General features: G+C 48.9%; 4 protein-coding genes and 1 non-coding gene across 6 annotated transcripts in view; 2 read left to right on the top strand and 3 right to left on the bottom strand.

Annotated features, from left to right (window-relative positions):
- Positions 1-5,375: 5,375 nt before the first annotated feature.
- Positions 5,376-76,995, bottom strand: GTF2I (general transcription factor IIi). The gene is made up of 41 exons (XM_054166987.1): positions 76,736-76,995; positions 69,136-69,241; positions 67,609-67,747; positions 65,267-65,398; positions 64,624-64,807; positions 64,406-64,434; positions 63,002-63,079; positions 61,738-61,794; positions 57,411-57,542; positions 56,829-57,012; positions 56,611-56,639; positions 54,901-54,943; positions 54,138-54,190; positions 52,784-52,861; positions 48,884-48,943; positions 47,292-47,351; positions 47,105-47,164; positions 45,586-45,648; positions 43,898-44,002; positions 42,242-42,454; positions 37,164-37,229; positions 35,323-35,506; positions 33,217-33,323; positions 29,367-29,438; positions 28,467-28,650; positions 28,067-28,143; positions 25,877-25,939; positions 24,145-24,328; positions 23,421-23,479; positions 22,270-22,437; positions 21,665-21,760; positions 20,103-20,168; positions 18,516-18,699; positions 17,879-17,931; positions 16,293-16,403; positions 15,008-15,091; positions 13,221-13,401; positions 11,958-11,986; positions 10,047-10,157; positions 8,179-8,217; positions 5,376-5,642 (listed from the first exon to the last, which is right to left on the bottom strand). Exons 2-41 carry the CDS (start codon positions 69,232-69,234, stop codon positions 5,584-5,586), a joined length of 3,975 nt encoding a protein of 1,324 aa, XP_054022962.1. The 5' UTR covers positions 69,235-69,241; positions 76,736-76,995; the 3' UTR covers positions 5,376-5,583.
- Positions 76,996-92,122: 15,127 nt separating this feature from the next.
- On the bottom strand, positions 92,123-164,066 carry GTF2IRD1 (GTF2I repeat domain containing 1). The gene is made up of 28 exons (XM_054166371.1): positions 163,991-164,066; positions 140,106-140,234; positions 136,576-136,717; positions 133,005-133,151; positions 128,697-128,880; positions 127,344-127,636; positions 126,791-126,880; positions 125,831-125,914; positions 124,585-124,768; positions 123,366-123,391; positions 120,372-120,492; positions 117,090-117,127; positions 116,478-116,558; positions 114,462-114,551; positions 113,865-113,927; positions 113,399-113,464; positions 111,709-111,892; positions 110,732-110,790; positions 110,490-110,555; positions 109,128-109,211; positions 107,992-108,175; positions 106,823-106,851; positions 100,420-100,467; positions 96,840-96,917; positions 95,147-95,339; positions 94,099-94,136; positions 93,069-93,205; positions 92,123-92,331 (listed from the first exon to the last, which is right to left on the bottom strand). Exons 2-28 carry the CDS (start codon positions 140,226-140,228, stop codon positions 92,257-92,259), a joined length of 2,907 nt encoding a protein of 968 aa, XP_054022346.1. The 5' UTR covers positions 140,229-140,234; positions 163,991-164,066; the 3' UTR covers positions 92,123-92,256.
- Positions 164,067-174,591: 10,525 nt separating this feature from the next.
- CLIP2 (CAP-Gly domain containing linker protein 2) lies at positions 174,592-238,533 on the bottom strand. Of its 2 annotated transcripts, XM_054166309.1 has the most exons (16): positions 238,337-238,533; positions 213,630-214,168; positions 205,743-205,867; positions 202,389-202,602; positions 201,242-201,439; positions 200,050-200,153; positions 197,569-197,629; positions 192,733-192,837; positions 190,254-191,198; positions 188,371-188,428; positions 186,644-186,727; positions 186,043-186,199; positions 185,142-185,301; positions 183,839-184,024; positions 179,447-179,509; positions 174,592-178,580 (listed from the first exon to the last, which is right to left on the bottom strand). In XM_054166309.1, exons 1-16 carry the CDS (start codon positions 238,446-238,448, stop codon positions 178,569-178,571), a joined length of 3,123 nt encoding a protein of 1,040 aa, XP_054022284.1. In that variant the 5' UTR covers positions 238,449-238,533; the 3' UTR covers positions 174,592-178,568. The 2 variants fall into 2 exon arrangements, with proteins under 2 accessions (XP_054022284.1, XP_054022285.1); XM_054166310.1 differs by lacking the exon at positions 192,733-192,837.
- On the top strand, positions 182,835-182,916 carry TRNAS-AGA (transfer RNA serine (anticodon AGA)). Its single transcript has one exon. It is a non-coding gene; the product is annotated as a tRNA-Ser (tRNA).
- A 44,835-nt stretch (positions 238,534-283,368) lies between the features above and the next one.
- The window catches only part of RFC2 (replication factor C subunit 2), a 9,484-nt gene continuing 6,764 nt past the window's right edge, over positions 283,369-286,088 (top strand). The window contains exons 1-4 of the mRNA XM_054166579.1: positions 283,369-283,531; positions 284,256-284,325; positions 284,917-284,958; positions 285,874-285,980. Coding sequence (XP_054022554.1) covers positions 283,410-283,531; positions 284,256-284,325; positions 284,917-284,958; positions 285,874-285,980 — 341 coding nt within the window. The 5' untranslated portion in view covers positions 283,369-283,409. The remainder of the gene's footprint in view (positions 283,532-284,255; positions 284,326-284,916; positions 284,959-285,873; positions 285,981-286,088) is intronic.

A 286,088-nucleotide genomic window follows, 5' to 3' on the forward strand; every position in this document is an offset into this window, starting at 1 on the left:
ACAGCCTGGAGCTCAGTGTCATCCACTGCTTAGTGTTTCCACCAGCTGTCTGCTCACAGACAGTTACTACATGTCACCTACCATCACTTCAGAAGGAAACTGTGGGAGGAGTACTGACCCAGCTGAAACACGAGAGGGGTTTACAGAGTTCCTCGTTGGAGTCATGTTTTGAGACATGAAGCTGGCATCTGAACGCAGGACCTCATCTTTGAGAGATGGAGAACTTCTGCTGGCCTCCAGATGGGCAGTTTGGTAGCTGTATTGTGCAGCAATGCTCCCCTGCTTTGGCGTGAGAAGCAGCAGATACAGGACTTCAGGTGTCAGATTTCCATCAAGATGAAGTGCTGGAGGTTCAGAGTTTCTTAGGTGAATGGAACATCCTCTCTAGTGCTGCACTCAAAAGCTGCACCAGAACCTCCTGGAAATTAACAGCTGAAGAAAGGAATGCCAACTTCATTTTGCTCCAGAATGTCTCTTTTTGATGTTTTGGTAGTTTAAATTGAACCTTAATTCAAGCCAGAGCCGAGGGAGGCCTTGCCTGCGTGGCTGTGTGTGAACAGAACTACGTGCTCCGCGAGCTGCTGCAAAACGACCGGGAAGAGTCCGTCCTCTTCCTTAGCACTGTCACTGACAGGGCAGGTATGGAAAGACACAAAAGGGTTCAAGTTTGGTATGTGGACAACTTCAAATCCCAAGGGAAAAATACTGGCCAGCTGCCACACAACAGAGGTGCTGGACCACATCTGATGGTTACCACTGCAAGACATGCTGTGGTGCTGAACCCCAGGCTCCACCATGGGCACCCTGGATCCCACACTACGTGGGTCCAAATTTCCTCTTTAAGGAGCCAGCCCAAGGCACAGGATGGGCCTTTGAAGTTCAACCAAGCCTGGGGAATAAAGACTTGACTGCTGCTTCGCCAACACGAAGCCTCTCTGCTGGAACAACACAAAAAGAGATTCAGAGCTCTGGTAAGTGGTTGCAATTTTATTTATTTCCTTGTTCATTAGTATAGCCAAGGTGTTGTTAGGGCACTGTCAGTCAATACCCAAAGAGTGACACACCTCCTGTAGGGCTTGTTTGGAAATGAGTCAGATTTTCATACAGGGTCAACATCTAAACCTCTGATAGCTGTTAGGACTCTCTCTTTCTCTCTCTATGGATATATATTTTTTAATTTATTTTCTTTTTAATATAAAATGGATGTTTGGAAGTTGCAACAAATATTGGTGCAATTATGATGTCAGTTTAATTTCTCTACTGGACAGCCTTGAGACCAAAGAGAGCCTTCAGTGTTGAACACCGAGACATCCGTCAGCATTAGTGCAAGCCCCGCAGCAGGGCAGACACAACACAAACCATCCCTGTGACTCCCAGCATTACATAAGGACTCCAAGTCCTTCCAGTAAAACCACTGCAGTGCTTTTCACTTCTTCTTTTTTCCCTTTCTCAGCCCCTGCACACGTAGCAGCAGGATGTCCCCACTCTGCTGTCACATGCATGACAAGGCAGCAGCCTGCAGTTACTCATCCCCACAGTTCAGTTGCTACACTGCCTCGCCCTCATCGGCACGGAGCCCTAAGAACTCCCTCAGTGGTATGTACACAGCCTTGCTGGGCAGAAAGTGCTTCCTAAAGATAGCTGCCAGTGAAGAAGTATCAGACCATCCTTCCACTTTTCAAAAGGGGAAGCTGAGAGCCAGCAGAAAACCCCAGGGAAAGCTGCATGAGCTCGCTTCCCCATTCTAAACATTTCTAGCATGGCCATTGCCCTGACAGCAACCTCTTCATGGAGGTGCACTAACTGAGCCTGTCTCTCAGTCAGCAGGGAAATACCTCAGTGGTTAGAATGTGGGACAGCACCATATTGCTGAGCAGCGACACGCTGGCCACCAGGCTGCTCCCCGTGGGACTGAGACGGGGGCTGCCTGCTGAGGGATGGCAGCGCTGCAGCAGCCACCTCGGAGAGCTGGAAGGTGCAACTGGGATGAGCATTTCCAAAATGACTCAGGATGGAGCCAGCCCAGCTTCTACTGACATCAGCAGCACAAGGTCCCAGTATTTAAGTGGGAACACCTAGGTCTGCAAGGAACAACTGTGAAAACACAAGCCCGTGTGCTACAGCTCTCCCTTGCCTCCAGATGATGGGGCATGTGCTGCTCTGAACTCATCTGCTGAACTTCAGGTTGCTCCCAGGGAACAGACACTGTAGCTACTTGAATTTAAGGCTTCACATTTTTCCTTGAATTACAACACCCTCACCCACCTAGAGCTGGATCTCTGTCTGAAAGCCATGACTGGAATTTACTTCCTTCACTGGCTTCCTCTACCTGCCAACAGAATACCTGCTAGGGCTTGGTTTGCCGTAAGGTATGCGAGTGTATCTTGCATGGACAGTCATGAGCACCATCTGAAAGGCCTTTGTTTCTTAACAGGGAATAAGGGTTAGCATTTGTGCACAATGGAGCCATGCCAATAAAAGAGAAACCTCTCCTATCAACTGCATCTCTTCTGTAGACATTATCATACCCAGACCTTTGCATCGCCTATGGTTTGTGAAACTGAAATGTGTACACCAGACTCTTAAATGATGCGGGGCACAACCAGGATGATGGGAGACTTCACTCTTGACCTGGTAGGACCTACTAGCAATATGCTTCCATAACTAGTTCTGGGTGAACAGCAGGGAATCCCCCCCACGGCCTTCAGGACAAAAGCTCTCGCTCAGGTCCATGCCAATTTTGCCTACGTTAGGACTGCAAGACCAGACCCATCCTCTACAAAGCATGTGATAGTCTGACAAAACACTGCTTGGACTTGATGGAACAAGCTGTGTAACAGGGCTTAATTCAAAGTGCTCCCTAATCCACACCCCTGCAACCACTCACAGTCCATCTCACCAACGCGCACTAAGGGTGGAGTGAAGCAGTTTGTCTTTTATTTATGGCAAAAATATGGAAGTGTGATAGGTATCACAGGGGGAAAAAAAAAAATCAGCTCAAATATACAGACAGAACTGTCCAACCAATCATTAATACCAGTAAATCCACAGAATTAACAATTTCTTCCCCACCACCCCCCAAGTAAAACTAAAACTGAACTGCTGGCAGGAATTTGTCCTCACTACAGAAGCTGAGGTGCATCCAGGTGTGGTGAATTCCAGGCTCTGTTAAGTCCATGTTGATCTTAAGCTCTGTCATCTCCCCAGCACTGCTGCGTCACATTTCATGTCTCTAATACATACTCCAAGGTACAACCAGCCATTTAAAATCCACAGCCAGTCTTTGCTTTAAGTCAATTCACAGAACTGCTGAAAAAGTAGATATTTCTATCTAAAAGTACAAAAACGATTTGTATAGAAGGTATTTCTCTTATACAGTTATATTACACAGCTCAGGTGAGTCCTGGCAGGCTCTTCTCAGAACTGGAAGCTTCTGACTAGATAAGAAGAATGATAAAAGGCAGTTAGTTTGACTGCAGCTCTGGATCTGATTATACATACAAGCAGTTTGTGTTGCCTGTTCGAGTTCGTCAGGCCCAGATTCACACAGCATGCAGAAGCTGAAGAACTCTCAAGAACTAGGAGATTAAATGTGTGCTTCAGTGGTCTCTGTAAGAATGTAATCAGGGAATGGAATGGAATGGAATGCCATGCCATGCCATGCAATGGAATGGAATGCAATGCAATGCAATGGAATGCAATGCACTGCACTGCTATGCAATGCTATGCAATGCTATGCTATGCAATGCAATGAACCAGGTTGGAAAAGACCTTTGAGATCAAGTCCAACCTCTCACCCAACACCATCTAATCAACTAAACCATGGCACCAAGCACCCCATCCAGTGTCTTCCTAAACACCTCCAGTGATGGTGACTCCACCACCTCCCTGGGCAGCACATTCCAATGGCCAATCTCTCTTTCTATGAAGAACTTCTTCCTAACATCCAGCCTAAACCTCCCCTGGTGCAGCTTGAGACTGTGTCCTTGTGCATGGCTTATGTTGGAAGGGACCTCAAAGATCATCTTCTCCACCGTCCCTGCCATGGGCAGGGCTGCCTGTCAACTAGGCTTGGCTGCTCAAGGCCTCATCAACCTGGCCATGAACCAGGGAGGAGGCAGCCACAACCAGTTCCAGAGTCTCACCACCCTCATACTGAAGAACTTCTTCCTGAGATCCAGTCTCACCCTACTCTCCCCACAGCTTCAAGCCATTCCCCCTTATCCCACTGCTAGACACCCTTATGGAAAGTCCCCCCCAGCCTTCCTGTAGGATCTCTTCAGGTACTGGAAGGCATCTAGATCAAACACTTGCTTTAGCAAAAATTTGGTGGATGGCCTAAAGCATCCAAGAAGCTGAAGCACTGCAGCAGCACATTGTGCAGCCATAGCTCAGACAAAACTTCTATGACCTTTAATGGACAAGTGGGATGGATTTTTATACCTCCACTGGGTGAAGTGCTTCCCATGACAAATTAAAAGTTTTTTTCCCAGCATATTTTCTCCTGCCACATTCAGTGTAATGACAACTATTTCCATAGCTAACTTCACCAGTTTGTTAGGAAGACTACTGCTGTACTCTCAGGGCACAGACAGCTGTGCTGGGTTTGTCCCTTCAGTCCCTCATCCTGATGCCAACAGCAGCCCCCTGTGTACAAGGCTGTGTGTCTCCAAACAGCTGGATGGGGCTAGGAGTGAAAGCCACATGCTCCAGGCTCCTCCAGCCACCATTTCATGTGAAGGGCAAACCACAGGATCTCTCTCAGCTGCTCTGGCCAGCAGAAATGAAGAACCAGAGCTGGCTTTTGCTGCCTGCTGTCCATGCCCTCAGAACTGGAACAGTACATAGATGTGTTGTTCTCTGAGGTGAATATCATGTCTATTTCAAGAGGACACAGTCACAAACTGCGCCAGGGGAAGTTTAGAGTCAAGGTGAGGAGAAAGTTCTTGGGCCCCTCAGTTTAAGAAGGACATTGAGGCTCTTGAATGTGTCCAGAGAAGGGCAACAAGACTGGGGAGGGGTCTGGAGCACAGCCCTATGAGGAGAGGCTGAGGGAGCTGGGGTTGCTTAGCCTGGAGAAGAGGAGGCTCAGGGGAGACCTTCTTGCTCTCTACAACTACCTGAAGGGTGGCTGTAGCCAGGAGGGGGTTGGTCTCTTTTCCCAGGCAACCAGCACCAGAACGAGAGGACACAGTCTCAAGCTGTGCCAGGGGAAGTTTAGGCTGGAGGTGAGGCGAAAGTTCTTCCCAGAGAGAGTTGTTAGCCTTTGGAATGTGCTGCCCAGGGAGGCGGTGGAGTCACCATCCCTGGAGGTGCTCAAAAAGGGATTGGATGTGGCACTTGGAGCCATGGTTTAGTAGTGATGAGGTGTTGGGTGACAGGTTGGACTTGATGATCTTTGAGGTCTTTTCCAACCTTAATGATTCTATGATTCTAAAGCTAAACAGGCTACAGCTCAAGTACACCAAACAATTGCATCCAGCTTGGTATCAATCAAGTCTTCTCCCCACCCAAAAATGTTATTCCTCCACAGGTGCTGACTCCAAGAAACAATAAATTGTTTTACCCAGCAGCGATGAGGTCCTACCACGTTGGGTCTGGATCCTTCTTTGCTTGAAAACTTTCTTTTGTTTCTGTAACCTCTGTTGAAAAAGCAATCATGAATGAAAAAAAAAAAGAGAAAAAGGGGAACTTCCCAACCAATTTTGTCAATTCTGACAATATGCAAAGCATTAACTTATCCTTTGAAGCTATCAATGAGAAATGAAAATGCATTCCCAACAGTCTCATTCTGTGGAAGCTGCCAGGTTCACTTCAACTTAAAGCAGCCTGGGGTCTTAGAGAACTCTGGGTTTTAAAGAGAAGAAACAAATGTTGGTATTAGATGTGTATGAAAGTTCAAAATGCTTCTTATGTAGCTGAAATACTCAACTGGGCTGGACAGGTACTTAACCCCAAAGGGAAACAGCACATAATCAGTGCAAACACATCAGGTCAATCACTGTTTTAGTCTGTGTCCTGCTCTTCAGCCCTTTTCCCTCCTGTCTGTTAACCCCCAGCACTATTCCCTCCTCCAACACCTCATCAGATATGTGATGCTGGCTGAAGCTTTTCCAGCACTCACAGGTAAGCTCATGACTTCAGACATCCCAGGCACAAATGCCGCTTCACCTTTAAGATGCTGCCTTCCAAAGCCAGCTAACAACAGGGGAACCTACTTGTGCTTGAGTTGTGCCTTCTGGGTTAGGGACTGAATTAACATTCCCTGCACAAACTCTTCACTGCACTATTGCTCACATTTTTTTGCCCATCTCTTCTCAACACAGACTTCTGCATTATTGCATTTCAGTCAGCCCAAACCAAATTTTGACCCTAGCTAATTTTTCTTCTTCAATGCACAATATCACATAGGCAGGCATCATAGGATCATAAAGGGAAAAAAGAGAGAGAGAGAAATGTTATCTTGCTGGCTGAAGCATTCATCATCTTTTGATAGAATTCTTTTCATTTCCAGGAGATTTCATTACAAAAATCTTTGCTTTTTCTTTTTTTTTTTTCCACAGGGGCACTCAGAGGTAAATCAAAGAAGTCTCCTGCCTGTGTAGCACAGCCTGGATGACCTGGAGCCTGATTTTGTTCCTTTTATTAATAGACAAGCTGATGTTGGAAAGAAATTGGGTTTTCCACTGAAGTTGTTTGGGACTGGGGTAATACATCACTACATCATTTTATACCTTCCAGCTTAGCACTGAAGTGATTTTGAGGTCTTCAGCAATTGCATGCCTTTTCTCAAGATCACTTCTCTGGTTACAGGGTCTGAATCCAGGTTTGGATAACAAATTCAACCCCATGCTTGTCTGCTTCTTCAAAACCATCACTCTTGAAGGCCCCTAGCTAGATTTCCTCCACATCATGGTGTTCAGGAATGGTCTCTCTCCACCATCTAACAATGTCTGTGATCCCACTTATTTTTAGCATTATAAAGGCATCTGATGCTCCAGCTTTGGATAACTGTGAACCTGAAATCTGCAGCTCAGCTCTTTAGTGATTCTAAGGCTTGCCTTCTTTTTGTCTTGATTGCTGCAACCAGACTGATCCATACTTGGAGTAAGACCTACTCGTAACTCTTGGACTGAATCTGTCACTGAGCTTCTAACAGTTGTTCTGGTTGAGCATCTTGGCTTATCTCAAGAGTTCAGTCCCATGGCAGGGCAACTGGGGAGGGCAATTCCATGGAAGAGGGTACAGGAGAATGGGAGTGCTGAGACTTGCTGCTTTCTCTTTGGGGGAACCTGAGCAGGATTAGAGAACGAACTCAAGCCGCGAGTGCCAAGATGGCAAATGCTGATGCACAGCAGCCTCCATCCCAGGGCTGTTGGCTACACTGCTGTCAGGCTGCTACTGACACATCAGAGAGCCCCTCTCAAAGTACCTGACACAAAGGCAGCACCACATCAAACTGCCACAGCACCTCAGGTCCCCTATGTCAGCCACTGTCACCCACAGCCATGGTGACAAGCTGGGAGTTCAGCAGAGGCAGCATTTACAAGCCCAGAGCACCCAGCAGACACCAGCATGCCAGTTCTCACATCAAGTCCGTGTTTCTGAGCCTCAAAGACCATACGCCGAAGCACAGGGAGGGTAGAAGACCTACAGTCTCCTTGGTCTCACATGTATCACCACCTGAAAAAGCTGCAACTCAGGGACAAGAGGAGAGCTGGATCTTTTTCAGAGCTCAGGCTCTGGAAGAACAAGAGTACTCTCCCTCCTCAACACAGCATATCCAGGCCAACGTGGCATGCACATTTCCTGATGAAGGCAATCATTCACTTGCACAAATTGTGGAAACTACTGAGCTGAATAACTAGCTGCATGGCTCAGGATGTGAGCAATCACTCAAAGCCTATATATAGTGATGACTCACCAGCCAACAACAACGATTCATAAAACTCCTTTGTAAAATTACTTGGATAATAACTTCTGCTGCAGGGGATTTTTCACTGGATGCTGCATGATATTAATACAGATGAAAAGAAAACTATCCTGGGAATCAATAAAAGCCCTTTTTGTTTTGACTGACTGTCTCCTTTATAAACCAAGCCAAACCAAAACAGATGTAACTTTGTTCAAAGTTACTTACAAATCTTTGTTGACAGTAACTGGAGACAAAACACTTACCTTCTACAGAGACTTCTGATTTGATTGGTTCAGCTGGCTCTTAAATGAAGAAGAAAACAGAAGTTAATTGAATAGAAATAAAGGGAGAGCTTACAGCAGCCTTCCAGTACCTGAAGGGGGTCTACAAGAAAGCTGGGAAGGGACTTTTTATAAGGGCTTGTAGTGATAGGGTGGGAGGGAATGGATTGAAGCTTGATGAGGGCAGATTTAGGCTGGAGATTAGGAAGAAATTCTTCAGTGAGGCTGGTGAGACACTGGAACAGGTAGATGTCCCCACCCTGGAGGTGTTCAAGGCCAGGCTGGATGAGGCCTTGAGCAACCTGGGCTGGTGGAAAGTGTCCCTGTCTATGGCAGGGGAGTTGGAACTGGATGACCTTTAAGGTCCCTTTCAGCCTAAACTCTTTTATGAATCTATGAATCAGAAAAGCAGCTTAGAAAAATGAAGGAAATTAAGGTTTCTCTGAGAAAGTGTCTCCTTTATTCTATTAAGGCACAAATAGCTTTGCCTGAGATAAATGTGTGCAACTTTCTAGAGAGTCTGCAGCAAAACCATAAAAAATACCCAAACACTTATTACATTGCACTGCCTAAACTCTTCCAAGTATGGTTCACTGCAGCACACATATCACTGAGACCCAGCAGAACACAATGTGCACTTGCACAGGATACACCAAGTGTGAAACAGCTTTACTCAAGCTGCTCACATATAAAACTGTAGGTTTTGAAGAGAGAGAACACTCCTAACACTTCTGGTTGCTATTGTCTTCAATGGTGGGTATGTGTATCTTGGGGGTGAGTGTAGAGTAGAGTAGAGTAGAGTAGAGTAGAGTAGAGTAGAATTAACCAGGTAGGAAGAGTCCTTTGAGATCATCAAGTCCAACCCAACACTACCTAATCAACTAAACCATGGCACCAAGCACCCCATCCAGTCTCTTCCTAAACACTCCAGTGATGGTGACTCCACCACCTTTCCATTACCCATGTTGATGGATTGTGGAAGGCAGGTGCTGGGAAAGCCATTTAATTTCTGGCACTGCAGGTGAGGTAAGGACAGATGGGCTACAGCAACTCCCTGAGCATCAGCAGCTGTTTTCCCCACCTCCCCCCATCTCCAAATGTAAACAGAGAAGCCAGTAGTTTCCTTTGTCATGATTTCTATCATAAGGTGTCCCTTACTCTTAAAATGCTTCCTGAGTGCTCTCCCTTAGTTTCCCAGCTTCTCTGACTAACAGTTTGTTCAGACAATTGCAGAAGTCTTTCCCCACATTGCACCAACTTGGGACAGACATTTCAAGAGGTCTGTGAACATTCAGAAACTATATTGAGTCCAAAGGAAGTTGCTCAACTCCATTTACTTGGGCTATCCATAGCACAAAGCTAAGTTCTCCAGTCAGACTATGGTGGGTGTGTGCAGTCTAGACAGTCTAGCAGGGGCTGTGCAGAGGGCAGGGATTCCATTAAGGTCCCATTCTAAGTTCTTAACTGTTACACAGGCAAGCTGCAGTGGGCTGAACATCTATCTGGTGCAGACACACACGTCCTTTTGAGTAGGGATCATTAATAACTGGATTCTGAATTGCCTTTATATATTGCCCCCTTCTAATTCTTCTTCTCAGCTCACTCATCATCTGCAAAAATCAAATCATGGAATATGCCAATGACACAGCTTGAAGGAAGCAATGGCTCTTTCTATTAATCTATTAATATTTAATAGCTATAAAAGTCACTGTCACACACCATCTCTCAAACTAAAATGGCTCATCAGGAGCACTACAGACCCAGGACATGACTACTAATATCATCTGCCAGTAAGACCCAGAACTCCACACCCTAACCCTCCTGCAAGGACATGCACCACACTGTCTCACCTGCTGGTACTGGTGCTGGTACTGCTTCTGGTATTGGTACTGGTACTGGTGCTGCTGCTGGCACTGGTATTGCTGGTGCTTCTGCTGCTTCTTCAGCTTTTTCCATCAGCTCTAAAATTAGACATGATGATCACTGCTTAACTTCACAATGAAAATGGTCCACATGTAACACAAGGGCAACTTTTACTTATTGAATCTGCAAGTCCTGAAACTTGTTGCATGAACAGGCTACCAACATTCATGTGTGAGCTGCTCTTCAGTATTTTTGATGACAGAAAAGAAACCATTCCCTATCACACCTGCAAGCACCAAACATTTCCTTTTAAGTTCCCTCCTGTTCTTCCTCAGGAGAAAGTATCATTACCTATGAAGAGCAGGCTCAGAGAGCAGTAAGCTCAGAGCCTTTCAATCCTTCATCTTGGTATCTATCAGTATCAGATCATTTTGATCATAATTAATACATGGATAATGAATTATCTTCAGTGGCCAGTCTGCTCCTCCAGTGATGGAAGAAGGTCAGGTCTCTGGGCTGCTCTTATTAGCTACACCAACCCGCCATGGCCAGGGATGCCTCTCAACTAGAGTTGGCTTCTCAAGACCTCATCCAGCTTGGCCTTGAACACCCCCAGAGAGAAGGCAGCCACAACTTCCCTAGGCAGCCTATGCCAGAGTCTCACCACCCTCATCCTGAGAAAACTTCTTCCTAAGATCCAGTCTAAACCTACTCTCCCTCAGTTTAAAACCATTCCCCCTTCAGGTCGTTGTACTCTGCCTGTCTAAACTCTCCAGAAAACAGAATTTTTCATTGGAATACAGCTGTGCAGCAAACAGAACGTTCTTAGTAAGTAACCTCTGCTGTGATGCACCTGAACCTAAAATGTAGCACTGCCATGTAAGTCTGTCACTCACTCAGGGTACTAAATAACCCCATGCAGCACTACAGGCTGGGGTCGGAGTGGCTGGAGAGCAGCCAGACAGAAAGGGACCTGGGGAGGCTGGTTGATAGTAGGCTGAATATGAGCCAGCAGTGTGCCCAGGTGGCCAAGAAGGCAAATGGCATCCTGGCCTGTATCAGAAATAGTGTGGCCAGCAGGAGCAGGGAAGTCATTCTGCCCCTGTACTCAGCACTGGTTAGGCCACACCTTGAGTACTGTGTCCAGTTCTGAGCCCCTCAGTTTAAGAAGGACATCGAGACTCTGGAACGTGTCCAGAGAAGGGCAACAAGGCTGGGGAGAGGCCTTGAGAACAGCCCTCTGAGGAGAGGCTGAGGGAACTGGGGCTGTTTGGCCTGGAGAAGAGGAGGCTCAGGGGAGATCTTATTGCTCTCTACAGCTACCTGAAGGGAGGTTGTAGACAGGTGGGGGTTGGTCTCTTCTCCCAGGCAATCAGCACCAGAAGAAGAGGACACAGTCTCAAGCTGCACCAGGGAAAGTTTAGGTTCGAGGTGAGGAGAAAGTTCTTCCCAGAGAGAGTTGTTAGCCATTGGGATGTGCTGCCCAGGGAGGTGGTGGAGTCACTGTCCCTGGAGGTGTTCAAGAGGGGACTGGATGTGGCACTTGAAGCCATGGTTTAGTAGTCATGAGGTGTTGGGTGACAGGTTGGACTTCATGATCTTTAAGATCTTTTCCAACCTATGACCTCTTTGGGACTCTGCAGCTGAAAAAAATCTACAATCAGTATCTTGTATTTTCATGTCAAAGTTAATGCTAATCTGATGCCATTCTGTATGTTTATCTCAGTGCTCAAGTTAATTGCAGCTGCAGATTTAGAAGTCTTACTGAGAGCGACAGACAGGAGCTAGACAAAGAACTTAACCACTGTGCAGCCTCTGCCACTGAGCCACAAATGTAGAAAATGAATCTTGGTAGGTCACAAAAATGGATTTGCCATCAGTGTCTCCCAAATACTTACGATTGTTTATCACAAGTCCTGGAATTGGCCTGCAGAAAAAAGGAATATATTTAATAAAGGAAGATTTCACTGATTCAAAAGTGCACTGCATGAGATGTCCCTCCCAAGGCAACCTCACCTAACCTTTGGTAACAAGTCATGCAGAAGAATAAACAGGAAATTGAAGTAAACAGAAGGAGCTGCCATAGCAACTCCTGGGCACCATGGTTTGCTTGCTAGCCTTTAGAAAAGCAATATACACAGAAAGATCTAAATCCTTCCCTTGGTCACCACTGACAAGGGAGTCACCTCTTCTTCAGACCTCAGTTAAATACATCAAGCAAGAGTCCTTTCAGCTGGAACAACACAACATGAGTCAGGGTTGACAATTCAGACCCTCCAGTAAAATACATTCAAGAAATTTCTGTCCCTCTGAAGATAACCTGCAGCTTCCACACTCTGAAGCCAGCTATGATTTGAGAAGTTGGATAAACTGCTAACATCTTACTATCAGTTCCTGATCTTCTACTTGCTGTGATTCCACTTTCAACTACTCTGCTTCAGGCATGCAAACAGATTTTGTACATAGCTGTGTGTATGGAAATACACACAAACAAATAAACTTCTCTCATGTTGTAAGTGGACAATGTTGTGGTTTTAAATACTGTAAACAAAAAAAAAGGCATTTTGAAGGGAAAAAAAACCATTTATCAAGGAGCTTAGAAAGTTCTTCCCAGAGAGAGTTGTCAGCCATTGGAATGGGCTGCCCAGGGAGGTGGTGGAGTCACCATCCCTGGAGGTGTTCAAAAAGGAATTGGATATGGCACTTGGTCCCATGGTTTGGTAGTCATGAGGTCTTAGGTGACAGATTGGACTTGATGATCTTTGAGGTCTTTTCCAACCTTATTGATTCTATGATTCTAATTATTTAACCAATATTAACGCTAATATTACTACAAAAGTCACAAAGAGTCAACAAGCTCTGACCTTGTCTTAATATTTGATCTTAGAAATGAGTGAGCAAGGCCCACAACCCTTCAGGACTCTGGTATATAATATGAATAGATTTCAACTTAAAAGACAGCTTGCTGTAACATGCCCTTGGTCACACTAAGTGGGGCATGTCTTCCAAAGAGTTGCCCTTTTCATTCATGCCATGAACCTCTGGGCTTCATTTGACCTGGTACATTGGTTTTGCACTATTTAAAGGTGCCCTGCAAACTTCTGTTCTTTCAAACCTCACTGTACAGCACCTGTACAACCTCACCGACGGCAGCTACGTACCGAACGATAGTGAACTTGATCGATTCTGGTGATTCCAAAATCTTCCTCATTGAGCTCATTTCCAGGTAACTGGGAGCTTTAAATTCCACACCAGGAGGCAACCCTTCCACCACCACACAGCCAGGGTAGTTAGTGATTTTCCTGTAGGGGACTTTCATAGAATCCACACCGATGGCTTCAGCTAAGGGAGAGAGAGGGCAAGTTAATGTTGAAGTCTACAGAGAATCACAGAATGTTAGGAGTTGGAAGGGACCTCCAGAGATCGAGTCTAACCCCCCTGCAAAGCAGGACCACTTAGGGCAGGTCACACAGGAATGCATCCAGGCAGGTTTTGAAGATCTCTAGAGGAGACTCCGCAACCTCTCTGTTGCAATTCCCCTGTCACCTTCATGCTAAAAGTGTTTTTCTCATGTTGAGATGGAATTTCCTGTGATTAAGACCATAGCCCCTCATCCTACCACTGGTTATCACAGAATAGAATAGAAATAGAATAGAACAAGAATAAGAATAGAACAAGAATAAGAATAGAATTAGAATAGAATTAACCAGGTTGTAAAAGACCTTTGAGGTCATTGAGTCCAACCTATCATCCAACACCATCTAATGAACTAAACCATGGCACCAAGTGCCTCATCCAGTCTCTTCTTAAACACTTCCAGTGATGGTGACTCCACCACCTCCCTGGGCAGCCCATCCCAATGGCCAATCTCTCTTCCTGTGAAGAACTTCTTCCTAACATCCTGTCAAACCTCCCCTGGCACAGCTTGAAACTGTGACCTGGTGATTCTGGTGCTGGTTGCCTGGGAGAAGAGACCAACCCCCATCACCCTGACAGCCACCCTTCAGCTATTTGGGTACATATTGAGGATTATATTGAAAATCCTCAGATGGTTAAGAAACTAAAGGCAAACCCAAGCTTTCTACTAGATCTGAACCCACAGAAATTCACTGGGCAATGAAACCATTGCAGGGCAAATGTTTTGGATTACACTCACGAACACTGCTACATGACTGGTAGTTAAAACTCCAGCTCTGACAGCTCAACACAAAGAACCCAAGTTCTGGTTTTACTTAAAAAGATACAGGACAGGATATCTAAGGAAATGGCTACTTTGAGTAAAACAAAGAGTTTCCTGCAATGCCACAAACAGCAATTCAACACAGCACTAGTGAAGGAGTTTCAGATAAACTCAGGCTGCTGTTGCTGTACAGTGCAAATACAAAACCAAACCAGAGAACTGTATACAGCAAGAGGTGAAGCTTCATTTGTTTAGATTACTCTAGTCCCAGGTGAGGATTATGTAAGCCTAAGAAGAATCATGGATTGCCAGAAATAAATACTTCACCCATGTTTACAGAGAGGAAAAAGGGAAGTGGAGAGGGAGCACAAAGCAATGCATTTGGATAGAAGGAGGAAGTTCTTTACAGTGAGAGTGGTGAAATAGTGGAACAGGTTGCCCAGGGATGTGGTTGAAGACATTCAAGATCAAACTGGACATGGCCCTGGGCAGCCTGATCTGGTTGGAGGTGTCCCTGCTCACTGCAGATGACCTTTGAGGGTCCCTTCCAAGTCAATGCAAGCTGTGCATCTGGATTCTCTGAGGACTGTTTGTTTCCAACACCAAGCCTCTCGCACCACTTCCGCGAAGCCAAAGCTCACCATTCATGCACCACTCTCACAGGTGTTATTTTGACAGCTGCACAGATCATTCACAGTAATTTTGCTATATGAACACCATTAACTGCATTCACACCTAGGGGAAAAATGGGGAGCAAGAAGCAATTACCAAATTTCCGGCTGAAAAGGTCGTTGACTTCCTCTCGCAAGTGTCTGGCTCGTTCTGCCTTCCGCAGCCGCTCGCTTTCATCATCTGCCAGAAATGATGGCAATAGCATCAGGATCACACAAGTTTGGCTTCCCTCCCCTCCCCTTTAAACCTTTAAGAGGGACAGGGATCTGCTGGAGAGGTGGCCAAGAAGGCCACCGGCATCCTGGCCTGTATCAGGAACAGTGTGGCCAGCAGGACCAGGGAGGTCATTCTGCCCTGTACTCAGCACTGGTTAGGCCACACCTTGAGTCCTGTGTCCAGTTCTGGGCCCTTCAGTTTAGGAAAGATGTTGAGTTGCTGAAATGTGTCCAGAGGAGGGCAACAAAGCTGGGGAGGGGTTTGGAGCACAGCCCTGTGAGGAGAGGCTGAGGGAGCTGGGGTTGCGTAGCCTTGAGATTCTTGAACCTGACCAGAAAAGGGCAACGAGGCTGGGGAGAGGCCTTGAGCACAAGTCCTATGAGGAGAGGCTGAGGGAGCTGGGGTTGCTTAGCCTGGAGAAGAGGAGGCTCAGGGGAGACCTTATTGCTCTCTACAACTACCTGAAGGGAGGCTGTAGCCAGGAGGGGGTTGGTCTCTTCTCACAGGCAACCAGTACCAGAACAAGAGGACACAGTCTCAAGCTGCGCCAGGGGAAGTTTAGGCTGGAGGTGAGGAGAAAGTTCCTCCCAGAGAGAGTTGTTAGCCATTGGAATGTGCTGGTCAGGGAGGTGGTGGAGTCCCCATCCCTGGAGGTGTTCAAGAGGGGATTGGATGTGGCACTTGAAGCCATGGTTTAGTAGTGATGAGGTGTTGGGTGACAGGTTGGACTTGATGATCTTTGAGGTCTTTTCCAACCTTATTGATCCTATGACTCTGTAACACATGCCTGAGAAAACGGTCATCAGTGTCAAGACAAGGCAGGTGGAGCTGCATGGTTATTTAGTTCAGTCCAAGTACTTATCTCTTGAAATTGTCAAGAAAACTTCAAACCAGTATTCAATTTATTGCATGAGAATACAGGGAAAAACGTGGATGCCTCTTAACTAGGGCCTGGACCAAGAATATTCTAGAGGTGGCGCTGAATTCACAAGCCTTACAAAACAGTTAATATCTTCATCAAAACCAGAATGCCAAGTTGCGCTCTTTGTTGACTGTGCTTGTAATGCACAGTGAAGCAGCAGGAGGAAAAAGCTTCATTGGACTAAACACATCACATGAAGAATATAAAGCACAAGTAAGATGTGAAAGCAAGCAGTATACACACCTGACAGAGTTACTTGGATGATGTTCAAATCTTCGGAAGGATCGGTTTTGCTCACCACTCTGTTTGTGGTGGTGCTTGCTGTGTTTGCCGCACCAGATGAAGTTCTTTTGTCTGTAATTACAAAAATTTCTGCAAAAAAACATTTGTAGAGAGCCCAGAATCTTGACTGTTTTATAGATAACACTAGCACAGTAATATAGGTAAAGAAAATAATAGCAGACCCAGTTCCATTTTCACAAGCAGCTTCCTGTAAGAGCTATTTAAAACGCTCTGTCCTTGCATTTCAAGAGGAGAAAGAGGTAGAGAATGTTAATCTTTACTTAGCTGCTTTTCTACAAAGAATATTAAGAGTAGAAGAAAAACAAACCAACCAAACCAACATCAAAACCCCACCCAAAGTGTATGTGGAACATGTATTTTAGTACTTTTATTAACACAGGAATCCTAGCCCTTGCAGTTAATTTATTAATGCCTGCTGAGCCATTCACCAAAGAAATCCCTCACTTACAGATGGGAGCCTCAGTGCCCAGGGGCACAAACTAGCGTGGTGCAAGTATGGCCTGCATCAGAAACAGTGTGGCCAGCAGGAGCAGGGAGGTCATTCTGCCCCTGTACTCAGCACTGGTTAGGCCACACCTTGAGTCCTGTGTCCAGTTCTGGGCTCCTCAATTTAAGAAGGACATTGAGACTCTTGAACGTGTCCAGAGAAAGGCAACGAGGCTGGGGAGAGGCCTTGAGTGCAACCCCTACGAAGAGAGGCTGAGGGAGCTGGGATTGTTTAGCCTGCAGAAGAGGAGGCTCAGGGGAACCTTATTGCTCTCTGCAACTACCTGAAGGGTGGTTGTAGCCAGGAGGGGGTTGGTCTCTTTTCCCAGGCAACCAGCACCAGAACGAGAGGACACAGTCTCAAGCTGTGCCAGGGGAAGTTTAGGCTGGAGGTGAGGAGAAAGTTCTTTCCAGAGAGAGTTGTTAGCCATTGGAATGTGCTGCCCAGGGAGGTGGTGGAGTCCCCATCCCTGGAGGTGTTCAAGAGGGGATTGGATGTGGCACTTGAAGCCATGGGTTAGTAGTCATGCGGTGTTAGGTGACAAGTTGGACACTTGATGATCTCTGAAGTCTTTTCCAACCTCATTGATTCTACAGTAACTCAGAGTTTTGCCAGCCCATAATAACAGACATTTATATGAACCAAAACACATAATCCAAGACCTGCCTGGGACAATTTTCTGCTGGTTATCTGCATTCCTATTTGTGGAGCACTTGTCATTTAGACGACCTAGGGATTAAGTGCAAATAATTTATCTCTAGACCCGGACTGTGGATCAGGCATTACTTACAACATTTGATAAAAGATAGTAAAGAGTATATTAGAGGCATGAATATTGTAAATGACTTTAAAACTAGTAATAGTCCTTTGCTAAAGATAAACTGTAACTGGTAGGTGCTTTTCCCATTTTATCAACAAAAGCAAACACAACGTGGAAAGAATCTATCAGGAATTGGTTAACACCACACAGCTCTCCCAATTTGCATTCAATCCTTACAGGAGATTGTTACCCAGAACATCAAGCAGTTACAAAACTCACTTTGGGGGCCTCTAGCAGTGTGCTCCTTAATAGCTGCCTTAAACTTCTCAGGCCTGCAAACAGATTGAAGATTTCATGTAAAAGAATAACATCCCCTTCAATGCCACTGAAGAAAAGTCAATCAATGAAAGGAATTGAATTTATTAAAGACAGGAAGTAAGTGATAGCCTCTCAGCTAAATAGACAGCCAGGAATGAAGTGGCTGAAAGATTCCATAACTCCTCTTTGCCACTGTTTCTGCAATTGGCAAGTGGGTATCTAAACCTATTCCAGAACAGACAAATTCTTGCAACCCCCAATATATCAGTCTCCACTTTTCATCTGCCAACAAGATTTATGAGTAACCCAAAAGGAGTCTGTGCAGCAGAGACTAAACCAATGCTGAGATAACTGAAAAGGGCTAAGAAACAAGGCTTGCTCTTTCTCCCAAACAGGTTGTGATTGTCAGTTCAGAACAAAGAGATTGCTGTACCTTGCTCCACTTCTTCAAGAGCTTTCTGAGCATCTCCTCATTTACTAATGCTATCCCAGCATGTATTTTATAGAGGACTTCAGCAATCTGGCAACACTGTCTCATTTTGGGGTCTGTATTTAAACTCTCATAGAACAGACTGCCAAGAACACACGAGAGCCTTACTTTTTAATAATGAATTTGATCTTGGATTTGCTCCTCAGGATCTTCTCTAGTCTTGGGATTCCAAAGGTAGAAGGCCGTCGGAATGGCACGCCGTCGGGGAGTCCTTCCACAGAGAAGACGTCTGGGTGGGATTCAAACAGCCCATAGGGCACCTTCACTGGCCCAGGCACCCCCAGGGCTTCAGCTGAAATGCAAAGGAGCACATGAGCTGCCAGACTGCCACGGTTTGGCCCACCAGCATCAACAAAACCTCGGCTCACTTGGTCAGGAAAAAGCAACTGGAAGCTATATTTACAAGCAAAACCACACTCCACAACGAAGTGCAATGAATGTGTACAAATATACAGCATTTACAATATCATACAGGCATTTGCAGGGAGAAAACAGCATGGAAACCCCCCTGAATGGGGGAAAACTGCCCCACTTCCCTCCTAACCTCCCCTCCTTGGAAGATTCCAGGGGAACCTTATAGCTGCCTTCCAATACCTGAAGGCATCCTACAGGAAAGCTGGAGAGAGACTTTTCATAAGGGTGTCTAGCAACAGGACAAGGGGGAATGGATTGAAGCTGAGGGAGGTTTATATTGATCTTAGGAACAAGTTCTTCAGTATGAGGGTGGTGAGACTCTGGAATAGGTTGCCCAGGGAGGCTGTGGATACCTCCTCCCTGGTGGTGTTTAAGGCCAGGCTGGATGAGGCTTTGAGCAACAAGATTAGTTGAGAGGTGTCCCTGCCCATGACAGGCAGGCTGAAGGAGATGTTCTCTGAGGTCTCTTTAAGCTACTCTATGATTCTATTGAATAAAAGAAAAACCTCAGGTATAAATAGTATATAAGAGCTGGCACATACATACTAGATTAGGTGGAACCAGCAGGCTTTGCCTTTTTTGGTGACAGTTATGAGTAGGCAGAAGAAAATTAACAGATGGTCTCAAACAACTCATTCTGTTGCAGTTAAATCTGATCCCAACTGGCAGCTGAAAATCAGTAATTTTCAGCCAGCTCACTCATGCTACTGGCTTGTTCTGCACAAAGGAGTATCCTATTTGTAGTCCACTTTGTTATAGGCAATGCATTCTGTCTCTGCTAGAGAACAGCAGCAAGGGCAGGTGAGATTAGTGCTCTTGTTCCAAACACTGCACTCATACAAGTAGCTAGTCGTCATTACTTTCAAAAGTCATTAGCTTCCAAAGACCCTGATCTGGAAGAAGGATGGACCATGCCTCTCCAGATACCACCCATAGCATACCAAGCCATGCAGAAGCAGAAGTCATACAAAGTCCCATTCGTAAGGAGAGTAAATAAAGCTAAAACAAATGTGCCAGGATGTGGAATCACTATGTCTCTGGGTCACAAAACAAGTAGTAACCCGACCACAACTTCTTCATTTCCAAACCCAAACTAAATAACTTGTGGAAATGTGTCACAGAATTGAAAGCAGCCTACATGAGAATGAGCTCTGAAGAGAAATTGCCTCGAGGACCCAAGGACTGCAGGGCCTTTGGAATGAAGTTTTGACCTTATCTCTCACAGGTCTAACTGCATGTTCCTAAGAAGACATCTCAGGAAAAAAGAAACAATCAACTTACCACACTTCTCACTGAAAACTTGGTCAACTTTCTGCTTTAAGTCATTAATTCTGGAATTCCAAGAGTCTGCCAGGAGGAAATGAGAATAATTAAAGTAACACCCACACAGTGAATCTGGCCTGGAAGACTATCTTAATAAACGATTAGCAATTAATTATGCTTGATAACCAATTTACTCTGACAGAAAAATCTGCAAAATGGCTTGCTTTCTGCAAACTGCACCAAAACATTCTGCTGCCATCTAAACCATCCATAGCCATATGAATTCTTATCTTCCTAAAGCTCTAAAGGCACTGCTACTTGATAAAGCAAAGGAGAATAAAATTGGAATTAACCCAGGAGTGATCCAAATTTACTGTATCAGACAACATGAACTTTACTCATCTGAACCAGCACCCAGAAAGAGTGGCAGGAATTTCTTCCTATGTTCAGTGACACAGCCCTGAAACATAAAACCTCCCTCTTGAGAGCACCAAACTCTATCACAGCTTCAACTTCAGTGGGTGAGATTAAAAGTCCTTCCAGCTAGACACCTAGTTTCTGACAGCAATCAGCAGCAATTCCTAAACCAGTTTACCTGTGGCTGCAGCCACTGGTCCACAGCTGGTCTATAAAACTAACAACTCACTCAAAAGTTTAAAGAAGTTGCAGACTTCTTCTAAAACAAAGCTGAGGTCTAACAAAAACAAACAAGTCCAAGAAAACCATAGACAACTCTGAATACAAGTAGTGCCCAAGCCAAAAAAGAGCTGTCATACAAAATTAGTATCTTACATTGATGCTAAAGTGGCCCAGCAGGAGGAAAGCACTCCTGTGTTTCACAGTTTATGACCATATGGCCAGAATGAAAGCATGGGGGACAGATACAATAAAGCAAATAATAACAGATTCCTATATAAACAAATTCAGAATGTAAGAATGCTGAACAAAAAGGTTTCCTGAGGAGCTGCTCAGTTACTCTGAATACAGTCATTCATCTCACTTGACTATCAGCAATCTACCTGGGTTGCAAATTGATCCATTATCCTGTTTTCCATGCAAAGATTTCTGTGCTCAAGCTCTGCACATACAGGCTTGGTCCTCTTTGGCTACAGAGCTCTGGCCCAATGCTCATCAATGTCACTACATGGCCTCCAGTCCTGTCTGGCTTTTCTTTCATTGATTTTCCAGAACTGGAGATGTCTGTAACAGCTTGGATCTTGCCTTAGTAAAGCGATCTCAAATCCTTCCTGCTTCCTGTACACCACTGGGGTATCTCTGCACAGTGATGCTCAGTCCTGCACCTCTGTGGAGTGCTTGTTAAGCTCAAGCACAATACCAGATCTCAGCTGGGTTTGTGCACTCTGCTGGTACTGTGCACCAGGCAAGCCTTCAGGGCTCTTCAGCACGGTCAAGCAACAGACAGCAAAGGTCTAAAGTCACTGATTTTGAACACAAATTCATCAGAGCTAATGGACCTGTGCTCCATTTTTACAGCATTCTCCATACATCCAAAATATCCCTGATAGGCAATCACCACAATTTTCAGTATGGGCATGTGTGTTAATTCCCACAACACTTACCAAAAGAAAAATCTTTCCCTTGTGGATTTAAACCTGGGTGGGACCCATTGGTTGAAGAGTTGTTTTGAACATCTGCCTTTTCTGGTGTATTAGAGCCTGTAAAAAGACATCACATACACAAATGCAGAGAGCAGAAGCAAGCCACTGTATGAAAACAACAATGCATCAGCCTTGATTGCTGAGGAAAACTTCTCAATCAAGAACAGAATAAAAACCACCATACAAGAAGCCCTGAAGAAGTTCTTCTGGGGCCGTATTTAAGCATTTGATAAAAGTGAACGTGTCTGCCGTTTCTCTGCTCAGGCCTACGTCAGTTTCCACATCTCTTCTTGGCATCGGCCCAAGCGAGCAAAATAAAAGGCCCAAGCAAGCTGTCAAACTCCAACACTTCACATAACCATCATCTGCAGAGAAGCCAGTATTACTCAGAAATGAAAAAGTAAAACTGTTCCTAAATTAAACTGTATCTGGAGCTCTGAAATTGAACTGACTTTGCTACATGAGATGCATCTGTTAATTACAGGCCATGAAAACTGAGAACAACTGAAAACATTAGAAGAATAGAACAGAACTGGAAGGGATATTTAATGATATTTATTCCATACCATCTTCAACAGTGACTTCAATCTCTGCAACCTTTGAATTGCTGGCAGGACTTTGTGAGCTTTCTGAATTCCTTGGGCTCATTTCTGAACTCTTTGGACTTGCTTCCGAGCTCTTTGGACTTGCTTGTGACCCCTTCAGACTCGCTTCTGAATTCTTCAGATGTACTGCTGGAAGTCAAGATACCACAAGGTGTGATGAACAAACCCTGTACAGTGTATATCCTGCACAGCTATATCCCAACAGACTGAAGAATCACTTCTGCCTGTACTAAGCAAAATCTGAACAATAAGGCCACACTCACAGCCTCAACAAGTAGCTTTAGCACTCCAGAAAAAGACAGGAATCACACTTCATTTTTCACTTCACCAATTCAGAACAGAAGACCTCATTGTTTCAAAGTGTGAAGGGCAGTTTGGGTATTTTTTTCATCATCTAAATCACAAAATCATTAACTTCTGATTTTTTTAGCAGACAAAAGCTTTCCTTCTTACAAACCATCATTGTTATTCACCTCGGCTCACAGGTGTGAGTTAAATATGGCTGAACCCATTGAGAGCAAAATAGAAGTTGTTCGATTTGGGTAAATTCTGATTTCTGGATTGGAATAGTCTTAAACAACAAAAAAAAGAAGTAATTGGATAAATGCATATTTTGAGTAGCATTTGCAAACAGCAGATTCAGAGGCTACTCATGCAGGAACATCTTAAGCAATGCCTTTTGCAAACCTTGTATTTTTTTCAGCCACAAGGGTCTCTCAATCTGCTAAGGAAGCTGGGGGGACCTCAGAGCTGCCTTCCAGTATCTGAAGGGAAGGCTGGAGAGGGACTTTTCATAAGGGTGTCTGGCAATAGGACAAGGGGGAATGGCTTGAAGCTGAGGGAGAGTAGGGTTAGATTTGATCTCAGGAAGAGGTTCATTAGGATGAGGGTGGTGAGACTCTGGAATATGCTGCCCAGGGAAGTTGTGGCTGCCTCCTCCCTGGGGGTGTTCAAGGCCAGGATGGATGTGGCCTTAAGAAGCCAACTCTAGCTGAGAGGTGTCCCTACCCATGGCAGGGAGGGTGGAGTAGATGAACTCTGAGATCCCTTCCAACCTGAGCCATTACACGATTCTATGAATTGATGGCAGCAAATAATACTGAACTATTTACCTTCAATGTTTATTTTACTAGCTAGTCCTGGAGGCAAACAGGAAGTGACAAGCTCAGGCCTAAAAAAGTCAAATAGAAGACAAATCAGTCAATCACAGGAAAACAATACAGCAAAACTGGTACAGATTCCTTGGAATTGAGGATCAGATTTGCATAACATCAGCTCTATAAAAGAACTCTGCTTGAAAAATGGGTGACTCTCCATCTACCATAGACACCAAAAGTTAGGAAAGAAAAAGCTACATTTTCTACTCATTTTTTTTTTTTTTGCTGGGTTTATTTTGGGCAAAATTAGAAAGAAGGGGGGAAAATGAGAAGAAAAAAGGCAGGAAAAGCTTTCCCAGGTACAAAGTAATTTTTTTCCCCCATGATCCTTACTGCTTGAAACACACAAGTTATATATCTATAAGAATTCACTAAGGGAGGTTTATAAGGGAGGTGGAGTTACCATCCCTGGAAGTGTTCCAGAAACCTGTGGCCATGGCACTTTGGGACATGGTTTAATGGCCACGGTGGTGTTGGGTTGAAGGTTGGACTGGATGATCTTAGAGGTCTCTTCCAACCCAAACAATTCTATGATTCTTTCATGAGGTAAAACATATATGCAAAATGCTCTTTTTTTTTTGTTGTTTTCAGGAAACAGGATTTAGTCAGCATTTGAAGCCTAAAGTGAAGAAAAGGAAGGGAGTGAAGAAAATCTTGGATAAGTGAGTTACAAACATACTTCTTTACAACAAATTTGATTTTGCACTTCCCACGGATAATTTTCTCCAGGCGTGGAATTCCAAACCACGTGGGACTCCGGAAGGGGATTCCTTCTGGCAAGCCTTCAACGTACAAGTGTTCAGAATTTGCTTCAAATACAGGATAGGGAACCTTCACTGCCTCTGAAAGCCCCAGAGCTTGACCTGAAAATAAAGATTCAATGACAGTTTACACACTCAAATGCAGGAGGTTCTATCTCAAGTGAGTTTAAGAAACGTGGCTTACAGAAGTTCTGTTACTCAAAGATCAGCAAAGGACAACTACCTGAAGGGAGGTTGTAGACAGGAGGGGGTTGGTCTCTTCTCCCAGGCAACCAGCACCAGAACAAGAGGAGACAGTCTTAAGCTGTGCCAGGGGAAGTTTAGGCTTGAAGTGAGGAGAATGTTCTTCATAGAGAGAGTTGTTAGCCGTTGGAATGTGCTGCCCAGGGAGGTGGTGGAGTCACCATCCCTGGAGGTGTTCAAGAGGGGATTGGATGTGGCACTTGGAGCCATGGTTTAGTTAGTCATGAAGTGTTGGGTGATAGGTTGGACTTGATGATCTCTGAGGTCTTTTTCAACCTTATTGATTCTGTGATTCTATGAACCCAAGAGAAATATTTAAACAGATTGTCCATTATGTTCTGTGGAGTAAGTGCAAATGAGGAATTGGTCAGTCTTGTTAGAGATAACAAAATACAAAGCCAGGCTGGGTGAGGAGTGGCTCGAGAGCAGTCTTGAGGAGAAGGACTTGGGGGTGTCAGCTGATGAAAAATTCCATGTGAGCCAGCAATGGTCACTGGCAGCCCAGAAGGGAACAGTATGCTCAGCTGCATCAAAAGCAGTGAGAGCAGCAGAACAGGGAGGGGATTCCACCCCTCTGCTCTGCTCTGGTGAGACCCCACCTGGAGTACTGTGTCCAGTTCTGGTGCCTCCAGAGTAAGAGGGACATGGAGCAAGTCCAGAAGAGGCCATGAGGATCATCAGAGGGCTGAAGCATCTCCCCTGTGCAGACAAGCTGAGGGAGCTGGGGTTGTTCAGCTTAGAGAAAAGAAGGCTCTGGGGAGACATTAGAGCAGCCTTCCAGCATGTGAAGGAGGTATAAAACAAATCTGGGACGGGACATCTTACAAGGGCTTGTAGTGATAAGACAAAAGGGAATGGATTGAAGCTTGAGGAGGGCAGACTTAGACTGAAGATTAGGAAGAAATTCTTTCCAGTGAGGGTGGTAAGACACTGGAACAGGTTGCCCAGGGAGGTTGTGGATGCCCCCTCCATGGAGGTTCAAGGCTAGGTTGGACCTTGAACAACCTTGTCTAGTGGAAGGTGTCCCTGCCCATGGCAGAGGCATGATGTTTAAGGTCCCTTCCAACCCAAACCATTCTACAAATCTATGAACCATCTAAACCTGCACTGTGTAATATTTCCTTCTAGGCACCTTTTTCACCAAAAAATGATGCACATCTTTTTGTGCACATACCATCATCTCTTGTCATAAAACTGGAAAAAACATGACCTAGGGTGTTTATATAAAGTAATTTATGTCAGTTATGTGGAAGAGTCAGTAAAAGTTAGGTGAGAGGAGTCAAGATTTCCATAACTGTCCCAGTAGGCTTCCAATGTTTAAGGAGAGTAAAATGTAAACCTGTTTTTGACAGGTGAGTTTTAAAATGCAGCAGCATTACAAAACAGTTCATTGCACATTTAACTTACCAAACTTTGTATTGTATATCTCTTCTACTTCCTTTCTTAGCCTTGTGATCTTGATATTCCAATCTTCTTTCCCTGAAAACCAGAAATGGATATGTGTCAGAATATCACCCAGCTCTAGACAGATAAAGAGACACACCTGAACAAGTTTCTTTCACCACAGAACTATCAGCACAATCACATCTGATTAGATAAGGGGACACAGTGAGCAATGATTATTAATGGAAGCTTAAATGATAGATGTAATTCCCTCTAGAGGCCAGAAAATCTGTTTAAGTGTAGTTATATATTTCAAACCTTGGGCCAAGTGGGAGACCTTTTTCCTCAGAACCTTTAGGTGCAGGAAGGAATTATTCTTGTGGCCCTTATAAAGTTGGAATTAACGAATCATGGTGCATAACACTCTCTAGAAGGGAAGATGAGGATTTAAAGACTGCTTTGCTAACCATTTTGATTAGCATAAAAACCAATCTCCAGTCCTGTCCTCCACTGTAAATAAAAGTGAATTACAGGAGTGCTAGCCTGAGCAGACAGTTTGTAGCTTAGCTGGAGAAGAAAGCAAAAGACACTAACAGCAATAAAAATCACTGCCTCCCTGACAAACGCCATCATAATTCATTGCTTTCCATCATAACTCACTCAATTAACTGCAACTGAGCTAAAAGCATCCAGAGTCATGGGAAACACACACTAAGGAAGCCATACAGGAATTCTTTGTTTCTGAATCATACTCTTGGCTAACAAATTACCTAGCCTTGCTCATTTCTAGCTTTTATATTTTCAAGGCAAGATGCATTAATAATCCTTACAATCTGGCCTACCTGTGTGATAGATTTCAAGGTATTTAACACTTGCACATGTCTTTATATGTATTCACATGTTGCTGTCTCACTGGCAAAGAAATTAGACTAATTTACTACAAAAAAAATTAAAATGCTGCTCACAGACTATCTGTGGAGGGCACAGTTTGCATCTGCAGTAAGAAGATCCTCAGCCTTTGCCTGGGAAAATGATTTGCACCGGGCTCTAAGCCCGAGAGAGCATTTGCTGGGTTCGCCAGTCTGACATCAAACCCTGGATCCTGCTAAGCTCTGTGGGCACTGGTAATACAAGACTTGCCTGTAAGTTAGTGAAAAATTACAGTGAAATAACTAGCACAAAAAGAAATGTGACTCTGGCCAGTCAAACAGTCTGAGTTTTAAGAATGAGGAGCAGTGCATGTCAGTTCTTTCAGCAAGAGGATTTTATTACCTGCTTTTTTACTGCTATCATTGGCACCTGCTGTTACTACTGAATTGTCAAACTGTCACTTATGTTGCCATATTTGGTGACAATCAGGGCTTTGGCAACAAAACAAAGAAAAAAAACAACTTGATGCTGCCTTTTCCTTCTGCTCCACATTAAGCACAGCTTTTTCCAGTGAGCTAAATATGAGCCTTGCCCTACAATCCAAACAAACCCCACAACCCATTGTGGCAATGTAGGATGACTGCTGAATACATGCTTATTAAATCATATTCTTTCCTCTTTATTCCTCCCCCCCCCGCTAAAGTGAGCCCTACACAATAATTTCCTAAAGCTGTGGTTTGTTTATCCAGTGAAATGGGTGTGGGGAAGAACCTAGGAATTCCTGGGTCTCTGTTTTGTTATTAATACAAGCAGATTCGTACTCTAAAACAACCTAACAAGGTCTGGACTCTACACTTCTGGAGCAAGAAAGTGCCAACACACTCCAATTCAGAGCAGTCAGGAATAAAACCCAAACTGATTCTTCTCCTGTGTTAAGGCATTTCATGCTTGCATGAAGTCATTACAATTCCTTACCCACAGAGGCCTGGGAAAAGCCCTGAGTCAGCTGTGAAATACTCAAGGGCTCCAACACCATTTAATCAACTAAACCCAAGTGCCCCATCCAGTCTCTTCCTAAACACCTCCAGTGATGGTGACTCCACTACCTCCCTGGGCAGCACATCCCAATGGCCAATCTCTCTTTCTATGAAGAACTTCTTCCTAACATCCAGCCCAAACCTCCCCTGGTGCAGCTTGAGACTGTCCCCTCCAACAATCCACTTATTCTTTCCAAATCTCATGAAGAGGTATGTCAGCATACTCATCACAGATGGGTTGTTTGTTGAAAAATGTTGCATTGATTAGGTGTTCCCCCACCTAACCCTTCCATTTTCACTTGCAGACCGCACTTGTCTGTCTTACCTGAGGTGTCGGCCGTGCGCTGAGTACCTGCAGGTGCACTGGGAGCTAGCAGCTCTGGCCTGCAATCAGAAAACACAACATCTGCCCACTCTGGATGCAAATTAAATACCACTGCTTTGTAAGACATGAACTGAGAGGGTTGGGGGTTCCTAGTATGTACTTCACACCTACATTCCACAAAGTTAGTTTGGAAGACTTGTCTGGATTGCAAATACCTGCTTCATTATGTGGAATATTTAATCTGCCTATCTGGTAACTAGAGACTGAGTGCTTCATTATTTAATGGAACCAAGTGCTTCCTTCCATAAAGGCTACTGGTTTGCCCTTTTTCTTAGGAAAACCCAAAGTCAAACCTCTTTAGGCATTAAATCAAAGCACTTACCTTTTGATGACAAATTTTATCCTCTGGCTCGCTTGAATTATTTTCTCAAGGCGAGGGATTCCATACCAGGAGGGACTCCTAAAGGGGATATTCTCTGGCAGCCCTTCGACACAGAGGTCAGTAGAATGGGTCTCAAATTTCTGGTATGGTACAGGTTTAGGCTCGCTGCTCCCCAGGGCCTCAGCTGTGGGAATGAAACACACCCAAATAACCCAGTAGTTTGGCCATCAACCTTTACTCCAAGTGAGCTAAGATAGCAATTCTTCAGGCTGAGCAATCATGACCTTAGAACCTGGGACAGTGTAGGTCACCTAAACCCAAGAGAGTCTAAGTATCAGCATATCAAAACCATAAAAACTGACCATGTTGTACCCTGCTGCTCTTGGGCAGTCCCAATGCTAGACTGAGGATTACTGGGTTTCTCAGTTCCTTCCTGGGGCACACCACAGTGATTTTATCCAAAGTGTTTCATCTGCTATAGAGCATCATGCAACATTCTAGTCTAGCTCTTAAGAAGCTGACTTTTAATTTCACTTTGCCTTTATACTGGAGAGAACATCAAAATGCACCCAGGAATGTTCTAACACTCATTTTAATTATGGATATAAACACATAAATGTTTAATTTATTCACCATCAAAGGGGGGGAAAGAGATCTTAAAAGGAAGGAATTGAGAGCAATGAGAAGAGTTGTAAGTATAAGTCATCATTTTTTAACTCTGAATTTCCTTTGTTGTATAAACAGTAGAGTAATACAATTCTTTTTCACTCCATTGCCATCATTCTAAACACTTGAAAAAACTGATCAAAGGTCTCCTTCATGGAGACATTCAAAGCAAATAATGAAAGCAACCTTCAAGAAACACAAAGGCAGAAAAGAAAAGAATTATTCTGTACTCACCAAGCTTTTTAGAGAAGAGTTCATCTACTGCCTTCCTCAGTTTGGTGAGTTTGGCATGCCACTCCTCTTTCGCTGTATTGCAGAGGGACACAGAACAAAACCAACATTCCCTAAGTATTTTGGTTCCATTTTCAGTTGTTCATTATTTAAGGATGCATAACTACCCTGCATTTTCAGGTAACCCAGAAAATACTGTGTGGAAGAAGCTGGAACTAAGAAAAATTGATTATAAAAAAAAAATAAATAAATAAGTGACAGAACATTGAAACAGTACCAAAACCATAAAAAATTAATCCATTGAACCATGATGAGTTAGGAACTGGCTGGAGGGCTGAGCTCAGAAAGTGGTGGTGAATGGTGCCACATCCAGCTGGAGGCTAGTCTCTAGTGGTGTCCCCCAGGGATCAGTGCTGGGCCTCATCCTGTTCAATATCATTACTGATGATCTGGATGAGGGGATTGAGTCAGTCATCAGTAAATTTGCTGATGACACTAAGCAGGGAGCAGGTGTTGATCTCTTTGAGGGTAGAAGGGTCTCCAAAGGGACCTTGACTGGCTGGACAGATGGGCAGAGTCCAACATGATGGCATTCAACATGTCCAAAGTGCAGGGTGCCACAACAACCCCATGCAGTGCTACAGGCTGGGCTTGGAGTGGCTGGAGAGCTGCTGGGACAGAAAGGAACCTGGGGGTACTGGTTGACAGCTGGCTGAACACAAGCCAGCAGTGTGCCCAGGTAGCCAAGAAGGCCAATGGCATCCTGGCCTGCATCAGGAACAGTGTGGCCAGCAGGAACAGGGAGGTCATTCTGCCCCTGTACTCAGCACTGGTTAGGCCACACCTTGAGTACTGTGGCCAGTTCTGGGCCCCTCAATTTTAGAAGGACATTGAGACTCTTGAATGTGTCCAGAGAAGGGCAATGAGGCTGGGGAGAGGCCTCGAGCACAGCCCTGTGAGAAGAGGCTGAGGAAGCTGGGGTTGTTCAGCCTGGAGAAGAGAAGGCTCAGGGGAGACCTTCTTGCTCTCTATGACTCCCTGAAGGGAGGTTGTAGCCAGGAGGGGGTTGGTCTCTTCTCCCAGGCAACCAGCACCAGAACAAGAGGACACAGTCTCAAGCTGTGCCAGAGGAGGTTTAGGCTGGATGTTAGGAAGAAGTTCTTCCCAGAGAGAGCTGTTGGCCATTGGAATGTGCTGCCCAGAGAGGTGGTGGAGTCCCCATCCCTGAAGGTGTTCAAAACAGGATTGGACATGGCACTTGAAGCCATGGTCTAGTAGTCATGAGGTGTTGGGTGACAGGTTGGACTTGATGATCTTTGAGGTCTTTTCCAACCTTCTTGATTCTATGAGACTCTTGGTACCAAACCCACAGTGCAGTGCCATGAAGAACTCAATGTGCTCATCCTCCTCCTCCTCCAGTCTGCAGCTCCCATTTGGAGATGGGATTCATTTATTTATTGCCAGTTCTGTTTTGTAAAAAGATTATCTTGATATTCAGTGCAGAATGTGGTTATGCACATGGGATGAAAACTTGCTTTCAAGGAATTTTCACTGCACACTGACAAGCCCAAAGCAAGTTTTAGAGTAGGTGCATGTAACAGTTTGCTCCTTGCTGTCTTTTCAAGTTCCAGCACCCATCTCTCCCACTGCTTGTGGGCAATACTTTATAAATAGTGATTTAATAACTACATCAAATGACTCTAGGAATTCAGTCATTCTTCTTGGTAAAGCAGCTTAGTTCCAATGCTCCAAAGTGCTTACTTGACACTACCTTAGACATGAATTAAGGGGACACAAGAAGCTGAAAGCAGGGGTTGGTGCAACACAGTTCTCTCTGCTGAGATGGCAGCAGATGCGGAGCAGCAGAGGAGACGACGAGCTACTGCGAAAGCAAACTGAGACAACAGAGGCTCAGACAGCTGCTGTCTTCTGAGCTGTGTTCCCTGAGATGTTATCAGCAGCTTTCACAGATGTTCTCTTCTCAGAGAAAGAATACAGAGGTCTACATGGCTGTATCATCATTACAAGTTAGTCAAGACAAGCAACATAAAGCGACTGTACCTAACCCTGGGCCATTAAAATGGGTTGCCACTTGTTTTTTTTAGCTACAGGGGCTTTTCAAGACATAGAATGTGCCTGCTTTGTCTTCATAATTAGTATAACCATATTAAATACTACTACAACAACAGATAAAAGGGCTGATTTTCAAACCCATGTAAGTGAACAGTTAAGCTTAAGACTCAGTCATTAGCCTACCTACTATTTTTGTAGTCAAATGTGGTGCTCAAAGGAGCAGCAGGCTGTTAAGACTCAAGACAGTTGGTTGATTTCTGCTGCAGGGAAAGTTTCATTCCTACACATGTAAACTTGACATCCTTATGACAAAACTTTTTTTCTTAATTTAGATCCTTAATGTTCACTTTAAGCACAGTCTTTGATATACCTTCTACAACAGAGCACCATGAGTACTGAGACTTTTGAACGTGTCCAGAGAAGAGCAACGAGGCTGGGGAGAGGCCTCGAGCATAAGCCCTGTGAGGAGAGGCTGAGGGAGCTGAGGTTGTTTAGCCTGGAGAAGAGGAGGCTCAGGGGAGACCTCATTGCTGTCCACAACTACCTGAAGGGAGGTTGTAGCCAGGAGGGGGTTGCTCTCAAGAGGACACAGTCTCAAACAGCACCAGGGGAGGTTTAGGCTGGCGGTGAGGAGAAAGTTCTTCCCAGAGAGAGTTGCTAGCCACTGGAATGTGCTGCCCAGGGAGCTGGTGGAGTCACCATCCCTGGAGGTGTTCAAGAGGGGATTGGACGTGGCACTTGGTGCCATGGTTTAGTAGTGATGAGGTGTTGGGTGACAGGTTGGACTTGATGATCTTTGAGGTCTTTTCCAACCTTACTGAGTCTATGATTCTATGACATAGCACAACACACTGGTGCTGCAGTTATATGCTCACATTCCTGTCTGAACTAAGAATCTCTCTGGTATTCCTAAAAATCCAGTTTAACCAGGCTAAGATTGCCAGTTAGCATTTTGGGGTTGGGAGCAATTTGTTCATGCACACAAGCTTTCAACAGCTGGCTTAACTGGACAATTGAAAAACCACTCTGAAGCCCAGGAGACAGTAGAATACAACTGAAGAGAAAAAAACAGTCCAGAAAAGTAATTTCTCACCAAGTGCCCAGGCAAAGGCACAATTCATTCAAACTTGGGTTTGTTCTTTTCCCACACTAAACTTTTTTCTCTTAACCTCAGTGGAAAAGAACTCAATGGGTGCCATTGTAATAGAAGCCTGTTCTTGTAGTTTTGTTTTCCCGGGGTCATTTTTGTTACCTTTGGATAGGGATGCCATGAAGACCAATCATGTGAGAGCAGGAAGCTGTGGAGAAGGATTCCTGAGGGCAAAAGTGGTTAGAATGCAAAGTCCTTGCACTGCTATGTAAAAATGGAGTGCCAGCATCTGAGCATGTCAGGTTCTACAGTAATAAATGTTGCCCTAGCCAGTATGCTCATTACCACATTTCAGTTCATCCAATTTTGGCACATACCATATATTAGCAATTATTCCATGATACAGACACTTCCTTACCCAGTAAACTCTACCAGCTATGCAAACTGCTGCCTTTGCTCTGTTTCTCAGCAGACCAACACTTGGCTCACTGTTCTGCCTTCTGGTCAGCTGAATCCGAGCAGCTGATCAGAGTGTTAGCAACACTGGCTTGGATAACCAGTAGAAAATTGCTGTCATTTTGTAGCTGAAGGAAATTCAAACCAACTTGCAAAACAAATGGGTGTCACCTCCCAGGCTGACAAACAGGAAATCACTCTGTATTTGCACAACTCACACATCTGAAGACCTACCTCCTGGAATTGTTTTATCCTGTGATGCATCTTGTCGTGGTGCATCTTGTGGTGGGGAATCCTGCTGTAGTGCATCTTGCTGTGATGCCAAAGCCAAAAGCTCGTGACTAAAAGATTGAAGACACATACTTCAGCAGTGCCACACACTTTTGACAAACCAGAAGTTACAGCCTGCAGCTACAGCCTCAAGTTACCACCAGAAGGATCAGAAAAAGACTAACAGGGGACGTCACAACTCAACATTAAATTCCAGTTAAGTATTTTAAGAGCTGGTTGGAACTACACTGACCAAAGTATTTTTCATGCCTGATACCCCTACCCACTTGAGCCATAACATGGCATGGTGACATCCAGACTACAAGAAAATGATCTCTGAGGCCTAAGATCAGGAACAAATGATCCAAAGCAAGAGTTTAACCTTTAGAAATTAACATTTCAAAGCAGCCATTTCTCTTTCCCAAATTTTACCCATATTGGAACACCACCAAACTGAACTGGGGTTTTGTTACCACACATAACAAAACTGATTAGCAGCATAAACTAATTACTGTCAGCAACTAAGAGAAATTTGAGGAAAGCAGGTGCCAGAATTGTGTAAAGCCTTGAAATCTATGCAGTGTATGGTTTGAAATGAGATTTTTAAAGGACATCTATACTTCTTCCTCTTTTCTGGTTATCTGCAAGCATTAGGATGACAGAAACTGAATTTGTACCTTTCATATTTGAGAAACTGGCACCTATGCTGAAGGTAGCATGCTGCATGCACAGAGGCATGGGCTGTCAATACCACCAGGACTGCAATCAGCAGACTCTTACCCACTTTGAAAACTCCTGGGTTAGCCCCTATACTACTGAACAACAGTAGAGCATCAGCTGTTACTCACAGAAGCCTCATTTTAAACTGTAGATGCCCATCTGTACTGTGAAACATCACATCTGTCTGAAGTGAAGCACCAAGCTCTAAAAGGTACATATCCACCTACTATCAAAGCTGCCTCTCAGTCTGCCACAGCTGTAGCTGCAGTGATGGATCTCAGAGGGCTCTACACCTCTGAGATCCAGCACTTGGCACACACAGATGCCAACATCTCTCCCTGCATATCCTGAATTCAGGGTTGGTCCAGGCTCTCTCCCAGTCCCATCTGCCTTTACAGAAAAGAACAGCAAGGTTCTTCCAGGAAAAGACACAAAGGCAAGAAAGAGGAAGGAGAAAGAAAGGAGTCCAGAACATCTCCTGTCATGACCTCACTTTAAAGGCAGATGACACCCTGCTAGCTACAACAGGCACCCGAACTCCCAAGAAGTTTCTGGGTACATCTACAATCTCTCCTCATTGAACACTAACAGATCCACCTCCAGACACACCAAGGACAGGCACCCAACTGAATCACAGGAACCAGTAGCTAGTTAGGTCTCCAGCAGCCTATAATATCCCTGTGTCAATGGCTTTCAACGTTTATTACAGCTGCAGAGATGAAAATAGTGCAGAGAGATCTGCCCAAAACAAGAAGCCCATAATACTGGAAAGATCTGCCCAGATCTCAGCCACCACTGTGGTGCTTGGGTTATCTCAGAAGCTGAACTTAGCAGAGCAGACATCAGCTCAAAAGCAATCATCAGTACTGCAAAAGCAGTACTGAATACAGCAGTAGAAATCAGTTTGGAAGATCTTGGAGAAGAAGAGGCTCAGGGGAGACCTTATTGCTGTCTACAACTAACTGAAGGGAGGCTGTAGCCAGGTGGGGGTTGGTCTCTTCTCCTGGGTGGCCAGCACCAGAACAAGAGGACACAGTCTCAAGCTGCACCAGGGGAGGTTTAGGCTGGATGTTAGGAAGAAGTTTTTGATAGAAAGAGTTATTGGCCATTGGAATGTGCTGCCCAGGGAGGTGGTGGAGTCACCATCACTGGAGGTGTTTAGGAAGAGATGGGCTGCTTGGTGCCATAGTTTAGTTGATGAGATGGTGTTGGATGATAGGTTGGACTCGATGACCTCAAAGGTCTTTTCCAACCTGGTCTATTCTATTCTATTCTTGGAGATAAAATGAAGCAGAGTGCAGCAGCAGAAAACAATGAGTAACATAGGGATGAAAATGCAAGATTCCTTACTTTTTAATGACAAACCGGATCTGCTCCTTCACTAGAAGGATCCTCTCGAGGCGGGGGATGCCGTAGGTGGATGGTCGCCTGAAGGGAACGCCTTCTGGCAGCCCTTCCACAATCAGCTCATCTTCATGTGACTGGAAGGTTGTGTATGGGATAATTACTGGACCTTTTGCTTTTACAGCTTCAGCTTTAAGAGAAGAGGAGAATAAAAACATGAGCCTGGCTTGTGGCTCCACTCAAACGACTTCTTGGCTATCACTCTGCAGAGCATCAGACTAGCAGGCAGGCAGTGCCTCCTCAGCACACTAAAACAAGCAAGCACTCGTGCTTTTGTTTCACAGCAAAATCACAGCAAGCAAGCTGCAGACCTGCATACATATGCAGATTCTCCCCTTGTCCCTTTACCCTGTGAACATGCAATGACATTGCCTGCACCTGTTACAGTGAAGCTTTGTGTTTAGGTTTTGTTTCATAGCACATTTTGAAAGATGAAATGATCTAGACTTAATTATAAACATTTCAGTTCATTAACTCTGACTATCATTATTTATTGCTACTATCTAGGTTACAAGAGTCATTAATGCCTTAGAGGAGGGCCACACATCCCTTCTTCTGAGTGAATTCTTAAAGCTTTGGTGTATTTTAGCAATCCAAGGAAGCCCTAATGAAGTAAAAAAAGATACTCCTGACACCACCAAAAAACCCCAAGGTAATCCCATTTCCCTTACATCTAAACACAAAAATCAATCTGTTTTCAGCCATGTCAGCTGTAATGGATGACAGGGACTGACACTGATAAAAGATTCTGGAGCTCCAGAAGCCACCAGATCTGAGGAGCATTCTGGGAATTCTGGACATCCATAACTCATTTCAGTTAAATGGTAAATTGCATGCCCATACAGATAGAAAGAATTGAAATCTGATATGGAAATAGTTTGTGAATCAATGAAGTGTTGTCATCAACAGGGGGGGAAAACAGGATCATTTAATACCATCTGGCCTGCCATGGAAAGTCAGGAATAGCAGCTCAGTATTCAACAGACTTCACAGGCGATTTTTAAGCTGGCTCCATGCAAGCACCAACCCCCAAATTAAAGCAATTCACCAAGAATGGTGTTCTTTCATGCAGCAATTAAAATCCTGTGAATCAGATTCTGAACTGTTTTGACTTGGTGTGAGTGCTCTCAATGGGCTGTTTAAGTGTCAGATGATAGTCACATCCAAAACATGTAATAACTCCAAATCACAAGGTCCATCCTGAAAGCACTTCCACTTTTTCACAGCAAAAGAGCACTGCCATTTACTTAGAAATTCCTGCTGATGTTTTTAGTCTGCGGTATGTGGGCACAAAATATGTCAAGGAGACAAAAGTCTCATATATGTGTGCTGCTTTTTCTCTCCCAGAGGGTATATAACATACAGTAACATATAACAGTTACTCCACTGCAGATCAATCACAATCAAAAAGGAACAATCCATGAGTGGCAACCTCTCCCCAGAGCCATGTTAGAAGACTGAATGACCCAAAATGACCCCAGAGAAAAGGGCCAACTCCCTCAAATGTGAGTATCCAAGAAAGGAGCATGCTGAAGGTGCAGGAAATTGACAACAACTGAAAACAAAATCAAGTTTCACATTTGGGTGCTAAACACAGGCACCCAATTTTGGAATTACTCAGCAATGAAGCAACTGTCCCAAATTTTAACTCTTCTGTTAATACTTAACCCTTTCATGCTGTCAGCAGTGTTGTGTCCCTGAGCCAACAAGAAGATGCAAGGCAAAAAGCTGTGATTTATTACATTTCTGACTAGAAGCAGTTGTTTGGAAAGCAGTGTCACACATACCATATTTTCTTTCAAACACCTCTTGAACTTGTTTTCTCAAGTTTGTAATTCTTGTATTCCATTTATCTGCAAAGAAAAGAGGAGGACATGTCAAGAGTAGAAATGAAACTAAGAATCTCTTGTAAAAGTCTCTGTTACCTCCAACTGAAATATGCTGCTCTGCTTCTACTGCACAGAGGAGCATGGTATAAGCTGTACCTTAAAAGACATGGTTATATTTGGAAAGAAAAAGGATAGAATAAAATTACCTCCAGGACTTGTGCAGATATTAAAGCAAGCTTAAAAACAAACATAAAGCAGGCTAAAGGTTACTTCTGAAATGGTTTAAAATGGTTTCTCTGATAGCTCAGTCAGCAGCTCTTGCTACCAGCAGATGACATCAAGTTAGGGCCAGGTGTTGATCTGTTAGAGGGTAGGAGAGCTCTGCAGAAGGACCTTGCCAGGCTGGACAGATGAGCAGAGTCCAAGGGCATGAGATTTAACACATCTAAGTGCCAGGTTTTACACATCGGCCACCACAACCCCATGCATTGCTACAGGCTGGGGTCAGAGTGGCTGGAGAGCAGCCAGGCAGAAAGGGACCTGGGGGTACTGGTTGATAGTAGGCTGAACATGAGCCAGCAGTGTGCCCAGCACTGGTTAGCCCACACCTTGAGTCCTGTGTCCAGTTCTGGGCCTCTCAGTTTAGCAAAGATGTTGACTTACTGGAACATGTCCAGAGAAGGGCAACAAAGCTGGGGAGGGATTTGAAGCACAAGCCCTATGAGGAGAGGCTGAGGGAGCTGGGGTTGCTTAGCCTGGAGTCTTCCCTGGAGGCTCAGGGGAGTCCATATTGCTGTCTGCAACTACCTGAAGGGAGGTTGTAGCCAGGAGAGGGTTGGTCTCTTCTCCCAGGCAACCAGCACCAGAACAAGAGGACACAGTCTCAAACTGCACCACGGAAAGTTTAGACGGGATATTAGGAAGAAGTCCTTCATAGAATGAGAGATTGGCCATTGGAATGTGCTGCCCAGGGAGGTGGTGGAGTCACCATCACTGGAGGTGTTTAAGAAGAGATTAGATGGGGTGCTTGGTGCCATGGTTTAGTTGATTAGATAGTGTTGGATGATAGATTGGACTTGATGATCTCAAAGGTCTTTTCCAACATGGTTAATTCTATTCTGTTCTGTTCTATGCTGTTCTGTTCTACGCTGTTCTGTTCTATTCTCAATGGTCTCTTCCAGCCTGGTCTATGCTATTCCATCAAGGGTAAAGTTAGTTTGTAGCTGCTGTTGATAGTTATCTAAATCTGGACACTGTGAAGCTTAATTAAGCTTATAGCAAGTACATGAAGCTGTTTTGGTGCAAATTTGTGTAAGTATCTGGGGGTCAGGAGGAGCCATGCCAACCTCTAGTTTAATCCAGTATTTCTCCAAGTCCTGATGGTGCAAAACACCCCCATAAAGCCTATGTCTGAAAGAAGATGCAAGCTGCAAGAGAGAAGTTACCCAAATCCAATCGTGTGTTCCACGGAGAGCTGGATAAAAAGGCAGGATTTTAGCATCTAATCTCCTGCCTGTGTCAGAGAGCACACATTTGCACAGCTTTCTGTTCCCACCTCAGTGCTTCTAGGAAAATGTCACAACTCTTTTGTAGATGGTACCAGATGCTGGCTGGCTTTTAAAGGATGGTTTAATAAGCAAATGTACTTACAGCTTATTTCTTACACCAAAGACTTGAATCTAGTAGCTTACAGAGGTCAAAGAACCAAGGCCATTCAAGCTGCTACACTTCCAGTTGTCAAAGAAATTCTTGCACCAGATAAAACAGATTGAATTTTGGTTGCCATGTTTAAGCTCCCATCTTTTTAAATGCAATTTCATGGGTATCAATAGGACAGTGTGCTTCAGATGTGGGCAAGAAGAAGATCTTTTTTAGAGGGGTAAGGATGTTTTGGCTTGCTGCCTTGTGTCCACAGATAAACTCATCATTCCAGGTACCTGGCATATCACCTGCATCAATTAACCTCTTTGTATATGTGGAAATAAAATCAGAGATCTTTATTCCTGGGCTTCCTAAATTGTATGGAGATTATTGCCCTTTCCATTCACAGCTGATGCTGACCTGCAGAAAGTGAGATTTCTCTACAGCATTGCAGGGTCTGGTTAAAACAGCAAGTGAATGTGAGAAACTTTAGAGAGATAAACTTCATTTGCTGTAATGGGACAAAGAGCAGCTGTTGGTAGTTGCAGTGCTACTACCTGAATGCTTCAGAAGATCTTGCACCTTTGTCTAGTGAAGTTCAATCTTAGGTAACTGGACAGCAGAAATTAGTGGTTTAATTCTATCATTCACAGCTGCAGAATGACAAAGGCTCATGCACTCAGAGGACTGCAAAGGAGGTATAGATGCTTAAGAGAGAAATCTCCTCTGATAAGGAGTTTGAGTTTTTTACATGAGAGTGATGAAATCCAGATGTTTGATAGCTGTGAGTTGGAGAGACTTCCTGTATGTCTTGATGGAGTCTGAGATCAGGCACCCCAAGTGGCCTGAGAAACTGGGGGAATCATGATCCGTGCCCTTAGCTTTTGTGGAAACAGGAAAACAAAGTGGAAAACAAAATAATTGTAACCAGGGGAAGGAATGAAAAGTGTCTGCTAAAATGCTTGCTAGAAATTGATAGTCTTTGGGAAAGAAGGTTGGATTTCCACAATATTTCTGAACCAACTGTTTAAGGTTAAAAATACCTTTGCTGGCAGGATCTGACACTGTCAGGAAAAACATTTTACCACAGCATTTTAGTTTTTTTGCTTTCTTAGATATTTTATCAAAAGCTCAGGAGATTCAAGTTGCATCTTGCAGCTGGGGCATGTCATTTTAGTGGGGAGGGGGAAAAAAAGTCCCTTTAGCTGTAGTCTCACTATGACAGTGATGGAGGGTGTGTATAGGGGTTTTTTCCCCCCTGTTTTGACAGCCTGCAGCATGCTTGGAGTTGCTGTGTTTTCCATTTTATTTCCCCATGGAGTGCTGTGTGGTGTGTTGATAGGAATGGGATCGTGCTAGGTACCTGAGCATCATTTTCTGTGCACTGTTGGTTGCCCTACTGTAGTGGATGTTATATGGAGCATGTCCCTGGGAGAAGAGAATGGATAAATTGAAGGGACTGGATGGAATTGGGGAAGTTGTCAGCATTGCTGTTTAACTGGGATGATGTTTCTCATGTATCAAAAGGAAACCACCACTTACCTTGGTGCTCAGTCAGGAAAACTAAAATGCTTGTCAGAGAACAGAATGGATTAGAATGGAATCGAATTAACCAGGTTGGAAAAGACTTTTGAGAGAGTGATTGCCAGAACAGAATCAGCTTAGCCTAGTGGTAGGTCATCAACTTCACAACATAAGCACAAAGTGTGTGACAAAAGAGTGTCTTTTACAGTGATTGGTCTGAATAATAACTTGGACAAGAAAGGAGGGAAAGAGAGGGTTTTTTTGGGGGGAACCTGAGGCAGGGATGCTCCTCAGGAGGGTTTTACTGTGTTACATTCTTGCCTGTGTATTTTTGTATATACTGTAAACTACTGTATGTTTTGTATATACTCATTGCATTTCATTCTGCTTGTAAAATACAGCTGTTCATTCACTTCTCTGACTGAGTTAGCTGTGCTTTCTGTGGTGGGAGGATTAAACCTTCACACCACCGCAGTTTAGCTGCAGAGTTGGAGCAGAAGAGTGGAGAAGTATAAACAATTCACAGTTGGGTGCAAAAAGGAAAACCAAAAAGATTATTCTAAACAAATTTCATTGGCCAGATGTGTGAAGGGGACCCTTAGCAGTCTCTTTTCCCACATCCATTCATTTCTTTCTTTCTTCCCTCTCTGGCAGCTGCTTTCTGCTCTGCTCAGCTGGAAGAATCTTATCGCCACTGACCTTGAGATAAGAACACTAATGATGCTTTGAGCTAAAGGCATTCCTAACTTCTTTCTCTTTCCTTCTAATTAAACACAGACAGGGTGGGGGGGAGAGGTTAGGGGAGAGATGGAGCAGTTACCCCCACTCCTTTGGGGATCCCATTAGTGGTTCAGGGGGGGTTTCCTGCTGTTTTCTGATTGTAAGTCCCTGTATAATATTGTAAATGTGGTATATTGGTACATATTCATTGCATTCCACTGCAGAGTGTAGTTATGGCTTGTAAATATAGCTTCCATTTGCTTACCCAACTGAGTGAGCTGAGTTTTTGTTAATGTGGTGGTAAAATTCTAAACCATTACAGCATCACAAAAGAACACTACCATAAAGAGCCCAAGTGCCCAAGAAGGCCAATGACATCCTGGCCTGCATCAGAAATAAAGTGTGGCCAGCAGGAGCAGGGAAGTCATTCTGCCCCTGTACTCAACACTGGTTAGGCCACACCATGAGTACTGTGGCCAGTTCTGGGCCCTCAATTTAAGAAGGACATTGAGACTCTTGAACTTGTCCAGAGAAGAGCAACAAGGCTGGGGAGAGGCTTCAAGCACAAACCCTACAAGGAGAGGCTGAGGGAGCTGGGGTTGTTTAGCCCGGAGAAGAGGAGGTTCAGGGAAGACCTTATTTCCTTTTACAACCACCTGTAGCCAGTTGGGGGTTGGTCTCTCCTTGCAGGCAACCAGCACCAGAACAAGAAGACACAGTCTCAAGCTGTGCCAGGGGAGGTTTAGGCTGGAGGTGAGGAGAAAGTTCTTCCTAGAGAGAGTTGTTAGCCATTGGAATGTGCTGCCCAGGGAGGTGGTGGAGTCACCGTCCCTGGAGGTGTTCAAGAGGGGATTGGAGGTGGCACTTGGTGCCATGGTTGAGTAGTCATGAGAGTTGGGTGAGAGGTTGGACTTGATGATCTTTGAGGTCTTTTCCTACCTTACTGATTCTGTGATGTGTTCAGATGGTCACTTGGAATAATGAGGAACAACTGAGGTAGGCCTATGATGATGATTATACTTCTGCTGTAGCATCTACAAAGAGCCCTGGGCTCTTCACTGCATCCTTGCACTGCTGTGTCTCACTGCAGCAGTGGGAAACTGTCTAATACTTTTTGATAAAACAGAAAAGGAAAATAATCTTTATCTCACCAAAGTTGAAGTTTCTTCTTCTTCTCCCAGGCATAACAGCTCCATTAATTCCCTCAGTGTTCTTTGCTTTCTTGCTAGGAGGCACATATTCTTCATCTTCTTCACCATCATCATTGCCATCATCACCATCACCATCGTCATCATCCCCACCATCATCATCATCCCCACCATCGTCATCATAGTTACCGCTGCCACCATCTTCATCATCATCACCTGAAAGAAACAAAACTATCACAGTTTGGAAGTCCAGAGAACTCATGTGCAACGTTGGAACTGCTTTGGATTTCGAACCTCAAACATGAATATGGAACTGTGCTTTTTTAAGCATAACATTTTACAATTAATTGCTTTTCTGACTAACTTCAGAAAGCCACTGGGCTGTGAAGGAACAATTTGTTTAAGAGAGTCAGCACAAGGTACTTCTGCACTTCCTAAGGAAAACTACGTTGTGTTCTGAAATATAGCTGGACATCTCAATCATCATAAAATGACCTCTGGTTTGCCAGCACTCAGGAAATGCAATCTTCTTGTCCAAGAAGTCAAGGGACAAAAATCCAGATTTCTTTTGATTTCATTCAACTACTTGATGGTCACTGGAATTAATGAAGAACAACTGAGGTACCCTATGATGATGCAATACATCTGCAAAGAGCCCTGAGCTCTTCACTGCTTACTTGCACTGCTGTGTCTCACTCCTGCAGTGTGAAACTAAGACATTTTTATAAACAGAAAGGGAAAATAATTTTTCATCTTCTCTTACCAGAATTCAATGTTCTTGTTGCTCTTCTCCCAGTACTGGCAGCTCCATTAGCTGACCTGGTGTTTCTTCGTTTCTTGCTAGGAGGCAAGTATTCTTCATCATCATCATCACCACCATCATCATCATCCTCCTCCTCCTCCTCTTCCTCCTCCTCCTCCTCATCATCATCTTCAGGAAACAAAAATATTGTACATGAGTTCTCTGGAGTTTAAAACTGCTATGTTGGAACGGCTTTGAATGTCAAAGCTCTAACGTGAGCATTGAACTGTACTTCACTGATCAACACATTTTGCAATTAATTATTTTTCTGAGTAACTTCACATAGCCACTGGGCTGTGCAGGAACAATTTCTGTAAGAGAGCCAGCACATGGTATTTCCATAATTCCTAAGGAAAATCATATTATAGAATCATAGAATGGTCCAGGCTGGGAAGGACCTCCAAAGGTCATCTAGTCTGACCTCCCCACAGTCAGCAGGAACATCCCCAATTAGATCAGGCTGCCCAGGGCCTCGTCGAGCCTCACCTTGGATATCTCCAGGGAAGGGGCCTCAACCACCTCCCTGGGCAACCTGTTCCAGTATTCCACCACCTTCACAATAAAGATATCCAATCTGTTCTGAAACACAGCTGGACATCTCATGATCATCAGATGACCGCTGGTCCAAGAACTCAAGGAACAAAAATCTTGCAGCGTATGTTCAGATGGTCACTTGGAATAACAAGGAACAACTGAGGTAGACTATGAGGGTGATTATACTTCTGCAATACATCTACAAGGAGCCCTGGGCTCCTCGCTGCATAATTGCACTGCTGTGTCTCATTCCTGCAGCGTGAAACTGTCTGAGACCTTTGTATAAAACAGAAAGGCAAAATAATCCTTAATTTTTCTCTTACCAGAATTCACTGCTCTTGCTGCTGTTCTCCTAGTACTGGCAGCTCCATTAGCTGAAGTGATGTTCTTTGTTCTCTTGCTAGGAGCCAAGTATTCTTCATCATCATCTTAAAGAAACACAAAAATATCACAATTTTAATGTCCAGGGAACTCATCTGCAACGTTGGAACTGCTTTGGATTTCAAAGCTGTAGTGCAGGTATTGAACAGTGCTTTCTTATGCATCAAATTGTACAATTAATTACTTTTCTGAGTAACTTTAGAAAGCTTTTGGCCTGTGCATAAAAAATATTGTGTAAGGCAGCCAGCACAAGGTACTAGGGAAAACTATACTGTGTTCTGAAACACAGCTGGACACTCATGATCCTAAAATGACCATGCAAAAGAAACCAGGAAATACATTGTGCAGACAGCGATTACATCCTTTATCTACTTGGAAGTACCCTTCCACTAAGAGGTCTTCAAACACTACCTATGTTTTATCTTGAAGTGATTGAAGGTGCTAGACCTTGTGTCAAACCCAGGTAAAGCTGATGGATGTAACTGAAATTCATTTAACACAAAGAAACAGAGGGGAAAAAAACTGCTGCCTGCTTGGGTAGAGAAAACCCTTTCAAAGCATTTTCACTTTTGTGGTAAAGGCCTTTACATACACACAGAACCTAATCACCCTTCTCTTATCACCTCTTCCCTTGAGATAATGCAAGAATTATTTTACTGCTGGATTATAAAAAGGTGAAAGCAACACCACAAGTGTCAACTTGGGCTTCAAATGCATTGCCTAATTTCTCAAGTGCTAAGTTGGTGACCTTAATCTTAGCCATTCCAGAAGGAGGCTTTGCAAAAACCAATCTCAGAAGTGTTTTAAAGCAGTTACAGGACATGAAAGGCAAGAAATACAGCTGACTTCTAACCACCATCCCTGCATGAAAACACCATGGACACTGGCTTTGCTGCCATTTAGATGAGACAGAGAGATGGTGTATATAAAGGTTTTTATCTCATCTCCATTGATACTCAATAAATAAATTGAAGCTTCCCTTACACAACCTGTAACATGCAGTTTCTGTCATAGTATAATTCTTCCCAGAAGCAAGCATTAAGCTGAAATTCTGTCTAACTACAGTGTGCTTCCAAACCATTCATGTTCTTCATGTTTACTGTTGTAAAATTCCTTTCAAAACCTAAAGTAATGACTTGTTATTAAATATTGAGTATCCCTCATTACCAATGCTTGAAAAATAAGTGAAAGATGTGAATCTGTTGTGCACAGTTTCAAAAGCAGCCCAGTATTTCCAAAATGCTTCAGTAGATTTTGGGTTTATAAAAATTCTGGACCAGGTATGTTCACCAACCAGAGAAGGATCCCAACTGCAGTCAACACGAGCACATCCTCCTGCTTTTTTTTCAGTACCATGTATGGATTGTAAAAACAAAAGCATTTTTGGACATAAAAACACCCAATGGACCAAAATCACTCAACTGGAGAACTAACCCTCAATGGTAACCTCGACCTCAGGATCCATACTTGTACCTGAAGAGGTTTTCAGAGGGGAATCTGGAGGGAGAAAATCCACACTAGCACACCATCCTGTTTTTTCAGTAACATGGAATGTAGGCATTGTTAAAACAGCACTATTTGGACATGAAAACACCCAATGGACCAAAAATCACTCAACTGGAGAACTAACCCTCAATGGTGACCTCGACCTCAGGACCTCGACTTATTTCTGGAGGGGTGTTCTGGGGGGGACCTGAAGGGGGAGGAAAAAAAAACAGAACTGATGAATGATGGACACAGAAAAGATTTTACCAAACACTCCATGGTTTTATATTGAAATTAGCACTTGTCAAAGAAACTCCCTAGCTCACTGAAATGTTCTGCACAGCATGCAGCAAAACCAGAAGCAAAGATCTTTTAGCATAAGCTTTTAAGCATTTCTAGACAAGGGTGAGGAGGTGGGGATTATACTTGTTAAGTTGCATGTGCAGCAGTGCAGAGTTGCTGTTAAAGACAGGAGGAAACTCCTTATTCTTGGCTTAATAGGATTAATACAACCAAAAAAACACATTTTTCCCTTTGTTATCAAGGATTACTGAAAACATAGACAAAGGCTGTGTGCCCCCACACATGATGTATTGCTTTACACAGACTCAAGAGCTGCTGCACTATAACCAATTCCACAACAGGCTGCAAGGCCAGCAGTGAAAGATGAGAAGGAAACCCACACTGCTTTCATTGGGGACGTCTGCACCAACATCATAAATAGGATTAGGCTTATCAATCCTGGGGGGGTGGGGAAAGAGCAATTTGCACTTAATTGGACTAAAGTGTAAAAAACTGAAATCCATTACAGTGGAAACTGTTTAAAACCCAAGAAGCAGTTGATGGAGGAACATATTTTAATTATTCTGACAGAGCAATGCTCTGCTTGTGCATTTTGAAGAGTATCTTCTCTCAGATCTCTGTAAGCTGCAAGAGATCACTTTAGCAGCCAGTCTGAAGGATCTGTGTTTCAAAGGCTCTTCACATGATGTCCTGGATAGCTGAGATTCAGCAGTATCTGCCGAGTCACCTCAGCTGCAATGCATTTGAACTATGTCAAATTTATCACCCAGTTCATGGAAAACATGATGGGAGCAAATGGGAAGGGAACTTATTCAGGCCTATAAATATGAGGGGTGGGTGTCAAGATGAAGGTGCCAGTGTCTTGTCTGTCATGCCCAGTAATAAGACAAGGAGCAATGGGTATAATCTGGAGCACAGGAAGTGCCACTTCAACATGAGGAGAAACAAGAGCACTGGAGCAGGCTGCCCATAGACGTTGTGGAGTCTCCTCCTTTAGGGACTTTCAAATCTTGCCTGTATGCGTTCCTGTGCCACACATCCCTCTGATGCTTATTAAACTTTATAACCAGTAACAAAACAAATTGAACTGCATGGAAAACATCTCAACCTGCACCAATTACTAGTGATCAATCTGATGTTCCTTTTTGAATCTAGAAAAGAAAGAAATGAGATTCTCTCCTAGATGCCTCTCTACTTGGACACCGGAAAATTAAGGCAATTGAAATTCTCATTTCTGTTGAAGTTGAAGATCCAATACCCTAAACTTTCACTTCAAATCATGGAAGCAAAGCTTTGAAAAGCAAACCTCATACATTCAATTTCCAAAACATATGGGAGAAAAACACAACTAAAAGCTTTACCTGTGTAAATTTTTACAAGAGCAATTCTTTGAGCTGGCTGTGATGATCCTAACGTGGCTGCTAAAAAACAAAGAGAATGGCTTTTAGATTGTGTCTCAACACAAACACATTTTCGCAGCCTAAAAAGCAAGCCTCTTACATTCCATTTCCAAGACAGGTGGGAGAGAAACACAACTAAAAGATCTACCTGCGTAATTTGTTACAAAAGCAGCTTTTTTATCCGGCTCTGGTGCTTTTGAAGGGGCTGCTAGGAAAGAAAGAGAATGGCTGTTAAATTGTGTCTCACCACAAACACATTTTCCCAGTCTGAAAAGCAAACCTCATACATTCCACTTCCAAAACTGATGTGAGCAAAACACAACTTGTTGTAGGTTAAGGATTAACTGTCCTACCAGAGAGGTAAATTCCTCCAGAGGCCTAGACAGTCCAAAGTGGGAGGACACAGGATATTGTAATTTGTTATTCCCCTCCATATCCTCTATCTTTCTACGTAAGGAGCAGACCTGGTCACATCTCTCTCTCTCTTGCCTCCCTGCTCTGGCTGTGGAGCTGCTGCTTCCTCTTTTTGGCTGTGTGGGAACAAGGCCTTGCTGGCAAGAGATTCTCTTGCGGCATAGCTGAGGCCTACTCGAGGCTTAGCGTTGGGGGGCAGTGAGACCTAATCCAGGGCCTACTGGGGTCTAGCGTTAGCAGAGGCTTGGCTCATTGAAGCCTGTTTTGGGGCCCAGCCAGAGAGCTGGGCCAAGGCTGATTCTGAGTATCTGTATATATCCTTTGTGCCTTGATCCCTTTTGTACTTTTGTTTGTTTCTGTAAACGTCTATTTAATCACCACTAAGTAGGGAGCAGGTGTTGATCTGTTAGAGGGTAGAAGGGCTCTCCAGAGGGACCTTGACAGGCTGGATAGATGGGCAGAGTCCAACAGGATGGCATTCAACAAGTCCAAGTGTTGGGTGCTGCACTTTGGTCACAACCACCCCATGCAGTGCTACAGGCTGGGGTCAGAGTGGCTGGAGAGCTGCCAGACAGAAAGGGACCTAGGGGTACTGGTTGACAGCCGGCTGAACACGAGCCAGCAGTGTGCCCAGGTGGCCAAGAAGGCCAATGACATCCTGGCTTGCATCAGAAATAGTGTGGCCAGCAGGAGCAGGGAAGTCATTCTGCCCCTCTACTCACCACTGGTTAGGCCCCACCATGAGTCCTGTGTCCAGTTCTGGGCCCCTCAATTTAAGAAGGACATTGAGATTCTTGAATGTGTCCAGAGAAGGGCAACAAGGCTGGGGAGAGGCCTCAAGCACAGCCCTGTGAGGAGAGGCTGAGGGAGCTGGGGTTGTTTAGCCTGGAGAAGAGGAGGCTCAGGGGAGACCTTATTGCTGTCTACAACTACCTGAAGGGAGGTTGTAGCCAGGTGGGGGTTGATCTCTCCTCGCAGGCACACAGCACCAGAACAAGAGGACACAGTCTCAAGCTGTGCCAGGGGAGGTTTAGGCTAGAGGTGAGGAGAAAGTTCTTCCCAGAGAGTTGTTGGCCATTGGAATGTGCTGCCCAGGGAGGCGGTGGAGTCCCCATCCCTGGAGGTGTTCAAGAGGGGAATGGATGTGGCACTTGGTGCCATTGTTCAGTAGTCAGGAGGTCTCAGGTGACAGGTGAGACTTAATGATCCTTGAGGTCTTTTCCAACCTTATTGATTCTATGATTCTGTGTGAGTGTTTTTATTTACTCCTTTAGGGTAAAATATTTTCTGTCCCAGTTCAAATCAGGACACAACTAAAAGCTTTACCTGGTTCATTTTTTACAAGAGCAGTTGTTTTATAAGGCTCTGATGCTGGCGAAGGGGCTGCTAGGAAACAAAAAGAATGGCTGTTAAAGTGTCTCTCACCATAAACACATTTTCCCAGCCCATAATGGAATTTGTCAAAGAAGCAGATGGGAACCAGAATCAGGAGTTGGATTCTGAATCTGGATCCAGGAACACATGGATTGGGATCAAAGGCAGAATGGAGAGTCCTCCTCAAACACCGACCACTGAGGAAGAGAACTTGACCCTGGTGACCCCTCAGCTTTATACCAGATATGATGTAGATGGAATGGAATCTCTCCTTGGTCAGATCAGGGTCATCTCTCCTGTCTGCTCCTCCCTCCAGGTGCAGCCTTTTACTCTGCACTTCTCATGCAGTACATAAGATTTAGCAGTGACCTTGGTCTGCACTCCCAATCCTTGATGCTAATGCTAAATATCAGCATTACCATGGCTAGCAGCAGCCACTGTCTGCACAAGCATGCTGGTAACTGCAGAATGTGAAGTTGCTTAGAAGAGACTGAGCTGAAAAGTAAAATCATTGAACAGAACTACTTCTGTTCTTACTCAACCCAGGACAGACTCAGCACAACTGCACGTTTTCTTTTTGTTTCCCTTGTGTTAATAAATTTTAAAACATGAAATGTTTTGGGGTTTGCCTTTCTTATTTTTATTTTTTCCCCCAATGAATTTTTAATCAGCAAAATCTTTCTTCCTGTTGAAATCTGTATTCCTAGGCAGCCCTTTTAGACTTTAAAATTTCTACTTGCATTAAAGTGACAAATTCAGAGAGATTAAATCATTTACGACACTTCAAGGTTGTTTGCCTTTCATCACAACAGCTCTTTTGATGGCTATATGGGGACTGCTTTAAAAAGGCTGTGGCAGAAAGCAGCACACAAGTGACACTTGAAAGATTAAATTAACACCCCTAAATTTCTACTGCTTAATGCTTTGGCACTCCTGCAGTTACATGGAAAAAGAGTGAACTGCTTACAGTACAAATGGCCTCACACTGAGCTGATCACTCTATAACACAGACAGCACAGGCATATACAGCTAGCCATACAGGAGTGTTATACTAACTGGAACTGAAGGATTTGGATCACTTACTCTGTGTCAATCAAATGATTTCAGTGTTCATTTGCAAAAGCAGACTGCAGAAGATCATACAGCTCTCCACAATTTGTGGCTGTTTAGAGGCAGGTTTGTAAGTCTACCAGCAATGAAAAACAACAGCTTCTCTTTTTCAAGGGGCAATGGGTTCAAGCTGGAGCACAGAAGGTTCCATGTAAAAAGAAGGAAAAACTTCTTCACTGAGAGTGCTACAAAACACTGGCATGGGCTGCCCAGAGAGGTTGTGGAGTCTCCTTTTCTGGAGACATTCAAAACCCACCTGGATGTATTCCTATGAGACCTGATCTAGGTGATCCTACCCTGGCGGGGGCTTGGACGCCACGACCTTTTGAGTTCACTTCCAACCTGTAATGTTGTGTCATTCTGATTCTCTGATTCAGTCCTTTTACTGTGTCAAAACCCGGACCTTTCTTCCAGAATAGCTAGTCTTTGGTGCCACCCAAAACACTTAACACTGCAGTGACCTTCACATTTGACTAGGATACAGGGGAAAAAAAAACACACCCACTGCCATATTGCTAGGGCCCAGTGACGGAAAGCTGCCCCTAATACTCTGTCAAACACCCACGGGAAGTTTTTGATGGCTAAAGTCCCCATTTCTCAGTCTTCTCACTGAGTACTGCTAAACCACTGCTAAATTTAGTAATTCAGTATTAACTCATGGCAACATCCAAACACTGCAGCCTACCACAAGGTAAGAAGAAATGAAAAGAGCATCCACCTACAGGTATAATTCTTCCCTCCGTGTGATTAATGGGAGAATTTCACACGCAGCGCTGTGGTCAGCATTACAGATTGGTGAGAGGAAGCAAACACTCCAGCCAGGAACAATAACCATGAAATTCCACCAGTAAATCATTTTCTGCAGGAAGCCCCAGGCAGATTGCTGGTCTCTTACAGTTAAGTTGTTTCTTTTCAGAAATCGATAAGCCTGGCTTTTGCTGTCAGGCTTTTGCAGCAAGAACTGTGACCCCAGCCCTCTTCTTTGTTTTGTAGCACACCTCTACAAGGGCAATGCTTGGGCTCCCTTGGGTTAGTCCTCATTAACACACCTCAGGATAACTGTACTCTTCAAAGGTTCACTTCTCTGCACAGCACCATCACACCCACACAAACCCCTGCATGCCTCCTGAATTTATAGCTCTCTGCACTCTGTTCAACCTTTTAGCTTGAGCAGTAGCAACGTGAAGAAACAAAGGAGAAGCTCTAGGGAAGGCACCATGACTTGATGTTGTAACACCACTTCTCATCACTACTACCAACAGGACTCTGGTTTGTGTTGTTTTCAGTGGAAGTTTGCATGACTGCACTGAAAGGGGAAAAAGGACACACTGCTGGCTCATGGTGAACTTGTCCACCAGCACTCCCAGGTCCTTCTCCACAGAGCTGCTTTCCCCCGCCCCCAGTCCACACTGCCTCAACTTTACTATGGAAGCTTATTGTATGCATGGGATTTTTTAGCTCAGGCAGGTTGCAGTATGTATGTCACAATGTTGTAAGGCAATCATTTCAGCACAGACTCTACAAACAGTGTTGGATTACACTTTGGGCTATTGGCCAAATTCTGACATTGTTTTTATGCATGAAATGGAAAGCCACAAGGAGCTGAAAAGCAAAAGGGTGACAGGACTTGGCTTTGGAAAGAAAAACAATGACATTGTCTCCAAGAAAGTATCTATTTTTACTGCCTTCTCTTGTGCCTGTAAACCTCCTGTCCTCTCAGGCTAGGCAGTGTACAAATAGGAAGGAAAAAATAATCCTGACAGCAGAGAATTCACCTTTCCAATTCTGAGCTTGAGTGGTGACATTTGGCTCTGCTGTAGGGTTAAGATCTCCAGACAGTGTTCATGCACCACTTGAGACATGCCAGTATGAAAATAGTGATTCTACAATCCTGCAGCTGGTTACTAAAGCACATCAGAAAATCAGCTCAGGAATCTGTGTGCCTGACCATGCACAGAAATGTGATCTCAGTAACATAATATTACAAAATGAAAGGATGTGCAGTTCTGCTCCTCATTGTTGAACGTGGAGCTATCCTTCAGAGGTATGTGACAGCTTGCCTGTGTTCCTCTATATTGCTCAATTAACCTAACAACAAATGCAAACAGGCTGAAATAATACATTTAGGGTTCTAGTTGTTTTATATTGCCCTTTATAACAACAACTTCATTTCTGTTCACTGCAACCAAAGGAAATAACTCGCTCCTAGCTGAGCTTAACTTGCAGCATTAACTGGATACAGGGACGAGGCAGAGCAACTCAGAGATACTTCAAACATAGAGCTTGAGTAGTGGACCTCACAAATGTTGTTCTGCTTGGAGTATATATAAATATTAAAATCATATAAGAATGATTCATACACTACAAGAGCTTCTGAAACTTCAAATTAAAGATTCATCAGTGCAGAGTTATTACAGTTTATTTCCCATTTAAAGAGGTTACTGAAATTAGAGGCTGCATACTGGACCCTCAGAAAAAAAAACCCAAGCAGTTCAAAAGACAGGCAGGAAATTGTCTTTGAGCCCACACACACACATATGGCCATGATGAAATTGTACTTCAGCTCTTTTGGTATTCTCCAGAATAACTTAAATGACAGTCAGCAAGGAAATGTTGTATCCTAACAGAGCTCTGTAATTTCACCCCTAATGACCAAGAATAAGTAATCAGGCACCGAGAGTAACATTCAAGCAATCAACCCTTTCAATGAGATAAACACACATGAAACGTTAGCACCATTACCTGGAATAGTATATTGATAGTATGCAGGATCATGTGGCTCCTCTTTCACTGCTACTGGGGCTGTTCTCAAAGCAGCTGCTGTAGAAGTGACAAAGGGGTCGAATATCAAAAGTAATACTAACCAGATTCTAAAAACCAACCAAGCAGAACACCCACCAAGATCCTAGCTGGTCTCCATTCAAAAAAGAAAAGTAAGAAAAAAGAACCAAACAAACAAAGAAGCAGGAAGAAGTATTTTTCAGGTGCTGAGACACTAAACAATTGTTGAGCTAAACCACCAATGACAAAGTGACCTGCTGGCTTCTTACATTTCAGTTTGGCCACTGTCAGAAGGGATTCAGGATTAAATCTTCCCTCCAAAACTGACATCCTTGCAGATGGTATTGTGGATGTGAAGAATTAAAATAATTAATGGTCTCCCTCTTTGCCCACTAGCATAGCAAAACCCCTATTTTATCACCCATTGTGCTGAATGTTCTCCTATACCTACTGCTGCTCACTGCTCAGTGCAGCCAAGTTAGATACAGCCTGCATCAAACCGTGCTGCTGATAGAACACCACCAAAGGTCCTTAACTGCTTGTGGCTTCCTTGAAGACAAACATCCCCTCCATAAACCTTCCAGCACTGCCCAAAATGTTTTCAGACCATTCTGACAAAATGAGAACTAGAGCAAAGCACTGAGCTGAATAGGAAAACTCTGAATTCTTGTACAAAATGCTGAGCACTGTGGCCCAACCCAACAAAAGGGAAAGCCACCAGCTTATCTCTAAGCACACCTGTCATCCCACTGCCTTTAATGGGATTATTCATGCCTTTACCCCCCAGCACACACTTACTGCTCTGCTGCAGATCACACAGCCTTGCAGGATCACCTCCCACTTGAAGGGTAACGTAGGATTGCTTGGGCATTATTTAGTGATAAATAACATGGTTTGGTATTATTGATTTCTTTCCATTTTAGCTAGAAGATGGACATTCTCTCACTTCCAGCATTTTATTAACAAATAAACACAGTGTTTTTTCTCTCTGGAATAGGGACAAAATGAGTCTGAAGTAAAACAAAATGAAAAAGAGGTGGTTTTTCCCTCTCCACTTAAAACTATTGACAAATTATTTCCGCCTACAAATTTTACAACTCTCCTACTCCCAGAAACACAGACCTTTGCCTAAGGGTCAATGTTTGATAAAATCTCCAGCTGAAGGTAATTTCAAGGAGGGAAAAGTTTTTCCTTCTCACAAAGGATGGCTTTTTGCTGCTTTTGTCCTTTGAGCTTCCTCTCTTTGCTTGAGTTCAGCCCTCTGAACACAAACTGCTCATTTCATTTGCAAACAAGAGCAAAACGTGGAACATACCAGGATCCTCTTTTGATTCTGTTTTCACTTCAGTAGGAGGAACAGGAGGACAACTACAAAAACAAACAAGCACACTGGTGTTACAAAAACACAAATATCACAGTGCTGGATAGTTTCTCAAGCCTTACAGGTTGTCAATTAAATAGCTCACAGAAACTTCTTTTTTTCCAGACAGGAACACAAAAAATAAAGCCCCCTGCAGCTTGGCTTATCTGACTTATCTCAAGGGAATTGCCAGGAATCTCTTATCCCTACATTTTCAGGGCATACCTAATATTCAAACCATGCTTATTATTTCATGAAAGGCAAACTCATAAGCACAAAAACCCGACCCCTGCTTTCACATTAAGCAATTTTTGAGTTCTTCCAGTCATAATCTCTTAATTTACTAACAACCACACAAAAATTAATTGCAGTTTTAATTGAGGAGGGGGAAGGAAGCAACATTACATCTGTTGCCCATTGCTGCCCTACCATAAACCATGACAAACTTATCCCTGACTGACAGACTGTGAATTAAGAACACTCCCTGGGCTAACTAAACCAAGGGGAAACTTTGCCATCTGCTTCATTCTAACAGTTTCCCCACAAATAATGGCCAAGAGAAAATTCAACTTCATGCTTTTTATAATCCCAGCCAAGCAAAAGGTATCCATAGGTTAGCTAAACAGAACAAGCACATGAGGGAGAAGATAACCTCTATGAAAATACATAGCTGATACCCACCCCCCCCCCAAAAAAAATTGCATTGTTTTAACTTCACCTTGAAGCTAGAGGTATTTTTGAATGATCTGGCAGAGGAACTCCTGAAAGATAAAAGACAATCTTTGAGTTTCCTATACTCCATTTACCTTCAACACAAATTGAAAAGCTAACACTGACATCACGAAGCAAAGCCCTGAGCACCTTTTACAAGCACATCTGCATATTTTCTGTGTTCACAGACACAAGGGACAGATCTCATGGAACTGCTTTATTAACCCTGTAAAGCAACACCAAGATAAAATCCCTTCCAGTGTACATTTCACCCTGTGTTTCTCTCCTTGCTCTCCTGGTGTGGCCAGCAGGTCAAGAGAGCTCATTCTGCCCCTTTACTCTGCTCTTCTGAGACCCTGCCTCCAATACTGTGTCCAGTTCTGGTGTCCCCAGCACAAGGAGGCCACAGTTGGATTGAGTCCACAGGAGGGCCACAAAGGGCTGTAGCACCTCTGCTACAATGACAGGCTGAGGGAGCTGGGCTTGTTCAGCCTAGAAAAGGCTCTGGGGGGGTCTTTGGAGCTGCATTCTAATACCTGAAGAGACCCCACAGGAAGGCTGAAGGCAAACTTTTCATAAGGGTGTCTAGCTGAGGGAGAATATATTAGACTGGATCTTAGGATGAAGTTCTTCAGTACAAGGGTGAGGAGACTCTGGAATAGGTTGCTCAGAAAGGTTGTGGATGCCTGCTCCCTGGGCATGTTCAAGGCCAGGTTGGATGTGGCCTTGAGCAGGTGTTCTGGTTGAGAGGCATCCCTGCCTATCATGGGGAGGTTTGAGTAGGTGATCTCTGAAGTTCCTAACAACCTAAGCCATTCTATGACTCTATCATGCTAAGTGAAAAGCTTGGGAAATAAGCAAATCCTTCACCTAAAAGAAAAAGGATATTTTCACAAAGGCCCATCTCAGTCCTAAATTACAGCTAGACACAAATAGATTATCCTTTTAGAATGGCCATTTACCACAGTGAAAACCTGCCTTGCATTTTCATTAGCAATATTCCTACCAGAATCTCTGCAATTTCCTGCTGTCCAGTCACAGGCAACACATTTTTAATTTCACTAATCCAGCATTAACTCCTGCCTGTTTCACCTGCTAAAGTGCAACCTTTTTGGAATACAAACCCTACAGAGTTTGCTTCATGCTCTTCGTAAAACAAAACCTCACACACACAAATCTTGCAAGTAAAGCACTATGACCCAAAGAAGGGAATGGGAGAAGGGATTTCTTTGAAGCTAGGAATGAATCTTTACACAGTTTTGACAAAAACCCTTTAGCTCAGATTTTTTTAACACATAGAGGCTGTCATAGGAACTAGAACACTCAGCTGCTTCAGAAGATAAAAATCAATTCTTAAAATGCACTATAAATGCCAAAAATTCAGCTATGCATTAGAACACAGAGCACTGCAAAGTCCTGGCACCTTCTAAAATGCAATGCAGTCCTCCATCAGCTCACTTCTCCCTTCCCTAACATACTTTTCAATTCACATTAAATTTAACTTCAGTAAAAGGATGAAGAATGCAATAGAAGAAAATTTTATCTCTAATTAGTTGCTCCTGGCAGAAGGCATGAAGGAAAAGGTTACAGTTCCATAAGTAAGGCAACTCTCAGTCTAGGAATTTTTGCACAGTTTGACACTTTATCCACATGACCTAATTTTGTATCTAAACTAAAATTATGACCTGTTTCTGGTTAGTCCAAGTAAGTAACATACCTGGTTGTTTCTTCAGCTCCACAACAGCCCTGCATGCAGATATGGAAAGAAAAGGGCACAGCATTAGCAAAGACATCATTGCTTACTTGGTGGTGTAACATTAAAGAGAGAGCACTCCTCTTTAAGAGAAACAACCTGCAAGGTTCATTTAAAAATGAAAACTATTTGGACTTACGTCCACCAAAGCAGACAGAGCAGCACGAGAGAGAGCAAATAACCTTTTGAGGACAAATGAGATCTGTGACTTGTGGTCCAGGATCCATTTCAGTGTTACTGCATCGTATTTGGATGGATGCTGCAATGCAATTCCTCTGAGCAGGCCCTGCACTATCAGAAAGGACTGGTCATTCTGTATCTTCTCATATGGCACAGGTACCAACGTTGACTTCCCTAAAGCTTTGCCTGGAAAACAAACAAACAACAACAACCAACCAAACAGGAGATTAGGTTGAGGTCAAGAGTACAAGCAAGGTGCAGATGCAAATCTCTGCAGGAAAGTAAGTATGGCTCTAATTAATGTGCACTGGAACCCAGCGAGAAACAGAGGCTTCCTTGGAAGAAAACCAAATGGGCTGGGCTCTGCAAGAATCTCTAATCACTTCCCACAAAATACAGCAAGAAGAAAACCATGAACTACCCAATGTGTGTGCATGTCTTAGCACTGGCTACTAAAACTTAACACTTATGTGCACCTTGACGGCACTTTAGTTGGAAGGCAAAGTCATGCAGTACTTCCCTCCCAACTGGAATATGAATTCAGAAATCCAGACCAGCTCTTTAGGAGACTTCAAAGCACCTACCATAGCAAAAGCAGAAAAAGTCATCCACAGACTTCATGAGAGCTTCCTTTTCCTGAGAATCCACTGTCAGTCCATTCACAGGTGGCAGTGTCTTTGTTTTCTTCGTCTCTGCAGCCTTCTCTTCTCTAACACCTGGCAGTTACATAAACAAGTAAAACAAAAACAAAATAACTTACTGAGTGCAGCTGACTAAAATGGGCCATGAAGCATGTGTGGCTCCAAAGTGCCTGGCTCAGAGGTGAGGGGAATGCTGCTGTTAGGAGGCAGGCTGTGATTCCACTGCAAACAAGTGACAAAAGCATCACTGTGCACATCTCACCAAAGAAAAAGAATCAAAAATCAAGTTTCAGCAGAGAAACAATTTACTTAATAGACATTTCCTCCAAAATGTGACCTGAAGAGAAGATGCTACACAAACAACAACAGAGAAAAGCTGGTACTGCTAGCACAAGGTACTAAGGAAAATTATACTGTGTTCTGAAACACAGCTGGACAGCTCATGATCCTAAAATGACCATGCAAAAGAAACCAGGAAATACATTGTGCAGACAGCGATTACATCCTTTATCTACTTGGAAGTATCCTTCCACTAAGAGGTCTTCAAACACTACCTATGTTTTATCTTGAAGTGATTGAAGGTGCTAGACCCTGTGTTAAACCCAGGTAAAACTGATGGATGTAACTGAAATTCATTTAACACAAAGAAACAGAGGGGAAAAAAACTGCTGCCTGCTTGGGTAGAGAAAACCTTTTCAAAGCATTTTCACTCTTGTGGTAAAGGCCTTTACATACACACAGAACTTAATCACCCTTCTCTTATCACCTCTTCCCTTGAGATAATGCAAGAATTATTTTACTGCTGGATTATAAAAAGGTGAAAGCAACACCACAAGTGTCAACTTGGGCTTCAAACGCATTGCCTAATTTCTCAAGTGCTAAGTTGGTGACCTTAATCTTAGCCATTCCAGAAGAAGGCTTTGCAAAAACCAGTCTCACAAGTGTTTTAAAGCAGTTACAGGACATGAAAGGCAAGAAATACAGCTGACTTCTAACCACCATCCCTGCATGAAAACAGCATGGACACTGGCTTCACTGCCATTTAGATGAGACAGAGAGATGGTGTATATAAAGGTTTTTATCTCATCTTCATTGATACCCAATAGATAAATTGAAACCTCCCTGTTTTTTTCAGTAACAAGGAATGTAGGCATTGGTAAAACAGCATTTTGGGGACATGAATTTACCCCATGGACCAAAAATCACTCAACTGGAGAACTAACCCCCAGTGGTGACCTCGACCTCAGGACCTCAACTTATTTCTGGAGAGGTGTTCTGGGGGAGGGACCTGAAGTAGGGAACAAAAACCAGGACTGATGAACAATGGACACAGAAAAGATTTTACCAAACCGTCCATGGTTTTATATTGAAATTAGCACTTGTCAAAGAAAGTCCCTAGCTCACTGAAATGTTCTGCACAGTGTGCAGCAAAAACAGAACCAAAGATCCTTTACCATAAGCCTTTAAGCATTTCTAGACAAGGGTGAGGAGGTGGGGATTATACTTGTTAAGTTGCATGTGCAGCAGTGCAGAGTTGCTGTTAAAGACAGGAGGAAACTCCTTATTCTTGGCTTAATAGGATTAATACAACCATTACTGAAAACATAGACAAAGGCTGTGTGCCCCCACACATGATGTATTGCTTTACACAGACTCAAGAGCTGCTGCACTATAACCAATTCCACAACAGGCTGCAAGGCCAGCAGTGAAAGATGAGAGGGAAACCCACACTGTTTTCATTGGGGACATCTGCACCAACATCATAAATAGGATTAGGCTTATCAATCCTGGGGGGGTGGGGAAAGAGCAATTTGCACTTAATTGTACTAAATGGTAAAAAACTGAAATCCATTACAGTGGAAACTGTTTAAAACCCAAGAAGCAGTTGATGGAGGAACATATTTTAATTATTCTGACAGAGCAATGCTCTGCTTGTGCATTTTGAAGAGTATCTTCTCTCAGATCTCTGTAAGCTGCAAGAGATCACTTTGGCAGCCAGTCTGAAGGATCTGTGTTTCAAAGGCTCTTCACATGATGTCCTGGATAGCTGAGATTCAGCAGTATCTGCTGAGTCACCTCAGCTGCAATGCATTTGAACTATGTCAAATTTATCACCCAGTTCATGGAAAACATAGTATGATGGGACCAAATGAGAAAGGACCTTTCACAGTATCACAGTATCAATAAGGTTGGAAGAGACCTCAAAGATCATTGAGTCCAACCTGTCACCACAGACCCCATGACTAGACCATGGCACCAAGTGCAACGTCCAATCCCCTCTTGAACACCTCCAGGGATGGTGACTCCACCACCCTCCCTGGGCAACCCATTCTTTCAAATCCTGCCTGTATGCATTCCTGTGTGACCTGCCCTAGGTGATCCTGCCTGGGTAGGGGGCATGGATTCCATCCCCTGAGGTTCCTTCCAATCCCTAAACATTCTGTGATTCTATGAAATGCAAAGAGAAAGGTCATGGTCTTTTAGTAGATGTGAAAATAAAGTATGGTCCCTTTGGAAAGTTGAAGAACAGGCACCAAGCCTGGAAAGTGGTCCATTTAGTCCAGTGCCAAATGCCTGAGACAGTTTCAATTATGAGAAAGATGGAAAAGTGTCAAAGCAGATGGAAGAAAACTGCCAGAGAGGACATTTCTACTGAAGTCTCATTAAACCAACTGGTTTCAACACAGAAGTTCTTTTAGCAAATATTATCACCACTAGGTACACAATAGTAGAATAGAACAGAACAGAACAGAATAGAATAGACCAGAGCAGACCAGGTTGGAAAAGACCTTTGAGATCATAGAATCCAACCTATCATCCAACACTATCTAATCAACTAAACCATGGCACTAAGTGCCTCACCTAATCTCTTCCTAAACACCTCCAGTGATGGTGACTCCACCACCTCCCTGGGCAACACATTCCAATGGCCAATCTCTCTTTCTATGAAGAACTTCTTCCTAATATCCAGCCTAAACTTCCCGTGGTGCAGTTTGAGACTGTGTCCTCTTGTTCTGGTGCTGGTTGCCTGGGAGAAGAGACCAACCCCCTCCTGGCTACAACCAGGTAGTTGTAGGCAGCAATAAGGTCTCCCCTGAGCCTCCTCTTCTCCAGGCTAAGCAACCCCAGCTCCCTCAGCCTCTCCCCATAGGGCTTGTGCTCCAAACCCCTCACCAGATAAATACAGCTCCTAAGCAGCAGCCTTCTCACAGGGCTAAATGTCATTCTCTGGCTCTGTGTCCAGGTACTCAGACATGGTTTCATTCAGTTTAAAATTATTTCTTATGATGCACATAACCTCAACTTCCTGTATCTCAATTTCAACCACACTGTGCTCCCCATTGATCCAAATTCTCTAACACCTCAGACACCTTTATCAGCTAACAGCTAATCTGGGGGATTCCAGGCACACATTAGTTTTGCCACTTCCTTTTTCACCATCTTCTCAAGGTTGCTGGAAAGGAAAAACAGTGAAAACCACCAGTGATCTGCAGCAAAAGATCACACATCCCTCTGATGCTTATTACACTTTATAACCAGTTACAAAACAGACTGAACTTCATGGAAAATCTCTCCACCTACATCAATTACTAGTGACCAATCTGATGTTCCTTTTTGAAACTGGAAAAGATTCAAAAGGATGCAATGTATTTGAACTATGCCAAATTTATCACCTAGCTCATAGAAAACATGATGGGAGCAAATGGGAAGGGAACTTATTCAGGCCTATAAATATGAGGGGTGGGTGTCAAGATGAAGGTGCCAGTGTCTTGTCTGTCATGCCCAGTAATAAGACAAGGAGCAATGGGTATAATCTGGAGCACAGGAAGTGCCACTTCAACATGAGGAGAAACAAGAGCACTGGAGCAGGCTGCCCATAGATGCTGTGGAGTCTCCTCCTTTAGGGACTTTCAAATCCTGCCTGTATGCGTTCCTGTGCCACACATCCCTCTGATGCTTATTAAACTTTATAACCAGTTACAAAACAGACTGAACTGCATGGAAAACATCTCAACCTGCACCAATTACTAGTGATCAATCTGATGTTCCTTTTTGAATCTAGAAAAGAAAGAAATGAGATTCCCTCCTAGATGCCTCTCTACTTGGACACCGGAAAATTAAGGCAATTGAAATTCTCATTTCTGTTGAAGTTGAAGATCCAACACCCTAAACTTTCACCTCAAATCAAGGAAGCAAAGCTTTGAAAAGCAAGCCTCATGCATTCAATTTCCAACAACTGATGTGAGAAAAACACAACTAAAAGCTTTACCTGTGTAATTTTTCAGAATCCCAATTCTTTTATCCGGCTCTGATGCTACCGAAGGGGCTGCCAGGAAACAAAGAGAATGGCTGGTAAATTGTTTCTCACACATTTTTCCACTCCATAATGGAATTTGTCAAAGAACTCCTAAACTTTACACTCAAAATGCTTGTTCCATACATTCTGTAATGTTGAACTTAGGAAAAGCTGTGTGAACCATGAAGAATATACACAGATTTTCCACCCATCCAGCTCAACAGAATAGAAATGCTGGGAGGATAATGGCAGAGGGTTACATTTCTTTGACTAATGGACAGAAACTGTGAAGGGTTAGGGATGACCCAGTCACTAAACAAGAGACAGGCACTCTCTGCCAGGCCCTCTCCCTTCACAAAGGGAAGATAAAAGGAGTAAGGGAGAGACATGGATTGGAAAAGAAAACTAAACCTACTTTCATGCAAATGGTAACAATAAATTGAAATAGATACAAAACCAATACTGAGCACAACCCCTCTGAAGGCCATTAGTCACTGTGACCACTGATGCTGTGGCAGAAGTGCCAGACTTGACTCAGAAGCAGATGGGAACCAGAATCAGGAGTTGGATTCTGAATCTGGATCCAGGAACACATGGATTGGGATCAAAGGCAGAATGGACAGAGTCCTCCTCAAACACTGACCACTGAGGAAGAGAACTTGACCCTGGTGACCCCTCAGCTTTATACCAGATATGATGTAGATGGAATGGAATCTCTCCTTGGTCAGATCAGGGTCATCTCTCCTGTCTGCTCCTCCCTCCAGGTGCAGCCTTTTACTCTGCACTTCTCATGCAGTACATAAGATTTAGCAGTGACCTTGGTCTGCACTCCCAGTCCCTGATGCTAATGCTAAATATCAGCATTATCATGGCTAGAAGCAGCCACTGTCTGCACAAGCATGCTGGTAACTGCAGAATGTGAAGTTGCTTAGAAGAGACTGAGCTGAAAATGAAAACCACTGAACAGAACTACTTCTGTTCTTACTCAACCCAGGACAGACAAGTATTTCTCCTTCAGCCCACACACACACACATATGCCCATGATGAAACTGTACTTTAGCTCTTTGGTATTCTCCAGAATAACTTAAATGATAGCCATCAAGGAAATGCTGTATTCTAACAGAGCTCTGTAATTGCACCTCTAATGACCAAGAAAAGTAATCAGGCACAGAGAGTAACATTCAAGCAATCAACCCTTTCAATGAGATAAACACATATAAAAGTTAGCACCATTACCTGGAGTATTATATTGATAGTATGCAGGATCATTTGGCTCCTCTTTCACTGCTACTGGGGCTGTTACCAAAGAAGCTGCTGTAGAAGTGACAAAGGGGTCAAATATCAAAAGAAATAATAACCAGATTCCAAAAGTCAACCAAGCAGAACAACCCACCAAGATCCTAGCTGGTCTCCATTCAAAAACTAATGTACAGCCAAGTTAGACACAGCCTGCATCAGACTGCGCTGCTGATGGAGCAACTCCTAAGGGTCCTCAACTGCTTGTTGTTTCTTTGAAGAGAAATATCCCCTCCATAAGCCTTCCAACACTGCCCAAAATGTTTTCAAGACCATTCTGACAAAATGAAAATTACTTAGAAAGCCCAGAAAGCAGCACTGGAAAGAGTCTGGAACCTAGTTCACACAAAGCTCAAGTTAACCCTTTGTGTCCTTTGAGCCAGATGCTAGCCACAGAGCTGTAAAGCACAAAGAACTAGAGCAAAGCACCGGGCTGAATAGGAAAACTGGATTCTTGTTCACATGCTGAGCACTGTGGCCCAACCCAACAAAAGGGAAAGCCACCAGCTTATCTCTAAGCACACCTGTCATCCCACTGCCTTTAATGGGATTATTCATGCCTTTACCTCCCAGCACACACTTACTGCTCTGCTGCAGATCACACAGCCTTGCAGGATCATCTCACCTGCAGGGGAACTTAGGATTGCTTGGCCATTTTAAAAATGATAAATACCATGGTTTGGTATTACTGATTTATTTCCATTTTAGCTAGAAGATGGGCATTCACTCACTTCCAGCATTTTATTAATATTAACAAATAAACACAATGGTTTTTCTCTCCCTAATAGAGTTGGAAGGGCCCTCCAGAGATCATCGAGTCCAACCCCCCTGCCAAAGCAGGATCAGCTAGGGTGGTCTGCACAGGAATGTACCCAGGCAGGTTTTGAAAGTGTCTAGAGAAGAAGACTTCAGAACCTCTCTGGGCAGCCTGTTCCAGCGCTCCATGAACCTCACGGTAAAGAAGTTTCTTTCTGTGCACCACCAACAAGGGACAAAGTGATTTTAAAGTGAAGCAACCTCCAAAGAAACAGAGGGTGGTGAGACTCTGGAATAGGTTGCTCAGAAAGGTTGTGGATACCTCCTCCCTAGAGGTGTTCAAGGCCAGGTTGGATGAGGCCTTCAATAGGCAAGTCTAGTTGTGAGGTGTCCCTGCCCATCGCAGGGAGGTTGGAACAGATGAACTCTAAGGTCCCTTCCAACCTAAGCCATTCCATGACTCTATTATGCTAAGTGAAAAGTTGGGAATTAAGTAAACCCTCACCTAAAAGGGTGTTTTCACAAAGACCCAGCTTACCCCTAAATTACAGCTACACTGTTTCTCTTTAGTCTGAGTAAGTAACTTACCTGGCTGTTTCTTTGGCTCCACAACAGCCCTGCATGCAGATATGGAAAGAAAAGGGCACAGCATTAGCAAAGACATCATTGCTTACTTGGTGGTGTAACATTAAAGAGAGAGCACTCCTCTTTAAGAGAAACAACCTGCAAGGTTCATTTAAAAATGAAAACTATTTGGACTTACGTCCACCAAAGCAGACAGAGCAGCACGAGAGAGAGCAAATAACCTTTTGAGGACAAATGAGATCTGTGACTTGTGGTCCAGGATCCATTTCAGTGTTACTACATCGTATTTGGATGGATGCTGCAATGCAACTCCTCTGGGCAGGCCCTGCGCTATCAGAAAGGACTGGTCATTCTGAATCTTCTCATATGGCACAGGCACCAACGTTGACTTCCCTAAAGCTTTGCCTGGAAAACAAACAAACAACAACAACCAACCAAACAGGAGATTCGGTTGAGGTCAAGAGTGCTCAGGTTAGCAAAAGGACAAGTCCACCATAAAACTGGTTTACTTTCAAAAGGTCTGGAGTGCAAGCAAGGTGCAGATGCAAATCTCTGCAGGAAAGTAAGTATGGCTCTAATTAATGTGCACTGGAACCCAGTGAGAAACAGAGGCTTCCTTGGAAGAAAACCAAATGGGCTGGGCTCTGCAAGAATCTCTAATCACTTCCCACAAAACACAGCAAGAAGAAAACCATGAACTACCCAATGTGTGTGCATGTCTTAGCACTGGCTACTAAAACTTACACTTATGTGCACCTTAACAGCACTTTAGTTGGAAGGCAAAGTCATGCAGTACTTCCCTCCCAACTGGAATATGAATTCAGAAATCCAGACCAGCTCTTTAGGAGACTTCAAAGCACCTACCATAGCAAAAGCAGAAAAAGTCATCCACAGACTTCATGAGAGCTTCCTCTTCCTCAGTGTCCACTGTCAGTCCATTCACAGGTGGCAGTGTCTTTGTTTTCTTTGTCTCTGCAGCCTTCTCTTCTCTAACACCTGGCAGTTACATATACAAATAAGATAAAAAATAAACTAATACCTTACTGTAAATCAAGTACCCAGTCCCTCCACTTTAGACTACAGACACTCAGGAAGGGTTCCTGCCAGAAAATCCTAAGAACTTATTTGCCTTAAAAGCAAATGCACTTATCCATGTGCATAAACAATGAGGAAATGTAAATTCACAGCAATTTATATCCTCCTCACAACCTTTGTAAATGTCACCTTCTGAGGTGACACACACAAGCAGGCTTCTTTTGGTTGTGTAGGCAGAAAACACTATTAGGATAGGGTACCTTTAATTGCTGTTTAAGCAGTGTCCATCAACAGCTCTTTCAAAATAAGCACACATCAAGGCACCTACTTCATCTTGGAAACCTAACTCCTAAAATTACCATCCTATACTCAATAGATCATGTTTTATGAACAGAAAAGTTTCACTGTTTTACTATAAAAATGAAATTAAACAAAACCCACACCTCAGATGTAATTAAAAGAGTACCAAAGTAATGCAGCTGTAATTCTAAGTCATGGTGGTTATCGTGGTTTAGATTGCTCTTTTGCTCCAAAAGGGCCAAAAGAAGGAAAATGCTCACACAAAGGATTGGATAGGATTGCAAAGGTCTCAGAGGAGACCTTATTGCTCTCTACAACTACCTGAAGGGAGGTTGTAGCCAGGTGGGGGTTGGTATCTTCTCCCAGCCAACCAGCCCCAGAACAAGAGGACACAGTTTTAAGCTCTGCCAGTGGATGTTTAGGCTGGATGTTAAGAAGAAGTTCTTCATAGAAAGAGTTATTGCCCATTAGAATGGACTGCCCAGGGAGGTGGTGGAGTCACCATCACTGGAGGTGTGTAGGAAGAGACTGGATGGGGTGCTTGGTGCCATGATAGGTTGGATAAGATGATCTCAAAGGTCTTTTCCAACCTGGTTAATTCTATTCTGGAAAGGCTATTCACAACTATAGACAATAGTACAAAGCATACAAAATACTCAGAAATCCATAGTCTGGGCTTAACACAGAAGCTCATTAAGCCTAAGCTTCACTCAAACCTCTCTTTACACCAGACTAACAAACCCAAGCCTTCATGCCCCCTCCATAACAAGCCTCTCTACCCTCCATACCATTCTGACATGGCACAAATTCAGCTTGGCAACTCTGGCTCCCAATTAGACCACTCCATGACAAATTGGCAGCACTGCCAAAGCTGACACCAGGCCTCACTCCCCAGCCAAGAGAGATAAGAGCGCCTGGGTGTCGTTCCCAGGAGGAGAGGCAGATGGAAAAATGGAAGAAAATTGATTTGGCAGCCAGTTTTTTAAGGATTCATGACTTATGGGTATGAAATACATCTTCCAGCCCACTTCCTGGACACTCTGGCCCCTCTGGAGGTCTGTAACTTTGTGGTTCTTAAAGACACCCACAGCCTCAAACTGCCACAATAGTATTAGATACAAATTTCTATCTACTAAATAAAAGCCACTTAAAAATATTATCTTGTCCAAAAGGTGCAGCTGGAATAGAATAGACCAGACCAGGTTGGAAGAGACCTTCATTGAGTCCAACCCATCACCCAACACCATCTAATCAACTAAACCATGGCACCAAGCACCCCATCCAGTCTCTTCCTAAACACCTCCAGTGATGGTGACCCCACCACCTCCCTGGGCAGCACTTTCCAATTGCCAATACTCTTTCTATGAAGAACTTCTTCCTAACATCCAGCCTAAACCTCCCCTAGCACAGCTTGAGACTGTATCCTCTTCAACAAGGCATGAAGTGATCTAAAGAACCAGAACCATTTGAGGAGTCCACTATGTGTTCAGTATCATGTCCAGCTTTCACAAGTGGAAAAAAAAAAAAAGACCTGGAGGATGGGATACAAAGAGAAATTAACAGTCCCTGAGAAATGCAGGATGTGTTGTGAGGTTGGACAGTCTAATACCTCTTACTGTAGTAGTTTGTCACATTAGCTAAGAAAAAAAAATAATGAACATTTCCAGGCCTAGCAGGAAGAACACTGCAACCAAGACCACTGTTACTGCCAGTGTTTATGTTCTCAAACAGCTGGGTTTGCCATAGTCAGAGTAATTAGATGAAGTAGCCATGATGTACAGATCTTTCCTCCCCAAAGTTTAGCATTAGGCAACCCCACATTAAGCAGCTTGTGAAATACAAAACAAAAGAAGACACAAATTGAAACTTACAGTATTTAACAAAATCCTCCTGAAATTCTTTCCTAGAACTGAGAAAGTTTCTTCCTCTCTCAGTTCCAACTACGAACACTTCTGCTTCAAATACAGCAATGCAGGCAATTTCTGCTTTGGACTTAGCAAGTTCTTTACACTAAAGAAAGAAACAAACAAACAAAGTAAGTTTTTATTAGCATAGTTAAGAGTAGAGATAACAGAAATATATCTGGTATCATGTAAACAAGTTATTACCTCTGCTGTCAGCACCCGCCCTTCAGAAGGTACTGGGAGTAACATAACATCAGCCATTAGCAAAGGGTAATTTATCCATCTAAAATGCTTCTCAGCAGGAATCTTAAATGCATTGCAGATTCATTATGTAAAATCAAGGCCTTGTCTAGACTCTGGCTCTAATTAAAATTATTTATGACATCAATCCATGTGAAGTTATCGCTTCCCTGTTAACAGAATCATATCGGGGCTCTTGCTCCAACTTTCAACAGCGGGTACTGGAGTTTTGTTCACTCACAGCTTCTCACACACCATGTTCTGTTCAGAAAGGTGTGGTTGCAAGCAGGAAGGCTGCTGCAGTCTGGCCTGTGCTGCCAGATGTGCTCAGGCTCAGGTGAATTCCTCCTGAGCAGAAGGACTATGCCTTCCCGGTGAACACCTGCATGTGCTCTGCTGGGGGAAATTTCTGGCAAGGGAGAAAGGCAGGAAGCCTGAGGCACAAGGAGAGAGCAAAGATCCTAAGAAAATCAGTGAGGTCATGAGAAAATGGTCATAAAAGGTCAATTTCTCCCACAAACTCAGATCAGAGTTTGCTTCAACTTACAAAGACACCAACAACTGCGGTCTGAGAGGAAAAGAAAAAGGCACACAAAGCCTTGAGGAACCGAACGTGCCCACTGGGGGAAAAGCCTTGTAATCACTTGCCTCATAACCATCCCACTCAGAGTTTCATTGATAAAAAGAAAATTCTTGTTCTGGCTCATCGTTTAAGAAAGCAATTTTGAAGATCCAAATCTTTGACAGAGCCCTCAAAGAATCAGCACAGGCCATTTCCCATCACAGCACTGGCCAGCCTTAAACCCTGCTATGCAATGATTAAACAACTTCTACAAGCCTGGTGATATAGCAACTTAAAAAAGGTGTTTTCTGGTCAAGTTTTGTTAAGTTTATTCAACAGCTGTGGACCAGGCATGAGCTTCAAGACCATTTATTCACTCTACATTACAGATCAGAATGCCCAGAACATACTCTTGCCTTTCAACCATGCTTCGCTGCTGCAATGAATAAATATCTCCTAGTTGACAAAATAGTTTTCAAAACTACCAAGCAACCACATCAAGAAAGAAAATTCCTGGTAAGCATCTGTTAGGATGATTTTCTATAACCAAAGAGCCAAAATTGCAGCTGGTTGGACAGCACAGGACAAGGTAAAAATAGAACATCACACCTTCCCAGCTCCCCAGCAGGAAGAAATATATTGGTGCCATTCAAGACAGAGTTGTGAGCCAGCTGCTTAACTTCTCTACTAACCATTGACTCAAGTGCTGACATCAGGAACGTAACCACCAGTTTGCTACAAGAGGATTCCTCCTCTTCAAGGTGTGCTGCTGGGCCAGTAGTTTGAGCCATTTTCGTCCTATAAAAGGAAATGTAAAAGCTCTTTAGAAACACAAAGCATTCTCCACCCCTTAACCCACACCCTCTGCCTCACACCCAGCAGCAATTAACATCAACCAACATCCATGACACATCATTCACTGTCCATTCTCACTCAGAATGAGATCGTTTCGCAGTACACAGAGGACCTCTCACTGCAGATGCCCTGGAGCTCCACCCTGTTCCAGTACAGTCTGGATCAAATGGTGGGGCTGTGTTTCCACCCCTGGGGCAGTCAGTCCCAATGATACTTTTGTTGTGGGTTGCATTTGCCTCCTAACAAACCCGAGATTTACCCCTGGAATAAACGTCATAGAATCACAGAATCAACAAGGTTGGAAAAGACCTGAGAGATCATCGAGTCCAACCTCTTACCTAACACCTCAAAATGAAGCAAAATGAAGTTATATTTACAAAATGGACTACATATGCAATTACAAAAGGCAATAAACATATCCAGGGTACATTTACATCTAGTCACAATTCAACAACATCAGAAATGCTCCCTTATACAAACTCGGCTTTCCCCTCCCCGCCCCTTCTGGACACAAAGGGCCTCAAAGGAAGCTGCATGCAGTTAGCCTACTTTTGCCTGCCCCTCTCCCTTCCCCCAGTATCTCACACTCACAATCAAAACAAGAGATTATTCCAGCAAGAACAAGGTCAAAGGAGAGGCAAGCTGCAAGCAAGCCAGAAGCAACGGGGAAGAAAAGAGGAAAAAACTGTCTGTGCTTTCAGATATAGAGAAATATGCAGAGCCAATGAAATGAAATAAATTTATCTCTAGTATTCTGTCCATCCCCCCTCAGGCATTTTGTCCAGCCCAGGGTTAGAAACCTCTGGAAAATTCTTGTTGACTATTAAGCATAGCCTTTTAAAACTGTGATAGCCTTCCACCCCTCCAAGTGAAAGCAAACTGTTTCCAACACATCCTGGTGTTTGGAACCCCCCCTGGCACACCAGAAATATAGATGGGCTCCATATCCAGGAGATACACAGATATAGAGAGACAAATAGATAGGTAGATACACACCCACCCACAAACACAGGGGCCTGACAAACCCTGAGTAAATGGCCAGCAAATGGTGGAGGCTTGCTAGAAGCTGAGGAAGATCAGCTTAACATCCCCCAGACATTAGCTGGCTCTCTGGGTCTAGAAGTGTGGTGGGTTCAAGTTTCCCCCCAGCATTAACTTTGCCAGAGCAACTCAGTTAGAAGCAAATGAAGCTGTATTTACAAGCAAAATCTACACTCTACAATGGAATGCAATGAACACGTACAAAATAGACAGAAATTTACAACTAGCAAATAACACAGAAACCCCCCTGGTCCCCAAAAGAGACCAGGGAATCTGCTCCACTGCCCCCCCCAAACCTCCTCCCCCCTCCTCTTTGTAGGAGAGAGAGAGAGGAAAAAGAGGAGTTGAGAGAAAAATAGGTTAGCTTATCTTCTCAAGGCCAGCTAGAAGCACTGTTATCTCCTGAGCGAAGCAGAACAGCCAAGAAGAGAAAGGAAAGGAATGGGAATGGAAGTGAAATGTTGATACAGCTTCTTTTTACCCCAGACTTCCACCCAATGAATTTGTTCAGAATAATCTTTTGTTTTCCTTTATACACCCAATAAAAATGTATTTACATTTTCCTGCTTGAAATCTGCAGCTAAATGTTAAAGGCACAGCCTGAAAACTGCCACATTAGCAGACAACGGGAAAACCCCCCTGGCCAAGGACCAGGGGAAGCTACTAGCTTCCCTCTCTGCCTTACCCCTTACCCACCGTGTACTAAAGGGACAAGAGAAAAGAGCAGAGAAGTTAGACTCAGCCAAGGCCAGTCAAAAGCACATTATCTCTCCTGAGTGAAGCAAAACAGCCAGAGATCAGAAAAGGGAAGAATTGTTATGGTACAGCTCCTCTTATTCTAGATATTTACCCAATGAATTTGTTCAGAATAATCTCTTGTTTTCCTTTTCACACCCAATAGTGATTTGTTTATATTTTTCCACTTTCCTGCTCAAAATCTGTAACTAAGTTTTAAAGGCATAGCCTAAACCACCACATGAAGTCAGCTCTCTGACTAATTAAGAAACTGACCACAGCACAACAACTTGCAGGGTATAAATGGAGAGAGTCGAGTTCTCTCCACACAGAAGCAGCCTGGCAGTCAGATCTCCCCCCTAAGGGAACCCTAAGGAGTCTTCATTCCCATGACCTGCAGAAAAGAACCCCACAACTCACAAAGAGTTATGAAGAGGTATGTTTATTATGGCCCTGGATGCAACTCTGCCTAACTCACCTAACTTCCACAGCACAAGCCATTATTTATGTTACAAAAGCACACATATTCATTATGTTTCTGAGGACAGGCATAGGTAATACAATTTACTCCCAAGAACTCATTAACATTAGTGTCCTCCCATTCTCCAAATGTAATCAAACATGGCCAGGAACTCATTAGGTTGGTATAAAGCAGAACCCCCCCCACCTTCAAGGACACAATTATCACATTCCTTCTTATCAGTGGTTCTGCCTACCTAACTTTTGTGAGGCCCCAGATTACTTTTCCCCTCGTCATCCACCCTGGAGAGTATCTATACTGAATGAGTGTGTGCACATTTTGGTTCATCTCTCCAAATAGTTTAATTAGTGATACGACAGTACTTTGCCAACTGACATCCAAACATGTAATTTTACAGTGTTGGAAGGAGAGCAGATTTCAGGTGGCTGTTGCTGGCTATTTGTGGGTGCTTCCATGACACCCTCTGATACTCAGATGTTCTTCATCAGTCTGTTAGCTAGCTGACCCCAAGCCTCACACATGCTCACAGAGGTATGAACTCAGTAGTGCAAACCTTAATTGTTTAGCAGATCTCTGTTCTTTCTTATCATCAAGAAAACTGCTTACTTCCCTGCCTATTACCTCTCCTTCCACCATTCCTCATCTCCTTAACTGAGGCTTACAAAGATGGTCTCTCTTCCCAGCTATATTTTGTACTCGCCACACCTGATAGCCCTGAGACACCACAAGGCCACACCAAACCAACAGCATTTTGCTGGGAACAGGAGGCATGGTTCATTAGGGTCTCTCTTCACAGAGGGAGTTGTTAGCCATTGGAATGTGCTGCCCAAGGAGGTGGTGGAGTCACCGTCCCTGGAGGTGTTCAAGAGGGGACTGGACGTAGCACTCAAAGCCGTGGTTTAGTTAGTCATGAGGTGTTGGGTGATTAAGTTGGACTTGACGATCTCTGAGGTCTTTTCCAACCTTATTGATTCTATAATTCTATAATTACACACCTGTGAGAACTCTTTAAACCCAGTAACAATTAATTCCCATTTTTCTAGGTACTCTCATGATACCACATCATGATTCTTTAGTCAGCCTAGACAGCAACTACCTTTGCTGCTCTTAAGGACCATTAAAAACATAAATCACACTTCCAGCAACTGTTGTTCTAAAAGCACCTCTGCTTTGTCTCATTCTGAGTCTGCATGATGTTTGCAAAGAGATGTTTAAATCTGATCTCCACTACTTCTAAAGATTCCAATATAGAAGCACAAAATCTTAGATGAAATAAAAATGCAGTATCTAACTGCTCCTCACAAGCCAACCACACAGGAGTGACCATAACACCCAGCTTGGAGTAGCTATGAAACCATTGGTGTAAGCCTTCACTTCTGTATCAAAGCCAGACAGACTCCAGGAGCAATTCACTTACGTTTGTAAGTACACAGTGTCCCACTCAGGCATTCCTGAATTGCAGTGAAACCATGTCAACAAAATGAAATATTAATCACAACAGTCCTGACCACCTGATAATTTCTGTCTTTACCAGTGTAATTATATTTACTTAGTCAACATGATGATCACGTTGAGTAACAATTACTTTAGTTCTGGGTGTCCATCAATACTTACATATAATATTTGAGAAGTGAATTTGTCTAAGCTCTATCAGCATTTATTTAATTACAACAAAACTGGTGCTGAAACGTTTTCCAGGGTGAGAAATTGTTGGCCTTGCTAGTGTGAGGTGGTCCTTTGGATTTCTGCTGCAATGGTCACAGTAAACAAAATAAACAATGGCTCAAATTGATTCAGGAAAAAAAACAACCTTCTGGGGTTAGCACAGAGAAGTAAATCGCCACTCAACACCCATTTGTATTCTAACACCTTGTGTCCTGCTTTGAGCTGGGACGGAAAGTATTTTACCCCACAGCAGCAAAATAAAAACACTCTCACACGTAGATAAGCAGGGGGCTGTGGGTGGCTTTTATCCTTGATGGACGTGGAGCTCTGCCCTTGAATCAGGAATGTAAACAACTCCAAGGGAGAAGATCTGTGAAAAACAAAGGAAGGAGCAAGAGAACTCCCCAGGCTACCAACAGGAGGAGAGAGGCACGTGGAGAGCAAGCCTAAACCAATCACTTAAGAGTAAAGGACATGTGGACACAGAAGAATATATAAGCCATGATGTGTTAGTGAAGTTGCCACGGCTGATGCTGGGCTGCTGCTTGTGCACCTCATAGTGTCAGTACTTTTTCTCTGCCGCCGACACTCACAGAATTGCAGGTTAAATAGAAATACCATTTACAACCATCAACAAAAGCACAAAAGGTATCAAGGCACAAAGGATATATACAGATACTCAGAACCAGCCTTGGCCCAGCTCTCTGGCTGGGCCCCAAAACAGGCTTCAATGAGCAAGGCCTTACTCCAACACAGCCAAAAAGAGGAAGCAGCAGCTACATGCCTAGAGCAGAGAGGTGACAGAGAGATGTGACCATCTCTACTCCTTATATAGAGAGAGACAGGATATGGAGGGGAATAACAAGTTACAGTATCCTGTGTCCTCCCACTTTGGACTATCTAGTCCTCTGGAGGAATTTATCTCTGGGGTAGGACATTTAGTCCTTAACCTACACCACCTTGCAAAAAAACCCCATCCAGTCAGTACACAACCAGGCTCTGTGGCAGTTTCAGGCTACACCTTTAAAAGTGAGCTGCAGATTTTGAGCAGAGAAAGTGGAGAAATATAACCAATTCACAGTTGGGTGTAAAAAGGAAAAGATTATTCTAAACGAATTTCATTGGCCAGATGTGTGAAGGCCCAGCTTCCCCTCCCCCACTAAGAAGAAATAGCCACAGCCGGTAGAAGAGAAAGGGAATGCTATATTTACAAAGCAATGATTGCAGGGAATTTGTGTACACAAATATACAGAATTTACAATATATACAGAAATATACAGCAAAGAAACAAAACAGGAATAGGACCCCCTAGCAGAGGGGGCTTCCCCCTGTACCCCCTTGACCCCCCTACCCCCCTTCTTCCCCAAGGAGGGTTAGAAAGAGAACAAGGGGAATTAGCAAAGCAGAAGAGGCCCAAATACAGGAGGGTTAGTTCTTATCTGTTATTTGGCCAGAAGCCCAGAAGCCATCAGCTGGAAGAGGGAAAGTAAGCGAAACTGAAGGAAAGTTCCAGCCCCACCAAATCTTAAGACCTTACTCCCACCTATTAACCAATGAAATTCGTTTAGAATACAATATATTTACAAACATTTAGCCAGAGTGTCCCTTCCTTAAAGGCACAGCCTCAAACGGTCACACTTAGTGTGAGAGTTGTTCCAGATCGTGAGATATTAACCTAAAGACTTGTACACACTGGCAACAACTCAGCTACGTGATCTGCTTGTAAGGGGGTGGTCACATTCATTTAACAGTCACCATGCAGATGTTTCCCTCAAGCAATTTACACATCAAAGCTTTGGCAAAAGCCAGCAAATAAAGAACTCAAAACACAACAGGTGGTACCCAAAACACCATAATGATTAAAAACACTGTTGTGAACCCAGATGAGGCAGGCAATGTTACACATCCAGACAGGTGTATGGTTTTATGATGACCTTCATTAAACATCAGCATGACAGACCTCTGTAAATACCTTCCCTGCTGGCTAGGGAAGTTCTCTGCTGCTGGCTGTGCTGTTGCACACACATCCACCTTTGCTGAAATCTGCCTGAAGCAGCCACTGTGTGAAGCCTCTCCTGGGTCTCTGTTGGGTCTAACACTGTTCTTTTCCCAGGCAATCTGCTCCCTTTCACAGACAGACACAATGCAGATTTGCCCCTAGCGAGGTGGAAGTGAAGTGCTAGGCTCAAGTCACAGTTGACAGGTATATAGGAGAGAAAAAACAAACCCCAAACATCTCTTAAGATTAAACACAATGGGACAACTGTTTGGCCAACAGCACCCTGGCCTGTATCAGGAATAGTATGGCCAGCAGGAGTAGGGAAGTGATTTTCCCCCTGTACTCAGCACCAGTGAAGCCACACCTTCAGTACTGGGTTCAGTTTCAGGCCTTTCCTTACAAGATAGACATGGAGGTGCTGGAGCATGTCCAGAGAAGGTAAATGAAGCTGGTGAAGGGTCTGGAGGTCACATGCAGAATGGCTGAGGGAGGTGGGGTTGTTCAGCCTGAAGAAAAGGAGGCTGGGGAGAGACCTCACTTTGCAACTACCTGAAAGGAGGTGGGAACCATGTGGAGATCACTCTGTTCTCTCTAGCAATAAATGACAGAAGAGAAAGTAGCCTCAAGTCGCATCATGGGAGGCTTAAGTCAGCTATTAGAAGCTGCTTCTTCGCTGAAAGGGTTTTCAAAACACTGAACAGCTGCCCAGAGAGATGGCTGAATGCCCATCCCTGGAGGCGTTTAAAAGAAGTAGAGACGTGATGCTGAGGATCATGTTTTAGCACCCGACTGGGCAGAGTTAGATAATGGTTAGGCTCGATGATCCTGAAGGTCTTTTCCAACCAAACCGACTCCAGGACTCTACGAGTCGCTCTGTAGAACTGCACGTGCTCCTCATCCGAGATGCCGCTGCGCTCCCCCCCCACTGCTCGGGCGCTGGCCTACACCAGTCCCTGCTGTCCCGGGGCAGGAGGTCGGTCCTCTGTCCTCGCTCACCACCCCACTACCTGTCCTGAGTGGTACCCGGTCTCCGATGGGGTCGCAGCCACTCGTCGCCGGACACGACCACGAAACGCGTCACCGCCGCTCCCCCATCCTGTTCCGTATTTCCTTTGCATGCCCCGCCCCTTCCCGCCCTTGCCCAATCGCCGCCAACACGCGCAGAGCGCCGCCAAGCCCGCGCCGCCCCGTCAGCCAATGGAAAGCGGCGGCGGCGGCGCGGTAGCAGCGCTCCCTCCACCCAGCGGCGGGCAGGGAGGGGGTGAGGGCCTGAGGCCCCGCCTCGGCGCAGGGGAGGGGGGGTGGCCCCCCCACATACTCGGCCTCGGGGAAACGGCGGCAATGGCAGCTGTGCGAGGCCCAGGCCCTCCCGCACCCTCCAAGCCGTAGCAAGAGCTTCTCTCGGGGCCGGGGGCTACGATGTCCCCCGTGCTCCTCGGGGAAGATCTCCTCTCAGGGAGCTACAGGCCCACCACCCCGGAACCCGCCGAGGCCCCGCTCCCGTCCTCCCACTTACCTGGCGCCAGGCGCGGACAGCCCGGCCCTGGTCGATGAAGGCGAAGTGGTGATGCCGGGTTGCGGGGGAAGGCCAGCGACGGCGGAGCCTCGTTAGCGGAAGGCTGCTTCCCGGCGGCTGATGGGGCGGTGGGCCCGGCCGCCACAGGGCCCCGGCTTTCCCCCTCACGGTCTCAGGCTTAAGCCAGCGCTCCTCCAGGGGAGGGGAGCCGGCGCGCGGGGGCAGGTTTTTTGTTCGGGCGGCCGCGCAGGCGCGGCCCTCGCGAGGGCTGCCGGGAAGCGGAGTCCGGTGGCGGAGCGGGGCTGGGCGGGGGATCGCGGCTCCCGCCCTGCCCCGCTGCGCGGCGGGAGGGGACACCTGGCCCCGGCGGCGAGATGGGCAGTGGCTGGAGAGGCGCCGTGGCTTTACGGCGGCGCCGGCGAGGGGGCTAGGGTAGAAGGTGGCCATGCGGGGACGGGGTTTGCTTCTGCCTCCGCCGCCGGCGGGCTGTTGCTTCCCTGCGGCCTGGACTTGGAAAGCGAGGAGAGCTCCCAGTGCCGAGCCCCGAAACCCCCTCTGCGTGTTCCCCCCTGTATGTCGTGACAGCAGCTGCTTCCGCCTGGCAGCTGTGCTGTCACCTGGAGCTGGACCTCGGAGAGCGTTGGCTAGGCAGCCCCCCCTCTCAGCTTAGAAATCAGGCCTTAGGCTGAGCTTACATTCCTTAACCTTACGTTTCAAAAGGTTTCACCCTCGCCTTTCAAAACCAAGGTTTCGTTTCCCATGAGCTCACTATGTGTTTTGGAACATCTGGAAAGGTATTTTCTGTTGAATTTAGGTTCAGCATGGTAAACATGGACGGAAACTTTGCCATGCTGCATGCCAAAATTTGTACCAAATCAAGAAAAGTGCTGTTGGGATTACTCAGTTTAAAATAAAACCATCGTTTTCATAAGTAACACTTTGTTTATAGTGCATATAGGAGTGGGGCATTAGATGTAACCCTGGTATTTTCAGAATGTTAACAGTGTGTTTAGAGTTGCTCAAGAGTAACCGCCAAACACTGCAACTGCAAGGAAGTTTCATTTGTGAAGGGCACATGCTCAGCTTAAAAGCATTCAGCTGCTTCTTAGCTGCAATAAACAGCAATAAATCAACCTGAGGAGGAAGGCTCAGAAGCTGGCTGCCGGGAAAGGGCCCTGCAGGATACGTTTTGGTTGTTCTCATACCATCGCCGTCGAGGCTGTGGACTTCATGCAAAAAGCACCCATCTGCAACTGCTGATCAGTGTACCCTGAGCAAACCTTCTGAGCAATTCAAGATGTTGTGGCTCTTGGTGGCTCCTTGGAGGCTTTAGCTGGATGTAATTCATCTCGTCGGTTTCGTTATGGGAAAGGAGACAAAAAGCTTTCTGCAGCGCCCTAGTGGAAAATAAATAAATAACTAAATAACCAAAACAAGCAAACCAACCAAGCAAAACAGAAACACCACACACAGAAACACCCACCACAACATTCCCAAAGGGGAAAAAAAAAACCCAAAAAGCCACCACCCACTTTCATCACAGAATCACCAAGGTTGTAAGAGACCTCAAACATCATCAAGTCCAACCTGGCACCACAGACCTCATGACTAAACCATGGCACCAACTGCCACATCCAATCCCCTCTTGAGCACCTCCAGGGACAGTGACTCCACCACCTCCCTGGGCAGTACATTCCAATGGCCAACAGCTCTTTCTGGGAAGAACTTTTTCCTCACCTCCAGCCTAAACTTCCCCTGGTGCAGCTTGAGACTGTGTCCTCTTGTTCTAGTGCTGGTTGCCTGGGAGAAGAGACTAACCCCCTTCTGGCTACAACCTCCCTTCAGGTAGTTGTAGACAGCAATAAGGTCTGCCCTGAGCTTCCTCTTCTCCAGGCTAAACAACCCCAGCTCCCTCAGCCTCTCCTCACAGGGCTGTGCTTGAGGCCTCTCCCCAGCCTCATTGCCCTTCTCTGGACACATTCAAGTGTCTCAATGTCCTTCACCATCTTAACCTCTTTCCCTCTGGCACTCTGAGGGTTCCTCTTTGCAGAACCTGTACAGGGAAAAGCTTAACATCTGGTGACAGACTTGAGCACCGGGGACACCAAATCTTCCTGAGCAGTCACAGTTGTCTTCTAAATCTGTATGCCAGGTCCCTTTGCCATTTAGATGGCATTTTTAGTGGGCACTATCATTCCATGACAACCTCATGCTGTCATCTTTCAGCTGTACCTCCCTGCACACGCAGCTCACCCCCAGTCATTTCATACAGATTTAGAGGTCCTAAGCACGTCCTGTACAAAAGTTACTCAAGCAAATCCCCCTGGAAGACAGGAGGAGTTTTACCTGTATAATAAATAGCAGTTTATTGGCAGGACATCATTCAGGACCCTTTTCCTGCAGGCATGGGTGGCTCCTGGTGGCAGAGAAGATGCCTTTTGGTTACATAACATCATGTAACAATCCGAGGGTCAAATGTAGCAGCTGCTTCCTGCTGGCAGGATCATTGTTGCTGTGGCTCATTTGCTACCAGGCAGGTCCTCAGAAGAGTCAAAAGGTGTCGTTTCTTTAGAAAAAGATTCTTCAGGATATTCTGTATCCCTCTCTACTGCCTGATCCAGCCATGTGAGCTTTGGAGCTGAATGAAGTTTTGGAGTGGGCTGCAGTCATGCTTTGTGTGCAATGATGTTTACCAATTGTGGTTACAAGTTGACTAACTGAAAAATCCATCAGAGACGTTCTCCGGGGGGTTTGAAATCAATGCTCAGACTAGGAATAACTTGTATGATTTTAGAGGCTGGACTAATTAACAGCTGTACCATATTGCTTTGGACTGAGGGAATTTTCCCCATCAGTTCAGAGCCTGGAAACGGAGAAACTTCCTTCTGGATCAGATATCCAGCTCAACACACAGCTCTGTGGATTTTTACCAGCAGATTGTGGAACTGACTGTTATACACAACATCTGCCTAGTAAATCTTGATACTCTTTCTAGGTTTAAAATGCAAGGTCAGGTCTCCTGGCAGGAAACATTTTTTTATCTAAATTCTTTGGTTTGAAGTGTTTTCAATTGCTTTACTTTCCCCCCTTCTGTTTAACCAGCTGGGCTTCACTTTCAGATCGAGAAGGATTTTCACACAACTACAAGGCAAAACTTTTCTCTGAAACAAGGGAGCCAGACTGTAAAACACTGCAAGAGGGGAGTTAAATTCAGAGTTGTTTTGTTTGGGTTTTTAATGACAAAAAGGAGAGAGAGAAATTCCATCTCAAGCTCTTAGTCTTCTTCTGAAATGAAACTGAGAGCCATACATACAGTTGGTTTGGTTTTTTTACTTACTCATTAGTTTGGGGAATTATTCTATTTCATTCCCAGAAATATGCATTATTCTCCTTAGCACTCACAAGCTAGGCTATTTGGGACCTGGGGGTACTGGTCAATGGTAGGCTGAACATGAGCCAGCAGTGTGCCCAGTGTGCATCCTGGCCTGCATCAGGAACAGTGTGGCCAGCAGGAGCAGGGAGGTCATTCTGCCCCTCTACTCAGCACTGGTTAGGCCAAACCTTGAGTCCTGTGTCCAGTTCTGGGCCCTTCAGTTTGGGAAAGATGTTGAGTTGCTGGAACGTGTCCAGAGAAGGGCAACAAAGCTGGGGAGGGTTCTGGAGCACAGCCCTGGGAGGAGAGGCTGAGGGAGCTGGGGTTGCTTAGCCTGGAGAAGAGGAGGCTCAGGACAAACCTTCTTGCTGTCTACAACTAGCTGAAAGGAGGTTGTAGCCAGGTAGGGGTTGGTCTCTTCTCCCAGGCAACCAGCAACAGAACAGAGGACACAGTCTCAAGCTGTGCTAGGGGAGGGTTTAGCTGGATGTTATGAAGAAGTTCTTCCCAAAAAGAGAGATTGGCCATTGGTTGCCCAGGGAGGTGGTGGAGTCACCATCACTGAGGGTGTTCAGGAAGACACTGGATGAGGCACTTGGTGCCATGGTTTAGTTGATTAGATGGTGTTGGGTGATAGGTTGGGCTTGATGATCTCAAAGGTCTTTTCCAACCTGGTTAATTCTATTCTATTTTACCTTTATTGAAAGCCTTTGTTTCACTGCATGCAAGGAGTTACACATTTAACCTCAAGCTAAGCATAGTTTGGGGAATTTCAGTCACCTTGCTCTTGAAGTTTCTATAAGCAAATCTAAATATTGACAGCTTCCATCTAGCATCTGAGAGTCTGCAAACCTTAGGATCCACCTGTTAAAACTATAGGAGTCCTTAAACTGTGAAGGGCAAGGAGAAACCAACCACTTACACTGATCACCACAGACCTGCTTTTCCAGGCAGGAAAACCTGAAAACCCCATCAAAAACTACACACATGGGGAGTTTAGATCCAATCCACATTCTTCCCCCTGCTGCTGCCTTATCTTTGTCCAGCACAGGATATGTGCCTTGGTTTGCCACCCTTTCCACGGTGTCTTGCCCTCTCTTTCTCAAAATGCTTTCGTTCCAAGATTCCTGGATATAACCTTTGAACAGAGGGGGAGTGCAGAGGGAAAGGAAGGAGAAAGCTCCAACCTCTCAGAAAACAACCAACCAACCAACCAAGCAGAAGGCAGAATGCTGTTGTCTGCTATATTTTGTGCAGAAGTCAGACAGCAGTGCCTGGAAGCTATGTGCAAATCTGTCAGACCCTCAGAGCACAGCGTTCACAGTTCCTTGCTGTGCAGGGTTTCTTTTATATGTAAATAGAATCTCTTTCCTTCCCTCCCACCCCCCCCAAGCCCCCCCACACCCCATTTATTTTTTGTATCACAGCCCCCAAACCAGCATAGCTCCACTACAGCCCAGGAGCAGCAACATGCTTGTTTATCAGACCTGAACAAGACCATAGTGAGCCACATTTTTCCAGCACATGGCTCCAGATAAGCTTATTTCATGCTCCTTTACCAATTTTCCTTTGCTCCAGTTGTCTAGATTCCTCTGCAGTTTTCTTTCACTAAGCTTTTTATCCCTTAAACAGTAAATAAGGACATACTGTATCTTGCCTGTATACACAGGGCATGTGATATGGCTGGTGAGCACATGGGCAGCATAAATATTTGGCCAGTGAAAGCTCAGGCACTGTTTTCCCCTATCATTTATTCCTCTGCCCTCAGTTAAGGGTGTTCTGGGATGTTTAGCCAGGGAGGATGTACTAGAATGTCTTGGGTCTCCCCTCCATGTTCTCCCAGAGTGATGATCTTAAAATCAGGAATCCTTCAGGTACCAAAATTTTAATGGCAACATAAAGCCTATAGAGCAGACAGGAATTCTGCACCCCTTTGTGTACTTGTAGCTCTTGAAAAGAAGAAAGAAGCATTTAAAAGCAGTTCACTTTTTCTAACAGATGATGACTGGAGCAGTAAATAAGCATTTTTCCAAAGATCAGGAATAGAAATGGCCTCAGTAAGAGGCCATAAGGACCCCTAAATCATTGAATTGTTAGGGTTGGAAGGGACCTCAAGGATCATCCAGTTCCAACCCTCCTGCCACGGGCAGGGACACCTCACACTACAGCAGGCTGCTCACAGCCACATCCAGCTTGGCCTTAAAAACCTCCAAGGATGAGGCTTCCACCACCTCCCTGGGCAACCTGGTGAGACACTGGTCTCACCACCCTCATGGAGAAGAACTTCTTCCTAACATCCAATCTGAATCTACCCATTTCTATTTTTTCCCCCATTCCCCCCTAGTTCTATCATTACCTGATACCCTACAAAGCCCCTCCTCTGCTTTCTTGTAGCCCCCTTCAGACACTGGAAGGCCACAATAAGGTCTCCTCGGAGGCTTCTCTTCTCCAGGCTACTTGTAGCACAAAAGAAGCTGCCATTTTGAAACTGCCCAGCAAGCCTGAGCAGTGAGATGCCTCCAGTGCCCGTGGACATCAGAAGTATCCGCAGCGGCTGAGTGAATATTCTCATCTCCAAGTGGTTGCTGTGCTCCCAGGCTCGTACAAACACTGCTGCATCAGCTTCTCCTTCCCCAGTCCTCCTCCCAGACACACCAGCCAGACACTGAGTGTTTCTAAAATGAAAGCTGAGATGGTTGTGCACAAGATGGCAGAGTGGGAGCTGCGCCAACCTCTCGCCACGCGCTCCTGGTCCTGCTCCAGCCCAGTGCCAGGCTGGGGCTGGCACTGCAAAGAGTCCCAGGCAGCTGGAAGGACAGCGAGCAAACACAAAATGTGGGACTTCAGATTGTGGTGGGATGAAATTACACACACTCCCCAGCACAAAATCGCCAGACCAGCTCAGATGGAAGCAGATGAAGCTGTATTTACAAGCAAAACTACAATCTCAACAGGAAATGCGAGGAACATGTGCAAAATAGACAATATTTACACATATTTACAATCTGTAAGCAGCACAAGAACACCCCCTGGACAAAACCAGGGGTCTGCTAATAGCTTCCCCTTCCCTGCTCTCTTCCCTCCTGTACACAGTAAAGGGGCAAGAAGAGCAGAGAGTGGTTTGTTAATACTTAACAACAACAAAGAACACAGTCAAGGTCAGCAAAGGCAGCAGAAGCCAGAAGCTGGGATCTGCTAGACCAAAGGAAGCTGAAAAGAGAGAAAGCTAGATTATACAAGCTAGCTTTGTTAGCTATCTGTCCAGTGGGATTATTTGGACCTTAGCATTATTTTCCTTTGTACATCCAATGGCAATTTATTTACATTCTATCACTTTCTGTCCAGGATCAAGATTAACTTTCTAGGCACAGCCTGAAACTACCACACAGATCTACCTCTCTGCACTGCAAACCGATTTGCCTACGTAATAAAGATCTTCAGGTAAGGCAGAAGCCAGCACCTTGTGCCCCATTTGTTCAGCCAATCCCTCAAAGAAACCTGCCCTATTTCTTTTGTTGTTCTGATCTAATTTCTTCCTGAGTTTGACAGCCATGCTTTGTTAAATCCAACAGAGAGCTTTGGGGTTTTGTGTGGCTTTTTCTTTTGCCTTTGTGCTCCTCTGTAAGAAATCTGCACCAGTGTAATTCTTGCTCAAACCACTGACAAACAGACCAGCAACTTGGGCACCTACCTATTGGACACAAACACCCACAACACTGGAGGCTGAGAAGGGATTCTTGTGTTTGCTTGCAGTAACAGACAGACATTTCTACTAGGGGGGGGGTATGTTTCTAGCAGAAAGGAGTTTGGGAGCATTTGTGCTTTGCATTGCAGAAGAATTTCAATGGCAAATAATCTGTTAAAAAAAAAGTCTTTATACAGAAGTAAAAGGAAATAAATAAAAACCAACAAAACCAATAAACATTGGAGGGAATTGCCTGTGTTCAGAGTATGGTTCCAGTCTGATCTTCCCAGGCACTGTCCATCCCTTCCACCTCACAGACTCCAGCCTGTACAAGCTGCCCAAGGGGTAGCCAGGCACCAGGCTGGCTGTGATGGGGATCATCTTTGAGGGTTAGGAGCTCTTCAGCAAGGCTGCTCTAAAGCTCCCTGGATCTATTCGCCTCCCCAAAGCATACCACAATTTCTCCCAAGGGGTCAAAAGCCACCTGAAGTTGGTGGTGAAGGAGTTTAAACTGAGCAGCAAGGAGCATCCCAACGTGCCCAGCAGGGAGCCCGGGAAGTGGGAGTGCTCTGCTCTGATTCTCTCAGTGGCAAGAAGTCAAAGCCATCTGCAGTTTCTCAGCTGCAGAGCAGGGTAATTTTTGTGCAAACTAATCACTCAGCATTCCTCACAGGGAGCATTTGTCCACATCATCATCAGCCTTCATGGAGAGGCAGTGTTCACGGAGAGGAGCCTGGCAGTGCTGCTTGAGCAGCACGTCAGCACTCTGCACAGGAGCTGAGGCTTCCTCAGGCAAACACTGGGCTATTTCCTTCTTTTTGACTGAACACAGTCAGCTGTCACCATCACTTACAAGCCTGCAGATCTATTTGCACTGTAATTTGTAGGCAGCCTATTGCATCCTTATCTCCAATTACTCTGCACTCAGGTCTATCCACACATGGGCAGGAAAAAGGAGGACCTTTTTTTTTCGGTCCTGGTTGCAACAGAAGACAGATTTACTGATGCAGACATCAGCAACAGAAGCAGCAGCTTAAAGTGAGCCATTAATACCAGGAGAGCAACTGTGAAGAAGCTTGATGCCTTAGACAAGCTAGATTCACTTCTTTCCCGAGGATTTGGTAAGCCTTTGGAACATCTTGAGCCTGCAGTCAGCACTCCACAGGCTGACACCAGCACTGCCAGGGTTTGTCCTAAAGCTGGAGGTTTCCAAGCCTGCAAGCCAATGTAGGGTCTCTATAACAGGGGTGAGACCCTGTGGCACACACAGGGAAGCAGTGAGGGTGATGCATGAGGCAGTGACAGTTGTTTTCTTAGTTCTCCTTATCTGTTTGGAAATTAGTTGTGTCCATGGAGTCAGAGAAATGGGGAAAGTGCTTCAGAGAGGCTTTTGAAGCAGGACAGGAACAGAGCTCATCATCACAGGCCACTCAACTGCGGCTGCTCCTAGGGGCTTTCCCAAGATGGAAAGCACCTCACTGGTAGGTAGTGCTGAATCACAGCCAGGCACACCACAGCACAGGGGTCAGAAACAGCTCCTTGGTGTTCACACAACATAAAGCCCACAAGAACAAGCCCTGTGGGTTCAGACCAGCTCAGGCTTGGGTTCAGCAGGACCAAAGCCAAACCAGAGCTGAGAGGCATGATTGAAAGAGTCCTCGTTGCTTTCCCCAGCACAGATCACCTGTGATCCTCCCAGCTTTCCCAAATCCCAGGAACTGAATTGCTGGGCAGGTGGGCACATACCTTTAGAGCTGTGTGTCCAGAGGACTAAGAGCAGAAAAATCTCCGTGAAACATCTTTCCTTACCCAGACCACTTCACCACAGCAAGCCCCCAATTACCCAAACATGCTCATGCTTGCTTAGACTACATGGGTGAATTTAAGTGGCTTCTTAATGAGGAAAATGTTTTCATCTGGTGAAGTCCTTCAGTGTTTTCTAAAGACTTTGATGCTTGAAGCAGAGGAAGGTCCAGCATGAATTACAGGCTAATCTCACTGGTGCTCCATGGGCTCTGCACACTGGATCAAGAGCTGTGAATGACATTGATGAGAGCAGCCAGAGGAACATGTCCTGGAGTGCTTCATCCTACCTTAGAAGCAACCCAGTAAATTGAGGGATATTATGTGAAATTCCTGCAATTTTACTTCCATTTCCCTCCTGGAGTTTGGCAGCAGAAAGTAACAGCATTCACCACTACTACTAACCACCACACATTTAGCTTCTACTTTGTGTCTGCTGAGAGCTGTGTATAGGCAAGATGTGGTGGGAGCCAACTCTGCTGCGAGGGCTTCATAAGAAGCCAACAAGAAGAAACATCCCAGCTTGTGTGTGGGTAAATGCAGCCCAGCAGGAACCACCAGTGAAGTGAGATACCCTGGGGCTTGCAGATTTGGTATCCTCCCAAGCAGCATTGTGCAGCATCTCTGTGGGATTACTACTGCTGGCCATCCCTCCAGGCTGCAGGGTGGCTCACAGCCTTTTCATGGAGCAAAACTGCTCCAAAGGCAGTGGCTGTGGTCTGCTGGAGGGTGGATGGTAGTGGGCACAGGAGCAAAGCCACTTGTTGCAGCTCTGCTGAGTGCAATGTGATGTTTTGTTGTGTGGATTTTGGTCTGCTCAGGCCCTTCCTTCAGGCCCCTGGAGGGTTTTGATGGTGAGTAGAAGTGTTTCAAGGCAGCTACAGGTTTACTTTTTTGGCTATGGACTTGCATTTGCTGTGGAGTTGGATGCAAATGACCACATGACATAATAAAAGCCCAAGAAATGCAGGTGGCAGCACAAAGGCAACAGCTGAAAGAAGGGCAAAGATCTGTATCAGTGACTCCAATTAGAAAGAGAATTTGACATCTGAGTGGTTGGCATCAAAATCCAAAGTCTTTCATGTCCCTGTCTGATGCTCAGACCTGTGGCATCTCCAATTAGGAAACAAAGAAACACGGTTCAGAGGTAAAAATACAATTTTCTCTTCACAGGTAACTGTGAGAAGTCCTTATTCAGAGATCAAACCCCACTGAGCAGGTGGCTTCTAGGAGGGCACACTCATTATATGTTGACTTTTTTTCCTGTTAAAAAATAAAGGTCTGATGCCATACAGCAGGGAAGGCAGCAGTATGATTCCATGAGGAGCAGAGGTGTTTGAGGCTGCCCCGGGTCAGCTGCTGGTCTCCGCATCCCGTGGACATGCCAGCAGTGGGGAGAGGCTGTCCACAGTGTGTAGGTCTGGAGCACTGCACCCTGCACAGGGGCCTAATTACTGCTTCTGAAAAGCAGGGTGAAGGCAGGCAACAGAGTCAAAGTAGGGCATGGGAGCTACGCTGGAGACTAATGATTTACTTCAGAAAGCTGAATGCTTAAAGGCTGCTGAATAGAAGGGGCTGGGGTGGAAGCTGAGCAAGGATGCAGCATAGGGCTGGTTTCCCACTCTGCCTCATCCCTCTTCCCCAGCTTGGAGCCTGGTTAGCCAGATGGAGCAGGGGAGGGATGGCTGTGCCACTGCAGCAGGGACTGAGCCAAAGCTCTGGGCTCAGGTTTTTTTCCATAAGTCTTCTGACCCATTGCTTGAAGCTCTGGATGCCCCCAAACCCACTCAGTGAAGGGCAGCTACCCACTTGCGGATGGCTGCCTTACATGTTAAAGATACCTTCCTTATGATCCCCTTAAGGAAGGAAGAGAAACCTCATTTTGCTTTTACCTGGGAAGCAACACAATAGGTCTTTAATTGGCAGCAACAAGGATATAAACTTTCTCCAGCTGTTGCCCACACCACCAGGGAATCTGACTGGGAAACTATGTGGCTGCCTGGCACCTCCAGCATCCCCCAGTTGGGTTTTGAGGCTGCTAGGTTCAGGTAGCAAGATAGAATAGAATAGAATTAACCAGGTTGGAAGAGACCTTTGAGATCATCGTGTCCAACCTATCACCCAACACCATCTAATCAACTCAACCATGGCACCAAGCACCCCATCCAGTCTCTTCCTAAACACCTCCAGTGATGGTGACTCTACCACCTCCCTGGGCAACCCATTCCAAAGGCAAATCACTCTTTCTATGAAGAACTTCTTCCTAACATCCAGCCTAAACCTCCCCTGGTGCAGCTTGAGACTGTGTCCTCTTGTTCTGGTGCTGGTTGCCTGGGAGAAGAGACCAAACCCCACCTGGCTACAACCTCCCTTCAGGTAGTTGTAGACGGCAATAAGGTCTCCCCTGAGCATCCTCTTCTCCAGGCTAAGCAACCCCAGCTCCCTCAGCCTCTCCTCACAGGGCTGTGCTCCAAACCCCTCCCCAGCTATGCTGCCCTTCTCTGGACACCTCCCAGCATCTCAACATCGTGCCTAAACTGAGGGACCCAGAACTGGACACAGGACTCAAGGTGTGGCCCAACCAGTGCTGAGCACAGGGCAGAATGACCTCCCTGCTCCTGCTGGCCACACTGTTCCTGATCCAGGCCAGGATGCCACTGGCCTTCTTGGCCACCTGGGCACACTGCTGGCTCATTTTGGGGACTGAATAGCAGTAATTCCTGCTGCAACTTCAGGCAGTTTCAGGCAGCTACAACATCTTCTCTCCACGTTCCATGGCTGAGGTGGGAAACTCCTGCCCTCGGTGCCTGCGTTCGCTTGTGACCAGGGAGAACTGACCCTTCCCACTTTGGGAAAAAGTGACAGCTATCACTTGATTCCTGTTTCCTCTTGGCTGGAACGCTCACAGCTCCCCTAATCTTGCTCCTGCAGTTGCAGGGTATGTTTACAGCCAGGTTTTGTGTGGAAACTGATTATCTGCTGAATGGGAACTGCTCTGCTCCAATTAGAAGAGTGAAGATGCAGATCTCAACACTTGAGCCACGTTCCTCATTTATTACTTTTCAAAGACTTTGGTGCAAGGGGTGGGGGGGAGGAAGGGGGGGGGGGAGGGGAGGTGTTGTTTATGTGTTTACAAATCCAATAACAATCCTCATTAAGAGTTGCAAAACATGAAGCCATTTTGATCCCAGGCAGATGGCAGCTAAATGAAGTTTAATTAAAGAATGAGAGCTTTGATTCCAATCATTTAAAAAAAAAAAATATAGTGCACTGAGATACCAGAGAACAGCATAAACAGCATCTGGGCTTCTATTCAGAAGCCCAAATGCATTGGTGAGGAAACACTTTGCAAACCCTGCTGGAGCAATCATGGGTTGTGGGCTGCAGCTGGACACCGTGGCTGGGGTGGGTGCAGGAACCTCCTTTCCCTGATGCCATGGCAAGGTTGGGGAAGGACTCATGCAGCCAGGTGTGAGGTCTTGCTTCCCTCTTTGGGTGCTTTTTGGCTTTTTTTTCCTCTGTGAAGGGTTCAGCTGATGCCAAAGACTTGATGTGAGACACCGATAGGTTTCAGGTTGTTTTCCAGCAGTTGTTGCTCCCCTTCCCACCATGAGCAGCCCCTGCCAGCAGCATGCTGAGTAGCACTATTAGAGTATACATTAGGCATTGTGATTGTCACCTATACATTAGCTGTAGTAATTGCAACCTCTACAGCCTCTAGCCTGGTGTTTATCAAAGGCTAGAGCAAACAAAATAAGAGGCTGAAGTGTTGTGGCAGGCTCTGTTCTGGTGATATCAATGTTTGACTGCCCCAGGAGCTCCTGGGTGGCTCTGACCAGGGCTCAGCACTTTCCTGTAGGTCAAACCCCATGTGCTTGCCTGGCCACAGAAAAGTGTCAAGCCCACCAAGCACTGGTGTGGAGGATGGTGCAAGGGGGAGAACAGAGGCTTTTCCATACCAGAATTCTGCAGGGTCCCAGTGGGAAGCAGGCACAGCTTTCTGTGCAGACTCTATGGGCACCCAGAGTCCTCCCAGGAGTGGCAGCTACTTGACAACAGAATGACTTTTGTTTCATGTGTGTGCAAGTTATGTGACCTTCAGCCATGGCTTTCTTTCCCCTGGCACTGCTGAAGGACCATGGTGTGCTCAAACCAGCCAGAGATGGTGCTTTCCATCTCCCCCTGCACTCGTAAATGACACATAACTTGTGCTTTGCCACCACTTGGATTAATTTCTCTGGTTAGTGGCTCAAACACTGTTCAGTTTAAACTGGAGATCCCATTGATTAGGATCACCTCATCCAGAGACATAAACCACACTGGTGTGCCTGTGCTGCTGGACAGAAGGGCTGGTGGGCAGCGGTGATGCTGGAGGCTCTGGGGTCGCTCAGGGGAATGGAGCAGAGCTGTAACTCATGAGGATGCTGCCAGTGGAGTGTCTAAGTCTTCTGTTAAATGAATTAAACAGCTGTCTCAGCCCCAGATAGGGCCATGGAGTACAAAGGCAGATTGATGTACCTGAACTGGTGTGCTCTCATGCAAAGATTAACATCTTTCTCATGAGTGGGGCTTTCTGAGGGGTGATGGTTAAGTGGAATGAATCTCCTGAGCCATCATTAGAGTTATTTATTATTTTTTGCCCTGATAAGATTATGAAATGGGCACTCTTAAGAGGGGCAGGCCAAGTCCCCAGCAGGACCATCCATCTTACTAAAATGGCTTCATAGCTCCACAGCACGGGCTGGGATTTCATTGCTGCCTGCAGGGTTTGGAGGGGCAGGGCTGTGGCACATCCACTGCTGTTGGCAGGCTCGAGGACAAGGCAAGTCTGCTGCTTCACCCTGCTCTGCTAATGGCAGATAGTGGCAGAGAAGACTGGTGGACATCTCCCCAGGCAGGGGAGGTCACAGGAGCGTAAGGAGGCTTCTCTTCAAACTGCACATTAATACTACTCTGGGAATAGCCAGAGCAGGAGCTTTTGAAAGGAAAAAGGAGGAGGGGAGGGGGGCTGGGAATGGTTCATTAAGGATCAGGGAGGCATCTCTGCAACTCTGTGCCAAAGAATGCCATGGTAAGTTTGTGTGGGCTCAAGGAAAGGCTGGGAAAGGAACCTGGAAGCCAGATATGTTGAGGGCTACCAAGGCAGCAAACCACATCAGGTGTGGAAACTCCCTCAAAACAGCTGGAATCTGGGTGAGCAGTCAGGCAAAGCATTGATTCTGCTTGCCCACAACCACAGTAATGTCCACCTGCATTGTGCTCTCATGCTGAGGCTGCATGCACTCATGTGATGAGAGGCTGAAAGTCCTGCAGCTCTTTAGCCTGGAAAACAGAAGACTGAGAGAGGATCTTGTAAGTGCTTACAGATATCTAAAGGGTGGCAGTCATGAGGATAGGCTTGGGCTCTTTGCACTGGTGGCCAGTGATAGGACAAGGGGCAATGGGTACAAACTGTACCACAGGAGAGTTTCACTTGAACTTAAGGAAAAAATTCTTTACATTGAGGGTGCTGGAGCCGTGGAGCTGGCTTCCCAGAGAGGTTGTGGAGTCTCCTTCCCTGAAGACTTCTGAAACCACCTGGACACACTCTGGCACAGCCTGACCTAGGTGAACCTGCTCTAATGGGGAGGAGGGGGTGTGTTGACTAGATCACCTCCAGAAGTCCTTTCCAGCCCCCACCATTCTGTGATTCTCTCTGCTCCAGAGCCAACAGGACACCCAGGCACAGGGCTCTGATGCTTCTAAGAGCTGGTTCCCTCATCTGACCCCACTCTAAGTTTGGTACCACTCCTCCTGCAGCTCCATATGTAAATTCTTGTGCCTTTGATCTAAATTAAATGAAGCATTAGAATTTCTCAAACCTCTTGTTTGCAAGCACTGATGACACTAAGGACTTAACTGAGCAGCCTCCTACCTATCAGTGCTGTTACAGAATAGAATAGAATAGAGTAGAATAGACCAGACCAGGCTGGAAGAGACCTTCAAGATCATCGCATCCAACCTATCATCCAACACCACCTAATCAACTAAACCATGGCACCAAGCACCCTATCAAGTCTTCTCCTGAACACCTCCAGTGATGGTGACTCCACCACCTCCCTGGCCAGCCCATTCCAACGGGCAATCACTCTCTCTCTGTAGAACTTCCTCCTAACCTTCAGCCTAAACCTCCCCTGGAACAGCTTGAGACTGTGTCCTTTTGTTCTGGTGCTGGTTGCCTGGGAGAAGAGACCAACCTCCGCCTGTCTACAACCTCCTTTAAGGTAGTTGTAGCGAGCAATAAGGTCACCCCTGAGCCCCCTCTTCTCCAGGCTAAGCTGGAGGGCTTCACAGGGCTGTGCTCCAAACCCCTCCCCAGCTTTGTTGCCCTTCTCTGGACAGGTTCCAGCAAGTCAACATCCTTCCTAAACTGAGGGGCCCCGAACCGGACACAGGACTCCAGGTGTGGCCCCAATAACATACATAAATAAAATAAGTACTTTTGAGAGCAAGGCAACACTTTTTATTTTTATTTAAAAAGGCCTTGATGGCAGGAATATAGTGTAAAAATCATTGGAAAAACTAAAAGGCATTGATACATATTGGAATATACACTTTTTACATAAATTACATTTATTTATTTAAGTCTTTTCATGTGAGGTTCTCATTCGGTATTGAGGTCTAATAGTTAATAGGTCCTGGGATCTGGACATTTAGACCACCATAGTCTAACATGTACATGCTCATGGGCCATTGCTGAAAGAGAGGGAGAGAAAAAGAAGGCAAAAGGCTCTGTTAGGACACAACACACAACCCATGCAGCCATCAAATCATCTCTGATGTGTCCCGACACGGGCGGTTGCTCCCACTCCCCAAAGAAGACATAAAGAACCAACCCCAAACCAAAACACCACTGGCATACCTGACCCTCCCCCCCCCCCCAAAGAACCCCCAAACATCTAAGTTTGTGTTTCTCTTGTGCTTTTTTTTTTCCAGCTTTGTTTTTTAAAGCATTTGTTATCAGCCAAGCCCTGAGGGAGGGCAGTTGGATGCAACTCCCTGACTTTTCCTGCTTTCACAGTTTTGCTCCTGGGATAGAACCAGCTGGACCATGGGGGTCCTGCCAAGAGGTACCCTGGGGTACCAGCACTGGGGGTTGTAACCCAGTTGGGGTTGGGGGATTTGCTGGAACCTGCTTCATGGACAGCTCCTGCTAATGCTGAGCTTCCCCCCGAGGCACTTGGCACTGGTGGGAGAGCCCTGAGGGGCAGCGGGTGCTTTGCTCCACTGACACCCCCACCCAGACAAACCTGGGAGGAGAAGGCAGCCCCAGAGCTGCCTCCCCTCCTTCACCAAACCTGCTGGGGCCATTTTTATGTCACACTTCAGAGTGTGTGTCAGGTGGAGGGAGGTGGTGATGGTGTGAGGAGAGCAGCCTCCTGAAGCAGAAAGATAGGTAGGCAGTAACCCCCCTAATATTTGGAAGGCTTTACCACAAGCGAGATCTGATTTGTTGATGGTGTAGACTCCATATTGGAAGAGGAGGAAGAGGAAGATGAGGAAGAGGAAGATACCGAGTTCCCTTCGGAGATCCTCTTCCGCTTCCGTTTGGGAACGCTGCTGTCTTTCTCTGCAGGGAGAGAGGGAAGGCATGAGCTGGTGTCTGCGCCCTGTGAGTGGGCCCTAAACGTGAGGCTCCATCCCAACACTCCAACCTTGCCTCTTCCTGAGCATCTCCCCATGGCAGCCTGCTGTGGCATGGCCTTTGCTTCCACAGCTGGCCCCGAGCTTCCAGCCTTCCCCAGGAACCAGCAAAGAAAATCCCCCAAATCCCAGCACCCCATTACAGAGCCTCATACCCCACAGACCTGTGCCCATGCTGGATGCCTTGGGGCCATGCAGGTGCCAGCTGTGCCAGTGATACCCCCATGTATCTCTGCACATACCAGGTTTCTTGTGCATCTCTTTTTACATCATGCTGCAGGGGTGCTCCTGCTTGCCAGCTCTCCCTTCTCTACCTAGCCACCTATTTTCATAGAACTAATAGGATCCTAATTATCTCTGGCTGATCATTCTGACACATTTGATTAAAACTAGCTGAGGCTTACTGGGGAGGATGGGACAGAGGGAGAAACGCATTCCCAGTGATCACAGAAATCTTGTCTCCTTAGAAGCTCAACAGCAAAATGATGGCTCAAATTAAGGGCTTTAAGCAGTGAATAAATTGCTTATGGTGAGTAAATTGCTAATGGAAAAGGAATAATCATCTCCTCCAGAATATGCTGGAACTTTGTGCCTAACAGCCCAGCCTCTCCTCAGCTCACAGAATTGCAGTCATCTAAGAGCACTGTTTGCTCCTGCACAGATGCTGACCCTGAGGGTTGGGTTTTTTCCCAGGTGGGATCTCCCCAGACTCCTCAGGGATGCAAGGGGTTCAAATGCCTCCTCCCATCCATTTTTCCTGTGTATTCCCTCTGCCCCAGGGCAGGGAAAGCCATGGTTGTTTCTTAGCCCTCCCCTTACCTGTTTGTTTGGCCTCAGTGCAGATTTCAGCGAAGGGCCTGTGTGAAAGACAAGGGGGTGAGACCAGGTGGGTGCCATCCTTCCTCCCCTGCAAGCCTGCCTGTGCTGGGACACAGCTCAGACCCTAACCCCAGCCTGCCTCCTCCAATGCTCCTCTGGGCAGGGATCAGACAGAGAGCCTCCTCATCAACCCTGGAGGCCAGCAACCTGAAATAACTCAGCTTGGTCTCTGGGCTGTCCCACTGTCTGCACCCATGCCATGCTCTTTAGGGTCTCTGGGCTGTCCCACTCTCTGCGCCCATACCATGCCCCTTAGGGTCTCTGGGCTGTCCCACTGTCTGCACCCATGCCATGCCCCTTAGGGTCTCTGGGCTCTCCCACTCTCTGCACCCATGCCATGCCCCTTAGGGTCTCTGGGCTGTCCCACTGTCTGCACCCATGCCATGCCCCTTAGGGTCTCTGGGCTCTCCCACTCTCTGCACCCATGCCATGCCCCTTAGGGTCTCTGGGCTGTCCCACTGTCTGCACCCATGCCATGCCCCTTAGGGTCTCTGGGCTGTCCCACTGTCTGCACCCATGCCATGCCCTTTAGGGTCTCTGGGCTGTCCCAATGTCTGCACCCATGCCATGCCCCTTAGGGTCTCTGGGCTGTCCCACTGTCTGCACCCATGCCATGCCCCTTAGGGTCTCTGGGCTGTCCCACTGTCTGCACCCATGCCATGCCCCTTCCCAGCATCATCACAGAATGAAAGAATGGTTTTGGTTAGAAGAAACCTTTGAGATCATAGAGTCCAACCATTAGCCCAGCACTGCCAGGTCACCACTAAATGATGTCCATCAGCTCAAGCTGTGCAAGAGATTGAGGCCAGACCATTCCCACTAAGGCTTTGCTGGGCCCACCCAATGCCAGGCATGTCCCTGCAGGGCAGGGCAGCAGGGACTGGGGTCGGAGCGTTGTCCTCTGATGCTGCCACTCACGGCTGGAGGCACAAGGGCAACACAACAAACAGAAACCTTCCCTGCTTGCAGAGTTGCTGGGACAACTTACTGGAGCTGGTTGATGATCACCATCCTGATGCTCTCCCGTGCCTTCAGGATCTTCTCCAGCCGGTGGATGTCGTAGGTGTTGGGGTTTCTGAAGGGGATGTCGTCCGGCAGCCCGGTAACCTCCACCGCGTCAGGGCTGTCCCTGATCAGTTTATAGGGCACCATGACTGGCCGGTTCAAGCCCAGAGCCTCTCCTGTAACAGCAAAGCAGAGGACAACACAACAGCTTTACCCCACAGGGCTCTGGATCCAACCAACCAGAGGACCAAGAGCCCTGCGAGGACCAGAGAAGGGCAACGAGGCTGGGGAGAGGCCTCGAGCACAAGTCCTACAAGGAGAGGCTGAGGGAGCTGGGATTGTTTAGCCTGGAGAAGAGGAGGCTCAGGGGAGACCTTATTGCTCTCTACAACTACCTGAAGGGAGGTTGTAGCCAGGAGGGGGTTGGTCTCTTCTCCCAGGCAAGCAGCACCAGAACAAGAGGACACAGTCTCAAGCTGTGCCAGGGGAAGTTTAGGCTGGAGGTGAGGAGAAAGTTCTTCACAGAGAGATTTGTTAGCCATTGGAATGTGCTGCCAGGGAGATGGTGAAGTCACCATCTCTGGAGGTGTTCAAGAGGGGATTGCACATGGCACTTGGTGGCATGGTTGAGTAGTGATGAGGTGTTGGGTGAGAGGTTGGACTTGATGATCTTTGAGGTCTCTTCCAACCTTGTTGATTCTATGATTCTATGACTTGGAGAAGCCACAGCTGCAGTGAAGCCTGACCTTTGCTGCAGCTATGTCATGCTCAGCTGTTTCACATCTGCCTGCCCAATTTACTGCCTGCTCCATTAGTCTCCAGGTAGGATCCTGCCAGGTGGGGGCTGTCATACAGCAGCAGCACTTGCACACCACCTCTCCTCCACGCACAGCACACCACACTCGCACCAGCCTTTGGCAGCAGTGCGGAAGACAGCTCAGGAGAGAGGACACATGGGAGAGATCTGCTCATCTTCTTTTATCTCCAGCTGTCAGTAGGTTTGGGGGTCACTGGGGTGGAGATCACATCCATCATCATCACATCACTTTGCTCCTGCCCATTTTTTGAATTACTTTATCCCTCCAGGATTGGAGATTATAGCACTTCCCTGGGCAGCCTGTGCCAGGCCTCGACAACCCTTTTGGGGATGAAATTGTTCCTCATGTCCAACCTAAATCAATTTTTCTGCAATCTCCTGACCTCATTTCTGCTGCAGCTCCTGCAAGCTTTTCCCCAGCCGTGCTCCATATCAGGCTGTGGCTCCAGCCTTGCTCCCAGCCCAGCAGGCAGAGCTGGCAGGGACTGTCTGCCAGCAGCCTGGCACGGGGTGGGCATGCTCAGCACACACACCACGGCTCATGCCAGCTCAGGACACATTAAAAACACATCAAGGGCTGACACCAGACTGAAAAAAAAAGTCCTGTTCCTCGCCTGTGGATCCCCATCCTCCCTCCCCTTGCCAAGGATGAGCTGTCAACAGGAAGGTCACAGTCCCACCTGCCAGGAGTGAGACACAGGAAGGTCCCTGGGGACAGGCAGCGGGACAAAAGCTGTGCTGCAGCAGACTGCCGTGCACTCAGCCTATAAATAGAGGCCTTGGGATGAATTAATTTTAACCCTGGCTGCTGTCAGCAAAGCCAGCCTTGCCTGGCAACACGTGCAGGCAGGACACTCACCGTATTTTTCGTTGAAAAGCTCTTTCACTTGCTCCCTCAGGATCACCTTCTCGCCCAGCCGGTTGGCGTCGTCCTCATCTGCAAAGCAAAACACCCCGGGAATAACATTCCCTGTTTCCTTCTCAGCCCCTGCAGAGCCCGCCCTGCTGCCACAACCCTGTCTCTCTCTGCCCCAGCGTGGTGTGGGGACACCTGAGAGGTGCCTGCTCTGCACATGCACCTGGTGTCACCTTTTGGAGCCGTGCAGAGCGGCTCTGAACCGCTGCCAAGTCTGCGTTCGTGGCGTGCAGCCACGGCCCAGAGCCTTTCGCATCCACTCTGTGGTGCTGCCAATGACTGCAAAACAGGCAGCATGACAGAGACTCAGGTCCTCAGTGCCACAAATGCTCCCAAAAGTGATATCAAGGAGTGGGGCAGCACTTTTATAGCTGGGCTCCTAAGCACAGTATTGTTTTATAATAGTCCATATAAGCAGCTTGGCTTTATCGCTGCTTTAATCATCCTCGTCGTGCCCAACAGTTTCTCCTCCCTTCTCTCATTTCAAGTGGCCTGCCTGTGTCAGTAGAATTTCTCTCCAGCTATTCAGCATCCTCAGAGGGCTCCAGGAAAAAGGACTTGAGTCAGTACCAGCCCCCCTTGATGCTTTTTCATCCTGCAGGCATTCTGTTTCACCAGCTGAATGAACCTTATCCACCTCACAAGGGGGTCACCCTCCCCCCACCAGCCCCAACCAGACAGGGTGCACAGTGCAGGGCAAGCTCAGTGGGATCTCCTCCTGGGGAGAAGCCATCCCCACCACGAGCCTCACTGCATCCAACACAGGCATCTTCACCCAGCTGGGCACACCACAGGGTGGAAATTCAGGATGGTCATTGAAAACACCTAGGTGAGTGCTGCAGCCCTCAGCATGAGGGTCCCAAGCATCCTCTATCCTTGGTCTGCAGCCATTGAAGTTGATTTTGAGCAGTCACACCATTTTGGTTCAGATTTGGAGCCATCACATGAATTTGATTTGGGGTTTAAGCAAACACATGGCTTGCAGTCTTGTCTTAAGTGCAAGCTGAAAACCTGATGCAAGTCCCTGCCTCCCTGCTCAGGCCTGGATAGAACTAGGAAAACCAAAAGGGAGATGCTGCTGTGAAGGAGCCTCATGGCCAAGATGTTCTTCAAGTCTAGAAATGGCAACAAAGCAGCTGGAGAGGGATGGAGCAAAAAAAAATAAAGCAAGCATAATGTGGTGGGCTGAAGTTTCCCCCAGCATTAACTGCAGCTACATTTTAAAAGCATAGCCTAAAACTACCACACAGGAGAAAAAAAAAATCAAATGAATGATCCAAGGAGCTCTGATTTCAAGAGCCAAAACCTTGCCTCGTGATGCTGCTCCTGAGGCCATGGCAGGGGCAAACCCTGTGGGCTCCCTCTGTGACTTCCATGTCATTGATGCTCAGTTTCTGGGCTGTATACACACACCCATATGGATGTGTAGATGGTAGCAGACAAAGAAACACCAACATTTAAGTGTTCTCACTTGTTTAACTCTCTGGGACTGAAAAAAGCAGCAGCTCTGTCCTTCCTGCTCATGCCCTGAGCCACCTGATTGCAAGAAACAAGATCCCAAGGGGGTATTTTCCACCTTGCAGTGGGCAGAATTCCCAAATCCTTATCCAAGGACACAAACAAATGCCATGAAAAACCTGGAACTGAGCATGCATAACAGAGAAGCCAGAGAGGAGGCTCTGGCCAGTGGCACTGCTTCCCAGGGACCTGCCCTTATGTCCCCAGGCCAGAGGGATCTCCATCTACCTTTGATTTTACCCACTTGGGTTTGGGAAATAAAGGGCTCAAGGACTCCCAGGACATGCTGAGCCCTTCCCATAAAGCAGGTTTATGCATGCTGCTGGCTTTTTGCTTTGCAATTAAAAGAAAGCAGCCAGCTGATTTATCATTTTCTTCCCAATCCCACTTGCCTGAAGCAAGGACCCCTGCACTCCACAGGCTGGAGTGGTTACATTTTTAAAGCACTTTTTTCTTGCCAGAGAAACACCAAGTCACATTTAGCAGTTGTGGAAAGTGGGCTTTAGCTGTCTGTGATGTTGGTCAGCAGGACCCCTGGTAACTTCAGAAAACCACAACAAAACCAAATCCAAGGTCTCCCACGGACAAATAATGGTTCTGCCTGGGTCTGTGGTGCCCTGTGCAGAGCCCTGATCTTGGTGGTGAAGCTATGGCATGGCCACGGGGTACCTGATTGAGCCCTTCTCCTCTCTGTGCCACCTCCAGCATCCTGTGGTGCTGCTTTAGGTAATGAATGTCCTCCACTCTTGGATTAACGACCTCCTGTCACCCAGCACGATGCCCATTTCATCAGAGAAAGAGCCACTGCCCAACACTCCCCACCAGGAAAGAGTGCCAGCTGTGTCAAGGAAAACACCCAGCCAGGGTAGGCTGAGCAGGATCTGGCCCTGAATCTTAACAGGATGAGTACTACACCCCTCTTCCCACTTCAATGGGAGCAACACCCCTGTGTTAACCTGGACCAAATCCATCCACCTCACTGAGGATTATTCCACTGTAACTCAGGTTAAATGCAGTTGGAATTACCTCACCATATGCCCATTTCCAAAGCAGAAGCAGGCACTTAACCTCTAGGCATGTGGCCAGAATCCCAGCTGATGGGACTAGGGCTGGATGTGCTGGAGATTTGCCATGCCCTGCCTCAGATACACACAGGTGAGCTCTTCTTTACTCCTGTAAATTAGTCTATGTGTTAAATCCCTGGAGCCTACATGACTACACACCAGCCCTGGCCCAGAGGAGATGTTAAAGCAAAGCTGAACTAAAAAAAGAGACCCAGCCCAAATCTCTGTAGGTCTCCTTGTCATGGCAAGTGGCTTTTGTTTAGTAAACTCACTGCTGGGACACATGGAGGTGTTCAAAAAATGTGGAGACACGGCACTTCAGGACATCAGGTAGTGATAGGACTAGGGGGAATGGAATGAAGCTGGGGGTGGGGAGATTCAGGCTGGATGTGAGGAGGAAGTTCTTCACCATGAGAGTGGTGAAGCCCTGGAATGGGTTGTCCAGGGAGGTGTTTAAGCCCAGGCTGGATGAGGCTCTGGCCAGCCTGATCTAGTGTGGGGTGTCCCTGCCCATGGCAGGGGGGTTGGAACTAGATGATCCTTGTGGTCCCTTCCAACCCTGACTGATTCTATGATTCTATTCTATGACATGGTTTAATGGCCCACAGTTGGACTCAACGATCTCAGAGGTCTTTTCCAACCAAAACCAACTCCATAACTGCATGGATGAGCTGGGGACAGCGTGGCAGGTTGCTTTGTTTGGAGCGGTACCAGCACCGCTGCCCAGGGACGTGCAGCAGTGGTGCTTAGAAACGCAGAGAGGGTTGAGCAGGACAATAAAAGACTGTTAAACACATCCAGCACTGGGAAACAGAGCAGAGAGGAGAGGAGAAAAAAAACCAAAAATACCTGCAGATTGGGGGGTTAAGACATTTTCATTCCCATATTAAAAGGCATTTCTTGTCTGCTACCATCTACGATGCATCAACTGAGCTACCTACCATTCAAGGCAGCGTAGGCTTTTTCCAGTGATGTTATCCGTCTAGGGGCTACAGCACAAGTTACAGAAGACACAAAAAAAAAAAGAGAGAGAAAGAAAACAGAGCCATGAGTGCTGCAGCTTGGTTTCTTGGTCACAAACAAAAGCAAAACGCAGGATGGCACCGTCCCTAGCAGCTGAAAACTCCTCTGCTCCATAGGTCCCCTTGGCACGGAGATGCTTTGGGGAGCTAAACAACAGCCCAGGGAGCTGGGAGGGTGGGCTGGGGTCTCCCACCACGCACCAGGGACCTCTTTGGGGATGTGCTTGAGGCTGTGAGCATCCACTGAGCTATGCTGCGCTGCTGAGCTGCTCAAGGTCCAGGCGTGCCCAGGGATGCAGGACTGAACTGCAGCATTTACAGCACGTGGCAGAGCAGCAGCGGTTGGGCTGCACCAGAGGAGAGAAAAAATATCTGAGGTTAAAGCAGATGAAAAGCAAACAGGGAACTGTGTCACTTCTGCAGCAATGGGGGGTGGGGGAAGGAATGAGAGGAAAAGGGATCCCTAAGGAGAGGCTGGTGCTTGCCACTGACTCTGAAGTGAGGAGTGGTATCAGAAAGAAACGAATATCCTGGGGAAAAGCTGCAGCGATGGGGCAAGGGCCAGGATTGGCAGGAGGAATGAAGTGGCTCCTCATGCTGAAGCTGGCAGCCATGGGGAGAGTGGGTGAGTGGGACAGGAGCTGCAGGTCATGGCACCAGGGAGGCTCTTGCTGCCAAGTTACAGCACATGGGCACTGGCAGACTGGAGGGGATGCATGTTTGAATGTGCTGAGCAGCAACATGAGCGCTCTGAAGCAGCTCCAAACACGGATCAAATGTTTTAAGCAGGCTCAGGGAAGCAGCCATGGCAGCACAGTGGAGATATGACTCCTTCTCTGGAGATATTCAAGACCTGCCTGGATGCATTCCAGTGTGATCTAGGTGATCCTGCTCTGGCAGGCGGGTTGGACTGGATGAGCTTTTGAGGTCCCTTCCAGCCCCTAACATTCTGTGATTCTGTGGTATGAGCTCTGCCAGCTCCTCCAGCCTGACTGCCAGTGCAGGGACAGCCCCTGAGTTCAGCAGCAAAGGATAGGAAGAATGAGGGGGCTGCACAGGGCAGCTGCAGGCTGCAGGTTTTGGTGCAGATCATGGGGAGCTGGACAAATCCTCCAGACAACTCTGAAGTGACTTCTTGCTGCCACACAGCAGGACCCAGCTGGAAAATAAGCAATGCTGCCTGTGTCCTGGTCCCCTAAACTGCTGGGTGACATCCTGCCTGTGTGGGCACCCTGTGGGCAGCAGCACCATGCCAGATGTTTAGGCAAATACGCAGTGCCAAGGGGAAGAGATGCAGATGGGTCATGCTGGTGCTGAGAAAGCCAAGTTAGAGTCCAAGCCAAGAGAGAGCGAGGTCCTGGCATAGCTCCCATCAAGGAGCAATGCAGGCAGGCTGCAGGCAGGCAGCAGGCAAGCAGCAAGGAAGAGAAGCACACAGCAGCATCTTTCCAATAGGAAGCAGAAGTGGTTCAGGAAGAGCAGCATGGCACGTCACTTGGCTGGCAGCAACTCAAAGGCATTTGCAGTGTTTCAGGTGAAGATTCCAAGGTGCCATCACACTGAGCAAGGAAACTAGAGCAGGGTAGATTGAGGTTGAACATTAGGAGGAAATTCTTCACAATGAGGGTAGTGAAATACTGAAATAGGTTGTCCAGAGAGGTGGTGGAGGCTCCACCCCTCAAGGTCAAACTTGATGGGACCCTGAGCAACCTGATCTAGTTAAAGATGTCCCTGCTCACTACAGGGATGTTGGACACGATGACCTTTGAGGCTCCCTCCCAATCTGATGCATTCTACGGTTCTATGACTCTATGAAAGAGAATTAAAACTCCTTGTCCTGGTAACCCACATGTGCTGTTCAGCCTTAACCATGGGAGACATCCCAGCAGGCTCAGGGTCCCTGTGCTGTGAGGTATGGAGGCATTCCTAAGTGCTGGACCCCAGCTGGGATGGAACAGCACCCATCTCACCATGCAACGAGCACCCTGGAAAATGGTACTTCTGGGGTCTCTGAAGGACACAGCAGGATACAAAACTCTCAAGGAGCAGGAGGGATGCAAGAGCAAAGCTAATGAGAGGGCTGGGATGAGCTGGGTGATGGTGCTGCCTTCTCCACAGTGTGAAAATGCCACACATGCAGGGAAAAGGGAACAAAAAACAGGCAAAGGAAAAAGTGAGTGAAGTCACAGGGATGCTCATAAGCAGGCTTTGAAGCTCCACAGCTACTCAAGGTCCATCAGCAGCCCAGAAACACTGATCTGAACAACACTGAGCAAATAATTCACTCTGGATAACAGGAAACCAACCTAGCTGCTCCCATGGTGGGGAAACACTGGGGCTGGGAACTGAAGGGGCACAGGCAGGGCCCTCCATCGCTGGAGGTGTTTAGGAAGAGACTGGATGGGGCACTTGGTGCCATGGTTTAGTTGATTAGATGGTGTGGGGTGATAGGTTGGACTTGATGATCTCCAAGGTCTCTTCCAATCTGGTTAATTCTATTCCATTCCACTCCATTCTATCCCATTCCACCCCATTCTATCCCATTCCACTCCACTCCATTATTCTATTCTGTTCCATTCTATTCTATTCTATTCTATTCTATTCTATTCTATTCTATTCTATTCTATTCTATTCTATTCTATCCTATCCTTCTATTTTATCCTATTCTTCTATCCTGTCCTATCCTATCCTATCCTATTTTTCTATCCTATCCTATCCTATCCTTCTATTTTATCCTATTCTTCTATCCTGTCCTATCCTATCCTATTTTTCTATCCTATCCTATCCTATTTTTCTATCCTATCCTATCCTATCCTATCCTATCCTATCCTATCCTATCCTATCCTATCCTATCCCATCCCACCCCAAAAAGCAACCTGCTGCTGGAGCAAGCTGCACACAGCTCCCATCACTGCCCCACCAAGGGCCTGCCTCTTTTTCCTCTTGGAGGGATTGCCTAACGCAAGGCACATCTCTTCAAAGTCTTGAGGAGGATTGGGCTCTTGTGATTAAAAATAAATAAATAAATGAATGAATATTAAGGATGCCTGGATGTGTTGGTTCTCTTCTTTTTTTGTTAATTAAAGAGCACTGCCTGCCCTACTTTATTAATTGGAGTTTGGGAAATAATCTATCAGGGTGGTAGGGAGTTTGGGGAATAGGACAGATGGAGCTGGTGCACATTTTCAATCAAAGCACACAGAAATTACCTTACAGAAAGATTTTGTGTGTGTGCTACATTACTTATGCTTGAGATACATATATATATATATATATATTTTTTTTTCTTTCTTCAAAGGCTCAAATTAAGTCTGTTTTGTATCTCTGTGCCTGAAGAAAAGAAAGGCTAAGTGCTGTGTTTATATCACTGGAGCTTCACCCGCGCTGCCTCGCTTCGGGTTTAATGCTGAAAGATCATTCTGCTCTCCAAAAGGGGGTTGGAAGGTCTTTGGTTGGTTTTTTTTTGCAAAGCAGAGACCAGTGGTGGGAAGAAACAGAACTGGAAACCAAAAGGGAACTCTCAGATGCCAGGAGAGTTGAAGCCACCCGGGGTAGAATGCCTGCAGAAGTGCCAGGGCCATCACCACACCTCTGAAAGGCTGCAAATCCACGCTGCAGCCACTTGACCTCCTCTGGGCACTGGGGAGCATCCCTGGCTTCAATTTTTCCAAAACAATCAGCCTCATTGTTGCCTCCAAACCCCACCTGCACCTGCAAACAGACGACACTGAAATCCTTTTGTCTCTTTCTGTCCCACTTTACAAATGGGTGTTCCCAAAAAAGAGAGGCAAGGAGGCTGCTCCTCCATGGTCCTGCAGTTACCTCTGATGCTCTCTTCCATGCAGGAAGGTGAACAGCTTGCTTAAAGCAATTCAAAGCCCAGATTTTAACCTACAGACAACTAAAATAACCCCAAAGAGTTGTTTGTTTGCTTGCTTGAAATAAATTCTTTCAAATTTCCCTTTTCCCCTTAAAAATCTGTACTTTTCCTGCCACTTTTTGGCCAAAATGATCCACAAAACCTGTAGCTTCCTTCATGTTTGTGCAGCCATCCCCTGGGCTTTCTAGCTGCTAGATGCCTTAGCAATGCCATCCTGCCTGGGAGGAACTCTTGCCTTCAGTTTTAGATGCCTTAGCAATGCCATCCTGCCTGGGAGGAACTCTTGCCTTCAGTTTTAGATGCCTTAGCAATGCCATCCTGCCTGGGAGGAACTCTTGCCTTCAGTTTTAGATGCCTTAGCAATGCCATCCTGCCTGGCAGCAACTCTTGCCTTCATTTTAACCCCCTTCTGCCAAACAAAAGTGATTCTCACTGATTTGGTTTTAACACCAAGCAGACACTTCTGCTGCTGCTCTTCATTTTATGTGGCAGGACTTCATGACACAAAACTCAGGTGAAAACAAAACAAAACAAACCCAACCCCAACCCAACCCTCTTACATTTAAATTTTTAATGATCAGTGGCTAGTTGGAAATAATTAATTGTTTTTAAGGCAGCTGAAAAGTGATCAAAGCCAAGGCAGTGAATGCACCGCTGTCGCCACCCTTCACTTCAGTGCAGTGGGGTGGAAATGCAGAGAAGTTAATTGCTGTCAGCAGGGACTTTTTTTCTTTTGGGGAGGGGGTAAAGGGGGAAAAACACAAACAGCTTTTCTCCAGCAGACATTCTGACTACTAGAAGAAGCTGCTAAATCCTGCAATGGTCTCTGAGGACTTTGCAGCTCTATGAAATAGTCTGTAACAAATTGAGATGTCAAGTAAGAAACCACACACCCCACACACCCTCCTCACCTGTGACTTGCTCTTATTTAAAACCCCATGGGAGGAGAATGCACAAAGCCCTGAGCCCAGCAGAGATGCTGTGACCTCCTCCTGAGCCCACTCAGGTACCACAATACACAGCATAAAATATGGCTTTGGGTTGAGCTACCACGGACCAGCCCCTGGTGGGAGCATTCAGCTGGAGAAGGAGGTGGGAAAAAAAATAAAGATGTTGTGCATCAAAAAGAAAAAAATCAATTTCCTCTACATCTCTATTTCTCAGGCTGCTTTTCCCAGCCAGCTGGCAGGTTGAAGCATTTGCCTTGTGATGTGCTCCTTTGTTAATGGTGTGACTGGTGTCAGAGCAGCGCCTCTGAACGTCATTATCCCGATGACAGCGGAGCGCCGGCAAGGCACGAGGTGTGGCTGGGGGAGCGGGTGCATCCTCGGCTCACCCTGGTGTTACAGCCATGGAATTCCATGGAAAACCAGAGTTCTGCAGAGCTGGCATGTCACTGAGGGCCGGCTGACCCGAGCTGGCACCTTGCTGCTTAGCAAAAGACAGGAAGTCTAAGGCAAAGATTTATGGAGGTCTTGGGGACCTCCCCATCATCTTGGCTGGGCTGTAGACAGGGATGCAGAGGGTGGAGACAGGGAACATGCCCTGCACTGAGTTTCTCAGACTGCTTGCCTTCTGTTAGAGGCCTCTTGGGTGTCTAACACCTCTTTGCTGCTCCTAATAAGGGCATATAAATGTTTTCCTCTCTGTCGTATTTGTCTTCCCTAAATTGTGCCATCCCCATGGAGGCTGGCCAAGGGAATGGGAAGCCATCAATAAAGATGACAAGGGTTTTTGCACCCATCTGTGCTCTTCCAACAGTTGTAATTACAGACATTTAAAGCAGAGACAGGGTTTTACCCACGTTTCTGAGCGCAGCTCTTATTTTTAGGCAGCCTAGAAGTGAGAGACAGAACCACTGCAGCGATGCACAGGGAAGGAGATGGCTCCAGGGCAGTGATTTCTGCAGCTGGCTATGGAGCACCCTGGACACCTCATCCTCCCCCTTCTCCCACATCTCCCTGGGGTATCCACATGTGGGATGCCCACAACCCAGAGAGGGCTGTGACTGTCAACGCTGCTGCAGCCCAAAGCAGAACTTGTGGTTAATCACTCCCTTCCCACGAGCCTCTCTCACCACCAAACCCACCAGCTCATGGCAACACTTACTTATTTTAAGAACACACTTAAGAAAGTGGGAGCTTTCTTAAACACAGAAGACAGAGCTCTGCCCTAGATTAGCTCCTGAAAAACACTGTCACTGCAAGACAGCAGCAGCAGTGCTGATGGGTGGTGCTGAGGCCAGCTGCCTTGGTCAGGAGAACTTCAGCAAATGCACCAAACAACAATAAAACTGAAGTGGGGAGCCCAGGAAAGTGAGGTCAGAGGCAACCTTCCTCCAGCTGATAAAATTCTTGCTTGCCATCCACAGCTTACAACTCCCTGACCACTACTGAACACTTGGCCAACGCACTGCTTAGGCAAAAAGGCATCATCTCTTACCGGGTTTGGGGATGAGTCCTTGAAAAGGCCTGTGGAAAAACAAGGGGAAAAGGAGATTTCAAAGGAAATGCCACTGGGAAGCCAACACACCTGGACTGAGCATCTTCCCCTGGCCCAGGAAGGGCTGGGGCTCAGCCTGTCCTTTACAATCTGTGCCAGGACTCATGCAGAAACAGCAGGAGCTCTGCAGGGAAGGAGTCCTTGTGGCCCTGCTCACAGCAGCAGATGCCCCATCAGGCAGCATGGCCCAGCAAGAGGGTGATGGAGCCACTCCTGTACCCATTTTACCCTGTCCCACACTGCAGTGATACAGTGATAAACTGCTTTGCCACCCCCACTTGTGTCCATCCCCTGCCACGAGTGGCCAGTGCCCAGGGACTTCACAAGTACTGTGGGACACCAGACACCGCCTTGCACCAGCCATAAACCAAGCAACATTCCACCTGTCTCAAGCCTCCTAGAAAAGAGGTTGAGATTTCTTTGCACCACTGCACCAAGCACTGTTTTCTCCTGCCAGTGCCCTCCCCACTGCCTCCTCAGGCAGCAGACAGGAGGAAAGAGCCAGAGTCTATATTTTATGGTCCCCTTCTTCCTGTTGAACCAAGGCAACAAAGCTGGTCAAGGATCTAGAGAACAGGTCTTGTGAGGGACTGAGGGAACTGGGATTGTTTAGTCTGGAGAAGAGGAGGCTGAGAGGAGACCTCATTGCTCTCTACAGCTCCCTGAAAGGAGGTTGCAGCGAGGATTGGTCTCTTCTCCCTAGTATCAGGTGACAGAATGAGAGAAAATGGCCTGAAATTGTGCCAGGGGAGGGTTAGGCTGGAGATTAGGAAAAATTTCTTTGCTGCAAAAGCGGTCAGGGATTGGAACAGGCTGCCCAGGGAGGTGGAGTCACCATCCCTGGAGGTGTTCAAGACACGTGTGGACATGGCACTGTGGGACATGGTTTGGACAGTTTGATCTTAGAGGTCTTTTCCAACCACAGCCATGTCATGACTCTGTGATTCTACCATTAGCTGCCAACTTGATTGCTGTCTCGGGGGCTGGAGGCATTTGTGGCATTTGCAACCCTGCTCCAATGGGGCAGGCAGAGCTGGGGGTACTTTGAGGTCAGTTCCCTCCTCTCCCCATCCTGCTGGGCAGGGTTGCTAACACCTCTCCCCACACACCTGGTCACAGTGAACTTGATTTTATCAGCCACAGCCAATATCCTCTCCAGGTTTTGCGAGCCGAAGGTGCATGGCTTCCTGAAGGGGATCCCGGGGGGCAGCCCCTCTATAATCACTGACCCTGGATTGCTCTTGATCCTCTTGTATGGCACTTGCACAGGGTACTTGATTCCCAAGGCCTCACCTGCCAGAGAAGTGAGCAGTAAGCATGCAGGACATCAGGGATGCCATTTCCTACCACGGCTCTGGCTCCATCCCCAGCCCCACCAAAGCACAGCACAGCACAAGCAGCCTGCTCAAGGCACCCTTTCAAGTCTCAGATCAAGGACCAACATCTTCAGGCCACCTTCACAATGGGAGTGGAGGGGTCCCAGGGCAGCCATGTGCACGCAGCAAAGCTGGTGAGGCTGAAGAGAGTCACTGCCCTGCATGGGTGATGGCCATGCAGTGCAGCAGAAGGGCTGTAAAGCCACTGCTCTTTGCTTTGGGACATCGTTTGCAGATAACTCCAGCCACGTTCCCTCTCTGAGGTCTGGCTGCAGGACTGAGGATGCACAATTCCCTGCAAGTAAGTTCTTTTGTGGGTACCTGGGAACCTGCAAAGTCTGACTCCTGCCTAGAAGGTGGAGATAACAGCATTCCCCTGCCTTGATTGGTAAACAGCAGACACTGGAGCAGGCAGGTTGTGGGACTACCCTGGGTAGGTGCCCTAGAGACAGGAGGAGCAGCATCTCCTGAGAGTGCTTGCTATGACCCCTCCTTACTCCCTTCCCCACCTCCCATCAACCCCCTGCACTCCTACAGCTCTGCAGCTGAATTTACCACTGCTGTTCTTCACAGAGTGGGGTGGGTTAAAAGAAAAAAAATCCACCAAGATGTGGTCAAGGAGGGCAGGCAGGCAGGAGGCATGTGGCATGCTCCTCACCATGCCCCCACCCAGTGCTGTGTAGAAGCTGCCTAGGCAGCAAGTGCCTGCAGCAAAGAGCACCAATTCCCAGAGCCACTTTTCCCTCCCCAGCCCTCCAAGAAAGCACCTGGCAAGGAGGAATTGGGAAGAGTGGGGAGGAATAAGGGGGGTGGGAAGACAGGAGGGATTAAGAGGGGGATAAAGTCAACTTTCCCCACTGGTTTCTCACCATATTTCTTATTGAAGAGGTCCTGGACTTGCTCCCTCAGCGTGTTAGCAATGTCTATTCTGGAAAGCCTGGCATCATAATTTTCTGTAAAAATAAAGAAACAATTATGGACTTCTGCTGGTAAATTAAAAGGCACTCTGTGACTTTTAAGCAATGCCATTTTCTAATTATAGGAAAGTCCTTATCTTGCAATTAGCTAATCTCTGGAGTGGGCCATTCAAAGCCCTTAAAAATAATCTAAACAGAAATATGTGGTTGGGTTTTTCCCCCCACCCCCCCACCCCCCCCCCTTGCTTGTTTGCTATGAATAAAAGCTGCATGAAATCAAAGATTCAGTTGTGATAATTACCAGCATTAAAATAAAACACACTCCAAAAGCCTCTCTGGAAAGCCAAAGCCTTTGGAAAACCTCTGTTCCCCCCACTGCAAACCCTCACAGCCCCCCAAGGAAAGGGATGCTCCAGTTGAACAGCCCTTGTCCCCAAGCCCAGGAGCTTCTCACCAGCACTCCTTCCCCAACAGAGCCAGCGGCTGCTGCACACCAGAAGGGAGCAGTGTTTGTACAAACATCACCCAGGTGGAAAAAGCCCCAGAAAAGGCAAGGCCTGAGGCTTGCTAGACTTAATTATGCATCTCGCAGGGTCAGACAGGGAGATAAGCAAAGCCGGTTAAGTAGGACACCATCAAGAGCGCTTCAAGACTCTTCCTTGGACCTACAGGACTGCCTGTCTTGTCTTCTGTCTGCCAGTCCTTCCCATCCTCTCAGCCCACCTTCTCCTCTCTTCCCTCCCAGAGGGGCTGGAACATTCATGAAGAAAGGCTGAGAGCTTGGGTTGTTCAGCCTGGAGAAGAGAAGGCTCCACGAAGACCCTACTGTGGTCTTTCAGTACTTTAAGGGGCTGATAAGAAAGCTGGGGCCAGACTTTTTAGCAGGGCCTACTGTGACAGGACAAGGGCTGATGGTCTGGAACTAAAAGAGGGAGATTCAGACTAGAGAGGAGGAAGAAATGTTTTGCACTGAAGGTGGCGAGACCCCGGCCCAGATTACCCAGAGAGGTAGCAGAAGCCCCATCCCTGGAACCATTCCAGTGGAGGTTGCATGGGGATCCAAGCAACCTGCTCTAGTTGCAGATGTCCCTGCTGACTGCAGGGGGGTTGGACTGGATGACCTTGAAAGGTCCCTTCCAACCCAAACCATTCTACAAGCCTATGATTCTCCTAATGTTGCCTCACCCTGCACCCTTGCCAACCCATTGAGCCCTGACGCCAGGCAGCCACTCCCTTCCCACTTCTGTTTGCACTGTGCCCCCAAAGGGGCCAGGGACTCTGCCTCAAGCCCCACAGAAGCCTGCAAGCCCTCACCTTGGAAGCTCTGCCTCTTCACGGCGTCCTCCAGCAGCGCCTCCCCAGAGTCCCTCTCACCAGCGGCTGAGACAGGGGACAGAAGACGAGTTAGGAATCGCGGTGCCACCGAGGGGGAGGCACAGGAGGGGGCCACAACACGAGGTGGGGAGGGAAGGCAAGAGGCGCAGCGTAGGATAAGGCTCTCACTCCTCTCCTACCTCGTGCTCAGGGGCCCGGCTGCCGGGCGCCTCGCAGCCTACCTTTGGCTGCCGGGCTGTCCGACGCCGGCTCCTTGACGCCCTCCGCCAGCAGCTCCGGCCTGGAAAACAGCAAGCAGCAGAGGGCACGTGTGTGACCTCCCTGGCTGTGACCCCCACGGCTCCTCCATCCCCCAGGACAACGCTCTGGCAGCCACCGACTGCTAGCCGTGCCCGGCAAGCGCCACTCTAAAGCTCCGGCAATGCAGCAGGGGAACTTTGGAAGCAGTTCTCATGCCAAGAGACTTTAGGGAGCTGATGTGATGCTTCCCTGGGAGGAGATTCAAGCTAGAGATGGCTGAGCACTTTAAATCAGGGGTTAGAGACTTTGAGGAGGCAAGATCCTGCAAGTTTCTTTTTCGTTTTCATTCAGTCCCCCAATGCCTTGGTCACATCATCTCTCTCCTCTGCAAGGGAGGCTGAGTCAGCATTTGGGTGAGAAACCCCCTCCCAAAACACCTAAAGGCACTTTTAACTCCATCTCTGCTGGAGCTGTTCCCTCTTTCAGGGCAATGTTGCTGTGTTATGTCAGTCATGGCATCACACAGCCTTTCCAGCTCCTGTGACATCTCCTGCTCACCAGCACAATGCCTGCAGCATCCCATGTACACATCTGGACTTCAGCCAGAGCTGCTTCCCACAGGACAACCCTCACAGGCTCCCCAGCCCCTCTCTGTGCCCCACACCTGGGCACCCTGAAGGCTAAAGGCTCTGGCTGCTTCAGCCACCTGTGGCTGCTCCCTGCTGCTGTGGCCAAACCTTTGCAAAAGCAGGTTAACACCCTGAAAGGCATCCCAAGGAAGAGATGACACCACCACCACCACCGCCTCTGGGAGATGGCTCCAACCCTTGGTTGCTTCTAATCAAGCAAATTTCGTGAAGCTGCCCAAGTGAGCGATGTTCCCCAGGACACTGCAGAGCAGCCAGAGCTCCCAGCAGGAACATCCTCCCTCCAGGGACGGCTGCTCCCTCTGCCTTACCTTTTAATGACAAACTGGATGTTGTTGCTTGCTTGCAGGATCTTCTTGAGCTTGGCAATCCCAAAGCAGTTGGGGCGTCGCAGCAGGATGCCCTCTGGCAAGCCCACCACGAACAGGTCTTCAGGATACATCAGGAACTTGGAGTAGGGAACTTTGACCGGCTCTGATATTCCTATGGCTTTGGCTGCATGGGGACCAAATCTCATTAGCCTGCTGGACCCCCCTGTTGGGTCACAGCAGCAGCAACATGCTATTTGGGTAGGGGTGTCAAAGAGGTTTTTGGAGAGGTGTCACTCTGTGCCTGGTGGGGATGTCCCTGACACTGTGGACACAGAATGCAGAACAGAGCCAGACAGCCACCTGGAGCTGGCTTTTGTGGTGTGCTGTGTTAACACAGACTGCCTTGCAGTGCACACATCAAAGGGGCTTCCTCTAGAGGTTGCAAGAATATCTCCACAAGGCAATTGGGATCCCACATCCAGACCTCCATGGATGTCCTGCTACCAGATCAGGGGGCAAAGAACACTCCTGGAGTGTCCTGCCAGCCTGTGCAGCCTGACATGGTGAGGGCTCCCCTTGATCTGCCAAATATTGCCAAAACCCAGCCAACAGGCAGTGCCAACAGTGCTGTGTGGCCAGAGGTGAGAAATCAGCACAAAATCCTATGAGTGTGGGCAAGGATTGCCAGGCTGTGACTCCAGAGTGGGGAACATCGAGTGCCATCGCTCTGCTGGCTGAACCAGCTGCATCCCCACTGCTTGATCCTGGCCTTTCTCCTTCCCCAGCCACTGTGGGCTCTGCTTGCCCAGGGGCTGCAGCTCAAATCAGCCCCTGTTTTTGGGGGACTGCCAGGCACAGCCACATCTCCTGCTAGTGCCAGCCTTTCTGCCAGCTCTCAAAATGCATGTATCACCTCACTTGTATTTTTCTTCCCAGGCAACCAGCACCAGAACAAGAGGACACAGTCGCAAGCTGCACCAGAGGAGGTTTAGGCTGGATGTTAGGAAGAAGTTCTTCACAGAAAGAGAGATTGGCCATTTGGATGTGCTGCCCAGGGAGGTGGTAGAGTCACCATCACTGGAGGTGTTTAGGAAGAGACTGGATGGGGTGCTTGGTGCCATGGTTTAGTTGATTAGATGGTGTTGGGTGATAGGTTGGACTTGATGACCTCAAAGGTCTTTTCCAACCTGGTTAATTCTATCCTAGCCTAGCCTATCCTAGCCTATCCTAGCCTAGCCTAGCCTAGCCTAGCCTATGTAACCTTTCTCAAAAGGGCTGAGCAGAGCATGCTGAGTGCCAGCCCCTGGCACCAGGGTCCCACCAGCCTTCCTGAGCCACACCATGACCACCTCAGGTGGAAAACCCTGTCTGGTATTTCAAACCAGCGATGAGGGGAACCACTTTGGTCTTTCCCTCTGCGGGAGGAAGGCTGAAGGTCATGGCAGCAGTTCCTGGGCTGCAGCCAGCAGAAAAGGCAAGGAGGAAACCAAAGGAAGAGCTGCAATAACAAGGCCCGGGGAGATTTCAAATGCATTTGTAAGCCCAGCAGACAGCAAATGAACAAATTAGCTTGCACTTTTACTCAGATGCTGGTTTGGAAACGGGAGGTGACATTTCTGAGCAATTAAGGAGGTCCCCATGGCAGAGGCCAGCGCTGGGCATGAGGAAGGTGTGTTAATGAGCAGCTTACCGTATCTCGTGTTGAACAGAGTTTCTACTTGTTTCCTCAAATGACTTAAAACATCCCCTATGCCATCTGAAGAAAGGGAAAAGAAGAAAAGGAAAATGCAAAATGGTCTGAGAAACCTGTTGCTTCCCGGCCAAGTGACACCCAGCACAGGCAAGCAGCCCCTGGCCACGGGCTTGTTACACCCTTGGCGGGCCTCTGGCAGCTGACTCCAAGCTCATCCCCACGTGAGGAAGGGCAGTGATGCCCCTGCCACACAGCTCTGCTAGGAGCAAGAGTTATAGGGGAAAAAGCAAATCCAGGCGAGGGAGGGGAGGACAGAGCCTGGGAGCAGAGTGGTGCTCTTCTGTGCTGAGCTCTCCAGAGGGTGAATGCTTTCTTTGCCCAGGAAACCCAACCCAAAATAAGCTCTGTGTTCATCCACCCTTCCCAAACACTTGCAGTGCTTAGAGCTCATTTTTGCACTCACCTGAGCCCTCCACCTGCTTTTCTTCATGCCGTGACTCTTCGCTGGGCCCCTTCTCTGTCCCTGCTGAGGAAGAGGAGGGTTAGCAGCAGCCAGCACCAGCAAAACCAGACCAGACCCAAGCAGGAGGTCCCTTGCAGCCACCCAACCACCCCTTCCCCTCACTAAGCTCTGAGCACTCATGCCAGTGTAGGCTCAGGCTGGTAGCATCTCTCCAGGAGCTGCACAAGCAGCATGAACCCATTGCCTACATCCAAGAGGTCTGCCTGCCCTTCAGTGGGGGCTTCTTGGGACAGGTGGGACCCAGCACTCAGCGCAAGTGAGGGCAGATGCAGCACTGGTACAAATCCCCCAGGAAAATCCCACTTGTGAGCTGGGATTGCACATTCTGGGGCTGGAGAGGGGCTGGCAAGGAGCAGCAGTGCCAAAAAAGCCATCAGGTTGTCTGTCAGAGCTCCCAGCTGGCTTGGTTGAGGCCATGACTCTCGACACAGGCACTGGCTCCATCCCCCTGGCTCATAAATGGTGTTTTCTCATTCCTGACAGATACACGAGCTCCTGTGCCCCTGGGCAGTGTCCTGGGTGCTTCATTCCTGGTACCTGCTACCGTGTCTAGGATGTACTTGGACTCCTCTGAGGCCAGGTGCGTGGGCACTGGGTCGTGCATCTCCTCCGAGCCAGGCGATCGGTCTGTGGACAGAACCCCAAGGGGAACTTTGCTTTTGATGTCAGGGGACACTGCCCCAAACACAGGGTTCAGAAGCCATTGGCTCATCAGCCAGGACTGAGCAAAGGGCTCCTGAGAGCCTTGCACACCACAACCCTGCACCAGGAGATGCTCCAGGGGTGCATCTGCCTTCTTTCTCCCTCAGAGACCACCCAGAGGTCACCCCTGAAACAAACACAAACCTCTCAGCTAGAGGGAAAAGAGCAAATATTTCTTCCTAACCTCTGTGGAAGGTGAAGAACAAAAAGAGTTCAAAACTATTTGCTTGGTTTAATTTCATCTCCACACTCAATTCTGGCTTAAAAAGTTAATGCTGCTTGACTTGGCTACTCCACTGTGGGAAACCATTCCACTGCTGCTGCCTTCCTCCCCCAAAATCACACCTCCTTGGGTTGGGTTTCCTTGTGTCACCTGTATGCCCTCCTCAATTTAACCTGTCTCCCCTCATGCTGGATTCTTCCAATGCCCTCAAAGAGCTGTCCAAATTTAGCTTGAAATAAGCCTTCACCAGTTTAAATACTTCAGTCAGGTCACCTCTTAATGATCACCTCACAGGATAAATAATCCCAGTTTCATCAGTTTCTCCCTGTAGGTGAACACCTTGTTTCTTTTAATCCTCCTCCCTGCCCTCAGCTGTACTCCCTCTGATTGAACTCAATCTTCAAATAAGGTAAGAAAAGGTGGACTCTGGACCTGAAGTATGATTTGCCTGGCACTGGAGAAGTGATAACACCTCCTTCCCTTCCTCCTCCTCCTCCTCCTCTCACGCACTGCCAGCTCACCACATATTAGCTTTCTTCTCCTCCATTAACTACCACATTGAAAACTGGAATGCTTGCTCCATCACTGCACCTTGTTCCCTCTCCTTCTACATTAACCATATGTTAAGTCCATTCTGTGATAATCCTGGAGTGACTCCCCAAGCCTACACTGGGTAAGGAGACTGCTACCATTTGAGATCACACTGGGGCAGCAGGGCTGGGCGTCACTGCTGTCCCCAGCACCCTTGGGCACACTGGAAGTCCTGTTGCTGCCCTCATTCTGGTGAGATCATTAATTAATGCTTGTAAAGCACACCGAAAATGCAAAGTGCTAACTATCCACTCATTAAACTCAGAGGATCATCCTCCCATTTGCTGTGCTGTCCAGGTCAGCTAAGTGGAAAATGACTGTCACAGCTGCCCCTCAAACATCCAACCACTTGTCTCCATCCACCACCCATCTCCACTGATCTCTCCAGGCAGAACTACGGGGAAATGCATCACTGCCACCAGCGCCAACATGTCTGCATCAGTGCCAACATGTCAGCATCAGTGCCACCAGTGCCAACACGTCTGCATCAGTGCCAACATGTCTGCATCAGAGCCACCAGCACCAACATGTCAGCATCAGAGCCACCAGCACCACCACGTCAGCATCAGTGCCACCAGAGCCAACGTGTCAGCATCAGTGCCACCTCGTTTTCTGGACATGCTTGATATTAAACCTTCCTTAGGAACTCTTCATAACCAGGCTGTTTTCCTAAACTAAGGACCTCATCCAAAGCACCCTGTGCCCTGTGCCTGAGACCCTCCAACCCCACATGGGAAGGAAAGCAGCAAACCAGGCTTGCTTTCTCCAGTGGCAAGGCAAGATGGAAAAGCAGCGAGGGAGAAACTGAAACGAGAGAGCCCTGAGTCACCTTCCACTACCCTCAGGAAATCAGCTCATTCCCAGTATGCCACCTCAAATGATTTTCAGTAAAGAAAGACCATTTCACAGGCACAGGGGGACCTTCTGTGCCAGGAGATACCCTGCAAACGCTTCTTGTCACCGCAAAATGCCGAGAGGCGATGCGGCAGCCCTGCCCGCGCAGAGGCCACTGCACGCAGCCGGTGCCCAGCACCTACCTGGCACAGTGATCTGGATGATGTCCAGCTCATCCGGCTCGATTTTGATCTGCCTGATTCCACTGAGCTCTCCTGAGGTACCTACAGGGGAAAGGCAACACAAGGCAAGCTGCCAACAGGAACTGGCAATGTGATGGCTGCCCACCAATGCGGGCAGGGAAACCACGGCCGGCTGTGACTGTGGGGCCAGCTAAGCATCCCAAAGAAGAGGCTGGAGGAGGCCCTTAGTGCCATGGTCTAGTTGGTTAGATAAGGTTGGGTGATCGGTTGGACTTGATGATCCTGGAGGTCTCTCCCAACCTGGCCAGGTGGGCCATGACAGGGAGATATGTAAAGGACATCCATGGGCATGGCCTCTGCATGGAGCACAGCTGACTGGAGCTGTTGGTGCCCTTGCACCAGCCAACAACCTCGTCATGTGCTGGTTTCCTGGCCTCCTTTACTCCACATCTACTGAACAGTGATATAAAGACCTTAGAGAACTGCACTGTGGGGCAACCAGGTAACTGGTGTCACACATCCAAGCAACTCTGCAGGCAGCTTTCTCTGGTGTCCCCCTCCCCACCCCCTCCATATCACTACTTTGCAAGAGAAAAATGAATTATTCCTCACCTGGTTCACAGCTTTCAGAAACACTACACTTGTCAGACCTGGAAGGGAAAGGCAGACAAGAGAGGCGGTCATGGAGCAGCCAAAGAGAGAGCTCAAAACCCAGCAGTGTGGGTAGGACTGACCCTGCCAGGAGGGAGAAACACTACAGCCCCCTGCCATGCCAGGCAAGAGCTGAGGAGAGATCTCTGGGCACTCTGCACCTACATCCCAGCAGAAGCATGGCAGCTGTACCTGCAGGGGAAAGCCACAGTTTGCAGACTTCCCTGCAAATAAGTCCTGCTCCCAAACCCTCCCTGGTCCTACACCACTGCTGATGGCAGCTCTGCCTCTAGATATTGATGGATGTAAGCTCAGCAGAGAGCTCCTGAAAGCGAGAGGGGCTTTAAGCCCAAAACTTGGCTCAGTCCATGGCGCTGCGGCAGAGAGCAGTGCAGAGAGCATCATTGCAACACAGTTACTCATGGAGCTAAAGCAAATAGGGAGAAAGGGAAAAAAAAGTCAATTGATTTGGTAAATATTTATTCTGCTCAAAGCTTTTCTCCCCTGAAAACTGGGCACTGTCCCAAACTTGCATCTACAGCTCACATCTACAGCTCACTTTGCCTGCTCAGGAATTTACACAAGGTGTTCAGCATCCAAATGAGCTCTGTCTCTTTCTTAAGCAAGAACATCCACCACTCCTTGGCAGGAGGGAAACACACTCCTCCCTGATGCTGGTCCTTCAAGGGGAAGGAAAACCCTTCTGAGCCAGCACCACATCCCTGTTGGCTCGGGAGGGATGTTCAAAAGCCTTTCTCGCCTGCCTAAAGCCACTCAGCAGCGTCCACAGAGCCAACTGTGGGCAACACAAAGGGACCCAGGAGTGCTCTTGAAATGTTCTTCCTAAATGTGGTGTGGATAAAAAAAGATCTCTGGTCTGGAAAGTACTGGAAGGGTTTTAAAGTCTCCCGCTTTGGGGAGGAGGGTTTCCCTGGGGAGCATGTGTTCCCCCTCGCAGTGTCTGGCCCTTCCCACTGGAGTATTGGCACTGTCCTGTCCCTGGAACTGGACTCTGACCTGGGTGAACCACAGCTATGGAAATGCTCTGCCCCTACCAGGCAACAGAGGCTCCTCCTTTGCAGGAAGAACAAAGTGGGATTTGAATATCCACCTACACTTTCCCTGCAGAGGTGATACCCATGCACTGGGAGGTCTGGGAAGACTGAAGTTTACCCTTGGGGTGGGCAGAGCCAGCTGTGCACACACCAGAGCTGCAATTTGTCATCCCCTTGGTGACCAGAAGTGCACAGGAACCTCAGGGTTTGCAAGCACACAGCCTAAATCAGGAACAAGGCTCACAGCTAGGACAAATTTAGAAGGGACCTCAGGGTGATCTTCAGGTTGTGCCTGATTTACACCAGTGGCAGGTGGTCAGCCCCGTGCAGTCCACATCACAGCACCACCACAGGGAGGGCAATCCAAATCTAGATGGATACAAAACATCCCTAAACCACTTTTCCCCCTTCTAAAGTGGTTTTACTGCTGCAAGCAACCCCTGCCTGACTCACTGCTGGAGTGTAGCAGGTGAGATGGGGACAGTGCAGCATCAGTGAGCGCTGCACAAGGACCACAAGCCTCGGGCCATCCTTGGAGCTCTGCAGTGGCAAACCTCAGCTCCCACAGACACATGGTGGCTGCTTATCTACCTACTGCTTTGCAGAAACCTGCTTGGCAGCCCTAACATCCTGTCCTTCCACCTTCTTGTTTCCAGTCACAGCGATTCAGCTGCACAGTGGGAGCCTCTGTTGCAAAAATTAGAAGTGTCCTATTTGCAAATGTGTACAAAAGAATGGGAAAATGAGAAGCCTCAGGCCAGGCTTCAGCCCTGCAGCCTGCTTAGAGGCCAGTGGGATTTGAAGCATCACCACTTCCCCTGGCATCCAGTGAGCAACAGATGCTCTGCTGTGCCCGAGTCTAAATGCCTCCACACATGGAGACATTCAGCAAGGTGCAGAGAGCAAAAGGTAGCTGAAGAATGGTTGTGTGGCTAAGCCCCAGGTGAGGATCCTGGAGATTTAATTCCCCACAAGAAGACCAGGGAAGCGCCTCAGGAGCCAGCCCAGCTGAGTTCCCATCGCAGACATCTCCAGATAAGGCTCTCATCCACAGTCCCTTCATTACTAGGAAGAGAACTAGCAGGGTTTGATTCCTCTGACCCATTTAAAATGGTTGGAAAGGGCTGATTCACCCAGTGCACTGAGCCTGTGCTGCTGCTGAAGGGTTCCAGAGTCACTCAGGCAGCCCTGCTCCAGCACAGACACCCAAAGGCAGGTGCCACCAGTCTCCCTTCACCGGAACAGGTGAGCAGCCACAGAGCACCACATCCATGTGTCTTTTAACTACCTTCAGGAATGGTGACTCCACCTCCTCCCTGGGCAGCCTGTTCCAATGCTTGTCAACCCTTCCTGTGAAGAATTCTTTCCTAATATCCAACCTGAAGTTCCCCTGGCACAGCTTGAGGCCATTTCCTCTTGTACTGTCACTTGTTGCATGTCAGAAGAGACCAAGCCTCCCCTGGCTCCAACCTCCTTTGAAGCAGTTGCAGAGGGTGATGAGGTGTCCCCTCAGCCTCCTCTTCTGGAGACTAAACAACCTTATTTAAAGTGATTTTAAAGGTCAATGTTGGGGCTAAGTATTACCTTGCTTCTAAGCAGCTGAAGCAAACCCAAAGAAAACTGGAGCTACACAAAGAAAAATACCTTCTGGGTCTCCCAGCATGGGTTGGAAAGCAGCACTACACACTCCATGGGCTCTGCCAGCATGTTACAGACCAGTCTAGCTCATGGCATGGTTGGACCACAAACAGGTAGTCTCACAAAAGGCTCCTGCCCTGCTGAACTCTGTAACCCCACTTTCATTAAAACCTCTGTTAATCCGCTATTAGTCTCCCTGGGAGCCTCATAAACAGCACTTCACCAGCAGGATGCTGGGTTACAGTGAATCCTTGGGCCATGTTTTACACCAGAGATTGCTCCTGCAGATAATCCCAGCCTGCCCAGGCACAGCCCTGATTCCATCAGGTTTTTGTACAAAATCAGTGCTTCCAAACGGTGTTATTCTGCCTTGGAGAAGGATGGAGGTGCTCAGCCCCATCCTGTGCCAGCTGCAGGGGTTTGGAGGGAGGCACAAGAACAATTCTCTTAGAGCCCCACAGCAATGACCTGCTGGGCATGTCAACACCCCCAAAACCACTCTGTGAGGGCTGTCACTTGGTGGTGGGCAGGGAACAGGAATGCCACTTACCGGCTGTTGGCCTGAGAGGTCCCCGCCAGGTCCAGAACAGCCCCACGGTGTGGCTCGGGGGAGATCTCCCCAGGGGGGCTGGAGGGCTCCAGCTTGGTTGGGTCTTTGGTAAATTTGCTTCCTGGTGCAGGATGGGTATGGAAGGAAAAGCAAAACCTGAATTAGCAGCCTGCTGACAATGCAGCTTTTGCAGCTTTATTTTCCCCTCCTCCAGTCCCAGAGCTGAGGCTGGGCTGGGGCACAGGTTACCAAGTGCCACCTGCTTGCAAAGAGAAGAGCACAGAGGTAACCAGGTCTGTGCATTATAAAAAGAGCAAAACTTTTGCCTAAACCTCATTGGAACTAAACACGTGCTGGGAAGTCCTGCAAGGGATGGAACACCTCCAGAAAGGGCTGGATGCTGGGACAGGGTGCTGAGAGGTGGGGAAACCCAGGACTGGCCATGGACCTTTGGAGCAAGCCCCAAAGTAGGGAAAGCCCTGTCCTAAGGGAGGGGATGGGAGCCTGACGAAGTCCAGAGCAGCAGTATCACAGAGAGCCTCATCCCACAGCTCCCAACCCTGCATGCAGTGGGAGAAATCTCTGCTGCAGCGACGCGGAGGGGGGACAAAAGCATCCTGTCACCATGAGAAACCTTCTTGCTCCCTTCCCTGTTCCTCAGCAACCTGAAAGGAGCTGAAATGAAGCCTCAGCAATGACCTTGGAGATGAAAAGAGTGATCTGAAGGCAGGGTAGGAAATGAAAATCGGTCAGGGAAGGTGAGCAAGGAGCTGAAGGATTAGTGCTGGGGGAAGGAGGGAATGAAATTATGCCACAACCACGTAGGTGCCTTGTTAAACAGCTGCTGCCAAAGGCCCTGTGCTGCTCTCAAAGTGCCACTGTCACATCCCCACCCTTCCAAATCACATCCCATCCATGGGAACACAGAGCCTCTTTCCTTTCAGCTCCAGCCTGCAAGGAAGGGCAGGGCTCTGGGCAATGGGACCAGCAGCAATACAGAGCCTTAAAGACACTATTTATCCAGCGACAGTAAAAAAAAAGGCTCCTTTTAATTTGTGCTTTCTATGGACCAAATCTTGCTCTTGCAGCAGTGAAGCCTGCCTGAAGCTGCTACCCAGGGGAGCAGCAAAAATAGGTTTCCTAGCAGTGGTGGGTATTTTAATTAAAGGGTGAGCAAAACTGTCCAGGGAAGCTTTGGGATACTTTGCAGTTGGCAATTTAAGCTACAGCTCTGCTCAGAAAAGAGTGTCTTTGCAAAAATGGCACCTCCTGACTCAGCAGATGCTTTGCCTTTTGCTTTTTTTTTGCCCTTTTTTATTTTTTGCACAGTCAGATGTGCTGACTCCAATCACAAAAAGCCCAGGTTTAATGTGTTTTGCTTCTGGTAGCCCTGCAGGGACCAAAGCAAGGGAGGCGGGGGGTGGGGGGAACTGTCACCCACCCCAGTCCTGCTGGCTTTGCTTCCTGATCTCCTGGTTTCCACTTGCACCTCCCTGCCATACAACCCTTGAGCTCAGAGAGTGGTGCTTTCCATCTGCAGCTCTTGAGCTGAGGTGCAGATCTGTGTGCTGCCTCTCACCAGGTGTCAGGCAAGCATGATGGATTTTCCAGGAAAATCCAGGCATCCCAAAAGACAGTTCAGTGCTCCATCCCATGAGAGTGGGTTAGATCTTAAAAAAAATCATTTTCTTGAGGGAAAAAAAAAGGCATTAATGGGACTGGAGACAAGGAAATACCTCCGTGGAGGACGGACTCCCTTCAGGCCCTGCTGAAGGTCCCCTTAGGGTGACTCTGGTGTCATTATCCCGAAGGAGCACCCCTGGGGCTCAGGGCTGTCATGGGGACACAAGGGTTAACTTGGCACGTGGAGATGTCAGAAGAGAAGGTGGTGTCTGGAAAGCTGCCAGAATTTGGAGTTGGCAGCTTGGGAGAAAAAAAATACCAAGATACCAACCCCAAAACGTGTCTTTACTTGTGAGCCAAGCCCAGGCGACATGGAACAGCGCTGGGTGGTGATAAACTCAGGTGCAGCGCCGTATTTCAGGTGAGCCCTGGGGTGGTGGGATGGGGGCAGCTGCTGGAGCAAGAGGCAGGTCAGCCAGCACCACCACCTGTCTCCTTTTACTTGCCAAGAGGCACAGAGCCTGGCTTCTCCAGCTCAAACCAAAAGGAGTGGAAAGCACAGGGCAAAGAGAGCCACAGGAATCCCCTCCCCAGGGTTTTGCCACTGCAAAAATAACCCCAACAAAAAACCAACAAACCAAAAATGGACTTTTGCTGGTTTGCTTTTAAAGCCAGTCAGTGGCTGGATGATGCTAGCACTTCCCAGCCAAAAAAAAACCCACAACAACAACAAAAAGAGAATAATTTAGCAGTGAGGAACCCAGCAGTGATTTTTCTTCCTCTTGAAAGTGCAGAAACATGCTGTGTGTGCCTGTAGCAGCAGCTCAGTGCAGTGCAGGGAGGCTGGACTTGATGATCTCAGAGGTCTCTTCCAGCCCCAATAAATCTGTGATTCTGTGAGCCAGCCCAGCCTCACACACTGCACATTCCTCGCTTAAGCCTTCAAGGCACTCCTGAAGGGGTGCATGGTGTGACCTCAGCCTGCTCAGCTGCAGGGCACAGACCTCCTACACTTCTGCTGCTTACAGGTGGCATGATTTCAACTCTGCTTCTCTGCATAATCCTTGTGGGCAATAGAATGATAGAATTGTTAGGGTTGGAAAGGACCTCAGGGATCATCTAGATCCAACCCCCCTGCCACGGGCAGGGATCCCTCACACTAAATCAGGTTGCTCAGAGCCACGTCCAGCCTGGCCTTTGTTGTAATGTGATGGCCTAAACTGTCACAGCCTTAAAAACCTCCAGGGATGAGGCTTCTACCACCTCCCTGGGCAACCTGTGCCAGGGTCTTACCACCCTCATGGGGAAGAACTTCTTCCTATAAATCAGCTTCTTCCAATAAATCAAAGGGACGTGGAGAAGAGAACGTACCTGTAAAAATTCTCTCGTCGAACATCCTAAGAGGGAAGGCAAACAAAAAGAAAAGAAAAGGGGAAAAAACAGATGAGGTGCTTCTAATGACTGAATTTTAGGTGTTATTAATGAACAGCATTAAATCAAGTCAAACCAGTCATTTTATTCACTCCCTTACAAAAAAGGAGAATAAGGTTTTCAGCTAAAAAAAACCAAACCCATAAAAGGCCTTTCAGCCTGTTGTGCAACCAAGCAATCTTCCAGCCTATGCAGTTTCACTAAAGCACCTTTAAATCTGCTTACAACTCATTCTCTTAATTTAATTAACTTATTAAATGAGGCTGCTCTAGGCTGGCTTTGCCAAAAGAGAGAGTAGGACCGAAGGAGCTGTTGCTGGACCTTCACTTCATACACAGACCACGGACCAGATGTCACTTGTCTCTCAACTATCATATTTTGATGCCACCTACGATATTTGGGAGCAAAGTGTGTTCAGGGCCATGTCCCACAGCCTGATCCAGCTCAGCACAGCCAAAGCAGTGCAGGACAAAGAGGCTCCTCCACCAGCCGACATCTGGAAAGTAAATTCCTTTTAGGATGCCTGAGCCCTGTTGATGTTGGTGACTTTAGTTCCCCTTGGGAACCTTTAGCTAGAGTTTTTCCACACCTCTAGCAGGGGAACAAGTGCTGCACAGGCAGGGACTGAATAAAGAAATACATTATAAAGCAGATTTTCCTGACAGAGAAGCAAAGAGGGGTTGTGCAGCATAGAGCTAACTGGGAAAGCATCCACTCCTCCTCCAGTGCAAACACAGACACCAAGACTCTACGCCCTGCCTGCAGGGGACACTTCTTCATCATCATATATATCAGGTGTCTATAAGTGATCACCATTAAACAAGGTATGCTGTGAATATGGATGTTCTTCCTTCCACCTGGAAGCACAGCTCCCATCTGCCAAATGCCTTTGGAGGGAGTCTTTGCATGATCACAGTCCCATTACCACCTGAAACACTTTGAGTGGCACCAGCAATGTCTGCCTGGACTTACAAGAGGGTGGTGAGGCTTGGGGGAGGACCATGTTACCCTCAGCTCTGCCACAGTGGTGGAAACCAGAGGCTTAGGGTAAAAAGCATTTTGGGTGTCAGAACAAACCCTTTGAGCACAAAGGGAACGCAGCTTAAATCCCCAAGTCCCCTCACGGCCGGGCGCTCTCCCCTGCCTCCCAACCAGCCACCTTTTGATGACAAAGTGGATGTTGTGCCTCTCCTCCAGGATCCTTTTGAGCTTGGGGACACCATAGGTGCAAGGCCTTTTGAAGGGAATCTTGTCTGGGATGCCGATGATCTCCACGGCCTCGGGGTCGCAGGCGATCTTCCGGTACGGGACAGGCACCATGTGGTCTAACCCCAAGGCTTCAGCTGAAAGGTGAACCCGGGGTTTTCACTTAAACACCAGCTTTTCCTTTTTACAGGTGATAAAGTGAAGCTGTCAAGGCTTCAGCTCAAGCAGAGCAAGTGCCTCCTGCAATCTTCTCCTTTGCTTGTCCCAGAAGGTGAGCCTTGGGAGCAGCTCGCCCATGGGAGATGGGACAAGGGGAGACAATGCAGCAGCACACGTAGCTAAGGGCCCTCCAAAACCCCCAAACCTGCCCAGCACTGCTCACACCAGGGGTGAGCTGGCTCACAGGCTGTTCCCAACCTCCCCATAACCACAGCAGGTCACTGAGCTACATAATATACCCACTCACCTGGACATGTGCAACCTTCTCTAGGGGTTGGACTAGATTCCCAGAGGTCCCTTTTACCCCCCCCTACCCCCACCCCCATGCTGGGATTCTGTTCCACAGCACACAGACAGTTTGTAAGCTACAAAGCACATTGACTCACGAGTGACACAGCACACATCTATAGCCTGTCTACAACTCAGGAGATGCACAGTGTGGTGAAGGTGGCACAGCCAACAACCTTCAGCCCATCAGCCCGTTCCCAAGCAATTCTTGAGCCATAGAGCTGCCCAGACACTCAGGAACTAACCCAAAACCCTGTGGCAAGGGAAGTTTAAATGACACCCAAAAGCCATACAGGTGGAAAAAAGCAGCTACAACAAAGCCAAACTCCTTCCCCCCCCCCCCCCCCCCCATGAATTTAAACCAGCAGCTTGCCACTGCTCCCCATCTCCTGCCTGGGTGTTCTGACCCAGCCCAGCGCACCACACTTCAAACTGGGGCTGGTTTACAGCCCAGTTATAAATTCCTCAACGGTGGCGGGGCAGGGGGAAGAACTGCTCCAAATGGAAATATTGACATAACCTTCAGCAGACACCCAGAGACTGGGAGCTGCTGGGCTAAATGTGTTAGGAAGAGAAGGGAGCTCTAGCATATGGCTTCTGCTGCTGTGTTAGGGAACAAAAATGATTGCTATATAATGATATGCAAACCACAAGCACTGCAGATGCATAATGGGATATTAACTCCTACTCACCATATCTGCTGTTAAACAGAATTTGCACGCACTCCCTAAGGGTGTTGATATCTTCAGTTTCTTTTATAAAACTGTCCCACTTATCTATCAAAACAAAATATAAGAAATAAGGAGCTTCCATATGGCTGGTGCACAGCAGATGCACTTTCCTCGCGCGAAGCAGAGCAAGATTGTGCTGCTTTGAAAGAGAAACAGCGCTTCTTCCCCCTCTCGCTGAGGGGATTTTGCCAGGCTGGCAGATACGGTCTGGGCTTCCCCAGCCCCAGCCCCAAGCAACCTCCTCTGCAGCCCTCCACGTGCAAAGCAGATTCCTAAGAAGTGACCCCATAAAACTTCTCAACCCTGCAAGGAAAGACCCTCCGGGACAAAAGCAAACTCACCCTGGAACAAGCCTCTGGAAGGCACAGCCATTTCCCAGAGGAGCTTTTTCATCTTCTCCTCTCTTCCAACTTTCCTACCCTTATTTTTATCTTAATACAGGCAAGCAGGGGGTTCTGAGCTAAACACCTCAGCATTTTTAGGCTGCGTTTCCCTTGGGCAGGGTGGAGGTGGGCAGAGAGCAGAGCCTCCTCCTCACTGCTGGTGCCCCCGGGCGCTGCTGCAGAATCACTCTGAGGTTAGTGGGTTTCAGCTGTTCTGAAATACCATCAAGTTTTGGGTGGGTATTTGCTGCAGCTTGGGCAAACAGCCTCACTCAAAGGCATGCTTCAGTGCCCCGTTCAAGCATCACGGAGATGGTAGGGATGGACCCAAGCAGTGATAAAGGTCTTGGCTGCAATGCCGAGATGCTGCGGCATGTAAAGGGATAAAATTCCCCATTGCAGCATCCCAGCATCTCTGCTGGGTCCCTGCACAGCATGGGGATGGCTGGGAGACTGCTAGGGAGAGACAGGGAGGGGGAGAAATCTTGCCCTAAGAGGTGGCTACCAGCCACCTCCAGTACTGGAACAGGACACAGACCTGTCTTGTCATGGACAATGGAGAAGAGGATGCGCTTGGACGAGTGCACGTTCTGGATGAGGGGACCCCCAGAGACCGATGATTTCTGTCCTGGACAAGAGGGGAGACAAAGAAAAAAAGGCTGATGAAAGCCTGACTGATGCTCCAGGCACCCAAACAAGCCCCTGGGTGCTGTTCCCTGATGGTGACGTTGACCTGACCCTGTTGTCTCTCCTCTGGCTGCCTTGGTCTGTGATCTCTTGGTAGGGTCCTGGCCAAACTGAGCACCCACCCCCACATCTGATCCTCCAGCCTCACAGCACAGCACCCAGCATTTCAGGAGGGGGGGAAAAAAAAATCATAGAATGGTTTAGGTTGGAAGGGACCTTTAGAGGCCATCTAGTCCAACCCCTGTGCAGTCAGCAGGGACACCTGCAACTAGAGCAGGTTGCTCAGAGCCCCGAACAACCTGATGGTTCCAGGGATGGGACATCTACCACCTCTCTGGGTAACCTGGGCCAGGGGGTGGGCTTTGCAGCAGGCTCTCAGCTGAGAGCAAACTCCAGGCTATTACCACAGCAGTCGCTGTACTCCTGTGAGGAAGGCACCTTCAGCTCTGCCACCGGCCGGGGCAGCAGCGCCTCGCCCGCGCTGGGCCCCGAGGACATCTCTTGCTTTAGGTCGACGCCCATCTGGGTCGGCAGTGAGACTCCGTACAGGAAGTTTGCGATGGCAGACGGAGCGTCCTGGCTGGCAGGTTTGGCCATGGGGCCGTTGGCACCAGAGTCCCGGCCACCTTTGGAGGTGAGGGAGGTACAAGTCAGCTCGATGCTGGGGTTTGGCTCTCGGCTGGGCTCATCTGCCGGCCTGAGGGGAAGGAAGGGAGAAGAGGAGGAAAAAGCAGGTTCCTTTGGGTCCATGGTACCGCTAAGCTGGGACAAGCAGGGATCTGCAGGGAGAAGGAGAGGTACGTCTGGGAGGGTGGGACACAAGGCACTGCAGGATGCTGGGCTCTTTGTTTCAGAAAGTACAGCCATCACCCAACCTCTTCCAGCTTCTTCAGGCACCTGGAGTGGTTCTGTCTTCTGTAACGGGAGCAGGCTGGTCTTAGTTCACAGCATTTGTATTAGCTGGGGCAAAGATGCCTAGCTCCACAGCCTGGTACTTTTAAGGAATAAAGCAATCTGTGTGGCCACAACCACTTGCCCCCAAGGCTGATGACAGGCTCAAGGGGGACCTCTGTCAGTCCAGGGATGAGCTTCAGACCAAGCAAGCCCTTGTGCTTCACATGAGTCAGGCAGCCACAAGCTCACAGGCAGCTCACATTCTCCGTGTCCTACTTTTAGCTGTCTCAGCCTGATTTTCCAGAAGAGCCTTCAGAGGAGGTATTTGGTAGCTCTCAGTATCTCTCTGAACAGATCTGAGGTGCTTCCAGCCAGGCAAGCACAGAGGAAACGCATCTAGAACTGCCAAGCCCCTCGCGAAAAAGCAGCCAAAACGGGGAGCTCTGCCCGCCACAACTCCCCACCTCTCTCCTCCTCTGGCGTTAAAAATCCCATTTCAGCCTGGGAAGAAGCTTGCAGCATTTACACTGGAAAGGCCTCTGGAGACAGAGAAGCACTTAGCTTACCACAGCGGAAACCTCGCGGAGCCACCCAAAGCGATGCGGTTGCTGCACACCTTTACGTGTGCTTATTCTAGGAACCAGGCCAGAGCGGTCTGCAGCAGCCCAGCACCCAGGAACCTCCAGGAAAGGTTGGGTTTGCCCCTGCTGGACCCAGGTTTATGGGTCTGGGGGAGAAGCTGGGACATAGCAGGGGACCTTCATGTCTGCCCTACACAAAACCTCTGCCGTCTGCTGGCATTCTAAGAGCTGCCATGCCAAGGGCTCGCTGCCCTCCTGGCCCTTGGGGATGCCCCAAATTACCTTTTGAGCCTGAAGCGGATGCTGTGGCTGTGCTCTAGGATGGCCATCAGGGATTTCACATCGTACTCCATGGGTTTCTTAAAGCTGATCCCCTCAGGCAAGCCAGCCACTGCCAGCAAGCCTGGCTCTTTCAGGAACCTCTCGTAGGGCAAAGGGACCACGCTGCTCTTCCCCACAGCTTCACCTGAGGAGGGGACAGAGTTACACACTGATGGACACCCCACACCCTTGACCACGGCCCAGCCAGGCTGGGGGAGCAAACACAAGAGTAAGGGATCCTGATGGAAACGTTATGAGAAGAAAACCTTTTCCTACCTCTGCACTAAGCATGCGAGGCCCTGCAAGCTCTAAGCACTAATTAATAACAAAGCACACAAAAGCCAATAAGCAGATGTCTCATCTTTTGGGTTGCACAGTAAAATCCTCAGATAGGGTCACTTGGCACGAGCCCACTCCCTGGGAGCACCCAGACGTGTGCCAACAAGGGATGCGGCTGCTGGCAAGCCAGGAGGTAGCGGAGAGCTGACAAAGGAGGCGGAAGGGCTCGCACTGATTTTTATCTCATGTTTACTGAGATATTCTAGGAACCTGCTTTTCAGTTGGTTTTCTTATTTTACCTCCTGGAAGAATGGGAAGTTCTTTGATTGCTGGTGGGCGACTCGATGCGCTTTGACAGACAAGAATAAAACACCTCGGCAGCCCCGCTCCAGCCCTCCGCTTGCAACACCAACACATCTGACTGCACCATCACCCCCAGCAGCCCTGAAATCTCACCCACTCCTCTGGGTGGTGGACAGGATGTCCTGCTGTGTCTCCACCACACAGGGCTGGCTCCCTTGCATCTCTGACACCAAGCCAAACTGCCTTCCATTCTCTGGCAGCAGAAGACAACCAGCCAGCACTGCAGCTATACAAAGAGGAGAGGCTGAGGGAGATGGGGTTGCTTAGCCTGGAGGAGGCTCAGGGGAGACCTTTTTGCTGTCTACAACTCCCTGAAAGGAGGTTGTAGCCAGGTGGGGGTTGGTCTCTTCTCCCAGGCAACCAGCACCAGAACAAGAAGACATAGTCTCAAGCTGCACCAGGGGAGGTTTAGGCTGGATCTTAGGAAGTTCTTCATAGAAAGAGTGATTGGCCCTTGGAATGTGCTGCCCAGGGAGGTGGTGGAGTCACCACCCCTGGAGGGGTTTAGGAAGAGACTTGATGAGGTGCTTGGTGCCATGGTTTAGTTGATTAGATAGTGTTGGATTATAGCTTGGACTCGATGATCTCAAAGGTCTTTTCCAACCTGGTTAATTCTATTCTAAACTGGCTGAAGAGGCCACCAGCTCCCACTGGGGATGTCTACAGCACTACAAGACACTGCTGGGAAACCAGCCCCATCTGAAGGGTCTCAAAGAACAACCAAAGCCCTTGAGCTGCTCTCTGTAGAAAAATTACTTTGGAAGCCAGCCCAAGTCAGCGCCGACCAATAAACCTGGTGCCGAAAGCATGAAGCAGAAGAAAGAGCCACGCGGGAATGCGACCTGCCTGGCACAGCAGCATCCAGATGCAGAACATCTGGCTGCATGGAGAGATGTCTGTGGCTTTGTTTCCAGGTTGAGGGGCAGGCAGAGGAGATTATGGCACCTTGAGTTAGCTGTGGGATTTGATACTGTTAAAACATTTTCTTTTTAAGCTCTTCTTCGAAAAACAACCGACCAACCAACCAAATAAACAAAACAAACAAAAAACCCAAACCACCACCACAAACACACAGCAACAAAACCCCAAAGCACCAGAAGATCTTAAGAGAAACCCCTGGAAATCTTGTGCTGCTGTCAGCAAGTCCTTATTAAAAGTGGTTCCTTCAACATGCTCTTTGAAGGGACGCGTGACAACTAACGACGTGCGACTTGCACGAGCCATCAAGGCTCCTTACAGGCAGGGAGGGTAATGTTTTAATTAAGCCACTCACAGAGGTTCCCCAAATGAGCCTCTGAACCGCAACACCACAAGCAGACTTTCTGCAAGCTGATGGTTTCCCCTGCCCTGACACCCCAGTGCTAGGAGCTTTCCACCTCCCTCCATCACCTCTCTTAGTGCTGGGGAGAAGCTCCTGATGGCCACGGTGGGTCCTCATCAACCACCACTCAACAGCTCCCCGGACCTATCTTTATGGGGAACACGTTGCTGTCAAAGTGACCTTCACCAAGCCTCGTGCTGCCATGCAGAGGCTCCTGGTTTAGCTAAAGAGAGACAATAATCATCATTAATGCCTGTTTAATAGGAGCTGGCAGTAATCAGTCATCCTGTTGGTGCAGAGATTACCCAGCTCTGGTGGGAATACTCCGGCTTTTTGACTGAGCATTTGCTCAGAGGTTTTGTTTCCAGGCCCTGTTAATGGGAGGTGACTTGAAAGGATAAAAATAAAAGAAAATTAAAAAATAAAAAGGCAGCTGTTAATTTCTGACAGTCCTCTCAGTGCTGGGAAGACAATCACCCTGGGGCACCTACTATCTCCTGTAGTGTTTCTCCCCACTCGACCAGGAAAGGCTCTTCCTTATGGACATGCCTGGAGGGGAGCATCCACCCAGCAGGTTCCACCATAGAGCAGCTCAAGGATGAAAACAGCAGCAAAGGCTGAACTAGATCAGGGCCAAAACCACTGGCTCAGGGATGCCCAACCTCCTCCCTGCTGTGGCAATGCCTGCCACTGTGACTGGGGACTTGGCCAGCTTGTCCCCACATGTCTGTGCATCTTGAAGAAGCATCATGAACTCACCCAATGCATGAGACTCCTGGTTCATACACCCTGCACAGATGCACCTATAGCATGCTTTATTTTGAATTATATATTTATGGTAAGTCATGTATAAAAATTCCCACGTTCCCAAGAGGCTTCCAAAGCCTGGCACTCTCCCAGCAGCAGGACCATGAGGCCTGGAGCAGGGATCCAGCCCATACCAAATTGCCCTCCCCGCTTCATTTCCTTGGCTTTTCTTGCATTGTCCCTGTTTGGCCTTAGCTTTTTGATGGCAGTGAGACAACTTGCTAACCCCCACTCATGGGGTGATTAAGTGATTTCAGAAAACCTCATGGCTGTCCATGCCTGGGTGAAGAGATGCCATCTCCCCTTTCTCTCTGTGAAGCAGCAAATGCCAGCCGCAGCAAATCCCGCATGCACAGAGAAAACACCTGTGCCTCAGGGAGACCCAGCTGGGCTCAGGAGCTCACCCCAGATCCCAAAGTGTGACAAGGAACAGCACCCAGGAAGGTGAAACACCCAATTTACCTCCCCCACACTGGGCTGACACAGCCCTCTGAGCAGCGTGAGGGAATACTGGGGCTCGTTGTCCCCTCTTCCCAACCTCACTGTCCCTGCCCACAGGACCAGTCAGGAGCACAGCCACTACCTCCAGCGGTACACAGGGGCTCCAGCAGGGACCTCCCGAGTGAGAATCCGTCACTGCCGCTGCCTGAGCCTCCACAGATTGGGCCCGGAGGGAGCTCTGCAACCCAGTGGGTTACATATCAACAGCCATATGGTCATCTGCATTTTAATTGCAGAAGCTTTATTGCTGGGGATGATGCATGTGCTGGAACGGCACCAGCTCGTCTCTCGGAGCTGGGGCTGCCTGCTTGAGAACTCATCTTTTTTCCTTTTAAATAGGCTTGCCAGGGAAAAGGGTGAGGGAGTCTCTGCAGAGCCCCAGCACAGCGCTTGTGAAAGAGGTGCTCTAGATAGATCCATTGAATGCATTGAGTTGGAAGGGATCTTTAAAGGTCATCCAAGTCCAACTCCCCTGCAGTAAACAGGGACTTCCCCAACTAGATCAGGCTGTTCAGAGCACCATCCAATCTGACCTTGAATGTCTCCAGGGATGGGGTCTCCACCACCTTTCTGGGCAGCCTATTCCAGTCTTCTAGAGAATTTCTTCCACCCTCATAATAAAGAATTTCTTCCTAATGTCCTCCTTCTTCCTAACGTTCCTTTATCCCTAAGGTGGCATCAGGGACAAAGGTGTGCTTGAAAAACACACTCAGGTCATGGCAGAAGCTTCCCCTGGCTGGGGCAACAGAGGATATCCCCCCAGTACAGTGATATTTTTGTCCAGTTTGGGACACTGTAAGGTGAAGAAGCAGTGGCCAGATCCCATCTCAACACAACACCAACCCTACACAAGAGCACATCCCACCACGCCACCCCTGCCAGGTGCCTGCTCCTCGCCAGGGAGCCCGGTGGAGGTCTAAAGCCACATCCAGCAATGGGCAGCTCAGCGAGCCCCAGGGGCAATCCAAATCCCCAAACGGAAGCGTGAAGGTTCTTACTATAAAGCACATCAAACACTTCCTCTACCATCTTCCTGAGGAGGTACACGTCTGATCCCTGGTCCGGGGAGACCCTGAGCACGCTTCGCCCGCACTCCTTTGCCCTCTTCTGTGCCTCCGCGTCCTGCTCCTTCCTCTGCTGGACTCCTGCGAGGGGGGAAGGACAAAACAGGAGATGCTGTGGTGAGAGGAGGGGTCACATGTGATGCCACGTGTGCTTTTGAGTGGCTGCAAAGCGACTGACCCCTCTGGCTGGGTTACACCAACTTCAGCCAAAGCTGCCCACCAAACCCCAGGCAAGATGGGGTTCCATGGGTGTCAGGCCCCTCACTGTCCCCACAGCAAAGTCCTCTGGCTGAGCAGACAGGTGCCGCTGGTCTCCCACCCACCCCCCAGCCCCTCAGCTTGCATGGGGCCATGGCCCCCAGCAGCCCCCAACGTGCAGGGGAAGGTTTCAGTATGGGCAGCGATGCCAGCAGTGCAGCAGGGAGCTGGGTTGGCCATCCTGTGCCTGTCCCCCCCTCCCTGCTACTTCCCTGGTTTTACCCACTCGGCTGCCCTGGAACTGTTGTGATTAATTGGGCAGCACATTTCTTTTCTCTGGTTTCAATCTGCTTAGCCTCCAATCTCTCAGGAAAAGCAAATCCTCCTTTCTCAGAGGCTTTTTTACCCTTCAGCGTCACGTAGCTCGGTAATACCAGCTATTTCCTGCTAATTTCCCCCATTAAACCTCAAATAAAGCATATCTTCAGCAACGACTTCCTTGCATCTCTAAATGCACACACAAAAAAATTAAACACTACAAGTGCATTATTGCTGTTCTAGCCGAAGCGATTCACAAGGGATTTTGCGGTGGCAAAGGACTAATTCCTTCAGCATCCTCGACAGGCTCCTGCCGGTGATCAGCCCTGGATGCTGCCTGGGTGCTCAAGGAGGAACTCATGGATTCCTCCCGTGGAAAGACTAGACTAGACTAGACTAGAATTAACCAGGTTGGAAAAGACCTTTGAGATCATCGAGTCCAACCTATCACCCAACACCATCTAATCAACTCAACCATGGCACCAAGCACCCCATCCAGTCTCCTCCTAAACACCTCCAGTGATGGTGACTCCACCACCTCCCTGGGCAGCACATTCCAATGGCCAATCACTCTCTCTATGAAGAATTTCTTCCTAACATCCAGCCTATACCTCCCCTGGCACAGCTTGAGACTGCGTCCTCTTGTTCTGGTGCTGGTTGCCTGGGAGAAGAGACCAACCCCCACCTGGCTACAGCCTCCTTTCAGGTAGTTGTAGACAGCATTAAGGTCTCCCCTGAGCCTCCTCTTCTCCAGGCTAAACAACCCCAGCTCCCTCAGCCTCTCCTCATAGGGCTGTGCTCCAAACAAGAGCCCACAGCTGGGACAGCACTGAGATGGGGGCAAGAGATATCCAATCACTGAATGTTATGGGATGGAAGTGACCTCAAAAGCTCATCCCATCCAACCCCCCTGCCAGAGCAGGATCACCTAGACCAGGTCATGCTGGAACGCATCCAGACAGGTCTTGAACATCTCCAGGGAGGCACCCGCAGAACTAGGTGTAAGCAAGAGGATGGGCACCCAACACCACACAGCCTGGGGAGCTCTGCATGCCTCCCACCATGTGGGGAAACAAGCCCTGGTGAACTTTTTTGGGGTGCTTTACCAAGAGAGTGAAAGGCATCTGCACCCACACGCTCCCAGACCGCCTCTGCCTCCCGGCTGGGCGCTAACTCTGCGCCACTGACATTAATCCTGATCACTGTCAAGTCCCTCCGTGCGCCAGGCAAGGCTGAGGCAGAGGTTCAGATAAAGGAGGGCGCTGGAGCGAGGTCTGCACGCCCCGGGGAGATAAGAGAGGCTTCTTACATCTCCCAGCGATGTCTGCTTTCGATTATTTCAGATCCTTTCTAAGGGGGCAGCTAGACCATAAATCAGAGGCACTTCCAAGGATGCTTTCCACTGCGTGCCAGTTGTAAGAGCTTTATGGAGTGGAGTTGAGCCTGGGCCATTTATAATTCAAGACAGAGTTATCACGTTTCACCCTGTCTCCAGCAGCAGCCGCTTCGCCTGAAGCCCATCAGCAGGAGCTTGTGCTGTCAACCAGACGTGACCATTTCATTGTGGCAAAGGTGTAGATGAAGCCAAAGGAGAGGAGAACCAGGATCTGCCACGGAGCATCTTTTCCCAGCCCAGTGGCAGGTCACTGACCAGGGTATATGTATTTATCTTTCTAGAAGTGAGACTTGCAGATGGGTCATCAACACTGTGAGCTCATGGGAGACATGGCTGGCATGTAATATACAGGAGGGAGCTCCCTCCCATTAGTCACCCCATTGCTGTTCACTGCTCAGGTACCTCCCTGCCTCTCATGAGTGGTGGGAAGGGGAGGCAGAGTCACCTGTGAATGCAGGAAATGTCCCCAGAACACCTACCCTGCAAAACCCCAAACACCACAGCAGAGGGCAACTAATGACAGCTCTCCCAGGCATGAGTGGCTGGTGGAGGTGGCAGGCAGCTGCCCACAGTGGGCAAGGACAGAAGGGCAGAGCTGAGCCCTGGCAGTTTGCTGCTCCTGCAAAGCCGCTCACCCTGCACACGTGCAGCAAATAACCCCAGCAGACAGTGCCCCTGGCAGTGCCACAGGGCTGATGTTTTCATTAGAGCAAACCCTTTCCAAGCAATCTCTCCAACAGATTAAGCACCAGTGTGGTTTCCATCAACACCATGTGTGTGCATACACAGCTGACTGGTTTCTTTCCATGGTCAGCGTGTGCAAGCAGATCCAGGACTGGGGCCTCCCCAGTCTGGGATCCTTGGCACCACCAAAGCCAGATCCCATCCCAGCTCCTGCACTGAGTAGGGAAAGAAAGATTGACATTTCAGGGATGATTCCATCCAAGAAACACAGGTCCTCATTCACACCATGGCTTCCACTTTTCTCTCAGCTCCCAAGCTGTTTCTGGGGAGACAGCAGAGGCACAGAGCTGGGACAGAGGGTTGGGTGCCAGTCTCACCACATGCAGAGCTGTCACCACTCAGATTTCCCTGCAATACCCAGTGACTGGTCTGAGACTGGGTGGACCACAGCTCCTGCTGAAGGCATTCTTTCACCAGTTAGCCACACAACAAAATAAGCAACTCCACAACAAACACTCTCAGCTCTCATATCCATCTCTGTTTCTCCAAAACCAGAAGAATGCCTTGGCCCAAGAAAGCCTCTCTGCTCCTGGCAGATAAGTAGGACAAACCATTTTTGCTGAGTCATCAAAAGTTGCTCCAGCACACCAGCAGTGTTGCCACAGTCCGACAGCAGAGCAGTCATCCAGTCCCATGCCACCCCAAGGATGCTGGGCTGCACAGTACCCTCTCTGGGAGGGAAGAGGCTCCAGCTGTAGTTCCCACCTGCTTTCCCCATCGCTTTAAACAGTGCCCAATTCAACAGACAGACAGACAGCAGTGTGGCACCCCCAAACAACCACTCCTCCATGCACACCTGGGGGGGGACCCAGCTGGCACAACCAGAACAGCAGCCTTGGGGATACTCACTGCAAAACTTCTGGAAGTCAGTTTGCAGCTCCTTGCGGGCGCTGAGGAAGACTCGGCCCTTCTCGGTGCCCACCACGAAGGCACTCTCCTCGTGGATGGCGATGCAGGCCACCTCCGCGTTCAGCTTGGAGAGCGCCGAGCACTGTGAGGAGACACCGGGTCAGGAATCACACAACTGGCAGGTTGGAAGGGACCTCAAGGATCAGCCAGTTCCAACCCCCCTGCCACGGGCAGGGACACCCCACACTACAGCAGGTTGCCACATACCAGCCTGGCCTTAAACACCGCCAGGGATGAGGAGCTGGGGTTGCTTAGCCTGGAGAAGAGGAGGCTCAGAGGTGACCTTATTACTCTCTACAACTACCTGAAGGGAGGTTGTAGCCAGGAGGGGGTTGGTCTCTTCTCTCAGGCAACCAGTACCAGAACAAGAGTACACAGTCTCAGGCTGTGCCAGGGGAGGTTTAGGTTGGATGTTAGGAAGAAGTTCTATACAGAGAGAGTGATTGCCCATTGGAACGGGCTGCCTGGGGAGGTGGTGGAGTCACCATCATTGAGGGTGTTCAGGAGGAGACTTGATGGGGTGCTTGGTGCCATGGGTTAGCTGTTTAGGTGGGTTGGATTGGTTGATGGGTTGGACAGGATGATCTAGAAGGTCTCTTCCAACCTGGTTTATTCTATGTATTCTCCCTGGGCAACCTGTGCCAGTGTCTCACCACCCTCATGGGGAAGAACTTCTGTCCTAACAGAAGAATGCTGTGGGACCAGCCCTGCCCTTTTCCAATGGGATTTTTTTTTGTAATTCACATCCAAAGCAATGCTCTGGTTAGGATCAGAAATCTCCTGGGGTTTCAGACATCCCCTGAACGCTTCGGTGACTTTACCGTCTCCAGAAACATTTCCAGCTGAGCTGTGCTTTGCTGGTAAACAAGAGCTATTTACCCATCCTTTCACTTCACTTTTTCCTATCCTAAAAGTAAACATTTTCTAGGATTCCTTTATGAGGAAAACATTCTTGTATTAAAACCACCAACCAACCAACCCACCCCAACAACACAACAAACCCCAAACCCAACAACAATTTGTACTTTTCCACCAGCTCTAATGAAATAAGGGAGCACGAGAATCTTATTGCAGCTGCAGAGCACTAATATGCCCAAAGTCTGGATTAGTCAAATGATTCTTCTTGTACAGTTATGCAAAACATTAAAGAGATGGAAAAAAGACTTCCTGCATTAATCCAGTTTATGTAATGTGCACTTCCTGCCCCACACCATACCCATGTATGTGTGCTTTTATTAGCCTGATTTCTTTTATAGGATAATAGTTATGCAGCGCTGGCAGCCTGAGTCAGATTCCCATAGCTACAGCAGCGATGCTCTGAGGATGCTATCACAGGATGATAGGGGTTGGAAGGCGCCTCGAGATCATCGAGTCCAACCTCCCCTGCCTGAGGCTCACCTAGGGCAGGCCACACAGGAATGTGTCCAAGTGGGTGTTGAAAGTCTCACGAGAAGAAGACTCCACAACCTCTCTGGGCAGCCCGTTCCAGGGCTCCAGCAAAGAAGTTTCTCCTGATGTTGAAGTGGAACTTCCTGTGTTCCTGTTTGTATCTGGTGCTCCTTGTCCTACCACAGGGCAGTACTGAAAAAAGACTGGGCCCTTTTTCTTGCCACCCACCCTTAAGGTATTTGTAAAGACTGATCAGATTCCCTCTTAGTCCTCTCTTCTCCAGGCGTAACAGCCCCAGGTCTCTCAGACTCTCCTCATAACTCAGATGTTCTATTCCCTAAACCATCCTCATAGACTCTCTCCAGTAGTTCCCTGTCTCTCTTGAACTGAGAAGCCCAGAACCAGACACAATACTCCAGATGAGGTCTCACTAGGACACAGTAGAAGAGGAGGAGAACCTCCCTCAACCTGCTAGTCACACTCTTCTTAATGCACCCAAGGCCACCACTGACCCTCTTGGCCACAAGGACACATTGCTCTCTCGTGGTCAACTTACTGTCCGTCAGGACTCCAAGGTTCTTCACTGTGGAACTGCTTTCCAGCAGGTCAAACCCTAACCTGTGCTGGTGCATGGAGTTATTCTTGTCAAGGTATAAGGACTCTACACTTGTCCTTGTTGAATTTCATTAGGTTCCTCTCTGCCCAGGTCATTATTTAAAAATGGGTGAAACAGGGGTGATATCCCCAGTGACAGCCCCAGCTAGACACATCACCATGATACGGGCTGAAGGATGCTGATAGCCAGGGAGCACAGCAGCTGCCCATGGCCCAACTGCCCTGAGCTACCTTCAGCTCCCTGCACACAGTTACAGTGAGCTTGATCCATGTGGGCTTGAGCCAGACTCTGTACTGGGCCATTGCACCTCCTGCTGACCTTCCTCGAGAAGGAAGTATTGAATCACATCACTCAAGGAGGTATTTCTAAGAAACCTCCTTTCAAAAACCCAGTAGCAAATGGAATTGTTTGGCTCAAAAAGCCCAACTCTCAAATCAATAAATACAAAATCCAGGGGATGTAAGACTTGGAGGCAGCCTAAGTCCAAGCCCTAAGCCTGCTTGGTGACGTGCAGGTGGCCCCCATTTAGCACGCACGCAAGGCAGGCAGGCTTCAGTGAGTGCAGAGCCCGGCACTGGTGAAGCACTGGGATAAAAACTGAATTTCAGGAGCAGCCTGGCCCCCTGGCCCTGGTGTCAGCATGTAAGGAGGACTGCAGAGCAATGTATATTCATTAGGAGGCCAAACTACAGCAACACGATTTGCTGCATGGGGCGGCACGTGCACAGAGCAGCAAAGCTGCCTGGGGTGTGTCAGCTCTGGGGAACCTGCTCCTTAGCAGGGTGGTGATGGTCAGGGGGAAGGAAATGACTTATCAGTGGGAAAAAAAAAACCCTACCTGCAGAGAGAAGATGCATCCCAGCCAAACATATTAAATAAGACTTGGCTGTAAACAGGGAGGGCCGTTTAGCATGAGGCATCGCATTAGACGTTTGTTTCTGCACACTCACTTTCCCTTCTGGATCACATTCACAGTTAAAAACAAGATTAGCTCTGGTCCACGAGACTTAATCCAGACAGTTATCTTGTTTATGTAAGCAGGGCTGACTTAGGCAAGGTTTTCCACCAGGAATTCTACGTCAAAAGATATGAAAGTTCTTCTCTTTGTTCTGGGAGATAAAAGCCATTGTTCTCCTGTTGTGTAAAAGCTCAGGGTAACATTGGTAAAACATCAAGGAAAAGAACAACAAAAAAAAAAGGAAAGCCAACCACCCTACATCAGTTGATACCAACATAAATATTAATGTGAAAACAATACACATCTGAGATTAACTTGGGCTGACTTTATGATCCTTTCGGCTGTCAGGGCTGGAGAGGAGTTTTATTTCCCGGCCCCAGCAGCTCCCTGGGCTTTCCAGCAGCAGAGGGGAGTGGGATGAGCTTGACAGCCCTCGTGCTCCAGCCCTGCTCCCAGCCAGCCCTGTGCAAGGGGGGAGAAATGAGAGGGATGCCATTGGCCTCTTACCATGGAGTCTAAGGCAGACACTAAGCTGGTGATGATTTCGTCTTTCTGGGGGAAAACCATATTCCACTGGTCAGTTCTGGAGGTGCTGAGAGTCACGTCTAAAGGCTTTCCTGCCAGGGCCATATTCACCTGAAAACAGAAAAAAACAAACCATTGAGATGCATCACTGTTACTGATGGAGAGCTGGTGCTGAGCACCACCAGTGCAGCCCTGCCACCAGCGTGTGCCATGGGTTATGGTGCAACACTGGCATGGATACACTGGGGAAACTGAGACACAGAGCAAACCTGAGCCCCATGTCCCCATGTCTCCTCTGCTAAAGGCAGATAATTGCTGATAATTATAGCTGTTAAGCTGTAACCAAACCCTGGAGATGATTCTATGATTCTATGCTGTGTATCCCAGCAGCAGTCAGGTCAGCTCTGCCCTCAGGACACACCCCTGAGGAGATGCCACCACCATGTGGGGCACACCGGATTGACTGCATAGTTGCACTCCAGATGGGCAGACTGGGGCTGTGTTAAGGATGCAGCACTGTGCCCAAGCTCTAAGGCCATAAGCATCCCCACATGGACACCATGCTGGCTCTCCCCATGCCTCCCTCCCTATATCCTTGGCAAGAGCAGAACCTGGCACCCAAAGGCGTCCCTGAAACAGGCAAAGCCATGGGGTACTCTGCCTTCACCTCGAGGGGGAGAGGTAGCTCACAGTGAGGGGCTCTGTCGTCAAGTTATCCTGCCCCTCAGCTCCTGGGGGACTGTGCTGATGGGACTAGGACTGGGCAGCTTGCAGGGAGCCCCTGCATCTGAGAAAAGGCTCAGCCCCAGGAGCCCCATTCCTCACTGCAAAACAGGGAGAAAAAGGGGACAAAACATCAGGGCCTGGCTGCAGGTACAGCAGCTACGCCAGGTCTCTGCATCCTGGTGCCCACATCTCACCATGCCCCATGGCAGTGCCAGTGCTGCAGGGGAAACTGAGGCAGGGGCTATCACCCCACTGCCACACAGCCACACACCACCACCCCAGCACCCACTGCAGTCCCTTCCCAGCCATCACCCCTCCATCCGCAGGGCAGCGTCGCGCCGCCCGCCTTTAATCCTGCAAATAAAAGGTGGCAAATTAGCTGGCAAGGCTGGGGAGCCACTCCAACTGGATCATAAATCATGTGCTTGAGGCTGCAGGCAGATAAAAAAAGAGGCCAGAGAATTTCTAACGAGGCGAGACGGGCAGGAGCCGGGAATATGAATGAAGCTGCCTGAGCCTAATTCCATCTGCAGCTCAGCCCTGCTGAGAACAAGGCTTATAAGTTAACCACAAAACCCCAAATTCACCTTCCCACCCCAGTCTGCACCTGTGTTCAGGCAGCAGGAGTGTGCACACCAAGTGCTGCCCCATGCAGTCGGGGAAATGGTGGCTTTTGGTCCACAATAACAAGTCACAGCCTGCCAGCATCTCTGCAAGGTGCATAAGAGTGCCCAGGGCAGAGGGCTGATGGACTGCCTTGCCCTGCAAAGCCTTGCTGTGATGTGGACATGCACCAAGCTAACGAGGGTGGAGATGCATCCCTGTTAAACTGTAATGACTGAATCCCAGAGATTCCCTCAAGACCTCCAGGCTGGCTTCCCCTGTGTCACCAGCTGGTGAGAGCAGGCAGTGATGAGGCATCACCGGCACTTTCGGATGGCAGAGCCATAGCCACAGCCAAGACAGCTCTTCTGCTGTCCAGCAAAACCATCTTACAGCCAGCTGACACTTCTTAATGAAGCTGACATGACTCTGCCTGGACCATCTTGAGGGGATACCCCCCCCCCCCCCCCCAAAACTAGGCACCAGATGGGAAAACAGAGCAGGAAACCAAGCACATGGTCCTGCAGTCTGAGCACTACCACCCTGCAGCACAGCCCCCTGGACATCCCCAAGCTGGGGTCAAGTCTCTGCCAGGCACCACTAGCTCTACCATTGCAGCAATGCCCTGAAATGGCCCCCCTGGCTCCAGCCCTGCAGTTTGTGCATGCAAGGATGGACAGACAGATGGAGGAGGAACCATTCCACGTGCCAGCTCCTTCGTAGAGCCCTTTGGGTGCAGGGCACTCAAGATCCTCTTTACATCGATGCTGTGCCTACCCCAGTGCCTTGACGCAGCTGGCAGGGAGCAGCAAGAAGTCAACAGTGCTGATACCAGCCCTGAACCAGAATCCCAGTCCACAGGACACTGGGCAGCCACAATGCCAGGCTGGGGACCAGCCATTGCCTGGGGACCGCTGCTGGGAAAGGATTCGGTCCGGGGAGCATCACCCCCTTCTTAACTCCTCTACAAGCACTCCCTTGGAAAACAGCCTTATTTTGATGTCCACATGTATTTCTAAGTGCTCTGATTATCATTTAATGCTCCTGCTACAACACAGATATTCTTGCTGTCTTTTGGCAGTGGTTTGGAGAGCTGGTCCCTGCCTTGGTGGGGCTGGTCATGACACCCCAGTGAGCTTAAGCTGGACCAACCTGCTTGGCCACGGCCTCCTACAAGAAGAGCTGCTCTTCCCTCAGTTGCAAAAAGCAAAGCCAAGAACTGGAACTGGCCACAGAGTGGGATCCAAAGGGAAAACCCAGGATAACATCAGTGGGAAGTGGGGCTGGGTCCCTGCACCCCCCTCCCTCCCTGTTCCCTGCTCTGCAGGAGACCAGCCCTGAAAGAATCCCTTTCACCTGGCTGCTTGTTTAATAAAGAAAAGGGAGAAATATTCAACAAGGGGGGGTGGGGGTGGAAATAAGATAATGAAAATATGACCCAAGTAATAAACCAGGAGTTTAAGGGATGGTGGGGGGCACAATACTCCTGTAAAGCTTTTAATCATTTATGGTCACGAAGAGCAGTGACAGCAGAATTAGAAAAAGGGGGGGAATAAAAAGCAGGAATAAAACTTCACAGCAAGCACTAGGCTTAGACAAATCAAACTAAGACGTGTGGCTTGCAGTTGTTTGTCTAATCAAAGGGAAAGGAGTCTTCAGGAAACTGGGGTAAACCATTCTTAAAGCACGTGGGGCTGGTGACAGGGAGCGAGGTGGGTAGGATAGGTGCAGGGCATCCTGCCTTCTTCCCAGGGCTCCACACACCCACCCTGTGGAAATCCCAGCCTGGGGCACCCACTAAAGGGTTGATTTCCCACAGGGGCTTAGCTTCAGCCCCAGCCCCATCCCACCTCTGCATGCTGAGTCCTGTCCCCAGGGCACAGGGTGACTCAGGGGCTGTCACGCTGCTGTCACGGGGCCAAAGCAAGCAGCTGCATATTTGCTTTATTTCTTTGGACTAGCTGATTTGTTTGCTTGTTGTTTAATTTGATTATTAAATTATTTCTTCCCCCCCAGCTGAATCTTGTGGGGAGAGGATGAGCAGTGTGGGGATGAGGCTGCCATAGGACCCAAGCTTTACAACACCTCCTTCCTCACCTCCCTTTGTAATCCTCAGAAAGATGATAAATTTGGCCCCGGGGGAGTTTCGCTCGTGAATCACCTGTGCTGCAGCAAAGGGAAAAACAGGCACGTGGGGAGGCTGCAGAACCCCTGCAGCAACAGCAGCTGTCCCCCCAAGCCTGCACATCCCCTCTCTGTCCCCACAACTGCTGCTGTGGGACAGTATCCCCATCCCCCCTTCCCCCCAGAATAAACATCCTCCAGCTTCGCGCGCTGCGTCACCCTTTCCAAAGTGTTCGGAGCAAACAAAACAGTGAAGAAAAGCCACTGACAGGCCAATGACAACCCCCCAAAGGAAACTTCCAAGCAGAAAACTGCCTTATTGCAGCCCCTAAATTATAAACAGGTTCAGTGAGGAGGAACCGAGGGGACTTGACGTGAGCCTGCAGCTGGCACGGCGCAGCCCCAGCATCGCCTCTCAGGCTGGGGCTCGCTTCGTGGTGAAGATGGATGCTGTAAGCTCCTGGTATAGACTTCTGTTCACCACCTTCTTGCTCACCTGTTCAAGCCTTACAGCAATTTCCAGCCCCACACCACAACCAGAAGCATCAGTGTCTTATTTATTAAGCCAAGCTGGTAGTATCTCACAGTCATGAATCATAGAATCAATAAGGCTCAAAGATCATCAAGTGCAACCTCTCACCCAACACCTCATGACTACTCAACCATGGCACCAAGTGCCACATCCAATCCCCTCTTGAACACCTCCAGGGATGGGGACTCTACCACCTCCCTGGGCAGCACATTCCAACAACTCTCTGGGAAGAACTTTCTCCTCACCTCATGCCTAAACTTCCCCTGGTGGAGTTTGAGACTGTGTCCTCTTGTTCTGGTGCTGGTTGCCTGGGAGAAGAGACCAACCCCCTCCTGGCTACAACCTCTCTTCAGGTAGTTGTAGACAGCAATCATGGAGCATGGTGGAGCTTGAAGACACTCCACTGCTGCCCTCCCACCACCCTCCCACTGCCATGCACAAAAGCCTTCTCTAGCACAAACTCCCAAATCCAGTGTCCCAAAGGGAGCCATGTGCTCACTCAGGACTCACCACACTGGGCTGAACTTGTTGGAGCCTCTCCCTATGCCCACTGTTTCCTTAGGCCACCCTTGCCACCAGAAAAAAAAGGGCAACAAATCCTTTCTTGGGAATTACTGTGTTGGCCAAGCCCAGTGCAGAGCAGGGGATGCTGTGAGATGGGAACAACCAAATGCCCAGGAGGGACCAAGGGCATCCTGCATCTGCTGCTGCTTACAGTGCTTTCTGCCAGTACTGGTTTTGAACTGAACTGAGTGGCTCATTTTTTTCCCCTGCAGCTGTACTGTATCTTAAAATTGTAACCCTGGCAGTTTTTTACCACACGAAGCATCTCCTTAAATGAGGACAGCAGGCCACTCAAAACCATTGCAGGGCAAAGCATCTGACAGCTAATGCCCTGACCCAAGCCCACAAGCACCGGGTGGGTGCAACAGCCGCATCCTCCCGCTCAGCCCTCATATCATCAGCTACACCCAAGGGTGACAAGCTGGAGGACACCGGCACAGCATCAAGGAAAGGCCACTGGCACCACAGAGTGTGATGGCAGCAAGGGAGAGGAGAGAAGCAGGGGAGAAGCATGGATAGCCCCAAGACATGATCCCAGGCTCCCCACTTGCGCTGTGGACATTACAGAATCAGAGTTACTGAGGCTGGAAAAGACCTCTGAGATCATCAAGCCCAGCCTATGACCTAACACCACTACATCAGCTAAACCATGCCACCAAGTGCCACATCCAATCTTTTCTTAAAGACCTCCAGGGATGGCAACTCCACCACCTCCCTGGGCAGCCCATCTCAGTGTGTTGCAGCATCCCCAGGGAAATCCCCCCCCAAAGGATGTTTATAAAGCCTCCTACGGCGTGGGCTGGCTCCCAGTTCAGGGAGCCAAACAGGAGCTTAAATTACCAAGAGCTTTGACCATTGAGCACGTTGAGGGGAACAAAAAAACCGACCCTGAGAGATAATCAAAAACACCCCCAGGCCATTGCAGCAGCCCTGCCTACAGCTCCACACAGGAGGGGCTGGAAATTATCCGCTGATTCCTGTTTCTGGGAACGTTCTGCCTGTTGCTTCAATGGTGCTGGGGGAGACCACAGGAAGCCCAAGTGAGCCAGCATCCATTCCAGCAAAATAGATGACATATATAAAATATTATAAATACATATGTGTTTTATCTATCTATAAATATATACAAATATATATATCAGTATATATGGAATATAGATACTCAAATATTCCTGTGTGCATATATATATATACACACACACACACAGAGGAATATTTGGGTATAAATAAACCCCCAACTATTCCTGTGTGTGTATATATATCTATAAATATCTATATCTATGTCTATATCTATCTATATATATATATTAGAGGTAGGTCTTGAGATGGACTTAGCAGCCATCTCCCTTCCTGGGGAGAGTAGAATAGAATAGAATAGAATAGAATAGAATAGAATAGAATAGACCAGGTTGGAAAAGACCCTTGAGGTCATCGAGTCCAACCTATCACCCAACACCATCTAATCAACTAAACCATGGCACCAAGCACCCCATCCAGTCTCTTCCTAAACACCTCCAGTGATGGTGACTCCACCACCTCCCTGGGCAGCACATCCCAATGGCCAATCACTCTTTCTGTGAAGAACTTCTTCCTAACATCCAGTCTAAGCCTCCCCTGGCGCAGCTTGAGACAGTGTCCTCTTGTTCTGGTGCTGATTGCCTGGGAGAAGAGACCAACCTCCCCCCTGGCTATAACCTCCCTTCATGTAGTTGTAGACAGCAAGAAGGTCTCCCCTGAGCCTCCTCTTTTCCAGGCTAAGCAACCCCAGCTCCTTCATCCTCCCCTCATAGGGCTGTGCTCTAAACCCCTCCCCAGTTTTGTTGCCCTTCTCTGGACACCTTCCAGCAACTCAACATCTTTCCTAAACTGAGAAGCCCAGACCTGGACACAGGACTCAAGGTGTGGCCCAACCAGTGCTGAGTACAGGGGCAGAATGACCTCCCTGCTCCTGCTGGCCACACTGTTCCTGATCCAGGCCAGGATGCCATTGGCCTTCTTGGCCACCTGGGATAGGGGGGCGACATCCTGGGATGCTCTAAAGCAGGGGAAGGCACTGCTGGCTGGGAGCCAATTAGGCTACCAGGCACCAAACAGACTTTTGAAGGGAGCCTTTGGGCTTCTCGGCCACCCAAAACAATTGCTGAGTCACAGGACATCAGCTGCCACATTCACCTGGCTCCATTCCCACTGGGACTGAGGGAGCAGGACCAGCACCTGCAGCCCATGTGGTGGGAAGGGATGCAACACAGCACCCAGCTCATGCATGTAGTGATGACCTGCATGAAATGAGACAGTGATTGTACTTGTAATTGCCTTTTACTCCAGGAGGGCATATTTAAAGGGGATTTTAAAAAATTACACCAACCCTGGAGGACATTTAAGCAATTAGCCCTGGCTATCATTAAACATGCTTTAAAATCCACAAGGAGCCATCCTGACAGGAGCTGGAGGGACAAATAATGTCCTCTGCTAGTGCTGGGACAGCATCTCCCCACCAAGCGAGGTGCTGGTCCCCAGTGTCCCTGCTGGCGGCACTGCATCAGCACAGGACCCACACTAAGGGCTATCTCCCTGAGGAGGAAGGACCACTGACTCAGAAGGTATTTGTCTGCCCCACGACACCTGGGTGCCTCCTGAGGTCCCTCTTGGCAAGGGGCTCTTTGCAGCGAGGTGCCCGGTGAGCTGGAGCTGCCCGAGCAGAAAGCCCTGGAAACCACACAAACCGCAGCAGGGCGAAAGCCAGGGGTAGGCACCAGGCTTGAGTTTCACCTTGTGGCTTTTTTCTGATCACTTAAGCAAACACCAGCATCAGTGGAGCCAGCGGAAGCAGCCAAAGCCACCTCTGGCACAGGGGCACCAGGGCACGGCCCCACGCTCACTGAATAACCAGCCCATGGCTTTTGTCACAGCGATGGAGACTTCTGCTCCGTGCAGGCAACTCACTCGCAGCATGATGGCCTCGACCTGCCCATGCCACCCAGCTCATCCCTTATGCCAAACTCAGCACCAGCCTCTGGCCCCTGTAGCTACATCCTCTCCATCCCGAGCAGGCATGGGGTGACGAAACAACTCGTGCCAGGGTGGTTTGTTGCTTCACTAACGATGCTTAGTTAGCAGGTGGTGGGTGAGCTGTGTGGTCAGCCCTGATGCCAGCAGTACAGCAGATAACCATGGGCTGGGACACCCCAGCCCCATATACCTGGTCCAGCTGCCGTGTCTCTCCCCAGAGCCACGGATTGCCCAGTGTTTTGACTTGCCTTGCTGCTTTGCAAGCAAATAGCTTTTTGTACAAGTGGGAAAGCAGCAGTGCTGGGGGGCAGCCTCTGGCACTCTCTGGCTCTCTCAACCACCTTGGCCGAGCGTGCCAGCAGACCTTACCGCACTGAGTCCTCCAAACCTTGTATTTTCCCCCAGCCCTTTCCAGCCAGGTAGCACTGAGCAGAACAGGCTCCCACCACCAGACAGCTCCTCCCTTGTTTTATTTTCCTAGCAAAACCCAGGGCACCTGCTGGAACTGGAAAAGCTCCTCATGTACACACTGGCACCACAGCATCACCACCACCTCAGCTCTGCTTTCCTGGGTAACCTGATTCCTGCCAAGGTTTAGTCCCACTTAGAAAAGAAGTGAAGAGCAAACCAGGAGGGAACGTGTCCCACCACAGGAATTCAGCTTTCCCTCCTCAGGCAGCACGTTCCGTTCTGCTGCCGCCTCGGTTTTCTTAAGCCTGGCCTAGGCGCGCACAGATCCAACACAGTAAAATTAGAGCAGGCTTCTGTCTGGTGCAAAGAGAGACAGATGAGGATCAAGTGCCCTTCAGAAGCTGCGTCTCATCTCCCCCAGGATAAACACTTTCATGTCACGGCGGCTGCTGGGGGGGATCTCTGCCCGCGCAGCTCGGGCGGCGCAGCTCTCAGCTCCAGACAAGTTTCCACGCCGCAATCTCAGGGCAGGCAGGCGCAGGAGCTCTCGCTTCCAGCAACTGCCTCTTCATTTATTAAAGAAAAGAGAAAAACAAGGAGGAGGGGGGGGAGAGGGGGGAGAAAGAAGTGTAACCGGAGCGCTCCCACCATTGCAGGGGAGGGATGCTGTGAGCATCATGCACGGAAAGCAGCTGAGGTGGATCCTGACCCAGCAGCCCCACACGGGGGGATGGGGGCAGCCTCATGGTACCCGATAGCACCTAGCCACGGGGACCTGGATGTCTGCGTGGCTGCCAGGGTCTAACTTCCCACCCCAGGGGAATGCTCAGCCCCCAAACCCAGCCCATGGCGGGGAGCTCAGTACCCATTCCTTCAGAGGCTGGACAAACCCCATCTCTATATGGTTCCTAGAAGGAGAGGCAGGCAGCGAGGACATGGATCCGGCGTCCCACGCGCCAGGGTTCAGGTTGCACTTCCCAGAATCGGGTGACTGGGAGAAGCCAAAATTAGAAGGCGACTAATTCTGCCCCTCAGCACATCTCCTGCACCACAGCAACTGCTGACGGGCAACAGGGCGTCCAGGCTGTCGCAGGAAGATGCCACAAGCCCTCGTCTCGAGAGAAAATGAGCTGAAACAAGCCTGGAAGCCACAGGATAGCACACAAGGCAGGTCCCGAGGTCGCACCGACCGGGGTGCTCAGCCCCCTCTGTCAATACCTGGGTGCAACACTGCACACTCAGGAGGGCACTGGGGCAGGGGGAGGAAGGGAGGTAGAGTGCCAGGCCGTGGCTCAGCAGGGCGTAAGCTAACACTGGGGTTATTTAAAGCCCGAGTTTGAGCAGCGTTCAGCTACTGGTTGCGTGATCAGGATAAAAAATCGCAATCCTAATTCCTGGCCCCCCGGTGCCTATGGCAACTGGTATCCGTCTCCTTGGAAACTAATCTCGTGGTATTTGAACAATGTACCAAGGGCCTTTAATCTCCCAAACACTGTAAATCTTTATTCTAGCCTGCTCTCCTCCTACCCCAAGAGCCAACATAAAAAGCCTGTTGTTTTCCAAGCAGTCACCAAGAGCCCAACTTGAATTTTATATCACAAAGGCACATGGGGTTTTGCCTTTTTGCCTCCCCCCCTTCCATTTCCCCCCCTCCCCCTCTAAATTAAGGAAAAACCCCACGTGCACAGGGCCCACAGGTGCTGCAGCACGGGTCCCACATCCCAGTACAAGGTTTGCTTTCTCTAATGTCCCGTCCTGGCTGCCGTCCGTTTGTGCGCTCACCTTCTGTCTGTCTAACTGGGAGCTGCTCCAGCTGATGATGATGATGATGATAACAACAGTAACAATTACTATTATTTGGAATTAAGTAGCCAAAAAATATCCCCAAACTGCAAATATACAAAGCCACAGCACCCAGGGTTGTGGGGTAAGACGTTCACACAGGCTCAGCAGAGGATGGCCCACCCCAGTCCTCACTGTGGGAGCAGATGACAGCGGGCACCTTCTCTTGTTCCTCAGCACTCAACCCCAATGCAGAAGGTGATGGCACCAAGCCCCCAGATTCTGGGCAGGGCTGGGATGACCCTATCCCCCTCCAGCCAACCCCAGCTCATGGCCACCACTGCTCATCACCTGCTCTCTGCTCTGCCCAGGTAATTACCTCTGTGTAAGGAGGTCTCTGATAGAGAGCCGCTACCTAATATCATTATGGTTTAATTTTATCTCTAATATTTCTCTCTGGTTACTGGTGTCTCAGCATTGAGTATTCCCTCTGTGGCAGAATGGGCTATTTGCTAATCCCAGGCCTGGCTCTCTGCCACATAAATAAGCTCAATAAAGAAATAAAATGGCTTTCTAAAAGGATGAAAGGAGGCTCAGAGAGAGGAGCATCCTGTGCTCCAAGCTCCCTGCTCCTGCCTGCTCCCTTCTCCACTATTTCGTTTTGCAGAATGAGTCGGAAAGGCAAGAGCAGATCCCAGGTATTCCTGGTGCTTGCTGTCTGCAGGGAGCACGTGTGCTGAGAAGCTGGTGCTGGCTGCACCTTGTCACCTCAGCTTCACCACAAATCCACCATTGCTGGTGGTGAGTCACCTGCCTGTGCAGGGTGCCCAGAATCAGGCATCCTGCGTGGGCAGGTGTTTCACCACCAGCAATGGAGGAGCCTTTGGTAAAGCTAAGTATGCACCCACCCTGGGATGACCTGTGAAGGGAACCAGGAAGAGGAGGAAGGTGGCCAGCAGCTGCCCGTGTTGTCCAGGATCCCCATTTCCTTCCCAGGCAGCCTCTGGCAGTGGCACCAGCCCTGAAACCTGCTGTTTCTCATGCAAACCCTGCCATTACCTGCCACTATCAGGGCTCGGCATCACTGCCAGCTGCCAGACACAAACAGCCGCAGGGTCTGGTCGGCCCCCACCCACCCCATCATCACCCTCCATGGTGAGACAACATGCCTGGAGCCACTGGGTCTGCATGAGGATGGCTCTGGCTTCTCTGGGCCCTGGCATCACAGTCAGGGCTGCAAGACTGCATCCTGCTGCACTGCTCCTGCGTCCTGGGAGCAGCATCTCCAGAGCTGGGGAGGGAAGGGGGGTCCCCAGCTCACAGTTGGGCTTCCTAGTGGCTTATAGAGCCTGCACCTCCAGCCAAGGTGTCCCCTGTGGCATGACTGTCCCTACAGCTCTTGGGGGAAGATCTGCTGGTGTCTAACAGAGGTTGTGTTGCACGTCAGATGATTTCCCCCTGCCATGCTCACAGGGGCTTGGATTTTTTAACACCTGAGCACCATGAGTCATGCCACAGCCCTGCCACGCTGGGCAGCTGCCAGCAAGGGACAGGCAGACAGACAGATGAGGACAAACCCACACCCACAGACGGCGATTACACACCCCTGAGTCCCCAGATGCCGAGTCCTTAGCAATGCCTCCACTCCTCCGGGCTGCGGAGAGCTGCTCATGTACATTGGTGCCTTCACCAGGGAAGGGCAAAGCAGCATTCCAGGGGGGTGCCTGGTGGTGCTGGGGTCCTGCCTCACCAGCAGGATTCGGGGTGGGGAAGGTGGCAGGTGGGAGAGGCTGATAGCCAGCGACTGGAGCCGTGACTCAAAGGCTGCCCAGGTCAGCGTCAGCCCCGGGGAGCCCTGCGAGAACTGCCCCAGGCTGGCCAGGATCCAGCCCTACAACACAGCCGGGGCCTCTCCCACATGCTTCTGCTCAGAGTCACTCCAGGACAAGGCAATGCTGCCACTGCCACCTCCTCCCTCCTGGGACATGCCCGCGCTCAGGCTCTAACATGGTAGCCTGGGAAAGAGTTTCCCTTGAACCCCCCCAAAGCACTCAAGTCCCTTCTCTCCAGCGAACACTTGCCTGGGATCAGCCACTTGCCAGAACCTCAGCCACCAGCCCCCTCCTCAGCTTCACCGGTGGGCTGGTTCAATCACTGACCCCATAGCCACCTTGCCCTAGACTCCCTCACCCCATTTCAGGGTGGTTTAGCAAGGGGAATCAGTCAGCTGCCATGTACCTCAACACCAGCACAAAGGGATAACCCCAGAGCATGCCGGTGCCCAGCACTGAGCCCTCACAGTGCCGGCACCACCGTGACCACGACAGGGCACGGCACACCGGCACGGGGCGGTGGGAGCCCGAGGTCTTGCAGAAACACATGTTCCCCCCTGCTAAATTCCAGCTTAATTCTCATTTCCATTGTGTTATGAAACACATTATCTGTTGAAACTAAGTCAACAGTTGTTTGCATTTACGTGTAAACACAGCAAATGTTAGGAACGGGGCCAGCATTCGATTTGCATACGAAATGCTGCCTGCACTGCCCTCTCTCCCTGGCTTCTCTCCATCCCTGCAGTTAAAGACATGAGGATGCAGAGAGATGGTGAAACCCAAGACCAGAGCAGCCCAAGCAGCAATAAAAAAAAAAAGAAATCCTTGGTTTTCCCTCTCTGGTTTTTTTCTGTGCAGCAAGAGAGAGAAACATAGCTTGAAACCCACACACCGCAGCGCCACGCACAGCCCTTCATCCTGGGCCCAAACCAAGAACCGCTTCAAATTCCCCCTGATAACGCACATCTCGTCGGGGGCTGCTTTGCATAGCACATAAATATTTATTTGCTTTTAATCCTGCAAAGCAAACCTGCCTCGTGGCGCATTTCCCCTCCTCGGCAGCTCTGGCGCCCGATGGAGCACCGAGAGCAGCGGCGTCCCACATTTGGAGCCTGCGTTAGCTGCCAGGGCAGGGAAAGCAGCACCCCAGAGTCCAGCAACCACCACCTCTCAGGGTGCCCAGGGGGGGTTTGGAGGGTGCTGAGGTGGCTGTAAGGCAGCCTGGTTCCACCTCACTGGGGAATGCAAAAGCCTGGCTTAGGTTGCCCCATAAATAACAGAAACTAAGTGCACAGACCTTGTGGTTTGCGTGTGGGACGTGGCTCGGTGCTCATTTAGCTCCAGGACAGTGCTGCTTCCAGGAGAGGTGATAGCAGCCCCTCCAAACAAAAGGTGTTGGAGGCTGTGCAAAGGGAGGACACCACGTCACAGGGAAGGCAGAAGGCATGCAGATTATGTTTTGGACTCACAGGATACTTTTCACACGTGCCCTGCCAGGTTGAAAAATGAAAACCAAAAGCCCTCTGATGTCTTCATCCATGAGGTGGCAAACAAGCGGCTGCACCACCAGTGATCAGCACAGGCTCTCCATCACCTCAAATCGGGATGCCACCCAGCACAGACCTGTACCCCCAAACCCTGCTGAGACCCATACAGCCTCACACACCACAGAACTTGGAGACACAGCTAATGAAAAAGAGGTTTTTCAAGTACCAAGTCGCCCAAGCAACAACCTCTTGCTTCAGGCAGGATGAGAAGCAGAGCGCTCACCCACATCAGGCTGCGACTCACAGAGCCTGAGATTGTGAATTAATTATTGATCAGTTCCCCTTTCGTGGGTGGCAAGCAATCAGTGAAGGGGCACCCACCACTCAGCAGCATGGATGCCACATCTAGCAGAGCCAGCAAGCTCTCAGCATAGCTCTTCCTGCCACACGCAGCCACAGGGCAAGTCAATATTTAAAAGGAGAGTTTACTTCAGCCACTCTGCCACCCTGCCTCACCCTCAGTGAAGCTGCTAACGTGGGTGGATCCCAAAATCCTGATGAAAAGCAAAATGATGTTTTCCCCTGAGGTGGAAGAAAGCACTTTAACCTTTCCCCCAAGCCGGTGACCTGAAACTAGGAGGGGAAATGGCCCTGGTTGCCATGCAAGAGGTTTCCCCAGACACCGAGCATAATCCGACATCTCTCCAGCATCTTCAAGGAACTGTTCTTGCAGCCCACACCCACAGCTCCTGGGACATCAGCAGGTCCAAGGAGGGGTACTGCTCCATCCCCATGAATACCTCCCTCAGGCCCCTGCCCAGCGCTTTGTGCAAAGCCCCCCAGAGAGTCACTCTGGCTCTCCCCAGCATCCTTCCAGCTACTCAAAACACCAAGGGCAAGCCAGAGTCATTGAAGCAGAAAGCAAAATCAATACCAAGAAGGAAGGTTCTGGGCTTTGATGCCTTCCGTAGCATCACTGGTGAAAACCAGGTTAGTGAAGAAGTGAGGGGGGGAGGAAAGGGCAGAAGAAGCCTTGGCACACACACAGCACAGAGGTTTAAGAGGAACAGGGTTTGCCCTAAGGTTTTCCATAGCCATCACTGATGCCTTCTAGTCAGGGACCACACAGAGGGGATGGAAACCCAGCCTTGCACCCTGATTTGACTGCAGGCAAAGAGTTATAGGAAAGAGGAGGAGGAAGAAGAGGAGGGAAATCCCAGAACTGCATCCTGCCTCCCACCTGGGCAATGCCAATATTCACCCCAGCTGCTGCCATTTTGCTTTTGGGGGGAGTGGAGCTGTAGGAAGGGGGCAGATGGGGACAGCCAGCACTGGGAGGGGCAGTCACCCTCCCACTGCTCTCCTCGCCCGCAGCCCTGACAGGAGCTATTTCCCTTCCTGCTCTTCCGGTCCTGCACCTTCGGCTGCCAACGGGCATCGGCTTCCCTGCCCCAGTGGGGACAGCAAGTTAGAGGAGCTGGGCACGTGCCACACAGCAAAGGGATGAGAGCCCTGCATCAGAGGAAAGCTGGCATCATGGAGCATCCCCAGCAGCAGCTACCTCCCCAGCAGAGAGAGCTCTGCATTATTTTTTCATCACCAGGTTGAAAATACTAAAGGATGCCTACGTGCTCCAGCGCATCGATGGCAACCCAGCACAATCCCAGCTGTTAAAAATAGCCCTTCCCAGGAGCACGGCTGCCAGGCAGCCACCCACAGGCACCCTTGGCCCCACGGGAACGGTGCTCTCCACTCCCATCCATCAGCATCACCGCGCCAGGTCCACAGCACAGCGGAAGGTCAGCATGGAAATGATGTATCTTACATGCAGGGGGGGAAATGAAACGAATCAGCCAGAAATCAGGAAGCAAAGACGAGGGGAAAAAAGAGATTCAGTGATACCTCTGCTGCTAGGACAGAAAGAAACCAAGAGGAAGAAAATGCATCGGGCGAGGAAGCCACAAGCCAAGCAGCCTGCTTTTAGGGCAGCGTTTAACAAGAGGAGGGGATTCGTGGTGCTCCGAGGTGTGGAGGGGAGGCAAGCATCAGCCTCGCCGGCAGCTCGCGTGGAGGAAACTTTTGCATCACTGCAGCAAGGCTGGAGCTGGCTTTTCTGCTGGGGCGCCTGGCGCACAGGCAGCGACAGGGCTGGATTTCTGCAGGTGTGTTTCCCACGGAGATAAAGACCTTGTTTTTCAACAAGCGGCAGCATCGTACATAAATTACAACGGCAAACATGGGGAAACAAAGAGGTTTTCAAGAGACAGCGTAATCCTCGGAGGGGCGGCGCGGGGAAAGCCGGCGGGTGGCTGCGGGAAGAGGATGCAGGAGGGGGTGTGGGGCTCATTTCCTTCTCTCCCGCACCCCCCACTGCAAAGCAATAAACCTTTGGGCGGGGGGGAATTAACCCACCTAAACGATAACTATTTGAGGGGCTCTGGAGGGAGATGGGATTGGATGTTGGGCTGCCTGCTCTGCTCAGCCCTGCAGCAGGATCCAGCAAGGAGCCCTGGGAAGGGCATGGGTGGATGCTGGATGCATCCTGGAGCCAGGTCTTTGCTCCGGGAGCTTCCACAGGAAGGGCTGGGGTTGTACCACACTAGCTCACAGGACTCTCAGGTCATGCTCACCTCTCTTAGATGTCTTTTTCCCCCCTCTCCTCTCTTCTTAAATAAAACAAATAAATAAAACCTGACACTAATTCTAACGGGTTTAATAAATGTTTAATGTCCTGTTAAAGGTCACCCGCCGCAGATCTCTACTGCCAGCACATGGGTCCCTTGGTTTGAATCGTGCTCTCTCACCACAGTTCCAATGCCCAGCACGGTCCTCTCCCTGGCCAGGTGTCTCCCAAGGAAGCCATCAGGCCCAAAACCTGCAGCAAACCCCCTCTATCCCCACCCCCAGCTTTTGAGGTAAGCCCCCAGCCAAGCTTCACCTGGGAGCACAGAGGTGGTTTGCATTTTTGAGGGTAAACCCACCGAGTTCTGACACAGGGTGAAATGCTGTAATACCACTTTGGGGGTTTCTAGGCATTTGTCCCCAGGAAGAAGAGATGAAATTGCAGCCTGGCCATGCCCCTAAAGGGTGCAGAGCAATTTATTTTCAGTGATCCTCCTCTAATGAAGCTAATTTATAACCTTGTCAGAAGGTGCATGCAGACTCGGGGCACCGGCGCAGCTCCCTTCCCCCCGCCTGCCTTTCCCAGGATGAAAACCTCCAACCCAAACCCCAACCAGGATGTTTATTTAAGGCCCAAAACCCCAAAGGCACTTTAAACAAGCAGAGTTCCTCACATATTTTGCCGACTGAGCACGATCCTTCCTGCTGTCGATTGCAAAAGGGCTTCCTGTGCCCGGGGAGGTGCAGGGCTGGGGGGGTGTCCCTGCTGCCACCAGGCCAGGGCTGTCCCACCACTCCAATGGGAGCAAAGATGATGCTGTGGGATCCTGGGATCTCATGGCATCTCAGGAAATCCCTGTGGGACACAGCATCTCCACACACCAGCCTCTCCATGGCTCAGCAATGTGGTGACCCAGTTTTTAGGGGACTTGCCAATGACCCTACCACCACCCCAAGAGCCCTACCATGCACTGATGGAAGTGGTCCTCATCAGCTGAAGAGCTCAACAGCTCATCCCCCACGATAAGGGAGGAAACCATGAGAACAAAACCCTTTCTCCATCCAAACCAACCACTTCTGGTTCTGCTAGGGTGTGCAAGACCCACAGCAGACACTGGCAAGAAGGAACAGGGGAGAGGTGACATGGCAGGCAGCTCCCACCCCCCTGCCAGGCAGCTCCCCACTGCTCTGCCAGGCAGCTCTCCAGCCCACTGCCAGGCAGCTCCCACCACTCTGCCAGGCAGCTCCCACCTCTCCGCCAGGCAGCTCCCACCTCTCCGCCAGGCAGCTCCCACCCCCCTGCCAGCACTGAGCAGCAGCACCTCAGCAGATGGTGGATTGTAACATCATTATCTTTACCTAATGGGATTGCTTTATTGTAGCCCTCCAACAACCAAGTGAGAGCATCCAAAGGTAGCATCTAAAGCCCGTCTCCTGGGCTGTGACAACCCAGGTGCCCACAGAATTTCCCTCTCTTTTACATCCCTATACAAAGTCATTATTTCAGAGGTCATCTTAACACAGCCAGTACTTTTTTTGCCTCCCATACTAGACCAGGTGTGAGCTGTCTGCAAGAAAACCAACATCCAGTTCCATGCTTTAAATCCTTCAGAGTGCCAAGGAGTGGAGCTGCAGTGGCCACACCATGGGCACACAGGGATCAATCCCCAGTCTCCCTGACCCAGGACGTTGGCTGTGCCAATGACAGAGCTCCTCTGGGCGAGGACTATCATTCACTGTTGGCACAGCAAAAGGGGTCCCAGCCTCCTAAATGCTAATGCAATCCAAATAATACAGATAATTCCCACATATTTAATCATTACCAGAGCTCTGGGTAGAAATGATAATGAGGCCCCTACTAATTAGGGAGACATAATCCTGCCTTTCCTACAGGTTTTTCCATCCCCTGCAATGAAGCGAGCGAAAAACCGACCCGAGGAGGAGGAGGAGGAGTGGGACTTTGATGGGAACCTCAAATAGGTCCCAAAGCCCACCAGCAGTGGGCACAGCCCCCTTGTACTGGTGCTGGGGGCGATATGCCAAAATACCCATGCCACAGGGCTCGGTGCCAGTCCAACCCCAAATGCAAACCTGCCTTCAGGGTCCCTTCTGGGAAGGTCTGAGCGGCAGCATCCATCCAGGGAAAACCCCACCCTTGCCACACACATCCCTCTGGCGTCTCCCCCCTACAGTGGGGTACAGACCAATCGTCCAGCAGCTCATCCCAAGACTCATCCCAAACCTTCCAGCATCCCAGAGCTGTCCCTGGCAGCGGGTGGGCAGAGGAGGGCAGTGCCTGCCTTACCAGTGGAGCTCCCAGGTGCTGTCATGGATGTGACATGCCACACGTGCTCCCCTGTGCCAAGCACTTATGAAGTGGCCAGGCCTAATTTGAGGCACGAGGCTTGACGCTCATTAGCACCGAGGCCGGGTTTGCCTCTTTGATCTCTGTGTGTTTGTGAAGGGGGCACTGCCCACCTCCAGGGAGCTACCTCCATTCCCAGAGCAATGGCCAGAGCCGTCTCCACCAGCCTGAGCCAACCCCTTTGGAGCTGCCGGGCTGGAGCTCCAGCAGCAGATGAGCAACCCAGCAGCCAGTGTCCCGAGGCAAGGTCACCCCACGCAGGCACTGAGGTTTCCCAGCCAGGAGACACAGCCACACAGACACAGCTAGAGGTGAAGGCAAGACATGAACTTTGCCAGGACCTGGGCCATGCTCATCCCCACATGCTACCCTTCAAAAATGGGTGAAGCACCTTCTTGCACAGCAGCTGGGCAAAACCACAGAGGTCTTCTTCACCCACTGCCATGGTTTCATTCTCCCAGTGTTACCTTGCTCCAGAGGACTCCCTCTTCACTCACCACTTTTCCCCAAGCCAGGCTGACTGCCTCTGCATTCTTCTAACCAGCAGTTACCAGAAGGAAAGCTTTGAGGTTTGGGGATTTTCAAGGTATTTCAGCAAGGGAGAAAGAATCCAAGGACTCCTCGATGGCCTCATCACTTGCACAACCCGTGGCTGGGATGCCTCAGCCATGAACAGGACTTGGCTCCATCCTCTCTACCAAACACCTTCTGCTCATGTGAAAGGGTTTTTCAGCCTCACTTCAAACTCCCCCATAAAGCTGCTGGTTGTCAGGCCCTGGGCATCATGCATTTCTCTTGGAAGCCTGCAAACCCCTCCAACTTCCATCTACCCGTCACAGGTGGAAGTTTCTCCTCCAGGAACATCCCAGCTAAACAGGACACACAACCCCTGACAGTGACCAGCACCCACACACATCACCAAAAGGTAAAAGAAATGCTCTGAAAAGATGAAATGGCTACAAACTATCTCACCCACCAGTTTTCCCCCTGGCCATCCCAGCAGCATCTATGCCCCAAAGCACCTTCAGAGCTCCTAGCTTTCACTCTGCTTGTGGGGCTCCAGGAGAGGATCTGCAGCAGGTCCATGGTGCCCACCATGAGCCTTTGCACCCCCCCACAACCACATGGATGGCTCAGGGGCACAGCCAGACCCTGGCACATCCCACAGGGGACATCACCTATGAGCAGAAGCCATACAGGTTTGTCCCCTCATATCTCCCAGGAGAGAGGTCCCAGGCACACAGGTGGGTGCTGGACCACCCCTGGGTCCACACTGACCTCCCCACTGGCTTCTGCTCCTTTTGATGTTGCAGATTTAAAGAAAATGAAGACAGGCACCTCACCCTCCAGGTGAGAGGAGCTCTGAGGGAGGAAGCCCTGGTAAAGGACGATGACATCTGTGTGGACACGCAGCAGCAGAGCAATGCTCATCACTGGTCCCCTGCTCTTCCTGCTGAGGTTAATTCTCTTTCTCAACCAGCCTGACAAGGCAACACGAAGCCAGAAACTCCAACAGAAGCTGTTTGCGTGCAGGAATGTAAATCCCACCTCAGCACAGCCTGCTCCCAAGGAGGGGATTCGTGTTCCAAGGGCTTTTCCTCACGGCACATTCCCTACGGGAAAGCCTTGCTGCTGCTGCTGCTGCCGTACTCAAGTCCCTCAGCAATCTCCACCAAAGCGTTTCCAAGGTGGCAGCTGGCAGCAGCTCCTGAACCAGGATGAGACACAGGGACATTCCCACAAGACTGATGCCCCAGATGCTCTGGGGATTCCTCCAGCAGCTCATCCCAGTCCACTGCCACACCACCACGGGGCCACCACGCAACAGGGCCAAGTGCCTGCCTGGACTCACATTTTTCTCCTGGGCTGGAAAGCAAACTCAGCCAACAGGGCTGCACTAAGAGATGAAGCACTGAACTGGCAAGCAAAAAATCCCAACCCCCCCATCCATAAAGTCCACCTGGATGCTGGCCACCACACAGCCCTGAGCCTCCCACAGCTTCTGACCAGGCTGAGGCTCCTGACCTTTCTTTTTTTTCCCCAAAGACAATGACAAGAAATGTAAATAGAATAAGTCCTGTGAAGGGACAGGCTCTAACAGTGCAGAGCAAGGTCCTGAGAAGCCTTGCTCCAGTTTGCAAAGACCTGCCACCTCCCCAGCAGACCTCTGGCCAGGGCTGCTCACTGCTCCCAGCCCCATGCTTGGGCCAGCATCCTGGAGGACACCAAAGGCCCTTTCAAATAAATTAATCAATAAAGACATTTCTTTAGCTCCCAGATGGAAGTCTTCATCCTCAGAAAGGACTCTAGTAGGCCCTTCCCTCTCCTCCTCCCTGACCTCAAGGTGAAGGCATCTGGTGGTGGAAAACCCACTCCGTAAGTCTTCAGCATCTGCCTCTGCTCCTCCCAAGTCTCAGAGGCTTGTCATTGCCAACAAGGTGCAACACAAGCAGACTTGGCTGGAGTGCCAGGAGAAGAACATGGACAGCAACACAACCCCCTGGCCTCTCATCCCCTTCCCCAAAACATCATGCACCACCTACCCTCAAGCCCAGCCATCTGGGGAGCAGCCATCCCCACCCATACCTTTTCTTCCACGCTCAACCGTCACCACGTCCATCCGCCACAGGCATCTGCAAACAGCTGCTGGTGGCACCAGGAACAACCACGGCACTTGGCCAGTGGGCAGGGCAGGGTGCTGCTGCCCAAGCTGGCAACAGCCAGGACCAGGCCCTGCACCCACCCCAGAGGTTAGCCCTGCAGCAGACAACCAGCTGGGAATGAGCCTGGCTGGCAATCAGAGGGCCTCCACATTCCTCCAGCCTGGCTGCAGGGGTGCAGCCGCCAAAATTCCCAAAGGAAGTACAGGGCATGGATAATTGCCAAAAAAAATCTGAGCTATTTCCTGCGGGAGCAGCAGATGGGAAACCCCCATTAGCTCCAACTGCAAGAGGTCATCTCTGTGGGGCTGGAATCTTGGGGGTTTGGGTGGGTTTTTTTGCACCCTTCCTTTGAGCAGAGCATCACTCGAGTCACATGTGATGCACATCATGTGGGACAGACAGACTTGTGCCCTCCCTGCTCGCCCCAAAACCTACTGTCCTCATCACCTCCTGCTCCACCAAGGTCCCACCAGATGCCTGCCAGCACTGTGCTGGGCTGCCAGCAAGGGCACCGTGTCTCTTGCCCTGGCTGGTAGGGCAGGTTCCTTCCCTCCTCTCCAGGCTTCTCATTAGCAATCTTGAACGAGCAGCAGTGACCCAGGGCCAGCACCAGTGGCTCCTCCACCAAGATGTGAAAGCCCTCCTAGGAGGGACAGTAGAGACAGGTGATGGTGGCCACCAGCATGTGTCCCCTTCATCACCTCCTGGCTCCTGAAAGCACCCTGTACAGGCAGCTTTCCAACCCCTTCCCCTGCACCCAGTGGTGACACATCCTGGGCAGGCTCACCCCAAAACCATGGCCCTGAGAGGCAATGCCAGCTCAGACAGCAGTGCATGGGAAAGCCAGTGGCACAGCCCCGAACTGGGGCGCCCATCCCCTGGCAGTCACCAGCACCCCAGGCAACAGAAGCGGAGTGGGGGACTCACGGGTGACCAGAGAGCCCAGCTGCTCTGCCACGGCTCAGAGGTGACTCTGACGTGCGACCGGCTGGTACGGCCCCGGTGGTGGGCACCAGGGCTCACTGCTCCCTGCTCCAGCAGCAGAGCCCACGGGCTGTGGCCTTCAGCACCCAGCCCCTCGCCCCCCAGCAGGGTTGGGTCCAATGCTAATGGCTGCTGCCACTCCTCATTTCAGAGCAAGCACTGAGGTAGTTTCCACAGGAACAGGGAATTCCATGGGCTTGGACAGGCAACAGCCAGCAGTGGGTCTGGCCATGCTGGCAGGAGCAAAGACCCAGGGTCCTCTGGAATTAAAGGCACTCAGGTCCATGGGATTATCCCCTGGCTGCAACACTTCCAGCAGCTCCAGCAGGAGTGGCTCAGGGAGCTGAGCCCCTGAAGTGGGGGCTCCTGTCGTACGTGGGTCCGAGCTGATGGCCCCAGACAGTTTCAACGTCCAGAGCTTGCATGCCAATGGGTAATGGATGCAGCAAGAGATCGAGTGACCAACCCCAAAGTGCCCATGGCACTCAGCCCCATGGCTGTGCAGCGCTGCTTGGTGGCACCAACTCTTCCCAGCGTACTCACACCCAGCCGTGCCTTAGCACCCAGGATCACCTGCGTGGCACCGTCGGGTCCGGGGCTCGCTCCGGCGCAAGGCACATTAATAGGATCGCTCCAACCTACAGCTTATCCCAGACAAACCCACCGCCAGCCCCGTGCACTGGAAGGACAGGGGCACTGCCTGCCCCAGCAGCAACTTTCTCCCCATCACGCTTGTCCCCGCACAGTGAGAATCCTCCACTTGTCCTCAGCAGCACTGAGGAGCCGCGGAGGATGTCCATCCCTCCACCCGCGGTGCCGAGGCTGGGTGAGCAGCCCAGCCGGAGCCCCGAGCGCTTCGTCAGCTCAACGCTGCCTTTCTATTTCCAGCCGCGCTGCCGCCTTTCCCCGCGCCGGCGGAGAGGGAGCCGAGCCCCGGCAAAGCTCCGCTCCCAGCTTCCCCTCCAGCCCCGCACCACCAGAGGCGGCCGGGACAGGTGGCAGCCCTGGAGCTGCCGTAGGAACACCGTTGCGGTGGTGGGCACCAAGGGCCAGCCCGACATACCCTGCCCGACTGCCCCAGCACTATCGCCCCCATCCCAGCCTACTGCCCCAGCAGCCCCCTGCCTTACTTCTATCTTCCCAAACACCCCTGCAGCACTATCATCTCCCACCCCTAACACCTTGCTGCCTCCTGGCATCACTCCACACACCCGATGGACCCCTCCAGCCCCAAGCCCCACCAGCACCACTAGCATTCCTCCCCCCACCCCAGCTCCAATGAGCCCAATATTCCGCCCCCCCAGTCTCCCCAAGCTCTCTAGCTTCCCAACATCCTTGCCAGCTCTAACACTCCCCAGCATCCCCCCAGTTCTATTGCCCCCCCAACAACCCCCAACCTCAATACCCCTTGCACCTTCACAGCCCCATCATCCTCCAGCAGCCCTCATGTCCCCTCAGCATCCCCCCAGCCCTCTCTTCCCCCAGCATCCCTCAAGCCCTAATACTTCCTTGCAACCCCCAGCCCTAATGAGTCCAACAGCCCCCAAGCCTCGATGCCACACTGCACCTCTGCAGCCCTACTCCCCCGCCCAGCACCTATCCTCCCCCAGTACCTCTATTACCCCCTCACACTCTCCCAGTCCTAATGAGCCCAGCATCCCCCCCACTCCCCAACCCTTACTACTCCCCAACATCCTCTCAAGCCTTGATGGCTCCCAGAGTCTCCCCCCAGCCCCGCTGTCCCCTAACATCCCCCAGGCCTTGATGCCATCCTGCATCCCCATATCCCTATCACTCTCCGGCAGCCCTAATGCCCCCACTGCAGCCCCTACTCCTATCACCCCCCTGCACCCCCGCAGCTCTAACACCCCCAGCATCTCCACAGCATCCCCCCAGCCCTACCGCCCCCCAGATGCCCTAACGCCCCCCTGCATCTCCCAGCCCTATCACCCCCCGGCACCCTCCTAGCCCTATTGCCCCCAGCACACCCCCCGCAAGCTCTAACAGCGCCCCCAAACCCATCCAGCCCAGCATCCCCCCACCCTCGCCTGTCCCCCGGCGCTCCCCCAAGCCTAGGACCAGAGGACGTGTATGGGGAGGGGGAGACCATAAGGAAATATGAAGGGGGGTGGGGGGGGTGGGGGGGGCAAAACTTTTCCTTACCGCGGGCGGCTGGGGCGCGGCGCTCCTGCCTCCCCCGGCGAGGCTGCGCGGGAGCGGCGGGGGCGGGCGGGCGGGGGCCGGGATGGAGCCGCCTCCCGCCGCCTCCCGCCGCTTCCCTCCTCCCCGGGCGGAGCCGGTACGACCCGGTGGGGGCTTAAAGGAAAGATGAAGGGAAGGAGGAAGGGAAGAGGGGGGGGCTGTGCGTGATTTGTGGGTTGGTTGGGGGTTTTTTTCCTTTTTTTTTTTCTCCCCAGCCCACCCCAAGGTGGGGAGCAGCTCTTTGTTCTGTAATCCCAGTAAAAGTGCCAGCCATTCGCCCCGCCGCTAATCCCAGCCCCGCTCAACGGCACCATCCATTGGCTGCCATTTACATACGGGATTAACCAGCCCGATAACCGGACGGGGAGGGGGGAGGTTTAGTAGCGGGGGGACAAACTGTGTTAAACGCTTTTACACCGCGCCGAGGCTGTGCCGAGCCGTGCCGAGCCGAAAAGGCTCGGCACGGCTCGGCACAGTCCCGGCGCGGTCGCCCAGTTGGCTACTGGGGGGACTTGTCGCCACCTGTTGGTGTTGGCATGGCTTGGCTCGGCATGGCATAGCTCGGCGTGGTTCGACTCGGTATGGCACGGCACGGCTCATCCGTGCATGGCTTGAGATGGCACAGCTAGGCTCACCACAGCATGGCCCGGCTCAGCCTGGCACAGCCCATTTGGAGTCCCTCATTCCCCAGCGCCAAGCACTGCAGTCCCATCCGCCCCGTGGGCACTGCCAGCATCCCTGTGCCTGCAGGCACGGCAGCCTTCTGCGGCTGGGATGAGAGGGAACGCTGCTGTCCCGTGTTGCTCGCTGTGCATTAAGGAAAAGGGCAAATTAAAACAAATGAGAAACTATTAGAAAATAACTTGACAGCGTTTTAACCTCCAAAGTTTGGAAAGTGCTGACACTTTTCCCCTTTGAAGCTGGCATTATGCAGCTGCTCCATTAGCTGGGGTTTGCTTTAAGTAAGTGATGATTTATTGCTGCTCCAGGGCCACAGGGAGAACCCAGTTTCTGGTGAGCAGGGAAGGGGCTTTTCAGAACTGCCAAGCTCCACACAGGCACTTGGTACCCTCTGCGTTCCCATCCATGGCCCCAGGCCTGGCAAACTCATTGCACTGCTACAGCAGTCTGGGGGCTACACAAGGTCCAAGTAAAACCTCAGTAGGGAATGAAGAGGTTGGTGGGACAGGGTTGGCTGGGGTAGGTGGGTCCTACCAGGGTGGCTGAGGCCAGTCCCCAGCTTACATCCCTGGGAGTGCACGCAGGAGGGAAAACACACTTGCTGTATAATTTCTTCCTGCAAAGAAAGAAATGGGGGCATCTTTTGGCTAATTATCTTTAAGCCAGACCCAAAAACAAATTAGAAATCCACCGAAATTAATTTAACTAGGTCATCCAAGCACAGGAGCCGAGGAAGGGGGAGCTGCCTGAGAAGGACAGGCAGGTTTCTGTGCAGGGCTCCACACTAGGCTCCTGCTAGGCTCTCCATCAACCTCCCCAGCACACTGCCAGCCCAAACCCACGGCCCCTGACTGGGGAAACTGCTGCAATTTCATACAAGGTGGGGAGAAAATTGTGTTGTGATGCAATATCCAGCTGCTGTGGCTGTGTATGTCCCTGCTCTGCACCTTGGGAGGGCTGTGGCCCTATGGTACCCACTGCAGCAAGCAGAGATGTCAGGCAGCACTGGCATCCCCAGAGGGCTGTGGCCCCGTGGTGCCCACTGCAGCAGGCAGAGGTTTCAGGCAGTGCTGGGGTCCTACTTATGGCCACAGTCAGACCAGGTTTGTGCTTGTCATTGTTCCTCAAGCCTGCCCTCCCCAGGGCCAGCCCTGCACTCCCAGCCCCAGGGGCACCCAGGGGTGCCAGCAGCCCCATGGGAATGTTTATGGGCTGGTCAGAGATGGTACTGGCATTGGGGAATGTGTCTGACTCCTCACTGCTGCAAGTAGGCTGCAGGGTGACACTTGCTGGAGCCCTCCAAGGGATGTCAGCCCCTGGAAGGGACCTTGGCAGAGAGGGTTTCCAGGGTTGTTTAGTCAAAGGCCAGCAGATGGCTTGCTCCAAAGGCACAGGGAACTGTCCTCCTCTTCTGCCTCACTCCAGCAGATCCCTCCCAGGACAAGGCTGGGACCCTAGCACCGAGCCTGGGGATAGCTCTGTGCTGGCTGGCTTTGGGCTCCTGTTTTGCTCCTGTCCCCTGGGGAACATGAACTGAAATAAAAGTTGGAGACCCACAGGTGCCACCTTTGGTCGCTGGTGTGTGAACAGAGCTCAGCCCCCATGGCTGGCAGCGACTCCCAACAGTCCTTCTGCTTTGGGTTCTGTCCCCATTTAGGGCTCTGAGTGGCTGGGAAAGACAGAGGCCAGATGATCCTGAAATTTGGAGAAGCAGCCTAGGAAGCTGGTGTGGATGAGGTCAGACTGCAGGCTGAACTGCAGCAGTGCCAGGATGGATAGGCTAAGCCAAAGCTCAGCAGCTTAGAGAGGTCTCTTGGGGCTGCTGCCTGCTGGAAGCTACGGACTTCAGCAGGAGGTGAACCATCTGGTGGGACCTCAGATGTTCTCCAGGTTTTCCATTGGAACAGAGTCCACAGAGGTGAACTCAGCCCTCCTGAGCACCCATCTTGTAGGGATGCCCACACTCATCTAAAGGTACCCGGTCCAGCCCAGGGACAGAGACGACGGCTTCGACACTGCAACCTTCCCCTCTCCACACACCTCTGCAGGAGCTCAGCACTCCAGGAGGAAAGTGGGGCCAAAGCACTCGACGTGGGGGGGCCAGAAATCAGTTTAGCTGCACAAAGGCAGGCAAGGAGGAGAACGGCACGAGAGGGACGGCTTAATCTGCTCTATCTGCAGCAATAAAGAAGTTCCCTGTCACAGTGCCAACAAAAGAAAAGGCAACATCGCCAGGAAACAATCCTATCTGCAGCAAGATTTCTTTCTTTCTTTCTTCCCCCCCACCCCTCCTTCTCTCTCTCTTTTTTTTCCCCCCTTTTTTTTAATTTGTTAATTAGTGACTGCTGGGCATCACAAGAGCTGTTGTTTTCTCTGATATGCTGATTTCGTCTGTCTCTCGGTGGAATTGGAGATCACAAAACTGGAAGGGGGAAAAAAAATAAAAGGCCAAAAAAGAAAATTAAAGAAAAAGCTGCTTCTTTAGTGAAAAGAAACAGGGAGAAAGTTTTAGTAAGGTCAGGAGAAATTTAATTGAAAGAATGAGTTTATTTCTTCTTTCCTGCGGGGGTATTGTGTTCTTTTGCTATAGCAAATTGCTAGTTAAAACGACCAAGGCAAAACAAAATGGTTTTTAAATTATAGATCAAAGAGGGGGACATTTCTGCAAGCCCCAGCCTCCTCCCCCCCTCACCTCCCCCCCGCCCCCCAGCTCCTTGCTGCTGGGCACATCTCGGGCGAGCAGCGTGGATGTGGGGAGCTGGCACCGCCTGGAGCAGGGCTGGGAGATGCAAAAACCACGCGAGGAAAAGCCTGGAGGAGAAAGCGCTGGGGTCTGTGGCTCTGGGTGGAAGCCTTGAGGCTTAAGGAGGGAGGAATGGGGGGGGAAAAAAGAGCTTCCAAACCACCACTTGCACTTGGAGGAACAAGATTTTGCGTGCAGCAAATTAACCTCCGCTTTGGGGGCTGTGTTTAGAGCGAGTCCATCCTGCGCTGCAAACGGCCACTGCGGGGAGAGCTGCGCAGCCAGGCAGCCAGCAGCTGTGTGCTGTGGAGTCAAACGGGCAAGGACTCCCTGCAACCCCCCACAGCTGATAGCTGCTGCTCCCAAACAGATATGTGGACAGATGAAACACCCCTCCCCACCTCCCCACTCCCTGCCTGCTGGGGCACAGGGCTGGCTCACGGTGGGTGTTTGCTCTGCCTAGCTGCGTGTCACCCACCTGGGCGCTGCCAGCTGCCGGCGGTGGTGCCACGCCGGCCTTTGAGCGCTGCGCTGCAGGAAGAGCTTGCTCCAGAACAACAGAGAAATGCTTTTCCAGCTGTCTGCCTCTGCCCCTTGAATTACTTCCACGCTAACGAGAGCCTGGTGATAGAGAATCACACAGAATCACTAGAGCTGGGAAAGATCTCTAAGAGCATCAAGTCCAACCATCATCTGACTCTACCAGGGCCACTACTACACCATGTCCTCGAGCACCAGATCTAGAAGGCTACATCCAGGGATGGTGATTCAAGCACTTCTCTGGACAGCCTGTGCCAGTCTTTGAGAACCCTTTCCATGCAGTTTTTCCTAATGTCTAGCCTAAACCTCCCCTGGTATAACTTGAGACAATTTCCTCCTCTGTTGTGACTTGTGAGAAGAGACCAACATCCACCTCTCCACAACCTTCTTTCAGGTAGTTGTAGAGAGTGAGAAGGTCTCCCCGCAGCTTCCTTGACTCAACAACCCCTGCTCCCTCAGCTGATCCTCACAAGACTTATTCTCAAGACCCTTCAGCAGCTTTGTTGCTCTTCTCTGGACTTGCTCCAGCACCTCTCCCAAATCAGAGCCTCTGGAAAGGGTTCTGGGGAGCAGACCACAAAGATTTCAGGTTTTTAGCTCTGCCATCCTTCCCAGCTCTGCACCTCACCTGACAGGAGGAAAAGCCCTTTCCTAAGAAGATATTGGCACCAGAGTTGGTTTTGGCTCGTTGGTGCAAGGATGTGGAACCCTTCACATCCTTGCATGGGCAGGAAGCCTGCCATGGACACTGGCAGCGTCCTTGGTGGAGTTTAAGAGCCCAGTCCCTGGCCTCAGGGTCCTCTCTGCAGACTTCAGACATCTAAACAGGACTAAGAGAGTCCCATCTGTGGAAATCCCACACCTTGGCAAGGGAAGGCAGGCACTGGGGTTATCCCTGCACTGCATTCTGGCCAAGAGCATCACTTCCTCCAGTGGTGGGGCTGCTGGCCCCAAGCCCTGCCGGCCCCAAGCCCTGCCCAAGGTCGGGCTGATATTCATGCATTTTTAATCAACCTCACAACTGAGGTTACAGCCCCAGCCTTCGACATCACCAAGTAATTTCTCAGCAGGGCTCTAGCTTTGCCCCCTCCCCCCACCCAGCACCTTCCCCCCAGGTCTGTGTCCCCAGCAAAGCTCCTCAGTCTGTGGCCCCCATTCCCCAACTCATGCCCAGCAAAGCCATCCCCACCAGAGGCTGCTTACCTGCTTCCATCCCAGGAATCAACCAAGAGCATCGGTTCTCTGCAGGTGTGGGGTCTCGGTGCCGGTGCCCCCATGGCACTGCCAGCCAGGCACTGCCCACCCAGCTGCAGCTGGGATGCCCAGCTGCTGGTGCCCTTGCAGCACCGACACCAAGGGCAGGAGGCATTGACATTCCGTCCGGGTCTGTGCAGCGCAAAAGTAAACTTAACGACGTTATCCCACGATCTGGTAATTAATACCCTGGATGCTCTTTACTGGAACGAGCAGAGGCCAGGACATGCTGGGGGTTTTAATGACAGGCCGTGCTGGAGAGGTGCATCCCCTGGGTTGCCCTGGAATGAGCTGTGCTGGGGGGGGGTGTCCTGGGTGCTATGCTCTGCATGGAGCGCCTCGTGCCCTATGTCGGCTGGTCGCAGCCCTGCGCCCACCTCACCAGCCTGTGCCCCTCGCTCTCCCTCCCCATGCACCACACCTAAGCTTCACACCAGACCCTACTGGGTCTTTTTTTTTCTTTTTTTCCCTCCAAATGAGATACTTTTAAGGTCTTTAAATATTAGGCAAGAAGTGTTTTTCCAGGCTCTTGCCTGCCATGCTCTGCAGAGCCCATCTGGGGCAGGGAGCAGGCAGGAACCTGCTGCCCGGTGGCGGTGGGGACGCAGCGCTCCGAAACTGCTGTGTCTTGACTTGATCCCGCTGCTATTTTTAATACAGATGCCTTATTGAGATTCAAATGAATGTTTCAAATCCTTGCTCCTTTGCATAATTCTTTTTAATTAACACTTCAAAGGTTTGAACACAAGATCCACGCTATTTCCCTAACGAAGTTGACTGAACCTTCTTTCCCCCAAAGCTCCCCTGCCACGTTTCCGAGGGCTGAAGCCAGGGACTGAGCTGTCCCCTGTGTCCCCTGTGCAAGGGGGATGATGGTGTTTGGGATCAGGCTCTGCAGAAATGGGAGCTAAGGGAAGTGTGTGTGTGTGTGTGTGTGTGTCAGTGCTGCAGCACTGGGCAGGGGCTGCTGTGCCATCACCCACTGGCACAAACTAGGTGACACAACAGCCTGAGCTTGGCACCAGAATTGTGGTATTTGAAGTGAATGTGGCCAAGGCTCCACTGTGCCCTGCTCCAGCACTTGCTGCTGCAGTAACACAGCTGTGCCCCTCTCTGGGTCAAACTAAACCTCCTCAAAAAGGAGCAAGCCCTCTCCAGGGCCATATTGAACCTCCTTTTTCTACCTTCTTGGCACAGAAAGGGCCCAGGGATGCCTTTCTCCCTTCTTGAAACTGTACCTGAAAAATCAAACCTGAAAACATAGAATCATAGAATCAACAAGGTTGGAAAAGACCTCAAAGATCATCAAGTCCAACCTGTCACCCAGGACCTCATACCTACTAGACCATGGCACCAACTGCCACATCCAGTCCCCTCTTGAACACCTCCAGGGATGGCAACATCACACATTTATATTCCCTAGTAAGAGCTGGAGCTTTTCCTCAGCTACCCCAAGAGGTGGGAATGATACAAATCCCCAAGGATATAACACAGACAGAGGAGAGAAAGAACGAGGCCAGGTGCCCATCCCACCTTCCCCTGACTCTGTACCCAGAGGGTCTCCCTGTTTGGGGGTAGGAGCAGCCTGGCTCTGCAGGATTGGGACCCCGAGGAGCAGTGTGGTGCCACAACAGGGAGAGGAGCTTGAGTTTCAATTCCTGCAAGTGCAGAAATGATTAGACACAACAAAATTGTATAATTAGTAAGATTTAATAAGAGACTGTCCCAGACATGCAAAAGAAGTAGGTTAGACAGTGGCCTTTGTTCAGCTACAAAAGACATTAATTTGCAAATACTCTTAATATTCTTCTCCTCTTTTTTTTTCTTTGGACTGATATTTTGAAAGTCTCCCACAAAATGAGAATTCTGGACTAAGCATTCCAGTTGCATTTCCAAGCACAGGAATCCAGCTTTGATGTTCCCCTTGATAACATCTTTTTAGAGCCTTGACTGCATCAAATTAAATTCTGATTACCCTGATAGTGCAATGCAGCTTCCAAATGTATTCAGGTGACTTTTTGTTCTGGAAGGAAATTAGCTATTTTGACAAGGATGCTTATTAGGGAGCAAAGAGATGGGGAGGAAAGAGCCCTGCCAGGGAAGCAGCGTGTTCCCGGCCCTGATTTCGGCGCTGGGGCTGCTGGGCTCGCTGGCGTTGGGGCTCCAGTGGGGAGGGGACGAGGGCAGCCCCTGCAAAAGCAGAATGGCACTTGTGGTGGCCCACGGGTGTCCTAGCACCAAGCAGAGACCTGGTGCACCCACCCCCTTGAGAAGAGACTTCTCACAGAGACTTATTTGGGTGCCAGGTCCTGCAGGAGCATGGACCGTGGGTGGCTACAGGATGTGCGGTTAGAGCAGGGTGGCCACATCCACGCAGAGATGTCACCTCTGCATGTGTCCCCATGAGACCACTTTATGTCTCATCCCTGCTTCACCCCTGGACTAAATCCACCCCTGAGGCACCTGTCCAGCTCTGGGCATGAGGCTCTAAGGTGGATAAAGGAGGGCATCCCCCCCATTGCCTCTTCTGAGCCACCTGTGATGCCCAAGCAGCAGGCTGGGATCCCCGAGCCATCCTCACTCCATCCATTTCCACTCAGCACTGTTGCTCCACGGCCCAGGCTCTGCTCCTTGGTTGGATGCTGGGATGAAAATAAAGAGCAAATATTATTGTTGGCAGAGATTACCAGCTCCCCCACTGCGATTTAGGCATCTTTAAACTTCATGTTTTATTAATCCTCGCCGTGCGATTAACGGCAGCAAGATACCATGTCTGCAAACAAAGCATGTGCTACACTCTTATCTCTGGGAGATACCAGGGCTTGGGCACTTGATTGCAAACATGCACCTTAACGGATTGTAGCGTGGAACTGCGTAAGAGATGGAGCTGGAGTCACCCACACCGAGCAGGGACCTGCCCCAGCCAGCCCAGCCCCTGCGCAGAGCCCAGGCTTGATGGAAAACTCTCTGCTTTCTGCCAGCTGCGCTGGGTAAAGCCTCCTGTCCCCAAACCCCGTCTTTTCCCAGCTACATCTCCCTCCAGGAGTGCTGGCTGCAAAGTGGGACTGGATGCTGACCTCACAGCCAGCATGGGCACAGCTCAGCAGCTGCTGCTGGAGCGGTCCTCCCCTCGCTGGCAGGCTCAGCAGCGAAGGCAGGAGCGATGGAGCAGAGGGTCACAGCTATTTGGGGCTAGGGCCAAGATGTGGCAGTAGGATCATGCACAGGAGCCACCACCCAGCTCCCCACACCAGAGTCTGGCTGGGGGGAGATCCCCCCCTCCAGCACCACTCAGCGGCAGTGAGTCAGGGTGTGATGTGAGCGAGCAGCGCCAGCCCCTGAAAGCTAAGAGCAGGGAAAATGACTTCAGCTCCCCGACCAGCACCGGTGCTGGGCTGAGCCTGGACGGACCTTCCTGTGCCCAGAGATTTCTCCCGAGCAAAGTTCACATGAATTATTCTCCTTCCAGCCGCTGGAGGACAGCGAAGCCCACGGCAGCAGCAGCAGATGCCATCTGCACCAGCTCTACAAAGAAGCAAAGTGGCAACCCAGGGACCTGCTGTTCCTGGCCAGCTGTTTTAGGAGATCCTCAGACCCTGCAATGCAGAGCTGGCAAAGAAACAGAATGTCCCAAGTTATTTGACAGCAACTCTTAAACACCCCTTGAAAAAACACAGGAGCAGGATATCATGGACCACACTGTACAGCCTGTGCTACAGCTCCAGGATAAGGCTGCACAGGCTGTTTTGTCACCTGCCTGTCACACTCCACTGGAGTGGAGTGTGACAGGAGCTTTAGGTAGCTGGCCTTGTTTCTCCTTTCTACTTCCAGACAAATAAGACCAGTAGCTGCTGAGTCCAGCTGCAAGATAATCTGGGGCTCATCAGCAAAAGCAAACCCACCTGGACATGTTCCTGTGCAACCTGCTCTAGGTGAACCTGCCTTAGCAGAAGGGTTGGACTGGATCATCCCCAGAGCTCCCTTCCAAGCCCCATCATTCTGTGATTTTCCTGAGGCCTCTCTCTGGAATCAACTCCTCACCTGCCAAGCTCACCAGCTGCTTAGAAAGAGTTTAACACCTTCAGATAATCCCGGTGGTGGAGAATTCTAAGCCCAGGGAAAGAAGCAGCCAGGAAGCAGGGGGGAAAGGCACCCCACTTTTTTCCTCTCTTAAGGCAGCTGGCAGTAGTGTGAAAGCTTTGCCTTCCTGGAAAGGATCTACAGCCCCTGGGTGCAGGAAACCACAGCAGGAACAGAGTTGGACGCTTCATTGCTGTAAGGTGTGCTGCTGAGCTGGGGTACAGAGCATGGGCAGCCAAGGAAATTCCCACCTATGAGGTGCTGCACCATGATAAAAGCTCCACAACCTGGAGTAAATTTCCCCAGTCCTGCCCCACGGGGGACAGTGCAACCCCACCCTGCTGAGAGCATCCATATGGACACAGGGGAAGAAGGGCAGAGGCTGGGCTGGGCAGCAGTGTGGCTTCCCCAGACCTGCACCGACCCAGGCAGCAACTGTAGCTCCCCAGCAGCACTTCCCACCTCCCTGTGCTCTAAAGGTCTGCAGTGAGTTGGATGAGGGTGACCCAACCACTGCCTCTGCCCCTGTAAATCAAGGTGGTGCTGCTCAAACAGGAAGCTGCCAGTCTGGAGGTGAGGTGGGTCTAGTGCAGCACACTGTGACATTCCTCACCTCGGGGTAGATGCTTCAGAGGGGGACTGGTGAGATCAACGGAGGCAGAAAAACCATGGGTTAATAAACAGCACCATCCCCACACGGCTCAGGAGACAGCTGGCAGCAAGTGGGCCACGAGAGCTGCTGCTGTTCGGTCAGGCTCCTCCAGCCCAGGGTGAAGAGCAGCCTGGGTCCTGGTGCATCTCATCCCTGAGGACAGCTCCGTGGCCTCTCACCTGTTTGCAGCCCCTGCCCTGGGCAGAGCCTGAAGGCTGATGGTTCCACCGCCGAAGCCCAGGCCCAGAGGCACTTGCCCAAGCCCCACGGTTTGAGCTGCAAAGGGAAAGCCCTGCCCCGCCCCCCCACCCCCTCCTTTCCACCTCAGCGTGGCTCCTGCAGTGCACAACACCCTGAACGCTCCCCAGCAGCCCCGGGGGTGCCGACTCCAGCCACAGATTTTATTGTTTAGTAGTAATGAGCTCACCACACCAGCAAGCCAGGACAGGGAAGGGGGGAGAGGGGAGGGGATGGTACATGGATACACATCTGTAGTAGTTACACAGACTTGAGATTTGTACAGCTTTTGTACAGAGGGAGAAAGAAAAATGAATCAAATAACAAAATAGACATGAGCAGTCAGACCTTTTTTTTTGGGGGGGGATGTGTGTGTGTGTCTTTTTTTTTTCCCTCTCCTGATTTTCTCTTTTTATACCATACTAACAAAATCTGATAGCCAAAAAATGACTAAGCTACAAAATTGTGATACATACTGTAGGGGGGTAAAAGGTTATCATCATCCATTTATACATCTAGTATCAGCTTTACTCTGGTAACTTACATGAGGCCTATAGGATCTTAGTGTTATTAATAACTCCCTACGAGATAGTGCCGAGCTGCTAAAGCTGCTGAACCACAGAGCACTGGGATTTCTGGTAAGACTTTTACAGTGTCATTTGCATCCTTGTGCTGGAATGAAACCCTCATGCATCTCTACTGCAAGCCAGAGGAACTGCTGGTGGTGGGGGCAGGCAAGAGCTGGAAAGCCTTGGCTGGCAACTTTGCACCCGGGGCTCAGCACGGCACCGGCGCGCTGCCGCCCCTCGCTCCGGCTCTCTGGGTGCTGCAGGAGGGCTACAGCTGGAGTCACCAGCCAAGGTTCTTTTCCCTTTGGTCTAGAGGGTTAAAGAAAGCACTGAACATGGAGCAGTCTCCAATGCAAAGCCTTGTGTTTTTCACTGGGTAACAGCTGTCAGCAGAAGAGCATCACTCACCGTGGGGGTATCGCAGCTGGTCGCACACCCGGGGTCTGGTCCTTGCCCTGGTGCCCAGGGCTCCAGCAGTGCTACCTCCTGCTCCCCACCCTGCACTGGTGCTCTGAGGCACGATGCTCAGGACTTGGCTCCAGATGCAAAACCAGCGTGGCACACACGAGCTGGGAGAGGGACTGAGGAGAACACAGCCCCCCTGCTGCCAGCTTTCAGGGATCAAGATAAGAAGAAGGCTGAAGCCACAGTGGGAGTGAAGGCACAATCAGGAACCAGCCCTTGACCCACAACAGAAGATGGGTGCACCAGTGCTCCAACACCCTTGAAAATCTCCCCCAAAGAACCAAGCCAGTAAGACCAAATATCGTGAAGTACTTTATACACCACCACATAGGCAAAAATAGCACTTAAACTTACAAATAAATAGAGGGGCTGGGGAATCTCCTCCTCCTCCTTTCCATGTTTGTCCCTAGTTTGGTCTCTTGCAACCTCAGAATGGCAACCAGAGGCTGGTGCCCATAGGAAGTCTGTGCCAGTCTTGGAGAGGGAGGACACAGCTGGTGTCCAAGTCCCTTCCTGGCCACTTTATAGAGGGTTGAGCTGAAACCCAGATGATGCATGTGACAGTGTCTTGCTGACACTGTACTCAGTCCTCTTTGGAGAGCAGCTCCCATGGACCTGCACCCCAAGGAGAGTGGGGACACAGGGGACCTGGCTTTGCCTCGCTGCCCACTTTGGTACAGCCCTGCAGCACAAAGACCACACACAAGAAGTGCCATCAGCTCCTGGCTGATCCTTAGAGACCAGCACAGCTATTTACACCCAGAGAAGACTATCAGCACTAACTTTAAACCTGCTCTGACACATCTGCTGCTGTTCTGCATTCTCACCTGAGCTGACTGGGAAGAGCCATAGGTCTGAGCCGCTCACAGAAAGGAGGCAGGAGCCAGAGACTCCTCCAGCCTGAAGCACTGCCTCTCTGACAGCTTTGGATCTGATTAATGGAACCAAATATGTAGTCCTCATAACCACTCCTGGGAGATCCCATCCTGTGCAGAGCCAAAGGTTTGTCAAGGGAGGTGGAAAATGCAGGTATCCTTCCTCTGTAGGTGAAGGCAGCTGCTCACAACTCACTAGAAGATCTATCAGGGGAAGTAAGGTACACACCAAAGAGGGCTCTCCCCCACACAGGTGCTCAGGAAGCCCTGGACTTGGAGACAGGCAGGACACAAAGTACTCTGTTAGCTCTACTCAAGCCAGCTGGAACTGTAGACGTGACTTGAGAGACCACTTTGGGACACAGCCCTAAGTTCTTAGGCACAACAGCTCCCAGTGAGGTACTCCCTGTCACAGGCTGTAACAACAAGCACTCCCTCTGGGATTTTCCCAAATCATTTAGGGGAGCCAGGAGGGTTTTGGAGACCACCCTTATGATCCCTTGGGAAAGCCCCAGAGCCAGGCAGAGATGTTGAAATCTTCCTGGTGGTTAGTAAGAGCTGATGAAATGCTTCTGCAAGGCAGCATGGGATCCCACTTGAAATATTCCCAGCCAGTTGGGGCCCAAGCTCTGCCTTCCCCTGCTATGCACCAGATTTGAGCTGTGCTTTCTGACCTGCTTTACTCCCCTGCAGCCACCTTCCTCTTTAATGGAGGGAGATCTCCAACCCTTCATCCAGGGAGCAGTGTTGTATCATAGCCCCGATTCAGCAATGCCCTCCTCATGGCAGAACTGCACCCATGAAGCCCAAGTCTTTCCCAGGTTGCCTCTAGCTGTCCATCCCTAAAGGAAGCAGGAGCCTGGCAAACCACCAAGAAAAAGTAACACAGCTTTGTAGGAAATCAGAGCATAAAAGCAATGAAGCTGACATGCCATGAGGTTCATCTGCCTGTGGTCTGGCTCAGATCCCATCTCTCAGCTGCCTCTTCTGTCTCGTCCTCTTTCACAGGCCCCATCATAACACAAGAGCTTCTGAAGACTGGAAGAGTTGGGCACTTAACTACAGGAGGCCTAGTAAAATATTGCTGTGATTATTCCCTGTGGTACTGAGCAGTGAATCTGAACTGGACTCTCTCAAACCTTTAAAAGCATCTTGTCCCCTTCCTCCACCCTAATGTCCCTTGGGATCTGTGATGTAAAGTTAAAGAGAAGGGTAAAGCCTCCAGAAGAACAAACAAGAGCCTTGTCTGGGCCTGGACACAAGAGCTGTGTGGGCTCCAGTCTCAGGTTCCTTCTGCTTCAGATGCTTGCAATCAGGTCATGCACAGAGGACTGCTGTACCCATGGAGTACAGAGAGCCACTGCTGCATGGACGCTACAGCAGCACCTTAGCCTCTGCCATTCTTGGTGGGAGGGCATGGGCATCATGGTGAAGAGCCAAAGACAGAGCTGAGAATCCCAGACTCTCCAGGCAATCCCTGATTCACTGTGAACGAGCAAGGAGGGAGCCATCTCAAGGCATCTGCCCCACACTGTCTGCAGCCAGCATGGTGATGCTGAGATTCAGCTGTTTGTGGAGTCCTGTGCTCAGGAAAGACCTAATGAAACACAAACAAGTGAGGGCACCAGGCTGGGCAGCCCCGCTGTGACGCAGGGCACCGCAGGCCTGCTTGGCAACCTCTCTGCAGGAAGAAAGAGCAGCCACACCTGAGCGAGGTGTGCCTGTCCCCTGACACAGAGCCACCACAGCTCCTTCCCCAAACAGCAGTGAGTGAGAAACAGCACAAACATCCCTCTGCCACCAGCTTATTTCCCACAACGTGCTACGACCCCGGCACTGAGTGCAGCCTCCGTGCTCTGGAGCTGTGATCTCTCCTCCAAGGCAAGGAGGGAGGCACTTCCCCACGCCCTGCCCTCCTCAGCCCACCTGTGCCAGCGTCAACAGTCAGCCCAGCAGGTTGCTCTTGCTTGTGCAGGTCTTCAGGAGACTGGGATGGGGGGAAGGGAAGGGACAGGCCACGTGGGGAGTGCGCAGCCTTTGGAGCTGAACACCACAAGCAAATCCCTTTGGAGCTCCTGTGGGGCCGCTGGGACTGGCTGAGACTTCAGCCACTGTTCAGGGCAGGAGTCATCTGGACCACATCAGCTGGTGGGACAAGGGCAGCTCAAGCCATACAAATTCCACAGTCAAAACCAATGCAAGTAAGAAACCAAACCCAGAGAGATCTTTCTGCTCCCTCCTGGAACAATGGCTGTCGTGGAAAACTAGACTCCAGGATTGTCCTGATCACATCAGTTAGTAGATTATAAACATTGTCCTGCTTTAAAGTGAAAATACTGTGTCTGGTCTTTTGGAGGTGCTAAAGCCAGATGTGGTATTGTTTTTCCTGACTGTGCACAGGAGCTGATACTGGCATGAAATGATCCTCTTCACCTCTTCTCTATCAGAGCTTCTCCTGGAAGAAAAAAAATCCAGGCCTTGGTTAGGCAAAACGAGGACAAGCACAAAGGTATTTTTCACAGAAGAGGAATGCCACCAGGCCTGCTGTGTCCTGATCCACTGCTCTGCCCACTAAGCCATCCTGCCTGTTGAGGACATGAAGTTTGAGGCTACCGGTCCTGCTCTGAATTGTGAACATCACAGGGGAGAGCAGGCCAGCACGTCCCACAGGTGCCACCCAAGGTAAAGGGCATGGCAGAGATCTGAGACTGAGCAGGTTCTAGCTGGGGCTGCCAGGAGGAAAGTCACACAGACACTGACCCAGGAGACCGAGGGGAAGCTCCCTTAGAATCATAGAATCAATAAGGTTGGAAAAGACCTCAAAGATCATCAAGTCCAACCTGTCACCCAACACCTCATGACTACTAAACCATGGCACCAAGTGCCACATCCAATCCCCTCTTGAGCACCTTCAGGGATGCTGACTCCACCACCTCCCTGGGCAGCACATTCCAATGGCTAACAACTCTCTCTGGGAAGAACTTCCTGTCACCTTCAGCCTAAACCTCCCCTGGCACAGCTTGAGACTGTGTGCTCTGACACAGTCCCTTCTCACTGCTTCTCCCAGAGCAAGCACCCACTGCACCCTGGTGTGCATCTCACTACACCACTTGAAGCCATCAGGCAGGTGCTAATGGAATGGTGAGGCTCCCACAGGCTTGGGAACTGGAGCTGTGCAGAGGCCCTGGCTTTTGCTGTGGGAATGACACAGCCAAGCTTTGCTGGCACAAGTGCCTCCACCCAAGAGCTGTCCCCAGCACAGCAGACAAGAAATCACATGAAGCAGTCACAGTTTCCAGCAACATTTTGCTTTCAACTCACCTCTTGCTTGTGGGATTTGTCCTGCTGGTGAATCCCGTTAGCAGACCCAGAATTTCCAACAGTCTGCAATGGAGAAGGGACAATGCTTACTGCAGAGGGACACAGAGCCTGCAAGCCCTGAAATCTGGCAAGACTGCCACCTCCTGCCTCAGCAGCCCACTCCACGTGAGCAAAGGGGAGTGCAAAAAGCCCACCTTGCTTTTGGCAAGAAGCCTCCTGCCCTCTGCACCCTGGCCCAGTCCCCACGTGCTGGGTTGCATCCTTCCCAGCTACAAAACATCTCCCCTGCTCCCCTACAGCCACAGCCTGGCTCTTTACTCCAGACTCTCAAATCCCAGTAAACAAACCTCAGCCAAGGGCAGCCTTAGCTGCAGATCACGGCACAGTGAACATCCCAGCAGTGAAAAGGACCTTCTCTGCTCCCCATTTCCCATCCCTGGGGAGCAGCCTAGCAGCCAGGACAGGCTGTTCTATCTTTAGAAAGCACAAGAACTTTCAAACATTTATAGTGTTTCTTTAGCAGGGATAATTTGGAGCCCTTCAGCTTCAAAAATGACAGCACAGGCAGCACAAACAAGAGAAGAAAGCTGCAGCCTGAAGTCACAGCATGCCAGATGTCAGTTGCTTGGGCCTTGGTAATCAGATTCACAGTTGTTGGTGAATTGCTGATGGCAGCAAAAGCAGACATAATGGCAAGACAAGACTGCAAGGTTTAAAAGCCATCATTAGATGAGTCCCAGCTACCCAGCTTCCACCCTTAGCATGACCATAAAGGTGCATAATCAACCTTAGGGGACAGAGGTTTAATTTGGGCAGGAAAGAGAGGCAGAGGTTCAAACTGAGCTCTGCTTGAAGAGCCTGATCTGTTTGCAGGCAGTGAATCCCTGTCAGGATGGAGGGGAAGAGCAGAGCCGCTGCAGTGACAGCTTTGGGGTCAGCACCCAGTGGCACAGGTGATTCAGGCCTTGCAGAAGGCAGCATGTCCCACCCTGGCTGCAGCACACCCAGCCTGTGCACCAGGCAGTTCTCAGGTTTGCAATCTGATCTTGGTGCACAGCCACCACAATGGACAAAGTGGTGCAAATCTGCCTGAAATTCAGCAAGAAAGCTCCCAGAGCAATCACTGCAAATTCCCCAAGAACAGGCCCAAAGTGTCACCCCCTTGTCATTTCCTGCAAAGCTCTGAGGTCAGGCAGAGATCCTCTTCCTCTACTACAGGGCAAATACTTTGCAGCTGCAGGCATGGAAACAGCAAGGCAGCAATTAGTCCACGAGGAGAGGAAGGCATGGAGCCATTCTGCTCCTGCAGCTCCTTGTCTAACAGCAAGGGCAGCCACACACCAGGGGCTGCAGAGTGTGGTGGTTGCCTGTGCCTGCCAGGGCAGAGCAGCAGCAGCTCCTGCTAATGAGAGATTTCTTTCTTGAGCATGCTGGAAAGTGAAGACTCTCCAGACAAAGGGAGAGCGATGCCAAGACAGCTCCCTGGGCAACAGCTGCTGCTGTCAGAGGGGAGACAGGAGGTCAGAAGGTAGTGCAGGGTGGGTTACAGTGGCTTCTGGGGAAGAACCAGCCATTCCCTAACTATTGCACCAGGATCTCTTTAGGTCAGCAGTGTTGTCAGGCTCAGCTTGAAAGTCCCTGGTTAACAGCTCCCCTTCATAAGGGAAAGGATGAAGGGATCACACTGAAACGGGGGAGCTTTGATCCAGACTTCCTTGTGACTGGGTACTTAGAAAACCTGACATCAGTGGAAGTTTGAAGCCTGGCTTCCCACAGTAATCCCTCTGTCTGTCTTCTAGTACCACAGTTTGTAGCTGAAGTCTTAACACTATCTTGTCCCATCTCTGAGTCTTCTTCAGCATGAAAGCTGACCTCAGAGGATCCATTCCAACTCACTTTATGTAAGATTAGTTATTTTCTAGAGATGGGGAAGAAATAACTACCAGCTGCCCCACCTCTGGAGCCAGGAATGTCAAAGGGAAGACTTCCTTTTCTCAAGGGACTTTGGAATTAAAGCACACAGAGCATAACTCCCTTCCTTCCTCCCACAGCTTCCAACAGATGAGGCTGTCAGGATGCATTTTCTCTTGACACATGGCAATTACAACAGAAGCTCAAGTCACTCTGGAGGTACTGACAGGATTATAGCACATCTTGGGCTGCCACAAACTTGTCACCACGACCACAGCTGTCCTGCCTGGTGCTGGCAGACGGCTGCAGCCGCTGCGCTGCGGGACATAAAGAGACTTCTCTGCACCACACAGATGCTCAGCTGAGCCAGCAGAGCTCTCAGGGCTGCAGTTCTTTCTGTGCCTCCCCACTGCCTCCCTGCACCTACTGCTGCAATGCAAACAGCCACTGGGTGCATCTGCCAACTGTGGCACGGGAGGAGATGACTTGATACCCTCCAGATTACCTCCCACATGAGATCTGCACCTGCATCAGGGAAAACAAACTTCCTGCCTGTTCTTTGTGTCCACTGGCTTGCTCTGTACTATCCTAAGGTGTCTGCTTGAATGGGAATGGTTGCTCATTACAGCAAAAAAAAGATGTTTTCAGCTAAGAATTTAAATGATCAAGAACAAGAGCAGCACTGGTGCATCTGAGCCCTGAAAGCCATGACCTGGTTGCAGGCAACCCAGCTACAAGGACACAAAGCACAAAGCTTGGCACAAGGGGCAGGTCACTGTGCAGGAGAAATCAGTCAGGGCTTAGACACTGCAGGGATAAGGTGGGAAAAGTCAAGTTATTTGTAACAGAAAGAGAGATTGGCCATTGGAATGGGCTGCCCAGGGAAGTGGTGGAGTCACCAGCACTGGAGGTGTTTAGGAAGAGACTGGATGGGGTGCTTGGTGCCATGGGTTAGTTGATTAGATAGTGTTGGGTGATAGGTTGGACTCGATCTCAAAGGTCTTTTCCAACCTAGTCTGGTCTATTCCTATTCCATTCCCATTCCATTCCTATTCCCATTCCATTCCTATTCCCATTCCATTCCTATTCTATTCCAACCTTCAATTCCAGAAAGAAGGTTGCAAGACAAACAACAGAAGCAGGTTTGCTTTTGTCAGAAGAAACAGAAGGAGACCAAAGGAAGCTGGGAAGAGCAGACAGTAACTGAGGTGGGAACATACATGGCCTATCAGCAAATAGCCAGACACAAAGATGCCTCCAGCAGCTGGTAAGAGGAATGGAAAACCTTCTCCCAGAGTTGCCTCCAGAGAGTCTGTTGATGGACTGCAAGGAAATAAACCTCTCAAGGATCAGGGATGGCACAAACCCTCAAGTCTCATATTTCACCTGTAGCACAAGGACATGCAGCTACACGTCCCTGCACACAGAGAACTTACTCACCCTGCAAGCTTCCCCAGCGCTGCCTCGCCCACAGCAGGTAGTTGTGGCCGAGTGGTCAAGGCGATGGACTAGAAATCCATTGGGGTTTCCCCGCGCAGGTTCGAGTCCTGCCAACTACGCTCCCTTTTGGGTCAGCCATTGGAACAGGCTGCCCAGGGAGCTGGCAGAGTCACCAGCCCTGAGTCCTGCCAGCTATGGGCTGCAGGTCCCTTTTGGGTCAGCCATTGGAACAGGCTGCCCAGGGAGCTGGCAGAGTCACCGGCCCTGAGTCCTGCCAGCTATGGGCTGCAGGTCCCTTTTGGGTCAGCCATTGGAACAGGCTGCCCAGGGAGCTGGCAGAGTCACCAGCCCTGAGTCCTGCCAGCTATGGGCTGCAGGTCCCTTTTGGGTCAGCCATTGGAACAGGCTGCCCAGGGAGCTGGTGGAGTCACCGGCCCTGAGTCCTGCCAGCTATGGGCTGCAGGTCCCTTTTGGGTCAGCCATTGGAACAGGCTGCCCAGGGAGCTGGTGGAGTCACAAGCCCTGAGTCCTGCCAGCTATGGGCTGCAGGTCCCTTTTGGGTCAGCCATTGGAACAGGCTGCCCAGAGAGCTGGTGGAGACACCATCCCTGGAGGTGTTCAAGAAATGCAGACATAGTACTTCGGGGCATGGTTTAGTGGGCGTGGTGGTGTTGGGTTGATGGTTGGACTTGATGATCTTCAAGGCCTTTTCCAACCTTAACCATAACACTTCCAATTTAAATCATAGACTTGTTCTGGTTGGCAGGGATGGTGACTCCACCACCTCCCCAGGCAGTCTGTTCCAGTGCCTGACAATGATGCTGTGATTTAGCAACCATTCTTGCAGAGCACAAAAGGATCCATAACTACCAACTAGCAAGGCCAGAACCAGGTCTTTTCCAGGCTGTTTCCAGCAGAGACAAGGGGACCCAGCTGACTGCATGTGATGGTTTAACCCACCATCCCAGAGCACAGGGCAAGACCTGTTCAAGATCATCACTGAGGGCTGGGCAGCCCAGGGAATGAGAGGTGAGGCTGTACCTGTGTTTTCTCTGAGGAGAGCCTCATCGCCTCCATGAGCTTCTCCATCTGGTGGCCCTGCTCCAGCGCGTTGCGCAGCACATCCTCGGTGCTGACGAGGCGGTGCTGCAGCCGGATCACTTCTGACTCCGAGGAGGGGTCGATCAGGGAGTATCGCCGCTGGTCCCCTACCGACTTCTCCTTGTCCTTACACGGCAAAGGGAACAGAGAGGCTCGTCAGATGAGCGCCAGCGACTGCAGGAACTCAGCAACCGGGAACTCGCACGCCCGTGTTCTGATTTCAACAGCAGATGGGGTCAGAGCACAACTCTGACGGCTGATCGAACCCAGGGCCGCCAGCAGCGGCTCCAGTCTGTTCCCAGCGGAGTCCAAATGAATCATTCGCATTTCAGCCGCTGGAGGACACTGAAGCACGCAGGAGCTAGAGCACCTTGCTTATTGCTAGATCAGCCAATCTGCAACACAACCTGGTGTAGCTGATCAACCTTTCCAGAATCACAGAGTGCTAGGAGTTGGAAGGGACCTCCAGAGAGGTCCAACCCCCGCCTCCAAGGAAAGTAGGATCACCTAGGGCAGGTCACACAGGAACACAGCCAGGTTGGCTTTGAAAGTCTCCAGAGAAGGAGACTCCACAACCTCTCTGGGCAGCCTGTTCTGTGCCCCACACCCTCACAGTAAAGAAGTTTCTCTTCATGTGGAGGTGTTCTGTGTTCTAGCTTACAGCCATTATTCCTTGTCCTATTACTAGGTGCCACTGAAAGGAGCCTGTCCTCTTCCTCTTGACACCCACCCCTCAGGTATTTGTAGACCTTCATAAGATCCCCTCTCAGCTTTCTCTTCTCCAGACTAAACAGACCCAGTTCTCTCATTCTTTCTTCATAGGAGAGATGTTCAAGTCCATTAATCATCCTTACAGCTCTTCACTGGACTTTCTCCAGCAGATAGGGATCTGTCTTGAACTGGGGAGCCCAAAACTGGATACAGTGTTCCAGGTGTGGTCTCACCAGGGCTGAGTAGAGGGGGAGGACAAGCTCCCTACACCTGCTTTCTCTCACAATTTACCCATGGATCTAACCCCTATGGAGAGCAGAAAAAGCTTAGAGAAGAACCTATGGATACTTTCACTGCTTAAGGAGGTGGCACTAAGCCAGGCCACAGCTCACAGCTTCTGTCAAGGGAGTTCCATCAGTGAAACAAAAGAAAGCACGAAGCCTTGGAGCAAGGTGAAGAGCTGGGACCCTCCACGAGCAGCAGAGCCCTCCAGCCCCTAGGCCAGGGTAAGGAGGGGGGTTGGTGCCCTTACCAGCACGACCAGTTTCTCTCGCAGCCCCTTGATGTCGTCCTTGAGCTTCTGCTCCTTCAGGCGCCACTCGGCTTTGTGCACTTCCCGGCTCAGGTCCCGCTCGGGGCCGGGCGAGTGCCGGTTCGCCTCCAGCAGCAACACCCGCAGCTCGTTCAGGCTCCTGGAAAAAGCAGCATGAGAACGTGGGGACATTTCACACACCACTCAAGTCCTGCTGCACTCCCTCCCACCGTTGCCACAGATCCAAAAATAAGCCAGCCAGCAAACCTGACCCAACCCCCACCACTTTGGGGGTGTCAGCTCTCCTGTCATAGAACCATAGAATTGTCAGGGTTGGAAGGGACCTCAAGGATCAGCCAGTTCCACCCCCCTGCCATGGGCAGGGACACCTCACACTACAGCAGGTTGCTCAGATCCACCTCCAGCCTGGCCTTAAAAACCTCCAGGGATGAGGCTTCCACCATCTCCCCAGGCAACCTGTTCCAGTGTCTCACCACCCTCGTGGTGAAAACCTTCTTCCTAACATCCAATCTGAATCTACCTATTTCTAGTTTTTTTCCATTCCCCACTGTGCCAGCTGGAAAGAGGCTGGAACCTGTGGAGGGCACCACACTTCAGAACAGGGCAGCCATCAGCTTTGCTGGCTTGTAGGTGACCTCACTCAGCATCTCTGTGTGCACTGAGCTGCCCTGCAGCTCCTGGCAAGCAGGGAAGGAACAGCCCCAGATTTTAACCACATTCCAACAGGACTATCTCTCAAGAAGAGGAAAGCTGGGGGGGCTGGACTTCCAACAGTTCAACCTCCAGAGTTGGTTTGGTGGTAAATGACAGCACCCTGGATGAACAGGAACACACAGAGAGCCTGCATCTCCAGCTCTGTCCTTCAGGCCTGCAGTCTGACCTTTCCTTCTTGAGCAGCTCCTGGCTGATGAGGACCAGCTGCCCTGAAGCATCATGTGTTTTCCTGGTCAAGGCTTCCAGTTCACCTTCCAGCCTCTTCTTCTCTTTCAACACCGAATCTGCCTTCTTTTCTGCTGTTTTGCATTTGTTTTCCAAAGCTAGAAGCAGAAGGTTAACAGTGGAGGAGAAAAGGTCACTCAGTCCTTTGCTTACATTCCTGCTTTCTGCCTTTTCCTGGTTCCCACTCCTAGCAGCACAGACCTGGCTAGCCCTGGATCTGGCCCTGTTTAAGAGGAGCTCCACACCCAGCTCCATTTACTTCTGCCTCTTCCATTTGCTTCTGCCTCTTCCAGCTTTTGTGATTCAACAAGTCCAAACCCTCCCCCACAGGACACACATATCTCCTGCAGTGATTGTGTCTAGCTCCTGCAAATAGACTGGAACTTCTGAACACATTTCTCTCAACACAATCCATTAAGAGGCAGTCAGGGCCTTGTTTTACACCAGCCCATTCCAGCACCTGGGCCCTTGTTCAACACCAGGACAGAGGATGAGCTTGGAAACACCTTGCTCCCACCAGCACTGGATTTAGGGAAACTTACCACTTACTTGGGCCCTTAGACTTTCAGTCTGGGACACCAGTGATGACACCTCTTTGTCTCTTTTACTCAGCTTGTCTTGGAGGTCTGTGGGAGAATGAAAAGACAAAGATTGGAAGTCTGGGAAATGCTTGATGCAAATCAAGAAGGTATCAAGTGTCCAGCATGGGCTGATGGGGGGCAACAGGGGCATGGTGGTGGAAGCCTCCATCAGGAGAAGCAGCAGGAGACAGGGAAAAGGTGTTTCTCACTGTATCTCACCACCACCCAGGCATTAGGAGGCGGGGTACAGAGCTGGGAAGCCGTATCAGACAGGTTTAAGAAAGGAACCAAAAGGAGGGTGGGGGGGAAAGGGAATAAAACTTTCAGCACATTTCTTTATGCAATCTCCTACACTGGAAGGCAGAGACAGTTTTAAAAGACATGTTTCCTGGAACTGATGGGTTTCCACAGTCAGAGCTATGGGTTGAAGCATGATGCTTTTGTGGCTCAAGTCTGGACCAGCTGGGTTTAGTACATCTCCATATGGCTTATTCACTGAGGAAACAACCAGCACATGGACCAAGAGGCCATTCTAAGAGCAGTGGCTGCTGGAGCTGGTGATGCTCTGCCCTCACTAGGCAGGACTCTCAGCATTTGGGACAGCAGTGTGCAATCCTGTACCTGCAAAGTGTGCTGGGGTTGACTGGCAATGCCTAGCGAGCACTGAGAGCAGACGGAGATAGGACACAACATCTGAGTCCACAAACAGCTGGGGGGATGCTCAAACTAAACAAAGATTCTATTAAGTGAAGTCAGTAAAAGCTCTCTTTAGGGTGCTACATCCTCACCAGGACTTTAGCAAGAGTCCTTGGATGTGAATGCTTGACACAAAGCTAAGCCACCATAAGCCAAATGCATTTGCAAAGGGAAGTGATTAGGTAACTCTTTGTGACCCATGCTGATAATGTCTTCTGCTGAACACCAAGCTAAGGAAGAATGAAGAAAGGTGAGTCACCTGGGAGTGAGCAAGGGAAGAAGTGAGCTGGAAGCACCTTATGTGTCTTGGAACAGCCCTGAATCCTCCACAGCCCCCCAACAGAGTATGCTACACACAGTGATGTGGTAGGACATTGCTCCTAACAGAGACCTTCTGAGCCACCCAGCTCTAACCTTGCCAGCTCTGCTGCTGCTCAGACAAGGGGTTACAGCTTACCCTGTCTGTGAGGCAGGCTGAGTGCAATTCAATGTTACAGCTACTTTATACACCATTTCCTGAATGCCTGAATCCTGTTCTGATAAAAGGATGGATCTGATTTATACCAAGCTTAATTTAAAACTCTAACCCCCATTATTTCAAGCCAGCCCCACAAACATCTACCATTAGCAGCCCTCTCCTCTGGACAAATTTCACTTCATGACTGGATTTCTCCTGCTGTAAACATCAGTGATGGGACTGAAGTGTGCCCATTTCCCCAGCCCTGTCTCCAACCTGCACCATCTGCATGGTGGGGGTGCAAAACAAGTGAAAGCATCCATCCACCCCTGCATATGCTCAGATGGATTAGGAAACAAAAAGCCCAGGCAACAAATGCCACCCTGCAACAGCTGAGAGATTAAATGGCTTCCTAAGTGCCTTCCACACAGCCTCCTCTGCAAGAGCAGAGGATAGAAGGCACATAAGTCACCAGAATAAGGTGTTCCAAGAAAAAAACCACCCCACAACAAAACACAGCAATAACATTTCCTACCTTCCATGGTCTGCTTCATCTTTATCTTTTCTTCTGAAATATCATTAGTTTCAATCATCTGAAATAGATGTGAGATAGATGTAAAGAAAGATTCAAAGCAGAGGGAAAGAAAGGCTTCTGAGGAGTCACTTCTACAGTTGGGTACTACCAAAGGGTAACTGCTACCATCTGAGAGTGTCCAGGGACAACAGGCAGCTGAGCACAACAGCAACGTTCTCCCAGCAGGGAAAAGAGCTCAGGCTTTCCCTGTAAGCTCTGGTCCTAGCTTCCACACCCTCAGAGTTTGTGCAGAGTGATGGAAAGGGCTGCTCTCCTTCAGACCTAGCTTAACCATGGCAAATATTCATGTCCAAATGCTCTTTGGCATTCAGCTTGAGACCTAGCAGGCAAAGAAGTGCCTCAACTTCTGAAGAATTTAAGTGTGCCCAAAGGTACAGAAGCAGCAACAAACCATTGATTATTAGAGAATGAACAAGCAAATGCTGGCCCACATAGAGGATTCTGCCTATTCCCCATTCTCTTTTGTCCATGTTGCCATGAAAGACAGAGATTGCAGAGCTCACAGCCAGGCTTTCCATTGTAGATGCCACAGTTCTGCATTTCAAGCCTCTTGATGGCCAGCAGCCTTCAGTGGAACCTTAGCACATAGAATAGAATCATAGAATCAATAAGGTTGGAAAAGATCTCAAAGATCATCAAGTCCAACATCTCACCCAACACCTCATGACTAAAAAACCATGGCACCAAGTGCCACATCCAATCCCCTCTTGAACACCTCCAGGGATGGGGACTCCACCACCTCCCTGGGCAGCACACTCCAATGGCTAACAACTCTCTCTGGGAAGAACTTCCTCCTCACCTCCAGCCTAAACTTCCCCTGGCACAGCTTGAGACTGTGCCCTCTTGTTCTGGTGCACATGCCCCAGATCAAACAGTTGCTGCAGCCACCACCACTGAAAGCCCTGAGGTCAGTCCCCAAGAGCTTCAGGGGGCTGCAAGATATGTCCACCAGAGGCAGGAGCACACCCAAAGGGGAAATCAACCTCCTGATTTACTTTTGGTATGGAAGAACCATTTAATTGCTCTTTGGAAGGGCAGCTGAAGGTCTAGAAAAGGTGATCAAGAGACTGACTTGCTTGTTTCAAATACTTGGACAGTTAATACTGCAGTCACCTGCAGCTAGGTAAGACATTTCAAAATACAATGTGCCCTGTGCTACCCAAAGCCTTTCAGCCATGCCCTGCTTCCCACATTTGCCTGAGTTTAACTGACACACAGCTAAAAAAATTATTTCAAGGCTCCCTGGTTCTAATCCAATACCAATATCCACCCCCCCACACCCAGTGTCCTCTCACTGATCTAAAGGCCTCTGGAACAAGGAGGTTTAGGTTGGATATTTGGAGGAAAATCCTTCCCTGAAAGGGTTGTCAAGGCCTGGAACAGGCTCCTGAGGGAGGTGGTTGAAACCCCTTCCCTGGAGGTGTTTAAAAGACAGAGAGATGTGGTGCTGAGGACCACAGTTTAGCACCAGCCTTAGTAGAGCTAGAGAATGGTTGGACTTGATGATCTTTTCCAACCAAAACGATGCTGTGATTCAATCCTGTTGGAATACTGGCTATAGCATGTGGCATGTTATAAAAACACCCCCCTTTTCCCAGGGTCCTGGCTGTACTTCTTGGTCACAGCTGTCTTCACTAGGTGAAACACGTTGAGCTTTCAAGAGTTGGGAAGACACCTTCAGTATGAAGATGCAGTGCAGAAACCCCACTGTCAAGAGGGCAAAACCATGCAGCCTCAGGAAACTGCACAAGGCAGCAGCTGAGGGCTACTCCTAGGAAGGGCTACTGACAGTGATGCTAGGCAAAATGACCCCAAAGCCATACATTTGCATGCTGGGAAGGATGCAGGGCCTCCATGGACTGCAACTTGTTCTCTAAGACAAGCACTTTTTCCTGCAGTCTGTGGATCTCCTGTTTGCTCTGGGCTTCTGCTTTCTGTAACGTTTCATAGTCAAACATCTTCTTCTCAGCCAAAGAAATCTGCTCTTTCAAGAAAGCTATTGCTTCTGTCTGATCAGTATATTCACTGTGAAGTTTCTCCAGTTCATGCACCCTCAGCTCAGCGTCTCGGCACTTGTCCTTCGCGTCCTGGAGCTCAAGAAGGTGCTGATTGCTTTTGGTTTCCAGTTGCATTTTCCAGGTGCTGTTGCTTTTTTCCACTTCATCCACAGCCTCCTGGAGCTTCAGTTTGAGACTTTCTTTCTCCTTTATGTGAACAGCCGTCTCAATGTCATGTTTTGCTTTCAGGTTCTCCAACTCGAGCTGGTGCTCCATCTTTATACTCTCCACCACCGCCTTCAGCTCTACGATCTCCTTATGCTGGGTATCAGTGCCTGTGTTCAAAGTGGCTTTCAGGTCCTCCAGAGACTTCTGGTGGTCAGAAGCTAACGTGTCCAACTTGGACTTCCAATTGTCCATGAGCCCCATGTTCTCATTGGTGGCTTGCTGAACTTTATGCTTTAGGTCAACAATCTCCTGCGAGTACTTCTCATTGACGGATTTCAGCTTCTCCATCTCCTGCTGGTACTTCTTTAACGTCTTCTCATACTTCTCCTTCAGCTGGCTGCTCTCCTTCTGATGCTCCTTGTTGGCAGACAGCAGCTGGTCTCGCAGGCGAAGAGCCTCTGACTGCAGGCCGAGGCTGTGCTCCGGGGTCTCTGCTTGGTGAGAGCTCCTGAGGCACTGCCGCAGCTCATCCACCTCGCTGCGCCGCAGGCTCAGCTCCTCCTCCAGCTGCAGGATTCGGGACTGCTCCGCCACCGTGGTCAGCTGCAACAGGACAGAGAAGACCAAAGTCAGTCCCCACCTCCCATGGCTGCAGCCTCCCTTTCAGGCAGTGTGCTCCAGTGGAAGTAAATCCAAAGTACAGCTGCCAGAGTTCAAACAAACGGAGAAAGAGCACCCAGCAGCCTCCAGTCTGAGCGTGGTTTTGCACCAGGGTAACCATCACCAGCGACTAACACTTACATCTTTGTGCCAATTGCAGCTGACTTTTTCCAGTAGGAACCTCCTGTTTTCCACAGGCAAACACACATCTTGGAAACAACCCTTGAAATTCACTAGAGAGCAGCAGTGGTTTAAGAAAAATAATGTCCTGAGGGGCATTAGATTTCCAGACCAGGCATCGTGCCAGGTGACTGACTGCACATGCAGGAACATCACAAGCACCAAAACCGGCAGAAAGCAGATCATGTTTCCTTTATTGCTCAGCAATCCTCAGCCTACAGCCCTCTCCTCTGCATCACAATTTGTTTACCCTGGTGTAAAAAGGGAAAAAGGGTTTTTACACACAAAGTACTTGTTAGAGTTTATTAGCCAAGTGAAGGTAACGTAGAAGGGCTGGAGGATGCAAGACAATAAATCTGGCTATGGTTAGCATGGAGCAGAAAGGCTTATGGATCAATGTAACCCTACAGGGCTGGTTACAGGGTGCTGCAGCTGTGGGTGGAGGAGATTTGACTAGCTGAAATACCAGAAAAAGGCAGAAGAAACAAGGAAGCCAAACCAAACCACGACCCATCAATTCCATTTCATTTCAATTGCCATTTTCCCCACTCAGCCATCAGCCCAGGAGGCTGGGGCGAGGGGGTTTATTTCAGATAGACAGAAGGGCATGCAAACCCTTTAGCCCATTTGGAGAACCTCAGGTTTGTGTTTTCTACAGCTCTAAAGTCCACTGGTGAGAAGCAAGCTCACTGTAGCACGTTTGCTGCCTCCCAACACCACCCCAGCACCAAAGAGCCTTGGCCACATCTGGCTGCTGTTAGGATCGGGGGCGACGTTCATCTGGGCAGCCTGTCCCCGTTGCAGGCATGGCCAAGGATCAGAGCTGGTCCACCTGCACTCACCAGTAGCTTCCACCTCAGGTGACAGCTCCCACAACTGGAGGGGGGACAAAGGGAATGCTGAGTGCAATGTTATTCCCTTCTCAGAGCCTGGGAGAGCCTCGAGGCGGAATGACTTGTGCAGGGTGCAGGTGTTACTGGGGCACGTTAATCGAGAGATGAATTGTGAAGAGCTCATGTGTCAAATGGTGGCATGGGGCAGAGAAGCAAACCCAACCTGAGAAACAAAGGCCCCACACAAGGAAGCAAAGCTAGAAATTATGTTGGACTGCTATTTCCAGGAGAGAGAGAGCAAATAAAACCCAACCCAACCCAGGGAAGACTAAATTCAAGCCAAAAAAACAAATGAATCAACCCCACAAAAACCAAAAGAAAGAAACCCAAAGCGAGGCATCATGAGCATCAATGCAGGGGGCAAGCAGGCTGTTCTGCAGGCAGGGCAAGTGGGGGTCGATTACCCTGGTGTCCTCTAATTCTCTGAGGAGTTTTTCAGCCTGTGCCTTCTCAAACAGCAGGCTCTGCTCGAGCTCCCGTATTCGGGCATGCTCCAACTGCGTCTGAGTCTGGTCACACAGAGGGAAAAAAGAACAAGAGTGGAGATGGGGAAAGGGAAAGGGAAAGGGAGAGAGAGAGAGAAAGAGAGGGAAAGAGAAGGCTGCAACATCATCTTCAGTGTACAAGACAAGGAAAGGCAGTTCACAAAAGGAGGAGAATAAAGATCTAAACAAGCAGGGGGAAAAATCCAACCAAACAGAAAAGGGTCACCGAGGGATTTTACATGGTACTCGTAGCGCCTGGGCACAACAAAATGGAACCTCTGAATCAGAAAGTTGCCTCAGTGTTTTCCTGCATCAAGACTATGTTTGAGACACTTCCTAAGAAGCAAAGCTCCCACTGCTGCAGATCACCAGTACAAGACCTTTGCACCTTAGAAGAGAATGCAAAGACCTTGCATTGATTGTCTGCATCTCCCCACCGGAAGAATCACAAGGTTGGCTTGGCTGAAAAAGGGTTGGAAGTTCCCATTCTCTTTTTGCTCTGGAGACAGCTTGAACCCTGCACTAAGTATGGGGGGGAAAAAAACCACACTGAAAAGCAGGTCATACTGTACACAGCATGTTGCTGGAACCAAAAATACACTGCACTGGGAGCAAACCAGAGCAATTCAGACACCAAAGTGTTACCCAAACCTCTGCTTTTGGTTTGAGGAGGGCTGCTAGGAACTCCAGAGTGATTTTCTTCTTGCACAATAAAAGCAGTCCCTGGAGGTGTTTAAGACCAGGCTGGATGAGGCTCTGGCCAGCCTGATCTAGTGTGGGGTGTCCCCTGCCCATGGCAGGGGGGTTGGAACTAGATGATCCTTGTGGTCCCTTCCAACCCTGACTGATACTATGACACTAACTGTTACACAAACCTCTGCTTTTGGTTTGAGGAGGGCTGCTAGGAACTCCAATGTGGTATTTTTTCAACACACTAAAAGTCTAATAGCCTTGCACACAAGAAAACAGAACTGTTGTTTTGGTTCTGTGTGGAGTTTCATTTTGCTTCCTTGGGGATCTTTTTGGTTCATCTCTTTGCTGCTGCTATTTTGTTTCGAGGGATGACCCAAACTAAGCACAAGAAGTTTATGCAGCCTGCCCCAGTGCAGGAGCACTGCCTCAGGGCCATCGATTCAGTGCCTGCCTTGCACTTTTAAAGCAGAAGAACCATGCAGCTGCACTTGGTGGCAAACTTCAGGACTCCAGAACAACCACTGTAATATCATGTAAAATTTCCCTTAAATAAGAGAGGAGAGGAGAGGAGACACAGGAAAATGCATGCAGACTCTGGCTTGCATTTTAAGCTTTACAAACCCCAGCAGTTTCCTTCAAATTAAACTGGGCTTAAAGAAAAGCAAATCAACCTGGTCAGAGCCTTTTCATTATTGTTTTGGTCACCCCCATTTTTTGCCTTTTGTTTTTCCCATTTAATTATTTGCTTCCCTCCCTTCCCTATTGGAACCAGAGTTGGGGATTGCCTGCCCTTTCCTGCAGGAAAGGTTTGATTAGCTGTGCACAAACAATGGAAACCCAAGTTTGCCTTCTCTTGTGGCTTGAATGGTAACACCATAGATCATGTATCCAGACATGATCAAGATCACATCTGTCAGAGACACTTGAGACTATTTCACCCCTGAAAGAGTTAAGTAACATGTGGTCTCAAGCCCCCAAACATTATCAACCCCTCTAGGATAACACTGAAGTGCAAAAGTTGGGTGAATGCATCCTAATAAGACAAATAAAGCAATTTCATTTCACACTGAGTGGCTTCCCCTGCTTTCTGCAAAGCTCAAAGATCCATAGCTCAAGATGGAGATCCAGGCTTGATTTGAGTTAGAGGGATAATGATTCCATTGATATTTACCCAGTTTTCCTCAGTTTACTACTGTTCAAGTGAAACTTGAGCAACACAGGCTTTGGAAGTTACCTTGAGAGGTAGCAGCACTCCAGATATTGGCTACCTGAAGCTGCTGACCTATTACAAAACTAATCTCCCCCACCCCCCCCCCCCCCCGAAAAACCCTCTCTCAAGACTCCCAAGGCTGACACTTCAAAGCTCCCAGCCAAGCTTGCTCAGTATCTACCAATCCTGCTATTTTCCAAGTCTGGAAAAACACCTGGAACTAGAGAAGAAAAAATAATCAGGGAAGAAAGATCAACTGGTTTGCAGCCCTTAGACACAGCTTCACTTCAGATTTGCACCAGGTCTTGTGTTATCCCTTGCTTCCTGCAAACTGCTTTGCCTAGCCAGTGCTACTCAGAGCCTCAAATCCAAAGTTTTCCTGCACTTGGAAGAAGTTCAGCTCTGAAGTTCAGACTTACCTCTTGCTCTCAGCCTTAAATTATTATTCACAAATTACAAACACACTTCCCACTGGTATTCAAGGGATGAGGTGGGGTTCCAGCAGGTTAAGTCCTTGAAGAGGTTAGTATTTCCTAGAACAACACAGCCTTCTCTCATGGAAAGCCTTTCTTAGAAGGTTTTGTTTTCCTGCAATTGCTTTCCCCCTTCCAAAGCACTGTAGCATCAGTATTGGCAACCAGGATCAAGGACAGGTGGAATTCACAACCACATTGCAAGGCTAAATCCACAGCTTCTCCTCCTTCATCAGGGGTCCAAAAACTAGACCCCTGCTGGAGGCTTCAGACACATTGATTTCTTTGCTCAAAGAGAGTCTAGAGAGGTTGCCTGCCACACACAACACCTGAGAGTCCCAGCTTGTTCCAGAACCTACATGATGTGAGACTTAGCCCAGCCTTCAGCAGAAACCCTACTTCCAGAGACCACAGAGGAGAGGAACTTTTCTTATCATCATGTCTGTAACTAGTTGAGTACAAGATCAATGTTTTCCTCTGAGTACTCAACAGAGGGTGTTGGGGTAAGAGTGTTACAGGACCAGAGGAGGGGAGACAACTGCCACAGGGCTTTGCCTTTGGTATGGTTTAGTTGATTAGATAGTGTTGGATGATGGGTTGGACACGATGATCTCAAAGGTCTCTTCCAACCTGGTTAATTCTATTCTATTCTATTTGGGCGGTTAGTTGAGCTCTAGCTTGGAATGCAAAGGGCTGTGCTGGCAGCCACTGGCTGGCTTTGGGAAGAACATCAGGGACAACCATTTCCCAGGAAACAAGCACACTGCAACATGAAGGAGCACTCAACCCTCAGATTTCCAATGAGAGAGGTTTTTTAAGTGAATCACTTGCCTCTGGAAATTCTGACTGTCTCCACAACAAAGCAGGCAGGTGAGAATTAACTCCAGTGGCTCAAACCTTCAGTCTGAGCACCCCAATTAGAGTGGACAGGAGGGGAAAGACTGTCCCCAGCAAAGCCCTCTGACAGTGTCTGTGCTGTCACTGGTGTTGGAGCTGATATTGCAGGGAAGCAAGCTGCTCTGTGACTCTTCCCTAAGTAGTTATTTGTTCTCCTGTACAGATGGAAGGGGGGACAGGGCCCTGGCAGCCTACATGAAGCCTGGCCACATCCTCATTGCAAAGCAACTCCTTCCCAGCCCACATGAAAATCAGCTCTATCCTCAGTTTGAGACCTGCAGGCATTGCAGCACTTCTGTCACAGCAGCTCACCACCTTCTAAAATGTGGTGGCTTTAACAATCTAATTCTATCTAATTATAGCTGGCAGCTAGCCCTGGTGCCATTCCCATCATTACACAGCCACTGGAAGCTTACACAGGGACAATTTACTGCTCTCAAAGGGAATGAAGGATGGATCAACCACCCATTTCTAAGGCACTGGGGGAAACCTATCACCTAAGCTCAGGAATCAAGAGAAACCTGATTTTACACCCACTCACCAGGCAGAAACTGTACTGGCTGTCCCTCAGCAAAGGTGTCTCAGTGCATCACTGGTTTACACCCTGTCAAACACATTGCTCTGCTTCAGCTTCTGGATAAAGAGGAGAGGATTATGCCAAGAGAGTCACAGCCATAGCAACATACTCCATTGCCTAGTTTTCCCATTTTCCTGGGCTTTTAGTGATATGGCAGGCAGTGAAGCCCAAGAGTAGGTCCCTTGATGTGTCTGGCTGTTACTAAGCTAGTACTCTAGCTAAAGACAAAGGAAAGCCTTGATTTACACATGTAGAGCAGAGCCTTGCTGCACACAAAAATACAATCCTTTCCTTTTTTAAGCCCCCCCAGAAAAAGCCTCTCAGCCAAGGGCAAGTTCCCAACACCACTTCCAGTCTCCTCAATATTTACTGCAACAGCACTGGTGAGCAACAGCCCTTCCAAATGGAAGGGTGTCCTGGTGTCAAGTCCCTCACTCATATGCAGAGGACTCCACAAGAGGGTACTGCAGGTCAAAACAATACCCAGCCTTCCAGCTGGAATGGAACAGCCTCCAACTGGGAGGTTGTGCATGCCCATTAGCTGCTAAAGCAGGCCACTGCAGGGACAGGGAGTGAGCAGTCAGTTCATTGTTGGAGTGCAAAAACCTATGTTGAGATGCATTCAGAACCAGGCAGATTTCAATGTGGCTTGGCAACTCATGGAGACATTCAAAGCCAGGCTGGCTGAGTGGGATTAATTCCAGGCAGCTCCCGGCAATATTAGTCACTGGGTGACACACCAGAGGACAATCTTCACAGTTTATACCACAGAGTTCACAGCAGGTCCAAAGCCACCAATAAAGGCAAAGGATTATTTAGGGTTGAGCAAAAGGTGGCAGCAGTTACACAAGAGAGGCCCCACATGCAATCCCAGGTTTTGACCCCGCATTTTGGTGAGGAATTACCTCCAGATCCCCCTTTGTGATGGATTCTTCCTCCACACGGAACTGCAAGTCCTCCACTTTCCTGGGGAGTGGAAAAAGATCCAAAGAGTAATCAGCAACAGCAAGCAGCATCCCATTACCTAAGCAGTCACTGCACATGGGCCTCCCCTGAGCAACCAGGATAGAGACAGCCTCTGGATACCAACAGCTCAGCAGAAGCTAAACAGCAATACTCATGGAGCAAGACAGCTAATACCTAAGTTTTCCACTGAGCAAACATTTAATGCCTTGCAAGGTACCTGCTCAGAGACATCCTGTTTCTGCTGCACCACTGCTCAGCTACTGCTCACTGACACTGAGATCCTGAAGACATGAAAACCACAACCAGGTTTCCCTGGTTTCCTTAGACCTTGGCATCCTGCAGCCAAGCACCAGGCAATTCCTGTGCCAAATGCACAGGGCCCATGCAAAATATTCCAAGGGAATGAGAGCCTCTGTCTCCCTGGCAGAGGGAGAGCAATGCTTAATGTTTGCACAGCGTGGAAATGGGGAGTGACCTGGGCAGAAGAACCTTCACCACAGCTTGCAGAGAAACACACACAGCACCACATACAATAGAATCATAGAATCAATAAGGTTGGAAAAGACCTCAAAGATCATCAAGTCCAACCTCTCGCCCAACACCTCATGACTACTCAACCATGGCACCAAGTGCCACGTCCAATCCCCTCTTGAACATCTCCAGGGATGGGGACTCCACCACCTCCCTGGGCAGCACATTCCAATGGCTAACAACTCTCTCTGGGAAGAACTTTCTCCTCACCTCCAGCCTAAACCTCCCCTGGGGCAGCTTGAGACTGTGTCCTCTTGTTCTGGTGCTGGTTGCCTGGGAGAAGAGACCAACCCCCTCCTGTCTACAGCCTCCCTTCAGGTAGCTGTAGAGAGCAATAAGGTCTCCCCTGAGCCTCCTCTTCTCCAGGCTAAACAGCCCCAGCTCCCTCAGCCTCTCCTTGAGGCTGACATGCAGGCAAGCCTAGGGGCTGCAAGCAAAGTCTGATGAGAAAATCCACTAACAATACAAAATAATTCAATTTTCTGCTAAACTCAGTCCTCTTTTGTTCTCTTCACCGATTTACAAAAGGCAGTAACAAGGATGTTGAGCTGGTAGCCAGATGCAAAGGCTCTGATTGGGTTACAGATAAAAATAGCTGTGGGTATACATATCTAGCTTCAGAAACAAGCTGCTTTGTCTAAACCTCCTCTAACTAGAGGAGGCATCTGTTGATATTTAGGAAAGAACTTGGCTGTCTTGGGCTAAAGGGCCTCCTGGAGCTGGGAAATGGAGCTGCCCACCAGGAGAGTGAGGAGACTTGTGAGTGGAAGAACAATTCGTCCTCGGAAGGGGCATCATTGCATCGAAATCAAAACTGGTTTCACTTACTTAATACTCAGAAATGGCTTTCTATTCCCACTGAAGAGTTTAATTATCTATATGGAGCAATTGGATTCCCAGAATGACAAGCAGAGCTTCATTCTTATCCAGAGAGGAAATGGATGCATCATCATACATACAGGGACAGGGCCTCTGGGATGTGGGGAGATGATGAATCGCACTACAGTGAGGCTGTACCCCAGCCTGGCTGCCCTTCCTCTGAAGGAATGTCCTTAGGATCAGCACATCACAGAGAAGTCATCTTTGGCCAAGCCAGGTTGTACAGAAATCTGGGGGAGGGGTCTGGGATGGCCCAAGCTGCACAGTTCTGTTATTTTATACTGCATCCTTAGCCAAGAATCATAGAATGGTCTGGGCTGGAAGGGACCTCCAAAAGTTACCCAGCCCAAACCCCTCTGCAGTCAGCAGGGACATCCTCAACTAGATCAGGCTGCCCAAAGCCCTGTTGAGCCTCACTTTGAGTATCTCCAGGGATGGGGCCCCAACCACCTCTCTGGGCAACATCTGAAGGCACTGGCCACACCTTTGCAGGAGTGAATTCCATCTTTACTGACTAATTCCACCTCACACAGTGGCCCAGATGAGTTTAATCACAATATCCCACCTCAGAGTGACATTACCCTTTGTTCCTTCAGGCAAAAAAAATGCTGCTTCTCCCTGCTTTGTACTGGGAACTGAATGACAGGGGAGAGAAAACCCTCAATCACTGCACTGCCCAGCAGAGACCAGGACTATTTGTCCTTCTGCTAGCTGTGGGAGATCAACTGTTGGCTACCATTGCATTGTCAGTGCAAAACTTGCTGTGGCCAAACACTCTTGGACGTGCAAGTAGCCTGGCAGGGTCATCACAGAAGTGCCAGCACTTAAGAGTCCTAATCAGGACTCTTCATGCAGGCAGCCAACAGTGGCCAGAAGAGTGAAGCAAGGCATATCTCAAGTACTGGAAGATATCTAAGATGACTTCCTCATTCACTTTCTTCCTAGATCTAAGCAACAACGTTCTCAGGTAAGAGCCTCATCTCCCCCACACCCATCCCCTCCTGCTTTACCTCTTCTCCTCCTCCAGCTGGTTCAATAGTTCAATCTTCTCCTTCTGCATCCCATCCACCAGTGCTCGTGCCCGCTGGAGATTGCCTTCTGCCTCTGTGACGTACTGCAGGGAACAAAGAGCCCATGCCAGGAAAGTTAACCATATTTGAGGCACATAAAGGGTGAGAACAAGAGAAGAGAAGGGTTTGAGGGCAAGAAGGTAGATTTTCCAATGAATCCAGCATACAGGTATCAAAAAGATAAAAACTGCTCCACCTCCAGCAGCTGCAGATTTGATCCATGCTCGAGTGCCTCTCTGGCTCGAGCCTGTTGGAGAATCCTGCTGTGAGTAAAAGTTAAGAACTTGAAGTCTGAAGAGTTTTGAGAATCTCCTCTGAAGGTACTAGGGCTGCAATTCAGCCCTGGCCATGAAGCAAGAAAGACATTTCAGTTCATTCATTTGTTCCTGGGAATTGCTGGGAAATGCTACACACAAGGAAGATGTCAGCTTGCAGCTGATCTGCCAGTCTCTCCTGCCATTTCTGACAGGCAGGGGTGGTGGGGCACACCTCACAGTCAGAGAGTGCCATGCCCTGCTCCCTTAACAGCTGTCTGGGGTTTCTAAACATGAGCAAGGAATTGAGGGCAACAGCAGTCACTGAAGAGCCACATATTGATCATTTAAGCACTGAACTGCATGAAATATCATCTGTGCAAAAGCTAATATGATCAGCCTGGTTTTCCTACAGACTGAAAGATCTGAAGTGCTAAAAGATCCTCCTGGCAGGAAAGTGGGGACATATGAACTGAGCTGATGGCTCCCAGCAGTGTCTGACAGCATAAAAAACCACTGCAATGCAGTCCCAGCCAAGGCCAGATTGGGTGGCCAAGGGGAACAGGTTTGCCCTCCACTTGCATTTCAGCTTCCAAGTGTATTGATCCACCAGACACAAACTCTCTGCAGTCCTTTGTCCTAGCACAGCCCTTTTTCTGCTCTTGGCTTGGGGCAGGGAGCACACATGTGACACTGGCAGGAGTGGATAAAGAGCCTCAGCTTAACTCACCGTGCTGGAAACTGTCTCAGCATAAAAGGCAGAAACCCAGAGGCCAGGTTCCACATCAGGAAGTTGTGCAGGGGGAATGTCAAGATCCAAAACTCCCAGAGGACGCCAGGTATTTGAGTGCTAGTGGCAAAGCCACATCATCTCCTACCTGCTCGTGCTGAGCCTTCAGGATGGCAATCTCTTTCTCCACCTCGCAGATGTGGCTGGTGGCCTTGGCAACCTCAGCCCGCTCCAGGTCACGCTCTGCCAGCAGCTGTTCAATGTGCTGCTGCTTCTCCTTCAGGGCCTCCTGGAGAGCTGTGGTGCCAGAGATTTTTCGGGCGTATCGAGAGGAGGTCTCTGTCAGCTGGAAAGAGTGTTCAAAAAAGGAGGTCAAGCTCTGTCCTTCCCAGTCAAGGACAGCTCGAAGTCCCCTGTGAAATCTGGAATTCAGCACACCTACAATTTATTTATCAGGCTGTACACAGCTGCAGTTCCAGCTCTGGATCCTACAAGTGGGGTTAACAAGTCTGCAAAACATCTGGACACTGCTCATAAGCTCAATAGCTCTTCTGCACTGCAATGAAAGGACCATTTCCCAAAGGACAGGATGCAGGGTGGGAACTGGGTCAGGAAGATTATCATGTATTGCATCATCTGCCCTCTTGCATGCATTTTACTGATGATCTGTTCTGGTGCAGACTCAAATAGTGAGCTCAGCTGGAAGAACTGATCTCAACTGGATACAAGTATGGACTATTTTGAGCCACTCTCAGGTACTGCACCCTCATCCCAAACCCAGATGACTGCAGGTGCTCTGCAGCACACACTAGAACAGAGTCAGAGCTTTTCATAACATTGCTGCCAGCTCTAGTGTCTGCCTTCTTGAGCACCTGCCAAGGCACAAGGCATGTGACCCAGGACAGTGTCACCCTCCACAGCAAAGCACAGTCATTGGAGGGCTTTGGGCTGGCTGTTCCACACAGCAGCACACTGTTACACAACCACACAGGACAAGGAGCAAAGGCATCTCCTGCACAAAACCTGCTCTTGACAGCAGAGCTGAGGTTTGCCCCATTGCAAACAGCAGTTGAGGCTCTTCAATGGTCACAATTGCTCTGTGTCTGACTCTTGCGTCCATGGACAGGACCCTATTTGTAAGGTGGGCAGCAGTACCCCACTTATCTCCCCTCATCCCATTGACAGTGAAGGAGCAAGTGCCCAGTGCAGCTGCTGAAACAAAAGCCCAGCCTTCCCACTCGGCAGAGCAGGCTCACAGCTCTGAGGCCGCGCAGCCCGTGGGCAGAGTCACTTACCAGCCCGCTGCGGCTGGGCCTGCCCCCCACTGACGATGCCACCGAGCTGACCGAGCTGATGGAGGAGCTGCTGGGGCTGTGGGTCAAGGCAGACACTCCCATGGCCATCCGCTTGCTCTTCTTGGCCTTGGCAGGGCTGGTGGAGGGGAAGCCGATCCGGATCACCTTGTGGATGGGAGCAAAGAGGCCAAACTTGGGGGGGCACTGGAAATACCTGCAGTACAGGAGATGCGCCAAGTCAGGAGTGGTAGAGCACCCGCCTCACCCAAGCCTTGCAGGATGGCATTGCTAAGCAATCCACAACCCCAGCCCATCTCTTGGTGCTTTGCTGTGGCATTGTTAGCTGGGTTGTGAGTGGTTAGATTATCCTCCTCTCCTGCTGCTCATAGAATCAATAAGGTTGGAAAAGACCTCGGAGATCATCGAGTCCAACCTGTCACCCAACACCTCATGACTACTAAACCATGGCACCAAGTGCCACATCCAGTCCCTTTCTGAACACCTCCAGGGATGGTGACTTCACTCAGGGTGTGGCCTAACCAGTACAGGGTTAGGGGCAGAATGACCTCCCTGTTCCTGCTGGCCACACTATTTCTGATGCAGGCCAGGATGCCAATGGCCTTCTTAGCCACCTGGGCACACTGCTGGCTCATGTTCAGCCAGCTGTCAACCAGTAACCTCAGGTCCCTTTCTGCCTGGGACTGCCTCTGTTTCCACTGGTGGGGCCTGAGCAGGTAAACCCGAGGTAATTGCCAGGCACTGGCTGCTGCACGCTCTGGTGAGATGCCAGGGGAGCCCCATCTGGTAGCCTGGAGAGCACAAAGATCCTGACACACAAACACAGTGAGGGCACACACACTCCTGCCCACCAAACCTGCACACGTCCTCTGCCCTGCTCTGCAAGGAAGCCACACAGGGAGGTGTGTCAAATAAAGAGGTCTGAATCACACAGCTCTGTAGAAATGTTCTGCAGGGTAAAAATCATTCCTCCAAAACAGAAGGGGAAAATGGTAGCTGCTAACTTTGAAGCTAAAAATACCATGACAGCAAATTCCAGTGTGTGTGCCACCTCCTCTGGCTGGCAGAGAAACTGCTTCCCAGGCACTAAAAACCAACCCAAAAAACTGAAAGAAGCAAGAATGAAAAAGGGAGGATCAGTTAATTACAGTGCAAGCTCTCTTCCACAACTGCAGTGAGCCCAATGATTATGTCTCTCCAGAGCTCTCCTTCAGAACACAAATGAGCCAAACCCCACAGTGTCAAACCTTGGAAAGCCCTTCAGAGCCTGGGCTGAGCAGCTCAGGCCAGGGTTGAGCTGTTGCTGGCCAGCTGCACTGCAGCAAGTCAAAACAGCTCATCTTCAGAGCACATCTCCTTGTTTCAAGGGAGCAGCCAACACAGAGCACTCTCTCCCTTGAGTTCTTTCTCACAGGCTTCATAGCAAGGCTAGAGCTAGCCTGGGCCATATAACCACCTGTCCTATGTCACCATAAACCCCAGGTCCTAATGAGTAACTGACAAATCCAGCTTGGCTAGCACAAGTCCCCTCTCTCCAGATGTAAGCAGCTGCTTTCCCAGCTCCCTTTTCAAGTGCTGGCAGCCACAAGGCTGTGTCACAGGGAGGCTTTTTTGTGCTTGGGAGGCCAGAGAACAGCCTGACCTCCAGCCAGATGGGAAAGTGATTCATTTTCAAACATCTGCTCAAGCCCAGTTTTTTCTGTAGCAATCTTTTATATATATATATATATATATGAAAAAACAACCTTTACAGCCCCAAGCCTCTCAGCCCTCTCTGCTTGCTGCCAGCACAGCCCCTTGGGTTGGAAACCCAGCCAAACCACAGGCTGAGCCCACTGCAGAACAGGGACCCAAGGAAGGAACTCCTGCAAACCAGCCAAAGCCCTGCTCAGCATCATCTCCTCAAACTGCAGTAGGCACAGGTGGATCAACAGCATGGCACAGCCCCTTCCACAGGCCCATCTCAGTTTAGGAAAGATGCTGAGTTGCAAGAATGTGTCCAGAGAAGGGCAACAAAGCTGGAGAGGGGTTTGGAGCACAGCCCTGTGAGGAGAGGCTGAGGGAGCTGGGGTTGCTTAGCCTGGAGAAGAGGAGGCTCAGGGGAGACCTGCCGCCAGCCAGCCACAAGCTGCTCAGGAAACCCTGCCCCTTCAACTTGGGTGCAAATCCAGCTCTGGAGCCCCTTCCTGAACCTGCAGAAGAATCAGAGTAACCCTGCACAAATCCAGCCCATTCACCACCGACTCAGCTGGAGCTGCCTGCAGTGGCAGAGGTGGTGACAATGTCCTTTGCTTGCTCATTTGCACACATGTTGCTTCGGCCTCCACTCAGAGGCAGCTCTCTGGGCTCAGCTCTCCTTTGGCAGCAGACTGCTCCTGCGGCAGCAAGTGCTGGGCTCAGGCAGCCAGGCCAAAGATGCTCACTAGATGGCAACAACCACCAAAGCAGACAGACTCCAGCTCCACATGGTCTCTGCCCAGACCCCTTCTGTCAGGACAGTATCAGGAGTCCCGTGGCCACGGCACACATGGGGAAGACTGTCTTGAGGGGCATGTATCTGAAGCAGGGTTCAATTTTGGCTATGTAAAACTCAGCTTGTGTATATCCCCAAGCTCAAGATCTGAGGCTGAGGGTCATTTCCTTCCCTAACTTCCACATGAACAGAAACAGCTTCCCAGCAAGCCTGTGAGAAGTTCCTGTATGGCTTCAAAAATGCTAACAAGGGCTTCTTTCAACAAGAAAGCAGTGGAGGTGCCTTTGGAGTCAGAGGTGGTAAAATCAAATCAGCAGACAGCTGTCACACTACACAACTAGTACAAGGACAGACAACAACTGCTGATTTTCTTTCAGATCTCTGAAGATTTGTTCCAGAAAGAAGAAATAACATTAAGCTGGGGGGGTGGGGGTGTCAAACCTTTATCTTCCATAGTTCTGACAAAGTGAGTTACAGAAACAGAGCAAGAAGGCAGTTGAAGCTGGGAAGGTGTAGTTGAAAGCAGAGCTAATACAATCACAGCATCAATTTCTAGCAAAATCAAAATCCCACCCTAAGGTTTTTTTTCCTCTCCCTACTCTTTCCTGTTTCCTGAAGCCACTCAGGTTACTTCTTCACAGAAGTTACCTGAGCCTGCTTTAAAATGCTCCAGTGATGAGGTTTCTATTGATCTCCCTGAAAAGCTATCCCAAAGCCTAAAAGACTCAGAACTGTCCTCCCAGTTACCCACATTACCTAACAGCACAGGCCTGACTCTTCCTCCCAGCTCCAAATGGCACTTGGCCCACAGCCACCCTAGGAGGGTCCTCCATGCCCAGGCTGGCTTTGAGAGCACACAGTACCTTGTCCCAGCCACTGCCCCATCATTCTTCCCCAGGGGCTCATCCAGCTCCACACCACACCACTCTCCTTTGGCAAAGTCCGTCTCTCCCACGTAGCGCACAACTCCTGTCTTGGTCCCACCAACCTGTTGGAGAGAAGATGCTGAAGGTTAGAGATGTCAGCACTGCCACAGGGGGACTGCAGTTATGGAGAGGAGAGCGGGGAAAAGGAATCACAGGGGGTTAGGGGTTGGAAGGGACCTTGAGAGATCATCCAGTCCAACCCCCTTGCCAGAGCAGGGTCACCTGGAGCGGATCACACAGGAACTCATCCAGGCAGGTCTTGAATATCTCCAGAGAGGGAGACTCCACGACCCCTCTGGGCAGCTTGTTCCAGTGTTGTCACCCTCACAGTGAAATAATTCTTCCTTCTGTTTCCATGGGACTTCCTATGCCTCAGCTTCCACCACTGCCCCTTGTGCTGTCACTGGGCAGCACCCAACAGAGCCTGGCTCCATCCCCTCGGGATTCACCCCTTACGTATCAATAAACAAGAATGAAGTCACCCCTCAGTCTCCTCTTCTCCAAGCTAATGAGCCCTCAGCTTTACCACCTCCCTGAGCAAACTGTTCCAGTCTCACCACCCTCATGGTGAAGAATTACCTCCTAACATCCAATCTGACTCTACCCATTCCTAGTTTTGCTCTATTCTCCCTAGTCCTATCACCACCCAACATCCTAAAAAGTCCCTCCCCAGCTTTCTTGTCGGCCTCCTTCAGGTACTGGAAGGCCACAATGAGGTCTCCTTGGAGCCTTCTCTTTTCCAGACTGAATAACCTACACTTCATCCAGGAGTGAAAAAAAATATTCCATTTCTGGGTTGGGTACTTAGGTACTTGGCAAGTTTCAGGTTTGAACAGCTGCAGAAAAAATTCTCCACCTATCACTCCCAGTCCACCAGCAGTCCCCTCTTTGATTGATTTGAGTTTATACAGACTTAGCCTCTTAATATTAATGCAATGATTTAATGCCATTCTAATACAGTTCTTTAGCAGCAAGTTGAACTCAACGTAGCTGCAATTCATCTTAATGCCACTGCTGGTAAGCTCCCTCAGTTTGATTTTTATTGAGTTTTAATTACAGATGTAGAGCCCCATTTCCTTTCCCAACCCACATGATCCCAATCCCACAGAGCCTCATGTGAACACCTTCAAAGCCTGATGAGCTCCTTCCAGCAGGGTGACTCACAGGTTCATAGATGAGTTTGGGTTGGAAGGGACCTCAAAGATCATAGAATCAGTAAGGTGGAAAAGACCTCGAAGCTCATCAAGTCCAACCTGTCACCCAACACCTCATCACTACTAAACCATGGCACCAAGTGCCACATCCAATCCCCTCTTGAACACCTCCACCACCTCCCTGGGCAGCACATTCCAATGGCTAACAATCATCTACTTCCACCCCCCTGCCACAGCCAGGGACACCTTCCACTAGCAGGGGTTGCTCAGGGCTTCATCCAACCTGACCTTGAACACCTTATGGGAGGACAAGTCCTCAAGGTCCAGTTCTATGATTCTAAACTATAACTGAGATTATTCATGTCCAGGAGAACTGGATTTGACCAAATGTAAAGTGCTACTTGGTTTAGTTGTGTTTGGTTCTGAAAAAATACCAAAAAGCAGCCAAAAAATGGCTCTTCCTTGAAGCTCCAAGGAACAGAAAATACACTGACATAGTGACAAAGGGGGGGTTGTCTTGTTTCAAGTTTCTTTGCTTCAGGTAAAAACACTCCTGAATAAAGAAGGTCATGGTGGTCCACCCTCTCCAGGTAGATTCAAGCAGCCTCAGAGCCACACATTGGAACGTTCAGCTCCAGATTGAAGTATCAGGAACAGTGTGGCCAGCAGGAGCAGGGAGGTCATTCTGCCCTGTACTCAGCACTGGTTAGGCCACACCTTGAGTCTTGTGTCCAGTTCTGGGCCCCTCAGTTTAGGAAAGATGTTGACTTGCTGGAACATGTCCAGAGAAGGGCAACAAGGCTGGGGAGGGGTTTGGAGCACAGCCCTGTGAGGAGAGGCTGAGGGAGCTGGGGTTGCTTAGCCTGGAGAAGAAGAGACTCAGGGCAAACCTTATTGCTGTCTACAACTACCTGAAGGGAGGGTGTAGCCAGGTAGGGATTGGTCTCTTCTCCCAAGCAACCAGCACCAGAACAAGAGGACACAGTCTCAAGCTGAGCCAGGGGAGGTTTAGGCTGGATGTTAGGAAGAAGTTCTTCACAGAAAGAGAGATTGCCCATTGGAATGTGCTGCCCAGGGAGGTGGTGGAGTCACCATCACTGGAGGTGTTTAGGAAGAGACTGGATGAGGCACTTGGTGCCATGGTTTAGTTGATTAGATGGTGTTGGGTGATAGGTTGGACTCGATGAGCTCAAAGGTCTTTTCCAGCCTGGTCTATTCTATTCTATTCTATTCTATTCTATTCTATTCTATTCTATTTCCATCCTATCCTATCCTATCCTATCCTCTGCCTTAGTTCCGGTGCCTTTCACCAAAGAATCTTCCTCACTTGAACTTTCCTCAAGGAAAGAACTCAAACAGTCTCAAGAGACAGTCTTGGTTTTGACCTTCACAACAAAACGATGTCTGGAATACTTATCAGGCCTGTGTCCTACCTGGTGAGTCAGGAAAGCAAGGTGTAACCAGAGAGGAAGGGCATCCACGTGCCCATCCTGCTAACTGTGCTGTCACTGACATCATGTTTCGCTGCAGTTCCCTCATAAAAATGACAAAACTGGAACCAGCCCAGCATATCCCAGGGCTGAAGAGACAATGATGCTAATCCTTCCAGACACTGTCTTCATCAGAGCTGCTAATATATCATTTAAACCATTTACCAAATTAGCACCAGGCCCTATCTCCATCCGGCTGACTCCCTCCAGCCTGCGTTTGCTCTTTTCCCCTGACGTCCTCCCTGCTCACCCTGCAGCAGTTTCTTGCTCTCTGCAAGAGCCTTTCAACAGCTGTCCTCAGCTCAGGGCCTGTGGGCAGTGCACTGCTTGCAGCAAGCTCCAATAGTGCTCAGGGAGAAAAGGGAAATAAAACATGAAGTGTCAGTCAGGCCAACAGGGACTGGAGCTCACGTCATGCTTGGCTCAGGGGTTGGCAATGGCTGTAGACACCTGCTTGAGCACATCCCCAGGCAAGAGCCATGCAGATGATGCTGTGCTGCCTGCTTAAAATTCTTTATTTACCCAACTACATTTCTGTCTAAAACATTTCCACAGGGCCATGCTGCTGACCAGAGGGCTGAGGAGAGAAGAATCAGTGCCCCAGTACAACACATTGTCATGTCTCTTCTGCAGGGCTCCTGTGCCTCATGTGGGGTCTACTGCTCACCTGTGGGGAGAGAGGGGAAGGGAAGGGTGGAGAAAGGGCAGACACAGAACATCTTTACTCTGAGGACCCTTACTTTACCCCCTTTACTCTGAAGGCCTTCAACTGCTTCTAAAGTGCAGCCCATAAGCCTGTCTTACACTCTCAGTGAATGGTACCAACAAGAAACAGGAGCTCACCTTTAGTGGACAAGTGCTGCTTGCTCCAGTTTGAGCTGCAGGCTGTATCCAGTGTGTGAACTGAAGCAGGCAACCCTTCCCCTGGGCAAACAAGGGTTTCCCCCCCATCTCAATTACCCACACAAGCAGCCTGTTCCTACCTGAGCTGTGGGTGGTAGAAGCTGTGTTGCCCCACTCCATGGCTCATGCTCTCCCAAGCACTGCCATGATTCAGCTCTCCCTAGCCCTACCAGCAGCAGATCATTGCACAAGCCCTTACCTACAGATGGTGCTTTCTGCAGCGGTGTGGGGTGTCCAGCCATTACAGATCCCATGAAATAGTGATCTGTAAGCAAGAGGAGGTAAATGCACATCCCTGTGGGAAATGTATGCCATTGCTTACTGGGGCTGTCCCAGCTGACAGCAAGCTGGTGGTAAGGTGGAGATCTGGCTTGTGGTCAGCTTTGTAAATGCAACTTACATCAGGTGACATCTGACCATCAGTGGTTTCATGTGACCAGATGCTCACTATGTCATCTGTGAGCCCCAGAGCTGCTGTTTAGGGTGAGGGGTGAAACACAGCCAGGAATTACAGGACAGTCCTCCCTGAGTGTAGTTAGAGGAATTTTTATTACTTCTTTTAATCCAGCCACTTATCTCCGTGCCTTCCCATCCCCACAGCACAAGTCAGCACTGCACAGGGATGAGGCTGACAGCACTGCTGATGCAAGGCATTTGTGCACATTTATCTTTCAGGCACCAGTGAGAAAATAATATCCCAGGGATGTGGTGTTAGGGGAAAGCCTGGAATTACAGCCTCCCCTCCTGAGGCTGTGCTGATACAAGTCCACCCACGTTAATGACACAGTTTGCTCCGCCACAGGCTACTCACAACTCCTATGTAATGACAGATACTGCACACAGAAGACAAGACTAGTCAAAGCATCAGCCCAAATGAATGGTTGGGGGTGGGGGGAGGAGTGTGTGCACAAAAAGGCTTGAAGGGTTCATGTGGCAGCAGGGCAGGGCAGGGCAGCACAGCTGCTTTGGGCTATTCATTTCCTCTTAGTTGGATTGCAGTGACAGGGAACACTGCTCCTGGGACAATAGCAGTCATGCTGGGTTTCACTCCACACAAAGGCAATAATCTGTGCTACAAGACCAGTCTAAAACTAGATGTTTTCCTGTCTCTTGAATCCTACAAGCAACTGGAAGACTCCACTTCCCAGTGGCCATCACGAGCCTGCACAGGGACAGAGCTCCAGCATTCCCACGCCCTCGTGCAAGGTCCTGGGCTCCACTGTACTGCTGCATTCTCCAGTCCTGACACAGCAGTTGTTGGACTCCTGAGGGACTGAGCTGAAAGCAGGCAGTGGAAGACTGAAAACACCTTCCTTGAAAACACCACCTTGATAGAACTACTGAGCAGGATCCTTCCTTCTTTACTGCCTAGTTTGCAATAAGGAAGTAAGCCTTGTCATTGCCTGTAAAGTCCATACAGGAGCATTGCTACACTTCCAAGACTCCACCATGCTGGGAAAGCTCTGATGGGCAGCCAGGAAAACAAAGAGCATGAATCCTTCCTTTGTAACACTTCACACATGCCTTCACAGCAGCAAGGCTTCTGTCTTGGGCACTGATACAGCTCAAAGTGAGCTGATAGCAGCAGAGTTAAGTATCTGTCTCTGCCCAGGCAGAAGGGTTTAGGCTTAGGCTGCAATTCTCCTTGCTGAGGAGCTTCTAAGGGAAATCATCTTTCATTCAGGAGGTTAAAGGCTTTCTGCAGCTTCAGGTTGGCAGAGCAGGGTGGGAGGGGAGGCATGCAGGGGGGATGCTAAAGAAAAGAGCATCATAAGTTTATTCATGCAAACAGACTTATGCTGTTTGCCAGGAGCCAGAGGATGCAACACACCACAGGCAAAACCACTTTGCAGCATACAGAGGAGAAAATGCTTAAAAACCCCATGCTCAAGGGGGGAGCCCAGAGTCCATTCCCAGCAGCCTGGCCAGCCCACCACAGCAGTCCTGCCTGGCCATCACCCAAGGCACCACTCTGTCACAATCTCCCTGCTAGTGCTGCTTCTGCTGTTCCAACATCTGTTCTGGTTTTGGCCTCCTAGCAAAAATCACAAACCTACAACCCATCCAAAGGGTGTCCAGGAAAAAAAAACCCACAGCAGTGGAGCCAACCAGCCACCAGGGATGGAACCTGGACTTTTAAACAGCCTTCTTTATTACTACATTTCGGTACTGGAGAGTTCAGTCACAGTTAGGCTGAAGGGCAAAATACCTCTATTAAGGGGAACTTTGAATTATTGTTAATTCAGACTGACATAGAGAGAAGAGCCATCTTCTTCCCACCCTTCTTTAGAAAGCAACCACATCTAGAGTGGAATGAGTTCAGCTGCTGAGAGCCTCCCCTTCAAAGCCTGCAAAAATGCATTTTCTCAGGTGAAAAAAACACAGCAGAGATTCCTCCCATGCTCAACTGTTCCACTGCTCTGCTTCCAGCCCTTCTGTCCCTGGAGAAAGGCAACAAGCCAGCCTCACAGCACTCCAGTGATTATCATCCATTGGGAAGCTCCATTCTCGCTGCAGCAAAGGTTAATTGTTCCACATTCATTTGCCAGGCTTCAAGAGATGAGGTCTACACTATCAGGGCTGGGTTTTCATCTCTTTAATGCAATTTTTGCATTTCTGGGAAAAAGGCTGAGACAGGGAAGTGCCAAAGGCAAATATTATCTAATTCTTCTAATGGAAAGCTTCTAATGGAAAGCTAAAAGTCACTTTTTGCAACTGCTATAGAGTCAGAAAGGGTCTCAGAACAATGCCACTGAAAAGCCAAAATGTCTTCAAGCCATAATGGACTTTAATGAAGTTAAAGAAAAGCACTAGCAGGAAACAAGCAGAACACAGCCAGCCAGGTGTTGGTCTTACAGAGCTGGAAGGGCTCCCTGCAACCTTGTGCTCCACACACTGAGCAATTACAGAGGACACATGTCCCCCTGAACTTGAAAAGCCTTTGGTGGATCCCACCTGCCTAAAAGCTATTCTCAGACAGAGAATAGCTGCACAGAGCAGGAGCAATGAAGAAATAAAGACAACCAAAACTGTACCAATCCACAGAGGCCAAGGGCAAAGATTTAGTCAGGGATTTTAAAGCAACTCAGGTGAACTCTAAATTACTGTTTATGTACTCAAACACCAAACATGATTAGCTGACATCTCCATTACTGAAAACAGCTGTCTGCCAAGCCAAGCACATGTTGCTGAACCACAGTTTGCTGTTATCTCTTTTTGTTGTCATTATCTGTTCTTTTTCTGGACCTCCTCTCCTGCATGCAAACAATTCCCAGTGTTTCTGTAAGCTGAGAGTTCCTGCTAGAGCCACAGTGATGCTGAGCTCCTTCCAGACTTGCACTTTATTACACTAACAAATCATAGCACAAATTTTATCTTGGAACATCTAGGGTAGATAAATTAGCAGGCAGGAAGGGAAGGCTTTTAAGGATCTAACTTCATTACAAAACAAGCCCCAAACAAATCCAAACATAAAACCAAACCATCTAGGATTGACTCTCAGAAATACTTGCAGAGCGTGTTGGACCTCAGGCACCAAGACACTGCGCTGCAAATTCCTCAGAAGCCCTGATGCACACCATTTAGGGGAGCATCACTGGATTAGGAAGCAATCATCAATGATTTTAATTCTATTTCCCTCTCACATTGCTCTATCTGCCCTCATTCTACTGCTCATGACTTGGCCAATACAATAAACACTCTGGAATATGTTCTCTTGAAAGAGACAAACATCCATAATCAATGATTTTCCCTCTGTTTCCTTCTCCTGTTTGAGTTGCTCCATCTGCCCTCATTCTACTGCTCATGACTTGGCCAATACAATAAACACTCTGGAATATGTTCTCTTGAAAGAGACAAACATCCATAATCAATGATTTTCCCTCTGTTTCCTTCTCCTGTTTGAGTTGCTCCATCTGCCCTCATTCTACTGCTCATGACTTGGCCAATACAATAAACACTCTGGAAAATGTTCTCTTGAAAGAGAGAGACAAATCCAGGACACAGCATCCCAACCAACAGCGGGAGCAGATGTCATAGAATCAATAAGGTTGGAAAAGACCTCAGAAATCACCGAGTCCAACCTGTCACCCAGCACCTCAGGACTAACTAAACCATGTCTGACACCTGCTTGCTCCAGACACCCCCTTCCAAGCCCAAGCTCTATCCCACACCTCATCACCAACTCCATCCTCCTCTAGTCCTGACCAGGAGCACTTAGGGAGGGGACAAATCCTTGCCCTTTGCCATTGCAGGGGGAGACCCCAGGAGCAGCTCACCAGCACGCGATCTCCGAGCCGCAAGTCCTTCTCCCCTTTCTTCACGGAGCCGCTGTCGGACAGGTTGGAGCCGGACTCGTTGCCCGTCTTCATGGCGCTGTTCAGGACGCTCTCCCGCAGGGGGATGACGCGAGTGGAGAGGGGCGGCGTGGCCGTGCCCGAGTGCAGCGACAGGTTCTGAGCGGTCAGCGAGTCCACGGAGGGGGCGTCGCTCCCCGAGCCCTCGGCCACCGGCTGCCGCGTCAGCTTGGAGGGTCGCGTGAAAATCCCCTGCAGCGGCTGGCACTCGAAGTACCGCACTCCGCCGACGGAGCCGTCATTCTTGCCCACCGGCTCATCCAGAACCACCCCTGCCCACTGGCCCGGAGCGAACTGCGTCTCCCCGAGGTACTGGATCACACCTGGCTTCACTCCGTTGACCCAGACGCGTTCGCCCACCACGAAGTCTCCCAGGAAATCATCGCCCACCTCGGCGACCTTCGAGGCCGACTTCTCGGCGCTGGCGGTGGAGGTGGCGCCCTGCTTGTGTAAAGGTGAGCCTGTGAAGCAAGGGAAAAGAGGGTTTGATAGGAGGAGAAATCCTCCAAGGCAGCCAAAACACCAGGAAAGGGCATCTGCAACAAAACCAAGGAAACATCTGGGCCTGCTGGTGGGGTTGCAGCTTTAGAGCAGGCGAAGGTTAAAACCTGAGTGCCCTCCTCACTTACACATCTTCCTCGGCAGCAAGGCAATCTGCACAGGGATCTCCGTCTGCTGCCCACTTTCTGCAGCTCTTGCACACAACAGAAAGAACCAACCCCAGGTCTTCACCTCCCTTCGCAACGCCCACTTACACCCACTCCCCTCACAGCACCAAAGGCTACTTTGTAGGGCAGCAGTGATGTGACTAAGTTCCCAAGGACAGGAGTGGTGGTAAGTGCTTAAGGATCAAAAGCAGACCCAACGCTCTGCTGCTTTGAAGACAGATGCCAAAGCCACCCTTTCATCCACGAAGAAAACAGAAAGCAAAACAAAAAATTAAAAAGAATAATAAAAAATGAGTGAGGCTGTGGTGCTAGGAGAGCTCCATGTGCTTGGATAAAGCAGAGTTAGTCCAAGCACTGGCAGTCCCATCCAGGGTACTAAGAGCTCCTGCGGGACCAGGCAGCTGCCTCTGCAAATGATTTGCCTTTTCCCAGCTGCTGCAATGCCCTTTGCAGGAGCAGAACCCAGCGGTGAGCAGACACCTGGGGTACGTTCAGTATAAACAGCCTGCCTATAAACAGGAAGCATCTACCAAGCCCTGCATGCATGGCCCTCCCAGAGCTGACCTGCTGGGCCCTGAGCTCCATAAAACCTGCAGCAAAGAATGCTCCAGTTCCAGTATCAGGTCGTCGAGCCAGAGCCAGGTCTCCAGCAATGCTTTGCTGTGCTGGGAGAAGGAAAGCTGCAGGTGATGCTAGAAATTCATTGTCCAGCACACCCTTCATTGGCCCAACTCTGTAACACACAAGGAGGTCCCTAAATGACTTCTGCCTGAAGGGGAACAAAGTCAACCCAAGCAAATGAGTCAGCAGTGACCCCACTCTTGCTGACCCCGGTGTCAAGCTCTCTATCACAAATGTTGGGCTTTCAACCTAGGCTCAAAGGGAATGAAAGACTATGACATAAGAACTTCATTAAAACCCTCTGAAGGTTAAAGGAGGAGGTTAAATAAAACCCTAAAAGAAATCAATCAAGCAACTGAGGAAATAAGCTTGCAAAATCAGATCCAGCAAGTCATATCCATCCCTGGAAATATTCTAGGTCAGGCTGGACAAGGCTTTGAGCAACCTGCTCCAGTTAAAGATGTCCCTGCTCACTACAGGGCAGTTGGACAAGATGACCTTTAAAGCTCTCTTCCAACCCAAACCATTCAATTACTCTGCATACCATAGACCTTCAATTACTCTCAGCTCTTGGTAGCACTGTGGTCCCAGGTGTGCTTCTCCCCACAGCTGCTCCAGGGGTATGTGCATGAGACTCGGCCCCATGCATCTTGTGTTCAATGAAAGCTACCAGGACTCCTCAGCCTAACTTTAAGCTGAAATTTATGGGTGCCACAAAGCAGAAAAGCCTAAAGCACACCCAGGGGGAAATTCACATTTGCTGCCAGAGGAGGCTGACAGAGAAAGCCTGAGCAGCTGCAGAGACAAGGCAAACTTTAGTGCTTATCTGAAATGAACTGTGAAACTTGTGCAGCCTCAGCCATCACTATGGCTCAGCCTGCCCCATTTCTACAGCTCTTTCAAGAAGTAATGGGCCTGACAGATCAGGCTCAGCTCCTAGAAAGCCTAAAGAACATAAAAGCTCTCAAACCAAAGTACTTCAAAGCTCTGCTAAAGGTCTGATGTCAGGGGAAAGGAAAGCACCAGCGCCTCAGCACCAGCGTAAAGAACTTGGAGTTTCTGCTAGACCAGCAGTGTTAAGAAGGATTAATAGCGACACTTCGGTTCTCATTAGGCTCCAGAGTCAGCACTCTTGACAAATCTCTATGGCACAATTTCACCAGTTTGACTCCCACAAGCCAGCAGTACCTCTGGCTGGTCTGAACCTCATCTGACCAGGAACAGAGCAGCAGTTAAGGCACGATCACACAAATCCCTCTTAGGAACAGAATTGCCTCCAACCTGCTCACTAAGCTTGCTGGGCTGGAGCTGGAACAACTTGAGAAAACTCAGTGAAATAGAGCATGCACAGCTCAGCACATGGGGCATGCTCAAGAGGCCCATCCCATCATGGGCACAGGAAGGGTAATGGAGTAAACACTGCTCCCAGCTGAAATCACTAGTGGCAGCTGAGACTGTAGTGCTCCCGGCAGAACTCAGCCAGCTCCCTGCAGAAACCTTCCCTTGGCCTTTGGGCCCTGCTCTTCAAGTTTCCTTAACCTCACATGTTCTTCATTAACTTCTTTGGGGTTTTTTTTGGCAAAGGTCTGACATTCAAGCTTGTGTTACTCTCAGTCTTGTAAAAGCCAGTATCTCAAGATGAGCTCCATTAGAGGGATAGCTTTACATCCACGAATCATTTTCACCTTAACAACTGAAAAACAAAAGACCTCGAAGATACTTTGAGCTTTTGATCTCTGCAGAAGGCCTTTAAACAAAGAAGGGTGAGAAGGAAACAGGGCTCCATCCATGTGAACCACAAAATCAACCACAAGCAGAAAGCAAGGCCACCATTTTCATTTCACTTCTCAATAGCAGAAGACACTAAAGCAGCCAAGATTAGGAACCAGCAAGCTACAATTTAGAGACTCCTTCAATTTAACATGCAGAGATGGCTAGAGGGGTTTAATCACCAATGTCTTTGATAGGCATTCCTTCATGGGTATGAAAGAAATTAGATTAAATTAGAAACACAGCTTACATCCTGGTTTCATGCTCAGCACAGCACCATAACCCAGACCTCATGCTGCTGACATGGTTGTGACACACGTGTGCAACGTGCCAAGCAGCACAGCCCAGTCCAACTCTGCTGTACAGGGGACTATAAGCACAGAAATGAGGGAGGTGGGGGGGGGGGGGGCTCTGCCTCTGTATTCACAGCAGATCAAAGCTGGTTTGCTGGTCCTACTGGAGCCTGGGGCTCAGCACACTAGCAGTCTTTATTATAGCTGTCAGTTAATGACCAGGGTCCAGATTCCATTAGCCCTCGTGAACACCTCTGCAAACGTGGCTGGGATAAGCAAAGCCTTCAGCAGTGAAGCTCAAGCAAAGAAAGGCAGGAAGGTTACCCAAGGCTGAACAAACAACACAGCAGGATTTAAAACCACATCTAGGCTTACTGTAAAACACCTTCAAAAGTCTGACTTGGACCATTAAAAAACCCAAAACAATTCTTTGGACCCTGGTGCCACACCATGCTCCCCAAACCCCCAATATTTTAGTGTGCCCTTGTACACTCTGTTTAGTTTAGGTGCCTGTCTGACAGGCAGGGCTGCCAAGCTGCAGTTAGTGATCACAGGGAAACTACCTAATGACAGGCTCCTGAGCACAGCCATGCAGGCAGAAGCATGATTATTCTTTAGCATGAGGTGGATTGTTCAAGAAGGTAGGATTTAAGTGAGGAACTGCCAGAAGGGTCACCTTCTTCATCATGGCCCTGGTGGAGAAACTTGGCATTTTACAGGACCTTCATTATCCACATATAAAATAATAAGCAAGCCTCCCATTTTCCTACAGTGCCCTAGGTGTTCAGAGAAGCCAAGAGCCACTATGATCAAGCTAAAACTCATTCTTCTCAGCTTCAGGTCTGATGGACACATTAACTGGATGGCCAGACAACATCCATCCAAAGCAGTCTGAGTAGACTATGTTCTGACCCTGCCAGCTAGGTGTTTAGTCATCAGCTCTTCAGAAGGGCAGAAGGTAGTGATGAACAACTTGTCTTTGATCCCATGAGCAGCTCAGGATAGCCCACACCATACATGAGCCACAGCACTGCTCTCCAAGACCTGAAATCTGAACTTACCCACTCCCCAAGCAGTTCTTACAGCTTAGGGGAAAGCCACCCAAGCCCACAGAAGTTCACAGAATGACAGAATGTTAGGGGCTGGAAAGCACCTCAAAAGATCATCTGCTCCAACATCCCTGCCAGAGCAGGATCACCTATACCAGGTCACACAGGAATGCATCCAGGTGGGTTTTGAGTATCTCCAGAGAGGGAGACTCCACAATCCCCCTGGGCAGCTTTCTTCAGCCTAGAGGCACCTAGGGCTGGTTTATGCCTGTATTGTTTGGATTTGCTGTTTCTGGAGAAGGAAAAATCTTCCTGCTCTAGTCAGACCCCCCCAGTTAAATACCAACAAGTTCCAAGAAATTTGCTAACAGCAAAGCAAGGGCACAGATGTCAGGTACGAAGCTGAGCAGAGTTACACAGGAGAAACAAACCCAGCAAAACAAACTGACTGCTTCCTACTCCAACCCTGTCATTTGATGCCAATCAAGAAGCTACAGGAACTCTATTAATATCACTATTAGGCATCTAACTCAGCAGCTCACCTGGAAGTCAGCGATGGGGAAAGCTCTTTCTTCCAGGAAAGGTCCAGAAGGATCTCTCTCTGCTGCTCTGTCCAACACAACCCTCACAGGACTGCAGTGGCAGCTCCTCCCTCCCTCCCTCTCACTGCGACCAGGCTCCAAGAGACCACAAGCAATAAGCAGGATCTCTACAGCTTGGGCTTTCCAACTTTACAGCCCTATTGTGTTCATTAGCCAGGCTCATTCTTTTCAGTCTAAATGGTCTTCCTGTAGGTCACAGCTTTCAGGGCTGAACAACAACTTGTAAATCAAAGTCGTGCACAGTATCAGCTCAATGCACATCTTACCCAGCTCCAGATCTCTGGTTTTCCCTTTAGCTTCCACAAAGCCCAAGCATGATGCATTAATAACCACCATGACAGACCTGGTGCTTAGGGCCCTTTGTGGAACTCATCAGTTTTAAGGGCCCCCAGTGACAGGGTATCCCATGCTGACAGGGCACCAAGACTTTAGGAGCCAAATAAATTCCTACCACCATGAGCTGGAGAGGTTAAAGGTTTTAATTGAAGCCTCAGCCTGTTCACATGGCTCTCATTACTGTGTCAATGAAAGCCATGTGTCCAAAATCCCTGGAAGCACAAGAACTTCTGCAAACAGGGGATGGCCTCTTCCAGCTCTTGGAAATGTCTGGGGAAGGAGGGGGTGAAGATAGAACTTTGTACAGGACAGGAGCAAATGGGGGGAAAAAAATAACCTTTAAGTAAGCTCTGAAAGCTGGATGGTCAGAGCACTTGCACCAGCAGGAACATAACCTTCTTTGCAGGATACCCAATGAGACAGAATAGAATACAATAGAATAAACCAGGTTGGAAGAATTTTTCCCCTCATGTTCTAATTTCCATTGTGCCTGTTGCTGCTTGCCCTATTGCTGAGCACCACTGAAAAGAGTCTGGCCACATCCTCTTAGAATAGAACAGAATAGAATTAACCAGGTTGGAAAAGACCTTGGAGATCATCGAGTCCAACCTATCACCCAGCACCATCTAATCAACTAAACCATGGCACCAAGCACCCCATCCAGTCTCTTCCTAAACACCTCCAGTGATGGTGACTCCACCACCTCCCTGGGCAGCACATTCCAATGGCCAATCACTCTCTCTATGAAGAATTTCTTCCTATCATCAGCCTAAACCTCCCCTGGCACAGCTTGAGACTGTGTCCTCTTGTTCTGGTGCTGGTTGCCTGGGAGAAGAGACCAATCCCTACCTGGCTACAACCTCCCTTTAGGGAGATGTAGGCAGCAATAATGTCTGCCCTGAGTCTCCTTTTCTCCAGGCTAAGCAACCCCAGCTCCCTCAGCCTCTTCTCACAGGGCTGTGCTCCAAATCCCTCCCCAGCTTTGTTGCCCTTCTCTGGACACCTTCCAGCAACTCAACATCTTTCCTAAACTGAGAGGCCCAGAACTGGACACAGGACTCAAGGTGCTCAGCCCCATGCTATTTTATTTAAGTGCCCTCCACATCCAGCAAAGCCATGCATCCCTTCACTCCCTCCACAGCTTTCAACCTCCCACAGCACTCCAGTTGCTCATTTCTTATCACCAGGCAATTGAAACAAAAGGGGAAAGGAAACTTGTTTCTAAAGGGGAGGAGGGAGAGGAAGAGAGAAATGGTTTAGCATGAGAAGTGGTGCATAGTGAGCATTGCCTGTGTATTTCCTACTCCCTGCAGAACACCCTTTTGTGATCTTACTGCTCCTGAGACACATGCCAGGCACCCCAACTGCCAAAGGAAACAGAAATGCAACAGCCTGGTCGTGTTGCCATGGGAATCAGGAGACAGGCAGTTAATTGATAAAATGGAGGCACATTAGATTTAAAAGAAAGAAAAGGGGAAGGTGGAAAAAGAAAAAGAAAGAAAGGAAGGAAAAAAAGAGGTATACCAGAGCAGGTCTCATGCCAGGAAGGGAGGGAGAAATAAGAAAATGCACAATATTTATAGAAGAGATTTACAGTGCCCCTAGGAGAGAGCTTTTTCCTTCTCTGTTTTCATTTGCAGAGGTTTTTACCCTCAAATCCCAACACATCACCAGACAGCCTGACATGCAGCACAGAACTGCCTGCCCACTCCTGGGCTGCCTTCCCTCTCCATGGCAATCAATAAGCTTCTCATCCACCAGCCAGCAAGGGAAACTGTACCAGCCTGGCACAAGTGTCACTGGCACAAGACCTGAAGCCACCACATCCTCATCTTGCTGGTCCATGCCATAGATGTCACTAACCTGTGACAGGGCAGCAGGCCTTGCGGCTCATGAGCATCTCTCAACATACAGTCCTGGGACCATACTAACTACTGAAAAACCCCCAAAACATTTCAGCTCTGCTCCCTCCCACCTGGGCAGGACTTAAGGGCAGGCCCATTTGAAGCCAAGGGAGATTTTTGTCAGCTAAAAATCTCCACTGCTGGTCCCAGGGGTGCCAGCTAAATGGGTAATGTACATTTTTACTGACCAAGGCTTAACTACAAGCTTAAGAGCCAAGAGAGCAGCCTGCCTTGCTGCTTGGTTCAGTGCTCAGGGATATGGTCTCAGCGAGGATATCAGACACTGATCCTGTTCAAACTGCAGCCTGTATCTAGGACATCAAGCACTTGTGGTGGATGATGCTTTCCCATTCAACAGAGCATCACCCTCCACTGTGAGCTGGAGGTGTAGAATAGCAGCCTGCTGGCTCTATAGCCAAGGATCTACCAGCTTCTGGCTCTGGGGTTTTTACCTACAGCTTTTACATAGCAGTTACTGTAAGGCTCTCTGGGCCTGCAATGCCACTTCATCTCCAGGGATTACATCACAAAAATGCACTACCTGGTGGAGAGCAGAGCAGATGAGAGCTTCTCCAGCAGAAAAGGGAATGAAGGACAGCCCAGAGTATCTGTTGTCAAACACTCAAGTTCCTATTCATTCCACTAGTTGGACTACGAGGCAAGAGACAAGGAGGTACAACCTGCTGCACCTCCAGCAGCTGCCACCTCTGCAGACAGAGCACAGAGCTTCACCTGGCAGCAGCAGCAGTCACACAGGCTGAAGGGTGTCCCACAGCAGAAGAGCTGGCTGCCTGCTGCCTTCACAACATTTGGCGACAGCAAGGCCTCACCAGATATAATTTCTAGGTTCCCACGATGGGATTGGAGCTTCTCAGAGCAGCTTGGGTTACACAGACATGATGCTGTTGGCAATCAAATGAAAGCCAGCCCACTCTCCCATACCCAAATTCAAATCATGGAGCACAGCAATGAAGCAGCTGTTTGCTGCAAGATTTATCACAGTGCTTTCAAGCTGGAGGGTAAGGCAGAAATGGAGAGGGAAGAGGTGACTGGAGAAAAAGCAATGCTTTGCAGGCAACTGCCAAATGCCTGGCAGCACATTGTGGGAGGAAGCAGCCCAAGAGATTTATGGCTGACTTGGAAACAACGACTGAAAGCTCTGCAAGTTCAAAGCTGAAAAGTTGGGGCTGTAATCTGGCACAGAGACGAGCTCTGCATCTGGCACCCTGGAAATGTATTGCCCCTGCTGTTCTCTGCAATAACCACCCTGGTGTGAATATTAAGATGTGATACAACTTCAGCATTGCTGGCTCTAGCTCCTTTGAAGGGAGGAGACATACCTAGAAAGAAACCTGTGATGAGGGGAAAGGAAAAAAGGACAAGAAGAAAATGAGCGAGAAGTATGAACGAGCAAGCAAAAGCGAATGAGAACCACTGCAAAGCTGCTCTGCACTGCATGCAAGGAGATGTCCATTGAGGCAGATATTTGTCTTCACAAGGGCAGCTGGGAAGGGCACTGAACCTCAAACAGAAGTGATGAACAAAGGCTTTCTTATAAAGGTCTCATTCAGGAGGCTGGCTGGTACGAAATCTGCCCTGCCACAGGCGAGAGGCACAGTCTTGGTGCCCACTGGAGACGGGAGGGATGGAGGACTCCGGGGTTTACCAGCTCTGCTAGATCAGATCCAGTACAATTCTTAAAAGCAAGAAACAGCATAGGTGTGTATTTGTTATGTGTGAGGAGTTCCAAGTTTTTCCAACAACCAACAGTGCAAGAAAATACACAAAAGCAGAGAGGATTTGGCAGCACAAAGCGACAGGGAGGCAAGCAACTGGGAGGCAATGCACAAGGTTTCCTTCACTGAGGGATTATTAACCTGCAGCATATGGCTGGATCCACTCATCCCAAGACCACAGCCTTAATTTTTACATCAGAGTTACTTTTGAAACCATTCAGTATATTCTTCCACCACTCATGCTTCAATATGCTACTCAACATTTGCCAGCCCACCTATCACCCCTGGAGCTGCACCCTGCTTTCCCAGAAAGTAGTGGGAAAAAACCCCCACACCTTAAGGTGGGATTTGACAACAGAATGGAGCACCCATGCCTTCCTCCCCAGCCTCTAGAAATAAGTCACAGACACATTTGAGAAACTAGGACTGTACTAAAGTAACCTCTGGTGGGTTGTGGAATAATACAGGCTTCATTGTTCCATAAATAAGTAATAAAAAATCACTTCAGCTAGAGACTATTCCACTTGGAAGCACCAGTCACTTTATTCACTCTAGCTTGTTCCAAACTAGAGGATCTCTGTTTCCATTTAACCAAGCCTTTAGCTGTGGAGATTCACCAAGTCCTGTCCCCCCAGCTCCGTATCGGGATTGCATCGCCCACACCACCGCAGCTACTAAAAGACCCTAAGGACAAAAAGGGTCCTTAGAAAGCAGACTGGGGGAGAGCCCAGTACGGAGGTAGCCCAAGAGACAGCCCCAAGAACACCACCTGGAGGAGATCCACTCACAGAGATGGCTCCTGCCCCGCGCAGTGAGCTCCCTTCCGCAGCCCAAACGACCCCGCAGGACACAACCTCCCCTCGACTCACCGGCACCGCTCACGCCTCGCCGGCTCTCCGCTGGCGGAGCTGCGGTCGCACCATATGTTCAGCTTCTTTATAAACCTAGCACAAAGCAAACTTCTGAGGCGGGGGAAGAAAAGGAAAGAAAGAAAAAAAAAAAAAAAAAAGGAAAAAGAGAAAAAAGCCTCTAAAAGAAGCAAGGCAAGGCTTGGGAAGGAGCTGCGGCTCAGCCCGCCGTGCCCGCAGACCCCAGCGCGGGCAGTTGCCGGCGGTGGCTGAGGCTGTGGGAATTTGCGCGGCACCGGCGCGGTTTGGGGGCTGCTCGCACGGAAGTGAGGACAGCTGCGCTCAGCGAGCTGATCCGATGGCAAAGAAACACACCCGAGAAAGAAAAGGAGGCAGACGCAGGTCTTTAATGAGACATTTATAAACGATTTCCCAGGCACAGCACTGCCACCAGCACAGCTCGAGGAGCGGTCTCAGGACACCTTCTGAACCGGAGAAATGTATCTCGAGTACCGAACACGCTGCAAAGAGCAGCCAAGCAAAGCGCAGGGCTCTCTCTCCACCAGGAAAGCCATCAAGCAGCAGGGGTTTGAAAGTTCACAGCCTTTTAAAGTGTAGGATTCTTGCTCAGGCATCATCCCCAAGCAAAAGAGGAGCAGGGAGATCCTCCCTGGCTGCAGGATTGGGTTGTTTTCCTAATTTTCTTTCATGTTTCCCAAGAATCTTAGAACCATATAATGGCTTGGGTTGGAAGGGACCTCAGAGCTACTGCAGTGGCACAGGCAGAATCCACCAGCTTGAAGGACTGGTGCTGTTCAGCCTGGAGAAAAGAAGGCTCCAGAGAGACCTTAGAGCTACATTTCAATACGTGAAAGAGACCTACAGGAAGGCTGAGGAGGGACTGCTTAGAGGGGCCTGTGGTGATAGGACAAGGGACAATGGTTTGGAACTGGAGCAGGGCAGATTTAGGTTGGACATCAGGAGGAAGTTCAGCACAATGAGAGTGGTGAGACACTGGAGCAGGCTGCCCAGAGATGTGGTTGAGGCCCTGTCCCTGCAGACACTTAGACTCAATGTGGCCCTGGGCAGCCTGATCTAGGTGGAGATGTCCCTGCTGACTGCAGGGCGGTTGGACAAGATGACCTTGGAGGGTCACTTCCAACCCATGCAATCTGTGACTCTTTGGTGCCATGGTTTAGTTGATTGGATGGTGTCAGATGATAGGTTGGACTCGATCTCAAAGGTCTCTTCCAGCCTGGTTAATTCTATTCTATTCTATTCTAAAATCTACCTGGATGGATTCCAGTGCCATTCCTAACCATCTACAGCACTGTCTGAAAGAGATGAGCAGCCAAGCAGTACATTGCTCAAGCAGGTGCAAACAGAAGGCCACTGACTTAATCACTTAGAAATGATGGAATTAGCTCACCCTCAATAAAATGTAGAAGTGAAGGTACCAAAAAATAGCCTGGCTTGGTCCATCTAGAGGGTAATTACTACTTGACAAGCAGACAGGAGCCAGAGCAGGGCACAAGCAGCCCCAAAACCATAAGCAGCCTGTGCAAAGGATGTGCTGCAGGAGAAGTTGCTGTGTGTGCATTGACTCAGGATATTTACTCCCAGGACATAGCCTGAGCAGCCATGCACAAGCAAAGTGGCCACATCTCTAATCCAGGGGAAAGGAAGGTTAAATGATCAGGAGAGAGCCTAGTTCCACTCTGACTCTGGCAGAGGCTGCCTCTGGGCACAGCACTTACTCCAGCTATGTAACAAGCATTATAAACATCTCTTACAGCTCTCAGGTGATCTGGTTTCCCCATCCAAGACAGATTAGCTCTCTGTAGGGAAGCTCTCTGCCTGACATGACAGTTGATGAGCCATGTCCTTCACACCTGTGCTCCTGCTGCACTATCAGTTCAGGACTAGCAGCATTTGGGAGGTCTATGTGCCTCTAGTGCAAGCTCAAAGCATCTTTAATTCAAGCCAGGGATGCATTTGTGCAGGTAGAAGTTGCAAGCTCAGGCAATGAGTGCTGTGCTGGTACCTGGAAGGTCTTCCCCATTTAAGGGCTAGACATGTAGCAATAGACCATGAGTTAAGATCTTCCCTACTCTTACTCTCTTGACTGACAATTTCTCATTTCTACCTGCTGAGCCTCAAATACTTTTCCTAGGTACAAGCACAAGGTTTCCTCCCAGGTCTCCAATATTACTTTGCTCTGCTTCCTTCTGACAGGACTGGGGCTCTTTGCAAGACCTCAGCCTGCAGCCATGGAAGGTACATTCTCATGCCCTGTCTGCAGCTAGTCTTGAGGAAAAAAAAGTACAACAATTTAACACTTAATGTGCAGCAATGAAGAAGTATATTTAATTAGCTCCTTATTAGATGCTGAGAGGCTTCTTTTCAGTGTAATCAACTATCCTGGAAGACAGCAGAGTTAAGCCACTGTTCCATGAATCACAGAATCAGAGAATTGTCAGGGTTGGAAAGGACCTCAAGGATCATCCAGTTCCAATCCTCCTGCCATGGGCAGGGACATCTCACACTACAGCAGGTTGCTCACAGCCACATCCAGCTTGGCCTTAAAAACCTCCAGGGATGAGGCTTCTACCACCCTCCTGGGCAACCTATTCCAGTGTCTCACCACCCTCATGGGGAAGAATTTCTTCCTAACATCCAATCTGAATCTACCAATTGCTGCTCTGCTCTGGTGAGACCCCACCTGGAGTACTGCATCCAGTTCTGGAGACCCTATTTCAGGAAGGATGTGGAGATGCTGGAACATGTCCAGAGAAGGGCCATGAGGATGATCAGAGGGCTGGAGCTGCTATCCTATGAGGACAGACTGAGGGAGTTGGGGCTGCTCAGTCTGGAGAAGAGAAGGTTCTGAGGAGACCTAATTGTGGCCTTCCAGTAAATTAAGAAGGCCTACAAGAAAGCTGGGGAGGGACTTTTTAGGGTGTCAGGTCAGGATAGAACTAGGGGGGAATGGAAAATAAAACCAGAAATGGTTTTTTAGATTCAGATTGGCTGTTAGGAAGAAGGTACCAGCAGGAAGGCAAGCAGCACGCTTTCTGTCTTGCCTGTCAGGTTTTCCCCCTTCTCACCAGAAACACGACAGCAGCACAATTAGACCACCCCTCAAACCATCCATCCACCTTGCCTGAGAGCGGGACCAGAAGCCCAGGGGAACTGAGGGAGAGCTAAAGACCAACATCACTTAATTGCCAAATAAACTGGCACACAAGCCTAGGGCTGCTGTGTGCTGAAACACAGCTCGGATTCATGGCTCCATCAGCCCTTTCTTTTTGCAGCCATCCCGCCCCGCGCAGACTCCACCTCTCCTGCGAAGGCCTCACAATGGGCTGATTGTCCACACAGCCATGCTACGCAGGATGCAGTGTGTTGGGCTGGGTTTGTTTGGCCTAATCTAATAAAAAGGATATTTGAGAGCAGATTAACACTGACTCATCTACTTTATTCCAAATATCTGGCTTAAACAGCTAAGTATCCAGTTCCAAAGCCAGCGAGCCGTACACGATCGGGCACTACTTGCAGCAAATCCAATCACCTATTTCCAGCAGATATCTGATCCCTATTTCCACCCCCCCCCCCCCAAGCTGCCTCTGCAGGGCCCTGCCTGTGCCCTGACTGCTCTGCAGAGTTGGGCAGCATCCTGCCCTTTGCTGCCAACACAGAATTCCAGCCAGGAAGCATGCATGGTTATCTGCTGTATCCTGAGAGTTGTGGCTTCTCCAGGTCATGTCATAGAATCAGAGAACGGTTTGGGTTGGAAGGGACCTTTCAAGGTCATCTAGTCCAACTCCCCCACAGTCATCAGGGACGTATGTACAACTAGAACAGGTTGCTCAGAGTCCCAGCAACCTGACCTGGAATGGTTCTAGGGATGGGGCATCTCCCACCTCTCTGGGCAACCTGGGCCAGGGTCTCAGCATAAAAAATGTCTTCCTTTGCTCCAGTCTAAATCTCCCTCTTTCAGCTGAAAATCATCAGTCCTTGTCCTAATATCTTTTGGCTAGAGAAATCTCATGCCTCTCAAACTCTCCTTCCTCCCCTTACCTGGTGCCTGTAAGGAAGGCACTGAGGTTTGCAAGGTCCAGCCAAGCTTCAGAGCTGAGGGCACAGGAGCCAGTGACTGGTGGACACCAGGCACAGGGGTGCCTGAAACATCCCTGGAGATGTTCAAGAGGGGATTGGACATGGCACTTGGTGCCATGGTTTAGTAGTCATGAGGTGTTGGGTGACAGGTTGGACTTGATGATCTTTGAGGTCTCTTCCAACCTTATTGATTCTCTGATTCTAATATACATGACCATGATCCAGATCTGCCCCTAAAAAATACCTGAGCTATGGCATGAACATGGAAACCTACAGCAGGTATCTCAAACTCAACAGCTTTAAGTCTCAGGGATCACCAGCAATGATAGCCTGCCCCTTGCAGGAGGGATGGTGGGTGAAGTGAGAAGGGATGGTGGTGGAATTTGTAATGTGAAGGGAGAGATCAGGGACAAAGCTGTAGGAGCTGACTATTTGAGCTGTAGCAAAGCCTCAGTATATGGTCCCACCATGCACCCTGACTACCCATCAGCACACAGTATGCTCCCAATCCCAGTACATGTTACTGGTTTGAAAGACTCACAGTTGAATTACCCTCCCTTTTATGCCACTTTCTTCAGAACCTTCTCAGATGATCAGTTTTATGCTTTGCCCTCTGAACACAGCCAGCCAAAGCAGCAGTCAGTCAGTGAGGATGATGTCTCCAAGCTCTTTTTAGGGGTCAAGATTTTCTCAGCATCTTACCTGATGGGTTTGGTTTTGTTCAAAGTCTCTATCAACCCCTTCACATTTCTGGCAGGAGTTTTTCAGCCAGTATCTCCAGATGTAATATTCTGCAATAAGAAATCCTATGAAATAAACTAAACAGCAGTACATAAGGCTGTTCTTACCTTCAGGGATGTGAATCCTAAACAGCTGTACAGGTTTAAGTGTGAAATAAGACAAACACACCCCAAAGTGCAAGGCTGAGACACTTAACTGCTCAATGACTGTGTACCCTCAGCCAAATTACAACTCCACTCCTGTTTGCGGACACAGCACATCAGTCAATGAAAAGAACCAGGGGAAGCAGCATCAGAGGGGGAAGCTGCTGCTCCTGGTGCCAGGACCAGAAGGGCAAAAGGCCAGAAAAACCTGCTGGCCAGGATAACTGTTCCACTTTCACCCCTGACTCACAGGGTGACATGGGGCAAGACCTAGTTCTTTAACTTGCCTCCTGTAAAAACAGAGTTAATACTGACCTACCTCAGAGCCCCAGGCTTCACAGCTGGTGGTGAAGCATTTGGAGTGTCTAAACAGTGAGGTTTCATGTGTGCATAGCAGGCTTATAATTACAGAAAGTGAGAAATGACTTACAGCTCCTGCTTGGTAGGAGTCCATAAAGCAGCTGGGGAAGGCTCCTGCAGCAGCAGTTAACTCCTGCTAACACTGCCTGCAAATTAGAGCACTCTGCACCAGATCAGACAAATGAATTCCTGAATTCCTGGTGTAGGTTCAGTTTTTAAGAGGTGCTTGTGGCCAAAGTTCATCACTGACTTCCTCTGCAACCCTTTAAAAAGCCCCATGCACAAATATTTCCTGTCTCAGGGAGACTTCTGTAAACAAGCTGATGTGAGTAAACGGCTCTGCTTCGTCCCCCAAGGCCATCCACCACCCGGAGGGAGCACACAGGGGACACATTTATTGTGCCAGAACAGTCACATTCTGTAGTGGAGTGACCATCAGCTGTGTTCTGAACGGAGCTGCTTAAGTCACAGCCCAGTTGTGAGAACTCTTCATTATTTTATAGCGAGCACTCAGATAGGTGGAGATTTCTTCCAGACCTCACTACCATGTACAGACTCAATTTCTTTCCATTGTTTGCTAGCACCTTTATAAGGAAAGCAACTAAATACCCTACTGAATCCAAAGTAAGCACAGAAAAAATAGCTGGCTTCTAAGCATTTTAAGGCTTTTGTGGAGATCTGTTCCCCTATTTAACTGCTTGCAAGGAGGATGTTCACATGCAGGGTCAGTGTGCGATGGTTACATCCAACCAGCAGTCAACACTCCGTGGCAACAGCCTGATGCTGCTGTAATCCTATGGTTTCTCACCCCAAATCCATCTATGCCAAAGGGAATCTTTCCTTTGATTTCAATGAACATTGGCTCAGGCCTCTAATGATTAATCAGCTCTTGCAGGATTAGCTTGATTGTTCAAGGCAGAACACGCAGGGGCGGATCCTGCCCTGAAGCTGCAGCCTTACTCCAGTGAGCGTAACCAGCAGCGTACTGAGGTTGCTCCAGACTTACACCAGCCCAACTCAATGGGATTCAGTTCATTATACTCAAACCACCATAAGCTGAACATCTGTGAGAAGCAGATTTTCTTTCCCTGCTGTTCTGCAGGGAGCTACAGACAGAGAGAGCAGGAGGGTGTCTGACCTCCACAGGCCTTCAGAATCTGCTCGTATCTCATTCTACAATGAGTGCACTGAATATTAAGGATTAACTATATCAAATCCTTCTAAGAGCATCTAATGATTAAGACAATTAAAAGCAGACTCCCAGTTGTCTCTATATGTCACCTGTAAAGCTGATTAAATCAAGATTGAGTCACTGCCCTTCTGGAGTGCTTAGAAGGCGTCAAACCGCTTCTCCTTGGGAGAGGAGTGTGGCCAAAGGTCCTTTCCCTATTCGAGGAGGGGACTGGAAGGGGTGGGGGAATCACCACCTCCAAAAACCCCCTACCAACCTCAGTTTAAATCATGTTTCAGGCTGCAGGATGGCAGAGTGGCTCATGCAAGGGACACGTGAGCTGAATACAAGCCCTGTGTGAACAAATGGTTGGTCCCCAGCCATGCCAGAAAAGATTTGGCTTCTGGGTACACAGCGAGGATTAGAAGCAAGCACAGAAGGGCTCACGAGACCAGCAGTGTCCATGAGTGAGTGGATTTGGACAGGAGGATGGGACCTACACACAGGGCACTTCAGTCACCCCACAGCAATGATGAACCAACACACTCAAGCTCCAACAACCACCCAGCAAAGCTTCTCCAGTGGTAGCTGCAGTTAGAATAGAATAGAATAGAAATAAGAATAGAATAGAATAGAATAAGGAATAGAATAAAGAATAGAATAGAATAAAGAATAGAGAATAGAATAGAATAGAGAATAGAATAGAATAAAATAGAGAATAGAATAGAATAGAATAGAATTAACCAGGTTGGAAAAGACTTTTGAGATCATCGAATCCAACCTACTACCCAACACCATCTAATCAACTAAACCATGGCACCAAGCACCCTATCCAGTCTCTTCCTAAACACCTCCAGGGATGGTGACTCCACCACCTCCCTGGGCAGCACATTCCAATGGCCAATCTCTCTTTCTGTGAAGAACTTCCTAACATCCAGCCTAAACCTCCCCCCTACAGCTCCTACACCTCAGCTGCACTGACCATCAGCCACTATGGTTCCATTCCCAGCCTCACTTCTGTGTTGGTCAGGCACTGGAACAGGCTGCCCAGGGAGGTGGTGAAGTCACCATCCCTGGAGGTGTTCAGAAAACCACCTGGACATAGCACTTCAGGACATGGTTTAGGGGTGCTAGATCAATGGTTGGACTCAGAGGTCTTTTCCAGCCAAAGCAATTCTATGATCCTATGATCTGAGCTGCACATCATTCCTGAATCAGCAAACAAGCAGTTTTTTTTTTCCTGTGCAGCCCTTGAAAACACAGCCTTGCTTTCCTTCAGGTTATCTGATAACTTCCTGGACAGGTGACTGCCTGGGAACTGTAGCTCTTGCTACTAATTGATAGATAATCTGCTGATCCTGCAGGAGTCAGAGGCATTTGATCTTAAAACACACTCCTTGGCACCTCATCCTCCCAACTCCCCCAGGGACTGGAGATGCTGTGCACACAGCAAAGAGAAAACACGAGCTCATCAAACTTGGAGCAAGCAGGGAGGGATGCCTTTCCAGCAAGGATTCCCTAATCCCACTGCAGGACTGTCCATTCATGCTTGCAGCATGGATTTAAGGGAGGACAGGGCTCAGATGAGAGCTGACAATACCGAGCGCTCCGCCAGGCCTGAAGCAAAACAGCAAAACCAAAGGTTTGCTAGAAATAATAGCAGCCCCTGGCCCCACCATGTGGGGTCTTTTCTCTCCATTCACCAGTGCACAACACCCCAAGTTAATATTAATCAAGAGCCACAAAGCCTTTGAATAGAGAAGAATTAGCTCCCTATGCCTGTGCCAGTCAATCAGCTGCTCCGGACACTGCAATCCTATTTCTTTTGTTTGGGGACAAAACAGTAGTTTTGTGGGGTTTTTTTTTTTGGTCCCCTGCTTGTTGCAGAATGAGAATGAAGAGACTGGTACAAAACCAGACAGCTTCTGCAGTTTGACTTAAAAAGAAAAGAAAAGCAAGGCTATGGTAAGACACTGCCAAAGCATCAGTGATTACCTGAGAACAATCTGCCCCAGCTCCCTCGTTAGTGAGCCATGAATTCTTCATCAAGGACACATCTGGTGTTGAGGTCTATTGAGATGTTTGAGCAAGAGATGTGTGTTGAGAATCACAGAATCACCAAGGTTGGAAGAGACCTCAAAGATCATCAAGTGCAACCTGTCACCACAGGCCTCATGACTAAACCATGGCACCAAGTGCCACATCCAATCCCCTCTTGAACACCTCCAGGGATGGGGACTCCACCACCTCCCTGGGCAGCACATTCCAATGGCCAACAGCTCTCTCAGTGAAGAACTTTCTCCTCACCTCCAGCCTAAACTTCCCCTGGTGCAGCTTGAGACTGTGTCCTCTTGTTCTGGCGCTGGGTGCCTGGGAGAAGAGACCAACCCCCTCCTGGCTACAACCTCCCTTCAGGGTGCTGGGGTTGGAAGGGACCTCAAGGATCACCTAGTTCCAACCCCCCTGCCATGGGCAGGGTCACCTCGCACTACCTCAAGTTGCTCAGAGCCACATGCAACATGGCCTTAAAAACCTCCAGGGATGAGGCTAACAAAAACAGGGGAACACTGGAGTACACAATGCAGGATCCTGAAGACAGAGGACATGACAATCTTGTGAGTCTTGTGGTCTCACCTAGCCCTGGGTTAACACCATTTTGGGGTTGATGTATTGTTTTCTTTTGGGCAATTTCTTAGGAAGGGTCTTTCATTACATGTCCAGAGAAGGGCAACGAGGCTGGGGAGAGGTCTGGAGCACAGCCCTGTGAGGAGAGGCTGAGGGAGCTGGGGTGGTTTAGCCTGGAGAAGAGGAGGCTCAGGGGAGACCTTATTGCTGTCTACAGCTACCTGATGGGAGGTTGTAGACAGGTGGGGTTTGGTCTCTTCTCCCAGGCAACCAGCACTGGAACAAGAGGACACAGTCTCAAGCTGTGCCAGGGGAGGTTTAGGTTTGAAGTGAGGAGAAAGTTCTTCCCAGAAGGAGTAATTGGCCATTGGAATGTGCTGCCCAGGGAGGTGGTGGAGTCCCTGTCCCTGGAGGTGTTCAAAAAAGGCCTGGATGGGGCACTTGGAGCCATGGTTCAGTTCCAGGAGGTATTAGGTTGGACTTGATGATCTCTGAAGTCTTTTCCAACCCTATGATTCTATGACACCTTCCCTCTCTCTGTTTTACTGCAACATAATCCTAGAGGCAACAGAAAATACTTCTTATTGCTATGCATCCAGCCAATTTACTCCAACAAAATCCTGAGAAACTTGAGGGGCAAGCAGCTGACTTCCAGGTTAATTTGCCAAGATGCTGCTGTTAACCCTGTTGCAGATAACTAAAAAAGGAATTAAGATTTCCTGTTGGGGAAGGTAAGAACTAGGCACTGGTTTTACAACTGCTAAGGGGATGAAGAGATTTGTGACTCCTCCAGCAGAATTCAAGCAGGTAGAGCTCATTAAAGGAAGGCTCTAGATGTAGACAAAGAGATCTATCCATATAGAATTGCTGAGTCTCTGAAACCAGAAGCAGCCCCCAGAAGGTAACTGCATTTCTAAATAACAAATCTGAAAGGAAAGTTAACTCCCTCTGCACCCTGACAGACTCCACCAGATTCATCCCTGATAAAAAGATTATGCCACAGAGCAGCCAAAGGAAACCTCTAAATGCAAAGAGAGGCCTGAGTGGCAACCCATGTAGTCCACTCTGTCCAACCCTCTCCTGGCCTCTTCTCCTTATTCTCCAATGCCAGGAGCAGCTGATCCCACTCAGGCTGGGCTGACAGCTCTGACCACAGCTGAGCACTGTGAAACTCATCCCATCAGCACAGCAGTAACCATCCCCCAGCACCTAACCAGCCTCAGCTGATCAGCAACCAGAACCCAAGCACAACTAAACCACCCCACTAACTAGCACAGCTCAGGCTCATAGCATCCATATTTGAGTTGCCCTATGGAGCCAGTCATCTTTTTGGCTTCCAGCCTTGATCACAGAATCAGTAAGGTTGGAAAAGACCTCGAGGATCATCAAGTCCAACCTGTCTTGCCCAGCTCCATCTCCAAATACTAATTTTCCTCCTTGTTTTTGGTATTTTTTTCCTTCCCTTTTTGCCAGAATTCTTAAGTTGCAGAAGAGATTTAAGACCCACAAAAAGCAGAAAAACACAATGTGAAAGGCAAGAGTTTCTCCTCCAACCAAGTTACTCCAATGCTGCTCTGAGCAGACGAAAGCCACCCTGAAATGTGAACACTTCCATTCCCAGCAGCTTTCACCTGTTCCACCAGCTGGGAGGGCTGTGTGGACCCATTCATCACAGCTTCCATTCTCTCTCCCTCTTGCAGCTCCAAAAGCTTTTCCAAGAGGAGGGTGGGAAAGAAATCAAGACACATGAGCTCTGGAAGCAGCCAGCAATCCAAACATTATACTGAGCCCTTTACCAGTGACCCACACCTTTTGCACAAACCTCTTTTGCACAAGGGATTGGGAATAGTACTTTGACTTGAAGCATGGGAAACAAGCCAACACATTTGTGGGAAATCCTCTTCTGCAAGGGCTAGAGATGAATTTTCAGTCTGGGTTTAAGGAAAAGCATTACCACAAAGCAGCACAATTTAGTCTTCCATTGTTCCAGCTTTACGGGACAGACAGAGGGGGATAGTCAGCACGGGCACCACTCAGCAAGGCTAATTTTCTCCCAAGAATCCACACCAGGTGCCAGTCTTCCATTGTGTTTCAGTGGAAATGACCATTTCAGCTCTACTTGACAAAAACAAAAGGCCCTGCCCACAAGAAACCAATGCACCTACCCCAGAACACCACCTTGTGAGGTTTTGAAAGCACCAGCTCAGGTAGGAGACACAGTGACTCGCCACTCCAGGGAAGTTCAAAGAGGACACTCCACAAGGTGGAAGGAAACAGGGGCTCCAAATAAGTTTTCATGAGAAATAACTCTGGCAGACTGAGCCAGACTACATCATGCTTGGTCTCTCTTGCAACCTACAGGCATGAATCATGAAATTCCATATGGATACACACAGAGCATCTTACATCTGCATCAGCCCTCTGCTCTGTTACACAGGAGCAAGTTGTCAAGAGCACATGGAAGTATTTAACAAGGTACAATTTCCACTGCCTGGGAAAGGGAGAGAGATGGATGAGAGGCACTTGACTTCCTACACAAGACTATGAACAGAGTGCTGGGGGAAAGAGAAAGCAGAAACCAAAGCATCTTTGTGTGCTCCAGAGTAAGAACGAAGGAAAGGTCCATGTGCTTGCACTTCTGCAGGCAAGACTGATCAGCTTATGGGAAGGCAGGAGGAAGAAAGTGTGAAGCTTTTCAAAATTCACTTGCATCTAATGGCTCTCTGACAACTCTCAGGTACCACTGGAGAACCAGCACCTTCTGTTGACACCCAGTCTGGAAGATACCACCTCAGTGTGGACAACAGAGCAAGGTGGCGATGGTAGGGTTGATGGCAAAGAGGGCGCTGCACGTCCTGTTGCAGCTACCCATCTAGCACACCCTGGTGCTCTGTTCTCACCTAGGAAGGAACAGCTCAGTGCTGTGATTGCTCCAGCAGCTCCACAACTCCTGAAAGCCCTCTGCACCACCCTGGGAGGCAGAGGAGCAGCAGCACAGCTCATTACACCCTGGCTGCACAGCACCAAACCATCATCCTGAAACTTCTCCCCTTCCCAGTACACATTTTTCCCAGAAATAAAACTCATTTTAGAGCTTCTCAGGCAAAGGTCAGACTCAGTTTGGAGCAGATCCTGCCCACGCTAGGCCAGCTCTGCTGCACAGCTATCTCAGTGACAGATGGCTGGGGCTGCACAAGGCACAAAGAAGCTCCAGCAAACAAGTGCAGCATTCAGCGGAAAGGCTGCGGCGGGCGCCGGTGCTGGCTGGCGGTGCTGCCTGACTCTTTGAGACCAAAACACACTCACTGACTGTGTCTGCCCAGATGCCTCTGTGCAGAGCCTCCAAAGGGAAGACAGGCCTTAGGTCTTTCCCCTTGTTTTGGGTTTGTTGGGCTTTTTTAAAGTGATGAAAATCAACTGAAAGTGAGCCCCACGTCACACTGGAACTACAAATCTAGCATGAAGCGCCATGAGGGATGCACAACTGGTAGCTAAATGCTCGCTCCATGGAGTCCTTCCAGTTCATTTCTGTCAGAGTTAAGCACTAGGAGAAGCAAGAGGGAAACAGAGAAATGGGTCACTTCAAAATAAAGGGCCAAACCTATAAACCTTACCCTAAGAATTCCCTTTGTCAGTTTGCACCTCCCTCTGCCGAACACACCCAGGAAGACTTCAGTGCCTTTGATTTGGATACTGGATTAAGAAGTTAGTCTTTCTGGCAATAAAACCCACTCAGACACAGAAAAGTGCAATTCAAGAGTTTGTCTCTACACCTAGGGCCAAGTCTTCAGCCAAGAAAGAGCAATGGCTAACAACTCTCTCACAGAGGGAGTTGTTAGCCATTGGAATGTGCTGCCCAGGGAGGTGGTGGAGTCACCGTCCCTGGAGGTGTTCAAGAGGGGATTGGACGTGGCACTTGGTGCCATGGTTTAGTAGTCATGAGGTCTTGGGAGACAGGTTGCACTTGATGATCTTTGAGGTCTTTTCCAACCTTGTTGATTCTATGATTCAATGCTGCTCCACTCCCTACAGTGCTGCATTACACCAAAGGATCTGGAACTCAGTCCATGATCTCATGCAGGGGCTGACCCCTCAAGTAAGGCCTTGCACATGTGCACAAACCCAAGTGAAAACTAGGGCTTTTACAATGTTGTTCTAGGACAGAACTCACAGAGATGACTGGGAGAGATGATGCATACTCTGTCTGCCACTGAAAGAAGAGAAAGAAAGAAGAGAAAGCTCAGCTGAAGAATCATACAATCATAGAATCAGTCAGGGTTGGAAAGGACCACATCATCTAGTTCCAACCCCCTGCCATGGGCAGGGACACCTCACACTAGATCAGGCTGGCCAGAGCTTCATCCAGCCTGCTCTCCAGAACTCCATGAGCAAAGCCGAGCCCTTGGTGTGTAATAATGGAGCAGATCCAGAGTCTCTCAGCAGCAAGCAGGGTCTCAGAATGGATGTCCTGCAACACCATCTCAACAGGGGATGTTCAGGGAGAGGCACTCATGCTCCAAAACAACAGAAATTTCAGAGATGGGGCGGGGGGGGCATTGTTTAAATACCACAGTGTTGCCTAATGACCCTCATGTTTGCAGAATCACTAATTTGTCATAGCACACCACAGCAAATTTTGACCAATACTCTGCCCTGTGCTAAAAGGCACAAGGCTTTCCTGCTTCTCCCAAGCACTATGCATTTGGGGGATTAAAACACAGAGCAGAGTCACCAGGCATGCAGGCAGTGGCCTGAATTATTATGGGACAAGAGGCTGGCATATTTCATGAAGCAACCAGTGACACTCTCAAAGTCTAACCCAGGGATTGACAGGACACACCTCATCCTGGTGCTTTTGCTCAGAATCAACAGAAAAGCCTTGAAGTGAAACAAAACCCACTGCATACAAAACTTAACACCTTGAACGTTTGCTGAATCATATCCAATTAAACAAACCAAACAACCAAACAAAAACCCCACAACCCAGCAGCCAAAGAAGCCAGAAAAAAAACCAATGAGTCTTAGCAAAAGACACCTCAAACACTTTTGAAGTGTTCATTATGCTGCATAATGGCAGCCTGGCCAGCTGAGGTGTACACTGGATACAAGATCAGCAGGCAGCAAAGCTGTGTATATAGGTCTAGGGAAGTCATTATTTAAATTCCTATGCTTCAAATTATTGTGTTCAAACAAAGGCACTAATCTGAGGTAATCAGCACAGCAGAAATCACCTTAAGTGGCTGGTGGTTCTTGCTCTTGCATTATCACAGGCCAGAAGCAATGGCTATGGGACAGCACTTAATAAGGTCATGTGTGAGGTTCCCATCTGCCTGACTATTACCAGCTCTTCAAATATTGGTGTCTGTACAGGTATGCATACACAAACAAGCAAGACAGGAGCAGCACCTCTCTCTGTCACCCCTAAACACCAGAAGATCCATCTGTCTCCACACACTCCACAACCTGCCTGGTCTTTGAGTCACTTGGGAGAGGGAGGCCATTTACTCACCCCACTACACTGGTTTTAATCCATGCAAATGACCAATCTATGTACAGCTGGGGAATTTCACTGGCACCAGTAGGCCCTTCCCTTTAAGCCAGCTCACCTGGGTGAGCTCATGTCCTACCAAATCAAGTCCTTACCTTCTTTTGAGCCAGTGGTGACAGCAGCAGCAGTGGTCCCCGATGTCCGTCCCACCGGGCTGGAGTGCTTCCCAGCCCTGCCAGGGATTTTAAGTCCACTTGGCTTCAACATGTTTGCTGTCTCCTGGAGCAGTGCCTCAAAGAGCTGCCCTGCTATCACTGTTCAGGCTTCTCGATGATGGACCTCTTCCTCCATTGTCACAAACCTGGGAAAGCACAGAGAGATCAAGTAAGAGAATGGGTGAGAGAGCCCCAAACAGCCTGCCAGAAAGCAGTGCTCAGCTTCTTCCTTCCATCCCTAGGAGAGTCAGGACCTTTCATTTCTTCTCCTGTAAAACAAGGGGGGTCACTGACTTCATCTCCCACCCTAATGCTACACTCTCTTCCCCAGGCTTAGTTTTACTTTCACCCTGGAGTTCTGAACCAAACCTCACAGAACGACTGAACAGGAATTTCAGTTCACTTTGGGATTTAAGTGACTGAAACTGATGACTGATTTTAAGCTCTAAAGTCTCAGCTGCTGTCAGAGTCCTTACCAAAAGCACACTAATGACCCTGAGCACCTTTGGAGCATGGCCCCCATTTCCACAAGACTTCAGGGCAGCCTTTCTAAACCGACCAGAGGAGGAAGGAAGGGGCCAGTGTTCCAGATAGGGCTTTCAGTTCCCTTCCTTAAGGACAAATCCCAAACCTTGTTAGAGAAAAAGGGCATCTGACCCCATGGATTTGCAGTAAGACTGGAAAAAACCCTCTTTCTGAAACCAAAGCATGACTCTATCAACTACTCATTAATGAAATCACACAACCCTGCCCTGTGCCCTGGTAGGTAAACACAATAAAGCCTCCCAATTCCTTGCAAGGATGATGCATTAAGGAGCACACAACTCCTCAAGCAAGACAAGAAAAATAAAGGAAATGACTAAGTGGCTTTTAAAACTATGCAAAAACATTCCTAATGGATAAAGGAAAAAAAAAACCAATCCAAAAATGGAGACTTTCAGCCCAAAGGAAGCTGAGGCTGGCTGACTGAGCAGGCTGGATGTGGAGGGAAGAAGGTGACAGCAGCATGAGCCAGGGATAATGCTGATGTAACAGCAAAGGGAATTGCAAAGAGAGCAAACCAAGGAGCAGCCAGAAGCTGGGGGACACCCAGACCTGCTTCCCAGGCCAGGGAAGGAGGCAGCCTACTGCAGGAAGCACTCGGGAGAATTAGCACAGCAAAGACTTACAGATGCTGCGAGGGGGGAATTGCCACAGCAGGGACGGGAAGTGATTAAGGCATGAGCAAAGATTTCAACACGGGCTGGGTCAGAGCAAGGGGAGGGCTGGCAGGGCTCCAGGGAAAGCTGCAGGCAGACACAGAGGAGGAAAAACCACAAGGAGAATTCCAGAAGTGTATTCCTGAGGGGTCACAAATATCTGAGGCACCAAAGTGTTTCAGCAGTAAAAGTCAGTCGTCCCACACCAGCTTAGAGAGACAAAGCAAGGAGGGCTCAGCAGAGACAGCCTGGGGAGGGAGCCTCAGTGAAAACCCAAGGGATCACAAGCCACTTCTCCATGGGCCCCACGAAGGGTGTTCCACACCTGGGGTGGCTTCAGACACCTGCAGACAGCACCACCTAAGCAGCTTACACTGAGGTCAGGGCTGTTTATGAGAAGCAGGATGGTCTGATCACCTCACCAGCAGCAGGAACAATGCACAGGAGCAAGCAGTCCTTGTTAAGGAAAAGAGAAAACAGCCAGCAAGGACCAGATGCTGTCAGAGCTGGACTTGGAGGCTGCAGCTTCCAGCTGCTTAGCATAAACTAGGGAGATGAGGAACAGAAAGTGGAGGTGAGAAACACTCATCAGCCTGGTTCCTCCCATCTGTCAAGCCATCAGACACCTCCCTTCCCACCCACTCCATCTCATGTGACACATTTTGCTGAGGGCTGGCTTTGATTTTACACAGAGCCACCGAGTTTCCAGCCCTTCTGCTGGCAGGTGATGTGCTCTACCAAAAACCTCATCCCACCTCCACTGCCTTCAACCTGAAGGTCTGCTCTCTTCACAACATGCCCTCACTTCTTGGTTTACACATCTCACTGCCCAGGTCCCACCTTTTGGTTACAAGGTTTGGGATTAAGCAAGCTGGGGATGCTGGGGGGGTTTTTTTGGACAAAATGTGATGGCTGCTTGAATCCACAACCAGGAACGTGGATGGGGAAGGAGTAAAGGACACAGGGGAAGGGTAAAAAAACCCCCAGCAGTAGTGAAACAAATTAAGCAGGAAAGGATGCCAAAAAAAGTAAAACTATTTTACAGCTTCTCAGGCCTCTGTTAGAAGGAGTCTCTGGATCCCTAACTTCCCAGCCAGAACCACAAAGACTTCAGGGAGACAGAGAATTTAGTCTGCCCCTCTGTTTTGTGCTCATCCACAGACAGGGACCTTCAGTTTATTCTCCCTCCATTACTCTTTATGCCTGCAGATCAGCTGGCCAGACAAGCCACAGGATATTGTGATACTCTGCTCCTTCCCAGGATGGCCTGGATTTAATTTTCACACAGGAAGAGAGAAATAAGAGGAAGTCCATTCCCACTGCATAAAGATTTCTGCCAGAAACCCTTATGCAAACACATTTGCTTTCAAACATCCTCATGCTGAAAACCAAACAAACTCCCCAGGCTGCTAATGAAGCTGCCCTCAGAGCAGCCAGCTGCTTTTATCACCACAACTAGTTGCCAGCCATGCTCACTGGAGTCCCCACACCACACAGCAGATTCAAAACCCTCTGAAGCACCACCCTGCATCACAGCCAGATCAGAATCATAGAATCAATAAGGTTGGAAAAGACCTCAAAGATCATCAAGTCCAACCTCTCACCCAACACCTCATGGCTACTAAACCATGGCACCAAGTGCCACATCCAATCCACTCCTGAACACCTCCAGGGATGGTGACTGCACCACCTCCCTGGGCAGCACATTCCAACGGCTAACAACTCTCTCTGTGAAGAACTTCCTCCTCACCTCCAGCCTAAACTTCCCCTGGTGCAGTTTGAGACTGTGTCCTCTTGTTCTGCTGCTAGTTGCCTGGGAGAAGAGACCAACCCCCTCCTGGCTACAACCTCCCTTCATACAGTTGTAGACAGCAATCCCAACATAGTGGGGGGCTGCAGGGGACCTCTGGAGACCATCTAGTCCACCCTCCCTGCTAAAGCAGGGTCATCCACAGCAGGTTGCCCAGTGTTGAATCCAGGAAGGTTTGGAATCTCCCCAGAGAAGCAGACTGCACAGCCTCTCTGGGCAGCCTATTCCAGTGCTCTGCCACCCTCAACATGAAGAATTTTTTCCCCTCATGTTCAGCTTTCCATTGTGCCTGTTGCTGCTTGTCCTATTGCCGAGCACCACTGAAAAGAGTCTGGCCACATCCAAATAGAATAGAATAGAATAGAATAGAATAGAATAGAATAGACCAGGTTGGAAAAGACCTTTGAGATCATCAAGTCCAACCTATCACCCAGCACCATCTAATCAACTAAACCATGGCACCAAGCACCCCATCCAGTCTCTCCCTAAACACCTCCAGTGATGGTGACTTCCCTGGGCAGCCCATTCCAATGGCCAATCTCTCTTTCTATGAAGAACTTCTTCCTCACATCCAGCCTAAACCTCCCCTGGCACAGCTTGAGACTGTGTCCTCCTGTTCTGGTGCTGGTTGCCTGGGAGAAGAGACCAACCCCCACCTGGCTACAACCTCCCTTCAGGGAGTTTTAGACAGCAATAAGGTCTCCTCTAAGCCTCCTCTTCTCAGAGAAGACCTTATTGCTCTTGCCCTTCACCCTTTAGATATTGATCCGTATTGAAAAGATCCCCTCTCAGGCTGCTCTTCTCCAGGCTAAACAGTCCCAGGGCTGCCAGCCTTTCCTCATCACAGAGATGCTCCAGGCCCCTCAGCAAATACCCCTGCCCAGACACACTCACTGCACATCAGTTCACATGGAGCTCTCATGGGGTCTAACTCATGCAGGCAAAGGCACATTCTCACCTCCACAAGCTGCAGACTGACCAAAGCCAGTAAAGAGGGGAAAAGGCCTTAGTGTCTAGCTGCACACTCATTAGCACACAGGGCAATGAGGATGAACTTGAGGAAACTTTACCATAAGTGCAGACTCTCAGAAATGCAGAGATTAAAGTACCTCTGGGGTATTTTTAAAGAAGGTTATGCCTGCTGCTGGGGACAGATACTCCTCCCTTTGTCCCTAGTTTTCCCCTCCACTTCAACATTAAAAATGTAAGAGCAGAGCTTTAGGAAGCTCTGAACACTGACTATGGAGCTTTTCTGAACGCCACCATTAGGTCATCTTCACCACCCAGAGCAAGGCTGCTCAGAGCCATCCAAGTCCCATGCTAGCTCCCAACTGAGTGGTGCAGCTTTTGTGCTGCAGAATTATCCTCAGCCTGGGACAGAGGCCAGCATCTCCACAGGGCACTGCCCTGCTCCATTAGAGATAACAACTTGCCCTGAGCTCCTGCATCGTACCCTCAGCCTCTATTAATGGAGCCCTTCAGAGAAAGGCTTCCAGCAGCAGATGCTGAGCACAGTCAAACACGATGGCACATGTGCCACACAAGCAGTTTGCTCCTTCCTACTCCCTCTGTTACCTGCACAAGCTGTAAGCTTTGCCCTTCTCTATAACTTCATGGAAATGCAGATTTCTCCAGACACTGGAGAAAACTCCAGCTGCCCCTCTGGATACTCCCAGGCCACCAGCTCTGTTTGTTTTGGTCTTCTTCCCTTTCCAAGAGGACACAGATGGCAAGGATTTTCTGGATCTCCACTAGATTCTTCCTGCAATCTTTTCAGGCTAGATGAATGCTTCTGTCTGTTCCCACAACCAAGGAAAAGCATCCCAGGAATGCACAATGTGAAAGCCCGCTTCAAATGATCAAAACACTCTGCTCTCCATCTTTCCATCAGAAAAAGGGGACAGCTGGATCTGAGTCACCTAGGCACAGATTCAAAAAGGGGAAGAGTGCTCAGAAGTGTTTCTCCAGAAGCAGTGTATCTGGATGCACAACCATCCACCACACTGGCCAGGCATCAAAACAGCACAGCTTAAAACCAGAGACAACTGCAGGTGCTTGAACCCCAATTAGTTCTCAAACAGTAAAGGAGTAACACAAAAGAAGGGTTGGAAGCGAAAGCCTGTCCCAAGTTTTGGCAACACAATTTACTCATGAGTTCTCCTGTTTCATCCATCCCTCCTACCCTCAGCAAGGCACCTGGGTGCTTGCCTGCCACGTGGAAGGCAATCCCATTCAAGACAGACATAAGCAACAAAGCAGAATCCCAGATGCAGCACACTTCCCAGAAGAAAACCTTCAGCAGTAAATGCCAACCCAAGGATCTCTTCACCTCCACATCTCCAGTGAAACAACTGCAAGAGACAGGAGCAGACACCAGATTGAGCTGGCCCAAATCCCACCCTGGGCCTGGTGCTTCCTTCTGGATCTAGATGCAAGAAGTGTTCCCTCAACGTGAAACCCCAGGCAAGGCACAAGGGATTTCCTTCTGAATGCAGACTCAAGTGGAATTTAGCTGTCTCTGAACACTGCTATAGCAGTTGGCTGTGCACAGGATTTTGTGGGGAAGTAACTTCTTATTTCTTAAGATTAGATGGATAGTCCCAAAAAGTGAGTGCCAAAACTCAGGGTTCCATGTTCCAACATTTGGAAATACACACTTAAGTCATGAATGGAAATAATAGGAACTTCTCTTGGTGTTATGTTAACTTTAAGTCTCCAATTTGCATCTCAAAATAACATTGTGAGCAGCATTAATGCCTCTGAGGGCTTTGGGAGGGTTTTTAATTTGTAGGGTAAATGTGTTTTTTGACCTAATTGGGCAGTTGAACTGCTCATTGCAGCATGTGCAATTTTTACTCTCTGCAGTTGGTGTTGGTTATCAGTGGCATGAAATCATTCCTTCAGTGCTGGCCACACGGGTTCTGTTCTACCTTCTCAGCTGTGGCTGTAATGAAACATACCCCGTTTCACATAGCTGCTGCTGTGTGATGTTTGTGTTCTCTGTTCCACCCTCCAAAGCTTGTTGGTGGGGAAGATTCTTGTTGTAAAGATGCTGCTTTCCCAATGAAAACTGATAGTTTTTCCTTTCCTGTCTTCTTGGGTGACAGGTTGGACCTGATGATCTTTGAGGTCTCTTCCAACCTTATTGAGTCTATGATTCTAAGAATGTGTGGTGTGGACAAGGGCCCATAAAAAAAGAGGCAAAGAACAGTAGCTAGATATTAAACTGAAAGAAATCAAGGTGACCATGTTGTATGGAAGGCTCATGACAAACAAAGACAATGCAGAGAAGCAGTGAAACATAATTTTTGTTTCATTTAAAACAATCTTGACTGGTGCAAAGAACACCATTGACTTCAGAAGACAACTGTTTGGACTAGGAAAGGTTTGCACAATAGTCTTTCTGTTTATAGCTACTCCCCATCTAAGATAATCATGGAGAAGCAATTGTTGGTGCCGGTATCTAAAACACTGTGCCAGCTTTATGCAGGTTCAGAGCAAGGAGGAGGAACACCAGGGTGTGGGATACATCTCTAAGCAGAACTTCAGCCCTTTTCAGGCCTGTTGTAGAATCATGGAATCATAGAATGGTCAGGGTTGGAAGGGACCTCAAGGATCAGCCAGTTCCAAACCCCCTGCCATGGGCAGGGACACCTCACACTACATCAGCTTGCTCAGAGCCACATCCAGCCTGGCTGCAAAAACCTCCAGGGATGAGGCTTCTACCACCCCCCTGGGCAACCTGTTCCAGTGTCTCACCACCCTCATGGGGAAGAACTTCTTCCTAACATCCAATCTGAATCTACCCATTTCTATGGTTTTTTCCATTCCCCCCAGTCTTATCGCTCCCTGACACCCTAAAAAGCCCCTCCCCAGCTTTCCTGCAGGCCCCTTTAAGATACTGGAAAGCCACAATAAGGTCTCCTTGGAGCTTTCTCCAGATTGAAGATGTGTAAGATGTGGTGGTGTGGCTGAATCTGCACAGAGACTCCTGCATTAGTACTAAAGGCATGGCTGGGAAAGCCCAGGCATTCTGTCTGCAGCTGCTCTGACAATGTAATAACAGCAACTCCATATGGAGCAATGCGATGTGCATTGTAGGCCTGCAAGGTAAATCCCCACCCTCTGCAGGAAACAGCCCCACGTGTGGCCACACAATGTGTAGCTGGGGAAATTCCAAGAGCCCTTTGGTTGCAGCACATCCTTTGCATGCATGTTGAGGAGAGTTAAACCTAAAAGGAGGAGCTTCATTTTCTACCCATGTTCTGCCTTTGTGTTCTGCTGAGTACAGAGCCTTGAAGAGCTTTCTGGGTTTGGTCTCCTTGGCTCTGTCGTTCAAGAATCTCTAGGACTCTGGACAAGATTGAACCTACCTTAGCACAGCCCAGGACCAACTCCTGCTCCCCACAAGACCCACAACTGCTTCTTCCAGCAATTCATTCTTGCACTCCCTGTGCAGAATCTCCCTCTGAAAAAAGCATTACCGCTTGCAGAGCCCTTCAGCATCAGGCATTGTAAATGGTGACAATGATCCCTGAAACCCAACAACTCCCTGAAAACAAACTGCTAGAGAAGAATTTGCTCCAGTGATCCCTGGAGGAGCAATCCACTCACTCCAGCAATAAGCATAGGGAATAAAGGCTAAAGGTTTTCAGTGCTAAAGGTTTTCAGTGAACTCTGCTAATCAGTTATGAGGCCTTATACAAAACCTTTACTGGCCTAAAGACACTGCTTGATTTACTGATTTAAAGTTATGTGAAGTTATTTCATTTCTTGATTCTGTTTCTGATTATTTTGTTGTGTGCTCTTTAGATTTCCAAGCTTTTCTGCACCTTCCCCACCTCCAGGAAAAAGATTTTCAGGCAGTGAAGTGCCATCTCCTAGAGCTCCAGGGATACATTAGAATACATAGAATAAACCACGTTGGAAGAGACCTTCAAGATCATCACGTCCAACCCATCAACCAATCCAACACCACCCAAACAACTAACCCACGGCACCAAGCACCCCATCAAGTCTCCTCCTGAAAACCTCCAGTGATGGCGACTCCACCACCTCCCCAGGCAGCCCATTCCAATGGGCAATCACTCTTTCTGTATAGAACTTTTTCCTAACATCCAGCCTGAATCTCCCCTGGCGCAGCCTGAGACTGTGTCCTCCTGTCCTGGTACTGGCTGCCTGGGAGAAGAGACCAACATCCGTCTGTCTACAACCTCCCTTCAGGTAGTTGTAGAGAGTAATAAGGTCACCCCTGAGTCTCCTCTTCTCCAGGCTAAGCAACCCCAGCTCCCTCAGCCTCTCCTCGTAGGGCTTATGTTCCAAACCCCTCACCAACTTTGTTGCTCTTCTCTGGACTCGTTCCAGCAAGTCAACCTCCTTCCTAAACTGAGGGGCCCAGAACTGGACACAGTACTCGAGGTGTGGCCTAACCAGTGCAGTGTACAGGGGCAGAATGACCTCCCTGCTCCTGCTGGCCACACTGCTGCCCGCCTGACCACAAACCAGAGGCAGAGCCAGGTAGGGCTTTGGTGCCCCCAGGCTCACGACCCCACACCACTGGCCACGCTGCAAAGGCAGGCCAGGGATTTGAAGAACAGAATTTTGCCTTGAAATCCAAATCCAAAGGCCAGACTCAAACCACTCAGCCTTCTGTGACGGGGACAGGAAATGAAGCCGAACAGACACGGAGATAGGATCTGATAAAGCCAAACTGCAGCTTTGCTAAGAGAGACAGAGATTATGCTGGGAAGAAAGGGCAGCTTTATCTTTTAATTCCTTAAGACATTCCATCTGATCCAGGGTAATCATGTCATTGCCTTCTCACTTCTCTGATTAGTTTCTCCTCCCAGCAAGCAATCAGAAACCCACTGCTGAAGCACACGACAGATTAGGATTAAATCCTTTCACTTAATTGAAGAATAGAGGAAGTAAGAGACACAGACTCTTAATTAAGGTCATACTCTTCTCCAGAGAAAACCTTTCCTTCTCCCATTGAGAGAATGGAGGTGAAGTACTAGAGGAATGAAATGCCTTCAGTTACACAGAGGGAGAACCAGGGGATCCCAAATCCAGAGGGATGAAATGCCTTCAGTTACACAGAGGGAGAACCAGGGGATCCCAAATCCAGAGGGATGAAATGCCTTCAGTTACACAGAGGGAGAACCAGGGGATCCCAAATCCAGAGGGATGAAATGCCTTCAGTTACACAGAGGGAGAACCAGGGGATCCCAGATCCAGAGGGATGAAATGCCTTCAGTTACACAGAGGAAGAACCAGGGGATCCCAGATCCAGAGGAATGAAATACCTTCAGTTACACACAGGGAGAACCAGGGGATCCCAGATCCAGAGGGATGAAATGCCTTCAGTTACACACAGGGAGAACCAGGGGATCCCAGATCCAGAGGGATGAAATGCCTTCAGTTACACACAGGGAGAACCAGGGGATCCCAGTATCCTGCCAGCCATCAGGTCTTTTCTCCCTTGCAGTTGAAGGATTCACAAAGGTTCTTCAGCCTTGGAGCTTTTTTTGTCACTAGGTAGTCTCCCTTACACATCTGAAAGGTTGCTCACCTCTAGCAAAGCTTGTGTTTAGTCTTTTCTCACTTGAGCCCTGTAATAATTAGCACAAAAAGGGAAAGCCTAGAGGCTTTTTATTTAAAAACTCAGGTACTTTTAAAGCTAGCTCTAACCACTATAAATAGATTAATCACCCTGTGATTTAGTTATCAAGCAATGGTTATTAAAGGAAGAACATGCAAAAACATCCCACTGCACTCTAACTAAAAGCCACAATGCAAAACCTGAGGCAAAGCAAGGGACAAGAGCACAAAGGACACTCAAGGAAGTCATCATACACAAACTGGGGAGTAATTATGGGCTTGCTGAGGAGCTCACGCTTCCCATGCTGGCAAAACGCCTACTGCAGACTGACACAGTAGATAGCAACAGTTCTGCACTCACTGCAGAGCAAAACTATCTCTAATTTGTGGGAAAAATCCTGGGGATGGTCTTGGATCTATCCACACGAGCTTCTGCTCCCTGGAGTTAAGCCCTCGGGGCAGTGTCCCTACAGAAATACACAGGGTCATGACACCAGAACTGCATGGTTCACATGGGAAGGGAGCATTGTCCACAGACACTTTGCTGTCCTCCAGGCCAGTTTAGACTTGTTTCAATAGAATAGAATAGAATAAACCAGGTTGGAAGAGACCTTCAAGATCATTGCATCCAACCCATCAACCAATCCAACCCACCTAAACAACTAAACCATGGCACCAAGCACCCATCAAGGCTCCTCCTGAACACCTCCAATGATGGTGACTCCACTACCTCCCCAGGCAGCCCATTCCAATGGGCAATCACTCTCTCTGTATAGAACTTCTTCCTAACCTCCAGCCTAAACCTCCCCTGGCGCAGCCTCAGACTGTGTCCTCTTGTTCTGGTGCTGGCTGCCTGGAAGAAGAGACCAACATCCGCCTGTCTACAACTTCCCTTCAGGTAGTTGTAGACAGCAAGAAGGTCTCCCCTGAGCCTCCTCTTCTCCAGGCTAAGCAACCCCAGCTCCTTCAGTCTCTTCTCACAGGGCTGTGCTCCAGACCCCTCACCAACTTTGTTGCCCTTCTCTGGACTCATTCCAGCAACTCAACCTCCTTCCTAAACTGAGGGGCCCAGAACTGGACACAGTACTCGAGGTGCGGCCTAACCAGTGCAGTGTACAGGGGCAGAATGACCTCCCTGCTCCTGCTGGCCACACTGTTCCTGATGCAGGCTAGGATGCCATTGGCCTTCTTGGCTGCCTGGGCACACTGCAGGCTCATGTTCAGCTTACTACCAACCAGTACCCCCAGGTCCCTTTCTGCCTGGCCGCTCTCCAGCCACTCTGACCCCAGCCTGTAGCACTGCCTGGGGTTGCTGTGGCCAGTGTGCAGAACCCGGCACTTGGATGCGTTCAATCTCATGCCCTTGGAGTTCCATGGAAGGTTTCTCTATCACACAAGAGGCTCTGACAAAATCCAAGTCTCCTGTTCACAGAATTTGTCATAAGCAGTATGTGGAAGAGAAACACGAGGAGAGCAGGCAGAGCGCAGCAAAGACAATGATGCAGGGTAAATGCATTCCATCATAATGGCTTGGTAGTTTACTACTGGAGAAACAATTTATTTAACTACATATGAGCTATGCAATAACTCAGCCATGCTACACACACTGCAGAGCTGCAGAAAGAGCTGTACCTTTTGGAATTTCCTGCCTCCTGACTGCTTGATTGAGTGCAGCGTTAAAAGTTCAGCCTGGTACTTAAGCTGTGATTCTCCAGAGCTCAGGTTGACAGAGATCTTGATTTGGGCACTTCTGTAACTTAGCCTCTGCCTTGGATTTTCGCTCATTGAACAAAAAAAACAGGAGCCAGGTTTCCCCTGTCTCAAATTTTATAGAATCATAGAATCAGTCAGGGTTGGAAGGGACCACAAGGATCATCTAGTTCCAACCCCCCTGCCATGGGCAGGGACACCCCACACTAGATCAGGCTGGCCAGAGCCTCATCCAGCCTGGGCTTAAACACCTCCAGGGATGGGGCCCCAACCACCTCCCTGGACAACCCATTCCAGGGCTTCACCACTCTCATGGGGAAGAACTTCCTCCTCACCTCCAGCCTGAATCTCCCCACCTCCAGCTTCATTCCATTCCCCCTAGTCCTATCACTCCCTGATATCCTAAGTCCCTCCCCAGCCTTCTTGTAGGCCCCCTTCAGATACTGGAAGGCCACAATTAGGTCACCTCAGAGCCTTTTCTCTAGACTGAACAGCCCCAACTCTTTCAGTCTGTCCTCATAGGAGAGGTGCTCCAGCCCTCTGCTCATCCTCGTGGCCCTTCTCTGGACATATTCCAGCACCTCCAGATCACTCTTGTAATAGGGGCTCCAGAACTGGGCACAGTACTCCAGGTGGGGTCTCACCAGAGCTGAGTAGAGGGGGAGAATCACCTCCCTTTCCCTGCTGGCCACACTTCTCTTGCTGCAGCCCAGGCTCTGATTGGCTTTCTGGGCTGCAAGTGCACACAGAGAGCTCCTGTTGAGCTTCTCCTCCACCAGCACCCCCAAGTCTCTGTCCTCAGGGCTGCTTTCCAGCCAGTCACTGCCCAGCCTGAATTTGTGCCTGGGATTGCCTCCACCCAGATGCAGGACCCTGCCCTTGGTCTTGTAGAACCTCGTGAGGTTGGCTTGTGCCCACCTCTCCCCCCCTGCACCTGCAATGAAGACTTCTTTGCAGGCCAGCCTTGCTTTGGAGACTGTAACTCAAAGCCTGGAACCACAAAGCTGAAAATGGAAACAAGCAGTCTGGCAAGCCTCCTTCTCTTTGCACACTGAAGTTGTTTGAAACTATGAATTCTGTTTTCCTTTGCAGCACAGTGTTATGACAGCCTGTCTGATGGTTGTGCTGGTTCAAACTTGCCAATGATTTGCTTAAAAGCAGAGAAATCCCAGCGGAATGCAATGTGTTTCTGGTGTAATAGAAAACACCTTGGGAGTCACTGGGCTTGCCACTAAAGCCTCTGCTGTGCCCCACTAACGTTGCCTAACACCTACACACACTCTCCAGTGCACTAGGAGAAGACACACTGTTGATGCAATCACACTTTTCATGCAGTGGAGACGCGGTCATTACAGCAGGAGCGGCAAAGCCTTGCCCTGGGCCATTGGTACTGCAAGTGTAGCCTCTGGTAAGAAACCTCCTCAGAAGAATTCTGATGCAAGCAATGTCACATCAAAGGAAAACTGACCCTGCATCTCCAGAAGCTGCTGAAAGTTCGGGCAGGGAAGCAGGATAGGAGGGGCCTACCTGCACCCTTTTGTTTAGCTATAAAGCCACCTTACTCAATTTTGCATTCCTGCAGTTCAGCAGCCCTAGTTTCAGCTTCTGCTGGCTGGGAGCCTGCCACCAGTTGCCAGTCCAGATTATCTTTCTGCCCACCTCTCTGCTCTGCCCTTTGCACAACTCTGACCCTCTCCCCTTGTGTCCAACCCCCAGGAGACAGCTTTGCCCTTTCCTCATTCCCTTTATGTAATTTTGAACAAGCAACGCCTTCCTTTGAGAGGTCCTGAGATAAAAAAACCCTCACCATTCCCTGGTCCAGCTTAGGAGACCACCTCTAAACCACCATCCCTTGAATTCAGTCAGGTTTGGACACCAGTGACTCAAAATGAATGCTGGAACCCAAGCCAACCTCTCACCAGGCCTCCGACAAACGCAAGCTAACATCATCTCACTCCTTCAACCAAAGCAACTGTCCCTCAGAGCTGAAAGAGTAACCAAGCCACCTTCACACTCTGGCTGTTAAGAGTAAGCTGAGATACAACAGGAGGTAAACTGGAAAGGAAATACAAACCATCACCTCACAGCTAAATGCAGCACTGGCAGCCATGACTCTGCTTTCTTCTTCAATGGCAGTCAGCAATCTTCTTGCCATGGAAAGAGGGATGATAATGGTCCCCAGCCTGTGATTAAAAGGTTGGTAGAACCCTAGTGAAAGATCTGTGACCAATACTAGGTATGTGACCACCAAACCCAAAATGCTAGGGAGGAGCAAGCTCTCTCTACAGAGCACCAAGGCACTGGTGTAAGCCACATCCCCCCATCGCTGTGCTGGCAGCAGCAGAGCAATGCTGGATGCAGTTGGTCCCTGGAGCACCCTCCTCCTCCTCCTCCTCGCTGCTTCACCAGCCAGCACTCAGCCTCCCACTCAGGAAGCTGACCCCTGGGCAACATGCACTAATTGCTGCTTTCTCCTGAGCCTCTCTGCTAATGCTGCCATTTCCCCAGACCTTGGCTGACACCAACACACCTCTACAACTCTGACCATAACCAGTGGTGGAGGCAGGGAGGCCAGGAATCCAGGAAGTCTGTTTTGGGGCAGGATGTCTTAACCATGGAGTTTCCTATGTTACAACCTGCAGCCCCAGCACAAAGGTGCTAAGAAAAGCCACAAGTTGAGACACTCCTAAACCTTACAGTACAAGAAGGGGCATGCTTCTTACTCACATTACATTCCTATTAATGACCAAAGGCACCATCATTTTGGCAAGCTGTGTCAAATTTGATCTCATTTGTCAATGCTGTTCAATTATCCCTTCCTGATTTGTGGTTCCTTTCACCCATATCTTACCATCTGCTTTGAAGAGGTCATCCTCTACTGTGGATGTGCAGGGAAGCAGATCCCAGCCCAAAGCCTCTAGGCACTAAGCCACAGCAGCACCATAGGATGGATGCCCAGTGTGTTATACCAGAGGAGGTTAGAGATTACAGTTTCTAGGAGGTCACAGTCAGATTGCAAAGCAGGTGTGGAGACTGAACGTGCTCAGTGTGCTGCCTGTGCCCTGATAGGACTGGTTGGGACAAGAGAGGTTGTCACAGCAGGGGCTGTGCACATCTGGGAAAGGCTGTCAATCCCAGCCTCCTCCAGCAGCAGAGACTTTGCCAGAGCTGCAGTGCTCCACAGCCAGGTTTTAAGCAGCATTTCCATCTATACAGGGCTGTGCCATTGGGAAGAACACATAACAGCAGTGCTTGACATATAGATGCTGGCAGCCAAAGGGAACAGGTCTGGCTAGATGGATCAGTGCTAAAAATGGGATTTAACATTTCATAGCTCTGGAGATATGGCTGGATGATAGGAAGAAGTTCTTCACAGAAAGAGAGATTGGCCATTGGGATGTGCTGCCCAGGGAGGTGGTGGAGTCACCAGCACTGGAGGTGTTTAGGAAGAGCCTGGATGGGATGCTTGGTGCCATGGTTTAGTTGATTAGATGGTGTTGGGTGATAGGTTGGACTTGATGATTTCAAAGGTCTTTTCCAACCTGGTTAATTCTATTCTATCCTATTCTATTCTGATGCTGGGAGGGTGAAGCCAGCCTGCATGCAGATAAGCAGGACAGAAAGATCAATCCAGATGATTCTTGGGGCACTGCAGTGAGAACATACCACAAGTGCTTCTATGCAAGTGCTGTCCATCTCTCCTCTACTACAGGCAAGGCCACAGCCATGATTTTGTACAGAGATCCAGACACAACCTGATTAAGCCAAGCAAGTGTAGAGTAGTTGCAAACAGCAGCCCAAGCACCTTACAATGCAGAGGGCTGGCCTGACATCAGTAACACAGACTTAGTCCTGTTTCAACCAAAAGGAAAGAGCAAACACCAAGCTGTCACTTCAAACAACACCAACCAACACTGCCAGCATCCTGAGGCACAATGTATCACAGCACTCCATAAACCTGAACCTTACAATCACTCAAAAGAACAACTTCAATGTGCTGGAAGTGCTTCCCACCTGCCTACCATCTAGCCAATGTACTTTGAGGGGGGGATTCAGGGATAAGAAGGGAAAAAATAATGGCAGCTGCCTCCGAGACGTCAAGACTAAGATTACAGCATGTTATTGCTCTCTCTAATTTACTAGAAATATATATAAACATACATATAAACTTAAATTTTCCTATGGAAGAGGTTCAGGAAGTTCAAAGAGTGACTTCACAGATCCTAGTAAAAGCCTTCAGAAATGGACATGTAAAATAAGAACTTGGGGCAAGGCCAAGCAGCTTCCTCTGCCTCAGCAGCATGTCCCACACAAGCCTGCCTGTTTGTGCCATATTGTCCATCATTAAATCTCCATCAGGAATGGATGGCAGATTGGCCATCAGCTAGAACATCCTAAGCTTACCAGATGGGAAACAGAAGTCCAAGGGGGGGAAAAAAGAAAAGTACTTATTGAAGGATGCAGACTGACCTACTCTAGTTTGCATAGCAAGGACCTCAGCTATAAAACAAATAGCTCTCTGCTTAATGTAGCTAAGGAGCAGAGTTTAATCACCAGGACAGGCTTCACGCAGAGGGCTGACAGGAGCCACTGAGGCAGCATAGCACACACTGTGTGACAGCCAAATATGAAGCTAAAAAGTCCCTTAAATATATCTGATGATGGGAGTGCCTCTCCAAATCTTCCATGAGAGGCCTCTTTCTCTACAGAGGTTAATTTGCCCAGCCAGGGCAGGCTCCGCACCCGGGGGACAGGCTCGCAGGTCACGAATGGGAGCGTTTGCAAGGGATGGGAAAGTGCTGCTTGTTTCAAGAGGCAGCTGCCTTTTGAGCCTGTCAGGATTACTGAAAAGTTTCCAGCACTAATTGGCAGACACAGAATTTTTCAGAGCATGATGCAACAAATCAAGAGGAGGGGGAGGAATATGTCACAGGAAGAGAAAGAACAGACCAGCCAGAGATAGCCTTTGTTAGTGACTATGCCAGAAGTTGGTGCATTGGTTCAGAAGCCTTCCTCTGCCCCTACAGAGGATGTGCTGCAAAAGGAGTTCATGCTGCAAATGAAACTGCTGGTTTTCTCAGTGAAACACCTTTGTATTTGTCCTTTGTGCAGGCAGACACAGCAAGTGACAACGACAACAAATGAAACAAAGGGGAAGACACATACTAGGCACTTCTAGCTACAGCATCAGTTCAGACTGAGCATGGCTGTCCAGAGAAGCTGCAAATCTCCCTCACTGCTCACACTGTTCTTTAAAAACAACCCCAAAATCTTCAAACCTGTGCCTTGAATGGCAGAGATGAAGATGTTTCTAACCTGGGACCGATGGATCAGATGACCTCTTGAAGTTTCTGCACCCCCAAACTTTTTGTGAAGTCCTTTTGGTGTATGTCCAATATCCAGGCAGCCTTTACTACACAACAGGAGTTATTCTCCAAAAGAAAACAGGATTATTTTTGACCAAGAGCTCTGGCACAAGCAGTACAACTTTATTTGTGTTCTCTTTCTAAAGGAATGGTGTGAGGGAGCACAGAGAGGGGATTAAAAAGCACCAGAGAACAATCAAAGAGTTGCAAGATCCAAATATCCAACACCCACAGATTAGTTCATTCACAGACCTCAGAACTGCATCACCCAGTTTGTACCTGGGAGAAAGGGATAGAGAATCATAGAATCAATAAGGTTGGAAAAGATCTCAAAGATCATCAAGTCCAACCTCTCACCCAACACCTCATGACTACTAAACCATGGCACCAAGTCCCACGTCCAATCACCTCCAGGGATGGTGACTCCACCACCTCCCTGGGCAGCACATTCCAATGGCTAACAACTCTCTCTGTGAAGAACTTTCTCCTCACCTTGAGCCTAAACTTCCTCTGGCGCAGCTTGAGACTGTGTCCTCTTGTTCTGGTGCTGGTTGCCTGGGAGAAGAGACCAAGCCCCATAGGGCTACAACCTCCTTTCAGGTAGTTGTAGAAAGCAATAAGGTCTCCCCTGAGCCTCCTCTTCTGCGGGCTAAGCAACCCCAGCTCCCTCAGCCTCTCCTCACAGGGCCGTGCTCAAGGCCTCTCCCCAGCCTCATTGCCCTTCTCTGCACACATTCAAGGGTCTCAATGTCCTTCTTAAATTGAGGGGCCTAGGGAAAGATTTTTCCCAGGATTACTCAAAAAAACAGCATCAGAGATGATGAGTTGCCTGAGTCTAACAGGCATCACTACTGCCCTGAATATCCAACACATCAAAGGACTTGGGGAGACTTTCTGAAGTGTTTATAGACACAGAGTATAAATACTTTTCAGAAAGAATCATTTGGCTTTCCCAGGCACAAGCGGAGTTACCAAGAGAGTCAGCATCAGAGTTCAGAGCATTAACTCTCAAAATAAACTAAACAAACTGAAGATTCCCTTTGTGCTTCAGCACAGATGGAATGGGGAGATGGGGACTCTGCTGCTAGAATAGAATAGAATAGAATAGAATAGAATAGAATAGAATAGAATAGAATAGAATAGAATAGAATAGAATAGAATAGGACCAGACCAGGTTAGAAGAGACCTTTGAGATCATCAAGTCCAACCTATCATCCAACACCATCTAATCAACTAAACCATGCAACCAAGCAGCCCATCCAGTCTCTTCCTAAACACCTCCAGTGATGGCGACTCCACCACCTCCCTGGGCAGCACATTCCAATGGCCAATCTCTCTTTCTATGAAGACCTTCTTCCTAACATCCAGCCTAAACCTCCCCTGGTGCAGCTTGAGACTGTGTCCTCTTGTTCTGGTGCTGGTTGCCTGGGAGAAGAGACCAACCCCACCTGGCTACAACCTCCCTTCAGGTAGTTGTAGACAGCAAGAAGGTCTTCCCTGAGCCTCCTCTTCTCCAGGCTAAGCAACCCCAGCTCCCTCAGCCTTTCCTCACAGGGCTGTGCTCCAGACCCCTCCCCAGCTTTGTTGCCCTTCTCTGGACACATTACAGCAACTCAACATCTTTCCTAAACTGAGGGGCCAGGACACAGGACTCAAGGTGTGGCCTAACCAGAACCTGCAGCAGGGCATTTCACTGGTCTGTGCCAGGTTTCTCTCCAACCATCCAGGTGGTTAAACACTAGCATAATAAAAACTGAATCACTGGAAGTACCACCCAGTGTCAGTGCCAGTGCATTGTATTTTATTCCATCACACTGAAGTAAAAAGAAAACACAATATGACAGTTCTTGGGTTTAGTTCTTCACACATCTTACTGGAGCATCTCTGTCTGAAACAACCATGGCCCTTTCACAGACACAGCTTCACTCATGTAGAAGGAGATGTCACTGTATGGGAATGATTTCCAAAAGGTCTGATGCAGAAGTATTGTGGGTTTGGGTTGTGGTTGTTGGGGTTTAGTGGGGGTTTTTTGATTAGGTTTTTTGGGATTATTTTTTTTCTTCAGGAGCAGCAGTAAGTATCAGTTTAAGGTGCCAAAGTCAGAAGCACATGCAATGAAGTCATTTTTCCACTGGGAGCTACAGCAAGAGCTGCTGCCCAATAACGTAAGAGCAAGAAATTAAATGAAACTGAGAAAAGGAAATTTGGCTTGGCCTGTTTAGCACTGCAGTCACACAAACTACAAAAGACCAACACAACACACAGGGTCCCCTCAGCAGGGCAGGGGAAATTGCTGAGAACATGGTGGTACTGCAGAGAGAGACACTGCACACCAATGCCCTGGCAGATTTCTATGTTCCTCTCTCAGCCTCAGCCACAGAGGACAGTGTTCACACAGGATGGGATGGATGGCTGCATGGAGCTGGCATCATTAGGGCAGGACTCAGGAAGACCAAGATCAATTCCTTTCTCTAAGGGCTTCTGCAGTGACCTTGGACAGTTTGTATTCTCTATTCAGCAACCTACCTGATCTGGTTGTGCAAAACTGACCAGTAAAACAAAGTTCCAGTCTGGTTGGGGTCCAGCATCACCAGAACCACCAGCCAAGGTGCCCTCCTTGAAGCAAGAGCTTCAAGAGCTGAAATTCTACTGTAAATAGCACAAGAACAGCAATGAAAGAACAACAGCTTTAGATTGTTGGATGTCTTTAACTTAGCAACAGGGGAAAAAAGCTTTCCTGCCTCATACCAGCAACTTCCTTGGTCAATCTCATACTCAAGACCCCTCAGGAGATGGAGAGGGAAGATAGTTACAAAAGATATTTATGAACAATAGATACCTCTATAAGTAAATCCACACCAGTGTCTTAACACATGTTCAAGTCTAGCTACCTGTACCTGGGATTTCCCAGAGCTTTGAAAATCAGTACATAAACCTTGCCATGCATTGCATATGCTCTGCAAAGTGGTACCGACCCCCTGTAACTGGAGGATGGCATTTGCTTCATACATATTATCTCTTGTCTTCATCAGAACTGACACTGCCTTCCCCAAAATTCATTCATTTCCCTGAGTTTCATGAACAGAGGAAGTATTTTGATAAATAAAACCTGCAACCCCAGGCAGGAGGTGGAATCTGTGCCCTTACCCATTTTAATCACCCAGTAAGAGAAGAGGAGAACTGGTTATGCATACCCATAAGTAGCCACACCCCTTGACACTGGAGAATCCCCTTTTAGCTGCTTCTTCCTTTCTTCTGCCAGAGCAAAAGTACAAATGGGGAGAAAGAGGAAATGCACCAGGAACTGCTACTTGCTGGAGTAAATTATGGCAGCCTCTGAGCTAGAGGTGGCAGGAAGCCAAGCAGAAGAGGAGAGCAGACCAACCCTTGGCCTCAGCAGATGATCCAGTCCATACTTATGCAAAGAGCATCTCCTGATACACACAGGTTTTCCCTTAATTGAAGGCAGGCCCCATACAGATGTGCTCCTGGGGTGACAGGCTGGTTCCAGCACAGCTTCTCTCTCACATTCCTCTAACGGCTGTTGTTAATATTTTAACTTGTATCTTGTCTCAGAGCTGAGCCTTTGGAGTCCTGTACTCTCGGTGACTTCTGGCAGGCAGAGTGACACCTTTTTGTGAGAACAGAGCTGTCTGAAGCAGACTCTCTCCTTCCTAGCCCTGGCAGGCAGTAACAGCAGGCAGGTAACTTCTCAAAATGCCAAATGCCAGACCCAAGTGTAGGAAGAGGAAGCTGCACCACTTGTAAAGCATACCCTCCCTAGCAGTGACAGGGCAGGTTCAAAGGGGCTCTCCCAGAGCGCTGCTGGGTACAGAAACACTGCAGCAGAGGCTAAGGCCATCAGGCCTGGTCAGGCACCCTGAATATATCTTTGTCCACACACAGAACAGTTCTTCTCAAAGTGCCAGTCACCCTCCAGCAAAGGCTTCTACTCAACAGTGAAGGATGAGCTGGTGAAACTTGACATCCATTCCAACAGGATGAGTTTCTGAGACAAGGTTTGCAGGCCTACAAGACTGATGCTCAACAGAGCAGCAAATAGCAGTCGGTGCTGACACAGTGCTTTGTCTCTCAGCACTTCCCAAAGGCTGTTGCAGCCTGCCTAGATACCCTGGAGATAACAACGCGTGCCTCTGCCTCCAGCCCCGGATGCTTCCCCAAACAGACCATTTGCTTCTTTGTACCAGGAGATGCAATGGGCAGAGACCTGCTGGATATGCCCTGACGTGCACAACCTGAGCAGGATGTGACTGCCAGCTGTCTGACCCAGCTGGGCCTTCCTCAGCAGCTCCTTGCTACAGACAAAAAGAAACCATCAAATCCTGCAGGATAACGTCGATATCCAGATGATTAGAGAACAAAAATCCAGAGAGGAGACAGAGCCCAGCAAGCAGTCCAGCTTCCCAGAGACAAAAGAAAAATATCCTCCCGTTTCAAACCTAAAACTCACTTGGCACTGAGCAATCGATGCTGACACCCACTCTTATCTCCATCTTCCCAGCAGCAGCCCCCTGCTTCTCCAGCTGCTCCCAGTCAGGTGCATTCACTCCCAAACCAACACCTGGCTGCGAGCTGAGGGGCAGGGCAGGGCTGGAGCCCGCCGTGTGTGCGGGTCCCGGGCAGGGCTGTGCGTGTGCAGGTGGGTGGGTGTGCCCCGGGCCGGGCAGCAGCCGAGCAGACCCCGCCGCCGCCCGCTCCCACCGCAGCTGCCAGCCGGGCAGCGCCGGGAGCTCCATCTCTCCCCACATCAAACGCACCCGCATCGCGAGGACGGGGCCGCTCCTCCCCCGACCAAGGACAATGCTCTGCCGGGGTCGAGCCTCCTCCAAGGAGACGGAGCCGCGGCGGATCGCGGCGCTGACAGCCCCCGCTCCCCACCTCCATTCATCCCCTCCTTTGTTACCGGCGCGGCGCGGGCTGGCATCGGCGCTCCCCCGGTGCCCTCCCCAATCCCCCTCCTTACCCTCTGGCAGCCCGCCGGGGAGCGGAGCCGGAGCGTCCGCAGGCTGCAGCCGCTGGCAGGCGGCCGCCGATGCCACTCCCTGCGCGGCCGCGGCGGAGAGAGCCGAGCGGAGCTGAGCCGGGAAGGAGGGCTCTGGGCGGGCGGCCCGGATTGGCGGGGCCGGAGGAGGAGGATGGCGGGGCCGAGGGAGGAGGATGAGGATGGCGGGGCCGGCAGCGCGGCTCCCGCCCTCCCGGCCGCAGTACAGCCGGGCCCTGCGGCCCGCACGAACAAAGGGGCCGGGCACGGGGCCGCCCCGCGCCGAAATCCTCCTGGTTGCCGAGCCCCGGCACCGCCGGAAGCCGGGTGGGAGGGTGGAAAGGCGGCGCGGAGGCTCCTCCTGGCAGCCCGCAGCCCTTAGCGCTCATTCCTGAGGAAAAAACATAAAGCAATAGCCATGAAGTTCACCTTTGCGCTGGGCTGGGGCGCGGCCTCCCTTCCCCGCCGCTCTGGGAAGAAGGAGCTCTCCCAGCACACCTGGATTTAGGGGGGAACGAGTGTGGTTGATACGAGAAGGGGAAGAGGAGGGAATGCCTTCCTCGAGAAAGAGGAGAGTGCCCTAATTGCCAGGGGTTTTCTGGAAAATCCAGGGGGGGGAAAAAAGAAAAAAGAAAAAAAAAGGCACCTGCAGCATTGGAAACGTCTTCATTCAAAGGCAAGGAGGGCTGGCAGAGCTGATAACCATCACTGGTCCCTCTGCTGATAGCTGCCGGAGCTGTGTCTGGACTGACATCAGGTGGAGATACAACGGTGCAGAGTCTTATCTAGCGCCTGCGCCCCGAGATTGCATCTTCCATTCAGAGAAGGGTGCAAGAGCTTTGTGCAAGGGCCACAGCTCCATCCAACATACTTCGTTAGCTCTACTGACATCCTGCAGCACCCAAGAGGCAGCGCAGGAGGTTTCGCACGTTAGACACTATGGAAGAAGGCCCCAGGCCATGGAGTAAAAGAGGAGGGTCCCACCTGGCAACAGTCCCAAAATTTGTTCCTGTGTTTCTGCTCCATACCTCCTGTGTGGGCCCAGGAAAGCACAGTGGAGGTGCAAGTTAAGGAGATGCAGGCAGCCAAGCAGAGAAGAACAGAGCTGAGTTCAACTGAGCATCGTCCAGAATATGAGATTTGACAGCCCTGGCCTCAGCAAGACAACCCAGTCCCATGAGGCAGCCACAAGCATCCTCATTTTCCGTCTTGCAAAGAGAAGTGAAATGGCTGGTCCAAGTCAAAAATAGAAGCTGGAGCACCTGACTCTGACGCCTCTGCTTCAACTGTTAGTTCACTGATATTTTCCCTACATCCAAGCTCAAGGCATCGCTTTGCAGTTCTGGATGCAAGATTTTGTGTCTCCTCTAATCTGTAGTTGCCTAGGGAGACAGTATGTCACCAGGAGAAGAGCTAGATGAGAAGGTACCTACTGAATCAAGCTCTGGACTCCCACAGGAGATAGCTTCAGCCCTGGCTTGCCAGCTCTGCCAGTGTGTATCCCTAGGTCTGACTTTCTTTCCTTATCAAAATGAGAGTGATGAAGGAGGTCCCTTCCAACCTAAAGCATTTGATTATTCTTCTCTTCTTTTTCCTCTCTTCTTTCTCTTAGTCTATTCTATGTTCTGTTCTATATTATATTCTATTCCATTCCATTTCTATTGTATTCTACTTCTACCTCTATTCTACTTCTACCTCTATTACACTTCTATTTCTCTCCTATTTTACTTCTACCTCTATTCTACTTCTATTTCTCTCCTATTCTACTTCTACCTCTATTCTACTTCTATTCTATTTTTCTCCTATTCTGCTTTTACCTCTATTCTATTTCTCTCCTATTCTACTTCTACCTCTATTCTACTTCTATTCTATTTCTCTCCTATTCTACTTCTACCTCTGTTCTACTTCTATTCTATTTCTCTCCTATTCTACTTCTATTCTACTGTTATTCTATGGTGACCTCCCTTTATGAGCTCCAAAGAGACTAATAAGAAATGCTACACATAGCCATGCCCCTTTTTTTTTCCCCTTTAAGGAGAAGTGTAAATGTAAAGCAGGTTTGGGGAGGGCAAAAAAATCCTCTTTAATGTTTTAAGGTGCTTCAGGGTAGAATTTCAAATCAGGTATTGCTCAGAAGTTAAACCTTCTCCTTTCTGATCAATTGCCCAATTTTATGCTGTATCTTCTATACACTAATTTGTTCTCATTACATGGATGTCCATATCAACATTTAATTTGCAGCCCTCTGTCTACCTCTCAACAAAGGAGGTCAGCAAGTCTGGGGTTTGGTTTGCCTGCAGCTTGTGGTGCGTGCAGCATCTTGGTGCCATTTCCCAGCTGCAGTCTTGAACTGTTGTGGGATGGGGCCCAGGATGGACCTGCTGTATTGCAAGCTGACAGCTTTCTCATGCTTTCTTCATCTCAGCAGAAGGAGGCTTGAATTTTACAGTCATATATTGTAATGATTGGTTTATTGTATGTCCCAGAGGTGACTTGAGGTGTCCTGTGGCTCAAGGCCACTGTGCAGGCCCTGCTTGCTCCCTGAAGAAGCAGCAGAGCTGCACACCATGCCTTCCCTAGCGCTCAAGCATTCTGCAAAGCTGGTGCAAAAGCAAGAGGAGAATCGAGCCTACTGCCTTCCATGAAATGAAGCTTGAAAAATTTCACAGCTTTTCAGTCATTTCCTTGAATAGCTTTGACAAATCTGCCTCTGACTCAAGTTTCTCAGGGGAGTTTCCAGGGACAGAAGGAAAGATCATCTCGGGCTAGAGCACTCGCTACAACATGGCTGAAGTACCTATAGACTTGAACTTATGCCTTGGCCATCAGGTGCTCTCCCACAAAGCTATCCCCAGCTTCAGTTGTACCTGCCTTTTCCAAACAAAGCTTCAGGACAGAGGTAAATGTAGAAGCTGCATCATTCTGCAGAGTGACACTGCTGTTTCCAAGCAAACATTTGGTTTATTCCCAGGGGCTGCACTGATGATCCCAGCTGCAGAGAAGCAGACAGACTTCAACTTCAGTCTATGAATTGATGAGGAGCTGTTAATTTCACACGGGGAGCCATGACTTCCAATTAAACCAGTAGGGGTAGAAAGCTGGCATTTCTGGGCTATCACATGTGCCTGATAAACTTCTTGCTATTTCCTCCCCTCCTGTTTTATGGAGAGAGAGAGATACATTTCATTTTGAAAAGTAGCTTCTATCAGCCAGTCTAAACTGTCTCCACTTGACCTGAGCCACTCTTCTGATTTGGTGAGTTGTTTGCATTAGCTGTTGGGATCACTGAAAAGCTTCACAGCTGTTTGCTTTTAAATTATGCCAACAAACTGAAGAACACAGACAAAGCAATGCAAAACCCAAGGGAATACTCAACACATGCAACCAGAGAAGCTGTTTTGCTGTTATCTCTGTTGTTTGAATAAAGACAGCGGATAAGAAAGAGCCAAAGTGTTCAAGTTTCTTTCCATTTTATCACCCAGCAGCAGGAGATGAAGCACCTCTCTGCAAAGAGCTTCCTAAAGCTCTGATCCTGCACTTGCTCCCCAAAGGCAGCTGCAGTGGAAGGCTTTGGGGTCTTCATAGAGGCCACATGAAGTGGTGACATCAGGGCTTCAGACAAAAGCTTCAGGCTTGGATCCTTCAGGGCCGAGCCCAGAGAGTGGTGGTGAATGGTGCTACATCCAGCTGGCAGCCAGTCACTAGTGGTGTCCCCCAGGGATCAGTGCTGGGCCCCATGCTCTTTAATATCTTTATCAATGATCTGGATGAGGGCATTGAGTCCATCATCAGTAAACTTGCAGACAACACCAAGCTGGGGGCAGGAGTTGATCTGTTAGAGGGTAGAAGAGCTCTGCAGAGGAACCTTGACAGGCTGGACTGATGGGCAGAGTCCAAGGGTATGAGATTGAACACATCCAAGTGCCAGGTTCTACACATTGGCCACAACAACCCCAGGCAGTGCTACAGGCTGGGGTCAGAGTGGCTGGAGAGCAGCCAGGCAGAAAAGGACCTGGGGGTACTGGTTGATACATGAGCCTGCAGTGTGCCCAGGCAGCCAAGAAGGCCAATGGCATCCTGGCCTGCATCAGGTACAGTGTGGCGAGCAGGGAGGTCATTCTCCCCCTGTACACAGCACTGGTTAGGCCACACCTTGAGTCCTGTGTCCTGGCCCCTCAGTTTAGGAAAGATGTTGAGTTGCTGTAATGTGTCCAGAGAACGGCAACAAAGCTGGGGAGGGGTCTGGAGCACAGCCCTGTGAGGAAAGGCTGAAGGAACTGGGGTTGCTTAGCTTGGAGAAGAGGAGGCTCAGGGGAGACCTTTTTGCTGTCTACAACTACCTGAAGGGAGGTTGTAGCCAGGAGGGGGTTGGTCTCTTCTCCCAGGCAACCAGCACCAGAACAAGAGGACACAGTCTCAAGCTGTGCCAAGGAAGGTTTAGGCTGGATGTTAGGAAGAAATTCTTCACAGAAAGAGAGATTGGCCATTGGAATGTGCTGCCCAGGGAGGTGGTGGAGTCACCATCATTGGAGGCATTTAGGAGGAGACTGGATGGGCTGCTTGGTTGCATGGTTTAGTTGATTAGATGGTGTTGGATGATAGGTTGGACGCGATGATCTTGAAGGTCTCTTCCAACCTGGTCTATTCTATTCTATTCTATTCTTTCATTATTTCCCCTACCACATCCCTAGAAATCTCCACCCAATATATCCCATTGTGGGAACTGAGTGGTGGCAGAAAGAGCTAGATCTGAAAAAATATTGTGCAACTTCCTTACTGTCAGCTTGCAATTATGTGATTTCCATCATGTCAAAGATGCAGCCACAACAAGGAGATAACTTCTTGCTATTCATTCCAGCTGACACTATAAATAGCCTGCTGCATTTGGTGGCAGAGCACAAAATTCCAGCACTGGTGGGAGAAACAAGATTAAAGGGGTGATTTAAAGAGAAGCTGTTTTCTTCCCTCGATGACAGAGCTGCTGGAAGAATTTATCTTAAGGATCAGTGCTTGCTTTAGGCCTTACTCATTCTAGGCCAAGGCTAAAGTTCAGAATCTGTGTAAACAGCTCTTAAACTCTAAAGGTCTTGCACAGCTGCAATGATTTCAGCCAAGTGGCACTATATTTTCTATGCCCAAGTGGGATTTGTTAATCCATCTGAGAGTCACTGCAAAGCCTCTAATATCCAGCAGATTCTGCTGTATCTCCTTAGGTGAAAGAAACCTCTCATCTACCTTTAGCCACCTATATGTGAGCCAACTGTCTAGACTTCCTAGCTAATGAGTGCAGGAAAACAGGCACTGGAGTGCAGATCCCCTCATTGCAGACATCTAAAATGGATTAATTACTCTCTAACAATCCTTTCTTCCATCCAGGAATTACAGGGGTAGCCAAGAATTAGCCCAAATGAGATGATTAAGTGATATGAATACCACTCATCTTCCTTCCAGAAATGCCCAGCACAGCTGATGATGTTTATTTGGGTGCAGAGAGATCAAACATATGTGCTGTGTATGTTCCTGTCTGAGTGCCTGACTTGATCTGGTTCACTGTGAGAAATTAGACTGTTGGCCAAGATTCAGCATGGGCAAGATCTAGCTCCAGAAGCCTTCAGGGGAGCACAAGTGGTGAGAGAAAGTGCTCTGAAAGAAGGCTTTCTACAGGGCTGGCTGTTGTGCATTCCTACACACTTGTAAACATAAAAGAAAGTGTGGGTGGAAATCCATTGAAAGATCATGGCAGCTCTCATTAATTCTGCAGATCAAGAGGAGCTCTTACTGCTTTCATATAGTACTTCCTAGACTGATATTAATGCATTAACTGTTGCTTAAACTCCAACCATCGGTGTAATTTAATGATTAGCACAGTCTGGTCCCTGTTGTTCTGCACTTCGAAAACAAACTACCTTGCTGCAGCAGCAAAGGTGCTGAGGAATGTGGGACAGCACTCCACACAAATGTAAAACAAGAAAATGGGCCACACTGCATGCTCAAAGCAAGAGTGAAGTATCCACCACAAAGGCTGTTCCCTAGCCACTGGCCCAAAGGTAAGCGGATACCCTGCGAGGAGAGGCTGAGGGAGCTGGGGTTGCTTAGCCTGGGGAAGAGGAGGCTCAGGGGAGACCTTCTTGCTCTCTACAACTACCTGAAGGGAGGGTGTACCTAGGTGGGGGATGGTCTCTTCTCTCAGGCAACCAGCACCAGAACAAGAGGACACAGTCTCAAGCTGTGCCAGGGGAAGTTTAGGCTGGAGGTGAGGAGAAAGTTCTTCACCGAGAGAGCTGTTAGCCATTGGAATGTGCTGCCCAGGGAGATGGTGGAGACCCCATCCCTGGAGGTGTTCAAGAGGGGATTGGACGTGGCACTTGAAGCCATGGTTTAGTCATGAGGTCTGTGCTGACAGGTTGGACTTGATGATCTTGGAGGTCTCTTCCAACCTTGGTGATTCTGTGATTCAGTATCCATTAAGTTCTGAAGTTCTGTCCTGCAACACCACATTTGTCCAAGGGACCCACACAAGGTCACACTGGCAGTGGAGAATTTGGAACAGCTCTTTTTTTAAAGCCAGCAGATTATCACCCATATTTAACCTCTTTTTTAAAGTCAGAAGATTATTCCCCGTATTTAACCTGAAGGCGAAACTAGATGAAGTAAGAGTCACAAACTTATCTGTGATCATCCAGCTGACAGAAACAGAAGTTGGTCAACATCCTCATTTCAGCATTGAACATCTACAACCAGTCACAACTAAGAGAAAGTAATACAGGAGGATCATAGAATCCGTAAGGTTGGAAAAGACCTCAGGGATCATCAAGTCCAACTTGTCACCCAACACCTCCTGAGTCTCCCCTGAGCCTCCTCTTCTCCAGGCTAAACAACCCCAGCTCCCTCAGCCTCTCCTCATAGGGCTTGTGCTTGAGGCCTCTCCCCAGCCTCGTTGCCCTTCTCTGGACACGTTCAAGTGTCTCAATGACCTTCTTAAACTGAGGAGCCCATAGAAGATGCAGCCTATTTCACAAAGCCTCTGGTAGCTCTCTGCATACCTGCATGGAGCTCAGTATCTCCTCAGGAAAACACAGGGAGACAAAAGCTCACTCATTACAGGGCATCTCTACCTTTTTCCCCTTGCCAGAGCACCACGTACACCAGCACCGGTGGTCTGCGAACCATCCAAGCTCAGTCTCTGCATTGCAAAGCAAAATTCCTTCTGGCTGGCTTACCATTTTTCATTGTCTGTGGGAAAAAAAAAATATATATAATAATTCCCCTCTTCTCCAGGAATGTGCCACCAGACCTTTCCCATTGTTGCCTGGGGGGGGGGAGTGTGAAGATGTATTGTTGTCTCTGACACAGTCAAACAGTGTCTGTAACAAATTGGAGCCAGGCTGTACTTTATGGGGGGAAAAAAAAATCATCATAATAAAAAGCAGTTTGTTTTCCTGTTGTTTGGGCCCTGACATAAATGCTATTTCAGACCAAATAGAAGCACCAGATGTTTTCTACCAGGGGTACAGAATGTGCCTGTGAAAGGCAAGAGAGTCCAGTTTCCTTCACATGAACTGGAGTGTGTTAGATCAAAGATAAGGGTTGGGAGCCAGGACAAAAAAAGCTTCCTATCTGTGTCTAGAACTTGAAAATAATATATTTCAGTGCCTACAACTAAAGCTGTTTATTTACTGAGAAAGGGGAATGAACTCCTTTTTTGACAGAGAAAAGCCAGACTTTTGCAATGCCTTCAGCAGGCAATGCGTGGAGGTGGTTTGGAGAGCTGGCCTGACTGTGGGCACTGCCCACTGAAACCTCCAGTCCTGCCACATCAGTTTCTTAGCCTTTAATTCTGCAGAAAGGCAAGGCTATCCCCAAAAGGGCACTGACACTGTAATTTCACAGTATCACAGTATAACTAAGGTTGGAAGAGACCTCGAGGATCATCGAGTCCAACCTGTCACCACAGACCTCACGACTGCACCATGGCACCAAGTGCCACGTCCAATCTCCTCTTGAACACTTCCAGGGACTGTGACACAAGACATGCTTTCCCAGAAGATCCCAAGGCACATGAGACACAGTCACAGAATGCCAGGTTGGAAGGGACCCCAAGGATCATCTGGTAATCATAGAATGGTCTGGGTTTCAAGGGACCTCCAAAGGTCAGCCAGTCCAATCCCCCCTGCAGTCAGCAGGAGCATCCTCAACTAGATCTGGTTGCCCAGAGCCCTGTCAAGCCTCACCTTGACTATCTCCAGGGATGTTGCCCAAACCACCTCCCTGGGCAAACTGTTCCAGTGTTCCACCACCCTTAAAAAAAATAGAACTTGTTCCTAACATCCAATCTAATTCTGCTCTTCTCTAGTTTAAAGCCATTGCCCCTCATCCTGTCACTCCATCCTTCTTGTAGCCTCCTTCAGGTACCTGCAGGCTGCTATTAGGTCTCCCCAGATCCTTCTCCAGGCTGAACAACCCCAGCTCCCTCAGCCTGGCCTCATAGCAGAGGAGTTTAGTGGAGTTTAAATCTTTGCAGCAATTTTCAGGTGAGACAATTGAAGCATAAAGTAATTTACATGACTTAGTCCTATGCAGGATCACCTACAGTTCACTAATTTCCACTCACTAAAGTAGCTGATACCTTGTTGTTCCCAGCCAGCTTTGCATGCTGGTTGAGACATGAGCCTATGTTAAGGAGCTCTGCTAGAGCTGTGCTGGCTCTGTATCCAGTTGTGGAATATTTGCAGTTTTCTTGTGTAATGCAAAAGGAGAATGGGAAAGAAAGGAAGCCATCAACAGCACAACTAGCTGCCCTCTCCTTCCTGCAAACATGTGCATGTCTTCAATTAAGGAGAGGTTCCAGTCAAAGACTCTGACCAACCAAAACACTGCAGTAATGAGCATAGCACAAACACAAAGCTCAAAAGCCACAGCACATCTTGTGTCAGCACGGAAGGGGAAGGAGAATGGGCTGCTGTCCTGTCTGTGGGAGAGCACTGGATGGTAAATGAAACTGCAATTTGCTCCCTTGCCACAGAAATGTCCATTTGCACCAGCAGCATTCTGTTCTGGTACAGGGGAACCGTGGACCACATGTGGGAATGTCAGTTTTCCCACCGCAGTATGTTTCCACTGCAGATGTTTCCATAGTATGCTTCAGCCCGTTCAACCCTCCTCTGATCCCAGCTGTCATTTATTTCCAGCATGACATTAAAAGGTTTAAAGAACTGGTGTGGTGCCTTTATGAAAGGGAGATGATTTCTTCACACACAAATATCCCTTGTGACAGCAGAGTACCAAGATGCCCTCCCCCCCAAAATGAGTTCACTCACCCACTGCATATTGCTGCAGTGATTGCCAGGCTGGAAAGGGCACTCATGCCTCCCCAAAATCCCAGCCTTCCTGAAATGAACATAGAGAGGTTGGGAAAGCCTGATCAAAGGAGCAGGGTGTTTGGTTCCAGTTTAGAATACTTATTGCAGAAAATCCTTTCAAATGTTGTTGGCTTTGGGTTTTGTTTAACTGTCACATGGAAAGGAAGTCATTCTGCCCTGTACTCAGCACTGGTTAGGCCACACCTTGAGTCCTGTGTCCAGCTCTGGGCTCCTCAGTTCAGGAAAGATGTTGAGTAGCTGGAGGGGCTACAAAGCTAGGGAGGGGTCTGGAGCACAGCCCTGTGAGGAGAGGCTGAGGGAGCTGGGGTTGCTTAGCCAGGAGAAGAGGAGGCTCAGGGGAGACCTTCTTGCTGTCTACAACTACCTGAAGGGAGGTTGCAGCCAGGTGGGGGGCTGGTCTCTTCTCCCAGGCAACCAGCACCAGAACAAGAGGACACAGTCTCAAGCTGCACCAGGGGAGGTTTAGTCTGGATCTTAGGAAGAAGTTCTTCACATAAAGAGAGATTGGCCATTGGAATGTGTTGCCCAGGGAGGTGGTGGAGTCACCATCACTGGAGGTGTTTAGGAAGAGACTGGATGGGATGCTTGGTGCCATGGTTTAGTTGATTAGATGGTGTTGGGTGATAGGTTGGACTCGATGATCTCAAAGGTCTTTTCTAACCTGGTTAATTCTATTCTATACAGCCCAGATCCAGGAACTTGCACACACTGCTGGTGCAGAATGGGAATTCCCTCCACCTCAACAGCTGACAGTGAAAAAGGAACAATGATACCAACCTGATCTGTGAAGGGCTTTGAGCTGGCCAGACTACATGTGGAAGGTACAGATTCAAGCAGCTTATGCTGCCTGCTCCATCTCAGCCTTAAGTGCTCACGGACAAGCTCAATGAATGCTGCAAATGCTGAGTCCTGTCAGAATCTACAGCTAGCCCTGATCTTCAGGCTACACTACAGACACTAATCTGACAACCCATTCACAGCGCCCCTTAAAGCACATGCCTACCCCATTTTAATAGTGAAAAGCATGCAGACACATCAGGAGTGTGTTTAGAAAGAGGAGGCATGGTAATTCCACCAAATATGACCAGACTGTGCTGGATGCCCCTCTCTGGAAGCATCAGGGCTCAGTTGTGACAGCACAAATGCACCACACATGGTTTGGATGTGGCTGGTGGAAAATGCCAGCTTCTTAGCTATGATGATTAAAAAAAGAGAAGAAAAGAAAGGAAGGAGGTAAAGTGTGTGTTAGCCTCTTCAGAAGAAACAAGAATTTGAGGAGGGTGGCAGCATAAGTAAAGTTAACAAGTGGAAAAATACAATTTAAGGTAAATTAACCTTTGGAACTCAAAGCCAGAATGTACCAGAGGTAATTGAGGCAATGATGTTGCAGTGGAAGCTGTGTTCATTCTAATCAGAAATTTAAAACAAAAGGGAGACAACCTTTAACTCCTGATGAAAAATAAACAGATTAATTGTTTGATATCACACTTCAGGTTGCCCTCTCTTTTTCTTGGAGCCAGCTTCCCAGAGGGGATGTCCCCTTGGAACAGGCTTCTGGTCTGTCCCAGTAGGTAACTTTCCTCTACCTTTCATTTTTATATTCTTTGCCACACATCTAAGAGTACCTGGGGCAAAAGAACAGAAATAATGAGTTACTAGCCAAGGTATTCAACTGAAGGAAGGAAATGAGGAATTGAGAGCCTTTTCTTGTTACAAGCACTTACAAATGTGAATTAAGTCATGTCACACTCATCTAGCATGCAAATGGTATGTACAGCTAAAGAAAAGAGATGGAGACATTTGCAAATTAGGCTTAAAAATGTCATGGAAACAGCTGCCCTCCTAGCAGACTGAAAATTCATTGCTTTGTTGCACACAGGCAAGTACAGCACAGAAACCCAGCCACTCACATCCACACCTATCACACCAAAAGCTGTGATCATTTAAGCAGACTACAAATACTGACCAAAATAAACCCCCACCCCAAAACAAATGATCAAATCTTGCTGTATTTGTTTGGGTTAGGTTTTGGTGTTGGTTTTTTTCTCTTGCAAATGGGCTTGCTTTAAGGGCTGATGAATACTTTGAGACATCAAGGTTGTAAAACAAAGCCATGAGCATATTGCACATACAGAGAAAACTGCCTTGGGAATGACATACTGCAGTGACCTTCAGGTCCCAGTAGTCAAGGACCTGAAGCCTGACAGTTTCCCCACTTAACAGTCCCCAGCTCATGCAGATACCCCTCCACAAGGCTGACTTGACTGATCTGGGGAAGAACAGCCAAGGAGATTTGGAAGGCAGGGCTCTGCAGTTGTGTCCATGGAATATGGAAGGCATTAGAAGTTACCCCCTGTAAGCAGCACTTCAAATTTGTAGGGTATTTTCACTCCCTCTGTGCCACTCATCTCACTGTATTTAAAGTTCACCTTGTGTACCTGGTAGATCTGGAACTGCATCAGCAATTCACTCTGGAGAGCAGATGAAATGAAACCAGAACCTTGCTGGATTCATTCCATCATTGCTGCCTCAAGACTACTGCTTAGAGAGGTGTGGAGCGCATACAAAATATCGTAAGCCTGTATCACAGAAGCAAAGAGAAGAGTCAAATTCTTCTCTTGTACCAGTGCAGGCCTTGAAGGAGGTGGGTGTCATTCCCAGGACAAGACCAATCCCACAATTCAGGCTTTTGTTTTCACTGGAACTGTGCCTGCCGACTGCCAAAGCCATGAGCTTAGCTAGGATGTGCTGCCACCCAGCTCTGCTGGAAGCCAGGCTCTGATCCCTGCAGCTGCAGGTTATTTGCAATCATCTTCCACCTCCACAGCCCTCTGGCCTACAGCAGACTGTACAATTACACCAGTGAGAAGGATGCTTCTGCCACCCTTTGCAATGCAACAGTGCCAAGCTCCCGGGGCTGGGAAGCACATCATGCTCCCAGACTGCCGATTTAGTAGGGAACTGAGCTTCCAATGGGGCTGAAGTCCTAGGTGCAGGCTTAACCTCACCTGTAGGACCAGCCCCTGTGAAATTATTTACATTAGAGACAATGAAAATCAACTCCATAGCCAGTGTGCACTGTTGTGCTTTGGCTTGCAGGTGCACAGAGGCCTTTCCCTCTGCTACGTTATTTGAGGCAGCAGAACATGCAGGCAACAGGATGCCATTAGAGCCAGCATGAAGCTGTGAGTTTGTAAATCCTTTGTTTCATCAAGAAAGATCCTCTTTGCTTCAGCATTTCATTGTCCAATGCTCTCTCCCTGGCTTTTACCATGTTTTCCAGCTGCATAAAGGTGCCTTGCTCAAGGTCACACTGGCTGGTGTACTGGGGAAATAAAGGCCCTTTCTGGCAGCTATGTCTTTTCAATCATTCATTTCCATTAAATCCCACTTGTAACAAACCAATTTGTAACCTGCAGTCCTGCCAGATGAGGTGTGTCTAGTTCATCTGGACTGCTTTCACTCCATGTGCCCATGTAAGCACATTCCATTCTGCAGCACCTTTATCATGAGGTTGTGTTCAGTAAGTCATGTTCCCATTCTGAGATGAGATTTACTAAGCACAGTTGTGTCTCTTACAATGCACTGAAACAAAAGAGGCTCCTGAAGGGCATTTTGCTTTATTGTGGTGGTGCTTTGCTAAACCCTCACAGCCACTGACAGTTGAGCCCAGTGAAGCAGCTGACTGATAAAACCACACAATCAAAGCTGTTCATATGGCTGCTCGAGCACAAGCCCTATGAGGAGAGGCTGAGGGAGCTGGGGTTGCTTAGCCTGGGGAAGAGGAGGCTCAGGGGAGACCTTCTTGCTCTCTACAACTACCTGAAGGGAGGTTGTAGCCGGAAGGGGACTGGTCTCTTCTCCCAGGCAACCAGCACCAGAACAAGAGGACACAGTCTCAAACTGCACCAGGGGAAATTTAGGCTGGAGGTGAGGAGAAAGTTCTTCACAGAGAGAGTTGTTAGCCATTGGAATGTGCTGCCCAGGGAGGTGGTGGAGTCCCCATCCCTGGAGGTGTTCAAGAGGGGATTGGATGTGGCACTTGGTGCCATGGTCTAGTCATGAAGTCTGTGGTGACAGGTTGGACCTTCTCTGGTGACATTCAAAACCCACCTGGATGCACCCCTGGGTGACCTACTCTAGGTGATCCTGCCATGGCAAGGGTTTGGACTGCATGAGCTTTCAGGGTCCCTTCCAACCCCTAAAGTTCTGTGACTCTTGTGATTCTCAGCTCTGGTACCTGTTGAATAGTCAAAACCAACACCTGCACAAAAAAGCTTTGCCTAGCAATGTGGAGATTTCCAGGACAGATGATGTTTAAGCAGAGAATGATGATAGAGAATGATGATAGAGAATCAATAAGGTTGGATAATAGTTCCCAAAGCCCAGGAAGAACATCTCAAATACCTCTGTGGGTCAGACAATGCATTGCTGTTTTCTCACATAGGTAGTGAAGTGGCATTTGACACCCCTTCACCTCATCCATTAAGTTCTGTTTCAAAGTATGGGAGCACAAGCACACTCACCCAGAGTGTGAATGCTACTGCTTAACATTATTAATTTGGATATCATGGGTATAAAAGTGAAACAAGATGTCAAAACAAGAAGAGCTGCAAGAGGAGCAGAAAAATGAAAGTAATGAAAAATAATCTCAATTAAACTGTCAAAACAGATGGGAAAACCCAAGATGTGATTCAGCTAAGACAAGTGATGGTACAACTCCATATTCATTTGGGCAAACAAACAATAAATGACTCTACAAAAAGGTGGGGTTAGGGGGAAACCCCAGGGAAATAATTGCTGGTTACAACAGACTGAAAATGAGCATTAGCCAGAGATGTGCTCTGAGCAAGAGAGAAAAATCAGGGATAATTGAAGTTCAAATTGAAAGGTTTCAATTCCTCACTTACAAACTGCTTGAAACAAGGTATTACCAAGCCAGCTGTTCCTGGGTAGAGGCTGCAGACAGCACAGCTCACACTGGAAAGAGTCACTAAGCAAAATCCTCAGGGATGGTTCCTCTCTTCTCTGGTCTCCCTGCCTGCGAGGGCAGAGGCATCAGCAACCACAGCAATAAAAAGCAGTGGCCACACCAGCTGGCAGTGGTTTCCTCCCTTCCTGGCTCCAGGAGAACAGCTCATATTTTATTCATGAAAAATAAGGCCTCTGGAGGTCTAAGCAAAAAAAGCCAGGAAGTAACTATTTCTTGGGGGCACTGGGTTGCAAGCTGGCAAGTGTCCAGCACTTCAAGAAGGAGAGGCGTGGGTGGAAGATGGAAGCATGAGAGCTGCCTTCCTACCATCCTTTCTGTGATGGTAGGGAGGAGGATCACAGAAGGCATGCTGCACCCTGAATGTCCTGTGTGGTGGCCCAGAGCAGCAGGGACAAGCTCAGCTGGTGTCCTGCAGTGGCCAGGGAAATGTGCATGGCAGGGTTGGTATCAGACGTGTACCAGGATGGGATCCCTCCAAGGCTTAAACCAAGAGAGGATGATATTCACCCCAACTATTTGCATAAGCTATTGCTTGGAGTTCTCCAGGTGCTCCTTCTCCCCACGTGGCCACACTCCTCCCATGTCCTAGAACTAGAGGCTGTTTAGCATGTGCCTTCAGAACAGGAGCACACCTGAGCTCAGAACGAGTACCTTCCTAGGAAAAGAGATCTTGTCTTCCACACCCCACACAGCCACACAGTCCTCTCCTACTTCCTTGCACCCCCAATAACAAAGACCACCTTTAGTATAGAGAAGAACCTTCTGCAATCCTTCAGTTGCTGAAGATCAATGGGAAGCTGCAGATGTCACCTGCTGGCCACACAGGAGTGTCCTGTAAGCTCCACTTGTGTGCAACCGTCAGCCCCCTCACAGCCCAAACCTGGCTGCTTCCATCTTCATAAGCCTTACCACCAGGGCTGGTTGCCTCTGAACCCTAATTATTTTGCACAGGACCCTGAAAAGAAAGACCTTTCAGAGAAGTCTGATCTCCTCCTTGCAGATTCCTGTACTCTCCAGGAAAAGACCAAAGCTACTTCTTACTTTCTGACTGGCTCCTAGAAGAGGATATGAGCAGGGGAAGATTTATGGCTCAGGAATTACAAAAGAAATGCAGCATTTTACAGTAACACCCAGCCCTCATTGTTTTAATTACCTTCTAATGAATATTAGCCTTCAGAATATCTCCCCTGCAGGGCTGAGCAGACGAGAAACAAGTCAGAGCAGGGCAGCTGGAATGAAAGGCAAGGAAAAAAAAACCCAAGACAATAAAAAAAACCAACCCCACACATCAGGAGAGGCAGAAAAATGTGCCCTGGGATGCAGCAGCCAACATTCATTCAATAATGTCAACATTTTACATCCAAAGCCTCCTTGGGTGGCAGTAAAACTTATGGGTTAATGCTGGCATGTGGTGGGATTAGATCAAGTCATATTTAAGGTGCTCTTTATGCTATAAGGGGAAGAAGGGAAGGGAGAAATAATTCTCTATCAGTGCAAGCACCACCTAAGACTGGAGAAAGACATTTTTTAAACAACAAAACTCCCTGAAGACCACCCCTGGGTTTATTCAAGTCTGTGGGAGTTGTCTTCTGCACCACCACAGCACCAGGACTACCCTCATTTCTCATTAGGTAGCTTGAAAATCCCACTCAGCTGCCTCCAGCCTGCAAAACCCACTGGAATCTGAAGTTCAGGCAGGCATGTTCTGAGATATCATGAGAAAACTCAGCATTCAGAACCAGGGCACTCCTCTGCTCTTCAGCTTCCTGCAGTTTTCCCCTTGCCAAGGCATGGGCCCCCATCTCCCCCCTGACCAAAATGTAGCCACAAGTATCTATGACAGAGATTAAAAGCAAACAACACCCACTCCCCAAAACCCAAACCCAACTCCCCCCCCCTCCAAACCCAAACCCACCTCCTCAACCCCAACCCCCACTCCCACCCCCCCAACCCCAACTCCCCCCCCCAAACCCAACCCAACTCCCCCCCAAACCAAACCCAACCACAAAGAAAAAAAGCAAACAAACCCCCAAACAAACCAAACCACAACAGCAAAGAAACCACCAACATCCCCCCTCTCCCTTTAAAAACTCTAAGAATAATTGCAGTGCTCTGACCAGAAGCCAGCTGAAGCAGATATTTCTTCAAAGCTCTTTAAATGCTCTTAAGAAAGCGAACACCTCAATAAAAGGTGAGCAAAACCCTCACACCACAGCTGTTTCTGCTAGGTGTGCTGTCAGGCAGCATCTGGCTGGGCCTCTGTGAGGCTGAGAATCCAGGCTGGGCAGTGACTGGCTGGAAAGCAGCCCTAAGGAGAGAGACTTGGGGGTGCTGGTGGAGGAAAAGCTCAACAGGAGCTCTCAGTGTGCACTTGCAGCCTGGAAAGCCAATCAGACCCTGGGCTGCAGCAAGAGAAGTGTGGCCAGCAGGGCAAGGGAGGGGATTCTCCCCCTCTACTCAGCTCTGCTGAGACCCCACCTGGAGTACTGCATCCAGTTCTGGAGCCCCTATTACAAGAGGGATCTGGAGGGGCTGGAAGGTGTCCAGAGCAGGGCCACGAGGATGAGCAGAGGGCTGGAGCACCTCTCCTATGAGGACAGACTGAAGGAGTTGGGGCTGTTCAGTCTAGAGAAAAAGGCTCTGAGGTGACCTAATTGTGGCCTTCCAGTATCTGAAGGGGGCTACAAGAAGGCTGGGGAGGGACTTCTCAGGATCTCAGGTAGTGATAGGACTAGGGGGAATGGAATGAAGCTGGAGGTGGGGAGATTCAGGCTGGAGGTGAGGAGGAAGTTCTTCCCCATGAGAGTGGTGAAGCCCTGGAATGGGTTGTCCAGGGAGGTGGTTGAGGCCCCATCCCTGGAGGTGTTTAAGCCCAGGCTGGATGAGGCTCTGGCCAGCCTGATCTAGTGTGGGGTGTCCCTGCCCATGGCAGGGGGGTTGGAACTGGATGATCCTTGTGGTCCCTTCCAACTCTGACTGATACTGTGATACTATAATTATAGGGATCTTACACTTATCCAGGTTAAGGCCAAAAGCATTGTGCACAGACCCGTCATGGAACCTGTAGATGTATCACCATATCTTTAAGCACCTGGATATCTGCTAAAGACAGCCTGTCAAACATATAATAAACAATCTCTAAGTAAGAAGAGGCTCCTCCAAGCCAGTTTTGACAGGCACTTTCTATCCTGGGACTTGCAGTGCTAACGCTGTACAAACAACCGAGGAAGATGATTGAAGCTCAGCTTTCATGCACCCAAAGTGCTCGTAGGTGCTTCCAATGCATGAAACAAAGGAGACTGATGCAAGGATTTTACCCTTCCTGCTAAAGTTAAGGCTGCTTTGAGGAAGAGCAGGTGAAAAGAACTACAAAAGAAAGGCTACATAAGCTAACTTTGACTAGAGTGACTCTGGTCCTTTGACAGACCATTACAGCAAGATTTACTGGCTCCCAGGATAAGATAACCCAACTGCCTCATTTGGTTTAAAATGTCATGTTCTGACATAGTGCTTAAATGAAGTGACAAATTCCTCTGCTTGACACTGGAGCTTACTGCCCTTCCCTGCTGTGTTTGTGTTCCAGGGGATCACCACCTCACAATGGGTCAGCAGAAAAAGGGCAGCCTGGCTGCAGGGAAATCAGCTCTTTGTGAGAAGTGAACCCACACCAGGGGATGCTCCAAACTGCCTGTGTTCAAACCTGCAGGTGAGGCTCACTTCCTCAGCCAAGCATGCTCTGAGAGAGTTTGTTCACAGAGTTACTGAGGCTGGAAAAGACCTCTGAGATCATCAAGCCCAGCCTATGACCTAACACCGCGACATCAGCTTTCACTTGGAAAGGGGCAACATGTAGGAAAGGACTCATGCAGGAAAGAAAGGGGTTTTTTTTCCTCTCCTCACCCCCATTTCTCAGCCTTCTGTGATAACTTGAGCACTAGAAACAATGAACAACAAATGTCTTCCATCAGAGGACACACTGAGGACAGCAGGGCAAGCACAAAGGATCATGCAGCTTTATCAACAGCGTCAGCAGCCAACAGCTGCATTGTGGCACCTAGGAAAACATACACCTGAAGGATTTACCCGAAGTTGCAGGCAAAAAGAGGACTGAATGCTAGGAGAAAGTCTGTCCTGGGTGACCCTGGGTGGCTCTCAATCCAGGTGTCCAGACTCCCTCTACTGACTGGAGCTGTAAGCACAGGGCTGGGCTTGCTCTGGACACTCGTTCTGCACAAAAGAGGCCATTTCAATTACAACGTTAACCTCGAGCATCCAAAGAGCAAGAGAGCAGGGCTAGCAGGTCACTGCTTCCCAGTCCTTTGCTTGTAACCTGGTGCAAAGCACAACAAATTATTTGTTCCCCAACACACAGCTAAAAAATTGAATCATAATCAAGCTTCTCTGACTCAAAATGGAACTAAATCTACTCTTTTAAAAGCATTTTCAAGTGCTTATAGAAAAGAACTGAGCATTAGAGCTCCTGGTAGCAATAAGCTGAAGCTGATCTTCCCCTTTACTCCATCACCACAGCCTGTGACCTCCTAGCAGTGTGGCTTTCCTAACTGCAGGCTAAGAAGCAGACTATAAGCATGCTGCTTATGGTGCCCTGTGACAGCATTAAAAAGCATTTGGAGGTACTTAATGAAAATGGAAAAGGCAATGAGAGGCTGTAAATAAAAGCTCTCAGGTACCAGGATGGGCAGATGTCATGCTGCATTTACCCAGACTGCTCTGGTGAGCTGCTGTGGCTCTGCAGCTACCAGAGATGCTAAGGAGAGAGGAAGGCTGAGGCAGGGGGGGTGGGGAAATAAGCTGTGAGATGGCTGTGTGGTGGTGGAGGGCAAGTGTGTGACATCAGACATTGTACATGGCACTGGTGAGGCTGTACCTCAAGTACTGGGGAAGTTTAGGCTCGAGGTGAGGAGAAAGTTCTTCATAGAGAGAGTTGTTTGTCACTGGAATGTGCTGCCCAGGGAGGTGGTGGAGTCACCATCCCTGGAGGTGTTCAAGAGGGGATTGGATGTGGCACTTGGTGCCATGGTCTAATCATGAGGTCTGTGGTGACAGGTTGGACTTGATCCTTGAGGTCTCTTCCAACCTTGGTGATACTGTGACACTGGATTCAGTTTTGGGCTCCTCACTCCAAGAGACATTGAGGAGCTGGAGCATGTCCAGAGAAGGGCAACGAGGCTGGCAAGGAGTCTTGAACACAAGTCCTATGAGGAATGGCTGAGGGACCTGAGGTTGTTCAGGTCCTCATTGTTCTCTACAGCTCCTGGAAGGAGGTCAGTGCCCTGCTGGGGCCAGCCTCTTCTCCCAGGTAACAAGTGACAGGATAATAGGAAATGGCCTCAAGTCACACTAGGGAAGGTTTAGATTGGATACCAAGGAAAAATTCACCAAAAGGGTCATCAGGCACTGGAACAGGCTGTCCAGGGATGTGGTGTAGTCACCATCCTTGCAGGTGTTTAAAAGCCATTTGGATGAGGGACATGGTCAGACAGTTGTATACCGGGAGCTGTTAGGTTGTGCTTGGGCTCAGTGATCCTAAGGTCTTTTCCAACCAGGTGATTCCATGAGAAATTTTAAATGGCACACATAACATTAGCTCAGCTCAGCTGTACCTCTGAGGTCTGTGGGCAACATGCACAGAAAGACTGGAGGGTGCTATGATGCTGCAAGAACAAATCAATACCCTGTGTGTACAATGTCATCCCTGGTTTTGCTCTCACGGCTCAGGCACAGCAGCTCTGCAGGGATCAGGGCCCCTGTCAATCTGAGTGCAGACACGTCAGGCCTCTGAAAGCTCCTAATACAGTGATGCCCTATTTCACAAAGCACCAGCCCAGCCTCCCTCCCAACCACCCTCTCATTACTCCCATCCCTGGTATTTGTAGCAGCGCTGCTTTATGCGGTCAGCCTCAGTGAGCACAAGATGAATCTGTTGGTAGCATCAGAATTCATTCCACTGTCTCCAGCCTAACAGTGTGAAAGGGAGAGTGAGTGAACAGGGAGAACCCTCAAAGGGGACTACAGGCTCCACACCTCCCAGCAGCAAGGCCATCTGTGCAGTGTGACCTACTTGTGGCTGCTAGCAGCAGCAGGCTGCAATAGGAGGTGACAGTTTTAACTGGGACCACAGGGCTGGAGGGACAGACAATGGATAGCCAGAGGACCTTGGCACTTCTCTTAACACTGTAACTTAAGATCTCAGCCCCTGGCCTTCCAGATCTGCTGGATAATGTACATTAGTGTTAGCCCCAGCAATAACAGTGAGCTGAACTCACAGATTTAACCCAAAAGCAAAATGACCTTAAGTACTAAACAGTTCTTCCCCCCTCCCCAAACCACTGCAGATACAAATTTTTTTGTCTGGAACTTCATATTCTGTACTGACCATGCAGCAGAGGCACATTCTGTTAACTAATGGCTGCCTATAGTTAGTTTGCTCTCTTCTGTCTTCTGGATTTTACACTTGATGCCCTCTACCCCCACAGCTTCATCATGATTTCATCACTGCTGCTAATATCTTTGCTAATTTCAGCTTGCTGCTCAAACTCAAAATGAGCCATTCTCATTTCACCAACCACAGCATGCAAAGCTCCAATTCTTTTGCCACAACTTCTGCATTTACCCAACCTGTTGCATTGGCCTTCATTTTCCCTGCAGGGGCTACAGCGTGAGCACTTGACTGGAGCTGATCTGAGAAGAGGCTCCATCTGGCCCTTAAAGGGCTGTCCCCTTTATCAAGCACCTGCAGCTGGGACTTGCCTGCTCCTGGGATGACCACAAGCTTGCTATTTATTTCTCTGATGGTGATGTCCATTAGTAGTAGATGTGTTTGAATATATTCAAGAGAAGCATCCTCCTTGCTAGCCAAATCATTAGCAAAAAGCCTTTATCTTCACTCTAGACTGTTCACAAATACTTAGTAAGATTTTTCTATGGATCTTTTGGCTTGGGAAGGAGACAGGCCAGAAAGAGTAATCTTACACTCAGGGTTATTCTCCTTTCAGGCTAATACAGTACATCTGCATGCCTGCATATTCAGGCACTGTTGATTACACACCAAAAGAGTTCTGCCATCTCAGCACTGAATGTGGGATTCATTTTATCCTGGCTCTATCCTGTGATCTCAACACGCAGACTACAACAAAAACAGTTGACATTTTTGGGCCTGATGGGCTTTAAAACTCATTTAGGCTCAGGCCTGCCTGTCCACCTGCCAGACATCCCAATCAGCAGTGTTCTGCCCCCCAATAAATACTTGTTCTGTGCTTGGTGAACTGCAGAACCAGGAGTTCTTGTCTACACAGGGGCTGCAGCACTTCAGAAGGCCATGCTCCAGAGAAACACACACTGCAACTGGTGTGCTCATATCAAAGCATGTGTCACCAGGCTCTCCACAACAACTCTTGTGAGCAGCCCTTCTTGCGCTTATCAGACACAATCCTGCACATACAGCGGGAGAATTAATGCTGGCCAGGAAAATGATATCTTATCTAGGGGCTGGTACTTCCTAAGAGCATAATAACTATTTCATTTGGCAAGAAACCAAAGCATGTCCAGCCTGTTGTGCCGACAGACTTTTATGACCAGCAGTGCTGCATGGAGCTGGAGTAATTCATTGTCTCACGTGGGGATCTGCTGAGTGCTGCAGTAACTGAAATCCTAAGAGAAGAGTAGCAAAGGGAGGCTGAGGTAGTAGAGGAGCAATGCATTCATCTGGGGGGGGTGGGGAAAAGAATGGCAAGTGAGTTGCTTAGGATGTAAATGCAAATTCTGCTGCAAATAATCTGAATGCTGAAAAACATACTCAACTGTCTCACCCTCCTATGCCACTCAGAATCATAGAATCAGTCAGGGTTGAAAGGGACCACAAGGATCATCTAGTTCCAACCCCCCTGCCATGGGCAGGGGCACCTCACACTTAATTGTGTTATTTAATTTTCTGCCTTCTTTTCTTTCAAAGGAGGCAAAGTTAATCCCCAGTTAATTCAACCACCTGAGTCAAGGCTGCAGATCACTCAGTTTCACCCTTAAATAACACTTTCTCTGAAACCACTACGAACCACATACAGCTACTAATACATATGCAAATGAAGATTAAAGCACTGAGTACCCTACATTAAAATCGAGGTATGAGACTGTACTTTTTGTAAGGGAAACTTCACCCTCCAGAGTTTTAGAGCCTTACAAGACTCTCAGCAAACTCCATCACCGGGAGGCCACAGGCAGAAGCAGTTCCACAGGCTGAAGGCAATGCTTTCATCTGCAAATAGTCATGTGCCAGCCTCAAAACACTGAGCAACAGACACCGACAATAACATCAGAATGCAAATGCTGTGGCAAGTGGTAGGAAGTTACTCGCTTAGAAGAGCGTCGCCATTCACACAGAGTCGCAAACGCAATCAGTTCCAAGTTCCTGCCTCAGACCAGTCTTGAATGCACTTCCCAAGCAATCAGAGCTGACAGAACAGACAGCAGAGCCTCTGCTCACTCAGCTGACACAGATGTCATTGACGATGCAGAGCACAAGCAGCGCTCCAAGGTGTACCAAGGCTCCGGGAAGCTTAAAACTGGTACTGATACCCAAATTCTAACGGCGACCACACACCCCCGTTACACCGTAACTGCTCACGGCATTTTGCAACCTATCTTTCATTGTTTTCATGTTAGAGGGGGAAATAATGGTAGCTAGAAGAAACGGACTCCAGAGCAGCCGAGCGCAAGCGAGCGCAAGCGCACCCAGGCGCGCCCTGCGCGGCCCCACACCGCCCGACAGCCACAGGACCGGCTGGGATGCACACACGGTGCCCACCTCAGCTACATCTCCCTGTCTGGGGAGGGAGCTTACGACTCCGCCATCCCGCCCCGTAAGGCGGGCCCGGGATCACGGCCCGCCCCTTACCGAGGCGGCAGGGAGACAGGGGCTGCGCCAGCCGCCGCCGGAATGGAGATGGAAGTGGAGGTCGTAGGGGACGAGAAGGCCGGGCCCGCGGCAGGCGAGAAGCGGAGCTCTGCCGACGCCCCAGGGACCTCTGCCGGGAGCAGCGGCCATTACGAGCTGCCCTGGTGAGCGACGCAGGCAGCACGGCCTGCACAGGGAGACAGCGGCGGGCGCAGGCGGCCATTGAGCGCATGCGAGGGGAAGGAGGGAGGGGGAGCCGAGCGCCATTGGTGCAGAGTGGGGCGGGGGTGGGGCTTGCCCTGGTGCAGCCTATGGAGAGGTGGGGGCGGGGCCTGCCGTTGGCGGGAAGTCGGGAGGGTTGGCGCCGTTCACAGATGGCTTCCGCAGCGCGGGGCTGCGGCTGAGGTTGTTTTGTGGGTCGGATCCAGCGATCTGCGGGAGCTGAGCCTCACTGGGAAGTACGAGGGTCCTGGCAGTGGTGAAAGCTCCGCCTGCACCCCGTAATCTACTTAGGCAGAGCTGGGGCCTGTGGAGTGGGGATAGCACTGAGCATCCAGGGGTGGAAAGCAAGAAGGTCCTGCCGAGTCCAAAGTGGGCCCTGCCCTGTGGTAACCATGGCATCTCCCTTTAGCCCTGTCACACCAGCCTGAGGCACCAAACAAGTGTCTGAGTACAGTATCCTTGAATTCCTTATATAAGTAAAGCACCCTTTCAGGCAGTACTGTTGGGGAACACTGCTTAGCAATGGGGAGGGGGAACCCTGCAGCGTTTACACTGAAGACACATCAAGTCCTGCCTGTCCCATGTATCTTAAGCTGATCCTCAGTATAAGGCACTGTTACAAGTTTTCATAGACATACTGAAGTGTGTGGGGTTTTCCTTTTGCAGGGTGGAAAAATACAGACCCATGAAACTATGTGAAATAGTTGGAAATGAGGATACAGTGAGCAGGCTGGAGGTGTGTAGCTGTCCCTTCTCTTTTGTTGGGGGGTTAGCTCAAAAAGCCCAATTCTGCATAGATCCACAGACCAGTAAAAACAGTTTTGTCCTTTTACATCCATAATTGAGCATGTGGAAAAATACTTCCTGATATACTTAAGAAATCCCTTATTTTAGGACGTGTTTGAAGGCAATGAGGCCTTTTGGAGTTGGGATGTGGTTTAAATTGTGCTTTGATACAACCTGGGAGATCTGTAGCTGTTGTAGTAACATTGTTTCAATGATCAAACAAATAAGAAAGATAAAGACAACATTTTCTGTGAGAGAAATATTTTCCTTGACTGGTTTATTTGTGAGCACAAGTGTTTGTTAACAGAAAGGAAAGGCAAGAGTCCTGAAGATCTGTGGGATGAAGTGCTTTCAGTTTCTTGTTATTCTGGAGACTGACTTCAATTCCAGTTCAATTAAAGCACATGAAAGCACCAAGGTTCAAAACACAAAAGCAGGAGGAGAGAAAATTGTAGCTTTGTATCTCATTATTAAAATAAAATATGCAAAGTGTCTGCTTCTGCTATTTGATATCATTGTTGCAATTGTTATTCTTTCTTAGGTCTTTGCCAAAGAGGGAAATGTACCAAATATTATAATTGCTGTGAGTATTGCTGTGTTTTACTGTACTTCACTGTGCTGATCCTGCCTTCTGACATCTAGCCACAATAGCCTCCTGGTATGGGTTTGCATTGTGCCTGAATGTGTTGCTAGGAGAGATGTGGGTTGTCTGGTCACAGAGCAGTGGTTTTGGCAGGATACACAGAGTCATAGAATCTTCCTAATCTCCAGTCTAAATCTGCCCTCCTCAAGCTTCAATCCATTCCCTCTCATCCTATCACTACAAGCCCTTGTAAAAAGTCTCTTCAGGTACTGGAAGGCCACTGTAAGGTCTCCCTGCAGCCTTCTCCAGGCTGAACAGCCCCAACTCCCTCAGCCTGTCCCCATACAGGAGGTGCTTCAGCCCTCTGACCATTTTCATGGTCTCCTCTGAACCCACCCCAGAAGCTCCATGTCCCTCTTATGCTGAAGGCACCAGAACTGGACGTGGTGCTCCAGGTGGGGTGTCAGCAGAGCAGAGGGGCAGAATCCCCTCCCTCAGCCTGCTGGTCACACTGCTTTTGATGCAGCCCAGGACACAGCTGCATTCTGGGCCAGATGATGAACAGCTTTCTGCTAAAACCTGTCCTGTCCCTTGGATGCCTCTTGAAGCACGTTTTGTGCTTCTCCCTGCAGCACTGGAATGGGCTGCCCGGGGAGGTGGTGGAGTCACCATCACTGGAGGTGTTTAGGAGGAGACTTGATGGGGTGCTTGGTGCCTATTCTATTCTATTCTATTCTATTCTATTCTATTCTATTCTATTTCTCTCCTCTGTTGGAAGCAGTTCAAGCAGCCTCTAGTCTGACATCCTCTCTGCAGTTCCTCTGTTACAGATGTTTTTCATGACTGGGGAATGTTGTAGAGAACTTAGAAAATTACATTCAACTTACCAGCAGTTGTTGCATGTTGTGTTTCTAGGGTCCCCCAGGAACAGGTAAAACCACCAGTATCCTCTGCTTGGCTCGTGCTCTGCTGGGTCCTGCACTAAAGGATGCTGTTTTGGAGCTGAATGCCTCAAATGACAGGTGAGGATGAATAAACCTTTCTGAACTTTGCATGAAGCAGCAAGTTTGCTTTTCTTGAGGTTACTTCAAAGAATTCAGCTCCCTGCATTCAGGATCCTTCTCAGAATG

Source organism: Dryobates pubescens, chromosome 13 (assembly GCF_014839835.1).
Source record: "Dryobates pubescens isolate bDryPub1 chromosome 13, bDryPub1.pri, whole genome shotgun sequence".
Taxonomy (NCBI): Eukaryota; Metazoa; Chordata; class Aves; order Piciformes; family Picidae; genus Dryobates; species Dryobates pubescens.

What these genes read in the sequence shown, in the direction of transcription:
- GTF2IRD1 (XM_054166371.1), bottom strand. Translation starts at nt 140,228, where the DNA reads ATGGCCCTGGCAGGAAAGCCTTTAGACGTGACTCTCAGCACCTCCAGA. An exon ending in GGAGTACAGCGACTGCTGTG is followed by an intron (nt 126,881 to 127,343) that starts GTAATAGCCTGG and finishes CCTCTTGTCCAG; the next exon opens with GACAGAAATCATCGGTCTCT. An exon ending in CATCCAGATCACTGTGCCAG is followed by an intron (nt 114,552 to 116,477) that starts GTAGGTGCTGGG and finishes TTCTGTCCACAG; the next exon opens with ACCGATCGCCTGGCTCGGAG.
- GTF2I (XM_054166987.1), bottom strand. Translation starts at nt 69,234, where the DNA reads ATGGCTCAAACTACTGGCCCAGCAGCACACCTTGAAGAGGAGGAATCC. An exon ending in TCTTGTAAAAAATGAACCAG is followed by an intron (nt 47,352 to 48,883) that starts GTAAAGCTTTTA and finishes TTTCTTTCCTAG; the next exon opens with CAGCCCCTTCAAAAGCACCA. An exon ending in CCTTTTCAGCCGGAAATTTG is followed by an intron (nt 13,402 to 15,007) that starts GTAATTGCTTCT and finishes TCTCTCCCTTAG; the next exon opens with CTGAAGCCATCGGTGTGGAT.
- CLIP2 (XM_054166309.1), bottom strand. Translation starts at nt 238,448, where the DNA reads ATGTTGAAGCCAAGTGGACTTAAAATCCCTGGCAGGGCTGGGAAGCAC. An exon ending in GAGAATTAGAGGACACCAGG is followed by an intron (nt 191,199 to 192,732) that starts GTAATCGACCCC and finishes GTCCTGTTGCAG; the next exon opens with CTGACCACGGTGGCGGAGCA. An exon ending in ATCCTTCCCAGCATGCAAAT is followed by an intron (nt 188,429 to 190,253) that starts GTATGGCTTTGG and finishes CATCTATTTCAG; the next exon opens with ATGATTGAAACTAATGATAT.